General features: G+C 38.3%; 1 protein-coding gene across 2 annotated transcripts; it reads right to left on the bottom strand.

The window, feature by feature from the left end:
• Positions 1-120,773: 120,773 nt before the first annotated feature.
• Positions 120,774-282,052, bottom strand: ADGRD1 (adhesion G protein-coupled receptor D1). 2 transcript variants are annotated; one of them, XM_030026639.2, is made up of 27 exons: positions 282,037-282,052; positions 279,506-279,876; positions 279,373-279,409; positions 276,063-276,146; positions 272,684-272,779; positions 269,652-269,774; positions 264,802-264,981; positions 263,334-263,588; positions 259,674-259,738; positions 258,757-258,912; positions 255,930-255,989; positions 254,521-254,638; positions 253,483-253,593; positions 251,676-251,751; positions 248,087-248,228; positions 195,086-195,159; positions 193,069-193,192; positions 177,449-177,552; positions 174,547-174,658; positions 168,097-168,250; positions 160,412-160,478; positions 159,337-159,403; positions 151,447-151,538; positions 129,215-129,341; positions 127,943-127,984; positions 125,062-125,154; positions 120,774-124,369 (listed from the first exon to the last, which is right to left on the bottom strand). In XM_030026639.2, exons 2-27 carry the CDS (start codon positions 279,572-279,574, stop codon positions 124,274-124,276), a joined length of 2,724 nt encoding a protein of 907 aa, XP_029882499.1. In that variant the 5' UTR covers positions 279,575-279,876; positions 282,037-282,052; the 3' UTR covers positions 120,774-124,273. The 2 variants fall into 2 exon arrangements, with proteins under 2 accessions (XP_029882499.1, XP_029882500.1); XM_030026640.2 differs by lacking the exons at positions 272,684-272,779; positions 282,037-282,052 and having other exon boundaries at positions 279,506-280,132.
• Between the last annotated feature and the right edge of the window lie 6,306 nt (positions 282,053-288,358).

The following is a 288,358-nucleotide window of genomic DNA, read 5'->3' as shown; positions in this document are numbered from 1 at the left end:
CCTTGGACCCCATGCATGATCGTTGCTCTGGACTGCTTGGCTGACAAGCATCACTGCTAGCCCCCTCAGGTTGACTGCAGACTCTCCTTGCAATGCCAGAAATACTGACAAATCTCTGTTTACATTCTTCCAACTTTTTTTTTTTTTTTTAATTCCCATCTCTGGAAAATTTCTTACTGCTGAAATTTGGTTCTGATACTGAATAAAAAGCAGCTTCACCCCTTCCCCCTCCTCTTTTCACTACAGCTCTGAAAATGAGACATTTCTGCAGGATGGAAATTTTGGCTTAGTGTCTGTCCTTTCACAAAATTACCATGAATTTTGACAGAGCAGAGTAATCAGCAGGCTACCTCTGGAGCTGTAGATTGAATGTTAGATTGGCAGAGTAATTCTGAGGGGGAGAAGTGCATTGAGGTCTAGCTTAAACTGGGAATTGGCATTACAAATCAGAATGACGGTGCATTGGCAGAGCGGTGTACTGGGAGCATGATCAGGCTGCTTATCCTTCTAAACAAGTAAAACCTCAGTAAGCTTTCCCTGAGTGATTCAATCTAGTAGATATACTGTGCTCAGAGCCTAAGATAGAAATTATTGACTGTATTTTCTGTCTAATTTGTGAAACTTGATAGTGATTTGTATCTTACATTGGAATCCTTATGGATTGCAATAGGAAACAGAGACCACAATATGGAGTTATACAGAATGCATTAGTTTTTAATCAGATGATTTAAGCTATTGGCAGTTTGCTTTAAATCACCAGCACTGGCCTATTTATTCTTTTTGTGTTTTTAGAAGTAATGCAATATTTGGACTTCAAACTTGTTGGTAGTCTCTAAGCATTATTATAATAGGCTGTTCCCTGACTGAGCTAGTACAGAACTTGCTAAAACTATTTACTCAGATAAACACAGTCTTTCTTTGTGTCATTCGCTTATTGGTATAATTTCTTATCTTTAGCCTTTTTCTGCTACATTTGCAACAGGCTGGGAATCAATTAAGCCTTGAATTGCTTGGATGTTTATTTGGAGGAAAGAAACACTTGCACTTATGTAAATCAAACTATAAAAAGATCAAGAAGCTTGACAACTGTGACGTGTTGAGATGATCTCTAAAAATATCAAATAAGCAGCGTGTTAGAATGTAGCTTTGCAGACACTCAACCTTTTCTTTTCAGGCTATCAAACAAGTCAACTCAGCATCCAGGGAGTTAATCACAAATGAAACTGGCTCTCTGGAGAAGTAGAATAAATGCTAACAAAGCTTGTGCTTTAGTTCAGATTCTGGTTGTCTGCCTGCCTGACTTTCCGTGTGGAAGGGGGATTGTACTTTCCAATTATATCTTTTTTCTTTTTCAATATTTTATCTGCATAAAAAGCAAAAGAATTTGTCAGAGATTTCTGGAGTTCTCAAGGCTCAATGAATTGTGGGCTGTGGGCACCTGGGCTGCATCGGACTACAATAATCTCAACACATTCAGAATACTTTTAGCTTAAACACACGTGCTCTGGCATGTTTGCCATTACCACATGAAAAATTTCCTCCATTAAAAATTCTATGTGCTAGGTTGAATAAAATCATTTTAGGGAGACTTCTAGGATCCAGGATTGGATTTCTGGTCAAAATTGAAGCATTTATCTTAATTACATGCCAGAATGGTAAAAGCATGAGGGATGAGATACCTCAAATCCCAATGCTGACAGATTCGGACAGTCAGTCTCTTTTCATTTGCTCCTTTTGAGGCTAATGTATTCTGTATAAATACATTACTCTTGACCTGATTTTCCCTTGACCTGAAGAAATACATTAGCCAAATCGGAGTATGGACTTTCAGTGAAAACCTTCCAAAGACAGGTTAAAAGAATTGTCCAGAATTGGAATAATTTTTTAAAAATAAAAAGGAAGGAAGGAAGGAAGGAAGGAAAAAAAAAGGAAACACCTTACAAACACTTGGAGTTTGTTGAGCTTGTATTATCAAATATGGACATGTTGTTGCAATGTTAAAAGCTCAGTTGAAAGCTGGATTTCCACATATGAAACCTGAAGTATATAAAACTATATATTTATATAGGTTTGGAAAATGAAGTCAAACAGTTTCTAGAAGTTTTGGGTTTAGTGAAGGTTCAAAACCTGATGATAACAATGCATAAATGTATGCTTAAACTAGATAATAGGCACTGACAATTCAGAGGATCTAAGTAGTGATCAACACGATTAATCATGCAAGTATTCACTTGTAATTCTGCAGCTGATTTAGTATATGGTGACTCTTTTTACAGTCCCATGATTTCAGAAGCGGACTCTTTTGTTTAATTGTATGGAGTCCTGAGTTGACTGTTCCTCATTAATGAATGTTTTTATTGATCTTCTGGGCTGATGATCTGCTTAACTTCATGGACTATAGTGGAAAGGGAGAGGGATGTTAAAGGTTGTTAAAAGATATTTTTGCTATAGCTGTTGGGGACAGAATGTTCTTGCAGTATATCCAGAAATCCAGAGGACCAGACAACACCGTATTAAAGAACACCCTGCAGTGGTTTGTTCAAAAAGAATTTGTTAACTTCTAAAGTGCAAGAAGGAGAAACATGGTCCACTGGTATGAATATGGGAGTTGGAAAGTCTGGATTCACCTTTCTGCTCTGCCATTCTCTTCTTCCTTGACTTTCCATATGGCAAAGGATTCTGCTGAACCCTTGCTTCCCCTCCGCAAAACAGGGGCAGCAGTATCACCATATTTCAAACTGTTGTGCTAAAGAGCTGGAGTGCTCATTGTAATAGGATAAAAGTTAATAAACAAATAGATACAGGTTTTGCTGAAAGTTTAAATGGTATCAACACCTGCATATTTACAAATGTTACTATTGTCATTACTCTGCTATATTGGCATTCAAGAGGCAAATGCCCAAGTTGACAGACCATAAAATTTTATTTCCCTCCATACAACACTTTCTGATTTGAAATACCTGCTGTTAATATGTGCACATCTGTATGCATGTATGTATGTATCTATGTATGTGGATATTCATACATTACTATTAGCCTCCAGACACATTGTTAAACTCTGATACTGCTGTGAAGTCTGAAACAGTTTGCGTTGCAGAGGTCTTGCATTCTTTGCCTACTGTATTACTTACACAGCGAGGGACTGAAATAGGCATGCCTGCTGTTCTCCAAGATAAAAAAGAGGAGCTATTCCCTTGCTTATTGAAAACAAATCATCTAGCATGGATAGCAGGGAGGGACTAACCTTGTATGTGCTTTTGCTTCCCAGCATTCACACTTCTACAATTACTTGTGCATGAGCTGTCTTGGGTAGGAGCTACGCGTAGCTTCAGTTCACGGTGGTATTTATGTATTTTTCTGTAAAAGATCATAGTACCAGTGCAAATATTGAGAGAAAGTTGAAATTTTGAGCAAATCAGTCTTGGAATTTTTTTTAAAATTAATGTTAGATTTAATTTGTTATTAATTTTATAAACTATAACCACAAGATAAAAATTCTGAAGTATTTCAGATTTCCTTAGGTGGTGGTGTATATTCATATGAACACAGGAGGTCAGATTTTACATTTGTGTCATAGCCTCACTGGCATTTCTGGAGCTATACTTATTTAGCCCAGCTGAAGGCTTGGGACTGATCTAATAGATTTCAGGTAACGTAACAGAGGTTTATTTAATTATGTCCTTTAATTACTGACTTAATCAATGTTTAATGAAGGTTGCATTTACTTTAAAAATACTGTGCTTCACCTCTTTTTAGCAGAAGCTATGGATAATTTTATCTAAAAGTAAAATGTGGAGAAGATGTCTTTGAAGAGTTGTCAGAGTAGTTTGACCCCAAATAGAAATCTTTTAAATGGTTTCCACTTTTCTATTTCATAAGATCAGAATTTTTAAAATTCCACTCATTCCCTAGTCTCTGAAAATAGCCATAAAGTCTTAGACCTGAAATCACTGATGGAAAAAAATTCTGATTAATCACTACAAAAATGTTGTCCTTGAGAGTCTGATGCTGCTAGTAATTTCTGCCATTTTCTCACCATCCACCATGTACTCATTTGTGCTAGCTGTGCCAGCTCTGCCTTTAAAAAAAAAATCCACACAGAAGGCACTCAGGATTAGTGAGGATTTTACCGCGTAACGGGCTAGTGGGCATTTTGACATACTTCCGTTGTTATCTGATTGCTGCATGGATAACTTGGGGAAAAAAATCGCCACTGCCCAGAGAGGAAAGAGGCAGAAAGACATTGCATATTAGGGCAGTGCCTCCATGTCTCAGCAGCTCCCACGCTGGCTCCCAGGCACGCACACCTCCTTCACTGTGCTGGGGGGTTCACTCTTCCTCTAAACATTAACTGATGTCTCTGTACTGAAACTGGGGTTCAGTATGGGGAGAAGAAAGACCCCCGCAATGCTGACAATCACTTTAAAACTTAAGGGAATGAACTTTAACAGAAAATATTTTATCTTCTTGACAAGTAAACACTTTAGAGTTCCTTTCAAAGGGTAATAAAAATGGAGTGGCTTAAAGAAAAAAGGAAAAGATAAAGGACATATTTTGTATTTCAGATGTTTGCTGACAGGTCCTGAGCTGGTGTAAATCAACTGCTCCGTTCAAGTCAGCAGCCTTCTGGTGATTTATACCAGAAAGGATCTTTACCTTTTAACTTTAGTCCACCCATGGAAGGAATGCTTGATATGGAAGTATTCCATTTATAAAAAGGTATAGATATTTTTAACAAAAATGTGTCTTATTGGAACAAAAGCAGAAATAAAAAAAGGATGAAAATGCATGTGTACATGTGTACCCATTAAGGGGAGGAAGATAATACTGTGCACATAGGCTCTGCTGGTTAGGGTGTACTTACAATGCTTTGTATTTTGCTGTTGCAGAGGGAACCCAGGTTAATTAAAAAATTTTTTTCCTTTGTTGAAGAAAAAACATGTTAATTTCAAGTTTCATTAGAAATCTGATGACAAAAATCAGTGGCTATCTAATGGAAAAAAGACAGTCCAGTGGAAGGTTACTTTTCTAACACAGCTCTACCAGAGGCTAAAAACTCTTTCAATGGAGGGAGTGAATTTACGTGCTTGAAAGTGTGCTCTCATTGAATTTGTCGGCAGATTTAAGTGATGCGATCAAAGGTAATCTCTGGAAATGATGGTTACTGCACGGACTGACCTGATGTAAGACACAGTTCTAGTGGAATGTACAAACCTTGAAGCACTCTACATAGGGAATTGAATTTTCCTTGATAATTCAAGTTTGCGTATCAGATTTGGAGTAGGGTGGCAGATCGTATCTAGGAAGATAGAGGCAATGATCTATCCTAAGGCAAGTGTCTTCCTAAGGCTTAAAGCTAACATTATATTCTGCTTTGCATTTAAGTGCAAAGGTGGACAAGGTCAATCTCTTTATTTCTTTTGAGGAATTATAAATTGTCTGTAATCTGTCATTTGACCCTCTAGGACTAGAACATTTAACATGATTTTTAAGAGTAAATCATTAGCAGAAAAGACATAATTATTAAACCAAGGATGTAGATATCAGGTTTGAAAGATCTGGACATGCAAGACTGCTGTGCTCTCAGTGTAGTTTTGAACATCTGTATGTCTGATAGATACCTGGGTCCTCAAACATCCTTAATAGATCCCAGAAATCATTAGGCTTTGATGTTTCATTTATTGTCACTGCTGAGCAAAAAATACAATAGAAAAAAAATCAAATTATTATTTCTCATGAATTATTAGGAGGAATTAACTATAACTGTAACAGTGGCTTTTTCATAGTGAAACAATATGAAATCTTGAATGACAGTGGGAGAGATGACAATTTCTATCACATCAAATGGCCAAAATAATGAATTAATTTTAACTCCAAACTACTTGAAGACTATAATGAAGGGGGAAGGAAGCCAAAGTATTCAGGATTTACAAATGCGCATAGACTTGCCCAAGGTCTGTCTTGGCATATGTGCCAGTGTCCTCTTTTCATTCCAGGTTTCCTCTGTTGTAGTTCATTGCTTGTCTACAAGACCAGACTTCCTTCTTGTAGACCAGTCTTTCTCATTTTATTCTCTCACGATGCAGTTTCCCAAGGTAATTGGGAAGTATCCTAATTAAGTGTTGTTAATTTGAAGAGAAAGGGCCATTATATACCTTGGATGGGAAATGCTATACAAGGGTCGGTTATTATAATGATGATGATTATTAAGCATTTCAGACTGTCTATCTGCTCTATTGACAACCTATTTGCAATCATTATTTTTATATGAATATTCATAAGGACTGTAGAGATATAAAGCACGATACTTGGCAACATTTATGCAATTAAATACACATTTAAATTCTGCTGGTAGTAGTGGAAATTAAAATCTTCAGACTGATTAGAAGAAGGTTAGGCTCTATTAATCTCCACCATCTATACATCTATCCCTGTAGCTATCTGTCCTCTTTAGATGTTTCAAAGGTGTTCATCTGTGCCCTTGAATTACAGAATAATTTAAACTCTTTTATCATAGTGTAAACTGGCACAACTTTAAAAAAAATGAATATGTATTAATAAATACAATTTACATAAATATCCACATTGATGCCTTAATCTCTCAAATGTAGAAGTGCCATTTTTTGTGCAATCACAAAATTTAATAGCTTTTCAGTGTGAAGAAAAGTATCCCATTTGAAAAAACTAAAAACAGTAAGGAGAGATTAGGCCCATGCTTGTTTGATGGATAGAAATTTGATTTGAATAAGATCAATAATTATTCCTCAGTTTCTGAAAGTGCCAAAAGTTAGGATCCTCTAGAGTTATGTTCTAGCTAATTGGAGCACTCCTCCTTTTCAACCTTTGCTGAGGGCTTCAGTGAGTGGTGGTTATTCCTGGTCTATTACTACACCATGAAAATAGTAATCAGAAACTAACTTCAGTTTCATGATTGTCTGCTGTTATCCTGAAAAATAAAATCAGGCTGCTTGCTCTGCTTCTCAATCTTTCTCACTTTGCATCTATTTCAGAGAAATGGGAGATTTGCAGTAGAATTTTTGTCCAAATGAAATACTGCATTTGTTGAATTTTTGTTTGCGTTTTACAGCCATTGTCAGGAAAGAGAAAAGAAGGGCAGTGGTAAAAGCTGGTTTTAAATGTTCCTGTCTATTGTATTTGAACAGACAATACTACTGCGTTCATTTGAAGTATCCTTCAGAGTGCCTGTTCACCCTTCGCATAGCCCTGAGAGTCCATTTATTTCACGCATCAATTACACACTTGACATTTTAACACTGTGTCTCTGATTTTAATGGGTTTTAGGAACTGCATTATGATTAGAGAGAAATGCTTCCTTCAGGAAAGGAGACACCAATCACTTACATTAAGAACAGAAACATAAATTGCAAAATGTTAAAATTAATGTAACTGGAACTCAAGAAAAGATAGAATACCTGTAGAATTTCCATCTCTTAAGCTGTTTCTACTGTGTAAGTCCAGAAAGTACATTGTTGCTGTGATACTTAAATCTTTTTCTGGATGGGCACCATTAAGAATAGGATTTCCCTCATGGTTATTACATGCCACAGCCTTTAGCATTGTTTCAAGGACAATTCAATGGAATTAGAAGGGGTCTGAAATCACTACAAATGCTGTACTGAGTTAAAGAAATTCCCAAGTGGTAATTTGAAGTTTTCAGCTTTCCTCTTTGTCAGATCCATCATTTAGTTTGAATGTCAACTACATGTGGCTAATGTTTGAAATCATCCTTTTAAGTCTTGCCTCTAAGAGAGCTGTGCTGTTTGTTTATTTCTTTTAATAAAATATTTCCCACTAACAGCAATTAGTCCAAATGAAACATACTTTTTTTGTATAACAAGAAATTTTTGAGTGCTATTTAAATTGCTTCAGTCACAGATGACCTACAAGTCATTTTACAACAAATTTGCTGGTATTTTATTAGCAGATGCATTCCAAAAACTTTTGTATTAATGGAACTTGATAACTGGACTTTCACCCTCTGCTGAGTTTATTGATTTAGTGTTTAAACTTCACATAGGGTCCCTAAGTTTGCAGAAACTGGAGAAGAGAATGCTTGACAAAAGTAAACTATTTTAGTTGGTTGCTATCTGAGAATAAGCAAGACAAATGTATGCAAAAAAAGCTTCAGAGAAATAGAGGTCAGATTTTGTCCTACTTATTCTTACTTCTTCGGATGGTGCTTTAGCTGCTTTAGGAACCTCTTGACTGAGAGATTTTTCAAGCTGTATGAGCATCAGCATCAGGAATACTTAACTGTTGTTAAACAAGATAGAGTTTTCCCAGAAAAATGAGAGATGAAAAGCAATCTATCCAGTTTGCAGTCCAAGTCTAGCCAAGGGTGTTCTCTTTGTCATTAATAATAAAACCAGACTGTATGCATATTTAATTTTAAGTGAACCAAATTTACACATGCAAGTGAGCAAAAACTTATCCCTTTGGGAAGTCTATCTCTAAACTCTGTGGCATGAGCCTGTAAATCTGATATATATGTATCAGTCTCAGTTACTGTGGACAGAAGCGAATGAGTTTACATAGAATAATTCCATTTAACCTATGTGCATGTGTCATCCCTCATTTAAGATATTTTGCATATTCCTCTTGAAGTGTCCATAGAAAATGAGAACCCATTACCATTTCAATCCAGGGAAATTATGACTAGATTTTTAAAAGTGTCTTATGCCAGACTGGAATTCATAATGTTGTATTTGATTGAGTCTACATAATAATAGCAGTGTGGCACTTGGCCTGCATTAGGGCTTTATACCTTGACCAGGTAGTCTACCGACAGATACCTGAGAACCTTGCTGCAAATAAAATCATTTGGCAGAAGGACACCAGGTCTCAGATCTGAGAGTCTAATTCTTACCTCCCCATATGGATGGGAAGATGGTAGAGCAAAGCTCTGAAACATTATCATTAGGAAGCTGCTTAGAAAGCAGCTCCCCGTCACTCACAATCAGTTAGTCAGCTCCAACTAGGAGCTGCTTGGGTGAGTGATCCCAGCGCTTTTGAAGGCAAAGTGTGTAGGGCTTGTTTTCTGATAATTTAAATTAATCTGCTTGGCTGAGAGCTAATAGGGACTAGGAGTGCCCAGACAGTCAATTACCAGATCTCAGATGAAAACAAGTTTGATGATTGTTTCAGTTGTGTTGGCATCTCAATGCACATTGTGTTAATTTATTGTACTACCCAGGGAGTTAGGACAGGAGACCCACATATAATGTCCATATATTGCTGCCTTTCTGCCTATCAGTATCTCTAAAGCAAAGGATCAGAAGGGTGTATGGGCTGTCACTGTTACAGCTTCCAACCAAAAGAGAATTGTCTCAGAAGATGAGAACCTGTTTCTGATGTGAAATATCTTTTTTTTCCCTGCTGGAATTACTTCTGACTTATAAATGAAAATGAGAATTTTTATGGTGTTGCTGTTTAAGGTACTTAAATTCTGATATGACAGACTATACTATCACTATAGGAGGTAAATTAAATCTTCATCAAAGTGTTATGCAGAGCCTCTGGGCTAGGCTATGTAGGACATAGTGCATAAATTGTACCACTTGGCCCAGGGCACTATAAATCATATACACTTCTAGGTACAATTTCCTCTGTATTTTCCCTAGCTCCAGTGTGCAAATATGGAAGATGAGCAGAACGTTACTGGTTTATGCAGTGTTGGCCTCAGAACTCAAACTAGTATGTGATTCACTTAGAAGTCACAAGGAGTTTTACAAATAAATTTTGAGTTCATTCTGATGGCTATTTAATTTCTGAGTGCTTAAGGTATATTCAAATCAGATTTTCAATACTTAGAAATGTATTGAAAATGGCAGTTGCAGTTCTCTAAAATTCATTTGCAGGAATGGGAATATCAAGGAAAATAGTATACCAGATCTCATAGTCTAAGAGAAACTGTTGGCTACAGGTGCCATATGAGAGGTAAGACAGGTCACATCTACTCATCTCCTCCCATATCCCACCCATGTGGCTCAAAAACAATGGATGGTGATAAGTGCACAGCAATTGCTGTTTGTTGTATATCTGCAATGTGGTATTTGCATAGACTTCTAAACAATGTTTATATTCTCTTCCAAGTTGCAGTGTAAGCATATAGATTAAGCTATATCTAGGACCATATATACAAATATTGGGAAAGTCTTGGTGGCTATAAATTCATAGGGTCACATATTGATCTTTTGACTTAGTTATATACTGTCTTATTGAGTAAATGCTGCAGTGGGAAGTTAAAGAAGTAAACTACTATCTTTATTAGTAAGGGTATCTGGATGTCAACTGGCAATTGGAACTGTCTTGTTAAATCTTTTTTTTTTTTCTCCAGATAAAGAGTGCTGAGTTGTGACAAAATACTAAGTTTCCTTAAAAAAAAAAAAAAAAAAAAAAGAAAAGAAAAGGGCAAACCCCTGTCTTTTCTTGCAAAATGAACACTAATTATAAAAAAGGAACACCTTTTAATGGACAACTTATTTCTTTAATAAAAAATAAAATTTGTTCTAACTGTTTGGAGGAAAACCATGGGGCCACTAATATGTGCAAAAATTCAGACAGAGCAGATTTTTTCTGCTAAATCTAGATAATTATTCTCCCTTATGATACATCTAATTGATATTACATTTACAATAATAAACACCAAGTATACATTTGACTTATATTGCACTGATATTTAGAAACTGTACCAAGGTGCTGTGCTTGGAGGTTTACAGACAGAAATAAAGATACATCACACAAGCAGGGGAAATAAAAGAATAAAATATTCTTGGTGAAATTTACTTTCTTACAGTTTTCAGCTCCAAAGACCTGTTCAGTACTCACTGTGCTGCTTCATCTGTGATGACTTAAGCTGTTGTGTCCATGGCTGAGGAGTTAAGGCACAGACATTGTCCAGACTACTATTATTTCTGTAACTGGTAAATCATAATGATCTAGAGGGTCAGTTCTTTCAGGGACCATAGGTTATGCCCTCAGAGATGTCCGTACAGTCTAAATTAGAATTAAGAGAAAGACTTTGATAACAGGTGCACAAGTCCACATGCATTTAAAATGCAAGACGTGATGCTACCTTTCTGTACTGATAGGGTTTTTTTAAATTGTTTATAAAGTGCTTGTGGGTCTGTTTCAGTAGACTGCAGCATTGCAGGATTCTATCTGCAGTTATGAGTGCAAACATCTTATTGATTACGATGACAGTTTTCTGGGAAAGGTGTGTTTTGAAGGCAGAAATTGGTCTATAGTTTATTAACTGATGACTGTCCAATTATTAGAATATAGATCATGAAGGAGAGAAATAGCTCTATGTTTTTATCACTTCATGTAATTACACTCTTTCCTGGTGTATGTTTCTTTCCCTAAATGGCTGTAAAGCTGACAAAGACATGCTTTGTTACTGTCTTGTAGCAGGAATTATTCCCCTGAACAATATTTTGAAGGAACAAATATACCACAGAATTACTGAATTTTGAGCGTATTCAGATTGCACAGTGGCCGTTACCAAGCACTCTCCTGGGTGGTTCCATAGGATAAACTAAGAAGAGAACAACCTAATTGTATTAAATATGAACAGTTTAATTTAGCGAGCATGTAGCACTTCTAAGCACGTATGTAGTCCTACTGTCTTGAGAGGGATACTCTGACGTTAAAGTTGTATACATCTTCTCTCTTGTTTCATTATAGCTTTAAGGAAAAACGGATAAAAGCTCTTATCCCTTTATGCTACAGCTAACTAAAAAAAAAACCCCAACATCTCTGGCTCTGGTCAAAACCAACTCACCGAGATTCCAAGATTAAAACTTAGTAAAGCAATTAATATAAAAAGAAGCAATAAATAGCCCTAACATAAGACTGTTCTTAATTGTCTCTTTCAGTTATGACTTCCTGTGTACCTGCTCTGATGGTCAGTTATTTCTGCTGCTTGATAAAAAATCAGGACATTTTGAAAAGCATCTTTCATTTGTCAGGGTGGATTTAAAGCGACTCAGCCACATCAGAATGATCAGAGAGTATCTGATATTCAGGGCTGTTCCAAGAGAGGTTGTGGTTTCCATCTGTAAGCAGTTGCACGCAATCAAGGTTGTGTGAGGTATTGAAAAAAATCTAATTTTAGGCAGTCAGACTTCAAAGACTAGTTTACATATATTCCTTACACAGAGGCAGGCTCCTGCTGAGTTAAGCTCCTGCTCTGACTCATTGTCTACAGACAAAATCAGGAGTCCAGGGAGTTCAGCTTTCTAAAATTCAATTTGTGCTTAAAAATAGAAGGTAGAAACATTTCTGTATTTTAGATAACAACAAGCAGGCCAGGCTTGCTAAATAATAATTCACCTAAACACTAAAGTGACTCAAAACTTAACTTATTTTTCAAAGCTTGGTTCTTCAATGAACTGTACATATTACAGGATCATAATAGGGAGAAGAAATGTGTCTTATGTTCCAATACACTAACTTTATGCTTGGATCCATGCAAAAGGCTTCGTGTCAACTTCTTTTAGGTAGAAGACCAGATGTGGTTGGTCCTCTGAAGGCAATTTTTAATCTAGATATAAAATACTGATTGCTTTGGTTAACTTCATATTTGTGACTACATGTTAGGTTGCTGTGTTAGCCCCCAAATGGTATGAATTGATATTGAAGGCCTTTTTCTTATATGAAAATTTGAAGACATATATTGCCTAACTGCTTTGCTATTGATACCCCCCTGTCTTCTCACATAAGTATTATCAAATGGGATGGTTTTTTGGATGTGTAGAGAAAGCTGAGCTTTTTTGTCTCCTGGTGTTATGTTTTTTTGAGTCAGGGTTTGACGCTCTTAATTAGACACTTCGTATCACAGATAGTCACACTTGTCAGTTTCATACATGATGAAATGAGTAATATCTAACTGGACTTTCATATGTCAGCAAATAGAGTCTGTATTTATGTTTCATCAGTTTGTTATGATCTTATTTGCCCTTCACAAGTCCTTACACATAGTTACTACTGATCCTAATATTGCTTTGTCTAGTTCCTTACCTACTCTAGAATTAATTTCTTCAGGTTCTCAGTGTATCTGAATATGCATAGTGTTCCTTGTTCTGATCTGCTGAAATCAGCACATAAAATACCTGGGTCTTTGGGGAAGGCTGAGATAGTAAATACCTTGGATCCTTCAGCCTTCTCTGTCGTCTCCTATTTGCTCTCTTTTCCTATTAAATGATCTCTACCTTTGCCACCTTCTCATGGTACTGAAAGAAACTTTTTCTTGTTATCTCTGATATTCCTTGCTAGTAATAACTCGCTTTTAACCTTCGTTTTTCTGCTTGTATACCTGTCTAGTTGTATAATACCTTTCCATTCCTCCTTTATGATGTGTTCTTGTTAGATTTTTAAGTTCTTTAAAGAGTCATGCCGAATCTTTTTCCTCTATGGTAGACTCTTTTGCCTTTGTGTTTTTTAATATAGTCTGTTTTAATAGCTGCCAATTCTCCTGAACTTCTCTTTCCCTTAGAATTTCTTGCCAAAAGATCCAACCTACCAATTCCCTGAATCTGTTGAGTTTCACTGTTCTTATTGCACTGCTCTTTGCAATAGAAAACTCAGACAATTTCTTGCTTTTTCCCCCAAAATTTCCTTCTACTTTCAAATTTTTACTTAGCTTCTCCTTATGAGTTAGAATCAAATTCATGGCACTAGTTCCCTGAGTAACTTCCTCTGCCATCTGGACAAATAAAACCATCCCTGAAACATAGCAAATGCCTTTTGGGCAGCCTGCATTTTCTAGATTTTTTTCAAGATACAGTTTGGTAATAAAATCTGGCTTTACAATTTTGTCCTTTGGATTTGTTTATTAACTATAATTGAGCTTGAATTTCCTCTTTCTCTACATACTGGTAACTTGCTCTGTACAAAACCCTTTCAATGGTATTGTTCTTTAACTTTTTTGAGAAAGACGAAAATGCTTAGGGCTAGATTTAAAAAGAGTGAGTCATCCCTCACTCAGTGTTCTTACAATTAAGCAGACAAGACAGCCTCGAAGGAAAAGAGTCAATATTATTGCCATCCTTATTTCATAAAGGGGAACTGAAACACAGTGAGTGTCCAAAGGTCATTCTTGATGTCTGTGGAGAATTTGACAATTGCTTTAAACTTCCTTAATTCCAATCCAATATCTAAGTGACAGGTAGTTTTTTCTCGTATTCATCTAGCTCTAGTTCACTTTTTAATAGCTACTCAGGTTCTTTGTCATCCGATTTTGATATGATTTAATTAATTGCTTCACATTTAGGGTTTTTTAATCCTTGCTGAAGAATAAATTGACTTCTTTACGGTTTCTTTGAAAAGACAGATTATGGATAGAAAGGTAAAAAAGTGGGGGTGAGGTTTAAGTGAATCAGAAATTATATTTCTGCTTCAAATGTTTATATAGCTGATTTTCCTGTCCACAAATATTTTATATATATATGTGTATGCATGTATGTATGAATGTATGTATTTAATTTTATGTAATTGAGTATTGGTTTTCTATCCATCAGTTTAGATAATAGTGATATATGTTGTTTATCCAGTTACTGAGTAGTCTTAGATGTGAATAATGTATTCTAAGCCTTGCTTCTCACAGTTCCCAAGTGGAAAGAGAGAGAACAGACTGCAGGGCCACAGCTCTCAGGGTCAGGGTTTCATCCCTGTGGGAAGGATGGAAGGAGAGAAATATTCACAGATCTCTGCTACTCGCACTGTTAAATGCTACAGAGCCCTCGGTCGGCTGCATCCTTTGCTCCTACACTTATCCCTAGAAGGAGCTCCCTTGCATTCGTACACAATCACCTTGGGCTTCTTTTCTTTTCTTGATAGTTTTTTTTCTTTTAAAGATTTTACACATAATCCTACCCTGCCTCTTTCAAATGCAGAGCTTCTAGTTCCCCTCCCAATCTTCCTAAACTCAGAGACACCACACAGCAAAAGCAGCCCTGCTGACTCCCATGCTCTGAGTATCTTGTGTAGAGGGGAGCCTGACTGATTTACTTTTGAATGTTGGTGGATGTGATAAAACACCTGTTTTCTAAACCCCATGAAATTGGTCCCTGTAGTGATTCAGCTGGTCTTTCCATTCATAAGTAATAATATCTATAATAAACTCATGAAGAACTGCCCAGAAGATCAAACCCAACATTTTATTCCCAAGCAACACTGGATTTTGCTCATCCAACTGCCAAAACATAAATAATTTTAAAAGTCATTTCCTTTACCATTATTCAGAATTAAACATCAGGAGAGGTGGGAAAGAAGGCCAGAAAAGAAAGGAGAAAGAGGTGTTCATAAAAGCTGGAGACTGATAGCAGTGGCCAAAGCAAACCAGTCAGAGAGATCTGTCAGTGTTCCTGGTGCTTAAAATGCACTGGTTTTGTTTTTTCATGGTAGAATTTCTGCTGAATATTGGCTGACAAATGTGCTATTGGCTTGTGTAACTACTATTTATTATTTGTCATGCAGCTTGGGAATTGAAGCTATAGGCCAAGACCTTTTTTGCCTGGCAACATACCAACTCAAAGCAGAAGGATATTTGCTTCCAGAAAGAGGTTAAAACAGCACAAGGATAAAATGAATGACACATAGATGCAGACAGACATGCATCTGTAAACTGTTACCTAATTCTGGATAGCGAGGTGTCTACCGTTTAGCTGAAGCCAGCTGTATAGAACAGCACACTGTATTTAACAAGTTAAACATCCTAAATTTGGAATCATTCATAGCTGTGTTGGAGCAGATCAGGGACCAGGTAACGAAAGTAAGAAACCCTTTTCTCCCTTTCTTTTTTTGCAGGAATAATCATTTGCCTACCCAGAGCAAGATTTCCTCTGCATTGTTTCAGCTGTACCTGGTGAGTATGAGAATCCTTACCCATGTCTTTTTTATCACTCTTTTTCCCTATAGGTATATGAAGTTCAGCTGAAGTCTAGAAGGAGAAAAAGATCTGTGGTTTTTTGTCAGTTTCATGCTGTGGTAGTTTATATCAAGAAAACTAAAACTTTGCAGGCATGGTATTTATTTAGTTCTTCTACATAATTCCCAGGGTTGAATACAGTAAAACATGTAAGTTGAGCAATTAAATTAATGAATAGTGTCACAGTTGTTTTAGTAATTTAATATAAGATGAAGAAGGGGCAATGACTGTGGAATGATTCATTTCTGATGCACACCCACAAATTAGCATTCCTTCTGCTTGCTTTTGTGTGTATAATTTTGCATTTCAACAGAGAATTATAAACTGTAATTGGTTCACAACTGAAAATACAAAGGTTCAATGGCTTCCTCACTGCATGGAAAAACTGTGCTAAGAAATTTGCTTCCGCTTCTTTATGTCCTTTAAAAGATAGATGAGCAAGGGCTCAGAGTTCTCAATGACATTTAAATGATGGATATAGCAAGAGTGCAGTAAAGTCCAGAAAGCCTGCTTAGGCTTCTGCAATTTGGGAGTTGCAACAGTTAAAAGAAATGAGGCTTTGACTGAAACAGGGTCGTTGAAGGTCAGGAAATTTTCCAATATGGTAGAATATGATATTTGAATCCTGCACATGATGTGGGCTCTGACTAGAGCTTTCTAAATAGTGGGAACCACCAGCTATGGGGTTTGTCTCAATCCCAGCTCCACAGGGCTGCATGCTGAGTGCTTCTCTATTCTACAGATTCACAGTCTGGACTCCTTTTCTGCAAATAACAGACCACCTTTTGTGAAATACTTAGAGTTAAAACCCTCACTCAGTATGTGGAAGGGCAGGATGTCAACTTCTGCTCCTTTGACTGTTCACTATACAGAAGTGGACCAAAAGCCAGCACTAGTCATACAAGACAGTCTTCCTAGTCTCCCTTTGTGTCTCAGCTGTAGGACAACATTCTTGTTGGCTTGCTTGCTCTCCCCTGTCCTCCTAATCCTTGCGCCCTTGGCTGCAGAGTGAGGTAGCCATGGTCTGGAGGGCATCCTGGGGCTTTTGTAGCCCAGTGGCTGAATGAGTCCAGTGAAGCTGGATGGATCCTCTTCTACTGATGTGGGCAATGAATCTCCAACCTTGCTCTTGTGGAGGAAGTGCATTTCCTGCTAAGTTACTATGCAATCTGGGCACCAGCATCAACCTCAGCTGTCACATGTGAATAGTGTTGCAGTGGTCATATTTGTTTTGAAATGTGAAATGCTGGCAGTGTATCTTGGTTCTTGTTTGAGCACTCCCATGCAATTTTTTTAGATATTTCCTACTTTGTCCCTGGATCCCAGGTCTGGGACAGGGCTAGGAACCATCTCCCTAACCTTTGGTGCTTCTGTGCAAGCATTAGTTTAATGTTTACAGAACTTTTCAGTGCAACATATTAGAATTGAATTAGTTTGGAGGGACCAGATTTATCTGGTAAATACTTGGACATTTAATGTGTGCAATTCACATCCTACTGCAGATTAACTGCCACCAGTTCCCAGATCAGCTCAGATGTATGCTCAACAGTTTTTGCTGTGACTGCGGCAGATATACTGCTTTTCCAACAGGAAAAAATAGTGCTTCCCTCCTAAGCAGGGTTGCAGTGAGGTAAGAAACATTGTAAGGTGTGTTGGTATACTAACAAAGAGTAGTTGGACAGATGCTAGCATAAAATTGTGTAATATCTAGGAACGTCAATTCCTAGTAATTTTACCTTGCTTCAAACTCTGACACCAAGGTCTATCTCAAGGTCAGGTCATATGTGGGTAAGTGGGAGGCAGTGGAACAAATGGTCTCTACAGCTGCACTCCACACCTGTTGGCTATAGGACATAAAACTTGGACCCATTTTGCCACAGACTGTATGTCTATTTTCAGATGAGAAATAAAAAATATTAGAATGGCATGCAGCAATATATATATATTTAAAAATGTATAAAGATGTTCTGAACACATGATGTTCTCTTGTCTTTGGCTTTTTTAATTTTGATTTTGTTCTCTGATTGCCTTTGGAATATCTGCAGGGTTTTCTTGCATTTGCAGTGAATTTACATTTTAAATTGCATGTGATGTGCTCTCTTTCCACTACTGAAATTTCTAAATGTCATTTTGATTATTAGCATTTTTTTGACACAAGTCAAGGTACTTTGCTCCTTTCTAGCCACACAGCTTCCATTTCCCCCCAAATCTACATACTTTCCAATATGCTTTACTATCCCTCTCTATAGGCAGATATTTAATTTTCAGTTGTTCCCTTCACTTGCAGCTTAGCTCATTTTGTCTGATTATTTCTCCTTTTTAATATTTATACTTCAAGGGAAATGAGAAGACACATGCTATCTGAATTTTTCACATTCTGAAGTTTATTTTAATTGACACAGCTCTTCACTGAAAAACAGCCGATACTTTTCCAGCTCTTGCTCTTCTCCAAGGTGAGCTGGAGGGGATGGAGACCATCCCCTGTCACCAATGGAAGCTAGGGGATGTTGCAGGCTGGCCCTCCTACAGGGACCCCTACACAGCACCAGCCTTCAGCCCAACTCTTTCATCTTCTTTGGCTTCTCTAATTCGAGTGTCTATGTAATGTTTATTCCTGGCCACCATTGTTCACAGGCACTTTGATCCTTGCAAAGCCTCTCGAGAAAGAACAATACATAGAACACCATCACAATCACTTTCTCTGTTTCTTAATGACGTTGAACAGCTTTTCTAAAATTAAACAAGTGTCTTGCACAATTTAATTAGTTCTAGGCAAGGCTTCAAAAGATACAGTTCATGTCAGATACTGTTGGCTTGTAGCTGCCTACCTTGTTGATATTGCCTTCTTGCCATTCTTTGTCTACCTGCTTAGAATTTCATTTACATGAAACATACATCATGACACAGAATTTTATGACAAATAGTTCTTGGAGGAATTTGAGTGTTTTCTCCCTTTACCCAAGTAAGAACTAATACAAATTCACAGGTGTAGGCATTATCGAGGTTGGTATCTACTCTGTTGGGTGTGAGTCTTTGTGACTGCTAATTGTGTCCTGATGAAATACTTGTGATTGCACCTTTGGGAATAATTCCTATTTTGGGAACTTTAAAGCATAGATTGAATGAAGTGGGATTTTTGTTTAGTGTTTCTAAATGGTACTGTTAATGATGGTATGGAGACATTCTTTTTTATGCACAGTGGATTACAGACATTTACAGAAGAAAATGCTCTTTCTGTTGGAAAAAGAGAGACAAGGAAGACATAAAGACATATCAAGCCTTTATCCTGAAAACTTCAGATTTATGCCATTTATGAACATAGCTGTTACAGTAACTATTTCTCTTCTACTGGATGTAATTATTCTCTCCAGTGCAGTTAAAAAAGCCCCCAATAGTTTATAGCTGTGAACAAGCAGCTCATTCTATGCACAGGCTTGCATTTGTGGTTGGACTGCCTTTAATATTTATTTGCTATTTCTTTGTTGGATTTCAGCAAAAATCAGTTTGTAGGAATTACTTTTATTATTCTTATCAGTTTACAGCTCCATAATGTTTGCTTATATGCGCATTCAATTGAAGACAATACCTGTTTCCATTACAAATAAGGGAGAGAGATATAACTTATATAAGGGTTCTTTTGTCCTAGATTTCATTTTAAGTGAGTCCTAGAGCTGTAAAGATATTTAAACAATTTAGATTTATGTCTGTATATTTAGCTTTTGACCCTGGTACACAGCTATTGAATTTCTTCATGTCTTCTCAAGTAAGGCAGTGTTCAGTGGGAGAGTGAGTTTCAGAGTCTGGTATTGAAGTCAAACGAAATTCACTTTAATTACATGGATAAGGAAAAAGAAAGTTGTGAACTCTTGCTAAAAAAATGAGGTTAAGGAGTACTGGTTGTTTACACAATGTACAATTGTACGATGTATTAGTAGACATTGCAATTGTGTTTGATTAACAGTTCCTACTTGATTTTCCACTACCTTTGGGGATACCTGTGTTACATCTATCACTACTTACTACCAAATGAGAAAAGCAAAGCATGCACAATGGGACCCAGGTCCATTCAGCGGAGCTGAATTGGCAGCACTGCAAGCTAACTTCAGGCTGCCTGCCAGGACAGAGAGCAGGGACAGACATACAGCTCAGCTGAGCTGGCAAATAGATTGCAGTGCAGCAGCATGCTGGTAACAAAGCACCTGATATTTCTTTCCCAGGAACAATGACTTCATGCATTTTCAGTCATTTGAGAGAGAGGGAGAGAGACCATTTCATGCTTCCCATGACCATCAAGTATCTGATACAGCTAATATCTTATATCTCATATACATATGTGTGTATATATGCCTATAACTGTCTAGGACACTCAGGTATTCTAAAGTTTGGTTTTGTTTCATTTATGAGGTTGCTGCCTTCCTAATTCATGCTTCTAACTAGCATCCCAGATGACATTGAAGAATTATCTCCTCTATTAAAACCCTACAACCTGCTAATATTATTAATACTGCTGATGTTATCCTTCCTTGGAGTGACTGCTCGACAGTGCTGGTGGTGCTGTCCCAGATGCAGCTGCCTAGCAACCTCTCTTGTAAAGTTTTAGACTGGAGCTCTTGGCTAGCACCTCTTCCCATCTATGTTTTCTTTATTCTATCACCAGACCATGCATTAAAATCTGTCTCATCCCTTTTGCCTTCAGGAATGCTGGCAAGGGTGGGTGTCACCTGTCAGGTCTGACTTTTGTTATTAGTTCATCTTAATGTGTATTTTTGCCCTCTTCTTTTTTATTTTTCTTTCTCTTTTTTTTTTTTTGGTTGTACAGGGGACAGTAGGGGCTATAGTGATTGTGATTAAGTTACTGCAGTAGTGCCAGTTACACGGTCTCTCTGGACCATGGAGAGGGACAAGTGTATATGGTCAACTTGTACAAACAGCCATCACAGAGATTTTGATAGGAAACACACAGAGAAAAAAGAGTTAATAAACACAAAGGAGTCCTCTATTAATATGCATAACAGGAGTTATTTCCTGAGGCATGTCTTTATTTTAAGAGAGTAATTTGGAGTATTTTTGAAAACATATGCAATTAACATTGATTTTTTTTTCACCATGACACTACTTAAGGTACCTAAATGAGAGCCCGAGATGTACTTTTCTTGTATTCTCTGAGAGAGTGCTCCAACATGTGCACTTCACTTTCTCTCAGGTGGAAAATGCTTTGTCTGACATCTCTTTGCAAGCTCACATGAATGTCATCTTTCTCTCAGTTTACCACAGTGGTGATTAATGTACTTTCTGAACCAGTGAGATACTCACATTCCTACAAATCCTTTTTATTACTGCTACTTTTATTAGGTAACCATGCCCCATTGTGCTATGCATTACACAGATGCAAATTTTCAAATCGCTCAGGATTGCCTTTCATATGTACAATTAGATTGGAGTGTCCCCAGATTCTCAGAGGTTAGCAGTCAATCGTGCCTGGAGTTTGGGTCTCAGAAAGTTGTTTTTCTCTGGCTACTTTCCAAAACACAATAGCAGATCACCACAGCACATAGCCTGGTTACTGGTCCTGTGCCTATCTAATTTGTCTCTCTGTGTTCAAGGCACCGATATTCCCTCCCGGAGCCGCTCTCTGGGGTTTCTCCCCAGCAAAGAATGCTGGGTCATGCCTCCTCCCTGCTGTAAGACTGGAAAGCAGTAGGGACACGCACCTACACCAAGGAGCTGGAAAGACCTACAAGCCCTATTTCAGATGTAATGCAAGCATCTCTGCTTGCCAAATAGTTCTCCAGAGACAACCCCAAATAAGATATAGCTCACAGTCTGAAAAGTTTAGGTCCCACACTGGCCAGATGTGATAAGAACATGCATACTGGTGTGCCATTTCTATTTACCAGATGGGAAACTGAGGCACAGAGAGCTTATATGCTTTGTTCAAGGCCAAAATAAGTGCATTGCAAAACTAGCAGCACTAGGAGTTTTGGCCAAATTTCCTCAGTTTCTATGATTAATTTAATTCCTAATAATTTTCTTATTTTTCATTCATAACATGTTATGAATAAATCAGACGCTGAATTTATCTTTCATGTATTTATTTACTTTTGGGCACATGTTATGGCATTAAACAGTAGACAGCACTGCAGACTGTTAATTGCCCTAGCAGGTGAGCTGACAGTAACTGCTGGAGTTTCCAGAACTGACTTTTGGTTTAAAACCTCCTTCCTTACGCTTCCTTCTGCTGTTGCAGCATACTGTTTTTTCCATTTTTTCATTACTGTGACATCTCACTGAAGGGAGAGAGGTGACGTTGCAACTAATGCTGCTGTGATTAACTGGCAGCCGAGAGACTGATGTCCCCATCACTCTCTTCCTAGGTGGAACAAGCTTCCAGCACTGCAGGAGAAAAAGTCTCTGAGAGGAGATAGGAGGTCTGCTCTCCTGTTTGTACCCAGAAATGGGTACTCCAGCTCCTGGGGGGAGGGACGAGAGAGAAGAGAATATATCTTGGAAATTTACTGCCCAGTTGCAAAATGAATGGAAGAAGCTTGGAATGCAAAATGAATTTTCTCATAACAGCTATAGAAAAAGAATACAGCTGCTGATAAATGCTCTTGTTTTGTAAGTGCAACATTCTTTGTCAGCTCCATGTTTTCAGCTCTCAAAGGCTCAGGAGAATTGCTGTGAATGATGTGCTTAGGATTTTTAGGAGCTATGCTCTTCCTTACACTTGCTTCTCTCTCTTATCTTATTTATGGGAGGTTAGACACACACATTATTTCAACCCCAAGAGAAATAGGCCAGCTCATTTCAGCATTTCAAAACTAGATGAAAAGGAGACTAGATAGTTTAGATACTATTTAAAGGCTCACACATTAAAGATTCTCCTGAGATAATGAATCTGTCATTGTTTTCAGAGGGGGATACAGAACATTATTTTTGTACCAGAAACTTTCAAAAGAAAACCAGAATTGTCTTCTCAAAATTAAAACAAAGTTGTTGTCTGCTAGAATCTATACAGTAGAGACCAGCGCATTTGCTCCAAATGCAGTACAGGCTCATCCTAACCACTGCCTTTCCCAGGGTCCTGGCATACAGCCTTTGAGACCCTCATCTGAGGCAACGCAGTCAACTGCAGGGGGATCACCGGTCACCCCTGTCTTGGGTGCGGTGAAGCCTGGAAAGTGTGGGGAGCTCCTCAGTCCCAGCACTTGGTGAATAAGGAAAAGAAAAGCCCAGACATGCCCAAAGACTCCAGGTGGAGGATGAAAAGTGCTGCCTCAACTAAGCTGAATTTATGTGTGTTTTTCCTGTTCTCTGAAGATATTTCAGTTTAAAAAAGCAGATCAAAATGGATGAAACGAAGTTCAGTTTTTTAGTTGGGATCATTCTATCAAAACGTGAACAAAATGCTCATGTTGTCTTAAACACAGACATCCAAATTCTGCCTCTGGTGAGGAGTCACTCTGACCTCACTCTGCAGCCTGCACTGGTGAGATAAAGAAGCTTGCAACAAAGAGTTTGCATTTTATTTCTTTTTGAAATGAAGCAGAAACTCTCCCTTTTGTGGACATGAGTTCTTAAGACACCTGGGCTCCTGAGCCCTTTCTCAAGCACTTGAGCTCTCTACTGTCGAAGTAGGCCTGAAGATTTGGCAGTGCACCGTAGCACAGAAAGTATGGTTAGTGAGATAAATTGTTTAAAAATATTGAAATCAGTATTTTTTTTATTTTTCAGGATATTAGAACTTATTCCATTTAGAAAATCTCTGGAAAATGGAAGGGTGAATTTGCAGTAAATGTAGGAAAGTTTGGCCATGATGTTAGCAAGGAAAACATCAAGTTCATATTTTCCAACCACAGTTAAGAAATCCTGATGCTTGTGTAATTTTGGGCATTGGAGAATAAGGTATAATCTTTCCCTGGAAAATTTGTGGGCTTGTTAACTAAGTCATCTGTGTTTTACTAAATTTGCAAAACTAAGAAATCGTGAAGTACAAGCTTGCCTTACTCAGTAACTTAAAGTATATAAAAACACTCCTGATTAAACTCAGTGGATAGCCAGCATGCATTGTTTTGTTTCATTTATTAAAGTTATTAATGACCAATATGCAGGCATACTAGATTGCCTGCTTTTTCTGCACTTCAGCCTACATCAGACACATTTTCCATGTGCCAGGATGCTGTGGCTGTGAGAGTGGGACCTGTGTGCTGCTGCCATTTCATTTATTCCCTGAATTGGAATGAGTCACCTAGCAAAGCAATGGGAAAATTTTCAGGGACATATCCGTGTGTTTTTAGAAGATAACAGTATACCAAGGGCAGCTAAAGAGATGTGCTTCTATTTAATCAATAAACAGATAACATGGAAAGTTTTACCCAGTTGACTATATATGAAGAATCCAGAGAATACGTATCACAGCTCTGTGTGCAGTGCTGCACAGGTAGAGAATTGTAAGCATCACAACACTGAAATCAGGATCCTTTCTTAATTAAACATTATGCTTTCTTCTACTGATGTTGATTTTTACAGTATTTTGTGGCACATGAAAATCATGAAATTCAGGCTCAAGTGGGCATTTCATTGAGAGTTTAAATCCATGATGTTCAGTCTCATGGGAGCTGCCTATCGTAACACACTGTTCGTGCTGCACTGTTTTGCTAACGGACAAGCATGAGAACTGCTGGGAACAGTCATGACTGCAAAGCAAGAAACACATCTAAAGATACAATTTTAGAAAGGAATTTGGACACCCAATGCCCATTTATTTTTAATGGGGTGTAAATCCGTGAATTTGTAGATGTCTCTCATAACGTCATCCTTGTTCACTTGGGAAATCTGCCAAAAAGTATGGCCAATAGCTTGTGCTGGAATTACTGTCATTGGTTTTGTTTGAAGGGAGAAGGAAGGGGATGGCTTTTTCAAAACACCTGCCAAATGGGACTGACCTGGAGCAGACACCCCCTGAAAAGTTACATTTGCAGGAGTTTATTTTGAAAGAATTAGTCTGTAGAACACGGAGTTCTTCTGAACACTGAACTTGTAAATCATGTAGTGTCACCTTGGAGTGATATTTTATACTGTGACATTCATTGCTACTCTAGCTTTCCCAGTGACTGTATAAATTGCTTTTGCAAGCAGAAATTTATTGCATATATGCGATGTAGCTCTCTTGATTTTGCCCCTCCATCACTCCCCCAACTCCTCCCCAAAACAGATGTTGCTATAAAGTGATATGTCATTTGTTCCTGAACTTTTCTTAATGATTGTGGTGGCATTTCTAATATTTCTTAGAGGCAAGAGCAGCAGCTGCTACCGTAATTGTTTCACTAAGTCAATTAAATACATTTTACCACCAAAAAAATCCAGCTATGATTTTATAATTATTGCTTCCCTTGTTCAGCTCCAGAGCTGGACGGTCATTCTGGTCAGCCTGGATATTCTCCATTCTGAAATCCCAGGATGCCACAAAACCCAGAGCTATATGCTTTTTGTTATGCATGTTGAACAAATATCTCACAGACTTGAACGATTTTGCTAGACCAACTTGTCAGGAGACATTTTGACTTTATTTCTTTGTCCTGTTTTAAATTCTCCTCCTTGACTAGCTCTTATGGAGACCCATCATACCTAACCCAGATGGATTTTCTATGAGGCATATTTGGGCTTCCTTTCTGGTATAGCTTACTTAAGTTGAGATCTGTCATTCTGTTGGGGTTTGGTTTGTTTGGTGTTTTTTGTTTTTGTTTTTTTTTTCTTTTTTCTGATTATTCTTGAACAGATTCATAGAAAAGGATTCAGGTAAATTTCCCAGCTACTCTGTAGTGTCTTTGGGCATTATTTTCTTTTGTTTTCTACTGAAGTCGTGAAAGAAAATTAAAGAGTCTTATACATGCTTTCTACTATAGACAAAGATCAAGTAAGATGTAAGACAGACCAGACTTTCTTTAACCTTGCTCCCACCCTACCTTCACCCTTCACATCTTATGCAAATGCTATACTCTCAAGCCAATACTGAATTTCATTAATCACAACACCAATTTATATAAAGTTTATTTTTAATATCACAGCATAGCTTCTCAGTAATTTTCTTTATGCTTTTGAAAAATTGAAGTTGTTCATATCAATCACTCTGTACTTTTACGCAATTAGCTGCTGTGAAAATATTTTTAGTCATCTATTTTAAAGAATGAAATAACAACCCTGTCTCTGCAGAGCACTCATAGATACTTAGAACTTATGATTCTGCTATGACCTGCTGAATTGGTCGTGGTTCATTAGGTCATGGTTTGAGGAGCTGCAGATGTTTGGACATGGAGTTTTAATTTGATCCATTATAGTAATTTAGCCCAGCTATGAAACTATGGTCTGTCTCCATATCTAAATTCTGAAAATGTTACAGTCCCATCAGTGCTAAAATTATTAAATGGTACATATTTTGGATATTTGGGATTGCTGTCTTCTACACTACCAATTGCAACTGCTACTACAAAGCATTAATGTCATGATATCTTTTCTGTTAGCCATTTATAAAATGCCCATACCCATAAGCATCATTCTCAGGGACAACAAAAAAAACATAGTGCAGTATTTAATAGCAATGTGGTTAATTCTAAATACTAATTAACACAAAAGGGTTGCTGAGATTTGTGTCCTGCTAAGTCAGACCCCAGAAGTTGTGCAGTTTCAACTCTGATTCCAGTAAGCTTAGAAGTAGCCTGTGGGAAATGCAGAAGCTGTAACTAAGATTGTTTCAATTTTTAGAAGGGGCCTTTGAAGACTTAGAGTTATGACGTTGATATATTTGAGAAAAAATAATTACAATGAGCAATGATTTCCAGTTTTGTTTTAGCATACTTGTGAAACATTCAGTCTGTACAATCACCTATATATTTCCAAATTCAGTTAGATAATAAAATGTCTGGAGTCAGAAAAGACCATTGCTTATTACATTGTCTCTGGGGAAAGGACTGTCTGGTAGAAGATTCTTACTTCATTTGGCTGCTGTTGACTCATCCAGCTGATGTTATTTGAATTTACACAAGAATTTAATTTGGTAGTGAAATAATAAAATGTTTGTTCTAAAAAAAAAAAAAAAGGAGAAAGAATATGTAGAAAATTTTATTTTATGACAATGAGACTAATACCTGTAAACTAAAATTGTTGCAGGAAATGTAGGCTTTTTAGAAAAGAAAAAAAAGAGAAAAGATACTGAATTGGATCTTGAATCTTCTAGGCTTGAAATTCTAAACAATAATGCTGAGAATTTATGACTGCATCATTTTGCATATCTCAAACCAGCATTTCCTTGTCCCATAAATAGAGATTTTTTTCTGCTATTGATTAGTCTTTTCTACTTCTCAGTGACTCAGACTCCTTGTTTATATCTATATCTATCTAATAGCTGTCTCAGGATATGAGGTTTCATTCTTGAAAGTGCAGATATGTTCTCTTGCAAATATCACAGTGGAATTTAGAAAGTGATGTTTACCCATGTCAGCTAAGCAAAAGCACTCAGAACTGGCTATCTCTATGTTCAATGAAGTCAGTGGTAAAAAAACACCACAAAATACATTCTATAAGATCTTGATGTGCTTGTAATATTTGTCCATATATAATTTGTTTTAGTGATGAATTTATGGATGTCAGAAAATTTGGATAAACTCAGACATATAATTTATCCAATGGGCAGCTAATCCATGATAAGTGCAGCAGGCCCCAGGAAAGGAAACTGCAAAGTGTTGCCCATGTTAACAAATTAATGATGTTATCTTGCCTTTTCAATTTCTTCAGTTATCCTGATTTAGTTTTGACAATTCAATTAATCAAAGAAAATTTTCCCTTTTAAAATTTTCTGTTTAGCCTACTATTCACTAATGATATAAAAAAGAAGCTAGGTATTTTAACTGCAGCATTCAATTTTCAGCACTGAGAGTATTCATTTGTTTCTTTGTTTTTGATCAAAGTTGTGGCGTAATGAATGCCGGGCTACTATTTCCTATGTATACCTTGCACTCTGGTGAATGAAAGTACTATGGCAATTTTATATCAAAAAAGACTTTAGAGTTGTTGCCTATATCTAGACATAGTAAAATGCATAAAGGTGTTCTTTTATGCCACCTTTCCCATGTTGAGCCTGGACAGAACTGTAGAAAGCTGACTATCCCTATCCCAGCTACTGAAAGCCAAGCTTTGCCTATCTTTTTCTGTGGGCTTTCATACTGTGAGACTTGATTCAAATGTTCCTGATTGATTATTCAGATAACTGTTCAGATAATTGTTCAGATTATTCAGGTAACCTAAAAAAAGAAAAAAAAAGAAAAGAAAAAAAAAAGCAATTTGGACTGCTTTCATCCCTTTTTTTGAGAGGTCTTAGAGGAGTACTCAAAGAAAAATGGGTCAAATCTCAGAAGACACTTAATGAGGCAGATATTGACCCAGTTCAGTAGGAAAGGGAAAAAAAAAAAAAAAAAGGGGACACAAACAAGCCATCCAAAAGAGAACATTCTCCAATATATCATTCAAGTCAGTATTAGAAGAAAAAATTTCTTATCCTTACACCAACTATTAAATAACCATTCACCCAGGTTAAATATTAAATTAGCTTCTAGCAATACCATCAGTATGTACAGCAGTATCTCTATTTTAGAGATACAAACAAGTCCATACATCCGAAGTATTTTGGTAGATTGGAGGTTTAAAAAATTTTATACAAACCCAAATTATTACCCCCAAATTAATTTCTACATTATATTAAAGAAAAACTTCATTGGCATTGTATGTCTCAGATCTTTAATTAGTCAAAAAGCAATATTGATTAATTGGGAGGTGTGGGGTCTGTGTGTGGGGTGATGTAGTACGTAGGCATGCAGCAGAGAGACGTTTCTGCAGTAATGGCTGGCAGAAATGAAAAATAAACCTTGTAAAAGCCACACAGTGCATAATTTTACATTTAAATAATTAGTTCTCAGACTGGCACTCTGGAGAAGCAACTGTTTCATCCAGCTCTCCATGATCTGATTGTGTGTGATCATGAATCAGCCTTCCCGTCACCACCTTTTTCCCAGATAACAACTGGTTACAAAAAGATCAATCTTTTGCTGGAAATACTTTCATTTAAATGATTCATAGGATCATGTTTGTTATGAGGAAAAGTTTACATGAATTTGTACAATTCATTTGGATTCATTGACTTTCATTCGGATTCAGAATGAAAATAAATGTTGGAATGAGTTGTGGACGAGATGTTCCATTTTCTGGCCAGCCCTAGTGTTGCCATCAATTTTTCACAATAACACTTTGTAACTTCTGGTAAATTTTTCGTACAACAACACTGCAAATTTGATGGCGATATCTGCAGTAAGTAGAAGGGGAAAGTGGGCATGTTATGTGATTTGCTCAGGAATGACACAAGAATGAGCTGCAAACAGAGCAGCCATGGAGTCAGTTGACACATGACATGACCTCAGCTGAGAGATGACAGTTAACAAGAGATTTGTTATTCAAAGAGTAAGTCTTGATCACTCCAAGTGGGTAGCTGGGTTGTTCTGTTAAAAATTATAATGGATTTACAGTCATCAGTGGGCTGGGAGGGGAGGGATGCAACACGTGCTGGCATATACATAACACATAGATTAGAACCAAGTGCCTATAGGTCAGGACAGTCAGGAATGGTTTCCCAGAGCATATAACACTGGATCAGCATAAAATTGTAGTCTAAGGCCTTTAACTGGTCTGTTGCTAAGTATTCATGGAGCAGGCAGGCTCATCAGGTCAGTATCATGGACTTTTTAGGGAAGATGTGGGTTTCCTTATGCAAAATTGTGTGTTAGTGATGGCATTTGTAAGGGATGAGCATTTTCTTAGCTTAGACACTGCTGTAGTACTTTAAGGTATGAAAGATGCTTCAAGCAGCTCTTATGCATGATGTGGTTGCAGCCCCCAACTGAATTTCTGAAAGATTTTGTTCAGCAGAGTTTCCTGTGCTTATACAGCAAACTCTCTTCTCGCTTATTTACACAGATCCTTGGACTGTGCCTTTTCAAAATGGGGTCAAATAGACAGAAAGACACATAGCAGTTAGAGAAAAATAAACATTAAAGTTTTCTCATAGTCTAAATATGACTTGTTTCATTGTTCTGATAACATCACAGTTCTTGAAATGAAATTGTCAAAATGAGGACCATAAGGGAGCTTTAAAGGCATTTAGGCACTTTACTCCTATTGGGTTAGCAACCTGAATATCCTAAAAAAGCTGACCTTCTCTTCAAAAAAGAGCTTCATTAAGCTCTAAATGCTATATGCAAATTGCCTCTATAACCTCTTCCTTTTTACTGTCTGCTTTTGCATAACGTAACAACAGGGCTTTGAGATTCACGCTGTGCTCTGTTTCTGCTGGGCAATCCATATATGTACTCACATTGCAGAACAGTGATAAAGCTTTTTCTTTCCTCGTGTAAGACCAGATCATTTAAACAGCAGCTGTCTTTCTTTTGAGGGGAAAAGGCAGAGTAGTTACAATTTTGAATAAAAACCTACTCTGATTTTTTCCTTCCATCCACTATATGCAACCAGAATGTCTCAAGTAAAAGATGCTCTTGGGAGAAAGAGTTGATAGCCATTTTGTCACAAACTCAAGTTTAAAATTTAATGATATTTACAGAAAAAGTTTATTTTAACATAAACATTTTGAAATAAACTCTATGCAAATAGAAGATCCTTTGGTTGAGATGCATTTTAAGGAGACTTTCTAGTCTTTCAAAACTAATGAATTGCTGCCAATAAAGGCTAACATGCAGAAATAAAAAGGCATTATATATTCCATATCAGGCTTTCCAAAGTCCACTGAAGACAGTGGGGAGCTGCTACCCTACCTCAGTGAGCACTATTGCAGATCTGAAGGGAGAGCAGATTTGAGAAAAAGGGTTACCTGCTTCTTTAAATGGGACCAATTTAAACCCTTCCCTGCTCCTCCCTTCTTGCTTTATAGAGGCCATTTGAGCTAAACCTCGAGCAGTTTTGTCTTCACTGAAGCAGGCTGTAGAGTGATGCATGAATTACTCCTGAGAGGTAATCAGTCTGTTTTTAAGATATGTTCACTACCCATTTGCAAGTATCCTTTTGGTGTATTCTGTGCCCCTGTTCTTGCACCTAGCTCATGCTCAGCTGACAGCTGTTATCTCCAGCACTGTTCTGAAACATGGTTGTGCTAGGGTGAATTAAATCAGTATATTTTCTAACAATGGTGATTTCAGCTCAACTGACTGTATAGGCTGGTACAAAAAGGTCATTACTTGCTTGGGTGTTATTTACATCAGCTATCCCATATTTTAGAGAAATGGGATGTAAATGTTCAAGGTTAGTGTCATGTGGTTCCCACTGTATATTCTATAATACAACCAGGCAAACAGCAGGTGTATTATGCAGAACAGCCTCTACCAGAATAAAGCCATAATTGAAATGGACATTGATGTCACTGAACAATTTATCTTCCTTAAAAGGGTTTAGCTTTACAAAAGAAGCTAATTTAGCCTGGGAAATTAAATTGATAGCCATGTGGGAACATTTGTCTAATTCACTTACAGAGTTGTATCATTAACCATGATTGTTTGATCAATATTTACAAAACAGTAGAATTTACTCAGTTGACAGATGTCAGAGTTCCTCTCCTCATTACTGAAGGTAGATTCTTTGTGGGTAACCTGCAACATCTGCCTCCTTAGAGACTCAAAATGTTAATATGGTATTAATAATGGATTTTTAAATACATGATACAGTCTTCTACAATCTTTCAGTAGGCAGCTAAAACCAGGAAAAACTCTTCCTAAATCCACAATATTAATATGTACCAGATACAGAAGTTTTGTAGTGACCTTACAGCATTGAATAAAACTTGGAGGATGCCAAACCTTCTACATCTAACACCTAAAAAAATAATTACTTCTATTCTCGGGTTATATGTAGATACTAGCAAAGACAGTGCTTCAGAGAAGGACATACTTCTGCAATTACATGCGTACTGCTAGGATTGCCTGTTCTCCCTCTTTAATTGTGCCATATTACTAGTCTTGTATCAGTTTTACTCTACTTCCATCATGTCCGTTTTGCTTCTTATATCTGTAGAAACTGATGTGAAAGACCTATGGAAGATGAACCCATGACAAATGTATTTTAGGCCAGTATGAGAAATTATTCGGGTCAAAAAATTTCCTACATGTTCATACTTAAATAATAAAGAAAATATTTTTCTCTGCATCTTCAGAACTTTCATTCATTTCATTAAAGCTTTCCTTCATTCCTACAATTTATGTCATCATGTATTCAGCTGTACATTCTATGAATTCTGACTATAAATCACTTCAAATAGCTTATCTGATCTCAGTTCAGCGTTGTCCTATTTTGGGGAGAATCTTTTTTATCAAGTGGCTAAAATATAGAGAAATTTTATCTCTTCCTGCCTTCCCAGACAAAATTCACTTAATAAGAACCTTTCTTTCTACCACAGCTTTAGAAAATTCTTTATAAGATTTGTCACTATCAACACTTTGGAGTCTGGGTGCTGCTATGAGGTGTGGTATACTGTACAGTCACAGTAAATCATAATCTCATATTCTGTCAAATAACTTTACGTAAAGGAATTTGGAATACTCGCTACTAAAAATGTCTGTACACTTGGTGGAATCTGAGCTGCAAAAATTGGTACCTATATTTGGATGTGGGAATTCACAGGAAGGAGCTTTGTTCACTGCTGCTACAGACGGGAAGGCTGTCTTTGTCTCACTTGGTAAAAATCAGTGTTGTTCCACCGAAGCCATTAGAACAATGGTAACTTTTGGGCAGTATACCTCTGTTTATCAAACAGTCTAATAGAAGAGAGCGCCCTGGTTAAACTACATGGGTTTTTTTCTGTGAATCCCAACTCTTTTCATTACTTTCATATTTTTTAACTTTCATGTCTGTGCCTCAGACTTTCACTGACTTAGCATGGGTGTAGAACTGGAGAAGTTTCTTTTGACATAAATGGAAATTATTCCTGATTTTCCCTGGCTACACTGACATCAGATTTTTATTCTTTATCAATTCTTATAAATTTTGGTGCCTCCTCTTTCTCTGCCTCCCGCCCCTCAATCTCCCCTTCTCTTTAAATAATGAATTTTCTTCTTGTAAGCTTTTCTGCATCTTGGCCTGGCTTAAAAAAAGGTGCAGTTACTTCTGAATGACAAGCAACACAGGAGTACTTTCCTCCATTCTCTTTTTTTCCTCACTTGACTTGCCTTCTGCAGTTAAAATAATATATTTTCCACTTACATAATTTTATGTTGTTCTTAAACCAACATGCACAAATACATAAACCACAAATAACTTGGCTAGCTCTCCTTGACATTTAAAACCAGACGCGTGACTGCGTTAGGTAAAATATGTCTTTCTTTTTACTGCATTTTTCATTTTACTTCTTTTCTTATATTGTAAATACTTTTTTAAAAAGTATATACTAATCTATTAACCAAATATTATGATGCTTTGAGATGTCCAACCATCATAGTAAGTATAGTACATCCATGTCCTATAAGCAGCTATACCAATTTGTGAGCTACAGGTCTGTTTTGGGGGGGGATAGATTGTGCCTTTGAATGGTATACAGTGATTTTACTGACACCTGATCCTTGCCTCAGCATTTACTGAGTATTTATCATGCAAATAGTAAAAGTCAGGTCTATAGAAGTATTCCACTGTGCGCAGGGTATGGGGGCAAGGTACTCGGCCTCTTATCCAACTCCCTCTCTCTAATTAGTAAATGTGAAATGGAGCCAGGTTTCTGCCTATTACTCATACTTTCATGCTCAGCTGTTTCAGACCAGGAGTTGAAAGCGTAACTCCTCTCTGTAGCCTGTTTGAATCTAAGGCCAGGATATCATGCCTGGCATGAAGGGGGTTCTTTAATTCTCTTGAGTAAGAAGTCAGCCCCAGCTGAAATCTAGTCTTTCATATCTTTTGGGTTAAGTCATTCAGATTTCTTGAGTTGGTAGTTACGTAAGAATACAAACACTTTGTGCAGTCCTATACTCAATTTCTTTAGGTCAGTGTACCATGAAGAATCAACTCTAAGATTTCCAGGTAATGGATTGCCATATGCTTGAACTTGTGACTTTAATTAAAGTTGTCAAATCAGTGCTTTTGAAAAGTGTATTTCTTTGATTTCTTCCTATTCTCTTCAGTCCTGGCTTGAAAGTAGGAAAATAGAGACAGACATGGTGATAGATTTGACAGCTGACCTATTACTCTCCAAGAAAATGATACCATGATGGACCTTCTCTAATAAGAATTCAGAAGGTATTAATGTCACTTTCAATCTAACAAATGTTTGACCTTTATTATGGTCTTACAGAAATGATAGCTGCTCATACTCACTCTTCAATTTTAAATGCATGCTGAAAAATGTTTAAATGTGGAAAGCCCACAGATTCAAGGCAAGTTCAAGAAATTGCTTCTGACTTCAGGCATTTTAACTAATTTATGAATGACAGAATAAGCTGGCTCATGTTGAAGGTGGCAATCTAAGGAACTAGAAAATCCATTTCATAAAGCTACATAGAAGGCTTTCTCTTCTTTGGGAAGCTATGTTACATGATGCTGCCGATTTTCATAGGTGTACTTTCATTCCAGGTTCTGGGAACAAAGCCAGAAGTTTAATCCCATTTTCTAAGTGACTGGGGCCAAATTCTATTCCCAGAAAATTAAATGAGAGTTTTGTGATGGAGTTCAAAAGAATTGGGAATTGACCTCTATCTAATATCTTTCAGAATAATTTATTAAAACTATTTCACTTTTTCCGGTATTGCATTGCCAACGCAAATTTGTGTATTGGGTTTCAGACTCTGGGGCAGAGGGAAAAAGCAGCTGAATAATGATTGAAATTCCAATTATGTTAGCTTTATATTTAATTCATATTGCTCCTAAAAACAATTCAATGCACAAGTTCATGACATTATAGAAAGATGTTGCAGAAAGGACCATATCTGCAAAGATATGCTGAATAAAAGAAAGACCTTGAAAAGCATAATGCCCTGATTTCAGTAGAGTCAACATATAAGACTTGATCCAAACAAACCCTGCAGGACCAGGGCTACAGAGAGAGTTTAAACTCATCTGTGTATTAGAACATGTTGTACAAGAAATGCTTAAAAGATGGAGGGAGTTTAATATTAAATAGCAATTTTTATAATATATTGCATAAGTGATTAATCCTCAGCTGTGCAATTCCACCTTCCTTTCCTGTTTAAATTCTCCTTGAGAAACTTCTTAAGCTTATTAGAACTCATTGCTTTATTGAACTTCTGTGATAAAGTATTTCATGTGATTAGCTTTTTGTCTGGAATGCTCTCCATGGCAAAGTATAGTTGTTCTACCCAAGCAGCTTTGCCTGTGACACTTGCTTGAAAATCTCATTGATACTTATGGAGTCATTCATACTTAGCAGGTAGCTAGGTATTTAACACATTCCAGTTGAATGTAAGTGTATGGATTAATTTAATACACAGTCAATATTGTTATAATGAATGGTTCCTTTAATGAACAGGCAACTCTCATTCTTTTAGATTAGGATTTTCAAAGTAGTTTTGAGGGATTAACATACTAAATTTCAACAGTGCTTTTAAGATAGTGGGGCACCTAACTTCCTTGTGTACATATAACAAATCCTCACCAAGTTTTGTCTCAGATTTGTATGCAAAGAAGAGAGTAAGAGAGTTGGGTTTTTACAAGCTTTTTAAATTGTTTTGCAGAATTGCCAACCCTAAGTCAATTAAATGGTATTAGCTGCTTTAGCTGCCTCTCTAGGCCTGTCAGAGAGAAGTATGAGACCACATGGTTTAGAAAGAAAGTAGAATTTCAATCATAGCATCTTCCAAAACAATTCTTTGGAAAACCTGTGTCAGGGAATAGTTCAAGCTTCTTTAGGAAAAGGGATAGAGTGTGTGACTTGATGGCATTTGCAGACTTATTTTCTAACATATTTAGTTGTTATATTTTACAATATTCTATTATATTTCAATTTCTAAATATAATGCATGAATGTAAATGCATTAATTTCTGCAGTCAAAATCTGGGGATAAAGCCGACAGCAGAGTGAACTGATTTCTGTGGTAGCTCTCTAATGTTGTGGGATGGTAGTTTCTATCTCTGTTCTTTGACTACAGAGGGGGATTAGTTAGATGAGAAAAATGCACTCTTAATGGCCGTGCATCCTTCAAGTACACCAATAACCTTCCTCATTTTGACAGTAATACTTATGATGGAAATGTGCCCAATTGTGGGGCTTATGGAAGAAATTCTGGTATCTAATTCAATTATTCAAGTTTTTGTAGTTATGATTTGTCTTAACATCCACAGAGAAACTAAACAATATATATTAGCAGGGTTTTTTTAATTACAATTGACAGGAAAGCCAAGGAGAAAAATTTTCATTTTTGAAAACTGACGCTTTTCTTCACAAGTTTTTTCCCTGGGCTTGCCAATATTAGTGTACTAATACTGGGATTTGATATTTTTTCTTTTTTTGTTTTTGTTTTTTTTTTTGTTTTGTTTTGTTTTGTTTTGTTTTTTTTAACACAAGCAAGTGCCTTTTCATGGCTATATTTAATTAAACACCCTCAATGGTCTTTGGACAGAGTCTGAGTTTACGAAACTTGTGTTATTCAGTCACACAACAAAAGATCCCCACTGAAGATAGTGATGTTATTGTTTGTTCTTCTGTCATTTGGTGCACCAGCTGTCACCAGCTGTGTAAAAAACAGAGATGCCCTACTTCAGAATTATTCCAGAATTCATCCTAATGATTAGGTTCCTTAAATTAGCATGTGCTGATTTATGACAGTGCCACATATCATTTAAGTGAGTTCATATCATCCTTATTTACCATTCTGTATTAACTTACAGCTTAGCTGTCCACTTCTCCAGTGTTTGTTGCAGCCTTCCCTCTGAAAGGTTGGTTTGGGAGGTTTTGAGTTTCTCAGCTGTGGGAACATACATATATTCTTCAAGTTTACATTCAAAGAGGCATCTCTGTTCAAGGATGGGATTTCTGGTGAAAACCAGAGATCTCTCTACCAAATTGATAGAAAATTGGAGGCTGATGTGGAGGGCCTCTATTTGAGGCAACCAGTCTGAATCAGAGACAGCATAACCTTACATCTTGAACACTCATTTCTCAGATTGGCTTTTCCTTCTGTCTATCCATCTCCCCATCCACAAAAACCTTTGAAAGACCTTGGCTTTGGTGTAATGTCCAAAAGAAAGCTTTTTAAAAACTTCATTTTGTGAGAATGGAACCACTTGCCAATTAACTTTGCTCATGCTAAATAAGGAGGATCTTACTAAAGGCTGAGGTAAAGTCCTGCTCTGTGACGAGAAGGCATTATAATTGGGCCCATGGTAAGAAATGGAGCACGTGTGTGGTGCTCAACAAGCATTTGCTTACGTCCTCACCCAAGTTAGTAGTACTACCAATATGACTCTCTTTAATCACACTTAATTGCTTTGCTGAATCACGTTTTTCAGGCACACAGAATAATTGAAGATAATCACTTTGACCTATTCCAACCTTGGGAAAAGATTTGTGGAACTCAACAGGAAAATACATTGAAAAATAAAGGGGGGGAATGAATTTTGAGCAATATTTTTGTCTATTTTGACTCATCTGCCTGTAACCATGAAAAACATCTATTTACTCTCTCAAGTAGTTTGTGTGAGTTATAACTGCCACAAAGTGGGATATGTTTCATTTTTGTCACCATTCTGCGTGAGTTTATTAAAGCTAGACTAAACAACTAAATCCCGATAGAGCTGGTTTTTGTGAGGAAAACTTGTCTATCAAGTTGAAATAAGTAGTAAAATAGCAGAGACATATTTTTTTCAAAGTTTCAACAATATTTTATTTTCTTAGTTCAGAATGAAATATTTAGATTGTTGCAAAATAAAGTGTATTTCAAATTGAACATACATTTGAATTTCTCAAAAGAAAATCCCAGTAACCCGATAACAAGTATTGAGAGGAATTTTATTGGGTTTGAGTTAAACATATTTGTAATCTCCCTGCTCTCCACAAAAAGAACTTTATCATAACTCTCCCCCTTTTTTTGGAGGGGAGGGCAGTTTCTGATCTCAGTATGAATAATCAATCTTTAATAACTTTTTTTCAGTCAGGTTTCTGTACAATTAAAAAAAGGTCAGCATAACACGTATGATTTAGTGGTGTGACTGAACACAGTAGCGGCAACTATAGCATAGCTCTTCAAGTTGATGTTATTTTCAGAAAAAAGTGGAGTGACCACATCTTTTAGGAATATTGCTTACAATAGTAAAGTTGTTCCAGGACTCTGTCATTGCATTAGGTGAAATCAAAACCAATTCTGAACAAAATTTCATGTATACAAAGTTCTGTTTCATTTTCATCTGTTTGGTGGAGGCTGTATTTGGACTGCCAGCAGATCTAAATAAATCTAAGTGACTCATAATTATATTTTGGGCTCAGGCAATATGTACATACAAATCCTGACAGGGTGCTACTCCAATCCTTAGTGTATTGCTGTCTCTATGTGACTGTTGGTGACCATGTATGCATTGATTCTTAATAAATTCTGTTTATAAGTTCCAGTTCCTAGATATCCTGTGCTGTATCAAAAAGCTCAAACAAAGCTTCTCCTTACAGCTCAATATATATTAGGTCAGCATATACAGTCTTCAAAATTATACTAGCAATGAGAAATGGTTTGTCCTTCATTCTTTAAATTAGCCTACTTAGACTACTGAATGTCCTCTGCCTTGATAAAGTTTTCTTAGATGAAAAATCCTTGTATTCCTTAGGGACATTTGGAATGAAGCAGTTAATGCTGTCCACTTAGTGACATACAGTGTCATTGATTATAAACTGTCGGTGACACTTTACAAAGGAATTGCTTTGTGCTTCCATTTTCAAGAGCATGTCAGTAGGAGTGTGTGTGTTCATCTATTTGTCTATATATTGATATATATAGACACACCTTTTTTAAAAGGTACTTAATTTAACAACAGTAAAAAGCAAATCACTTAGAACTGAATTTTGATGTGCTATCAAGCATAATGTGTGAAACCCAGATTGTGTAAAGTCTTTGGAGAAAAGCATGAATATATGCAAAGATTTTCTGGCTTCTGATATTTCGTCAAGTTTGCATGGTTGTTCTGAGTAAAGCAGAACCTGAGCTTAACTGTGGTTGATTATTTTACTGTTAAAAATCATGTGCCCAGCATGTTGCACCAAATTTAAAACTACTCGATAAAGAAGAAACCTTTATGTACTATCAATTCTGCATAAAGATTTGGATGAAATAGGACCTGAAAACAGGAACTGAAAAAGAGCTGCTACTTCTAAATCAATAAGGACTTTAAAGATTATGATTATCTTGCATATTAAAAGTCCATAATTTATTGAAACTTCTGTCTTTGTTGAAACTAGGGGAGGAGAGTTTGAACAAGGAGATATTTCTTCAGTTAGCTATAAGGAAACTCCATTTTAATTGAAAGTCAAATGACTTTGACTAATTTAAATATCAAAGGGGGAGGATTGTAAGAGGGGGGACAAAAAATTGCCATCTCTGTTTTCTTCAGAGTGTACAAATAATCTTGATTCGGACATCTTTTATCTTGCCCAAAACCAAGTATTCGGTAAAAGATCAAAGAAATAGGAGCAATTGTGGACTTCTTATTTTTCTTGCTCAGAGTAAATTCTTGATCTTCAATGTCTACTTCAGTTAAAGCTGGAAGAGCTAAAAGAGAATAATGGAAGTGTAAGTGAATGGCTTGCATGTTAAGGCAGTTCCAAAGCAGCCAAATTTAACCTAAAATGTCCTAAGAAGTCATGCTTTCCTTTGAGTTTCAGCACTGAAATAATTATTCAATGGGACAGAAGCTGTCTACAGTTAACATCTCTCAGGAGCAAGTGAGCTATTTGCCAAGCACTCTGCCTCTACCTTTGAGGCACTGAGCTCTCTGACTCCCACTGCCTCGCAAGTGAGTTGAGTTCTCTCAGCATTGCTTGGGAAAAAAAAAAAAAAGCTACAGCAAGGGTACATCTAGCTCTCTATTTCAGGTTTCTTAGAAAGAAACAGCAATAAGACTAATAGAAATATCTGTAGTTTCTTAAGAAGAAGAAAAAGAAACAGGGCTACCCTTAGGATTAAGCTCAGGACTGAGGAGGAAACAATCCCGCGATTCCTGCGAGTACCTGCTTGAGAGCTACGCTCCGTTGGAGCCTGAACTCTTAGTCCGCTAACTTGCTGCGAGGCCTTGGGCAAACAACTGTACCTCCTTGTTCCGCTTTTCTGTAAAATGGAGGTGGCTTTTCATAGTGCTTGATCTGTTAGGCATAGCCAAAATGATTTAATGCTTATCTTCCTATCTGAATGAAATTGGGGTACAAATAATTCTTTTCCTTCCTTACTCTAGGAATAAAAGGTTCTGAATAAATGCTATGTACCCCAACCTACAGTTGTTACCTTGGTTTACAGCAATGTGAAACTGATTTGTGGGGTTTTGTTGATGTGGGGTTTTTGAGGTGTTGTTTTTTGGGGTGGTTTTTTTACACTTTCTGCTCTCAGCTCTGCTGTCATCAGCTAAACTATTACTTTTCTTTGGCTTTTAAAATATTAACTCTTCCATTTGTTACACCCTATGCTCACCAGAATGCAGGTAACTCTTACAAATAGAGAGGTATAAACTCTCTCGATCTTGTCTTCTCTAAATGGTTTGCCATTTCTTGACATTTCTCAAGAGTAGCTCTACCTGTTGCTTTAGAGCCTTACTGGAGTGCCATACCCAGTCCAAGCAGTAGGACACATGCCTTGTTTGTTTTGCCAGTTTTCTTTTACTTAGTTTTTCAGCATCCAAGAATGGGCATGGGTTCCTGGAGCCTAAAGACCCACATGTGGTTTCCTAGTAAGAGAGTTTCCTGTTATACTCATTCCTAATAGGATAAATGGATGCCTCTTCTCTGGAACACCACTGTATCTGTCAGGTGGGAAGTTATGAAGGTACAGAGTGATTACAGCCTTCTAATGAAGGATCCAGAGATGATTTGGGTCTTGAAAGCAGGGTGAGGAAGACCTAGACTGACTCATTTCCTTCCTGAGTCAGTTTTCATGAGAATTTGAGTACTGCCTTCTCACCCAGCTAAGGGGGGATGATGGTAGAATTAACATTTGGTGCTGCAGATTACTTTCTCCAAAGTACTGGCAACTTTCATCTTCCTGTGTGAACATGAATGTAATAGTATCATTATACTTAGCCATGTTGCCATCTTGTGGGAACTGATTGACATCCCTCAATATTGCTTGCTACCTGAATAGCAAGGAGACTGCTTTTCTTCCAGCAGAATATGACAGCTGAGTGTTTAGATCTAATAGAGCCCCATATGCCACAGGGTCTCAGGAGGGGAGAGATACCAAATGCTCTAGCTGCTTATGTATTCAGTTCTAAAAGAGGGAAGGTCACCTAGCCCTAACTCATAGATAGAAAACTCAGTTTGTCTGTTACTTGACAATTTCTTCCCATAAACCATAAGTCTGCAAAATCAGACTGGTGTAACAGGTGCATTCTACCAGCTAAGTCATAATGCACCGATACTGAAAGTGCAAACTACTATCCAGTCATTGAGCACATGCATAAGGAACATCCTATTCCATATCCTGAATGTCAGCTGGGAATCCTGATTGATGCTATTTCATTGAAACTCTCTTGAGGGTTTTCACTTGGGGAAGATGTTATGCAAACATCAAGTAAAAGTAGTTACAGCCATAGTCAGCTCAATGCCCAAGAGTCCTTTCGGAAAATCTGGGTTTCCAAATCCTGGAGGCATTCAGATCCTGCAGGTGTTGATATAGCGATCCCAACTAAAACATAAATGGATGATGACAAGGAGAGAAAAGGCAGGGATAATGGTATATTTGTTGTGGATGGAGAGGAAGATCAACTTATTATTTGAAATAGATCAGTTAGAAAGTGAATGCGTAGCAACAGAAAGAATCTCCGCTAAAGTTAGCAGCAACATAAAATGCTCTGTGACTTTTGTGTGTATGCCAGTCATCTTTTTAGTCTCAAAATTACATTCACTGGTTTGCTTAGTACCTCAGGTCTTAGCAGGAAAAAAATAAAAGAATGTTTATATGTTGAGTGAGAGGAAATGACCCTTAAAAGTTACTATAACCATAACTTCAGCACAACTGCAAAGATTATAAATAATAATGTGAAGTGTTTTCCCTCTTGATCATCTAAAGGACTAGTATGATTTCAGCACTATTCTGCATTTCCTTTCATCTTGGACTTCTCAGTTTTTGAGTAGTCTCGATTCCTAGAGTGGATTAAAATGTACAGTGAGAGATGCCACTTTCATACTTGTATCATAGCAAGCCGCAGTGGCCACTTCTTGGTAAATCTTGCATTGGTTTCAGAGTGTACAATGTATGGTGATTAATACAGTAATTTTCAAGCAATTAATTATTTATTGGTAAATTGTTCTTAATCTGTAGGTAGAAAAAATGCCAAGTGGTGTAGCCTCACTTCCTATGTCCAATTTCTCCTGTGCTCTCAGCAGAATGTTGATGGAATGGTTAGGAAAAGAGATGAACAAACTGTGATTGCAATATAAGCAAGAATTACATTTTGGTAACAACTAGTTTGAGTCCTTGAGCACAGAGAGGGTGAGAGTAGCCCTGACATTAAACTTTATTATCTATAGAGATAAAAACTAGGAGAAAGACAATGGCAGGCAAAAAAACCGTGAAGCACCTTGGTGTCCTGATGCCCAGGGCCCACAAAAAAGATCCAAGCTTTGCAGTCACAATAGTTTTTCTGTCTGCAGACAGAGCTGTCAAATTATGTGAAAGGTTGTTCATGAGAAAATGAGAGCATAATGACATGAAGGTAAAAACCATTTTCCATTAAAAAATGACTAGCAGCATAGAATTGGAATCATATATATTTTCATTTTGACTTGTGCATTCTCTTTTGGCACAGTCTAAATAAAATTTACTAGAAAAGTAATTTAATTTAATTCATTCAAGTCTTATTGCTTCAAAACTTACTTTCAAAGGTTTTGTAGCAATAACATGACTACTTTTTGTATAGTCCATGTGAGAGTTATCTGTGCATTAGATAATAATTCTAAACATGTCCAACATTTTAACCTTTCCCTTTTTATATACAAACTGGAGAGAGAGAAATTTCTGTGCTGTAGAAAAAGATGATACATACATCAAAGAAGCATGCTTAAGTGAAGAATTTTTCAGTGTCTTTATTGTCTGAGATGATACCTGATATGCAAGCTTGAGCTGTGTATTATACATTAGGGAATGACAACTTTTGAAAATATGCCATGAAAACAATTTCTGAAAAATATTCTGGGTACTTCCACTTAAAATTCTTAACCTGTTTAACATAAGATGTTCCTCCAGTTCTACTAGAAAACAATATTTCACATTGAATCTGAAGTGTACGGTTGTTGCTGTGTTTCTTATATTCTGTGATTTTATTTTTATTGGTCATTTTGTTATTACATATTGCAGTAAAATTTAAGCTATATTTGCTAATATTGTTGCTTTTGTCAGGGTTGTGAAGATATGAGATCCCTAACGTCAGAACAACACACTGGGCTAGTTGTTTAGGTAAACCAACAAACATGCAATCAGAATAATTGAATATATACTGTGTCATAAAAAGCACATACCATATGGAAATTTAAGCCCAGTATGTTTGTTTATGACTTGTTCATCTTCTCTCTTGCAATAGAGAAACTATTAGTAACCCTTTGAGTGAGGGACAATCCCAGTTCGCAATCTAAGAGAAGAAAGAATTTTTTTCCTCCTTATAGACAGAGAACCAATAGTATAGATTGGTGTTCTTGTTCTCCCAAGAAGCCTGTAGTAGAACTAGAGAAAGCATTGAACTACAATTTAATGCTTGAACCATAGCACAACCACTTAAAGAGTAGGAGTACACAGTACATGTCGCTAGTGGACCAGTCTGATCTAATCTAGCCATCTCCAGAACACCTCCTTGATCTAGTCCTGCCTCCATGGGGGTCTAGAAGATAAATACTTCTATATGAAGTTTAGACTGGTAGCCAGAAGCATCTGTGGAAGAAAACTGGGTATATTAAAATATGCCAGAGTACAGTACAGTCAGATGGGTAAATGATATATCTGAAAAATAGTAAGATCCAAGTGCTTGTTCACTTAACCAGTAAAATTGCATCCACACTAGAAAGATTTCACAGCTTTAATTATGGTTTTGGATTAATTAAAGCAGTAAAATTTTCTAATGTAGATGAGCCCTTGTTCATCTCATTTCTTTGCTTGCAGCATGCAGCCTATCGGGTTTGCAGTGGAATCTAGACACCCTTATTTTGTCATTTTGCGTATAGCTTAGTAGGGCTCCTAACAACTTCACCCAGTCTTGTGTTAACTTTTGCTTTGCCATCAGCTCACACTACAGCTCTTCTTAGAAGCACATTTCCTTAGGCTCTGTGGCTTTCAGGCATGGAGGGGTTTTATTAGCAAATTTGGTACAATACAATCAACATTACACTTGAAATGGTCTTATTTATCCTCTGATTATGACCCCTAGATGTCTGGTATGCAAACAGGTGCTCAGATACCTCTTCTGCTGTAACAGAATTTGCATTCTGTCCACACCAGCAATTTTACTGAGGCAATGAATATGATAGATGGTCCTGACATGTAGGGCCAGTGGTGTCAGCATATTTATAATGGCTTCTTTTTCTCAGTCTTTTTTTTTTTTTTTTTCCCCCTCTTTTGGCCCAAATACAGAGGTTTTGAAAAAGATAACAAGGATCAGATGGGTAGATACAAGCTGAGAGTGCAAGATAGAAAAGGACAGTAATGCATACTATACATATGAGGAGGTACTAGAAGAGCTATATGAAGTGGTAATGTATCATGTATTTGCTCATCTTCAGTGGGCTGCTCTTTTCCACACTTGCCATCATACTTAAAGGCTGTGTCCAGTTAGGAGCACGTAAAATAACATTTTCACTGCACCCTGTTTTATCAGTTGAGTAGCATAAAATCATTTTTCAGGTCATGGCTTGGTACTGAAGCAGTCTCTGTGCCTCTCTGGAAGGGCTTCCAATTTCCATAAAAGATAGACATTTGAGTAGGAATGGCAACCCCAAGAGTTCTAAATTTATGATTAAGGTCTATAAATCATAAAACTGGATTAAAATCAGAAAATTTTAAAATTAATAATTCTCTTTTACTTGGACCTTTGAGACACATATTTTGATAATTTTAAATATTTTCTCTACCATCATGAAAACTTTCATCTTTCCTTTCACTTCTTAAAAAAGTCAAGTTAATATTTTAACAAAATACTCTGTTTGGAGACTTAAATTATGATGGGCTTCCTCTTAAGTCACAAAACTGTGCAAAAATATGGAAGCATTAAAACCATCTTAAAAATTTTTAACTGTAGAACTTGTACTATAAAGTTATACCAGTCAAAATAAGTATTTCTACAATTTAATGGTACAAAATGAGCTATTTTGAAACCTGAAATTATTGGCCTAACTATACTCTTGCTTTTGTGCTGTGTGGCAATGGAAGAGGCAAACAGACCTCTGCCCTGTGGTACTGTGCTGACGATGAAAACCTGTGGACTCCTTTGTAATGAGTTATAAAGCTTATGCATGTGCCGGTTTATGGTTTAGTTCCTAAGGCTATAGTGGGTCATTGAAGTGTTTAATGTATGCATATGTTTGTTTGCCTGATTTAATAACAATCTGCTCAGAAATAAATAAGGTGAGACCCTGGATGGTTATAGACCTTCACAGGGAAGTACTGTTGGATTAACGATATACTGTTCTTAGTTTAGTCACAGTTGCTGATTGTGTGATTGTCACTCAGTGAAAATGCAAGGGGAAAATATCATTTAAATCACGTATTGATTATTAAAAAAAAAAAAACCAAAACCAAAACCCACTACCAACAACAAAATATCCCACTCCCTGGTAAATATATTTGGATTTAAAAGGCAGTGCATTAATTATTCATCTGTCTATGCCTCACCAGACCCAGGAGAATCATAACTGATTTGCAGGATACAGCAACTCAGGCCTTTTGCCTCCTTGGAGAGCGCCTTAGATTTCTCCCTGGGAAAGATGCAATCACAGAAAGCACTCGGAGGCAAAGTGAAGCCTGTGAGCAGGCGAATGAACCCCTACCATATTCAGGTTTTTGTTACAAATGGTTTCTCTCAGTTAGAAACACATGTGGCTGGTGTTGCTGGCAGGAGTTAAAGGTACTACAATGTTGCAATTTCAGCCATCAAAAATGAAGAGTGGCTCCAGCCAAGTCACTTCCACAGGATCTGAAAAAATGTGCGCTAGCTAGTTTTTATTTTTTTAATAGCAAAGTCCCCAATATTGATGTTACACAGGATTAAAATATGGGAAATCTTTCTGATTACAAGAAGGTGGACAGTTTTGTATCAGCATTAAATTGATTTTAGAGGCAATGAGTACTATTTTTAGGCTTGAGTTCATAAACAGAATGGGACAAAAGGTCACTGGCACATGTGGCTCATTTACTGTAAAGCTGTACAAAGAACCTTGTAATAGCTGGGTTTTGTAACTGAAAAACCAATGGATGAGTGGGTACAGAGAATTAACTTCATAATCTGAATGTTGCATTTGAATGTTATTGAAAACAATTATAATTATTTGAATCGCTAAACGATATTTACATGTTTGGGGTTTTCTTTTTGGGCTAGTTCCCTGGTTTTCTATCACACATCACTGGCTGGTAGATATTAGGCTGCAGTTACTAGCTTTGCATTACATGGCAATATTATTTCGAGTACCTGAATGTAGCAGCAGCAAAACACATCATGGGTTGTAGCTGTGGTCAAATCAATACATTCATACAAAATGAGGGGAAAATTAATGTTGTGCTGTGAATAGCTGTAGTTAGAAAAATGTCTCTTGTAAGAAGGAGCAGACTTAATAGTCTGCAGCAAAAACACAGAAGTATAGAGCATCATGACACAGTAAGGAACATAAGGGAGCTTTGGTATGCTGTCAAAACCCCCTGTATCCCTCTAAGGAGAATCAGGATTTACTCCATGATATGCTCTCCTTAAGGAAATAGAATAGCACCTAAAAATAGATAAACATCTAGGGGAGAACCAGCCAAGAAATAAAATCTGGGTTGGAGTCAGCCTTTTCGAAATCCTTTCTCTGCCTCCTGGATGGGAACTAAGCCTGACAGGGAAAAGCAAAAAGGAAGGCAAGCTGTCTGCTGTCGAAGGCACTGACGTCTGACTGCAGGGAGCTTGCCAAAGGCTGGCAAAGCTCTGAGTCTCTGTGGAAAGGACTACTCATGGCCAATTCCTTTAAGCACAAGTGATATTTGTAATTTATGGGCTCGTTTCTGCAGATGGAGGGGAAGTAGCAAGCTACAAGACAGACAGAGGGACCAACAAGGACAGGAGAGGCTATTTGTGCAGCAGACTGAGGGGTGACCTGGGTGAAAAGCCTGGGAAGTAGGTGCTGATAGAGGGGAGACCCTTCAGCTCTCATGCGAAGTGAACTCTTCACTTGCGGGTGGAGGCTCTGGGAATGTGAAACTGCAAAACGAAAAGCCATATTGCAAGACTAACTGGGTAACACTGCTTCCCTTAACAGATTCAATCCAACAAATAGAAACACTACCTGAAATACTTGGGCCTGACAGTAACACTTAAATATCAAAACCAGCATGAACTGGAAGATGAAATGCTGTGCAGCTGTGCTTGCTGTGAGGGGACAAACCGCTACAAGTATCTTCATTTGTGCCTAGCCTTTCTTTTGCTGACATGCATGACCACATGTCTTTTGACGTATTCTTTTTTGTTTGATATCTTTATTTTAAGTTTCATGCAGTTTTTTTATCACTGGGAACAGAATCTTTCTCACTGAAAACAGAAAGAAGGCTGTGTTGAGCTCAGGTGTGATAACAGGCTGCTGTTTCTGACAGGGCAAAATACTGAGCATCCTTTTGTAACTGCTTTAGCAAGGACTTAGCAGGTCAGACCTTGCAGCTGTAGTAGGAAACATCATTTGTTTCCTCAATACTGTGATGGATGGCTATCAACAGTGGACCCCTGTAAACTAAGAAAACAGTTCTTCCTCATACCGCAATCATCAGAGGACTCCAAGGTAGAGGACTCTGCCGCCTTAATTTAGACATCCACAGTACAGACGTCTCTAGCTGAGCTGGGCATACAGAGTACTTTTATAGTCCATGGAGAGAAATAGGGAATGATTTGTCTTATTCTACAGTAAATGTCTAAAGTACCATATAAGTCATACGTTAGAAATGCCTATGTCTCTCCAAGGACTATTAAGATGTTGTAGATAACTAGTTGAAGACTTCTGAATTTACCCATCTATAGGCAGGTGAGACGAGACCCTCTCCCTGGCCCTCAAGCAAAACAGTGGGGCAATTGCTGACAGGCATTGGTGCTGCCGACAGCATCTAAGCCACGTGTGCCCAGCTGCTGCCATGTCAACACTGCCCCTTCCCACGAGGTCCATTCCTGCATTTTCTGTTTCAGCTTCCCTGCAGGTCACTACCTCTGGGCCTGCTGCCCCTCACATAGCTTGTGGCACAGCTTTCGGTCTCCCTGAGAGAGCCTGGATGTAGGGAAATCGCTTGCTATCCCTTCAGGGTCCCTGTTTACCTGCTTTAACCCAATGATCTGTACCCCATATCCACAGACCATCCATAAGGGAGCATCCATTGGATGTGATCCGATTTTCAGGATTTGGTTGTGCTCAGTATACTTTTATCTACCAGGTTTTTAATAAATTCAGATGACTGCACAATATTTAGCTCATATCCAAACCTAGCAGAAAAGGACATCTTCCTTCCCATGGCCTAGCCTTAGGCTACTCTGTTTCCCAAGGTGTTTCTCTTGGGTTTATTTATAGAGGAGACAAGTGCTGAGCTTGGTTTTCTCTTTCCTTGCACCACACAGTCATTTACACTAATGAGAACAGGATTCCAACTGCTCCACAGTCAAAATGAGGACTCAAGACAGAAATTATCGGCCAGATTAAGTTCTAATTTGCATTTAATTCTGGATGAAGTGCCCCTCCTTCTCTTTTCACTCATACTAGCTCTGTTTCAGTGTTGCTTTAGGGTTTCCTCTGTCCTGCTTTTGTGTTTTGGATTTGTTCCTTGATTGCAATGTGATTTCAATAATATCCGTAATTGCTCAAGTTTCAGTAGCTAACTATGTTAATTGAGGAGCTGGACAGATGGCTCAAGCATCTGATATTAAGCTTACTGTGCTGAAATGATGTAGCCATCAGGGTTTGAAGTGTTACCATGGGAATGCACTTCCAAAGGCTACTGAGTGATAAGAGAATTACACAGTGACACTCCTGCCAGGGTTGTAGTGACACTAGCTTTTAAGAGACCAAAAGAGGCAAGAAAGGGTCAGCTTAAACAGTCCCTGGAGAAATACTGTGATATGTTGGTATCCTCCAATTAGCTGCTCTATAGTCAACCAAAGGTTCTTTACACGTGCACTCCACTACGAGCATCAAAGCTATGATCAGCCTTTGTTTCTGGTATAAAGTAGAACTATCCTTTTGTAACTTTCATTGTAGACTTCAAATTGAAATAAAATCTTTCTGGTCTTCTGAATCCTCTGTTCATCTCTCTAGAAAGACTTTTCAGTGGCCTTCAGGAAAGGAGGATGGTTTGGTAGCTAAGAATTGAGATGTCATTTTGGTAAGATCCAGAGTTGTTCAGGTTTCTGCAGGTAACTGTGAACTGAGAAGTTGGACAGATGGCTCAAGCATCTTGCATGAAGCTTACAGTGTTAAAATGATGTAGGCATTGGCCTCAGAGCAGCAAATAGCTCCTCCTACTTCATATGATTTTGGGCAAGTCCTTTTATTTCTTTATAGCAGAATAATTGAAATTTAAGCCAATATATTTTACCTTACAGTTTGAGTAGGCTGAGGACATGCTAGCTACCATGCTGACAGAAGGAATTCCTTACATGATTGCATCCAACAGCATATCCAGACAAGGGAGCAGAGAGTAAATGTGGGCCCCAAGCTCTTTCTACCCCTCTAACTCACGTAGCCCTGCCATGTTATGCTGCACTGCCATAGCATCTTTCACAGAGAAAACAAAGAATTTATGCATATTGTTGAGTGGCATGTTTCAGAAGAGGAGATCACTGAAGTTTGCTCCCTGCACGCTCTGCCAGCCTTTTCCTTATGCTTCTCATTAGAAGGACAGCTTCTGGTCAGGATACACTAAGCTGGGTCCCTCTTAAACCCATGCTGTATAGGCATAGTGAAGGTGGCAGCTGTTACTTTAGGAAAGGCACTGCAAGGCACTGAGGATGTCCATTGTCAAGATTTGCAATTATCTAGTCATACTGATATATCAAAGGAATTTTACCCACTCTCTTAATTCTCTGCCTTTGTTGGTTTTTTTTCCCTGTGTAGGTTTTCTGTGTTTTCATGGGGCTCTGTTGAAAGTTATCCAAGATTAATAGGAGTTTTTCTTTTGGTTACAGTGAGCTTTTGAACCAGTCTGTAACTAATGTCTAAACTGCCTCTTTGTCTTTCCCTTAGATAATATTATCATATGCACACATTGCCATTTAATCTTTCATACGATCTGTTCTGCAGAGGAAAAAATAATAAACATGGACCTAACACTGCAGATCTACTGGAAAACCTGCCAATGGCTTCATTAGAAGGTTTTCTTGAGTAGAGAAATTATCTAATCTGATTCATGCCCATCACCATGGTAACTGAGCACTGTGTAGAAAATTACCTATATCTGTAAAAGTGTTTGCACATACACTGGATTCTTTCCTCTTTTTTTTTTTTTTTTCTTTTTTTATATGGTCTAAGAAATTCACTGGGTTTTTTCTCTATCTTTGTGAGAGTTACATGAAATGGAGACTAGGGCCTCTGTTTGCTTTGTTATGTAGAGTAATTCCCTAAGGTAAATATATTTACCATTCATCATCTGTTCATATGCATAATGCATATGTGTAGCTGAGCTGGCTACCAGATAAAAAATTTCTTCTTTTTTTTCTTTTTAACCTTTCAGATGAAAAGATGCATAAATATAAATCCCATCTGCAGATACAACATCCTGAGTGCTGTGTATCTCCAAACCCCTCCAGCAGCCGGGTTTATATTCCAGGGCACATGAAATTATTTTCTTTTATTGAATTACTGTGAGGCATCACAAGAGTTCCTGGGTGTAATGCCCCATGTGAAATAGGCATGGCTGGAAACTCCAGCCAGCTCATGAGAAGTAGATATGACACAACATAATTTCCAAGTATCAGTGGGGTTTTTTTACCAGAAACTTTGAAGTTGCTATTTTTCTGAAACCAAATACACTCTGTTGAAAGGCTAGATTGTATGGTATAAGGTGTACTCTTGATCCCTCCATTTCCGTCAGTGTTTTTCAACAACAAAAGAAGGGCTGTCCATGAAGGTCGCTCACAAATAGACCTGTGTCTATTTGACTGCCACACTTTGTCAATGAAAACACAAGTAACAGGAAGGGAAAAAGAGAAAAAGAAGAATAGTTTGACTATTCCATTTTCTCCTAAAATGTGTTTTTATTGTAGCGCTTTATCTTGTACTTGGTGTTTTTCCATCACTGGGCACTTTTTTAAAATCTGTACATTTGCTTTGAAATTTAGAGGGGAGCTGAGATCTCTAGAAAATCTCTCTCTAGAGTATAATCTTCATAGTAATTTTCTGGTCATAGAAAAAGCCATGGAGAGGAAATGGTCTGTCTGTCTGCCTGGGGCCTGGCCACATCTCTCACTTAGCCAATGCAATTCGTGTTCCTGTGATTTCAGAGAAATGTTGTGACTGAGTGGCTTTAGGCAAGATGGCCAGCTGTGCTTGCCATTTTTTATTCTTTCTAAGTAGCAGGACTTGTAGCTGGAAGGAAATTTTAAAATTGTAAAATGAATCATACTTGAGTAAAAAGGGAATATATACCAGCACTGCTCGATACAGGGGCTGGAACGTATGAGCTTCATTTTCACAGTGAAAAAAGTCCTTTGGTGGCGAAATGCATTCGTGAATCAGGGTTGTAGACAAATCCTAGCCCTGTTTAAGGGAGATGGTAGTGATTTCTGACTTGTGAAATATGAACCAACGGCATGATGTTGTTTTCATTGCAGTTTGTACCACTTACAAAGTACTGGCCCTCATTCTGAACCATGAAAATTAGTGACAAAAATACTCCTGCTGAAATGAACAAAAAGCTCATCACTGGCTGTTGTCTTCTTTAGGCCATTTAGAGCACCATATTCTTTTATTGTTTTCTTTGAGAGCATTGTGTGTTGCTGATGCAAATTTTTGATTTTTCAGAAGCCTCCTTCATTGCCACACACAAAAGGTCTAGAAGTATCCATGCTTCAGATCTTATGCCTTGTCTGAAGAGCAGTTTCAGTCAAAAAGTAATTGTACGTAAATAACAAGCATTTATTCAACAGAACAGCTCCCTGGTAAACTTTTAAGTGCATCTGCTTATTTTGCCTAACAGGCAAAATGTGTGCTTTTTTTCCTCTGCTGTTATCAAAAAAGAACCAATATAGGGCATGTTCATTCCCCTCTATCCTGTCCATCATAATCAGAACTATCAGTAATGTTTTGACTATAGAATATTCTTAGGCAAAAAGTAGATAGCTTGTTTTTGCATGGTCCAGGTCACTTTTGTGAAAGGGCTCTCTTTCTTCATACTGTGCATTAAATACTTGTTTCACTCAGTATTTCTTCCAAACTCCAAAATGTACTAGGTTTTATGCTTGATTTGTCCGCATTTCTAGGACTGCTAATCTTTTTTTCAGTTTTCTTTATCTTAAAGCATAATTATAAAAAAAGGCTACACATGCTAATGTTAAAGTAGCAACATTTATTTTTCTCATAAGAAGTATTTTGGTAAAGATTTTTGCTTTACTATCCACAGATCAAGTGGGAATTGGTGAGGAAATTGTGGCATAACCAAAAGAGAACGAGGACAAACTTTTCAAAAGGATCTATGGGCAGTTCATGTTGTGCAGTAGCAGAAAAGAGGGCAGAGATGCTAAAGGTAGCACCATCTCAGGCCTCGTGGCATGTACACTGCCTATTTGAGATACCGGCTGTCCCAAATTATTACTGTAAGTCAGCGTGGTGCTGTGCCTAAACTAATAATTGTTTCTTCTCAGTTTATCAGCTTAGGCACAGTGCTGAGCAAAGGCAGCTAATCTGCTGCGTCACTACCAGAGCTGGCAGCTTGTCTAGTGACTTGGTGTCTCTTCGCTGCACTTCATTGCTCCAAAGGCTTTTTGAGTGTCAGGGTCCTTTTTTGAAAGGAAAGTTTTGGACTTCTGACCCGAATTTAATTGAGAGTCAAAGGGACATGTGTTGTTATAGGATAGTTATCAAAGATCTTCAGGAATTTAGACTCCAAATGTCAAGTTTCTGTTAGGTTTTAAAAATCTTTGTGTTGACTTCCTATTGATTTCAATGCCTACGTTTGAAAGTCCCATCAGATGCCATCAGCACCTCTTAGTTGCAAGTGAAGATGCCTAGATGCTTTTAAAAGTCAGATGTTTATATCAAGAAACATCTGCCACACACTGCCATCTTCACCCCTGTAGAATGACAATACTTCATTGAAATTCCCAGGTTTGTACATAGTTAAAATGCAGTCTGAATTCAGCTCCTTGATAAAGTAGGCCATTTTTGTCATATACTTGTATTTAAAACATTTGAGCAGCCACACTGGGATTATTTGCTGCAGTAGAATGAAATAATAAGAGGTGGTAGTTTGGTATTGTATGACAGCATAAATTCCATCTAGACCCCACTGACCTTTGGTCAAAGCTCTGCATTTCTTAAAATCTCTTTCCTAGCAAATAGATATTGCATACAAGAAAGGGGATGAGGCATGGAAATTGGTCAGGTGCTGGCTTCACCATCTTAATGAGGTAGCTACTACCCCTGACTCATCAGATAGGATGTTAAAATTTACTAGAACCAGCAGTGCAGGTCAACCATGCCAACAGAGAAAGAAGTGAGCAATAGGAAAACTGGGACTGACAACTGGGACTCTGGGAGCTGTGTCATTGAATCGCAGGGCTTTGGAAACTATTTCTGGCATAACACAACCTTTGTGTCACATTTTGCTCAAGGCTGTAGGTAAAGTTAAACTGTTGTCCCAAATTCCATGATAAAATCACACAGTGGTCTTTACTAAAGTATAGAAAGACTGTTTAACTGTCTCTGCAAGATGCCTAGTGAAAATGCTGTTCCAAGATGCAGAACGCCAAGTTCTTTGTTTTTCTAAATATTACAGTGATGGAAATGATAATGCAGCTGGATCATTAACTTCAACAATGTCAGCATGTTCTCACCATTGCATTTACATTAATTAGTCTACATATTATTATTTAACAGCACACTTCTCTTAGATGAATTCACTAATGTACTTTTTGGCTTCCACTATGTAGAGTACCTCTGCTTCAAGAGTAAGCTGTTAAATGCTAGAAAAGGTAGAAAGATTTGTGGAAAGACACACCAATGTGTTCACATTTGAATAGGAGCACATAAAGATGTTGAATGATAACTTTCCTGCAGAAATCTCTTGCTGCTTACTATGCAAAAGTCTTTGTTTCTACCTCATGTGCAAGCAGGAAAGAAAACAAAAAGCAGAATATCAAATCCAGAGGAGGAGTGGATGTTTATGGGCCTGGGAAGTAAGATGAATGAATGGTTCCAGCCAAATTGTTTTAGCATAAATTAAGACACTGTTCACTGTCAAGAAAAGGAACAGGAAAATATGCTGAGTACAGATCCTTACAGCTGCTCCCTATGTACTAAGCACTCAGGTTATGAACAACAATTAGTCTTCATTGCTTTCTTCTACTGCATCTCTTCACAGCCAAACTTAGTCATTGAACTTTAACTACATCATATTTGGATGAAAATGCACTATCTGTGGGGTTTTTATTTTAAATCTGTGTTCATAACCATCAGAGTTGAGAAAAGCCTCTTGGTCAGGAGTTCAAATGGGGAGTATGATACTTTAGTTTTTGCCTTATCTCTGTGCTGTCTTTAGCTGCAGAACTCAGCCTGGTCCTGTGGGCTGGAATAGTGACATCTGAGCTCCATCTTGCTCTCAGTGGTTATGAACGTGGTGTTGTAAATAACTTATAATGGAACTGGAATGGAAAAACTGAAATGTGTAATCAATTAGATAACTGAAGAATTTGGGGGCTTTCGAAGAAGTATATTGGCTTTGAGTTGTGGGGTTCCCTTTTCTTCCCCCCCCCCCCCCCCTTTCTTTTGAAAAGGAACAAAGAACTCCTATATTGTACATTGTGTGATGTAAATCTAACTGTGAAAAGGGGGTGATGCACTATAAATGTAGAAGGAGAGTCGAAGGCAAAGAAATCAGAGAGCCTCCACATCAGACTTACGGGGTAAGAAAAAGACAAACTTCTTAAGGAAGTAATTGTTTGTTGATTGGCGAATATTTCTGGTTGTCAGATCTCTTGGTAGGTAAGCGGCAATCATGGGGAGAACTAGCCTGTTCTGAAGGCTGATGTACAGTTTGACCAAACAGGATAAAGATTACATCTTTACAACAGCGAGGTCATCTTTTAAATAGGAATCTAAAGCCTTACTGTTTTAATACCCTTTTAAAAGAACTTGCAAACAAGAGACAACTGCCTATAATGGATGACATAGTGAAAGCCAAGCTTAAATATGAAAGCCCAGATTTAATGTATGTTACTGGCAATGAGATTAGGCAAATTTGACTAGAGTTCCATTTAGGGCTGAACACGAAACCTCCTGATGTCATTTGCATGATGTCATTCAACAGGTTGGAATCATGCTTTAGATAAAAGACCTGCTAAGACCTCTTTTTTGGGTGTGTGTCGAAATCAGAGTTGCAAATAAATGATGAATTTGAATACGAGAGGCATGTACAAATTAATCTTATTCTTTGCCAAAGGCCCATAAGTTCATTCATGAATATCCATCAAATATGGCGACTTTAGGCAATAAGAGAGTGAATGAAGCAAGAACTTAAGGCTTCTCTTACCCATGAAATTGAATGTTTATTCAACAAGAATCAAATTAAAACTGCTGTATTGATTCAGTTAGCCGTGTAGAATGTAATGTTTTGATATTTTTAAACTGTAGTTATATTAGCAAATGCAGGCTGAGGACTGGGTGAATTGCATGGGTACTAATACAATGAAAATGCTCATTGCACACCTGCGGTGCCAACCACGAGCAATTCATGAATACGACTTTATCAATTCAAGAAGTACTTTAGATATTACACACATGCCCTAAGTCTCTATGATACTTTGGGGAAAAAAAATTTCTGTGTTGTAACACTGGTGAGAAAACAACTGTCTAAATATTTCATTGTCTTTGATTTCATTCAAGGCTTGAGAGATGCAGGGATGATGGTATCTTTTTCTAACCCAAATAACTCTATTCTTGGTCTTGGGTTGTTATATACTTCCCTAGGACAAAAAGTGCAGAATGTTACCCACTAGTCATGATACCAGGTGCAAAATTAATTGACTCATTAACCTTAATCAGCTTCTTTTAACTGTGAAGGTCTCATGCTCTGAAGATGATAGTACCTTTAGCTTACAGTCATAAATAAGCATTTATGACCCACTGCTGCAGGGCAAACTTTCCTTTAGTAACACTGAAAATCTATTTAGAGGAAGCTTTTGTGGTTTATTTGAAGAACAGAATACATGCAACCTTCTAGACACACAGGTGGTGTTAAAGAGGTAACTCCTCTGCTCCCCAATATTTCTATACTGTAAATTGGAATTTGCTTTAGTTAACCCAGAGAATATTTGTTTGCCATTATTGCCCAAGTGTGACACTACTTATTAGTATTATCTCACTAGAGTATGTATAGGAAACTGTTTTTTCTAATTATTATTGTTATGTTATCAACAAATTTGAGAAATATTCTGGATCAGTCATGCCAATCTTAGTACTGCAATATTGAGTATTCTGACATTATAAGTATTCTTTGAGAGTTCACCTTTCAGCTTCCATTAAAACTAAAGTTGCCAGAGGAGGGGAACCTCAATCCATCCTACTCCTACCAGTTTGATGCCAGTGCCAGCAACAGAAGCCCAGAGCCTGGAGAGCAATAACAGGTCAGCAGGAGAGCACCTGAAGAGCAGCACAAAGGAATTCCAGCCACTCCAGCCAGTAAGTCAGGATGAGGCCCTCTATGGACAGATAGGAGCACCCTTTTGTTCACAGGCCCTGGTCCTCATGGGGGACTTCAACCACCCTGGTATCTGTTGGAGGGACAACAAATCAGGGCATAAGCAATCCAGGAGGTTCCCGGAATGTGTTGATGATAGCTTCCTTCTCCAAATGATAGAAGAGCCAACGAAGAGAGGTGCTATGATGGACCTTGTTCTCACCGACAAGGAGGGGCTGGTGGGGAGTGTGAACCTCAAGGGCAGCCTTGGCTTCAGTGACCCTGAAATGGTGGAGTTCAAGATCCTTAGGGCACCAAGGAGGGTGCACAGCAAACTCACTACCTTGGCCTTCAGGAGAGCAGACTTTGGCCACTTCGGGGATCTACTTGGTAAAGTACCATGGGATAAAGCCCTGGAGGGAAGAGGGGCCCAAAAAGCTGGTTAATATTCAAGGGTCACTTCCTCCAACCTCAGGAGTGATGCTTCCCAACAAAGAGGAAGTCAGGCAAAAAACACCAGGAGGCCTGCATGGATGAACAAGTAGTTCCTGGACAAAATCAAACACAAAAAGGAAGCCTATAGAGGGTGGAAGCAAGGACAGGTAGCCTGGGAGGAATACAGAGAAATTGTCCGAGCAGCCAGATATCAGGTTAGGAAAGCTAAAGCCTTGATAGAATTAAAACTGACCAGGGACATCAAGGGCAACAAGAAAAGCATCTATAGGTACATTGGCGATAAAAGGAAGACTAGGGAAAATGTGGACCCTCTCTGGAAGGACACAGGAGGCCTGGTTACCTGGAATATGGAGAAGGCTAAGGTATTCAACAACATTTTTGCCTCAGACTTCACTGGCAAGTGCTCCAGTCTCGCCACCCAAGTCACAGAAGGCAAAGGCAGGGACTGGGAGAATGAAGAACTGCCCACTGTAGAAGATCAGGTTCGAGACCATCTAAGGAACCTGAAGGTGCACAAGTCCATATGACCTGATGAGATACATCTGTGGGTCCTGAGGGAACTGGTGGATGAAGTGGCTAAGCCACTATCCATCATATTTGAGAAGTCGTGGCAGTCCAGGGAAGTTCCCACTGACTGGAAAAGGGGAAACACAACCCCCATTTTTAAAAAAGGAAAAAAGGAAGACCTGGGGAACTACAGGCTAGTCAGTCTCACCTCTGTGCCCAGCAAGATCATGGAGCACATCCTCCTGGAAACTGCTAGGGCACATGGAAAATAAGGAGGTGACTGGTGACAGCCAACATGGCTTCACTAAGGGCAAATTGTGCCTGACAAATTTGGTGGCCTTCTAAGATGGAGCTACAGCTTTGGTGAATAAGGGATGAACAACTGATGTCATTTGCCTGGATATGTGCAAAGCGTTTGACACCGTCCCACATGACACCCTTGTCTCTAAATTGGAGAGAGATGGACTCAACAGATGGACCACTTGGTGGATAAGGAATGGGCTGGATGGTCACACTCAAAGTGTTGTGGCCAATGGCTCAATGTCCAAGTGGACAGCAGTGACAAGTGGTGTTCCTCAGGGGTCAGTATTGGGACCGGCGCTGTTTAACATCTTTGTCGGCACCATGGGCAGTGGGATGGAGTGCACCCTCAGCAAGTTTGCTGATGACGCCAAGCTGTGTGGTGCAGTCAACATGCTGGAGGGAAGGGATGCCATCCAGAGGGACCTTGACAGGCTTGAGAGGTGGGTCTGTTCAAATCTCATGAAGTTCAACAAGGCCAAGTGCAAGGTCCTGCACATGAGTTGGGGCAATCCCAAGCACAAATACAAAGGTTGGGCGGAGAATGGATTGAACGCATCCTGGCTTTAAACTGAAAGAGGGTAGATTTATACTAGATGTAAGGAAGAAGTTCTTCACTGTGAGGGTGGTGAGGCACGGGAACAGGTTGCCCAGAGACGTTGTGGATGCCCCATCCCTGGAAATGTTCAAGGCCAGGTTGGATGGCACTTTGAGCAACCTAGAGTCTAGTGGCAGGTGCCCTGCCTATGGAACTAGATGATCTATCTTTAAGGTCCCTTCCAACCCAAACCATTCTATGGTTAGTAACGTGTTCTGTAATGTATACTTTTTTTTTGGTTGGCATGTCTTTAATTTTGTTCTCCTTGACAAGGAAAAACCAAACACTGACATCAGAATATTCTGTAGTATATGAAATGAGAATAGATGAGATTTTCACGCAGCCTTAGCTTATGTGGTTTTGGTAAGTGACAGTGAAAGAGATGATCCAAAAATACATTTGCTCATCAGTTAAAGGTCTGACTTAAGCTTATGTAGACATATCTTAGCCAGCTTTACCCCATCTAGGCTGGGGACTGATAAAAACTGTGCAAGCTAACCCCTCCAAAACTTACCCACTTTCTCAGACTTGTAGCCTGCAATGAGATCTTGTGCTTGGTGTTGTGTGTGCTTACAATAGTTTGTTTTGTTAGCTCTAATTCATTTACACAAGCCACAATTGCAGACTGATTGCTGTATAACATGGGGATATTTATGCAACTGTGATTGTATGGGGTTGTCGTGGCTTAACCCCAGCCAGCAACTAAGCACCACGCAGCTGCTTGCTCACTCCCCTCCTATCCAGTGGGATGGCGGAGAGAATTGAAAAAAAGTAAACCTCATGGGTTGAGATAAAGACTGTTTAATAGGACAGAAAGGAAGAAAATAATAATAATAATACTGATTTGACAATTAAAAAAGAAGAATTGGAATATACAAAACAAGTGATGCACAATGCAATTGCTAAGCACTAGCTGACCCATGCCCAGTTAGTTCATGAGCAGTGATCTGCCCTCCCCAGCCAACTCTCCCCAGTTTATATACTGGGCATGACATCACATGGTATGGAGTACCCCTTCGGCCAGTTTGGGCCAGCTGTCCTGGCTGTGTCCCCTCCCAGCTTCTTGTGCCCCTCCAGCCTTCTTGCTGGCTGGGCATGAGAAGGTGAAGAATCCTTGACTTGGTGTAAACACTACTTGGCAAAAACTGAAAACATCAGTGTGTTATCAACAATCTTCTCATACTAAATCCAAAACATAACAGTATACCAGCTACTAGAAAGAAAATTAACTCTATCCCAGCCAAAACCAGGACAGGGGTCTAATAAGAATTGGCAGTTGTTGGTTTTGGTTTTTTTTTTTTTCTGTTGTGATGCCCAGAAATGCTGTTGTAAGAATTTATGTGCATTGCTTGGTTGCTACCATTCCTCTCAGAGCTCTTTATAATATTCTTAAGCAACACAGACCTAAAACTTCAGGGCTTAACAAGTCCCCTAGCAACTCCCACAAAGTAGGAATGAGGCAGACCTGGCATATGCTGTCCAGTGTTCCATCACCTTCACAGTGCTTGGTGGGAGTAGCACAGGGACAGGAGGAAACTAGGAGAAGGAAAGCCTCTGAGTTGCAGAGCATCTCCTAGGTAGCTGGAAGAGGCAACTGTAGGACAGAAAGCCTCTCAAGCTGAACCAGTATTTGAGAGGCACAATAAACACACAATTTTTTTTTTTTTTTCCCCTTCTCTTCCTTAGGCTGTGTCTTTTATGCTTCAGATCTTGAGCTGCACAGCACGTAATCTGGTGTGTGGGAGGCAGAGACTCCATGATTGAGCTGCCGATTTAAGTTAAGTTATATATTGCCCATAAATTGTTATTTTCTGGGGCTTGTCGTCTTCATTAAAAATCACTTTGAGCTGAACATTTCTATTATTTTATCAGCTTAAAGCTGGCTGTTTATGCCTCTAAAAAAAAAAATCCACTTTACACTTTCCGATTTTTTTTAAGCTTTTATCGAACCCTTTCAAAAGGAACCCCCTTTCAAATCTTTTAAAAGAAGAAACCACAAACAACATTTTTAAGAGTTCCTCTTTTTTGAAGTATTCTGGATCAAATAATGAGTAGTACTGTGGAAATCAACAACTTTTTAAAATTACCCAAATCCAGAGTTAGCTAAGATTGCCATAAAACCACTCATTATGTAATGATGGCCATAAAACAGCAATTATACTATTTTGTTCTGAGTTTTAATTATGTAATTACAATGACTATGTTGATTGAATTCTTAGAATGTTTAATGGTGTTAAAGAAAATATTATGACATTTTAGCCCATGTTCTTCAGAAGTACTTTAAATTACACCAGAATTCACATGCTTTCCTTCCCCTTCCTTGCATGTTTTATTTTTCATTAATGGGGGAGTTTCTTTTGAGAGGAGCAGAGTTAAAGTGAAAACATAATGCAAATTGGATCCAATTTCCACATCTGGATCCTCCTGCAAGTACTAATTTCCACCTTCCTGCTTTAAAAGGAGCTTGGTACTTTACAGCATCATGCAGATCATGCAGAATAAGTACATTAAAACTTAATATGTAACAGAGACAAATTCCTGATAAAGAGAGGAAGTTTTAAGGCACTGAACAAAGTGTTGATATGGTCTCCTGTGGCTTATATTTGCAATTCTTTTCATTTATGTTCAAGAAAGATTGCGCTAAAATCAGAAAAGGAGAAAAAGATTACTAATATAATCAGGAGAATGGAAAGTAGATCCTACAGGAGGAAACTAGGGGCTGTCTCATTCATTCTCATAGAATGAAGTCTGAATAGGGACATCATTGCTATACATCAATAAAAATGGAGGGAGGGAGAAGGATAATCGTGATAGAAGAATAAATAGATATAGACAAGACATTCATCCTTTCAGACTGGCAGTTTAGAACCAGTTTCCCATCCACCAGAGCACTGAGGTGCAGCAGCAGCCATTTCATTAGAATAAGGGAAAAGAACCCAACTTTTCTTAAGATCACCCTCTGTACCCCAATGGAGAGGGCTCATGGCCATGGTGCCTGTGACAGAAGAGAATCTGACCTTTTGATGCAAAATTACCCCTTCTGCCTTGTGTTTTACTTTTCCCCCAGGATAGCAAAGCATTTAAGCAAGTTCTAAAGTCCTGCTGAAGTGAGGACTATCCTGTGCTGAACTGAGGTTGCTGCTGTGATCTGCTGTCTACTCCAAGCCATTTAATCCCCATGCTCTCATAAGCAACTTTATGACCCACTGGTTCCCTGAATTTTCAAAGAGGGTAGCAGATGCTGAGGCTGAAGAGTCTTCATGTAGGTCCCTGAAAACCTGAGACCTGAGGCTGGCATCACTGCTCATTCCACAAAGGGACAAAGTACTTTTTTTTTTTTTTTTTTTTTTTTGGGGGGGGGGGGGGGGCAGGAACAGATGGACAGACATGACACATCTGTCCCCATTACCCCCCCAGTGGGGACACATCTATCTGCACTGACAGGGGTGAGACTTTTGTTGGCCCCAGTGGAAGAGGAGACAAACACTAAGCCCTTTTAAACCCCCACTGATAAGATTCAACATCGTCGAAAGCATTGCCACTTAGATTTTTTATTGTTCTCTATGTGACTCCAAGTGACAGGGTAATGGGGCATTTCTATCACACACTCGTTGCTTAGCTACTCCTTTTTTTAGCCATTTAATTAATTAGTTAAGATTCTATGTCATCTAATTCAGTCCAGTTACTTTCAATTAGATTTCAATGAAGCTTGCACTGGACTATGCAAGACCACTTTTAGGACCCCAGGGATACTGTATTTTTCTGAGTGGTCCTACTAGGAAATACGGTTTTCAGCCGCAATGAGTTTGTTTAAATAAACTTTACTCCATCTGCTTTTTGTCTGAAAATAAGATAGGTCATCTGAAATTACTTTTAGTGTACACCATGAATATCCATAGTTCACAAATGCATTCAATAGAGAATGTGTGACTAAATACTAGCTCAGAATTTCATTCCTTGGAGATCAATGCATAGGTCTTGGCTGCATTAAGGGCAAATTTAATGCTTAATGTAATTACTGCATCTACTAAATTGGGTGATATTAATATACTGATCTCTTTGGGACAGGAACTGTCACTTACTATATTATTGGACAAAGCCTATCATGCTGGGATTGTAACTTGGTTGAAATTTCTAGGTGTTACTATGAGATCTGAATGTAAAATTATAATCAGAAAAGCTTGGTGGCTTTTCTCCCCTCATAGTTTATCAAATTGCTCAATACATTTTTCTCTAGCATTTCAGCCTTTTTCCATTTGGCAAATATTAATGGTTTTTCCAGAGCTTTAATGGAGGTAAAACTGTCACCAAAAAAAAAAAAAAAAAATAATTGCATGCATTTCTGTAACAGTTACAAGCCAGAAAGCTTTTACTTTGTTGCAGAATAAGAACTCAAATTAATATACAGTCTCAGCTCCTTCTCAGCTTTTTAAAGTCTTCCACTCTGAGTCAGTCATAGCTTCTCTGAATTGTAGTAACATGCAGTACCTTTATAAAAGTACTTGACTATTGCCTGTCCTAAGCAAGAAGACTTAAATTGCAACTGTTTATTAATGTCAGCAAACATTTCACAAAGGTATCACTAAGAAAACTTACAGGACCAATGTTAACAGTCTTCAGGTATGCTAAAAATTATAATACTTAACTCCAAAGTAGCCTTGAAGCTGTAATTGTTACTCAGGCAAAACTTTAAATAATAAGCAGAAGATTTTTTTCTTTTTTTTGTCCTAATAATCTATGATCAAGTCCAAAATTTGTAATGGTAACATTATACAAATCCAGTATAAGCAATATCATCACTATATAAAAATGTATGAAATTCATTTTGATACAGCACCAATTTTTTCTTTGGAATAAGGAGGCGTAGAGTAAACTGGAAGGAGGGGAAGAAAAAAAAAAGCAAGCCCAAGGTAGACACGCTGATGCTGAGTGGCTAAGCAATATCCCCATCTACCTGCCTCTGAATTAATTATATATGTATACAGGTATCTGTCAACTGAAGAGTCAACTAAAGCATTTTTTAAAGCAGCAGCTGAAAATGGATAAAGGCAGTATAGTACATCTGGCAGCTTTAAGAGCACTTGACCTTATGTCAAGCCAAGCTTGGGAGTTCCCAAGCACAAACTATCAAGTCTTTTTGGTTCACTTCAGGTGTTTCCCTTAGAGCAACAACTTCTCTAAAGCAAAGCAAGGAATGAGAAAAGCTTGTTCATAGAGATTGAATGATAATGCTGTCACACGCCTTGTAACACTGGGGAAAATGCACATGACTTAGTTCATTTAGAGGCGTGCTGTTTCTCTCATTGTGCTGGTTATGCTGTTGTGCATCATGATGAATTTTGGAGGCTTTTGTTTTGCCTTTTTGACAGCACATATGCAGAGACATTGCACTATTCATTCTCCGTGTATGATACCTCTTGCAGTTTTAGGTGTAAAAAATATTTGTAATTAGATAAATTACAGGCATCCTAAGCTGTAAGATGCAGTGTTTACATGGAAATTTTCAGCAGTTTATTATATTGTAACCATGTGCCATCTTTATGGAAAAATAGAGTACTGGTATGCATGAGAATATTCCAAGTCCATAAAATTTCAACCTTATTCAGGAAGATAATGCTATTATTAGTCAGTAAGGCTGGCCTGAGCAGAACACTAGACAGGGAGTCATGAAAACTAGATTCAATCCCCAGCCCTGCCCTTGGTCTTCTAGGTCATGGTAGGCAAATCAGTCAGAAGTCTCAATCCCCATTTTTAAATGGACATTAAATCTTTGACTTTGCTTTAAGTCATTCTGAGATTTGCAAACGTAAAGGACTCTATTAAAAGTAGATAGCGTATTATTGGACTCAGAATTCCCATTAAAACTAGCCAGTTTTAACAAGGAGTTGGAATATGATCTTAGTGAAATTGCTAGAGGACAGGTGCTTTAAAATAATTGGAAACAGGAAAGAATTTTTAATTGATGACCCCTTTTGGAAACATGATCACTAGTCTTTCTATGTTGTATTTTTTCATTATTTCAAAAAGATTAAATCTCCTTTCCATCTGCCTTTTGTGTTCAGATTCCAAGGTATTCATCAGAGTGACTGTCTTTACCCTGTGTTGCTAAAGCACTTCGCATAAAGAGACCCCCTACCTAGAAAAACAGTTTTGCAGAAGTCATATTCTTAGCTCAAATAAAATGAATCATTTAATTTGTGGGGCAGGTGGGAAAGGGTTGAGGTGTGTGCTGCTCTTAAATAATGCAAAGGACCATTTCCTTTCCCCAAAGAACCTGCTGCCCAAGTAGATATTCTAAAAATCTGCAGTGTGAATTTGACCATGTTATCTAATATAAGAGTAACTACAGATAGATACCCACTCACCACTTCAGTCTAATAGTCCCACTTACACTATGCCCTGTGCCTTTGAAAACTTTATGTAACACTTTACAAAATGGTGCAAAGAATACGTAAGAGCTCAAAGACACAATCCTGGGGATTTGATTCTACCAGTGAAACATTCCTCTCATGGAGAGCAGTAGTGTTTAAAACCCCAGAAAGCTCTTCGCTTGCCCAAAACAACCTATGAAGTGAACCACAGCTTCCCCCAGGACAAGGTGATAGTATAGCTATGCCTCCCTACAGCAACTGGGAGTAAAGCAATGTGCAAGTTGTAAAGTACTTTTAATGATGATGTGGTATTTGACAAGGAGCTACTGAAATTCCTTCAACTTTAGCCACTTAGGGAGACCTCTAACCCCAGATATACATATTCACCAAATTGGGATTTTCCTAAAAGATGTGCAGTGGAAGAAGCTACTCAGAAAGCCAGTTGAACTGCTTACTGTAATCTTGACAGTAAAGACCTGTCTAGTTTCATTAGAAGCATGCTCACACCAGAGTCACGGATCATTCTCATTTTCTACAACTGTAAGGTAATCAGTGACATCTACCAAGGGCGGGGAGGGGGGGAGATGGACCCCAGGAAATTAATGTAATAAATCAGTGATTATAACAGAGTTGACAAAGCTGTTATAAAGTAAACCACGTCATCTTGTTCTTTCAGTTCTGCTGACTAACAAGGAGTCTGTCTCTTCATAGTCCAGATTTTCTCTTACCTCTTGTTTGTATGTCTGTTTTTGTTTTCTGATGATGGATTTATATTTTTTTCGCCATGTTGGAATGACGAGACAGTGACATCTGGTGACCAGTTATGTGTATTCATTTTACTTTTTGATACTTTGCCATAAAGCAGTTACCCCAAATTCTGGTAGTTACTGTGGAAAAATTAATGAACAGATCAATTATTTTTAAAAAGAAAGACCTCAGCAGGTCTCATAAAGTGTATCTGAATGTCACAATTTTAGTCTAGTCTGCTAGAGAACTAAATATTAAGTGATTGCATATCCATGTAGCCATCTGTCTGCCCATTGCCACCAAGCTGTTTACAGTCAGGTCCTGCATTGTCCCCATGGGTAGGGAGCTGTGTCATTTACATCCACTGGGTGTTTGGCCTGAGCTGTTGACTGACCACAGATGTATAGGGTTGTGTGTTATTTTTAGACTTGAGGAAGCAATCGTTGAAATTGGTTGCTGATTTCTCTATATACTACAAAAAAAAACCAACCCCAACTCCTCAACCTAATCTGCTGTCACAGCTTTGTTTTTGTTTGGTTTTTTTTTTTCCTAAGTGGGCTGCCAGCAGGGCTCCTGCTAATAGCCTGATGTCTCAGCATGCTATGCTTTTTGGACCTATTAATTTCATAAACAGAAACATCAGTGCTTCTCCTCCCTTCAGGCTTTAAAGGGCATGTCTATACTCAGTCTCTATCAGCACAATACTATGGCTGCTAAAGGTATATCTCTCCTACATCACGCTATAGCTTTAGCTCTCAAATGTTCCTGAGGTTGTTCTGATGATGTTGGAAAGTAGGTTGAATTTATCCACAGCTTCATGAATAAGAAAGAAATCAAGAGCCATAAAGTACAGAGCTGCCTCTTTAATCAAATGAGTCTCCTGCATTGTCCTGTAAGGAGCTGAGGATAAATGACACTGCGTTATGCCATCATCCTCCTTGGCACTGCCATGGGTGCTCTCCGTTAGGATAGACAAGGCTGTTGTTCTGGGAAGCGATATGACCCGATGTTTTATTACCTTCCTCCCCCCACATTTCCTTGGCTCCTCTGCCTGGATGTAGCCTGCCTGGGGAGGGAGAGGGGAGGCACCGAGCGCATCCCCTCTGCCTGTCCCAGGGCAAGGGGAGCGCAGGAGGCCCATGGCCTCCTCTTCGTCAGAGAAAGGAACCAGATACCTTGTGGTTTTCCCTCAGATCATCACCAGAGCTGCCCTGGGGCAGGGCTGCTTCTCAGAGCAAACTTGTGTTTTGCTGCAGCGTCCCTCCTGATGAAGTGAGAATTTGCTTCCACAGAAAAATGTTTAAAATCTTACTTGTAAATGGTCTTTTATACTTCAGTAAAGCTTTCAAAATTGAGATTTTTCTTTTGAGATCCAGTGCTTTTCTAATTTTGAGTAGAGGGGAAATACTGCCTTTAGAGAGATTTTTCAGTCAGATGACAATTTAGGAATACAAGTACAAGAAAAGGGAAATTAATTTTATAATTGGGTTATAAAGAAAGACTACATGATTGTTCTGGACTATTAGAGTTTGCAGAAAGAAGCAGACTACCTGGGTTTGCTCTGGGGAACAGAAAAAGGAGTTATCTTTCCCTGTGTTTTAAAAAAAAGCAACCAACCAAACAAAACAAACGAAAAACCAGCATTATCATTTGGGTGTGTACACTAACGAAATCAAGTTAAAACAAACTTTGTGCCCCAATGAACTGCTCAATACCAGAATCCAGGGATGCCAAAGCACCACTGTACGAAGTAGGTAACGCAGATATTTAAGGCAATGGATTTTGCATCATTCTCCCTTAGCTCACTCAATAATAGAGCCATTTTCTTTACTTCTTTCATAAAAATAGTTCTTAGAAAAAGCTGTTTAAGCAGGGAGGAAAGGGTGGCTAGATCTGTCAAGGAGACCTGTGGTATCACAGTGCATGGAGAAGCTGTGATGCTCCATCCCCTTCCATTCCTGTTTCAGGCCTTTTCTCTCAGGTGATGGATGTGGTTCCGCAGCCACAGTCGCCCTGATCTGGGGTCAATGTGTGCACGTCTGGGGTTAAACCATACGAGTCCTGCCCTGAAGAGGAGCTCAGGCAGAGTCCTCACACATCCGCAGCCCTCCGACTCCTGCTTGAGCCTCCAGAGGTTTCTGCCCCCGGCAGCATGGTGGCCCTGGGGACCCACCGGGACATTGGCAGGATGGAACCCGGACTCCTGTAGTCCAGGGCCACCTGTTTAGCACACACACAAATAAATCACCTTCTTCTTTGTCTGCTCTCAGAGCCCAGTCAGGCTAGTCGCACAGGTGACAAACCTTTCCTTCATGCTATGCCTGTCCTCCTCTGCCATTTCATCATATTGTCCAGAAATAAATGTAAATAATCATAAATTACTAATCTGTGCTATTAGTATCTCCACTGAGGTGAATAAAGTGCTACAAAATTTATTAAGTCTAATTTCTTTGCATATTGGTTCTTTCTATATTCCCAGATCCTGCAGAGTTTAGTAGATATGCAAATTACATTTGATCCATTTTTGGAAGTAAGTTTTAATTATTAATATTGTAATAAAACAATTAGAATAATTTTTGCAGTTATTAAAGACATTTTAAGTTGATGTCATTTTCCTAACTGTACTTCTGGGTATAAATAAAAACAGTTATTGCAGTCTCCTGACCTAATCGGAGTAACCTGGCAAGTATTATCATTCCAAAGACTTTCTTCAGTCTTTCTTTTTTCACCATCATCTGAGCAAAGATGGATTTTTCCATAATATCATTATAAAACATTCATAAACAATAATGTTTTCCTTATTGCAAGTGCTATGTTTTAAATTACGTTTAAAGCATCTGAAAGTAATTTATCCCACAGCTACATGGTGTGACTTGAGAAACGAAAATCAAAATTGCTTTTGAATTTGCTATGACTTCAGTACTACTTGTAATGGCAGCTGAAGTTGCTGTTTAGAAAAATTGAGTCCCTAAGCATCTTGAGGTACAATACCTCTGTGTGTGTGTGGATATGTGTATGTAATTTCCTCAACCTCCTGAGTATGGTAAAGCTTCACTTTCTCATTCAGGTGTCTCTGATTCCCTTGACCTCGTGAGCATTTTAATGATGTACTTTCCAAAAATGCCTATTGCAGCTTCAATTGAACATTTTAATTTGTTTTGAGTGCTATTTTGTAGTGGCTAATGCTACAAAGCCAAATCAGACAAATTACAATGCATGTTCATAGTTATTAATTATTCCTAATGATTTCCTGCCCTAATATATATTCCTTTCTATGAATGAAATAGAAAGCTGGTTCTTTACTTTGGGAAAATGTCCATATGTTTACGCAGATCTTAACTTATGATCTCATTATAGTTTTGAATTATACAAAAATGTATTTCTATTACAACTTTGTGGGTTATGCTTTTTTTTCCTTCTTCTTGATCCCTGTCCTCTCCCCACAGCCTGTGGGTATGGAAGAACTTCCTGACCACCTACCCAACAGATCTGAAATAAGCTGTTTGAAATTTCAGCTGTTTTACTGTTCTGATTGAGGTTGATTTGATACTGTAGGAAATAATCTGTTTTTCCTTGTGGCCAGAAGGAATCTGTTGGCTGTCTTCAATAGAATAAATAGTTTCTATCCTTAAATCTCCACTGTGCATAATATTTGTATCTGCAACTCCAGGTAGATATTACATTTCAGCTCATGAAATGCTGCAAATGCTGGGCAGCCAGGGATCACAAGTACAAAAGATTTCTTCTACATCAGGATACTATAAAATGAGTATGGATCTGTTAAAATAAAGATCCTATCATTTATATAATGATGATATTTTTCTGACAATATAAGGCATTCACTCCACATTCTGATAATCACTGAAATCACCATCCAAGCCCGCACCACTTCTTCAGCATTCATTTGTTTAAAGAAATGTTTTTTTGTGTTTTGTTTTGGGGGGTTTTGGTTTTGGTTTGGTTTGGTTTGGTTTTTTTAATCTAGTGAATAGTCTTTGTATTGTATTCGCTCTAGCTTTATTTACTTAAGAGTACAGTTCAGTAACTAATGGGCTATTGAGCCAACCTTATCCAAACATCTCTAATGTCATCTCACATCCAAGGGATGAGAAACAGCACACCTTAGATCTATGAGGTGCCACACTAGCAAAGTCACTGGTTCTTCCTAGACAAGGTTAGCATTTTAGGTAACATCAGTAGAGAAGCAGACACTTCCAGCTTTGAACTGTCTTTGCCAGTCAGAACCACCCATTCTCTCATTTCAGCTCTTCTCAAAGTGTCAGAAGGCACAATGGGATGGATACATAGCTGAACACGCTTTAGAGAAAAGCTGAAGGATGGCTCAGGGTCTTTTCAGTATTTTTACACTGTATCTGTTTCTTTGCATTTTGTACATACAGGAGAAGGACTGTTTTTATTAGACTACTAGTCATTTATTTGTCCAGGTCAGGTTTAAGTGAATTAATATTGTTTCTGTGTCTTATAGAAGATAATGTTGTTAAAAATAAAATGGGGCATTTATCCATGGGTCATGGCCTCCTTAAGTAGGCTTGAACAAGCTCAGGTTTCACTTAATGTCTTATTTTATTATTAAAATATGTATATTTTGGTATATTAAGATGAGAAGCCAATCTGGCCTTTATCTTATGGCAAGTCACTTTGCTCCTCTGCACTGTAGGTGCTCCTTTATGAGGAGAAACTATTAACATCCTTTCTTAAGTGCTTTGAGGTCCCTGGTTGAAAAACATTATACAACAGCTTGGAGTCCTGATTTCTTCCAGTAAGAGGACTTGATTTTAGGAAATTGTTTCTAATGTACCACTTCAATTTTTTTCTGCTGATTTTCCTCTCCATTATAAACAGTTCTATAAACTCCACAGATAAATATTTCACATGTTGCACATATTTATTAATCACTGGTTGTTGGTTTTATATTATTTGCTGTTATGTTATATTGTCAGATATAAAGAACTTGATCAAGTTTAATCACATATTCTTTCTCAATAAGGCAGTATAAGAGATATGGATAGAAATTGCAGGTCATTTTTACAGCTGTTAAGGAGACATAAACTGTTTTACTGCATGGTTTGGGGGCTACAAAGAATTTTGAATCTCATAAAATAATTAGGCTTTTTTTGTGAATGAAGATATTCAAATAAACAGGAACTAAAATCTCTCATAGTGTACTTTCATTTAAAAGAACAACAACTTTTATATATTGGTGGCTTTGCTGTCAAACAAGTGACAAAAGATCTCAAATGCAGAATAACGAGGGACAGAAGGGATCATCTAGAGAAAGGTACCTGAGAATAGTGAAGATGAAAAACACGACTGTACAAAGATGAAAGATGTTAAAAAAAGCTGTCCAGCATTCAATAACTAAAGGTGTCAGTAAGTCAGGAAGTTTAGTATCTGAGACATTATTTAATACCAGTTTGATGAAGTAGGGTTACATAGTGAGAGCACTGCTACCTCCTCTGCAGAGTGCTTTTCTACAAAACAGTAGTTAAAAAGCTCTATCTTCTTGGTTGGATAGTCTTTTATTAGATCTTGTGTTATATAAATGTGAGAGCAAATCACTAAGTATGGAATACCTTAGAAAATAAAGGCTTAAAAGGCAGAGGAGTAATAGCAATAAACATTGTGTCTTTCTCTCAGTAGTATAGAGACCTTGACAGCAGAGCGTGTGCTTCCCCATAAAGAGGGAACACAACTCACTTGGATGGCCTTTCCTTGCGGTGCTCAACCTTACGTGTAACCCTGGGGAAATGTAAAGGGAGAGACTCAGCACAAGCAAAGGGTTCATTAATGTGAATTCCCAGCAAGAGGAAATACATGTCCTTGAAAAAAATGAAGCAGAGGATGTGCTGCAGTGGTAACTGATGCAGAGAAACAACAGGATCAGCTCTGATTTCATGCTGGGAAAGATGATGTTCTCATGCACTTTGAGGAGGGCTGGCAAGTTCTGAAAAATTTGCTGTGATCGCAGATTGAAGCCTCTGCAAAGTCTTTGATTGTCACAGATCACATCATCCCTAATGACAGAGCAATCTTGTTTAACCTAGTTTAACCCTTCCATCATCTAACAACCTCCTTCCATTGTTGTTAGCTAACACTGAGAGTTGGTGATGTATTACCAAGGGGTATGATTTGTTTTTCAGAAGTTAGCAGAAATCTGATGGCAAAAAAAGTTAAGCCTGTTTAAGTGTTTCCCAGTCTACTGTATTTTTATTTCTCTCAGTTCTCACCTGTAGCAGGGGATATGGTAAGTACTGAAATCAGTAGGCACTGTGAAAAAGAAAATGTCCAAGCGAAGATGACAATGAATATTTAGAATAATTATGAATGGACAGATGGTGAAACCCAGCAGAAACATCTACATATTTGTAAACAAAGGCAGTACATTTTAAATGATGCTATGGGAATGATCACCAATCCTTTTGAGAAGGTATAAGTATGATTAGCAAAGAAAAGGCCTTTTGTTGAGGCCTCAGTTCAGCAAAACAGTACAGGATATTTTGACTGCAGTGTTAGTATAGGTTTGTATTTAAATCTTAATGCCCAAATCTTTTCCATTTATAAACAAATTCTCACGTCTGCCTTGAATGGTACTTTTTAAACCTGGACTAATGGGGGTAGAGGCTACCACAGGTCTTAATTCCACTGGGAATAGCAGCCTGCCCAGTCTCTCATGAGGAGGCAAAAATAATCATTCAGGTCCAGATAGTGAACTGTGTCTTCCCCTGTATGAGGAGAGAACTACTTTTCCTACAGCAGACTGGGAAACAAATATTGCCTGAGGCACATTGCTCTTCTCCATGAAGCATAGCAATATCTACAAAAATGAATGAAGCAAGCAGAGAGGAAACGTTGACTTGTGTGTCATTGCAATGTAGCTGCTTACCAACACATGCTGACCATGTTAACAGTTCAGTGAACATAAACTTGTGTTTGCATAAGGACTGTGCTGAAAATGAGGCTCCCAAATCCAAACCAGAACTCAGGCTGACTCAGGATGGGTTATCTCCATTAGTCCCAGTTCCAAACTGTGCAGAAGTATCACTGATGTATACCTCTGTCCCTCAAACTCAGTGTATTATGAGACTTTGCACTATGAAGATATGAAAACATTCAAAGACTTCACCTCTTTTCTTCTCATTCTTGTGATAGGGAAAAAAGTTATTCGGGTTACTCCCACAGTTAGAGGATTTGTCATAAGGTCATTTATCTGTTAGTAGTACACTCTCAAACTCCTGTGCAAAGGTAGACACAAAATATTTTATGTTCTTTGAAGTCATCCATCTAACCTCCTGCCTCACAGAAACGGGATGGGTATTTGAGAAAGAACATGTTGACAGTGTCAGACCAAGGCATAAATTTTCTAAGAGATTTCTTGGGACCCCTGACTTCTGGCAGAAGCAGTCCTATCCTGAACCACAAGCTACATCTTTTTTCTGAGCTTATATAATTTCAGAGTGAAGTTTTCCATTTTTTGAATTACAAAAGCCAAAATGAACTCTAAACATTTATAGGCGTATCGGTGACTTTTTCCTTCCTCCTCAGCTGTGTCCACTCAGACTTATTGTTAATTAATGTCTTTTTTTGTAGAGCATTTGATGTTCACCCCAAAGGGCTGAAAACAAGTATTGCAATTGGAAAGAGCTGGTAATATTGTGTGACTGGTGCTGACTCAAAAGGATCTCTGAGGAGACAGAGCCTGACTGCAGTCGCATAGAACCTGCTGCTTGGGCATTGCAAATGCTGCAGCATTTCCTTCTCTGTCCCTCAGTGTTCCCTGGGGAGAGGCTATTTTCCTTGCAGTTGTTTAAAAATGTGTATTATTGCTAGCCAAATGGATGATCTGGAAATGTCAAATAGGAACTAATTTAAAAACAGAAAAGCAGCAGACTGCAAAAAGTTTTGGGCTAAAAAAAAAAAAAGAAAAAAAAGTGGCATCAGCTAAATTTGGAAGGCAGAGGGAAACTAATTGATAGAAGTGTATTTGAAGGAACATACAAAACGAGGCATAAAAACTTATGTAACAGGTTTTGTTTTGGCAAGAAAAATAGAACAGAATATGGAAAGAATGATGGAAGTGGATAATAATGGTTTGAATGTTTTAAACAGGTTAGGGTTTGTAATGTTTTCCACTGGAAGTGAATGCAGACTTCATGTGTTGTTATTCAAAGGCTTGGAAGTCTTTTTTCTTTAACCAGGAAAGACAGTAATAGATGTAGGTCAACCTGCTGGATAGTTGGTTGAATGACAGAAATGAATCCAGCGGGACAGTAAAATATCTTCCCCCCCCCCCCCCCCGCAGTGCTACATTGCTGTTTGGAGATGTTGATGGTTAGGGTATTTCCCTCCCAATTTTACTTCCACCAGGAAAGCGCTGTTCCTCTAGTTCCATTAATAGTGATTGCAACCCTGTTCTAGTACAATAAGATATACTGATTTATGGAATTATAACAGAGAGAATTTTTCATGCTCAAACTAGCATTTATCAGCAATTTTGATGATGTGTTAGAATCTACCTAGCTGTAAAAGGCTCTTTCCAGTTAAATAAGTATTGAAGCTAAGTTGAGGCATTTGCTACTGCAAAAATCACTTTATGAGACTGTTTCATAGCTATTTTATTCCAGTATAAATCCATTTGACTTTACTAGAGAAAACTGTCGTCCTCAACAATTTTAAGTTATTGATGGCATATGTGGCCATAACTTGCCCCCTAATGTCAATCCAGTAAGATAATACTTAGTCATCACATTTCTTTTTTTCTAGAGGGATGCTTCTGAGCATGGGTGTACAATGCGACCTGCTAATGTGGATTGCATGTCTCCATGTCCTCATTCTGTTAAAGCTATCATAATGATGTAAAATGTTGGCCAAGAGAACTATAATGAGTGATTATATTCTGGCATCCAGGTGCTCTATCCAACTATCTGTGTGATTCAGTACAGTGCATTGTTTTTACCACTATTCAGCATAGTTTTAACCTGACTTGCTCTTGGGGAAAGGCCAGATCCAGTGCAATCAATCTGGCAATGCTGGGAAAAATTAAAAGCTAATAAAAAGCCTAAAATAAGTAAAGAATCCATCTAGAATGAAAAAAGCTCAACCCCTTATGTTTTCTACATTACATGGAATTAATTCATATTGTCAAAATTAAATGCCCTTCTCCTCAGTTTGGCATGGGTCAAAGCATGTACCGTACAGAGTATGAAACATCTCTGCATATATTGCAGTGAGCAGGTCAGCCCACGGAGGTAGCACGATGAAAGGGCTCTCCATGGGACAAGTAATATATTGTTTTTCTGGTGATTCTAGGAATCTCTTGCTGACAATCTCCAGCTCTGTACCACTGCACATATTCACAAATGGGCTCTGAAAAGCCATGCAATAGCACATTAGTTTTTCGTCTGTACATGAACCCCAAATAAATTTCTTGATTGATAATCAATAATATATGGCCTGCCTCCAAGAATATGTTAATACTAATGTCAACATGAGAAAAAGCACCCAATAAAACAGAATATATGTTTGTGCCATTCTTGTCCTTGGATTTTGGGGCATTGCACTGTAAAGTTTATGAGCATAACCTCTGTTCTATATCCTTACAGCAACATGTGCCACCACAATTCATCATTTACTACCCACACAAATACTCTTTGCTAGAAATTAATCTTTTTTCATACATAGAGATACAAAGCAAGGAAGAGATGGAGTAGTCGTCAAGCAAACTAGTCAAGCAAAGTAGAGGTTTTTGACTCCTACTTGAAGCTTTTTTGACAACTATCTTCTTTCTTTCTTTCTTTCTTTCTTTCTTTCTTTCTTTCTTTCCTTTTCTTCTTTGTTTTCTTTTTTTTCTTTTTTGTTTGGGTTTTTTTTGCCTTCGTTTTTTTTTGACAGCAGGTCTTGCTGCATAGGTACAATACCCTTCACTGTATTATTATTTATTTAAGAGAACTTTCTAGATACCCTCTAGAATCCCTGCAGAAGACAATGCAATCCTGACACTGGTTCATGATAACCAGTGATTACTCTTAATTTCAGGATATTTTCCAAGATACTGTCATTGTGTTGTGAAAAGATGCTCAGGCCCAGGATCTCCTCCTTGTTCTTCTACCTCATTTCTTGCTATCCCTTTCATTCTTATTCTAATGTTTGAACGGTCCTGCTGAACTGGGACTACCCGCAGCAACCAGCATCGTTATACGGTCATCCTTCTGATCCTGCTGGATGTGCTATTATCTGTCTTGCAGGCTGTCCTCAGAATTTGTTTTCTGCATGCACTGAAATCCTGTCTTATCTAATTGGCTTTGCTGCCTGTTTCTCTATCTAAGAGATTGTCACAAGTCTGATTTTTATAGATGGCTGTCCTCACACTCAGTGTCCCCAACACCACTTAGCTTGAGGCCATCTGGCAGTATGAAGAGAGATTTTTGAGGCTCCTTCCTCATCCCAGAGCTGTGAAAAAGCAACAGAAAAGGAGCAGGTAAAGATGCTTCAGGAGGCTGAAGCAGATAATGTCCAGTGACGAGTTAGACAATTAGTCAGGTTAGAAAATACCACATAGGTATGATCATGTGGTTTGGACTGGATAAGTGCATATTGGTCTGGATTAGCCCATTCTGCGTGGACTGCCAGCAGAACACAGCCTGGGCATATAGTGTCCTCCAACTGAACTGCACAGAGAATTCCCTTGGTGGACAAAAATAGATTTTGAAACCCCTCAGACTAGACCAGGGGAAAGGGAAAGGTTCAGATGCTATGTGTAATATCTAGAGTTAAAGAAAATATGCCATACGTTATGAGAATCTGGAAGAAAATAAGTAATTTTTTTTTTTCCTAACTGTCTATGGTATTTCACATAATTGCTATTCTGCTGTTGCTATGGTAATGACAGCATTTCTCTGTCTCTATATTGTCCTCTTTCCTGTCACTTAGATCTACTTACTACATGGGCCCACTTCTACTTAACAGATTAATTGCCCATCTAGAGGAGTGGGTCTCTTTTTTTTTTATCCTTTTTTTTTTTTTTTTTTTTTTCCCCAGCCTGCTTTCCAGCCTCTTGCAAGAGACTTACATTAAATCTACACAGAACTTAAAAATAGATATATGCTTAAAGGCATTTTTCTTAGTTTGGAAGGTTGTTTCTAGAGTTTCACAATCCAAATGAAAGCATTTGCTAATAGTGAGCAGACAATTATAATAACAACATAACATCACATAGTAGAAGCATCATCATTTCTCAGGCATAAAACAGACACTTCGGTTTCATCTTTTAGAAAATCAGAGCTATTGACTTTGCTGGAGAAAAAAGAGGTAATGAAGGGAAAATTTTTAAGATAAGAAAGTTTTATGACTAAAATGGTTTGTTACTGATTATCCAGATTAAGCCTATTCTGAATGGGTATGTCCATAGTAGCGCCATGGAGTAGCATAAGATTAATCTGGGGGTGTAATTTATAGCCAGAAAAATGGTGCATATCCTAAATGAGGGAGAAAATGAATCCAATATTTCCTGGACAACAGAACCCATATTTGAGTTTGTCTCCATTTGAATTGTGGTATTTGAAACTAGGTTTTTTTGGCTGCCATCTCAGTACAGGGTGTATGACATCCTAGTTAAACTATCTTTGTGGCTCCTGCTCTGAATATGTTCTCCAGGATCCTTCTATCACTTAGCTGAGCATCTGCTTTTTTTTCCATAGGCAAAGATAACTTTGAATTAGAATTCTGACCTTTCAGGATCAAAGTATCCATGCTCCAAAATGGGCATCTGTTTCTGCAGCATGTATAGGAAAAAGCCCACAATAAAGAAATGGTAAGATACTCTTCTTTCCAATATTATCTTGTCTCACCTTCTCATTGCCTTAACATCCGCAGCAGACTTTATATTTTCTTGGAGAAAACCAAGTGCATGAAAACATGAGAAAATGCAAATATTATAATAGGATAGGCTGAGCTAACAAAACAAATGCTATTTTCTTCCCAATTTTCAGATAAACATTAATCTTGTCTTATCTCATTCATCTGAAAAATACAGCTATTGTTATTGCCAGTTGTTCAGTGACAAGCTCCAACTTGTCTAAAGTCCAGCTTGTATCAGACTGCCAACTGTAGATAGTAACTGTAATTTCTCTCCTGCCAGTTTTGGTGTCTTTTTTTTCAACTGCTTTCCCATGAGACTCACTCATTTTTTTCAGCTTGAGCTACATACAGCACCATACCCCTCCAGAAGTCACTGGCCATGGCAATTGCACCTGGGGCCTCAACATTTAAAGGCCTGTGCTGGCAAAGTTGATACTGATCAGAGTATCTTGTCTCTGGTGTGTGGCCTAGTCTTCCCAAGGAGAGGAAAACTTTGTATGGTTTGAGTTTACAATACAGAAAAAATGTCTTTTAAAGGTAGCAATTTTAACCCATCCCAAATTCATGTAGAGGTAGAAACAAGGCACACCACACGCTTTATAGTTTTATAAATGTAAAAAGAATCACAGTAGGCTCAGTTAGCTGCTAAAACTGTATATAAAGCTACAGAGAAATGCTAATGCAATTTTGGCTCTTTTCTACTTTTATATTATACATTGTAAAGGTGTTTATGTACACACTACCATTTGGTTTCATTCAGTGTGTGAAGGATTGGACCTCAAATCAAAGCAGATTCAAATTTTACACTGGCAAAGACCAGAAACTGTTGAAGAATCAAGTTTTTAAGAAAGTCATTGAGGGGATTCAGGAATCGAGAAGGTGATCTTTGGGAGGATGAAAAGATGAAAGTTTTTAATGGTTTAACTGGGATGTCACTCTCTGAACTGACTGTATTTTTATTGCTGATTTTTTATTCATATTACAAGGAAGATTATCAAGTCATATAGTTCTTTTAAGCTGTGATTCAAAGTCCACAATGTAAATCTGGCTATTCTTACATTTACCTTTGTGTCAAAATCATAATGATATTTTAAACATAGATCTCAAACTATATTTCAAAGGAAGATAGACTTTTATCCACATTTATAGACCAAAAATCAGCAGTGAAAACTGACATGAACAAATTCATGTGGTTCATCCACACACTTGTATAAAAATCCAGCTCTGCAGATCATAGCAGAATTATTTAATTCAGCCTGCTGTTGTCCATGCTACAGCAGCAACAGGAAAACATTAGTTACGCTAAATAAGTAACAGACTGTCTTAAGATCCTCCCAAGGCCCTCTTTCTCTGCAAAGTCAGAGATCACTGTCATACGAGCTGATAATGTTTTATTTTGCTTCAGATCTTTCACATAGTAAAGGTGTGAATAGATTATAATTTGTATTTTTCATTGTAATGAAAAGTAATTAACAGTACTCAACAACCAGTTGAATGGAAAAAGATATGAATTTCAATAAGTATCATGTATTAGGGATATAAAGTGGTTTGGTTTTTTTTAAAAATATGCCATATTTTGAGACATTTGTAAGTTCTGCTCAAGTATCCTTATTTTCCCGGAACATTAGTGTCCGATTCAGCTGTTCCGTACTCAAGTGTTGTTAGTATATTTATTTTTACAGCAAAAGATGGGCTAACACTGAGTAATCTATTTTCATATCCCAGATATGAAGCTCACTTATAAAGAACTTTATGCTTAAGAACTCATAAAGTCAATGTCAAAGTTTGAGCTAGAGCCACAGGCTTTTGTGATGTGTAAGAATTAAATACAATGATTTGGTAAATTGAGAAAGGGCAAGAAATAGAAGTGTCATTTAAAACAAGAACAACACTAAAAAGCTCTCTTTACCTGAAGAGGTATGTTTTTGTCACATTCCATTTTTGTTTTGAGATTATATGATTAACTACGGTAAAATGTAGATCCCAACTCAACAGAGACTTCTGCAGATGCTGAATCGTATGGGATTACTAATGTGATTAAATACCAGCCTGTCTGCATGCTTGAAGGGATCAGGGACATTGTGTGACTGCACTGAAGCCTGATTCATTGGGAGATCAACAGAACTATTAGTCTTCCGATGAAAGGAAATGGCAAATTTGCAAAGAAATTAATTTGGAGATTTCACTTGAGACCATGAGTTACCTATTGGGAAGAGACCCTAACTCACTTTACACTAGATGATATTTTCAATAATATGATTTTTATGAACAGGAGGAGATGGATTCTGACTCATAATTATATTAAGCAATGTGCCCAGCTGATCAAAATTCCACTTTTCCCCTGGATTTCAAGTAATGGGCATTCATTAAATACTGACTCCAGAAGCTACATACTCCAAAATTACCGATATTTTTTTCCTTCAACTCTCATCTCATTCCTTCAGCCTTCACTTTTGAGAGATATTTTCTTTGCTATGTTTTCAGAGGAAGCTATTACTGATTTTTTTTTTTTAAATGAAACTTTATACAGTGTTAATAATACTTTATTTTAATGCAAATAAAACTTGAGTTTGTGGTGTTTCTAGTAAAATATTAACAAGCATCCATGTAAGTCAGTATTACCACAACTGCCTATTCCCATCTTCTGATGGCAGAGGAAAGCATTTTGTCTGTGGAAGAATCTCCCATTAGTGATCTTCAGGCTTTCAGCTGATCCAAATAAAGCGATGCAAACCAGATACTTTACTGGAATTCAGCTGTATTGCAAACTGGTTAAAATATCAATTTGTAACAACCACCGTTAATACAGGCATAGTGTTTCCATATTCTGGTGATCAGCTTTTAATGTTTAGACTTAATGGCTCAGTGAATGTAATAGAGATTTGTAGGGACTAAACTCATACATGTTTTCATTTGTCTTATGGCAAAAAGGCTGATCAGCTACAACAGCTATAATACTATTTTCTCCTCATTGTTTCCGAAGGGAATATTAGTGTTGCAGATCTGGTATCTAAACTTATTTCTGAAAAGGTATTCTTGGTCTCTCCAAGTGTGTACAGGTTTGTTGCATGATGTTATTACTTACTATATTGTGGTGGCAAAGATTTTTTCAAAGACTGGGGCCAGCTCTGCTAGGAACCGTATATGCGTATCACCACCCCAAAGCATTTACAGTTCTTATGTAAGAAGCAAAAAATAGCTGGGAAAAAGGCTTGTTACCATTCCCATACCACAGCGAAGTGAGATATGGAACAGTATAATTCCTTGCACAGATCAGTATGTGGGAGAGTGGGGAAGTGATCTCAGATCCCCTGTAGTGCTAAGATGTAGGCCTATCCTTCTTGTTCAATTTAATTTAGAGTAAGTATTCATTTTTAACTGTGATTCTGCATAAATCATTTAGTAATAATCCATCCTCTTGAAACCAAAGCTATAACAATCAGCTGGATGTGAATAATTGGTACTAGAAGATAGGTAAAAGTGTCTCTTTGCCTATAAAAATGTCTTCCTTTCTGAATCAATTCAGCATTTTCTCTCGCCTAGAGAGGAAAGGATATTCAGGTCACGAAAGGATAGAAGAAGAGTTTTGTTTTCATTAAAAATTCTTTTTCCAAAGATCAATAAAAAAAGCCCCATCTCTTCATTACATTGAGCATACGAAGAAATGGGTTCCTCTAGCAACTCACAAAACATCTGTAACGTTGTCAAATAGCCTGGGGCAATTACAGTGCCAGGCAGATTTAGATTCATTAGTATTACTAGCTTGAATACGCCTAATAATTAGCCAAGTCCCTCTGGTGAAGAGTAGATAGTCTTTATAACTCTAAAGCCATTTCTCAATTACCTAAATGAAAGCGAGTTGCTATTCACATAAGGTACAATAGGTGGTTTGGAAATCTGTTTTCTCTAGATGATTAACAAACCTGATGTATCAGAGAGCTTTGTACTTTCTTTTATCTCATCTTTTTGCAAACAGTTGATTTTAGTTATCCTTGCTTTAATTTAGTGACCCGTTGAATCAAATTTGTAACTGGAAAACACAGAAACATTTACCGATTACTTTTTTTAATGGAAGGGGGGGGGGGGGTGCTGGTTTGGAGGGTTTTTTCCCTTTTTTCCTTTTTTTTGTTTAAATTTTTTTCTTTTTTAAAATTTTTTTCTTTTTTCCTTCCCCTCCTCCCTTGCTGTCCAGGAAGCAATGCATTTATTTCCTCTCCTGTGTCATTTGAGGGAGGAACAATTTTGTAAACTATTAAGAACACTTTGTGGAGAAATTAAATTCAATGAGGAGGCCTATTTTCAAGTTCTGTAAGCACATTTTAAAACTAATCACCAATAAAGCCAAGGATCCTTAGAGGAATGGTCATAATACTGTATGCTGGAAAAACAGGTCTCTGTAGGTGTCTGCTGGAGCTTTCTCTTTTCATGCAGCTTCAAGTCTCATTCCATATGGCAAAAAAAGTGATAGGCCACGAAGGATTTATCTTCATGATGAGTTTAATCCTGTTGAAATCAAGGAGAGTTTTGCTAGGAACTTCAGTGGGGCTGAGGTTTCACCTTTGGTTTTTGGAAGAGAAGTTGGCTGCTTCCCCGTTTAATGTGATTTATTCTTCGTTTCCTTTTAAGGTCATCTTCTGATTAGCTTTAAATTCAGGTTAGAGCTTCTCTCCGTCGTACAGAGAGCAGCAGTGATAGCTGTGGGCTATGGCAGGGAGAGTGGAAAAGAGCTGCTTTCAAAGAGGGACAAGACTAAACACTGCTTTTGAGACTAAACACCCCCACCAGCACCCAGGACAACCAACAACATGCAACCATGGCATTTCATTTAAAGTCAGCCAAATCAAAGTGCCATTAGGAGGGTGCAGAAACCTTTGAAAACTTTCGCCATCTAAAGACGGTTTCTAAGATTTTTCTTTCAATTCTAAATGCCGGTGAAGCATTTAAGATGTGAGCCTTTCATTGCTTACTGTGTGGACTAGTGTGTGATTAAAGCCATGTGTGTGCTCCAGGCACCTCACTGAAATGGGGTCTGGGGTGGCAGAGGGTCAGGGGGTGTCACAGAGGCCCTTTTCTTTAATTAAGCTCTTGATTAAGAGAATTACTGCTAAGAGAAAAAAAATAACTTCCACCAAGTTAAGGGAGGCAGGGGCTGAGGAAAGCTTTGACTCCAAAGTCAGCCTATATGATATTACATTGAATGGTTTCTGGTGAGTGAGTCTTGTGTGGTGTCTTGCTTAAAAGAGGGGACAAAGTGCAGATTAGAGAAGCTGAAAAAGCCAGGCACGCAAGGGTGTTTATTAATGTTCTCTATTATTAAGTGTATTCTTTCATGTGGTACTCCTACAAAAGGTAAAGATGTACAAATACCTGACAAGGAGAATAATCAGAAGGATGAATAGGTCTGAGATGGATTATTTTGCTGTTAAAAAAAGGTATAAGAGGCATTTAGTACTTCAAAGAAATATTAAAATTGTGTGTCATGGAAGTGGAGCTGAAAAGCTTAGATACATTAACAGTATCTGTGCTGTTCATTACTCCAGCCCTGCAAGCTGATACAGAGCTTGGCAACTAAAGAGCAGAATATTTTTGCTGGAACTGAGTAGCTAGTATAAAATGCAGATCCAAAGCCCATACATTCATTTTAAAGCAGATATGTAAGGCCATTGACTTCACATATCTCGCCCAATTTCCTCTATTAATGCACCGTGCTCTAAGATACAGGCTCATTATTTGCATCCTGTCATTGGCTCTTTGCCCTTGTGTACATGTTCAGAATCAAAACTTGAAATAAAGAAATGCTCTACTTAAATGAATTTCTACAAGAAAATCATCCATGCGTGTAATAGCATCGCTAATTGTCTGTCATCGTGACAGATATAATAATTTACTGTTGATACATTTGATAGTGAGGGGCCTGAATCCTGACTTCTCCTTATTAGTTACTGACAGCTAGTCACACAAGCCTTCACTGTTGTCATTTTTACCTATATTTATACAATATAAGCAGGAAAAAAGCAGTGGAATTGGTAGCAATTTGTATGTTTTGTTTCGAATTTGTATTTAAATGTGTGATTAACACCTGGATACATTGTAAATCGCAGCACTGACTAACTGCTTACATAATCTATGTATCTACATTTGTCTACTGCACTAAAAATAACAAAGGAGCAATCAGTCTTTGGTATCACAGATGCTTCAGGCCTAAAACAAAATCAGAAGGACTTGTTTCTTTTCTCTCTCCAGGAACTACTGGCACTGCCACATCCAACCACCCCCCAGTGAGTTCTCTTGACATTTACTTCTGGCTGCAGAAAAATCATATGACAGTTTTTTTCTCTAAATATGGTAGCTGAGAAAAACGCCTATTAGGTGTTGCTGTAGGCATCATTGTTTTTTACAAGTACACCATAAAGTCTTTTGAAAAAAGTTTCAACCTGTTCTTTTCTCAGATGTGCATGAGTTAGCTATAAATATCTCTTTTTCCTTCTCCCTATTGCTTAGCAGGCTTTAGGAGTTGGTTGATACACCAGTTGATACATCTACATAGACCATGCTGCAATCACAAGAGCTGGAAGTTCAAATTTCCATCACATAATTTTTACGTATATTTTATACAAACATCTAAAGATCTTCAAATGCAATTTGACACATTTCTTCTCATGGAATTTCTTGTCCCACTGTCAACAAGCTGTGTACTGTTATTTGGAAACCCACTTCAGATGGCCATTAATTATGCCTAGTTAGTGTCAAAATAGTTAATTCCTTTTCTTCATTTTTTTTGGACTTAATAGCATGCTATCATCTGGCAGCTTAATCTTTGCTTTAATGAACAGTACCAACACATTAAAATGATGTGAAAATTACTACATTAACTTTACAGAAAAAATATCATTAGTACAAGAAGCACATTAAATTCCTCAAGGATATATCAAGTGCATGGATTTTGAAGTTGATTAGAAGTACTTCTGCAGAAATTGTTATTTTAGGATGTTTGCTACCCTTTTTTTTCCTATTTGCTATAAATTACCACTGTATGTCATAGATAGATTTATATATTCTGTACAGATATAAATCTTAATGCATATATCTCTGAGGTTATAGTTTATTAGTTAAAATACAAATAATCACAGGTTTTAATGATTTTGGCTGGAGGTCTAGCTGGGAACTATCACAACATACCTGTATTTAAACAGATTTATGTGGAATATTAACAGTATATGTGTATGTTTAAATGGACAGATGCTTTTTTTTGTTGCACTGATGTCGCTATTACCTGTTTTTCCACCAGGGCTTGTCTGTTGCAAAAGCATATGTGCTGTTCTAGATGTTGAATTGCTTTGGTCTATATTACTGAAACCTTTCAGGGGCATCATACTACTCGCTTTACCACTGTGAGTTTTAGAAAATGAACCAGATTTAGCTGCATTGCTGGACTATATCAGGCTACTACTGCTACACAGAGCAGTTGTACATCTGGTGTAGCTCAAAATAACGTAAAGCATCCAGACCTGTGGGTGAAATTCAAACAGCGTAATATAAGGTTGTAGGACATAGTATTTTTGGCTTTCCTCTCCCGCTGGCTCATCACTGGCTTTAGTAGCCAGTAGTTGTCAGGGGTCAGATTTGCAGAGTATTAAGCACCTGAAGGCTCAGATAGGCACTTGCTGACATTTGCCAAGTGCCAAAGTGTGTTAGCAGATGCCTAACTCCTCATTGACATTCTGTCTACCTGACTTGCTTAGGAGCTTCTGCAAACCCAACTAGACATGTATGGTCATCTTTAGGTACCCAGAGGTTTGCAAGCTTGGCCCTAATCCCATAAAGTGATCTACCTGATTACAGCAAAAAAAGTTTATTCAAAAATTGCCTTGCAAAAATTGGAAACTGATAAAAATACAATCAGAAATCTTTCTGTCCCACTTTCTCATTTGTAAATCAGCCATTCTTGATTCTGTCTGAGACAAATGAACTGTCTTTTAGAGACCTTCCTGACCCATCTAATATAATTACATAAAAAGCCCATGGTAGGTTGATCTTTCTCTGTTGTCTCTTCTTATGACTTCCAACCTCTCTTCCCATTTTACTTCTTTCCTGCATAAGATCATTAGGTAATATGTTCCCAGCTTCAGTTCTTATGGCTAAAACCGCTTCATATGAGTCTTTCTCTGCCATTACCACATTTGTGCTGAATTTATTATTCCCTCATAGATTTTTAGGGAGGGAGTTACTGAAGGGAGTCTGACATCATGTGGCCTGAGCCACTGTTAATTCAGGGTATAGGATTTCACTCTATTACTCTTTCATTGAGCCCAGTATCTTGAGTTAGATTAAGTCAGATCTTTGCCCAAGTTATCACTCTGAACCAGAAGGCTTCAAGACATGGAGGCCCACTACCTTTCTTGGTCACTCTGGACGAAGCCACCATTTCTTCTTGTGGCATTCTGCAAAGACTTCTTGCAGTGTCCCATAGTTGTCTACACCGCAGCACCTTGGCTTGTGGCAAAAAGGACTTTGCCCACACTGAACAAATGCTTCAGTCATCCCACTTCCCACCAGAGAGGACCACTCATCACACAAGTCTGCACTGGGTGGGTGCTGTCATGTTGCGGCATCACATCAACTAGCATATTTAAATGGATCTGTCGTAGATAAATGTTAGCAAATCTGTCATATCATGTACCATACTGCTTTCTGATCTAATTATAATCATACCTTTAGAAAAGCCATTGTCTGACACATTGTTCATCCTCTTTTTTCTACAGACAGAGCAATTTCCCTTGATATTTCACCATCTGGGAATCCTTCTCTTCTCTGAATTTAAATGTTCTGCAGTCTCAGAAGGACAGCCCTGTTGTCTTAGTTACTGGTTATTCTCAATATCTTGATTCATTTTCTTATGATCGGGTATCTTTTCTTACTTACTTCAACATAAGAAGTGTCCTGGACCCAGAGCCATGAGATGGAAGCCAATGTATTGGAGGTCTAGACCTAGATTTGGTTTTGGAATTTTCTGACAAACCCTAACTCCGTGGTGGGATAAGTCAGGATCTTCTGGCTACACCTCCTGCAATTTGCAGAACATATATGTCACACTTGTATCTACATCTAGTTTCAATTAACTAGCCATTAGCATTGCTTTCCCTCCCCTGGCACTGTCGTGTAGGCTATAGCATGTAAGCATTAATATTCTCCAATAGTCTCTTCTTTTTTACCTATACATTTTTTTGCCTAGTTAATGTGATTTCTTTAGCCTGTCTTTCTCAAATGTCCTTTCTAGTTTTTGATGATGACTTTATCTCTTGTCTCTGGAGGAATCTGACTTACAATGTAAATCAGTTTATTGCTTCAAAGCACCCAGAATGCTATGACCCTGCATCCCACACCTTAATCTTAATTTCTAAAACTATGTGAAATGAAGCTTGCATATAGATATATTTTTCATGGAGACCTAAATTCCTTTTTTTGTATTTTCACCTTTCTGCCAGTCCATGTTTTCACACAGTGTGTTATTATTGTTTATTTTCAGACCCTCTTTATCTGGGGAGGTCTGTTTCAAATCCCCTGTCTGTCATTTAGCATGAATTTTTATACTGATAACACCAGCAGATTGCCAGATGTACTTTTAACTTCTCTGCTTTGGAGATAAAATTGATATTAATCCCATCTTTTTCAGTAATCTACTGAAGTATTTACCTGCTGAAATCATCTTCTTTATTTATTTTTGGATTCTAAATTCTGCCTTTTTTTTTTTTTTTTTTTTTTAATATCCCTTCTATATGCTTTTCATTTCAAGTTGCTTAGATGACTCATTACTAGTGTCAGGTAGGGAATGCATTTTCTGTGCCAGCCACTGAATATCAACTTTAGATGGTTTCTTTTCCACAGATGATTTTTATGATTATTATTTTTAATCTTAGCTATGTCTTCTTTCATGATGTGCTGCTGGGTACTAGCAATAGATCTGACTGTAGTTTGTACTGAAACTCTTTTCTGGCCATTTAAAGGAGCATTAAACTGGGAGTAAATTATTTGTTGCTTTTTTCTGATCCTCTTAAACTGCCAACATAGTGAGAAAGAGATTTTGTGTAAAAGACAGCTATATTCTAAATGTCTCTAAAGAAGTAATAAAGAGTTTAGTCCCGAGTGGATAAAGGTGAGAAAAATGCCTGTATTTTTTTAAATAAAGTATTATATGCTGGAAGACTTTATTTAGAAAGGAATTATTTGAGTAATTCTCCCATTCTCCCCAAGATTAACGTAGAAGAGGCCAGTTCCAACCCATTACAGAAAGATGATCCTTGTCCCGGGCATTTTTCTCTCTTTTGCAATCATGTAAATCATAATAGCCAGTAACATTTTCTGTATTTTCATCAGAGGGTGGTTTTATGGTACTGCAGGTGCAAGGATGTACCTTAAAACTCCCAGAGTGTCATGGGTGTATAAATATAAATAATACAAAACTTGGAGCAGATTTTGCATGAGGGCAATCCCTTCTCTAATTATTCCCAGATCTCAGGGCTTGTCTGCCTTTAGGATTTTTCATCAAGAGACAACTGCTCCTGAATAATTTTGTCTACAGGCTCCCTGGTAGGCTTCATGCCACCTAATTATAAATGTGTGACATTGTAGGTGTTTGCATCTGAACTAGTCATCTGAGTAATCAGTGGCAAGAGAGAGGCATTCCTAGTGTGTGATTCCCCTCGCCCACCTCAGAGGTCCTTGTGAGGCTGAGATAACAAATGCCGGTTACTTTCCCTTGACTATAAGGGGTATCTCAGCCACAAATTCAGATTCTGATTTCTGCATGGCAGATATTTAAATTCAGGTACGTTCTTCCAGGCCCTGTTTCAGAAGTGGACTCAGCGCAAGCAAGAGTATTGTCATAAATTGTTCAGGGATCCCTTTTGCAGTTTAAATTCCTACTCCATCATAATTCAAATATATTATTAGAGAAATTCTTGAAAAAGAAAAGGTGAAAATGCAATACTCTGCATATTGCTAAACACTATGTTTTCTCAGCTAAATATACACTCTGCTTCCCAAAGACTGAGCTATATTAAGAAAGGTGTCGTGAATGTGCAAGGACATAATTCATTTATCAATTTATCTTACTTGCGTTTGCAATTACCTAGGCTTTCCCCCTCCTTTTTCCTATGCTGAAGATGTTGCATTTGATGGCATTGTGCCAGTCATACACCAGTAACTGTAACAACAAAATTTCAACTGTCTTCCCTGTAGAAAATTTTTATGATAATGTAGCAAGATGTGTCCACAAGAGATTAAAGCTTCAAAGTAGCCAGGCTCATAATGGATAAAACCGGACTTTGGCACTTAAAAGTTTAAGGTATGTTCAAAAGGCTGGAAAGAGTGGAAAGTACTAATTAAACTGATTAAACAACAGTCAAAATTAAATGCCTATAAAGCTGACTCAAAACCTGAAAATATGACAAATGAAACTTAAGGAAACTTCCTATCCATTTCTTTCTACTGGAACATACAAAATGCAGTTTCCTGGCTATTTCTAGTACAACTACATTTTAGCAATAAAACTGAGAGCGCACCAGATTAATGTGGGCTGCAAATAATTTTGAAACCAAAAGGAAGCATTCCTTAAAGTAAGGGAAAATTTCATGTAAGTCTTAGAATTTTCTTCCCCCAAGGCATGAGCTAGAGGGTAGCTGAAATTATATTTTAAATAGGCTTTTTTTTTCTTTATAATGCATACCAATTACTCCTACAGTAAGTAGATCTGGTTTCCTCTGCCTGTTTTGAGAAGACATTACTTACATTATAGATAAGGGCACAATTCTGTGTCCAGCAGTGCGTTAGCAAAGAAACAATTCCTTGCACCTGAGGGCTCTGCCTGCCATCTGTATAGTTCAGTGTGCCAAATTTGGACATCTGTCTTGGAGACGTCCATCAGCAAAAACTCCTATTCGAAAACATCTTCAGGTTTCCTCAGGGTTTCCTCCTTAGTTTTCATGAGCAATACTTCTCACCCACGCACTCAAAAATTATTTACCACCTGCTATGTTCAGAGACTGGAACTCCCCAGATTACCATCCTATAGCTTAAAAGCCCAGGTTTCTTCTGCTAGTGAAGTCAGGAGAATTGCAATAGATCCGAACGGAAACAACTGGGGAAAAGAAAAGGAAGACCAGTTACAGAGGTGGTTCAGAGAATGAATCTCCACAACATACATTAAAAATCAGTACACAAAGCTGCTGTTAAAATGCAAATGACACACAGCCTTTATCACTCATTCTGGATCTACTCTCAAATCAGCTGCTAGACTTTGAACCACTTGTTGATGAAGTGAGTTAGGATTTATGATTGCTAAAGCATCAACTTCCTTTTGTCTTCAGGTTAGCACATGACAAGAACAAAAACCAGTATGGAAATAAGTAATAGTTTGCTTTCTGTTTGTAATTAAGTTTGGCAAAATAAGGTCAGAAGAGGAATATTTGAAGCTGCCTTGGGGATTTTTCAGACTTTTCCAGTCAAACTGCTGCTAAAAATATAACGAAAAATATGAGATACAGTTGGAGCATCATTGTCATGACTATAATTGCTTTAGAATCAGCCTGGTACTCTTTAAAAGAAATGTGAGAGATTTCTGTTGACATGTTTGGAAAATGGATTGACCCAGTGTTTACTTAGTAAAATAATTTGATGTAATTGTGATCTGCAGCTGGTTTCTAGCATTTTGCTGAAGCCAAGACTTGAAGAGGAAAAAAACAAACAAGTAGATGTTGAATGCTGGTACTGATGTGTTAAGGACATTAAATAATTATGTCAAATAATAGGTTTTGCATTTTTCTCTCCAAATTAGCTTAGACATTGTGTATTGGTTACGTGTTTTATTTGTTCTTCTAAACTGTACAAGTCTAGAGGCTTTCTAAACTGTTTGACACGGACATGTTAGAGGCCATGCATTAAGCTATTAGTCTTGCCAGCTTCCTGCAAGGAATAGGCTCAGAGAAGTGGGAAAATTAATAAGGAAAAAGTCCAGTGAAACCTCAGCTGAGAAATACTTGCAGAGCATTAGCCAGTTCTGTGTATCACCCAGTCTCCATTCTTTTCCCACAGCCTCTTTATTATGTTCAGCATCTCAGCAGCAGTCAAATGATCTCAAGCACTGAAGGTTTTCAGTCTAATCCAGCAAGGTATCAGCCTCAGTGAAAATCAACCATGTCCTAAATGGCTGTACTGATTTCAGGTGAGCTGAAATGTGCTAAAAGCTAAGCATTAGTTTAAATGCTTCATAAAATCAGAATCACAGTCAGTGGTCATAAAACAGTTTGGAGGCCAAGAAGATGAAACGCACTTTTGAAAGATAAATGAAAATAATTTATGATCATTTTATTTGTATTAAAGCAATGACATATGCAACTCTTTAGTTTTCAGTCCTTGTATAGTTCACTAAGATTAGTGTTGCCAAGTTTATTTCCAGCAAGACATGACTTTTCCACCCTTAGAAACTTAGTACACATAAGAGGGCTAACAGCTGCATCTTATCTATACCAGGCAGTGAAGCTGCAACACTGAAAGTGTTGCACAGAGAATTTAGTCCACTAAGCTCAAGTGCTCCCACACAGAGCAAGTAGAGGTGGATACACAGAGAGCAAAGGCTCTCTTCCCCATCTACCTCCTTACACTTTGGGGATGGAAAACGGCTCAAGCAAAGAGTTTGCTTTGAAGTTCACTAAGTTTCATAACACAGGGTTGCATGACACCATGCCATTTGCATACCATTTACGCTTCCAAAGAGCTGTGTTACAGGCATACAGTCCTAATCACTTTGTGCGTAATGGGTTATAATATTTTGCCATTTTTTAATTACATTGATTTGATGTACTACATTTTGATGTCATTCTCTGTTTTAAAGAAATGCCATTGATACAGGCTGGCATTACATATCAATTAGGTACCACTTCTGGTTAGTCTGGCTTATTGCCAAGCATCACGATGGGAAAGAGTTTAAAACCTCTGGTTTTAGGCCTCAGCAAAGAACAATTTTTTTTTTTCCTCTCTTTTAAATCTGCACCACTATAATTATGAAAAGCAACTCATTTTTACCATCACCTACGGGCAGAAGCTATAAGCTACCATTTCTTTCCTGTACAGCTGTCTGGTTCAGTAAATACATCTTTGGGGACTCATTTGCATTAGTTACCAAGAGATGATGTGCAGCAGTGAATGGTGGTTTGTGCTTTATAATGGGCTTTCTCAGCCCTCACTTTCTAACATGATTATGAGCTCCTCTGTCGTTCAGGGAGGAGCACAGATTCAACACTGTGTGGGAAACCTGAAGGTTAAGACTGAGTAGACAGGAGGGACATCATCTGGCATTCCTCATAGTATCTTGTAGCAGCCTGATGCCAGACTTTCAGCCAAGGTCCAGCAAGGTTTCCTTTTTTGAGGCCTGACAAGTGTTTTTCGGAGTTTCATTAGAGTTTGGTATTATACTCTAGGAGCGTATGAGAGAGAGTAAAGTGCACCGTATTAATATTTGTAGTTATCGAAGAAGTAGAACAGGAAAGTCAAAGGGGTCTGCCTTTAGATTATTTCAAAATATTTAATGTGTGGCTGCATTATTTGAAAAATAAGATCAATAAAAACCCAGGAGATAAGGCATTTTAATTTTAGTGCAAAAAGAAAGAAGAGATGCTAACCCCTGCATTGAGCAGAGGAGCTTTGTCCCTGAGACGAATGTGCTGGCAGACACATCCCTGCGTGTAGGTGAAGGTGGGGAAGGGGGAGGAGAGAAAGGCACGTTGTTTCTCAGCCAGTCTAACTACTTGTCTCAAAATTAGAGAGTTCAGAGGAACATTTTGGAATATACTAGAAGATCTGGAGAGAACACATCCCACTGCTTTTCAAAACCACATTGTGCTCATTTCTTTAGATAATCTGCACAGTTGTGATTTCAGTTTTCTTAGGTTTTCGGTAATACGCACTGGGGCATTTTATTATAAGGCCGTACCATGAAGTGTTTCTCCTGGCTGGTCTGCAAAAAAACGTGACAGCATGAATTTACAGTAACAAGTAAACTCATTAGCTTCCAGCAGGGGCTCTCTTACTGTGCACTTTGCATATTTTTGCGTTCAGACAGGACGGACTGTGGAGTAACTGCTTTGCTTATTGTGTACTGATTTCCCAAGTAAAAAAAAAATTACATTTTCACTGAATAACGTATTTTTCAGATTGATGTACATTTTGTTGTGATGTAAGTTATTCAGGGTTTCCTCTGGTACAAATCAGATGATTGAGTGTGAACTAAGGGCTCTGTCTTGCAAATTTTTAACTTAATGGAAATAATATTAGAGTGTGATAAAATTATATAGAATTTATCAGTGAATATAAATGATGTATCTCATCGGATAACACATGTTCCAGATATCTTTTATTGTATTTTGGAGTGAAGGAAAGGGAAGAAAAGGGAAAAGATACTGAATTGTAAATATCATTTAAAAATACGATTTGAAGTGGCCTTAGTAAACACAAATGCCTGTGGTCCAAGTTAAGGGACAGGTTTTAAAAAAACAGATGAGGAATATGCATGATTTTTGTTTTTAATCTTCAGTGCTGTTCTCTCCAAAATTGTCCTTTGGGATCAGCTATCTATAGTTGGTTTAGCCCATAATTACAGCAGTCTTTCAGCTTTATCAGTTAGTATTCGCTTTATTCTTATCATTTCTCGTTATGCACCTTTGTTTCATACATAATGATTATATCCATCAGAGTCCATTTGAATTAATAGGTTCAGCACTTTAGTCTCAACAGTTAAACCTTTTTTTCCCCCCAGATAATTTCTCAGATATATCTGTCAAAAATATTTCTCACCTACAACAAATATTATTTTGAAGTCATACTCCAAATGTGAAAAGGACAATCTATTTGCTACCACCTAGGACTGTTCTGTGGTTTATCAAAAATGAGGGCGTTGTTTTGAAATAATAGTAGTGGGATGGATGATGGATGTCACTAATTGGAACCTGTGCTTTTAGGCTAGGTAGACATACCAAAGACTAAATGGACATGAAAGCTGAATTCACCTCTCACCCTTACAAATGAGCTATCTCAGCAGGGCTTAGAGCATGTTGTTTAATCAGTGAGGAGCAGCTGCTGCTGATACTCCTGATGTTGTTCCTATTTGTCATTAAACGGGGGTCATCAGTCTCCATGACTCTCCCGTCGACCTTAGTATTAAATTTGCTGTAAAGAAAACAAAAGCACTGATTAGTGAGGCCTGGAGACATTTGTCAGGGCTACAGGTGCCTTTCTCAACTGGAGAACAAGTATAAAAATAAATCTTTGTAAAATCAAAAGCTTCCATTTATCTTGAAGGGTGGGGAGAGGATTACAGATAATTGAAGGTGGGAGAACAAAATTGACAGATCTGAAGCATAAACACATTGTCTTTTTGTCCATCGGAAAATTGGTTTGGGTTGCTTTTTTTCCCCAGCTGATTTGTCTTGAACAAAGCTCATATCTTGGAGATAACAAACTTCTTTTTTCCTTGTCAGACAACTTGTAGAAATAAGATTTTCATTCTTAAATTATAATGCAATGCTGAGTGTTTAGCATCATCCTTTTCATCACTGTATTAACTTGCAGAGAACCGGGTTTGCTGCCAAATATATGTCCAAAGTTCTCGTAAGCCCCTTCCTTCCTTTGTGCAACATCCAGCTATGCATCTTCTCTGTCCTGTGCATATCTCTACATCTTTTGCCTCTCCTCCATCAAAATGCAATTGCTAACGTCTGATCAGAAAATGTCATTTAGATGAACCTTTTATCAGTTCTTCATGGGGAAGCCAAGTATGAATGAAATGACGGTGTCCTGTGAGGTATCATGAGGTTTGGGTTTTGTTTTTTTTTTTTTTCTTTTTTCTTATTTCTTTTTGTTGTTGTTGTTGTTTGAGAATCTGTAAGGAAGAAATGCTGTTGATTGCATCAAGTGCCTGAAATGTGATCAGAAACAATTCTGCTCTTTAGATTTACATATGAAAGTTATAAGCCAAGGTTAAACAGCTTATTTGTACGTGTCAATATGATACCTTATGCAGAGTGTTCTCCTTGAACAGGTATAGCCAACTACCTCCATCAGGAATGCAGGCTGGGGCTCAAATCGGTTTAATTCTCTATACTGTGACAGTGTTATGCACTAGACTTTCAGACAATTTAGAGATAACCTGCAGTGATGGTTACATATTGTGCGAGGTTTTTATCCTACTGACTTTTTCAGGGCTCTTGTGGGTAAGTCCTGCTCTTCTCTGTTCACAAACTCTTCCCTGACATGCCTGGAAATGTGATGATTTCCTGATTATTTAGGCTAAAATGTGCATTTGGTTCCATAGGTACCTACACATGCGAACAGGTTAGTTATGTTTTTAAACTAAGAAATACATAGATTTAGCTTATCATAAAATCAGAGACACAAAATGAATGGGTTCGATGCTTTGCATTTGGGAATAATTCAGCTGGGAATATCATTCTTTCCTGTTTTGCAGTACATAGAAAAGTGTGTTTCTTGATATTGATCAAATAAAATGCATTTTATTACACTATAATTGCAGATGGAGAGACAGAGGGGAACCCTTATAACTGTGAGAATTAGATTTGAAAGAAAAAGAGCTTCAGGACTGATAACTAAAAGAATATGGCTTAGATAACACGATAATGTCCTTTGTAGAAAGCTCTGAACAGATCAGATTGGAACTTACTGAATAACTCAGTGTGATTATAGCCCTTGGCGAATTGTCTGAAAGTATACTTTGAATTGTGTATAGATTTATTTGCTAATCATAGTAGTTTAAGCAATTTACGTGATCTAGCACATTGCAAGCCTTCATCTACCATCAGATTTTATTTCTTGCTCAGATCGTCCTGCCTTACATGACTTGAATAAAAATTTTCATAAAACCTCTAGATTTCTATCAGAGAATGCGTGTTCTCCTGTGGGTAAGTCCACAAGCAGGAGAGACTAGTTTGCTGAAGAATTAGCATGGCTATAACTTCTGCATATGTTCACAACTGTTATATAAAAGCTGGTGAGAAAGCTGCACTGGAGCAGCTTTGGTGTGCCTTCAGATGGGCAGACTTCAGACAGCTCAAGAGGCAATCTCTGGGTTTGCTTAGACTGAATAGGAACAGGTTTAATATTCAAAATAATCCAGCTAGTTACACCAATAGTAGCCTGTCCATACGGCTTTTGGCACCACTTTAGATACGGCTTTTGGCACCACTTTAGATACATCGGTTTAAACTTTACAGATAATGCACAAAACACTGCTTGCTTTGTGAACAAATTCAGTTTGCTAGCTCACTGGGGTCGGAAGAAGCAAAAACAAAAAAAAAAAAAAAAAAGAAAGTAACTAAATAAATTACGTTGTAATAAAGATACTGGTTTGCAAGGACAGCTGTGGGAACAGTCATGGCACCAGGACCATCTCTTCTAGGTGCATACGGTATAATTCAAGCTGAGGAGTACCAATGCTACATGAGGAACATGGGGCTTGACAGGTCATGCTGAGCTGCTCCAACCTTCAAGGATCACAACAGTCAACAAATCAGACCCTCACCTTGAATGACTAAAAATTCCCATTAGAAAATTTATACAAAAACACAACAGGAGCCCACCAACACCATTCACTAAAATGGATGCCTTAGCAGCTGATCTGCAGCAGTTCTCACTTTTGATTACATTGCAAGGATTACCAGCAGCCAGCTAATAATCAGATCAGTGCACCGCCAGTTTTCCCATATCTGCATATCCTCATTATGTACTTATCCTGTGTTGTGTGTGATTACAGAGTAACTGAGCAGCCAGAATTGTTATGTTTTTTCCAGAATTGACTTTTTTAATGTTTATGATGTGAGACCATATACCCTAGATATGAAAATTGATCCGTTCTATAAGATAGGAAATATTTGGGCAGCAGCGTAGAATCCCATGCAATGTATATCTATCTACTCTGAACAGAGGGTGTAACAGACTGTCTGTGCCACAGTTAAATCCAATTCAAAACTTCACCAAGTTTAAGTGGGATTTAACTTGGCCATAAGTGGTGTTCTGGCCTTCTGCAAAGATCTGAAATTTTGCCAGAACTTATACCAAGAATGGGCTTGTTATAATAATTAAAATTAAGACAAGATAACATTTTGTACTTGCAGATGGCACAGAGGAACAATAGGGGCTGATCTTGTAGCAAAGAAATTAAAATAAAATGTCAGTTAAATTAGTTAACTACATAGCCTGAGCCAATGTGAGATACTTCAGTGCAGCTTAAGACCTTGAGTTATAAGGTAAAAGCACACTCAGTGATCACAGCAGGCAGTCTGTCTGCAGCTCTTCGCTCTCAGCAGCAGGTAGGATATGGCATCACTCTTTGCATTTGATATGCATGCTATGCGTATTCACCAGTATTTACAATTATTTTGATTAGATTTACAGCCAGAGATGCTCATTAAAATAACACGTAATTGTATACATTTTCCTGTTCCCTCTTGCTCTGCTTCCTGAATTTAACTATGACTCTGAATTTAGCTACAGTCCTGAAGGTATGTGTGAAATATGGACTGGGTGCTATACATGTCCACAGAGTAATTTCTCTTGCTTGCTGGTAGCTGAAAGGCAAGAGGTTTGTTGAGGGCCACCTAATGACAGAGAAGCAACATGTCCCTCCTGGCCACACAGCCCTCGGATTATAGCTCCTACTCAGAATAGCAGATAGACATTCATGTTATATAATTACTTTGAAAGAATCCTTGTTTCTTTGAGCTAATGAAACCATGAAGTGAATGCACATGTAAACATTGAAATAAAAATTGAAGTAGGAAATTTCCAGAAGTCCGTGGCATTTGTTGGTGACCTCGTAAGAGTCTGGGAACCACGCTAGCAGTTAACTGAGGTAACCTATCTTGGAAGCGTGGACATGTTGCTTTTCGTAGCAGGATACAGACAATAATAGATCCAGGGGTTCAATTCCTGCTTTACTCCCAGTTAGTACCAAATGTATTTCTGTGAGTAGGCTCAATCTTCAGTTGTGTTTGCGAACCGTTCTGTGTGACACCACACTGTTTTTCACATTATTCTCAATATGTAGCCATTCAGGAGCTTTATTTTTTGTGAAAATGGACCTTGTTGCCTTAACATAACCAAGATTGTTTTTTTTTTTTCCCCCATTTTTAACCTCTTTTGAGTTTCCAGTTTGCAATGTATCTTAAATTCAAGCCAGTTTTGACTGGGCTGTAGTCTGGTTCCCAAGGCTTGTACACTATCTCAAGGACAACAGTTTTACATGTATCATTTAACTTTTCTTTAATTTCTCTGGTCTGAGCTCTCACCAGTTCCTGGGGTAACTGGTTTTATCATGTTTCCAACCCTTCAAAACCCAGCATCTGGTTATGCTCACACTAAGCAAAATGAAATAATAGAGGCAATGGCATACCAATTAGATCACTAAAGAAATCACAGTCGGTTACCATTTCCAGGAACATGTAGTACTTCTGCAAGACAATTCTATTATTACCTTGCATTTGGAAGTACTGCAAACTCTCAACAACTTTCATGGATGTTTGCCTCAGAACTGAATGACTCCAGTTTAATTTAAATGTAAATGAAAAGTACATAGTGTTTAAATGTTTAACAGACACACAGAGGATTTTGTGCAGAGCAGAATTATTCACTTACTATGTTCTGTAGTGGTTATTATTCATTTATTGCCACATCTAAATTCCTTAATCAGATCCAGATGATATTCTGCAGATTCCCTCCCTCCCCCCTCCATGTAGATGGCCTTCAGGAAGACTTCCCAAGAGCTATGCCAGCTTGGCTTCTGCAAGATGCTGCTGGTTTCCTAAATCTTGGCTGGAAAATAGCTTCCATGATTGCAGAGCGTAACTAATGCCTTCTAATAGTTTCTTCGCAATGAGTAGCAAAATCGAGGCAAATGGCAGGCCTTAGTTCCTGCAGCAATTCTGGATTCTGGCAGACTCTCCTCAGGAGTTCCTGGCCTCTTTTTACTGGAATAAACTGCATGTTTGAAAAGAAGGACAACAGGGAGTCTCTTTAACTTAAAGCTTGTACAGGTTTTAGAGGGACTGTTCTCAGCTCTTGAAAATTACTGCTACAGTCTTAGAGCTAAGAATAAGAAGGCTTGTCCATATCTTCAAAGCCTCTAGTATGTTACACTTTCTACAGCCATTTATTCATAGGTGTTCACTATACTTGTAAAGTCTTTATTACTGGTAATTTGCATATTATTTGGGACATTCAGTTTAGTGTCATTATGGGTTTTGATGCACTTCATGTCTATATAGTCTCCAGGCCGTTCTTTTGTGATTAGAAAATGTTATTTTTTTTAACAAAAGAGCAAGATAGGATCAGGTCAGTATTTCTGTTACACATAGCTGTGCTGCAGCCATGCCCTCCTCCATGAGATATCTCCTAGGCCTGTGGACATCCAGGTGGGTAAGCAATAACAGTACAGCTGGTTTGACCTCCTTCAGCAATGACAGTGATTTCAACACATTCAAGTTTCTGATATGATTTTCTTTTCTATGAAATAGCTACAAAATTGGGATTGCAAAAAAAAATGGTCATCTTGGCTGTCTGAATTGTTGCATTCTTGTTACAGGTTTTTGTTACAGTTTCTATATTTAATTCATCTGCCCCCAAAAAAACATTCCATTTTTCATCATCTTCAGCCTTTGCCAATCTGGAGTTTTCCTTATTTCTTATATCTGCTCAAATTAATAAGTGTAGAAATTGGTTTTAGTGCTGTAACATTAAATATATATATATTGAATCCTCCTGAACTTCCTACTATTTTTGATCGTCTGACTTGCACAGAGATCCCTAGCCTGAGAATCTGTGAATAGTACACACAATTCATTCTTCATACTGTTCAAGAGCTAAGAATTTAATCCTGTGTATGGCATGTTTGTCAGATTAACAGATTCTTCAATTTTGTTCTGGCTGCTGTGGGTGGCAAGTAAATAGAGATAGAAAATCCACGCATCTCAGTAGGAACTGGCCCTCACCTCGGACAAGATGTTGCAACCACAAAAGTGGGTGATGGTGACCGCTACAGTGAAAGCTGTAAACCAGTTTTTGTTGTATACAAAATTCCTCAGGGGGACACTGCATGATGCTGGGCCTCAGCTCTCCCACGAATGCAAAGTGAACGGGAGCGCTTGGGCTGGCTGCAACAGCCAAGTGATGCTGGAGCCAGCATGGTAGTAGTAATTCAGAAAGTTTGCCAAGATTTTCTGACTGGCAGATTAATCCAAGTCACTTTCTGACCTCTCAAATTAAAGCTTAATTTTCTTTCTAATTTAAAGTGAAACCTATCCCTACTGGTTTGCAATGTACTAAATACCAACGGCTTTATATATGTATCTGTTCTGCCTGGTTCATGCAAAGAGGAGAAGAATTCATGTTACCAGGGGCTGGTTGGTAATTAACATTTTCACTCAAAATAGAACATAGAGTACAATATACCACAGTGCACTATATGACAACAGAAGCTCCCAAAGTAAAGGTACCCTCATACACTGTATTTTAGCAAAAAATAATTATTGAATTTACTCTGCAGAGCAACTGTGTGATAAATCATTTCAATCCTTTAGTTACTCACTGTAAAGAAGCTACATAAATAATTACTGATTTACTGACAGCAATTAAGTTGGCCTAAGAACCCAGGATTAATAACACACTTTGCTCGTTCTCTGGAATAATAACTTAGATGCTATTTCTAAACATCATATATCTTTATCTTGGATTCTGATAACTGTCAGCTCATCCCGACCAAAGGAGCTATGAAAATGTAGCTAAAATGGAGATTTCTTTCATCTCAGTAAATCTCTTTCCCTTAGTGCCTGTTTTTTGCAACAGTCAGGATTCTAGTGATGCAATCTTAATTTATTAGTTTAATCTGGGAAATTAGTTGCTGTAGGTTTGGTTATACAGATCAATGGACAATAAAAACCATTTTGACTTGAATGAGATTTCTTTTCCTTTTGCAAGGATGCAAAGAGAATACTGAAAACAATTTGACTAGTACTGGTTTAGAGACAAAAATTCAAATACAAGAACACACAAAATAAATATTGCACCAAAATCTCTGATAGAGGGGAGTTTGTTGCTACCTAGCTGTAACTGTATGCAACCATGTAAAGACATAATACATTAAAAGTTTAAATAACACCTGTTATGTTAGAAACACCTCATCCTCCTGCCCCCCCCCCCCAATATTATTATAAATTTCATTTTACAGAAAGGAAAAAGGAAACATTTTTGAAAGCTTCTAGCTGATTTAGGAATCTAAGTCCATTAAGTGACATGGGGCCAAAACCACATAGCTGTATCTTCAAAAACATCTTTTGAAAGTAGAAGTTGGACTATAGTTGCTTTTTTGAACATTTTGCTAGGTACCCATTTGGATTTGAGGAGTTAAATATGTTTTAATGTCTGTGCCTATGTGATTTAGGCTTTAAGGCCTGTTCTATGCCTTTTACTACTTGGGCTTCCAGCTGCCTAGTCACTTATGAAAGCAGGATTTAGCTGTTCAAGTTCTTTAGACCTTGTGATGCTTAGTACAATGGCATGAAAAAATTGAACCTGGCTGCCTGAAGATACAGCTAAGTAGTCAGCAGCATATTATAAAATGCCTACACAGGCTAGGCTTGAATTCAGTTTAAGCAAAAATCACAAATGTGCCCATACTGTTCATTGAATAGGGTCTAATTAGTATACGGAGATAGCGATCAAATGCCTTTTATCATTCTGCAAATGAGGAATGATTCTCTGCTTGTGCATTGTGCTGAAATGTGTATATAATCGCAGGAAAATATCTGCATCCTGTGCTCCTGAGACTGTCCAGTGCCACCACCTGATAATGCCACCCATTCATGTCCCATATAAAAGGCACGAAGAGACTAGCTCTTAATGCTCTTTTCAAGTACAACATGGAGCAGCTTGCAGTGCTTAAGAGCAGATCACATTGTATCCTACACATTGGGCTCCAACCCTAACCGCCCTGCTTTTAGCAGTTAGAACAGTCAAAGCCAGCAAGTACTCCAACTCTTCTTGTTGATAACAGTCTTGATTGCTCATGCCTGCCTGGGAGAAGGGTCTCAAGCCAAAATGTCAGGAAATGTGGGAGCTGCTTGCTCTTTGCCCCAGTAATAAGTAGGTTTTAGATTGTTCTGTTAACATTTAGCTGTTTGCAGAGTTCTGCTTTTATTCTAAAGGTTTTTGTAGGACTGAGAGGGACTGTCACTTGACTAAAAAAACTCTAGGTTGCATCTCAGTATACTTGTGTTTTGGAATATAATATACAGTCTTTAGTGCTTTCCCCCCTTCTTTTGTTTAGAATAGAAATGAAAAGCAGGGACCTGTTGAATGAGTTGGAGAAACTTCATTGCTACTCTGATAGTCTGCTTCCCATGGACTGCTCAGGCCTTTTGTGGGGACTTGGAAGAAAGAGAATAACCATGATGTATTCCATTTGTGACTTTGAGCCACCTGGCTAGTTGGAGATGTAGGTCATAGTCACCTATTAAGATTTGAGAATCACACTCTTAATTTGAAGCTGAAGAGGGTTTGATCAGTTTTTAATGCTAGAGGAGTGATCAGTGTTCAATGATTGCATTAAGTTTATTCTCATCTTTCTCCAAGTTTGACACTATTTGGGTAAGGGTTATGTCTCTCTCTCTCTCTGGTTGAATCAGATATTTAAATGTTGACAAAAATCCTGAAGTTTTATGTAAATTGGAATCTAGCCTGAGTGGGTAAATAGATGCCTTCCTTTACAGTGTCTGTCAACTAATGTGAGCTGTCAACAATTTCGTTTCCTTTTAATAAAACATCTGAAATTTAGCTTCTCTGGCACTATCAAAAATTTAACTGAAACCCATCCATTGCTTGAAGCCTATTAGCAGATTAAGGAACTGAATCAATCTAAACGCATTAACACAGCTACTATATCCTTTCTAGATCTTTTGATAATGTCAGACATGGGTGCCATAACCTTCAGAAATGCCAGTGTTGTCAGAGGGAAGATCATTAAGAGTGGTCAGGAAGGGAAAGGCAAACCATTAGCTGTCATTTGTCACCATAGAGGAATCTTTTGCAAGTACTTATTACCTTTGTTTTTTCCTAAAAAAAAAAACCCACTATCTGCTGCTTTCAAGGTTCTTCCACACCTAAATTCCCTGTGTTTGGAAATGTTCACATCCACTTCAATGGCCAAAGCCTGCGTGCATGCCTTGGCAGCACGTTCCAGGCTGTGGCGAGGTTGGCCATGCAGATGAGCAGGCACCCAGTACTTGCTTAGCTGGACTTGTCACACAGAACAAGGGTAGTGGGGAGCGAAGGGCTTCTTCGTGGAAAGCAAAAGACCTGCCTTTCTTGAGATCTGGGCTCAAATCTCAGCTCTACTGGTTTAAGTGTGACCCTGAGTAAGGTGGATTTTCCAAGTTCCTCAGCTCTTAGACAAGACTGCATTTTACAAGACTGTTACGAGGATGAAACTCATAAATTTGAGTCAAATATGTAAGCTAGTATAAAGTTTTTGTTCTTTCTTCTGTTTCCTACCTGACCCACAGTGGTGATTTTAGGGGAAACTAAGGGATCTATTAAACTGTGGATGAACTACCAATAACAATATTATTTCTAGAGATACATTCTTAATGTCCTTTTGTAATTATTCTGATATTATTATTACAGTTGTTTTTACTATTGTATTACAATAGAACCACAAGGCACTAAGCAGAAATCAGGATTTGGAGTACTGAGTGCACATAGGACATATACAGAGTAAACATTTGATGCTCTAGCAAAAAATGTACACTTGCATTTTGAAACTAGGTGCTAGAGAGGGGTAAAATGAATAAATGTAAGAGAAGGAGACCACTGGTAATGGAAGAATAGTAAGTAACAGACACCATTAAAGGTGGCAGTTTGGTTCAATTCTTACTTTTTTTTTTTTAATTATTTTTGCATGCTTGTATTTTGTGAGAAATGAAATGTGATCTGTGGATGAATCACCCTCACTGGGGTCACAAGACTTGCAGTTGTGAGAGGGCAGAAGGGAAATTATTTTCCATGAGACATTTCCATTTAGATTTTGTAACAACATTAGGTACCCACTTTTCCAAAGTTTTTACAGCTCTTGGCTGTAAGGTCTTCACTTTTTGCTTCAAAATGTCCTGGGCTGGGCAAGTCTCCAGTGTATTTGTTTTGTAATATCTTGCTTGGATAATGTGACCGAGGTGGTTTTTTTTTTTTTTCCAGTTTGCCCTGGGAATAAAAAAGACTTACACTGTTTGACAAGTTCTGATTACAGAAACACCGATATATGAAGGAAGTTCTTGTACTATGGCAGCATGAAGTAGGGAGGCCTATATTCCTGTGTTATTAGCAAAAGACACTGAGGCATGAACTCACACTTCACTACCCTGTTTTGCAAGACAGAGAAAAGAATCTCATGAGAATGATCTTGTGGAGATATAATCCAGGGTCAATGATGTTCCTAGTGCAGTGAATGATAAAGTCATTGTTTTATCTGCTTTGAAATTATCTTGTGAGAGACAGAAAAACATTATTGTTCTTGTTCTGGAAGTTTCCTTTATTCATAATCCAGGACAGCTCAGAGGTAGAGAAAAATTAAATGGTTGTGCTTTAAAAAATCATAAGGGTAGACAAGTCCTGCCACAAAACTTTTTTTGGATAAATAATTGTGGCAGAAGATGCTACCAGTAGCATCATCTTCAATAGCCTTTTAACTGTTTTCATCCATTCAGGATGAAACCAGCCCAAATTCCCCTCCTGCTCTCTGAGGGTAACTACCACCGAGCATTTGGTCACTGTGACGTCTTTGTGTACTTTCTTGGACCATGCACGTCTGAAATAAGTCAAGGCACTGTAACTTTGATAGAAAACATCTTTTGAATTTGAAATAAATAGACAAAATGAGGGTTTTTACATCTGAATTTAAGGAAATATGGAATGGTACAGTTCACTGACAGAAAATCATCTTTATGCCAGACTGATGCTACTTGTTCAGTTCACTTCATCCCACTTCGAGTCTAGCGAGAGCAGAGGGGCAGGAGTGACCGTCTTATTACTACTTTGAGTCCTGCCTTTAAGCCATACCCTTCATATTTCTATTGGAAGCATTTCATTTAAATAGTTCTCAGGACAGATTCATTAGAGTAGGGTAGATGTTTTAAGTTGATGGACTGCTGTATAACTCGTGGGGTTTTTTTAAAAAGTTAAGGCCTTGTTCCTAAAGCATAATTTTCTTCATGATAAAATGCAGTATAGGAGGAGGTTGCACTTCAGAGAATATATACCTTGCAGCAAAACATTAGTTTTTTCCCCTCAATATTTCCAGATTGCCTTGTAATGTCCCTAATGTATTCATTAGAGAGTGGATGGATCAGCGTGGCACAGAACCAGAATAAGATTCACACCAGGAGATGTGAAAACACAATATTGAGATAGAGAAAGGAATTCTTTTCAGGTATGGAATAGAAACACTCTGAAGATACAGTATCTGTGCTTGCTTTCCACAAATATTTTTCTTCCTGTTCTTACATTTCCATTTGGAAATTGCATTTCTCTATAAAGGCTTCATATTTTTTCTTTTTGAAGTGAAATGGCACGTACTGTAAACTGATGTCTGTCTTTTAAACAATCATGACTTGCTCAGGAGTCCTTACTGGTGACTAGCGAACCACAAATATATACTGAGCTGAACAACGGGAACAAAAGATTATCACATTATTTACTTGAATTCAGCAGCAAACTTTGATTGAGGGGGGTTTGTATGTTTGCTTCCCAAGAACATTTGAGTGTTTGACCTAAACACAAAAAGTAGTCATGGAAGTGTTGGGGTGGTTTACTCCAATGTTGGAATTTTTACAGAAGCAAAATTTGATACACGTCTTTATAGTTCATTGCATGTTTTATCAAATGAGGAAACAGACCCAGTAAGTGACTAAATGTTTTCTAGCTGGCACAACGTGTATTCTATTGTAATATTCCATTTTTGTAAGTATACAATATTTTTACAATTAGTCACTTTCACCTGACTCATACAACTAAAAATGACCTGCGAATGACAAACTGTGAACATTTGTGACAACATTTTAGCAAACAGTCTGAAGAATGGTAGTTACTGTGAAGTAGTTAATAAACGTCAATGTCTCATCCAGTTCCAGAATAAGACATGACATAAATCCTACTGAAGTAGTTGGAAGACTTTCAAACAATTTACTACATCAGGCTTCCAACTGGAGGACTCATCAACTAAAATGGGATGGTATTCAGTTATTTGTATCACTTGTAGCATATTATTAATAATTTTTGTAATTTTTGAGTAATGCCACAGATTATATTTATTCAAAATATCTGTAGCTTTTCTATGAGCAAAATCCTTCAATCCCAAAATTTCTCATCCTGTAAACTGCCAGTCAAATTATGACAGTCTTATGGCAACCTGTTTTTTTCTGCTTCACTTTCCTCTGTTTAACTGGAAGATAAGAGATACAAGGAAATTAAAAATAATGCAAATGCAAGATAAGAATTCTAGTCAAGTTTTAGGAGGTTTTTTTGTTTGTTTGTTTGGTTGTTTTTTTTGAGAATTGGGGCATTTCTCAAATAAGATACAATAACCTCAGCATGCTCGTGAGAATATTATCATCAGAATTTCCATGCTATAGACCATCCAGAAAGACATGTACTTGAGAAGAAGAAACACAGTAGATTTCAGGTAGCCTAGATGTAACCATTATTTATCACTCTCATGCATCTGATTTCAATTTTGTATAAATGCTCATATAAAAATAATAATTTTTGAATCTGTGCTGTTATACAAGAGTAGCATTTGACCCTTCTTGAATTTCTCTGACTATTAAAACTGACTTATGATGGAAGAGCTTCTGCCATTCCACTGTAGCTTTCTGACTGACTCCATAATTTTTGGTATTAGCCCTAAAAAGACTGTCTTGGTTTTTCTTTCTTTTTTTTCCCCCACAAAAAATTCTGTTCACTTTCTGTGATGATCTTAAATGATTACACCAGGCATATGCTGCTAATGCAGAAATGAGGTGAAAGCAAACGAGGCCTACAACTCTGTACATTCCAAGCAGATGTTATATGGGCAGCGTCCATGTCCTCAATGCACCAGGACAGCCCCTGCACCTCCAGAGGCAAAAAAGCAGCACTGCTGGTATCATGCAAGGATATAATCAGGTCTAGCAACCTGAATTATCTTCTTGAAACAGGTATTCCCTCTCAGGTGCTGGGTTCATTCATAAAAAAGTGTAGTTCTCGTATCGCCTGAATCAGTGCTTATTATAGTACAAATACTGCCCAGGCTGCCCTGCTGTATTGTGCTGGTTAATGTTGTTTCTCTATGGTTGTTGATCCTCCTAAGACTCATTTCTTTGAAAAAGTCACAAATGTCTAAGTACTGCCAGCTTTTGTAAGCATCCTGACATTTCAAAGACAGGACTGATCTACTGGATTTGCAGTTTGCAGCAAGGTTGCAGATAAAAAAAAGTCTGATATTAAGGCCAAAATAGCTCAGATTTTCAAATCTACAAGTTTAAAGGTATGTATAAATATTGATATATACCAGTGTGCTTACAGAGATCTCTCAAGAATAGCAGACTTGCATCTGACTTACAATTTGACTTATAGTTGGGAAACAGGAGTTCAGCTGAAATAGACAACTGAGGTTATATTAACTCAATAAAAAATGTAGGGTCTAACTCAAAAAATCCAGCATCTTTTCACAGAAGTCAAGTGATTTTCTCATTTGTCTGGCCAGCTTCTATCAAGTTCATTACTCTTTCTTGATTAAATCTTTTCTAATGATTTCTGCCTGAATGTGAAGTGGAGAAAGGGTAGTCACAAATCACTCCTTAGACAGACTCTGACAGCAATGTATATGACTCATTTATGTTCAGCTGGATGTAAGTCTTTAATTCTTCTTCTTAACTGTAAGGGAAAGGGTATCATCAGCAACAAATATCCTAAGGGTGTAAATTCTAAGAAAGGAAATTTCTACTATGTTATAGCTGGCAGTAATTAGAAAATTGGAAAAATGTTGCGAGTTTATCAGGAATAAATATAATAGTGAAAAAAGGGAACCAGTGTAATAATACTAAACATTTAAGTTATTACAGTCCATTTATCTCATCGAATTTATTTATCTGAAGGAGAACAAAAAGGCAACTTTTGCCTCTTTGGTGTATTTCTATAACTGGAGTCTATAAACAGTTTGGTCTGTGAGTTGCAACACTTGAAAATTGTCGTGGTTTAACCCCAGCCAGCAACTAAGCACCACGCAGCCACTCGCTCACTTCCCCCCCACCCAGTGGGATGGGGGAGAGAATTGGGGGAAAAAAAGGTAAAACTTGTGGGTTGAGATAAGAACAGTTTAATAAAACAGGAAGGAAGAAAATAATAATTATAATAATAACAATAATAAAATGACAACAGTAATAATAAAAGAATTGGAATATACAAAACAAGTGATGCACAATGCAATTGCTAAGCACTAGCCGACCCATGCCCAGTTATTTCCTGAGCAGTGATCCACCCTCCCCAGCCAACTCTACCCAGTTTATATACTGGGCATAATGTCACATGGTATGGAATACCCCTTTGGCCAGTTGGGGTCAGGTGCCCTGGCTGTGTCCCCTCCCAGCTTCTTGTGCCCCTCCAGCCTTCTTGCTGGCTGGGCATGAGAAGCTAAAAAATGCTTGACTTTTAGTCTAAACGTTACTTGGCAACAACTGAAAACATCAGTGTGTTATCAACATTCTTCTCATACTGAACCCAAAACATAGCACTATACCAGCTACTAGAAAGAAAATTAACTCTATCCCAGCCGAAACCAGGACAATGAGTAATAGGCACCTTCTGGCCTGAGTAGAGTGACTTACATAGAAAGAGTATCCTATTCAAGACCAATAGCTACACAAGGTTTTTGGTGCAATCAGATCTGTCAGTGAAAGATATAGGTAAATTTTCCTTTTATCCAAAGGATACTATTCTTATGTTCTAGCCTCAATACTGGCATAGCGTTCATGCAGATACCTAACACTATGCACTTTGCTTAGCTTTACATGTTCAGGTGCTACCAGATAGGGGTGTGAGAAACTTGTTGCAGTGGGAACCAGAACTGTTTCTTATTCTGGAATAGGCAGGTCTTAATTTGCATTGCATTAGCATCTTAACTTTATTTAGATTTAAACGTGTTAGAAAATAGAGGTGGATGCTACCCTAGTCTGGACAGTGGAGTTGGGTTGCACGTATCCATTTCAGGATCACAGTGTTCGAAGGATGCATGCTTCGCCAGGCAGCAATAGCTGAGAGAGAGAGAAGGGTTACAGCCTCCTTAGCTCCTCTAGTAAACCTGTGCTTACATAAAATTAAATGTGTGCTAGGTGCAGAATAGCAACTTCCCTCAGTTTGGCCTTCCAGATAGAAGGGAGTGAAAAATATTCTTTTTCCCCTCAACCACCTTTTGTCTGTTTCATCTGTTATTTTTCTTTTGTCTACTTTTCCTCATAAGGCTGATTGATTGATTGTTTTTGAGAAAGAACTGGGCTGCTCTAAGCAAGGTAAAAAACATGAGCTTTTTCTCCCACTTTCCTTATATAAATGAACATTTCTTATTCTATTATTTGCTTTGTTGCCAGCTTTTATCTGTAATTTGGATCATAAACCAGGACTGCCTTTTTTTCAGGTAGACTGAATAATATAATGGCTGGTAAATTGTGATGATATTTTTCTTTTTTTTTTTTCTTTTGTTCTGAATTTTTTGGTGTTTCAAAATAGATTTGGGAACTATTCATACTCTGTAGAAAAAGCAGAAACAAAAGCATTTTATCCTCTTCATTTCTGACTGCAGTGTCTGGTTGTCTTAACATGTTGTCTTTCCCTTTTTTACTGAAAATCAGAGAGGGCTTTTTTCAGTGATACTAGTGTGAGTCAAGGCCTGATACAAAGCTTACGGCTGTTAGTACGAAAAATTTCTGTCACCTTCCACTGGTGCCGAATAAGGCTGGGAATCTTCCCGTACAGTGAGGGATTTGGGTGCTTGCATAGGAACCCTGGCTTAAGGCTCTGCTTAAGAACAGCCTCCAAAAGAAGATGGTCAAATGTTCCTTCAAGATTGATATTAGCAGGTTCTGAAGTGGATGACACAGTGCAAGGGGTGCTGAGAAAAGGGGCAGAAAAAGGAAAGCCCAAATATTAAGCAGGAAAACCAGATTTTAAGATGGGTGTCTATATATTAAATATCTGTCCTCTACTTTTTGGAGAACTGAACCTCCGCTCTGCTCTCCAGAGCAACAGTTTCTTCTTTGCTTTCCACTTTCCCTGGTTTCCCTTCCACAACTGTCTACAGGAATATCTGTTAAGGAGCCAGACTCGGGGATAGAACTAAATCCAGGGCCAGGTGATTTAACTTCAGTCATGGACATTCACAGGTTATCAGTTCCCTGGTAATTCCTGAATTAAAACTTTAATAGCAAATTTTCAGTCCCGTTAGGAGAGAAAAAAGACTAGGATATTTTAATTGTTTTCATAGTTGCCTTATAATGACACAAACTGAAGCATTACATGGAGTCAGTCTTCTTGGTCATGTTTTGAAAAAGGGTTACTAGGTAGTAAGTTTATTTCATTCCTTTACTATGTTTTAGTAAATGATTATTTCTTCCTCCCTCCCCTTAAAAATTTCTTTCAAGCAATACCATTAACATATGGTATGAAGAAAAGTCTTTCTGCTGTTGGTCTGGATTCCTGTCACCTTTTCCTTATCTTGTGGCAGTGTGAATGTCCCTTTAGACTATATTCCCTTTTGGAAAATGACCCCCAAAGTTTAAGGGTACATACAACTACCAATACCACAGGTTTCTGGTTTTGATTCTGGCCTTTAGACACTTCCATTGTATAAATACTTGTGATTAATAAAAATAGGTTATAGAGCCACTTCCAGAAACTCCTCTTACTAGTTAGTCATAGTGCCAGCACAAGGACCAGCAAGTAAACTCAGGGGGAGCTGTATCACAAAAGAAAGCTTTTACTGTTTATTGTTCACTGAGTTTGTGTGCTGCCTTTCCACACCCACCCTACTTACCAGCAAGGAGACTGGCTATTACTTTGTGTTTATGCAGCCTTGTTTCTTGCTAGCCCCTAAACACTGCTGTCATCAACAGTATTATTTGCATTTACAATAATAATAATAATGAATAGCAAGTAAGCACTGTAAATACTGCACACAAAACTGCTCAAGAAAATACTTTTCACAGATCAGGGCACAGTTTACTGCTCTGTCATTAAATCTCCTGATATCTCCTCAACTGCTAAAGAGAAGTGAATGAATTTTTGACTGAGTTGCAATGGGTTTTACTGCATTCATCATCCTGTAGAGCCATCAAGGCATTTCTGTCATGCCTATTATTATGGTACCTTGGCTCCTAGAACAGTGAAACTTAATTCCTTATTGACTGAGGCCCACGGAGGACTAATGTGAGAGCAGGAAAGTTGGGGTCTCTGCCAGCAGTTGGAGGTAATTGAGTCCAACCAGTGGTAGGAGGTGGAGTATTGCTGGCCTGGGGCAAGCTGCTAATTAAAAGATGCTTTTCTGGTAGCTTATGTCAGAGGAGCCCTGACATAACCTTCAGTAAGGGGCCTCTTTATTTCTCTTGAATGCCAATGAAATTATTAATAAGAAGATCAATTTTAAGTGCTGCTCCCAGTTTGGGTTGCCATGGAGATGGCTGACCTGCCATTAGAACAAGGCAGACTTGGGGAGCAGCCCCTGTGTGCTCACTGGTGGCTGAGCGTGTTCTGTGACTTGGATGAAAATGCAGCAGATTACAACTGTGCATATCTGATGCACTGGTTCTCTTGTTAGAGAACCAGTTTTGATAAATTCAAACCAGCTACTTATCAGTTTGTACCCTTGATCTAGCTGTATGGGAAAAATACCTTCCATAGAAACTGGTATGTTAAGAGCCCCAACATCAACCACATGCCAAGTTCAAACCATAAAAGCAAGTAAGGCAGCAAGAGGGTCTGTTCAGCCAGCAGCCGTCTACCAAAACACCAGGCCAGCCCAGAAAGAAGCAGGGGGGCAGAACCATGCTGAGCCAAAAAGTAGAGAGGGGAGGTAAGGACTGAATCAAAGCTCTCAGCAGGGCTGCAGAGTGGGTTATTAGCTGCTAGAGAAGTCAGCCAGAGACAGACCCTCAGGTGGCACGAGTTGCCATAACTTAATTGGTGCCAATTCACAGCACTTCAGGATCTACTTTGCGGAGCCATCTGGGCTCATGGAGAGGATGTTTTCAGAAAGCTCTCGGCCAAGTATGGGTTTCTGTAAGTGAGTGTTTACAAATAAGCCACTTACCACCTGGGCTTTGTAGATAGCCACAAATTTCTCTTTATCACATAACCTCAGTCTCCCTAGCCAGGCAGAGCAATGTCAGATGCTAAAGGGAAAAAGTAAAATGTAGGCATTGCAGAAATGGACATCTACAGTACCTGATGCAAGTGCTGGCAAGACCAAGTAAGAAATGCCCAAGGAGTTAAATAAACTGAAGAGGTATTTATGGACAGGGAAGTAACCAGCTTGAAAGAATGAAGAAGGGAACAAGAACTGTGAACGTATTTGATTACCATGAGCAGACACCAGCTGCCTCACACACCCTAGACAAATACAGTTTGACTTGTAATTAATTTCATTGTGTAAAACCCACCATCTGTAGGAAGAAAAAGCAGAAGGTAGAAGTGGAGGTAGTACAAGCTCTTCCCTATGCCAGTCCCAAAATTAATACTGCAAAAGCAGCAGTACCTGTAGACCATGTAGGAGATAAATGCTTATAGTTTATGACATCTGCTCTGGCTTCACTTGAATAGATAACGCCAGGTAAGTAAATGAAACAGAAGAGTTTGGGGAGTGACAACACAAGTAACTAAAAAGATAAATTGTTCTTAAAGCAGTCTGGGAGGTGCCTAGTGGTAGTGATGCACTTTAAAAAGAATGTTAATTGCCAAATAGATGAGATAACTGGAATTTGGGAGTTTAAAATGTGTTTATTTTAAAATGTCATGAACTAAACATACACTTTAAACTGAAAATGCAATAAGGATTAAAAAAATGTTTGCAACTAATTGTCAGATCATAAATTTAGGTTTCAAATTGCTCAAAACCAGGATTCTGTCCATTTGTGCAGTTAAAAAAGTGGGCCATAGTTCTAGTCCAGCCCTTGTGCTCTGCAGAGAAATCATACAGACCTAAGCACAGTAATTAATGTAGCTATGAGGAACATTGAAGTAACATGAAACACACCAAATCTTTCAGCCTTTCTTTCTACAAAGTTTTCTAGTTCTCAAACAATTATCAAGCTACTAGGGCTTTAACAGCACTCACTCTTGAAGGCTGCTTGAACAAGGGTGGTTTAACATGGATTGCAACTTTATTGGTGTAAAGAGACACACTTTACAAATTTTTTATACTTTTCAACTCAAAGTCAGAAGTGGGCAGAAGCTCTCTACTTGACTGGAACTGTATCAATGGTAGAAACAAAATAGCTTTAGAAACAGTTATAGTAGGGATGATGGGGTGCTTATGTCCTAGACAGAAGCAGAGAGGTCCTGGTTATACAGATGATGTGTTATTATGCTTTAGTATCACTGTTATCATGTATGAGAATTTTATTGTTTTCTGGCAGGAATAACTTGAAGGAGTAACAGTGGTTTTGGCCATGACAGCAGGTGACCAACACTACTGTGGTTTATGGGAATTTCTTATTTAGCAGAAGAGTAAATATTGCTCCTTTTGGTGCTTCCCATCACCCCTGCCCCTCTGAGGCAGGTAGCTCCATTCCTCTGAAAAGGGGGGTTAATGCGCACTCTGACCCATCAGCAGATCCTGTGCGTCTCACTGTTTCTGCAGGGATGTTTCTTGACTGAAATCAGATATTTTTGGCCAGGCTCCTACCATGCTGGCAACCAGGGAGAGTTTGAAGATGTGTATATGCAGGGTGTACTTTGTACATCACTTCCATATTACAAAGTGAGTTGCTGTCCACGGCCCTTGGCCCAAACGAAGAATAAGGCTGCAGCCTGCTTTTGTATTACTCATTTTGCATGGCAGTTTTCTGGGTTTTTCTTTGGGGCTTTTTTCCCTTAAACTGCATCTCAAAGTTCTTACTTTCTCATCTTGGAAAGTACAATGTTTCAGGAATTATAGTACACAGACGGAAACTGGAGTTTAGCTGTTTTGAGCTTCCCAATGAGCATTTCTTGTAGTGCCATTACTGAGGCTGTTATCTGAAAAATAGCTCTATTAAATGAAGAGCTTTGATATGTAGGAAGAAAATTATCTGATATTTCTTTCCATGTTAAATTATTGTACTGATGCACATCCAGGAGGGACTGCATTTTTCTTGTAGAAAGAACAGTTAGGTGTTAGATGTTCATTGGACCAAACATTTTCTTAATGGGAAGATGTTATTAAAAGTTGCTCTACAAAATGTTTTGTTGTTTGTCATCGCGAGTTATGGCTAATGTAACAGTTACAGCGGAAAGAGAGACTGTTATTTCACAAAGTTTGCTCTGCACACACGCGTGAGCTCTGCAGAAGGATGTGGGTGGCTGAAGGAAGAGGACAGCAGAGCGGGACGCAGGGTGTGGGGGAGCGAGCGATGTGCCACCATTTGCACCGCTGCAGGAGAGCAGGTACCTGGTGCTGTGTCAGACTGGGGAGCCCGCTCGAGGTGGGGAGCCTTGCTTCAGCCTCAATGCAAGACTGCTGTGCTTGCGGGAAACAGGACTAAAGATGTTTTCCTTGCCTCGTGCTTTCTTCCAGTTGCCTAAGGCAAGTCCCTCTCCTTGCGCAAGCTTTAGTGAGGACTTTTGTTAGACACCTGTGCATTGCTCTCATCCAAGGCTGAGCCCCAGAGCAGAGCTGTAATTGCACAAGGCAGCGAGTGCTGGACTACAGGCTCTTCAGTGCCTGGGCTTGTAGTGCCTGCTCCTTTCACGGGTCTAGTCGGTTGATAGACTAGAAAATAAGTTATTTTGGAAGGTCCGTTGATTTCAACTGCCATGGATTCAAAGAGAAATTACTCATAGAAGTGACTTTCTTGAAGTCATGGTGCAACTATTACCCTTTACTGTCCACTGAAATCCTCCTAAGTGGCTACTGTGATCCAAATAAGCTCTGCTCTTAAGATGGCAGAGCACAGCATGAGTTATTTTATTTTGCAGCACAAACGTATCCTGTATTGAGTGTCTGAGGCAGGCAATTCAGTAAGTGTAAATAATAACTGATTTTGACAGAAATGCCTTGTACACTAGAGACCCTTCAGACAAGCAGAGAGTGGCTTTCACACATTTTTTTCCAGCTACATTGTAGAACAGAATGCAGAAATCCAGATTTGTGACACTCTGGGTGATTCCTGCTCCTCTACTGGAAAAAACAGAAAAGACCGCACTGTTTCACTGGTGTGGCTTTTGCTTGTGACAAATGCATTGACGTGACTTTTTCTGTGACTATTCATTTTCCTTAATGGGTTTGAGAGAGAGGAAGTTCCTTGACAGTATTATGGAAAGAAGCAGCAACCACACTATGGCAGAAAGGAGGTATAAGGCATGTGAAATATCCTGGCCCTGCAGCTGTTCTGTAGAATGAAATGCTGTACTCTCCCCTGCAAAATGTAAATGATGCAAATTCCATCTACTGTGGGGCAATCTTTGATTTTAACCGGGGGAGGGTCTCTCCTCAAGATGATATAAGCAGTGAAAGAAAACAGGACAATACAGGAAATAAATATAATACATACCATGCACATACCGTGAACAAAAACACAGCTCTGCACATGAGATGTGCTTGTTCAGTGAGGTAATGATGAAGCATTTACTGATACAAATGGGGGGGGGCTCACCATCTGACCTCCCCTGTCTTGCCCGGTGTCTCTGTGTGTGCACAGCTGACAACGCAGCGTGCTGCAGAAACCCCTGCAGAAATCCAGGATTGGCAGCAGGAAAGTCTCATGGGGTTTTGTGCTGACCATATAGCAGCTGTAACGCTCAGGGGCTCTCGGTGAGAACCACTGTGTGGTACTGTGCTCTGCCACACGCTTGCTGGCTGAAGGCACGTGGGAGGTTGGTGAGAAAGTCTGCGCTCATACGGGATCTGGTGCCGATACGTGGACAGTCGGTGCGTAGAGGGGAGGTCGATGAAAGTGGATGTGGGAAAGTGTTGCTGGGAGCTGCATCCGATATTAGAGCCTCCCCAGCTGGCTGGGGCAAGTTAAAGCAGAAAAATGTTTTCTACAGCAGACTTTGCTGCAAAGACTCACTGAAGCTAATGGGTGTATCTATGAAAAATTTATTCTGTTCAGTAGAGGTTCGTGTGTGTGTATAACCACCATATTCAAAAGACGAATATTGCAAGGAGATTTGGCTGTCAGTATTTCCAGAGCACTGAACAACTCATTCTGGATATGGGATCTTCAGATATGGCTCCTTAACACTATCACAATTTAGGCAATTATTAGTTGCTGGTATTATCAACATTTTACTCAAACTATTTTCTTCTCCACACAAAGCACATCTTCTGCATGGTGATACTCCTCTGTGTACCATTAGCCCTACACAGGACTTTTGACATCTTTAACTTTTCTTTTTCAGGCTGTGATTGAACACTGTTCCTAACAACTGATGAGCAGTGAAGGCTTTGGCAAGCTGCTTAGAGAGTTCCCAACATTAAACTAATTTTTTGCCAGGTGATAAGCAGCCACTAGTTTTGATATCCCCTTAGTTTGAAGGTATAAGAAATTATTTATAACATCACCAAATAATGGATAGTCTGGCTTTTAAGAACTAATTCTGAGAGACTTTTTGCATGCTGTATGTTGATTTGCTGTTATTAGCAGGCAATATTGAGCAGCCTTTTAGGCATATAAAAACATAAGACTGAAAAATATCCCTACATCTTTGGGTTGATATGTAAACATGCAGTGTATTCTATTAACTACACATCTGAGATTTTAATGCATAATAAACAATCCAGATGCACAATATTCAGCTCACCAATTGTGAAACTTAGCCCACAGACACTTTTTTCTTTATATTTATGACCTTTGCTGCTGCAGAAATCTGTCTGCACAAATATTCACAGATGCTAAGCCTCAGACCCTAAAGCCTCCCACGCAGTCATCAGCAGAAAGTATGAAAGACCCATGGGTCAGTATGAGGATTGAGCTTTGCCCTTTTTCCTCTATGAGCACGTGCTCATATTCCCCCTTCCTTTTTTTTTTTTTTCTTTTGGAGATGGCAAAATATGACAAATTAGTGAATACATGACTGGCTAAGTGAGAAGACGTGTTCACATTTAGTTGACCTGTGCAGAATCTGAAAGAAAAATGCCAGAAGGAAACATGCTATAGTCAACATAATATGAATTTTAAGTTATCAAAATCTCAGATTTTCCAAGGAGCATTCCATCTTTGCTGCTTAACTTGAGACACTTTGGGAGGGTAAAAATTTTGTTTTGTTTTGTTGTGCTTTTTCCTCCAGAATATTATGAGCACAAACTAAAACTTAAAGTTTTTGCAGTGACAGAGTTGCTTATTGTGCTTCAATTTTTTTTTTTTTTTTTTTTTTTTTTTTTTTTTTTTTTTTTTTTTTGGCTTGAACTGTTTTATGCATTATTCCATGTTTGTAAGTAGAGATAAACAAATTCTTAGCTTGGAGCATGCTTAAAGAAACACATGCAATGCCCAGTGAAGCCTGCTTTTGTACAGTAACCACAGAAAATACTATGGGGAGAGAAAATTTCAGTTGCCTTTGGTACAGGTAAATTAGACAGCCTGAAACTACTATATTGGGAATTACCCTTAGTAAATTAGCAACTGGTCAAGGAAGCTGTTTGGTAAAGATACACTGAACAATGCCTCAAAGCCACCCTTATGACTCAATATTTCTGTCATGTGTCATCACCTGGTGAATATGCTGATGTCAGTGGTGCATTCAGTATTGTAATCACCCTTGACAAGATGAAATATGGCCTCTGAATTCCAAGAACATATGGGATTATTGAGAAAGAAAATTGTGTGAACAAGGGCAATTATAGCAATAACTATCCATGACATACTACACTGAGTCATCCAAGCATAACATAGATATAATGAAAATATTTTAAAGGCAAACATGATGTAAACCAGTGCCAAAATTATCTAATTTATTATTCTGTCATGAATGATAAATGTTAAAAATACCCTTTACATTTCACAGAATAGCATGAAAACATTCTTTTAGGTATGGCTTGCTACATGATTTAGAGGGATACAAAGGGAGGAAGGTTTCTTTGTAATAGGTATTGAAAGATGATGAAACACCTTTCTCATCTAAATTCCAATCTTTAATTTTTCAGGATATAATTGCTTTAGTTATTCTTCATCACATAATTCCCTTCCTATTTAACTTCCCATCATCACCCCACCACATCTACACAGCTATGGAACATAGAGGAGGCAGCTGGCAGCCTATTAATCATAATAGAACTAGCTTTAACCTTGAAAATACGTCATCTACTGAATTGCACCTCTATGATGATAAGCTTTTGGAGCTGTTTGTTCTTTGAGATGTAACATTTCTGGATTTACATTATCATTTTCAGATAAAAGTGTAGTAGTAATAAAGTTTTAATGCAATATGCATTAGTCAAAAAAAAAATCACAATTTTTGTAATGTACTTCATTATGACCCATTGCCCTGCTATAGCATGAAACTAGTCCTAGAGCCAAAGCTTCAGTCTCTGAGCCACTCAAGTGAGGCCTGAACCTTGGGCTGGTTTTCTGCACTGACTGTACTAAATCCTAGATGATCTCTTTCTGCTGGTAAGGCTACAAGTTGGCTGTCCGGAAGGTAAAGAGGAATCCCACCTACCTGATGCAGCTCTGAGGCATCATCAAAGTCATTCCCTGCTTTTGCCCTGATGCAGCATATGTGGCAGGTGGACCTGCTAGCCCTACTTACTCCACACGCCAGGATGCTCCCATGTGTACATTAGACTCTGCAGGCACAATAAGAAGGACATCTCTGCAGCTGTTAGAAAAAAGTCCAGTGGAGAAATCTCGGTCCTAATGCTGTAGCAATTAACAGATGCTTTCCATTGTAACAGGACACAGCGGAGCGTTAATATGTAACGCAGTGGTTGGGGGGACAGGGCGAAGGTTAGGGGCCACACTGGACAATGCTTTTGTCTTCAGCACTGGAGCCAGCAACAGGTGAAAGAACAAAACTTACTGTGTAGCATTAGTATTTAATAATAAATGCTCTGTTTGTCACTGTGAGTTTCAAAGCACTTAAAAAAGAGGGCAGTATCATTATCTTCATTTCACTGATGGGATAAACACATAGTCAGGAAAAGTTACTTGCTGAAGGTCACACAGCAGGGTAACAGCAGAGCAATGACAAAACCCCTGGCATTTCTGAAACACCATCCTTTCTGACCATGCCTGCGTTCCCAGGCATCCAAAACATGGATAGTTGGTGGCGGTGGATGGTTGCTACAGTTACTTGGCTGCAGGAGAGTGCAAACTGCCATGGAAAGTTAACTGTTGTGTGTGCAGCCCTTTTCGATCCAGCAAATTGTCTGTCCCCCACCACAGAAAACAGAGGACAAGAAGATGCTGGTGTGGTAAATATATATATGGTATATATATGAGGTATATATACATCTTCTGAAAGATGTATATATATATTTTAAATACAGTGTTATTTATATATGTAAAATGTGTGTGTCCACGTATATATCTAACTATAAGTGTGTGTGTGTGTGTGTATAAATATACACACACATATATATAAACATAGAATCATTTAGATTGGAAAAGACCTTTAAGATCATCGACTCCAACCATTAACCTAGCACTGCCAAGTCCACCACTAAACCATGTCCCCAAGCACCACATCTACACGTCTTTTAAATACCTCCAGGGATGGTGACTCAACCACTTCCCTGGTCAGCCTGTTCCAATGCTTGACAACCATTTTGGTGAAGAAATTTTTCCTAATATCCAATCTAAACCTCCCCTGGGGCAACTTGAGGCCATTTTCTCTTGTCCTATCGCTTGTTACTTGGGAGAAGAGACCAACACCCACCTCGCTACAACCTCCTTTCAGGTAGTTGTAGAGAGCTGCTATATTCAGAGATTTGGTAGAATGACAAGTTTCCCCTTTAAGTCTGAGACAGAATCCGTCCCATCTATAAATGTCATTTTTTCACCTTAGGAACTGACCTTGACCATGTTGCTGGAATAGTTGTGTTGGAAGAAATAATCTGCAGCAGCTGCTTCGTAAGATAGGCTCCTTTCTTAAAGGGGAGGGAATGACTTTCCTCGGTATATTCTGTGGGTATAAACTTTAATACAAAAATATTGTCTGCACATTACCTAGGCACACCTGACGCATATAGTAGGACTTCTCATATGAGTAAACCTCTGCTTGTTTAATCACAACAATAGTACTCATAGGGAGCCATAATTGTTATGCTGTTGTTTATAACTCATGTCAAAAGAATAATTTGCACAAATACAAAGTTCTTTTAGGAAATTAAGATTTCTTATTTATTTGGGGGAAAAAAAACAACAAACCTAAATTATTTTAATACTTACTGGCAAAGTCATTCTTGCTACATTACCTATTTTAAAACTCACATCTCATTCAATTAAGATTTCATACCATTGACAAAATGATGCTGTCCTGAAAAAAATATTGCAATAGCTGCTATATACAAGCCCATAAATAAACTGCAAGATTTTCAGGCTTCAAAAGACTGAGGACAGGAAGAGATTGTTTAAAGATTCATTTGAACATTTCTTATTCAGTACATTTGCTGCACTCAGTAACAACAAAAATACATTGAATCAAACAAAAAGAATGGACTTAGATGGCAATGGAACACATTTGTACTTCATGGGTTTTTTACTAGTTTATCAAAAAGAGAAGAAACCCCAGCCCCAACCTAGTATTATAAATACAGTGTTCTAGCTCTTAACCTCATGTGACATAAACAACAAGATAAACTGCTTCATCACAAGTAACGTTCAAAAGTTAAAGCATGGGATGCAGGTTATCCACAGTGGATCTCAGTAGATGCAAGATAATAAATGCTCCCTCAATATATAATACATCTATGTCACATTCTAAAGTATAAAACCAAAAACATTTTCATGCTTTTCTTATTTTTGTTGAACAATTTTAAAATATTTTATACCTGGATGAAAAGCAGATTTAGCCCTTTATACTACTGTCATTTGGCACTGTCATTTGTATGTCGCATATTTTTTTCAAATGGACCTTGGTAAGTGACACAGGTGACCAATATACATCAGGACAGGAGGAAATGAAGGCAATGAAAATTGTGTAGAGAGGAATGTTCTTAAAAATTAAGATTTTCTTTTTTTAAAAAATGCTTTTATATGTCCTCTGGTTCATTCACAGCACTGTTTGTGCTATAATACAATGATTATAAGAGAAATTATCAAGGAGGGTCACAGTGTAAAAAAAAACCAACCAAAAAAAACCCAAACAAAAAAAAGCACAACAAAAAACCGCATGCTCCAGTATAAAAAAAATACACTTAAATATGTTGTCTGCACACAATACAAACACTGAAGTCTGTTATTACAGTACTGTTCTGTTACAATCTCCTCCATACATTCCGAGGGCTCCTTCTACTGTGTCTTTTGGGGGAAAAAAATAATCTTTCTCAGGCCATGAAAAGCCCATATATTTGCACAGCTGTAAGACAGTCCCATGTAGAAAAGGCTAGGAAAAAGCCATACGTGAAAGCCAAAATAAAGACATAGCCATTAAGATATTTAGCTTTTACTGACCCACCTTTTAGAGTTAGCTGTCAACAATTTGAGTTATTTAGCAATAGGAAACACAAGATTTGAAGCCTATATATTTCATGCATGTATATGTGTGATATGCAGTATGTCACATTCTGCTCTGTTCCAGCTGCATATATCCAGCATATATCTGGTGAAACTAAGATAATCTCTGTAGAATATTTTCATTTGTAGCCACGGACAAACTTGGGTGGACTGTGGGGTTTCAGTTTGGTGACTATACCAACAAGTCTTGGCCAGGAAGGGGAGAAGGCAGAAAAGATTGGTCCGAACTGAAACAGATCATTTTTTGTTAGTGCAGGAAGGAAACATGGAGAAAGCTTGTTTTGGATCAATCAAAAGTGAAATGCATTGATGTTTTCTAAACTTTCAACTCCATGTCTTTTGGATGAAACACTTCACTAAATTCAGTCCCAATTGATGAATGTTTCCTGTTCCCTAAAGATCAATTTACTTTTATTTTCTTTTTTACAAATCTACTATACGATAAACAATTTCCATCCTGCACACTAGGGTGCAAATACCTTTTCTCTTGGAAATCAATAGCAGATAGCTTGCCAGATTCACTGGGACCAGAAATGGTCTGAGCTGCTGAAGATACAAACTTTTAATTAAGAAAAGAAAAAAACAATGCAAAACCTCTTAGCAAAAAATGAGGTTGAAGATTTGCATATTTCCCTCCTTTTGTAGTATTTTGATAGCCCAGTGTATTAGGAAAGCTAATTACCTTGGTGATTCCTGAAAACCAGTATACGCAGTCCATTAGGGAGACAGCTACTGCAAACAAGGAAGAGCTGGGTGGGGATAAGGAGTCATGGTTGCAAAGCCACTCTGCAAAGGGGGGCTCATCTTTGGAAATTGCTCTGGAGACCCTGGCTGCTGAGTAAATCCTAGAGCAAGACACATACTTAGGGGCTCTGACCACCTCCGGGGCTTATGGTTTGCGCTACCCCCAGCTGGAAAGGTGCAGTGTTGGCACAGCCGAGATTGCATCCCCTTGTGCTCCAAACATCACTTCTGAGAACCTACAAAACACTGGTCAAAAGAAAAATTACAGTGTTTTTTTCTCCTTAAAGATACTTCATAGCAGTACTAAAGCAGAAGCTATTAAGTGCTGAGCAGAATTTAAAACCACAAAAGACTCTGCAGAGACCTATTTAAAAGATGTCTGTAGGTAACAATACATAGGCTTATTTGTAGTCTGGCTGTCTTCACAGTATATCATTGTGTTACATTTTTGTGGTTGGAATTCAGTGTCTCAATTTGACCAGTAAAAGGAGAAAGATAAGTCACAGTGCCAGGTTTTGATTTCCAAAAGCTACAGTGCATTTGTCAAATGCATTTGATGGACAGTTGTTGATTGCATCCAAATGCTTCAGGCAAAGCAATACAAATACATTGTATTACGATATGTCAGCAGACACGAATCAGCGATAGAAATGCTGTGGACTGCTATAGGACAACCTTAGCCTTTTCTGCCTTTTATAGATATGATGTAAACAGGAATATCTAAAATACTGATAGGCCATGTATAGAAGTATTACGTTACATATGCTGTTTATAAGCATAGAGACGTACGTATATATTAGCTTTGCTAATTCCACGCCCATGCTGGGAGCTGAGTAGCTGGAACCTGCTTCTCCCTCAAGTCCTGGCTTCCTTGTAGCATTTAAATTAATCATCACACTATGTATTTTGAATAAGCTTCACTTCGATAATTGGATTCTGTAAGGTAATAAATGTAAACTGAAAGTGCACAGCAAGACCAGAATAGCCCCATTACAACATCACAATGGGAAGCATTTCATTTTAGAGCATAAAAATCCATCTTTCCAGAGGTATGTTGCCTTTCCTCAGTTCTGGGAGCTGGAATGATTCAGATAGCAATAAGCCCTTTTTGCGTACCTAGTGTTTTCATCATTGCTGACAAAACCATCCAGTGTATATTTGTGCTAGTTATTTTTACAGATATTGCTAATAGCCAGGTGGTAGAATGTGTTACAGTTTTGAAGGCAAGCAGATGAGGGCTATTTACTCAACAAAACAATATGGCAACTTCCAATTTATTAGGCAGTGATTAAAAAAGCAGTTTTCTACTGGTATTAACAGTGAGAAAAAACTGGTGTACACTGTGTCAGAGCTCCTGAATGTATGGCTTGATTTGCACCGAGAAGCTGGTATTACTGTCAGACTGCTGATAAATCAATGCGGTTGGCTGAATTGGTGCTTTTATCCCAGGTGTTCAGCTTTGTGGGGGTTGTGCCTGGCCTGTTCCCAGTCATCTGGAAAACAAAATAATATTGAAAATAGATTTATTTCTTTTGCTAAACCACTCTTGTCTGGATGAAATAAAAGCTTGAAAACATCTATTCACATTACAGCTTTGTCAGAGTCTTCAGAGCATATGCCATAAAGGATTTTTAAACAGTTATTGCCAGGATCTAATGTGATTGGCAGCGATCACTTAATAACACCTATCACTTCAGAAGTCTGGTTCTTTATAAAAAACAAATGTCTTTTGCCTCAAGACAATTTAAGGAGAGCTAGAAAAGCATATTCACGTGTTGACTTATTTAAGAGTTTATTCCTCTGGCTTAAATGTAAAAGTGCCCTATCAAAAAGCCATCATCATCAGACAAATACATTGCCAAAATGCTGCTTGAATGCATAATATGAAGTCCATTATAATTGGTAAGAATAGTCTCATTGAACCATCCTCCAGAGTTCATAAACCTTTGTTTACCTTTATTTGATAATTTACCAGAAGGCAGAATTTTGTCCTTTGCTTTCAAAACAGATATTGTAGCTCCAACTTAATACTTGCTGATTCCACCTGTCTATACCATACGTTAGGTTAGGTACTAAAAATACTTAGGTGCCTTCTTGTGTCCTGTTCTTTCTAACAGAATTTAATGTGGAACACTATCCAGTACAATAGGGGGGAAAAAAAAAAAAAAAAAGGAGGAATACTTACAATGTCTGAATTGAAAGGTTTCACATTGATGTTGCGAGTCGAACTACTGGTAAGGGACCAGACCTTGGTTTTGTGCTTAAAGGCAGCCCTAACCTTTGGGGGAAAAAAATGAAACCAGATAGAAGATTTCTTTTGAAAAAGTTGTGTTTATTTTCACACATGTAGCTTACAATCATTTCCCCATTATCCTTCCTCCACATTAACGTCACTGTATTAAAAAACAGCAAATAATCCACTCCCACATTTTTCTTTATATTTATGGTTTTATTTTAAATTTTAACTTTACTTTTCAAGTACCCATACTTTAAATAGGAAGCATTGTATAACCTCACTTGTTTCTCATTTCATTTTCATGTTATTTGGGTTATCCCATCCTCCTAGATGTCCAAGGTATGACTGTACTAGCATTCATCATGTTAAAGACAAAAAATAATAAAAGCAGAAAAACCCAAATTGCAGGGCATATAAGCATACATCCCCAGTATTTGCAGTTCTGGTTTGAACGATTTCATAAAGTGCCATTATATTGATTTTCAGCAGCTCACTAGGACACTTTCACATTTTCTAACTAAATATGTAGCCCCAGTGTCGTGGTTTAAGCCCAGCACACCAGCCAAAACCAGCACACCCAGGCTGGACCACAAGCTCCCCGATTTGGGCAGGCTCGCCCTGGAGCTGATGCAGCCCTGATGGTGTCCAGATGCCACGAGGACTTAAGCCAGCTGCCAGCCTTTTGAAAACTGAAATTATTTCAAGATGCTGGATGAACTTCCCTATAGATGTAGGAAGATTCTGCACCAAGGTGAAAATAATCAGCTGCATAAAGAAAAGATGGTGAGACAATCATTCTTTAGGCAAGTAGGGGAGATTTATCAAGGACTACTGGCTGGAAGTGATTGACCAGCGTTACGATGTTGTGATAAAGAACGTCTTGTCAGGAGGAGCATAGTCTGAAAAATCTTTTTGAAAGTAATCTTTCCTCCCTGTTCTACACTGGCATGGCATCAGCAACAGTACTGAGTCCAGCATCCCAGGAAAAACAGGGACCAGCTGGAGACATCCCTGAAGAGAGCAGTGAGGGTGATCACAGGTCAAGCAAACACGTTACAAGAAGCTCAGGTTGTTTAATCAAAAGAGGAGACTGTGGGAAGAGAGGGTATGTCTTAAGTCTTCCCTTTCCTTTGGAGAGGAAGGGAATTATCTACTCTTTATACATAGAGTAGCTAAAACAGGAAACAAGAAGATCAGACTGCAGTAAGAAAGATGAAAACTACAATTTAGGAGTGGCAGTAGTGAGGCTAGTGAGGCACAGAGCCAAATTGTTGAAAGAAGTCAAGGGGCTTTGATGACCGAGCTGTCAGGGGTGACACTGGTGCATTGGACGTGTGCCGAGGGAGAGGCTGCTCACGTCCCCATCAGACCCATTCTCCTGTGCTTCTTTATAACGTGTGTGCGTTTCTTGTCCAGCCGCACTGGGAATAAAGATCTCTTTTTTTACCCAATCACTTGGAAATATCTGCAGGTTTCTCTTTACAGTATCTGAGTTTTACTTCTATGGTAAGAACAAAATTCTCAAGAAGAATTCTCGCAGTTTAGCTGAAGAAGTATTTTAGATATGCATAGCATACGATGGAGCCAATAAGACCTGCTCTTAAAAAATGACAGTTCATATTAGCTATATATGAACTGGGTTTTGGCAATACAAATTCAGAAAAGTTTCTGAATTTAATTTCTCGTGAGGTTCCTGGAAAAATGGCAGCAATTCAAATATCTGTATTTGATGTAAGACATTTGAAGTCTGACAGCAGGAAGAAAGCTTTCTAAGCCTGGGGGAGAATAGAATAAAGAAATACCTTTCCTCCTTACCTTTAACCTGCCTGCTTAACATTAGTTGATTTCAATAAAGATCAAGAATTTCATAGTCAGTCCTGACTCTCCAAACTGATTGTAGCAAAGTTCATATCAATGCTTTGCGACTGAATAGGTTGGCAAATATCAATAAATAATAACATCTCCACAGAAGAGCTGGAGTGCTATTGTTGCATAGGAAGAAGCAGCAGGCTATAGAGCAGAGCTACTTAATAGCATCCAGAAGAAAGAGCTGCAGAAGAATCAAAGCTATGTGGGTATTCACTGAGCAGTACCCTCCGCCAGCACGCTGGAAATGGTTTTCATAAGAAACTTTTGTTATCAGTAATACATGTTGCTAAGCATTTTCTGCTGTCTGCCATGGGAGGAGAGGGTGCTGCAAGATCCAGGCCCAGCAGAGATGGTCTCCACAAGCCCCATTTACATCAGCCTTGCCTTGGTTTTACCCCAGTTGCTCTGAGACAGCCTTAATGCAAAAAGATGTCTCTTGGTCTGCTACGAAAACCTGAACTTCCTGCCAAGAAAAATACCTGGAATAGGTTCTACTCTGTTTGGTTTCCCATTAAGGACTGCATGAGCGACATCCAAAAGTATGTTTTGTTGAAAATAATATTTATTTTCCTCTCTGGAACTGCAGATGTAACAAAGCCAGAGGCCCCCCCAGTGGGGACTGCCAGAGTAAGTCCTGCTCCCAACATTTAAGCAACCTCCTTTAGCAGCACAGCCCATGCCCTGCCCAGCCTCTCCAGCCCTCAGGAGGGGCTTAGTCTTGAGCTGCCTTCTCTTATCTCTTTCTTGTTTTTAAACCTTGTTTATGTTAAATAAAATAAATGTCAAGCATGGGTCAAAATGCCACAAGTCACAAAGCCACTAACAGTCATGTATTAATTGAAAGAAAAAAGAAATCAGTAGCATAGCAGGCAACAATAATGGGGAAAGCCTTTTCTTGTTTTACACTCGCATGACTTGAATTTGGCAACACCAAATTTATTAACACCATTTGGTCACATACCTCTGAATTCAGAAGACAGTGAAACAGGAACATGAAAAATCCCTGAAAACAGATAAAAGGGAGAAGGGTGAAAACTGACTGTGAAGAATGAAATACAATAATGTATTTCTTGCAGTATTGTATAAAGCAGATATCGAGTAGCTGGAGATCTATAAATATTGAAGACTAGGCCAAACTGTGCCCCATGTTAAACTGCAGAAACTTGCAGCATTAGGTTGCTATGAGGCTTGTCTGGACCTTTTCTTGTAAAACAGCACCTCCTAAACTTTGGGGTGCTAAAGGAGAAATCTGACTGAAAAGAAGCAGGAATTCTGTTTTCATGACAACAAGAGAACTTTTTGTCTGTGCTTGCAAAGACAAAGGCAGAGGGAGATGCTCTTTGGGAAACACCAGATCAATATTTTTCACAGTAGAAAAGCAAGGTATTAGCACAACAGAATTTTGCTATCTTTGGGGTTTTTGTCCAATGGAAAATGAAAAGGTCCCATCCCCTTTCCCTCCCAAAATAATTTTATTTTCTTCTGGGGAGTATTCAGCCAAACATGTTTTTATTTTGGATGAAAATTGGAACTTTTCTTATCAGCTTATGGGGAGAACTCTGTTGCATTCTTTTTGAGACCATAGTGCTATTTGTTCCTGAGACAAAAAAGGATTTACAGGAGCTCATTTTTTCTTCCCCTTTGTAACCATTATTCAGGAAAGAATAATAACACACCTATAGATTTATGCCTCTACTGAAATGTCTGCTTAAGGCTAAGCAGATGCTTACATTCCTTCTTGGACAGAGCTATTTTTCTGGATTGGTGTATTAAGAAGATGAGGGTCTAGTTGCCTGCATGCAAGAGTCATGTGCAGCATGCAGAATAGCTCCACTTTTCTCCTTATGATGCACCTTTCCCACAGACTTCTCTTTGCTTTCATTTAGTCTCAGTAATGAAGCCTCAAACTGACACTGAAAAACTGTTCTGGTATCTCTGCTGAAGAATCCTGGCTGTAGTACATGATGCTGGAAGAATGAATTTCATTTCTCAAGCTTACTGTCTCATTTATTTAGTTATTGCTACTGGAAACACTAAGGAGTGGGATAAAAGTTCTGTTCATACAGAGACTAAACAATTGCCAGCACTGTATGGTCAGCACAGACTTAAAAGATAGAGGAAGGAACATAGAAAAAATCCAATAAATACAAGCATGTGAAAACATTACTTACGATCCATTTATTGGATCTCAGCAGCAATTCAGTAGCCATAAACTTTCCCACCAGGTACTTACTTGTAGTGAATTGAAAACAGCAAATATATACTGAAATACTAATGCGTGGGCATTGACAGACAAAATCCCAAAGATCCATGAGCTTCCCAAGATTGGTAAGAGAACAGCAACGGCTTTAGCTGTTAGTCTGAAAGAGAAAATGAAAATAGGAAATGTGATGAGACAGTTAAACAAATTTCATCCCCCACACCAGGGAGTTTATCAATTATGTCCTGGCAGCAAGGCAGTGTGTGTATGACTCTCTTCACCATAAAATTCTTTTAATGGGCAAGTCTCTTAATTACTCATTCCTTATCTATAAAAATGGGGATAACAGAACTTCGGTATCATGTGGGATAAATATAGATTGAGAGTCAGTAAGTGAGGGTGCAGGGGAAGAGATGGAGAGATGGTCATATAACTACTGCAGTCATATCTTCAGCTTACAGCGAAGTATCGTTTTGTCAGTGAGGAGTCAAATGTGAGAGTCAAAAACAGAGGGCAGAAACTGAGAACAAATGCAGCATCACATGGAAAAACTAAACCCACTATATCATACATCCAAAATACATTTGCTCAGCACCACAGTTGAGTCAAGACAACACAGTATTTCTCTTATAGAAAGTGGCTTGGGATTTTTAATCACCACAAATGGGAAGAAACGTGATGTACCTCTGCCAAATGCAAATCCTCTAACACGCTGGTATTATTCTGCTTTGTTCAGAGTTGATTTAGAGAAACGTATGTCAAATATTGAAATAGCATGTGTTTCTTGGAGGTCCCTACTGATATACATTCACTCTGCTTAGCTTGGAGGACTTGGCAGAATTTCAATAAAAGGTGGTATGACAGCTGAAAAGCTAATAGCACTGAGAAAATACGAGGGATTTTTTGTTTTGCCTTAATGAGTTATGTACAGGATGTTTGTTATAGCAGAAGACGGAAGGAAATTGTAGTATACCAGAGAATTAAATGATCATGGAAAGCTTTCTGCAGCAGCTGAATTCCAGATTTTATATAAAGAGTAAACAAAGGGAACCACAGAGAAAACAAAGGCATTGCGTTTAGAATTGTAAGATCGCAGTTAGGTCTCCTCAGTGTATTCATAGTCTTCTACATTAAGCACCAAAGAACTTTCTACAAGGAGCTTATTTCCTTCATCTGCAACAGGAATTATGGGCAGACAAACCTCACAGAGCACTCAGGACCCCATAGAAGAGGTATGGGCAGTACTTACATCTGTTTTCTGCTTTGATGTAAACATTGCTAATATCTCTCTCTGCAACTGAATACCACTCAGCCACTTCCAAGAAAGACAGGCACAACTGACGAAATTTAACTCACAAAGATTATTGTTCATTCCACACAATCGTCTTCTCCTTATGAAGCCCTCAGAACATCATCTCTGATTCATGCTAATGAATTGCTCTAAAGAGTTGTACTTTTGTGTCTGCATATAGCCTCTAATATTGACTTCAAGAGTATCGTAGTAAGAACCCTACAGAGTGTTTCTAGTGTAATCACAGAAAAAATAGGAAGACAACCAGATGACTCTATGGAAGCCCTTGCCACAGGATGCTATGGACATCTAAAAAGGATCCTATAAATTCACGGAAGATAGTTCTGTTGTGGATTGTTGAATGCGACAATTCAGATGCAGCCACTTGTGCAGGAAGTCCCTAGTCTTTTGTGTGCTGAAAGGTAGGAGTATGCATTCAGAGAAGAATCACTCTGTTTGACCTTTATAGTGGGGCTACAGGGTCGGATGGATCCCCAGCCCATCTGGTTTAATCCGAGATGGCAGTCCTTCTGTTCTTAGCCTAATCCATCTGGCTTTTTGATTAAAACAATAAACACCTCTACAGCTCATTTTCACATCAATTTGACTAGGTAGAGGCAGGTGTAAAATAGAGCGGGGCCAGGTGACCAATAATGGAGTTAATAAGTCAGCACTCACTTTTTCCCAGTAAGTGCTATACATCTAGTTCACAGCACCGGGCAACCCAAAAGCATTCATGATGTCTGTCCACTCTGTAATCACTCAAAAACCCCCTTGAATCCCACAGGACAAAACATTCTTGCTGTCAAAGCACTACTAACTCGACAGCCCGGTACAATTTTGCCTGTCAAAGATGAATAGATATCAAACCCTTGCACACCCAGGCACCACATTTTCAGTGACAGCTATCAGAGGACAAACTCTTCCTCCTGGGCAGCTGAGTACAATTTTGGTGGTACAAGACAGAAAGCACATAGAAGGGACCTGTCCACGTTTGAAACATCCTGAACCAACAAGGCAGATCTAATCCCCACTTACCACAGCACTTATAAACACTTACTTAACTCCTGTTGCAGCCCACGGGATTTAAGCACATGCTTACAATTAAATATGTGTTTAAAATATTTCAGTGAATTTAGTCTATGGTACAATTATAGATAAAGAAGCCAAGAGGGCAGTAAAGGGAACAGGGGTAGTGAGAAACTAAAGGTCAGTCCATGCTCACTAGAGCTACATTTTTTCAGAAATTAGCGGATTTCTACTTAGCTGGAAACCTATGCAATAGAGAAAGTTGTTTTAGGGAGATTAATGTTCTACCTATGCCTTTTACCCCCTTGTACAGATTAAAGTATAGGTTCAGGAGAGAAGTGCGTAGAGCTGCATGACAAGAGACCACTTGTAATTACAACAAACATAAAATAAATGAGAATTTTGTACAACACAATTCAATGAAGAAATCTTTTAATTAAACTTAGAGACAATACATCTTGTTCATTTCAGTGACCTGAGCACACACTTCGTTATATCCTTGATTAAAAGTGTATGTTGAAGAACTGCATAGGCTTCAGGTTTATAGGGAAATCTGGGGTGGGGAAGAATCTGGAATCTTTTTTTTTTTTTTCTTTTTTCTGTTTTGATTCATATCTTTATGTCCTTGGCCATGAATATTTCTGCACAATTGAATTTAATTCTGCAAAGAGTTTGTTCAGCCAGAAAATGAAGGAATACCTTAAAGCTTGAGCTCTCCTATTTAATTAAAAAAATGCATTGTAAAAGATACAATTTTAAAACAACAGACACAAGTTTATTTTCAGGAATCAAGGATGCTTTGGGGTTTTTTCTCTGTTAAGATTAAAGTTCATCACCTTAACTCTAACATAAGACGTGCTCCACTGGGGAGTAGCCAGCAGACCACCTCTAGCAATCGACTTTTGCAGAAAGACCTGTATAATCCTACAGAGCCCTTGTGCCTTCAGGAAAATGCATCTGTGCAAGGCTCGGGGCAGACTGGGGGGCAGGATACACGAACACCTGGAAGATGGATTAGGCACATTCAGATTCCATGATGGTTTAGATGTCCTCTCTAACCTGATACAGGAGGTCATTAGTATGCCCAACACAGCTACACTTGTAAAACTGTCCTCATTACAAACAACCCTTTTTTCTTTTTCTCTTTTGTTCTCACACTCTCAATTTTTATAAAATTTGCAGTTTGGAATATAATTTTCCCCAGTTGGTTTGTTGCCAAAAAATAAGTTTTTGTTATTTCTTTTTGAGGCAGAGAATAAAAAGCTTCATCTGTAATTTGTAGTTGGGGGCAGAATAGAGTTAGGTACTCAATTTCAATGTTTTCAAAATCATTCTTACAGTTTGGATTTTCAGGAGCCTTTAACATCACAAATGCCTGATATATTTTTAAAAATCATGTATTAATAAAGACTGCTCATTATTAAGCACAGGCTTCAGCACATGTGCAGCAGAAATACATAGCTAAAAATGAAAACAAAATACAGACGTGGGATTTTTCATGCAAATGTATTAATGATTCATGCACATCCATTTAGAAGAGCAGCCATGTGAGGGTGAAATTCATTTAAGACTATCTAAGGGTCAGCTCTGCATATGTATCACTTAAATCCCATTAAGTCTTTTTTTTTTTTGCCTAATTATTGCATAGCTTTCTATGCTTGTATGCTCTGAATTTCATCCTATGAAATTATTAGTTCAAGGTGTTTATAAGCTTTACTCACTGAGCAGAGGACTCAGCTCTATTATTCCTGGTCCTCTTTTATTTTATTCCACTTACCCCTCGCCTTCCCATCCTTATTTTATTTTGTCTTTGAAATTTAAAAAAGAAAAATACTAAATGTAAAATGCTGCGTCAGAACACCATTAAGGTGGTAAGGTTAAAAAATCTTAGAAATACAAAAGTTAATGTTCCACTAGGCACATTAATTCCGACACACTACACATTACTTTTTTTTATTCCCATTTTTCTTTGCTACGTGAATATTTTAGTAGATTAGTTCTAGTACACTAAGATATAAAGCATAATCAAATACATGTTGTTTTTGGAGAAGGAATACTTCATGACTTAAAAAAAAGTCACTACTGTTGCTTGAACTTTATATTGTCTATGAAATTGGTAACATGAAGAAGCAATACTTTGGGGCAGGAGCAAGTCTTTGCAGATATTAAGGTCCAGCCCCACCAGGACTTCATAAACCTTGCTAAGATCTTTCCTTGTCCTTGCATCCTAATGTGCCAGAAAATAGAATGGCTACTGCCTTATGAAGGACCCTCTAAATTTCTCCTGCATGCCTCTTCTTATCCTCTGGCCTTTGAAATTAAAGCAACCCAACAGCCTGTTTATCACATACACTTTTAAAAGCTCAGATATTGTTACTCTTCTGCAGTCTAATAGCATTAATTTTGGTGAGCTCTTTGTCTCTCTGCATCTATACACACTGAATAATCAGTCCTGGAATTAATTAATTAGGAACAAAGCAAAACCAGCACAAAAGTTTTCTTTTCTCCTTTCTATTGTTTCCTTTTGCCAATATATTTTTTTTTTAAAGTATGTACCTGTTATTACTTAGACAACTTCTGGAAAATACAAAAATATCTCAAGTCTGATTAAATTGGAATAGCCTTTGGGATATTACTAGCTGTACATAGCCTATCTATCAATTCAGTCTACTGTTAGGGTTGTTTCTCACACTGCCCCAACACTAGCAATCTCTTCAGCTGGGCTGCAGAGACATCTGAAGCACCACTTACCAAGAACCACTTTGGCATGACTTGATTTCATTCAGATTTGCATGGTTGTTCATTGCAAAAAGCAAGCAGCGATGAATTAGTACCGCACAGTGCCACATCCTCTGCCATCAGATCTGCAGAGGCTGCTCTGCAGACATTGCTGGTCCTTATAAATTCATATATCGTCCCACTCACCTGAGCACTTGTGTATGAATCCCATTGTCAGGGGGGCAGAGTGGAGTCCTTTGAAAATCCTTAGGAAATTTTTCTTCTTGCAAGAACAGCGTTAACTTTTTTCATTGTTAATCAAGCTGTCCACTTAACATGTACTCACCCTTTAAATCTCCTGTTGAAAAAAGTATTTTTCTTCCCTTTTCCTGTTCTTACAGTTTCATTCTAATTCCTGAGAAGTAAACCTTGCTCACCAGAAATCTTCCACTCCAAATTTCTTCAACTGGCTTTGTTTGGTTGCTTTTGTTTTAGCATTCACTTCAGTGCAGGATTTTGATATTTTCTGTGTATCTTGCTCAGTCAGAGACAGACTGTTAGTGTTTTACACCAGCTGAGATCCTGAAGTGTGCACTAATCAATCAGCAGAGGAAGGGAAGTTTTCTGAGTTGGATAATTATCATAGCTGTATTGAAGTCCCGGTGTGCAAGAAGTACAGGTTTTGGCACCTCTGAGATGTATTTTCATTATCAACACCATATAAAATCATTGCACTGTTACTGAAGTTACTAGGAACATTTTTCCAAGAGCAGGGTTGGGCCTTATAGTTTTATTATATTTGCAATTGGTTTCGAATGGCTCTACTCAACTGAGATTACTCCCTTCCCCTTATTTAATCTCTGCCCTTTTCTGCTATTGCCCTGAGCACACTGTCGATACCTTACACTGATGCAGAACGACTACACTGACAGCTACAAGAAAGAAATTTCACTGCTTGCAGAAAGAAAACTTTATTACTTCTGTGAAGGGGACCCCTAATTCACACATCAATTTTATTGGTTATATATGGAGCACTAACCCTTTTGAGGCTTCTGACATCCACTTTTCTGTCATGATGCCTGCTGAAGTAAGAACTAAATTCAGACCCATAAGCCAATATCATGTAATAATTGGAGGAAACACTGTCTAAAAAAGCAAAAATCCTTCACAACAATTCAGCAAAATTGTCACCTTGACAAATAGGCCTTTTAACTGAAATTTCTCTCTTGTTTCTTAAATTCTTCACTAGCCACTGTCAGCAATATCCTTTCTACTTTATACAAAAAATAAACACACCCCAAAAGCAATAACTAACATTTCAGACTAATGCTGGGACAAGTTGAATTTAGCTTCAGTTTCCCATTTGTTACAAGTAGTGTTCACTAACCTCGAAGCTGGAGAGCTGCTGGAAACCACAAGCAGCAATTCCGACTACAAATGAAAATGTTTTTCATTCAAGTTCAGCAGTGCTTCCAACAAACACCTTGTCTACGCCTTCTGACCAGCACTCAGGCTTTCATTCCTGCTGGTGTCTGAGGACTGGCAGTTCTTCTGACCATGGCATTCAGGAGTGCTGTGGGCTGCTGCTCACTTTGTTACCTGATTCTCCAAGGAGCAAAACCAATACTAAGCTATTTAGGTGCTGAGTTGCCACTGACATCAAATAGACAAGTGGAAGAATACTAATAACGACTCATCTTTTTTAGTGAACTAGGCAGTGAACAGCAATGAAAACATACACAGCAGTCTTCAGGGCTAGTCCAAAGCCACTGATTTCATTTGGAGCCTACAGGATCAAGCTCCCTTCCACTCCTCAATAAAAACCAACCAAGTCGCAGTAGAGTAATGCACTGTGGGTGGTAGAAGTAGCTCAGCAGAGTAGCCGAAGCACAGGCTTGAAAGTCAAATCCCTCAGGACCCCTTCTAACTTAGCAACCAATTTACTCCGTACATTGCATGTAAGTGACGTTGAGAGTAGGTGTTTGGGGGTTTTTTCAAAATGAAATTACTCTGATCTCTGCTAGACATCTTGATCTAAGGAGTGGAGCTCTTGTCTCAGAAAGGACAGACATGGATTTTAATTTCACTCCTGCCACTGAGCAGTAGCTCATGAACTCCTGCAAATATACATGCACCTTTTTCTCCTCCTACACTTTGTCTTGGCTATATAGACAATAAGGCTGATGGCACAAGGAATGTCTTTTAATTAGCATGTACACCATTCCTAGCCTAATCTTGGGTGATTTCTAGGCACAACTATAATAAATTACAAAAAAAAAACAACAAAAAAAAACCAAAAAAAAACCACAAACCCACTGGTAACTGCAGATGCCATTTCCCATTTTCCCAAATGTTATTTGCCCCTTCAAAGTGACATTGTGAAACTGAATAAGAAATACTTGCAGACATTTCAGATCATTGCTTTCCAGTGGGTGCCATTTATAATCCAGGGAAGGTGCTGCTAGTCAAAAGTATTGTAGTTATGAAAAAAAAAAAAAAAATCTATGCTGCAACAGCAACTAAATTCAGATTGATTTTTATCATGTGAGTGGGAAGGAGAGTGGCATTACTCCTTTTCTGTTATGCTCAGTGTACAATACCCAGCTCTCTCACCACAGACCCTCACAAGAAGTCAGATGCTGCCAAAGCAGTGCCACTTCTCATAAGTCTTCCCAAAAAGCTACAGCTGCCTTTAGTAGATACAACATTTGCCCAGAATATAGGAGGTCTGGGCTCAAATCACTCTTCTGCCTAAGGGATTGCAGTTCCCTTTTTTCCAGAAGAGCATTTTGACTCCCTGCTTGATGTTCATTCTTGCTTATTGAACCTGTTCAACAGACATTAAATAATTAAATATTCAGTGGGTCAGAGAGAGAAGATGTACTCCACAGATTAGTCGTAAGGCACTCTCCTGAGAGAGAAAAGTCCTACCTAAGCCTTGCTTTATTAACATTTCTTATTTTATATTAAATATTCAGTGGAGCAGGGACTGAAATCCAAGTCTCCCTTCAAACCCCCATCAAGCCTGACAAAGTAATGGCCATGACCAGAAATGGGGGTACCTTAAGAATTTTAATGTTGAGAAGGCAATTCCAGGGGCTAGCAGCATTAACTTTTGACTTCAGCACCTAACCAGGGATTTAGGAATCCATGCCTTGCTAAGGCATCCCACAGATCAAGTCCCATGTCACCTCCATCACTTCTTGATCCTAAAACTACAAAAGGAAAAAAACCTACTTCCTAAAGAAAGTAGTGAGTACTTAACTAAAACTTGTCCGTAATGCAAGCTATTAAAAGAATATAAAGAATTAAAACGTAATTTCCTTGAAAGCTGAATTTTCTGTGGTTACAGTTTTCCCAGGGGAACTGAATTTTCAGTGGGATTTTTCCATTCTCTTTCTAAAATTCCTTTCTCCAACATTTTTTGACACTAATTCTCTCATTGCACTGCTGCTGAGACAGCATTCTCTGCTTCTCAATCCCCAAGCCCAAGGTTAGAGCTAATTTTCCACTGAACTTTGCCATTGAGTCATCAAAGAAAATAACAACAGCTTATTCTCACAGTAGAAGAATGTCCCACATCTAACCAAGGACTATTAATAATTGGGTTTGGAAGAGGAGGTATAGTACCTGCACTGAAAGGCTTTTTACCACAGGATACCCAGTTGTATGTGAATTCATTCCCAAAAGACACCCAAAAGCTTCTCTGCTGTTAGTGAAGTTGTTGTTTTTAAAAGGTGATTGGGAGCTTTTGCTAGTGAATAGTCTTGTGTATTTGTGCTTTCATCATCAAAACACTGTGTCTCTCTGTTTCTTTTCATGCTCTGCTTCTATTGAAGCATCACTTGAACCTCAGGAACAGCCCCAGTGTAACAGAATATGTTTTCTCTTTTCCCATAGCAACCTCTAAAAGAACATGCAGTATAAATATTTCCAGATACACAATCAGTTAAGATCTGCTGAGTACCATCATAGGTGAACAATGATACAATCCTTTTGTGTACAATCCTTTATAATAAATTCACAATCAATGGTGCATTTCATTAAGATGCAGGTAGACTAAAGGGTTGACTGTTTGTTGCAGTCACATGTTAAATTTTTTGGAAGTCCAAAAAATGTGGCTGCTGAAAAAGTTTTTTGGGAGACTCCAGTAGTGGGTGACAGAACAAATTTCCCGGCAGTTGCTATTGACGACCACAGCTAGAAGCCAACATAATCACATTCTCAGAAAACCATGCGGAAAATGAAAGCAACGTAAAAGAAAAAGGAAAAGAACAAGCCCTGATCCTTACAATAGTGGAGATTTATGGATTTCTTGAACACAAACTGTTCACTTCCCTATTTCTCACAGTGTTTGGTTCTCCCTTAAAAGCTGATTCTGGAATTACTTTAAAGGACGTAAGAAGGGGGAAAAAAGACAAGAAAATATTACCCACTTCCACTTCAGGGGTTCTTTAATAGTCTCACAAAAGCAGATTGACTGGGAAGTCTGGAGGGATTAATTTGTTGTTTTAAAAAGAAAATAAATTACAATGTTCTAAAGGGTCAGGTCTTTTTATATAGCATGCTATTATTAAGCGTTGGTTTGTTTCCAAAGGTGGAACAGTCCTCTTGTTTTTTCAGTTTACACCTTACAGAGCAAGCACCAAAGAAAAGAGCAGCATTTTTTTCTCACAACCAGACAACAAAAACTATGGAGGAGGATTTGGTTTTATCCATATACAGTTAGCCATGAGCTAGTCCTGGGTTCAAAATGGTTATGGTATTATTTCTGTTCCTAGACCAGACAAAGGTACTAAATAATTAGTTGCCAAATATGACCATAAAGTTAGTTATAGGAGCAACATATTAATAGGACAATCTAACCTTGGCTGCTCTGGATGCACTGCATGTGTGAAAACAGATGTTCCTTCAGACTCCCCCCTTCTTCTAACGGGGACCTAGTGCCTAGCTCTGCTTTGGAGTCAGCCCAGGAGAAGGAATCTGTTACAACAGCTTATTCCCAGAAAACTCATTACCTGTCTCTTCCAAGGACAAGGCAATGAAAATGTCCCGAAGGGCTAGATCCTGCCTGTGGGTGCCAGATGGACCAGGCTAGATGTCATCTACTTCTTTTCTCCAACATTTGCACCTAATTATTTCTTCCACTACAGTCTCCATTGTTTTATCCATTTTCAAAGCTCCCAGTGCAGGACTTCTTCCAGCTCATGACAGCTTTCTGTATAGACTATCCCTAGGTATATCGTCTGTCTGAGGCATGAATCTACATTAGCCCAACACTTACTATTTTTAATTGGCTAAATCTCTGCAAGTCATCTTGAAACAATATACTGAAAATTAGTCTTATTGCGCTATTTACAGCCATCTGAATCCTTTTTATAGTTATTATATCATGCGGTGAAAATCTTTGCTTTCCCGGCAGTAAACCAAGATGACAGACCCAGTGCTAATAAAGAGGGATTGTCAAATTATGGAAGTTATGAAAAGGACCTCATATTGTTCGCTTTTCCTTACATAACAGGAGATTTGAGGGAAGAATTCACATGACTGGAATACTGATATGAAAGGGCACGGCTCGTTCAGAAAGGACACGCAGGGAAAAAGGAAGGGTATATCAAAAATGTAGACCTGCTCAGAGAGCCAGAAACTATAGGCAGGCAGACATTTCAAAAATCTCTGTGTAAAAATAAAGGCAAAGGAAGCAGGAACAGTATGGCAGTGTACATCTATTTTGGCTTGCCAGACCAGGAGGCTAATGTGATGGGGCCTTTTTTTTCCCTAAACATCTCAAGAGTTGTCCAAAGCGCAGGATTAGGTGTTAACATGGAGCTCGGTTCATTTAATTAATGATAATAATAATGAAATACTGTTTATGAAACTGTTTTTTTAAGACATAAACATGCAGCCAGTGATGCAACCCCACTACAATTTTTTTCCTTACTCTGGGATGTCAAACCAGGAATATCATATGTTAAAAATACGAAGTAGCCCATACTTTGTGTGCCATGCTGGTGATGTCTGAGCTGGAGCATCATTTGGGGGGTTGGGTATCAGATTTCAAGAAAAGTGTGGTTCTCTAGAAAGACTCTGGAGGCAAGCAACAAAAATGATTGCTAATCTAGAAAATGTGGCCTTTCAAAAACGGTACAGGTTTTCAGTATAAAGTTTGCAGGGGAAGAAAGAAACTGTTGTCTATGTGCACTGGAGAAGGACAGGCTGCTATTTGTCCTTTCTTAAACTGCCCTTGTAGAAATGTCAAGCTTTTTAAGAGAAGCCATTAGGAAAAAAAATTCTGAACTAGCTACACCCTGGAGAGACTCAAATTTCCATCCCCAGAGGCTTTTACCAGTATAAGTGATTGTGTTTTACACACAATTCAAGATGGTCAAGAGCAATTACACAGCCAGTTTCCACTGTTCAGCTGACAAGTGGCAATGAACTTCATAGCTTGGTAGTTCTGTATGCCTGGGAACACCCAGAAAAAGCAGCCTCACAGAGACAGGGTTTATTGGAAATCTGTAGTTTTGGCAAATATTTCTGGCTCTTAGCTTAAAGTCAGTGGGGCTCCTGGTTTAATTTAAGATGACAAAGTAACAATCACATAAACCCATGCACAAAATTTCTGTGGAATAACATTCATCCCCTGAGGAGCTGAACTCTGAAAATGATCTCTTGACCTAACCAGTCTCAGTGACCCTTAATTATGCAATGATATCAACAGAAAGATCATTCTCCCATTTCCATGGCAACGGTACCACTGAATAGCAAAGCTATCAAGGTCAGGCATATAAACTGAGAAAGAAAAGTAATTTTCTGTGTAATGGTTCATACGAGCTTTAACTGCAGTAGTGGCAAATAAATAGCCGTATACTTGCTTGATCGCCTGTCTCAAATGTACATAAGGGAAAAAAAAGAATTGCTGAAGTACAACTACAATCACGCTGCCTTGCTGTCTGGTTTCTAAAAACTGCTAGTGACTGCTGCTTTGGAGGATAACACAAACTGCAGAAAAGCATTCAGCTATGCAATGCTGTAATGTGAGGAACCTGATTTCTTATTAAGCTGGCATTAAAGAAGCCAGGCAACATACGTTTTTTATTGTGTTTATCAAAGTTAATGTCATAGCTGATGCTGTATTACTTGCAGAAAAGCCCAGTCAGAAAAGTTAAAAAAAACCCGTTTTCTAATTTGTCAAAATCAAAATGTTTTGCTAACTGGTTTGATTCCTGCCTTCTCCCAAGGACCTGCTTGCAATGGAAAATATGGAAAAATCTGCGTACTTCCCTGCTAACCTCCTTACAGCATCCAGGCTCTGTCGTGCCAGGCTCCGGTCCCCTCCTCTTTTCCCCCCTCACTCCTTTGCAATATTTGAGAGGTCTCCAGGAGCAGGAGGTTTGCAGGCTGCCAGCCAGCTGTCTCGTGGGGTGCGGGCTGGCCTTGGAGGGAGATGGCTGCTGGGGAGCTGCCCCAACACCAGCACTCATATCTGAGGCTCTTTTGGCTTTTTGGAACCATCTCAAGCCCTTTGCTTTAGTAAGATGCGGCAGTATTGGGTACGGTTGTGGTTCCATGTACATTATGAAAATGAAAAATAGACTCTGTGGTCAATTATTTTTTTAATTTCTGAGCTGAGGATTTGCTGATTCTCTTGTTCTGTACAGCGGGCTCAGACAATAGCTCACGACAAGCTCCTTTATGCGGCTCCATACATATTTATCCCTGTCTTATTGCCACTTACTTTTTTGAACAAGTCATCTGAATCGTTACCATCTCTACTCACATGAGAACACCCAAGGCTTCTCTGTTCTGTTACTGTATTTGGATATTCCCTAGTTTTTTAATATCTTTATTAAAATAAGGCAAGTAACTTGGAAGGGTGGCTGGACAGGCTACGTGAGACTCACTGGGGATAATACACACAGTAGAGTTAAAGAACATGGCTCTTCATGGGTGATGACAGCATCTCACTTCGAAAATCTCACTATCCCTGACATCCTCATGCTTTCAATTATCATCTGACTTAACTGCCTTTTTGATTATTTCTAATATTGTTCCAAAAGAAAAGTGCTTTTTATTCAGTTTCTTTCACTAAAATATATGTTTCTGCCTCACATCTTTTTCAAATGAAAAGAATTGGGAATAATTTCCAATTTCTATTTCCAAAACACATGTAACATATCTATAGGTAATGACATTTTATTACTTACCTGAAGATAGTATCTAAAAGTTTAAAACGACTTTTGATTCTAAAATAGGACCTTTTCTTTATTGCAATTACCCATATTTTTCATTTATTTAATTTTATTTTGAGAGAGCGTTGTCGGGAAAATATGTAAATCACACTTAGCTAAGAGCTGTGTCAGACTGGGTAGTGATTTACAAGGTTGCCTAGAGCTCTGCACAAGGTGCATGTTTAAATAAGCATTTACTTTATGTGCTGGCATAACTATAATATTTGTCTTATTATTCTGCATAAAGCTGACATAGAGTTCTAGGATTATAAATTGGACCGAGGATGTAAATGCAGCAGTTCAAGCAAACTCTTGAAGTTATTGCTGTTCCCAGTGAATTGTACCATTTCATGATGAACGACCAGCATTTAATTGTTACTCTGGTACCAGGCATAAAGCTATGACTCACAACATTGTCTTCTTCCTACCAGTATTTTCATGGCTTAAAATCAGATATTAAAAGATTGAAGCCTAGAAACAACTAGGACATTTTTAAAACAAAAGAATGCGAACTCCAAAGCTGGTTTTCACTGTAGATTTTCAAAAGCTGAAACTATCTGTTGTTATAATTCTAAAGTAAAGAAGACATGCTTTAGTTAGACAGCTTTGGCGGGGGCAGAGAGGGAGGCGAGACCACACCTGCATTGTTCCCATATGTCACCATATCATATCACTAACAGCATCTTTGACCCGACTCCTGTGTATGCTGGCACCTTGTATACCACAGAAGACTCATCTGGAATGATCCAACTTTAGGCATGGGGCCAGTAGAGAGTTTTGTTCTCATTAAATGCTGTATAAATCCTGATGTGACTTAAGGAGGCCCCGTGTCAATGTATTGCACCCTCAAGCTCCTGCAGAGAACAGCTTTCACCTGCGGCGACCGCTCTTAGTGTCTATCAGGGACTGATAAGGTGGAATCAAGAAATTGATTCAACCATAGATCAATAAGCACAACATAGGTTTCTAGCCATTGAAGATGAGAAATAGCTGAAGGGTGGCTTGGTATGGCCCCTTCTCTCATAACCTTCCCTTCCATTGCAGACTGTGTTGTGCTCACAGCAAGGTTTCATCATAGGGATTTAATAACCAAGTTTTAATAAACCTCATTCTATCCTGATATTCAGATACAAAACCAAACATGCTTAAGCACCTCTAATGAAAAGTATTATGTCTTTATACTCAGAAAATCCAGCACCTCTTACATATCAAGTTTTCCTGGTATATTTTGTACCTGTATGTTGTGTCTTACTGCTCTTCCTAACACAAGAAATAGGCACATGAGTATCAGAGCTGCTTGTTCCTTTGGAGCCCACAATCAAAAAGCTCTGATCACCCTTGAGCAGTACATCCTGTTTAAGGAGAAATGACAGATGGAAAATAATTCCCACAAAGGACAATTTTGGCTTAGAAGGAGAAAACCAAGAAAAAAATAAGCCGTGGAAAGGCTCACAATGTCATCTTGTCCAGCTTAGCCATGAGACAGGATCAGTTGTGGCTCCTGACACCAGAATTAGCCATGACAGACATTGGTGCAACCACTTCTGAAAACAGCTCAAAACCAAAAGCTCAGCAGCTCTCCAGGTGATCAAGTCCGTTGCTTTGCAACTCCCCTCCCACTATTGGAAGCTTAAAGATATTTGATTTTTTCATCAGCTTAACCCTATTATTATTTGTCCCTTTTTCTGTGGTTTTGCAGAGTAGCTTCCTCTCTGCAGCTATGTTTTACATACTTTTAAGCTTTTATTACTCCTCCCAAAATGTGCCTGAAATGCGCCTGAAAAATCACAGCGTGGCCTGGAACCTTTCTCCAGTGCTATGACTCTTACCATCTGTAGTAAAGAAAGCACTGCCATTACTGTCATTATGGTTCCTAAAAGATTAGCACTTCCTCATTAATACTCTCTTTGGCAACATTCAAACCCATGTATTTTTAGTCTAAAACTCTGAGTCTATAGAGATACCCAATAACGAGATACCCAAACTGCATTTGTATTTGTCATATTCAATGAGCCAAAAATTTAATTAGGTTGAAGACATTATCATTGGCAGTAGCACTTCAGCTCACTAATTGCCATTGCTTAATACTTTCATTTTAATTATTTCCTTTATTGCCAGTCAACTCTCCTCCTTCCAAGAGTTTCCATGAGGTACATCACTCATGCTGTTTGAAGCCATGTTCAATGAACATGATTCCTTACACACAATTAGAAATTGTCAAGAAAAGGAATTGCTGAAAGCAGATTTGGCCTGCCACGCTGCTCTAACTGATGGCTCTCCTTCAGCAAATAGGAGAAGATCTTTTCTTTTCCAACAGAGCACACAAAAGCAGGGGCTCCATTTCTCAGAGTGTTGCACTGCAGCATCTGCCACCAAGAAAGGCCCAGAAAGGATTTTCTAGTGCTATGGATTTTGAATCCCCGTAGACGTTCAGAAGAGTTTGCAGACTGTAACTTGCTCCTCACACCTCTTGGAAGGGGAATTAAAAAAAAAAAGAAATTCTCTAATGGTATCACAAAGGGGTGGAAGTTAGTTATGGAGGAAGATTATGGTATCTCATTTGGCAGGAGATCTCTCACAGGAGCTTCAAGTGCCACGATTGACAAGTATGCTTTGTGAAAATGAACAGCCGCAAATAATCCTTAGAAAGAGAAGGTTTTGGACACCAAATGACATCAAACAGGAATGGAATCACAAGAACAGAATGCAACAAATACACAGTATCTTGCAGAACAATGCTTGACGTTAAAATCACCAAAGCTATCAGCACTAAGTCGGAGGATTGATATCCGAGACAAAAGGTGACTGGGCTGAAAGGCAGGCGGTATGTTTATAAACAAAGTAAAATACTGATGCAGAGTCATGGCATGGAACAGATCATTGATTAAACGGATGAGCAATTTGCCACAGTACATTCGATGTGCTGCAGGAATATAATGGATGGCTTTGCAAAGTGCTTTGGAATGGTCAATTATACGGTTAAACCATACAGATGTCTGCAGCATCATGACCTGTTGGAGAACAACCCTCTTGTATTCCTATCTGTCAAAGGGAATATCTTTCTGTACAGCTTTTTTTTTTTTTTCAAATAACCAAAGTAAGGAATGGGTTTGCATTAAACCTACATACTGTTTTCAGTTTTATGCAAAGTGCTTTATGCTATATTAAAAAATGCGGAATGAACTAACACAAAAGCTTACATGACTTGCTTGCCCTGCTGAGCTTCCCTTGAAGCCCTGTTTTGCTCCCATGCACTGCAGCTACTGCCATTTTTTCCAATTTTCAGTCATTAATTTAACTAAACAGAAAAAATGTTTTTCCTACACTCAATAGAGAACTAAGAGGCTGTTTTATTATTTTACTGAGTGAACACTGAGCTTTGAGGGATGAAGGAAATGAGTAAAATGAAAGAAAGAATGGGGTAAAAAGCTAAGAAATATTTCTAATTTTGTCGTAATTGCTTTCTCCGTGGACGATTATGATAGCTATCACTTCTGGTTCACCAGCTTCTGAAGTGTACACTTTATCAAAAAGATAGAGATTTTTTCCAACTCATTGGACCACTTCAGAACAAGCGTGAGAAAGTATTCAATAAGAGTTGGACTTGGCAATTTATTCAAGAAAAGTTAATGAAACTGTCTCTTCTGGACAATACAATGCAAAAGTGAACTAGATGGGAAAGCGCAGTGGTATGGCTAAGTATGGTACCTTTGTTTCTAGACTAAAACTACTACTCCTGCAACAGAGACATGCTTTGCATTTCTTCCTCTACTACGATTATTAGTGTTAGTGCAAAACTAAGTTCTTTGAAAATTGTAGTAAACTTTAACCCTTGTAATCCAGGAGCCAGGTAACTCATGTAATCAAAGGACTACCTGTGACAGACTTAATCAGGGAAGAGTTCTCCCCATGGGTAATGAAATGTGCTCATTTCTAAAACACTCACGTTAGATATCTTTTCTCACTGTAACAGAGAAGTAACTTCCCAAGTAAACACAGCAGTCAGACTTTGAAGGGGTAGAGTAGCAAGAAAAAAGCTATTTAGGTCCTAATAAGAGTTAATGAATGCACTGAGTGGAATTAAGACTTTACATGCAGCAGAAATAAGTAAGAAAAAGAGTTCAAATTGTCCATAACTCAGAAATGTAATCATGTGCTTTTTCAAGCACATGAGCAATTCCATTAAACTAATCTGCTTTAATTGCATTAAGCTTAGAGAGACTACTCATATGCTTAAACTCAAACATATGATTAATTATTTGCCTAAAAGAGGGCCCAGTCAAGAATGGATAATGCAAACAAATGTTGTATGTATGCATTTAAATGTTTCAAGGTATTTGATTCAGCATTCGATAAACTAAAACATTCAAATTAGCTTTTTGGTGGAAAATCTGTTCCCTGGATGCAAAACATTCTCAGAAAGCACCATGTGAATTATTACACAAAATTATTATTTTGATAGTCAATAGCTAATCGCCTAATAAAAGATTCAAATATAATCAATCACAACTAAGTGAAACAGCTCATATTCTATGCATGTGTTCAATATGTTTCAGAAAACAATACAAAAAGCATGTTCTTAAGTAAATTCAAGTAGTAAATAGGGGCTGATAATAATTCTTTGCTCAGCTCTTACCAGTAAACTGCTCTCGCAGAATTAAAGTTCCAGACGCTAAAAAAGTGACCATTTTCACACACACACAAAAATTCCTACAATGACCAAATACTTACTGTTCAGACTGTCACAGGAATCTATTATGCATTAATTAGCATCTCTGATCATATACTGATTAATTAATTATAGTCATCTTGCCTTAAATTATTGGGTATTTTGCAGTTTATGTATCATATAAACATACCCTTTTATGCTGCTGCTTCAGTTTATCCTATCTCTTATTTTAGGGATGCTATTATTATTTGCTTTAAACAAACTAACAGACAGACACGTCCACACCAGTATGTCTGAAACTAGAATAAAATGTTCAGCAAGATGCTGTCTGATATCTCTATTGTGACAAGCAACATCTGAACCTGAAGAAGTCAATCAGCCCATAATGTACTGCACTTTATACTGAGCGAAATGTGGATGGGGAAGATGAATAGTTAATTACTTTTATGATAAAAAAGGAATTTTGTTCACAACTTTCTGTTCTATTTTGCCCTTTAAACATGAAGTTCAATGGATGCTGCCTTCAGAGCACTGGCTCACCCTGATACATACTCTGTACTCACATTTGAGTCAGCATTTGAGAGGACCTGTTGCATATGGAAAATCAGGAACAATTCTAAATAATTACATCAGTTTATTGCTGTCTGTTGCCAAGGGAAACAAGCCTTGTTGGTAATACCCACTTGCATTGCCAAGTAACTTAATCTTTAGGGAAACTAAATACGCTCCAGTACTAGCACTTCTTTAACAATAAATATCCTTTCAAACTGATATCATCATGGCTCATAACTGCAACTTTGTTCTGACAATTTCCTAAGGTAATCTCTGCTCAGTTATGTGTTGATGCCTAGGAGGTGTGAGTTATCACACCTGGATTGAGACATGCACAGAGATGGTATCTGAGTACCAGCTGGGCAGTCGAGGCTACCCTCACGGTTACTGAGGAGAAATCAGAACTTTTAAGGCAAGTGAGATGAACACTTAACAGACAAGATCAACTGCATGGTCGAAGCACCCATTTCTCCATGGATCAGGAGTCCAGGTGGAGGTGGTGTCAGCTTTTCTGAGCTCTAAAGTTAGGGGAGATGAACCCAGGTCAGGTGGCGTCCCATCCAGGCTGCCAGCAGAAATGGAAGTAAGTCCTTGTCAGCGTGATTAAACTTTTCCTTTGGCAGCAAAGCCTGGCAAGAGGCAAGCCTGATGACAAGCCTGTTTTGTAAAACCTGTAGGCTGGGATGTTCAGACTACAATGGCTGTTCGTATTTGAACTCATCAACAGCTGCAAGTGTGAGGCCTCTCAGTCAGGTGCTTAAAGGCAGATATAAATATTGGCCTGAGTTACCAAGGAAAGGCAAGCTGGCGCTGCAACCTCCCTCACGCTTCTGCCACAGGCACTTTTGTCTTTCTCCAGCCACTTTTCCTATGCCTTTCAGTTCATTATCACTTGCAAACTTCGAAACCCTGCTCTTTAAGTGCTATCATCCAAATTGTTGCAGACAGCAACTTACTGTTTCTCATTGCGCTTTCCACTTAAATTTCATTCCAGCTTGAAAAGACAGCACTGAAATCCCTCTTTTTTTCCCCTCTCAAGTTTATTGGATTGAGCAGGCTTGCCCTCCATGGCTCCTTGCACTGCAGTTCTCATTTTCTGTCTTTGGCTTTCTGAAACCATGAATGCAGCCCTAAAAAACCCACTTCTGCCTTATGTACCACTTCACTGCAGCAAACAACTGCAACATGGTGACCAAGTGCTTTCTTGTCTCACCAAAATCAAGTTGTGCCATTTTAATTCAGCTGTGTTTCTAAGCAGCGCTTGACAAATTCTTTCTAACAGATTGCAGTTTCCACCATAGCTAATATCAAACGAACTGCACTATTCAGACGGATGCCTGACAGGCCCTCCATTTAAGGCTCATATTACGCAAAGCATTTTGCAGTCATCAGTGATTCCTTCTTAAGCCAACTGAACTTGTTGATTCAAAACCTACCTTGTGGTACTTGCTGACAGTGACTTGACAGAAACTACAGAGCTTATTGCATTTTTCTGATTTCTCTGGGCTCTCTGTTACTGATTTGTTTTGCTGTGCTTATCCACTCTCACATGTTAACAACCTCTAATCAACACCTAGGATCCTTTAGTGGTTGGAGGCATGTTTTTTTCACTGTGATAACCACTTCCCGTGCAGCTGTCAGAACAGAACTCTCTTTTACTTGTTCTCTTCTTTTTTTTGGAAAACAGTAACATGGACAGAATGATTTCACAGTAGACATATAAATTTCTTACCTGTATAAGGAATACTGATGGCAAGAAAATGAAATCCAGTGTTATAAAGGCCTTATATTTCTCTTTTTTCCAACAGACCAGCTGCTTTCTCCATGACATCCTCCGTACATGAAACTCTATTGCATCATGCCTCACTGCTATGTTGAATCAGGGTATAAATACTCTCTAAGATCTGACTTGGACAGCTATTTATGCCCTTCTCATTTCAAATTTCTTCTGAGGACCCATTTCTGCAATGATATCTACAGAAAAGGATCTATTCTGTATGTTCTATTTACCTTCAATTATATTTTATTGAATTAATTTCATTCTATGAGGAAAGCTGTTCTATCAGAGCATATTTCTGCTTAACCAATAATTTAACAATTGAATGCTTCCAGATATATCTTCCATTGATTATCATTTTTTTCCACTACCATCACTTTTGTTAGGTCAAATCCTAAAATTGTGTTGTAAAAATTACTTGGCACATGGAGCATCTCTTAGCCAGGGTGTCTGGAGAAGTCACATTTTCAGTACAGAGCTCCACCATTCCAAATCTACAGCTGATAATATTTGAACTAAGAACATATAATCCTGATTAAATGGATTTCACCTTATTCCTAGACCAATGATTCATAAATTGTTTTACTTATGTACACACACATAGTTTTCTTTTAAAAAATTAATTTATATTAGTGTGCAGGGTACAGTGTGTATTGAATCAATTTTTTGTAATAGAAGTAAGGAAATATCTAAGTACATAGAGCAATCTGTGTAGCTCCTCTTCTACTTATGGAGGTTGTTCCTTTGCCTTCATAATTCTAATAGTGTATACAAATTGGCATTGACAATATACAGTTATTTGCTTCCTAATGTTCTGTATTTCCTTTGTATTTCTGACGGTCACAGGGACACAGCCAAACCTGAAACAGTTATTTTAAATTCCCAGTCTTTTCATTTCACTACAATGTAATTGTCTTATAGATTTTTGTGTAGACTTATTTACTGGTTTTTCTTTTCCTGTTGGATAAGTATACGATAACTAAACTAACTTCAATTAGGTGACTGTCACCAATATTTAAAACTTAATGGCATTTTAAAAATTACATAAGTAATCCAAGCATAAAAATTACTCTTTATAGTACCATTTCAGAGCAGTGACACCAAATCCTTATCATACAATAGGCTGTGACTCAGAAACATTAAACACAAACCATCATCACGTTTTTCTTCTACCTAAGTTTCATATTCCTTGAGTTGTACAACAGTGTCCTTTTTACATTTGGACTAAAGCATCTTTAGGAAATACAAAATGGAATATTCAGCATCTTATTTTAAACTCAGTATATTAAATTATCTTCTTAGCTACCCATATGTATTCCTATAGATTTTAGAAATCAGAATTTGTCCTTGTGTATTCAGATGTAGTGATGTGTCTACCTTACATTTCCCCTCCAGCCTTGCTGGCACAGCATTTTAAAGACGATACACTCTTAGAGAGGCCACCATCCCAAGAGTCTCAAGGCTCCTTCATATAAAGACCCGCTTGAATTTAAGCACACATTTAAATCCGACATAAGTCTCTGTGCTTTGCGGTATCAAGAGAGTCTTAAAGATAAGCATATGCCTAAATATTATGCTGAACTGGGGCTAGAAACAAGGTTTATCCTCTGAAGGAGCAGAATAGTTGCAATACCCCAGTACAGATTAATGATGCTCTGTGAGGTGTATCTTTGAATATAGCAGGAAGAGGAAAGTCTCCATTAATAGAAGGGAAAATCATGAATCAGCAAATGCTGGAGACTGTAATAAGTAGGAAAACACTTTAGTTCATGCTGAGCCGCAGGTTTCATCCTGTGCAGCATTTGGCTTTCATAAAATATAGGTTAACTGGCTGCATTCAAGAGAATGGTATGCTACCTTTACCATTATTTGCTTTTTATTAAAGAGGAATGAGATCGGTGTTCTGGGAGAAGTCCATGATACATATCTCTATGATACAATGTTGCTAGTGTGATATTATTAACTTGTTATAATATAATTTGGATGAGAAAAACTTACTTGAAGGCATTGGCATCTCCGTGGACCTTATAGTTGTCTGCACTGATTCTTGAGATAACTCTTGTGACAGCAATGAGAATACCAATATTGACCTGAAAGAGAAGGAACAAGACTTGGTCAGAAAAGTAAGTACTGACCGCGTCAGAGGTGCAAACTGCCCTAGGAGTTTATTGTACAAGTACAACAGAAAATAGGAACTTTGTGTGTTGTATGTATTCAGCAACAGAGGTTTCCAATTTTGTACTGGTATAGTTTGACCCTTGTCAATGGATTTCCCTCTTTGCACAGTGGGTAGTTCTTGCTCGTGCTTTCTTTCCTTCAGGAACAATCCTTGCCTGTTTCAGATAAGGCTCGATTGATACATTGCTTCAAAGCTAAAGAAGTGCTCAGGATCCCTACTGTACAAATAAATACCCTAATAATCTACTACCAGCTGACAAATTAGGCAAGAACTTCAGTGAACAGGGACATGTGTCTGCGTGCTCTTTGTTTTTGTGATTGCATGTTGCGCGGACTTCAGAAAGCACCTTTCCTGCCAGACTTCACAGTGTACAATTCCTGTTTCTCACCAAAGTCTGCTTGCAATTTAAGCACAAGATTATTCTAAAACAGCAATGAGGAAAATATGTTAAGCCTGAACTCTGCTTTTCAAAAGCCCTGCTCTTTTTGATGTCAGGCCCAGCAGAAACATCAATGAAATGAAAAGAACTCCCACCAGAAAAGTAGGAAATCTTGAAAAGACTAACATTGAAAATGTCCTAACAAAAGAGAGTTTGCTCTCGAGTCACAGGTGAAGAAAGAAGGAAATCTTTATCACTTAAAGGATATGTGGCAAAGATTGTCTTGCTGTGCAAAGACGTTGGGTTTAAAGGAAAAAAAAAAAAAAAAGAGAAAGAGGAAAAAAAAAAGAAAGAGAAAGAGGAAGAGGAGAGAATGTGAAGGTGAAACCCTCATTTCCCCCTTCCTGTCCAAAGTTACACATCAGCTACAAAGCTGATATTTAGCATCAAGTTAAGAACAAGGGCAGAACAAAACTATCCTGAACTACAGAACAAGAACAAAGAGAAGACTTCAAATTAGTGCTGTTGCTCAGTTAAAATTCAATAATCATACTCTATTTTGACATCAATATTCTAATTCTGAGGATGAGAGAGTGAATTAAAGAATGTTTTACTTTGATGATAATTATTTCCTTGGTATTTTTCAAACCTTCTGACCACTCTTTTAATTTTAGATTTCCAAGGGCAGACCATCACCCAGTGTAAAGTAGGAGTATGGCTGTTATAGTTCATTTCTGCCACGGCTTTTTAGCCCGTCCAAAGAATACCCTGTGGAATCTGACAGCTTTTCAATTACAAGTGTACTCGTTGTTCAATCAGCTTTACAGAGACGAATAACAGGTGAAATTCAATGGTCTTGGGACCATTTTTCCTGTTCCCACCAAATCATATTTTGTAAATAACTTTTACAAATTCTTAGAGGTGGTAACGAGCATTTTTGAGAAACCCATTTATATGCTAAATATACATATTGACTGAAGCAGCAAACAATGAACATCAACAAATTACACTTTCTCCTCTCTTTCTCTCTTCTCCTCCAAACTCTCCAATTTTCTGCTGCATGTCCACCAAATGATCATCATCATTACTCCAGTTTTTCATGGGAATTACACAGAAAATGCCTCTCTGTACCCTTAACTTCTTTCCTGACACATTATCTTTCAGCAGCCTTTTTTAGTCTTTTATCCAAAATACCAGTCTCCCCTTTTGACACTTCCTCGTGGATGTCTCACTGACAGTTCACGTTCATCCTGGCACAGTTGCTCCATGATCCCTTTTTCTGATGACTGCAGACAACAGCACACTCCTGCCAGCCTCACAAACGCTTAACCCTAAAGCTTTCTTCCATTCCTAATTCTTTTTAGACACACCTAGATTTTGCTTTCTGCACAGCATTTTTAAAAATATGCAGATTATGCCTAAATAACGTGTATTAAAATACTCCCCCCAAAAATCCAATGACGTAAAAAAAAAAAAAAAAAGATGAAACGTCATTCTTCAAATTCTGAATTTCCTACATATTACAACAGGCAATGGAAGTTATGAACAATAAGCACCAACCAATGAATACTGAGAATCTTGCAAGCTCTCACTCAAACTGGACATGAACACTAAGATGTGGTCACGAAAACAGCACAAGCAAGATAGTCTCAAAGGAGACAAATTAGATGGTTTTCTAAAGCACAAACTATCCAGCATTTCTAGCTGAATTTTAAATTCTTTATATAAAAGAAATAAAATTGGAAATTAATTTCCTAGGTATGTTGGATGGTCTAAAGTGGAAATTTAAAAAGGCCTTGAGCTTCTCCTCGCGTGCAGACAGTGTGCATTTCCAGAGTGCATTAGTAATACGTCTAAAAGATGAGACGGAAACACTGTGATCTCACTGCTGATAAAAACCAAGGTACTTGTAAAATTAGCAACGAACCATTACACTCAAGTCCCAAAGTTCTATATTTAAATTTCCTGAACCACTTTAAAATTTCTGCTTAGGTATTTTGAGAAATTAGAGTAATCTCATCCAGCCTAAATAAACAGATTAGCTACAAATGTCTTCCTTTGTTAATGTTTCAGTAATTAAAGCATGGAGGTATTTCCACTGCCCTTATAATGGGAAACAAAAATACAGCCACTGAATTGTTCCTCCAGTGATTTTTTTGGCATCTGACATAAATACTTTGCCAATGAGCTGAATAGGAGAATGCTTAGTTGATGAAACACTCATCATGCTTTAACCTGTATCAGAATGTTCAAACTACGAGAATAAACATTTAGATAAGGGAACTGTATATAGGTCCTATTTTATACTTTTCTGAAAGGCCAGATTACCTGACCGTTGCAGTTATTTTGCCTTAAAATTACACAGGAACTTAGAGTATTTTTGCTTGCAGGTACTGGCCACACTCTACTTCTAAAAAAACCATAGCTAATAACATTAGCACTTGTTTCCTAACTCACAGGACTCCTTTCAAGGCAGCTTGTCCAACCTCAAGCACTCGCAAGTCTCTGCGAAATCAGCAGGAGCTGCCAGTTCCCATTATTGTAGGCTTGATCCAAAGCCCACCAGAGCCCATGGAAAGATCCCAATGACATCAGGGAGCTCTGGCTCGCTCTAGCGACAACTTCATCTCACTAAAGATTGTCAGATCAGGAAGAGAGTTAAATGACTAAAAAGGACCTCTTTCAAAATCTTTTCCCATAAAAATTTCCTCAGACCAGATACAGTGAGACAAATTCTTTCCCTCATTTAGTTTTTTTTGCAGGGGTGTCACCTAGATTTCCTCCAGGTCTCATGAGATTTTTGTTTCTTCTTTAGTACAGTGCAGAAATCCCATGTGTAAAACCCTCTGATGTGGTTTGCTGCATCCTAGCCAAGAAAAGGCTTGGCAGCACAGAGGAACTAAAAAAAAAAAATGGATAAAACATATTGCCTTAATTAAATCCATTGACCAGTTTTCCTCTAAAACCACAAACTATTTTAGGCTCCGCTTCAGTTTCGGGCAATGGTACAGGGATTTATAACCGACTCTTCCAATCCGAGGTTTAACATACTCTCTCATGGTGTGAGTTAATTTGATCCTTATCATGACATCAGTGGTAGCACACCAACACTGCAAGTTGTTGCAATTGAATCCCATTGCTAGGGCACATCGGAAATCACTACTGGGTATTATGCATTTCCAAACACAGCTAGTCGATTAAAGTAGATTGATGTTAAAATTTGGGAGAATGATTTTGGACAGCCTGATTCCACTTTTAGCTGTCCCAGAGCAACTACAGATGGAATAGACTAAATTGAGTTATTTTAGACTTCTTTGTACATGACTTCATATTAATGCATGTAGTATCACACCAGTCAGAGCTGAATATCAGAGCAAAACTTCAAGGTTGGAAAGGAAATACACAAGAAAATAAATAATAAATATAAAGTGTAACAGATCCCTGACTTCTACTCTTTCCTAATATCAATCCTTAATTTTTAATTTCTTACAATCTGTCCCCTTGTTCAAAAAAATGTTGCATGCTTTCCTGTTGGTTAAGTAAGAAGAAATTTAATTTTAAAATAATGAAGGATTTAATTTTGAAATAGTAATAGTGTTCATAACTGAGTGCTAATAAGAAAAAATGAGAAGCTTAGCAGCTGTGGTCTGTTCATTTGTGCCCTAATCCACCACAGCGCTTAAGTATGTACTTGATTTCAATGACTCTGAGGAATCCTGTTGTCTCAGGGCCTTTAAACACTATGGGTCCAATTCTGTCACCTTTTCCCATGATGAATGATGTCTAAGAAGGGACATAAATTGTCACTTTTCAATCAGTGGGCCTACCTGCAGAGTAAGATACTGTTCAACGTATGGAAAATATCCTAATTCTGCACTGGTACATAAAGGTATGAATAAATACCATGAGGCAACAGAACTTACTAAATCATGTATGATCAGCAGGTATAAGGGAGAGGATTTTTTTAGTATTGAATATTCATAAGCAAGTACCAACTGAAGACAGTGATGGCAATCTCAGCCTGGGACCCAAGTTCCATGGAGTCCCATCTGAAGACACTGGTTACAAAGCTGACATCCCCACAGCACAGAACTGTTAGCAATATGCTAATGAAAATCATTTAGCTCCATAAAAATGCTGTTTATCCATAAGACTTGTAAAAAAACACCAGGAAAATAACTACTTACAGGGAAAACAATGGAAAGGACTTGCCACTGCAGCCCAATATCTCCCCCCCTGCAATGGATTATCTGCAGCACACCCACTGCTCCATGTACATAGATGCTTTCCGCAGAATTTCCTTAATTCTGCCATATCTATGGAAACACACCAAGGCAGCAGATGGTTGATAACAAACAAAACCTTCTGCCAGAAGTTTTAATGTCTTGTTCCAAGAATTCAGGTGCTTTGTCAAGTTGTTTTTTTCCATTGAAGACATGTCCTAGGCCAACTTTGGTTGAGATTAGTTTGGTTTTCAAATTAATTGCAACAATGTTTTTTGCAAAGCTGCCTTAAGAGGATGCTACAGAGGCTTGGGCGAGGTGGTTTGGGGGACGGAGGAGAGTGATCTTTAAACCTTAAGATGCAGGTAGAAGCCAAAAGACCTACACGTAGAAGGAACTATTTCCTTCATCACATCCCTTGACTCAAACTCCAAGGAAAGAGCACTTTGGTTATGGGAATCCGTACAGGGCTGGGAGGTTCTGTGAATTACTCCCGAGAAAAGTATGTGTGAGTACTTTTTCCCAGTCACACTCCCACCACATCATTCTGTTTTAAGGCTCCGTGATGTCTATATTGCCTGTGAGGCTGTGACAGGACAAAAGTAGACTGTGTTTGCCTAGTCTCTAGGGAGTAGGAGTTGAAAAGAGCAGTCTCCCTGTTTTCTTTACAGCATAATCCTTTTTCTTGGCAGAGAGGAACTGTAGATGGAAGTAGTCAAAAACTGCTTTTTGAGAAGTATTTTCAGAGCTAAACACTAGTTCCTGCAACTAGTGGCTAATTCGTTATTTAGAGAGCACAGGCACACATGTACACACAAAATAGTGTTTAGCCTTGTTATTTCCCTATAGGCACTAACACATTTTTCAGCTAGCATACTCAATGCCCAGAGAGAATAATTTGTCAGCTAGCTTGCTGCTGTTTTGGGCAGGGCTGGGTTTAGACTATTTAACAAATTGCTCTACATGGATCAACCTTGTGAGCTCACTCTTTCTCTTTCTCAAAATATTTGTATCCCTGCAAGAATATAACTTGAGCTACACAAATATTATATATCATAAGTGAGAGCCAGGCAGTTAAACCCTTACTTTCAGTGGCAAGCAGCTACGCATGCAAATTGTTGAAAGCTATGCTCACTCAGGTGAGTAAGCATTTAACTCTCTGGCATGTTTTGATTAATACCATCTTTGGACAGCAGCTAGGAAAGATTTGATTTTACTGGTTGCATCTCATTTCCTCCTTTGCTGCTGAACACTGGCCAGAAAGCAAATGCTAATGTGAGAAGGAGACATTTGAATATTAGATTATTTTAACTGCTCTTCAATCATCGATATCTACATATCTTTGAATATAAACTCACATACAGAAGGTCCAAGGTACAGGCTAAGAAGGAATTAAGGTTGTTGGAACAAAGGCCAGAGCTGTTTAGCCAGCTGTAATCCAGCGATCAACATTTCTTATTTACAGGTACATGCTTTCACTTAGGTAAAAGAAATTCTGCCCTTACTGCACAGGGACTTTTCAGTCTTGCCATTAATAATTTGATTAAAATGCTAACATGAGACAATTTCTGTCACATCAATATAGCAACTATTTTCATTGGGGTTTAAATATATGTTTATATAGCCTAGTTTTTCAGAGGCTGTATCTTGGGTGGAAGATGCTGGGCTGACTCTAAGAGGTGCTGATTTCTCTGTCTCCCAGGCAAATGTTAAGATGTCCACTCAGCTGCAGGGTAAAATTGTCTGTGATAGAAAAGGTCAGCCAAGGAGCCACCTTCTGCTTGCCAAATAGTTACAGAGATATGCAATGGTAAACACTAGTTCTATATGTATAGATCTCCTTCCTCCCTTCCTTTGGCTTCTGAGCAGGATTTGTGGGGGTCTTCTGTGTGATGAAATTTGGGGGAGTTTCTCTGTGCTTTGCATGGAAATCCTAGCTTTCTTAGGGAATTACAAGGTACAGTCAGTGGCTCCTTTTGATGTTCCTCCATGCAAGTAGTCAGGATCTTATTTTACCTCACCCTCCTTAAACACCACAGCAGACAGACTCTGGTCTAGATTTGGGCTCGTGTCTTTACAGTCTAAGTAAAGCTTTAAAGACAACCTGATTTCACTAACCAGTGAGTCTATTCCATGTTCATACAGTCACTCTGACATTATAACCCACAGAAAAAATCGTAGATAACCTGATCGATTAAAGTATTGGAAACAGTGCTGAAGAGGAATAATCTCCCACTTAATCCCTGCAAACACCCCTGACTCCTTAAGTAATCATAGTGATTATGCTACAACTCACTGTAATTTAACGTGTGGGCATAATTAAACTGCTGTAGAGCATTTGTGTATCAGCATCAGAGCCATGAACCTGCACCCTCCCCTGGAAAGACGATGTTCATTATAGCTGGCAGAGGTCTTTGCAGCAGCCAGCCGAACCCCGGCAAGCTCATCCTAACGGCCCTGCCTTGATCAGCCACACAAACTGCTGTACCTGACATCGAATGCGATATCAGAGGACTAGCACAAATTCCTTATCACTGTAAGAAGACAGCTGTGGAGGCAGCTTGTTACCTTCCCCAGAGTTCACCCAAAGTGTGGCAGCTCATGTCGTTGTTTTAACCCATTCCTGCTAGCTGCTGACTGCTTGCAAACTCTGCTCATGATCAGCTTCGCTGAGGGCACTTGCAAAAGCAAACGTTTGAAATACCAGCGGGGTGGAATCAGCCTCTCAACTTTTACTGGTGTATATGAAACACAAACCACAGAGTTTGTTCTTTTGGGGGATCTGAGAATTACTAAAACTCCGAAGATTACTTGGTTCCACTCAGTTATTAATGGCCCCAACAGGGCTGTTTCAGAAGAGGGCCGTCCCAGTATTTTAGGTTGTATTTTTTTCTTGGAATAGTGAAATGAATAGTGTGAGAATTAATATGCATAAACTAAAACACAACAACACAAAAATCAGAGGAGGAGCAAAGTGATTCTGGACCGTTCATCTCTGGTGTTTCGCTGGCCTGGCACAAGGACTGACATCAGACCTTCAACGAGTCCTGCTGTGTGGCTGACACAGACGTGCAACAAGAAACAGCAGCAGCCGTGGTTTTACCTACCAGAATTACAAACAGCGCCGGTGCCACAAAAGCCCAGATTGCTCCATTCTCTAGCGAAAGCCAGCAGCTGCAGAGAAAAATCAGAATGATTTTAGATGAAACACACGGTCATTTAATTAGTAATGTTCTTAATTAAAAGAGACTAAAAGAGGGTGCAAAAAGACGGATAAATTTTAAAAGCAAGAGACAGGATAGAGCATCAATAAGAAACTCCTTTCCCCGTCACACTCGGGGAATCTGAGGCAGGATCTCATTTTGATTTGTATCTTGCAGAGTGTTGGTGACAGCTATCTGCCCCAGCACGTCTTCAAATAGCAATAGGGGCAGAAAGACGGGAAGAAAGGAAATGTTTTATTTGCCTTTTCTTGTTCTTGTACCCTGTATCACAGGCAGTCATTTCAGTGCTGTGAGCACTGTCATTGTAGCAAGAGACAAATTGAAGCCCTTCCTGCCTTGCCTGGCTGGTGGTGAGGAAGAAGCTGGGAAACATGCTGTCAGCTTCACGCGTCTTTCCTACAGCAGTGACGATATAAACCAGTTTACCACACACAGAGAAATAGCCCTTGCTCCAAATCCCTTGCTTACATTATGGTAGAACTGAATCCTATGGTGTTTTTTCAGATAAATTTGCTTTTCTTTTTCCAAATTAGAAAGGAACTTAATTTTCAAAAATTGTAACAATATCGATTCTAACGGCAGTTTTCTTCAAAAGATTAAATATCTTTAATCAAAGATTATTGTCATCTTGTTAGGAATGTTTCAGCCTGTGCTTTACTCTGTGCATGAGGTAAGCAGGGAGCTCACTGTATGAGGCCTTATGCCTCTGCAGCAAAAGGGAAAAATAAGCAAAACATCTCTGGAGCTTTTTGTGCATCATCTCAGCAGTGAAAAGCAAACCTGAGGCTTCTAGGTCTAAGAATATGCCTATGCAACAGTCGTGCTTTTGCAGGCTATCTCCCCTACTCCTCAGCAGGATCTTGCAGAACTATGGCCCTGGTAACAGATCTATGCATTTTTCTCCCCATCAGATTTTTCATCCTTATTGTGCCTGGAGTGAAGACATCTTCATACTCACTTGCCACTTTCTCCATAGCTGTCTAGGGATGATGTTGTAGAAATTATACAAATCACCAGTGGGCAGCCTGCAAAAAGGCAAAGTCAGTGGCAATATTAGTAACAAAAGTATGTCTTCAAGTAAAGCCTGCAAGTTCAGCTAAATTTCATGTGGACAACGGAACAGCTGTGTCCTGGTTTTGGCTGGGATAGAGTTACTTTTCTTTCTAGTAGCTGGTATAGTGCTATGTTTTGGGTTCAGTATGAGAAGAATGTTGATAACACACTGACGTTTTCAGTTGTTGCCAAGTAGTGTTTATACTAAGTCAAGGACTTTTCAGCTTCTCATGCCCAGCCAGCAAGAAGGCTGGAGGGGCACAAGAAGTTGGGAGGGGACACAGCCAGGACAGCTGGCCCAAACTGGCCAAAGGGGTATTCCATACCATGGGATGTCACACCCAGTATATAAACTGGGGGGAGTTGGCCGGGGGGGGATCGCTGCTCGGGAATTAATTGGGCATCAGTCAGTGCAATTGCATTGTGCATCACTTGTTTTGTACATTCCAATCCTTTTATTGGTATTGTCATTTTATTATTGTTATCATTATTAGTTTCTTCCTTTCTGTTCCATTAACTGTTTTTATCTCAACCCACGAGTTTTACTTTTTTTCTTCCAATTCTCTCCCCCATCCCACTGGGTGGGGGGAAAGTGAGCGAGCCGCTGCGTGGTGCTTAGTTGCTGGCTGGGGTTAAACCACGACAAGCTCAGAGTAATTTTAGAATTAAGTCTAACTTGACATCCTCCTGCAGCTGTGTAATACAACATGTTTGAATCAATTAATGTCAGACAAACAAAATGACTTCTCAATAAAGCACTAGTTTAACAGTCATACTGAATTAGTGCTAATTTCATTGAGAATCCTAGTCCTTTTTCAGCCTGTTTTTTGTTTATGTCGTTTCTGTCTCTTGCTATTCAAGCAGTGATATCCTGTGGAGCAGTATCAGGCTTATTTTAACCACCTTCCCCCCAAGTAGGTGCACCTTGTTCAAGAATTCAAAACAATCTAGAAAACAAAAGTCGAGTTTCTCAGAGGGGTGCGTGGCTAGCAGGTGAGAGGACAGAAATGGCAACATTGACTTCTCTAGAGCATCACATACAGCAGCAAGAGACAGTTCTGAAGAGACAGAAGCAAATTCAGATCCCACTCAGATGCCCAACCAAGACTTATTTTAACATAAATATGTAATAGCTCTACAAGATTTCTGTGTTTAAAATAAGACTATGTTTCCAGATGGGTTTTGACAGTTCCAGTGTGCTGCATCCTGGGAGGTGGAGGAGTGCTTTACAGGATTACACAGGAATTATACAAAGGCAGACAATTATGTCCTTCTGTCAGGGCGAGCTGCGTGTCTCTGGCCCTCAGCACTGCGATACGCTGTGGTGCCACTTTCACGCTGCTTTCCAGGCCAGGAGCTGGAGAGGAAGCGAGGTTTTTCTTGCCAACAGTTCTGAATATAGTAAAACCTCATCCCTTTAAATATTAAATTATTGTCTGTTAATTCTCATATGATTTAATAAAATGTGAAGGTTTGGGGTTTATCATCTTAAGGAATTTAATAACCAGGTCCCAGACAGAGTATTAGACATGATAGCTTAAAGTTTCAATTTTCTTTTAAATTCTTCAGGTTTTCTGCATGAGGCTTTGCAAAATTCTCTGACAAGCAATTTCTGCTTAATCTTACCAATATCATCCCCATAAAATTCTGTAAAATTTTCCTGTAATGACAGAACTATAATTTTTGGAAGAAGTATTTTCATTCTGTAATGATTGTGGTTAGAAGCACCTTGTATTTATAAACAAGAAAGATACTCGGTAGTTCAGGAGCAGCATCTACAGGCATTGTTTAGGTCTTAGACTTTGAAATACAATCTGCAGGACAGAGTTTTATGTCCCATAAACTTGATTCTGCTCTCCCATGCTTGTCCAAATCAGGAATAACTCCTTGTAAGTAATATTTGTGCAAGACCTAAGCAAAGGCAAGATTTGAGTTTACTGTCACATTTGTCTATTTAAGAAAGGCAATTCCTACACACATTTGAACAAAATAAAAAATAATTATATTCAACAGAGCAATTAAGCACAGACGTAAGCCTATCTGCTAAAACTCGGTCTGCCATGGGTATGTGAGCTACCTGGACTAAAGGTCCCACAGGTATGTCTACACATTCCCAATCACATCTTCGGTTGCTGAGTAGACATTGTTGATTGCCACTGTTTGTCTTCGGGTGCAAGTTGTCTTCCCACGGCAGGGACTTTGTCACAGAAGCAAAAATACCTGTGCCCAACTAACTCTCCTTTATACTTTTAGTCTGCCTTTTTTTTCCAAGTCAAATGTTGGATATTCAAAGGATTTAGCATGACTCTTTATCCATTTTAAATGGCAGTGAAGAAGAAAATTAAATACAGACTTCCTTTGGAAGATAATAAAACTTATGCAGATGAAGCATAGAGCAGTCATCTGCATAAAAAGAGCTGTTAAGTCAGTGAGAATAAAATGGTCTGCAGCCTACAGTGCAGTGTTTGCCTTTTCTTTGCATTAACAAGATATTAAATGGATAAGCGCAATGGAGGCAGAATCAAGGTTTTGTTACAGTAAAATTGGAGTATTTTTTCTTTAAGAAACAACCATGCAATAAATTCCATAAAGGTTGAAAAAAAATACATGTAGCCTATGGGGATCATAAGATTTGATCTGGACTGAAGAATTCATATGCGTTACATATTATACACAAGAGTAAGTGTGTTTGCTTAATCTTCTGTCAGTAATAATCACATAAGAGCTGTGAAGTTTAGTCTACACCCATAACAGGTAATGTTAATGTTGTGATGGCACTGGTTATCATCCATGAAAGAAATATGGTTATGGGTTTTTACTGTATCTGAATGTTTTCTCAGGTAGTAGATGCTACAAATATGCTCACCAACCCTACTCCAAATAGCCAAATTTATGATGCAACAGACTGTGCCTTCCAGAGCACAATATCAGATGAAAACATTCTAGCACACTTTTCTGGCAGCTGATCTATGGCACTGGTGTCATCCATGTCTCTGTAGTCCTAGAGCAATACAGCATCACATTCAAACGGGGTAAATCAACCCACATGGAGCCCTGTGCTGCTGCAGCTCGAGTTCTCTGGGTCCTCAAGCCAGCTAATTTAAAGCTACCTCCCAAACTCGGCATCAAAATACAGCCTGCATAGCAGGTATAAACTCTTAATACCTGGCACAGGAAGCCCAATAACACAGTCCTTGCTCAGACAGAATTCTCCCTCAGTACAACCCAAATACAGTCACTAGGGTAAAGCCTACAAAGAATGTCAGCTACGTCCTCTTATTCAGCATTAAACTTCACATCTAATCCACTTGCTTTATGTTTCTGAGGCACTAATGATAAATAAAATGGAAAATGCTTGTAAATCTGTATGCTGTATTTTGAAAGCTTCTGTGTCTTCTATACATAGCAAAAAAACAGACGGACTATAGAAACTCTGTGGCAGACAATTCAAAGCAATTTTAGGACATTAATTCTAAAATGCTAAATATGTCATTTATTGAGAAAGATGAAGCATTAGACACAAATGAAAGTAAATTTCCTTCCAATACTGAAAAGATGTACTTTACTTGAGGGGGGGAAGTATATTTCCTATTTGTTTTGTAGAAGTTAATTTTCTATTATTTACTTTTTCTTCTGCTGCGTTACACTGTATCTATGCAGAAGTCTGGGACTACATCAAGAAACAGCAAATAAGGAAATGTAGGTCTTTTGACAGCTCAGAACAAAATCTTCATTCTAAGGCAGTCTCTAAAGGAAAGGAGATTGTCTGAAAGAGCAAACCATGTTAAGGCCAAAGTGCCACAGCAAAATCTTCAGTATCACAGACTGTATCATCAGTTTCCTAAAAATGGGTAGGTGGGAAAAGTTTTGCTACAATAATCTGTGTGTGTTATGCTGAATCACCAAGGCAACAAAGTATTTTTTGTCCCCCAATCAGTCTCAAGGTAGTTTTAAAGGTAGGATATCATCACCTTCTTCAGATTGCTCTTCTTTTGAATTTCTGACAACTGCAGTCTTGGAGGTAATTTTAGCACCCTTGGGACTAAAGATAATCCACAGGATCTTCAATCAACTCTGCACATTTGGTATCCTGTCTCTCTGATTACTGTTGAATTCATTTTACAGGAGTACTATCTCTCAGAAATCTCAATAGATGTTAGGAGACCAGTGATCCTTGGCATAGAGCTCTTTGTCCCTATCTCCTCTCATTGCCTCAAGTTTCGATTTGTCATTAATACAGACTTTGCAAACTTTTACACATGTACCTAGCCCAGTGTTTCTGCTTAAATAAGAATAGTGGGTCTGGTTTTTAAATTCAGGAATGGGGTTTGTCATTATTCCAGGAACTATGAGTTTGCAAAAGTCAAATGCATTCACACTTCAATTAAAAGCAAAGAACGAAGAAATGAACTATCTGTTCTGACTAACATGAGATAAGACTTTGTCTTCAAATTCTTTCAACCATCGTTGGTCAGTATAATAATTAGCTAGGCCAAAGTGTAAAAAAATGGCCATTTTTATTAGATACTGAAAAATTAATATCTATTATGGTCTCTGGATGGCACAAGAATGCTTGGCTTCCTTTTGACAGTTGCATTCAAAGCAAACTTACCCTCATTTTAAGAGCCAAACAGAATAATTTTAGGACAAAACCCTTTTAGCCTCTTTCCCCAGCCTTGCAAGACTTCTATTTAGATGTGGGAATTTTATGGAATGTATATAACTTCTCTCTATTGTACTTTCATCAAGTTCATGAAGAACAACCCAAACTGTACCCCATAGAACATGAGCACACATTGCTGCTGGAGGCAGTACTGATGCTTGATCTCTACTTAAACATTTCTATTCATATTCAGTGCCAATATGGTAACAAAAGAGAAAATTGGGAACTGACAAACCTTTAAAGCATTGAAGCAGTGAACACTACAATGTGGATTTTATCTCTAAAAACATCATTATTCAGCAACACCATTACCAACTGAATGAGCATTAGAGTTACATACCAGACAATGAGTTACAATGCTGTTGACTGAATGATGGTTGCCCTGATACTTATCAAGAGATAAACAATTTGGAATACAGTTGCCTAGTTAAATTATTTCAGCAATGTTTAGACACACTTGCAGCAATGACGTGATGTCAGATATGATTAAGGAAATTCAAGATTTAATTCAAATGTAAATACTTTGAGCTATATGGAGAAAATAAAGCAATACATGCTACTTTCCCAGCAACATGGTAGATTTACTGGATTTCAGAAAACATATTTTCTTCCAAGACATTGTAGGAATAATAATTGGAACATGCTTTCCAAAATTAAAATATTTGTCGAAAAAGGGCTTTTGAAAGGTTTACACAGAGAAATGTATTACTGTTATATGGATGATGTCTTCCACTATCTGCCTCCAACAGTACCTTTGCTACATTTAAGAAACAGAGCATGCCACCAGATTTCTTACACAATCTTTGCCAAGAAAACTGATATAGAAACTTCTACTGCTGGTGCCTCCTGTATTTTGCCACATACATCTATTTTGATGACAAATACCTACTGTTGGGCCTGAGGGATTATCCTCCAAAGCATTACTCAAAATACCACTGAAGAGACTTTTTAGTAACCACATTTAACATTCCATTGGGTTACGTACCAACAGGCTATGTACTCATTGTGCTAATTACTACTAATTGAGTGGTAGCAATCATATTGCAATAAAATGTGGCAAAATGCAACATTTAGTACTAGTCTATCACAATCAGATGCCGTGTTTATCCTTGTGTCTTCTAAATCACTTTGTAGATCACTGCTATTTTACAATAAACAAACCTTACACAAAATGCCAGAAAAAAAGGGTAAAGGTGCATTGCGGAACATATAAATCATTAATTTATTTTCATAAGGTAATTAATGACTGATTGTAAATTGAGTTAATCAAAGCATCTGCTATAAGCAAATACCCCAGTGAATTAAAATCCAGTTCTTAATTGTTATATTAACAGTTGTGGCTTTTTACATATTATTTCTGAAGGAGAAAGAGTTCTCAGGGGTTTATGAGAACATTTTCTTTGGTTTGATCTGCTTGGATTTGTATTCCATGAGCTCTGGATTAAATAAATCCACAAGAAACCTCTCTAACATCAGCAGATTTCTCTACGTTTAGTACTGAAGCTAGAAGAATCTACAAATCTCCAATGCCTTCAACGCTCAGCCTGTCTAGGTTCTCTTACTTTTGGGTCTATGTGCATGAAAAAGATCAATTACTCCACTTAGCCTGTTTTGAGTAGTGGTTCGGGGCGGGGAGGAACTATTTTACACAGCTCTACTAAAAACTCAGCAAAACAGCTTTCAAATGTTTTCAGCAACCAAATCTTTAAGGTGTGTATTCTTGGCATGCAATCCGGCCATTCCTTAAGAGAAAGAAAACTATCTTAAAGCAACCAGGATAAGGACACATGTAGGTGATACTCCTGAACCTGTCACAGAGAAACAATGAGGCCAAAGAAAAAGACTTCTAACCAAATTGCAGTTTGTCCCCTCAATTTAGCAGATATTGTGTTCACCAGAGGACTGTATCAAATGGCCCTTAGACAGAACTGCTAAGCAGGAGATTTTAAAACAAAGAGGAATGATGTACAGAATTAAAAGGCCATGTTAAAAAAAGGACAAGTAGGCAGCTGTTGAAATATATAAGTGAACAGCATTACTATCACCCAGATCTGCATGGTGCCAATAGGTATTAAACATTCCAATTACGACTGGAGTAGGTCTGTATTATTGGTATAACTGGTTTTCATTCAGCTTCCAAATGAATTTTTTGGGGGAAAGCTAATGCATGTTTTAACTTTTTTTGAAATTATCTGTAATTACATATATATTCCTTTGCTATCTTTTTACATCTCTCCTTTTGACTCAGCATATGAGATTTTCTTCTTCTAAATGTTTGTCAAGCATCATTGCTGTACTTCCAGGACAGTGAAAGCAAGCTAGCTTTCATCTGCTGTGAAGGGTCTGGAACAAAATACTCAGTTTCGACTCCTCAATATGCACACAGATTATGCTTTCGTTACTGCATTTAAAAAGCTGTGAATTGTTATCTGTGAGATTCCTGTGTCATAGGACTACATTTTTATTCTTAATAATAATATTGAGGTTCCATGCAGCCTTTTTCGTCTAAGGATTTCGAGGCACAAAACATCAACTGATGAAGTCTTGTGATACTCCTGTGCTACTGCTCCAATTTTTATGTATGGATTGCAGAATACAGATAGAATAAGCCAGTGTTGTGAGTTAGAGCCAAAAAAGACCATACCAGTGCAGTGAGACCTCCCTCCCACACTCTTGCTATTGATTCGTTAATTAAGGATGTGATCTGGCCTAGTGAGGTGATGCAATTCACTGCAGTGGAATTAGGTTTAGAGACTCTACATTTTAAAGTCTGATTACAGTCAGAAAAATGATACATTTTCTTATCCAACAGACCTACTCTCAGTAAGGCAAACTATGATCATAAGACGACCATTTTACATGTGCTTCTGAATATAATCTTATCCTACAGTGAGGAGACTTAAAACAAGCAGCTACTAAGTGCTTACCCCATCCAATTCCATAATAATATAAGTGCTTGCTCTCTTCTGACCCAAATACCTTGATCACCATACTGTAAAGATGAAATCCTTCTACCAGCATCCATGCAAAAGCACTCAGGAAGAAAAAATGAAGGAGAATGGCCAAGATCTTGCAAGGCACCTAAATTGAGAAAAAAAATTAATACATTAATTCTTTGTGATGCAGTCACATTGCTTTTCCAATTTATTTTTTTTATTTCTGTATACATTTACACTGTAAATGCTAAATCACTGGAGCAAAACAGTCTTAAAAACAAAGCACTAGAGAATTTCATTTTTCTACAGCATTTTCAGATAGCTTCAGAGTAACAAATCCACTTACCTTCTAACAAAAAACCAAAAAACATTGCCAAATGTGATGTGGAAATCCCAACTGATTATTTGTTTATAAAACAAGGAGTAATACTCCTCCTAAAGTCTACAAAGTATTTAAGAATTCAAAACTGAAGGCTTGACATCCTGTTGCTGAGCCTGTAGTAAATATAAGGGAGTCAAAGAAGTGGGGGTGCAGGCATTGTCCTGTACCCTGCTCCCTGTTGTGTGATGGTAGAAAAACCAGCATAGTTCAATCCTCATTTTCTATGAAGAACTGGTAGGAAGTCAGTGGATCAATTAAGCTTGAGCGAAACATGGAAATTTTAAAATAAGGTGCCATGTTGAACCTGTTCTTTAGTTACACTTTGCCATATGGCTTTCCTACTTGGCTGTTCTTCATATCAAAAATAGGACAACACAGAAATTAAATCACATTGTATTCCCGTGTCTGTCTGTCTGGGTTAGGAATTCTGTAAAAGTCTCCTATGCTCCTCCATCAGCAATACTAATATAGACATTTCAAAAAATTATAGCAAGCTATCATTGGCTCTTGACTCCTAATTGCTCTATGGTGGGCATCTAGTTTGCCTGCCTGTTTGAATTCTCAATTTCCCATAGACTGAAATATGTACCAGCTGTATATGAAGTCATATTTGACAACAACACATCTAGTGAATAAGGCGAAGAACTGAAAGTCTTCTCTGTAGGGTGTTTACAGACAATTTGAATACTCCTTGATAGCCCTTTATTCACTATGTGCTACCAAGACTATGGAAATAGGAGCTAATACAATACATACATACTCCGTTGTTGAAGAAGAATACCATCTAGAAAGTGAGCCCACCTGGTGTAAACGGGACTATCTGTTTCAATTTAAACTATAACATGTTTTGAGGTGAAACAAATGCTGCCCCAAAAGAGAGGAATGCCATGACTAAGGCCATGCAGCAAGAAGTAAAAACATCCTCTTGAGTCCTGTTTACACCCGCCTCAGTGCTTATGGCCCACTGGGCGCTGCAGGAAATGCAGTCTGGACTTCAGACCTGGCTTTTCCTTAAGGAGTTCCTCAAAGAGATCTTTACATTTTTCTTTAAGTCTCCTATCGGCCTACCTTACGAAAACAGGAAAACCTAATCCTTTCTTCTTCCCCACTCCTCACGTATTTGCACAGCACATTCTCCTTTCCCCACTAATTGCTTTTCGAGGATGTCTCACCACAAGTGGTTTCACTCATCATACAGTAATTGAACAGATGTGACTGCCAGCGATCTTACCACAAGATAACCTTGGTTGGTTTGCTTTCAGTTAAGGCACATTTTAAACATGCTCTTGGAACGAGGCCCAGCTATATCTCAGTTTTGCATCCTGTAGCATACTGATGATGGTCATTCTGCTCTGTAGTTGTAACATCCCTTCTGTGACACCTACAGAATTTCAGAGGGGTTGCTTGCATGCAGTCCATGTAAATGGGAAGACTTTTTTTTTTTTTTCTTCAAGGTTTCCCTTCCTTACCTGGACAAGTCACAGTAAGGTATCCAGGCAGGTGGAGTCTGTGTGCTGAGGAAACATTACCAGTAAGAACCAGTTTGCTGCCACAGTGGTCTTCAGATGTTAATCATTAGTTCCCTTTGTTGCATTAGCTTAGCTGCCCTGTGCTGGCATTTTATTCTTTTTGTTGATGGTTCGGGATTTTGTACACTAATGAAAATTAAAACGTTGGGACTTGACAGTATAATGCGAACTGAAGCTTTCCCGTACCTTCTCACTTGTACTCAGCTGGTTCTGTTCTAGTGCAAGGACATTCTAATGCAAACCCACTGTGACTACACGTATTAAAAAGCAACAGCTTTGGGTTTAATTCATCTAAGTGCAATCTGTAAGTGTTTTAGTATGTCGTGATGTTCGGTGACATACAACTAAATCAGATTTGCTTATTGACAAAAACTGTAAAAACCTTTCCAGTTAATTTTATCATAAGGCTAAATCCATTTCAATGCCTTTTGATTTCTACAAGAAGATTAGTCCATGGAAATAAAAATGCAACATAAAGCTGACTTACAAGCTAGTTCTGTCAAATGGATACTTTCCAATTTTTGAGTAGAGAAATAATATGAATCACAAACCAGCAGAAAAATAAAACATAGTGAAGTAGCAGGAGGCTGGTCTGTATATAATTTTGTATAATACCGAGTTGCAGATTTTTACATAAAATCCATAGCAAAGTTGTTACTCATTCTGTATTTGTGCCTTAATTATTACTTTGAAGATACTCTAAAATGATACTCTAAAATGACAGAATTGCCTTCTTGAAAAAGGCACTGAAAAGCTGAGGCTTTTCATATTAAAAACAAGCCGGTGTCCCTTGCTGTATCACACAATGCACACTACTTTTGGTAGAATACCTGTAAAAAGACAGATCTCATTACTGTTACTCTTACAGTTGACTACTTGTGAGTCTGTGGAAATAGAAAAATCAGTCCAGCCAGTAGCAAGGCCTATCATGTCATAGTTGTTGAGAAAATAAAGCAGACTCTCAGAAAATAATTGTCATTTGTTTACTGAGGACAGTCTAAAACAGATAGGTAAATTTTCTAAATTCAACTTATAATAGTGTTTTCAATTTAAGTGGCAATCTTACTGCATTATACAGAACCCTCCGAAAATGCCCTGCCTTGCAATCTGTGTGCTGCTTTGATACACAGTCTTGAATTTCTGCAGATACATATATCATAAACAAAAGTAGCTCATTTCATCTCTCTGTTTGGAAGTGTTTTAAGCAATGCCATGCAGGAGTACTGAGTGAGAAACAGCTCAATACACTGATGCAGAACTGCAAATAGTAGACACATTAAAATTTCCAGTTGTGCTGGAAAAACACAGTACTGCCTAACACACTATACTTCAATTTTAATTTTCCTATGTCTAAATAATACTTCACTTTCTCCCACAAACATGCTCGGGTCTTTGGAAGGCTTCAGTAGCCTAAAGATGGTTAATTATTTTTGAATGGACACTGCTGTTTGGGATTCTGTTAAAAAAAAAATTGTGCGCTCTATTCTATAGCAGAGAGCAAATAACTAAGACAGCAAACCTCTCTGAAGAAACAAATCCACCTATTGCTGAAAGTCTAAGTCATTAGACTGGCACGTGGATAGCAAAGATATCTTAGGGACGTGGCAGTAGAGGAAGAAAATGCTGTGTGGAAAGATATTTGCTTTCTCTAGAAGAAATATATCCTGGTTTCAGGAATAATAGAGTTTTGTGGTTAAAAATTACTCCTACTCTACAAAAGGAAAATTGCTGTAGTATAAAGTGTAAATGATTAAATAACACACCTGAAATTACCAGGGGAATACTATATGCCATATCCAGAATCAAAAACTAAACAACCCTAGAGACGGAGATGGGAAAAGGATGGAGAGTCCAAAGGCAGTCACGCAAGAAAGCGATGCCAGCTCAGGGCCTGTTTCTACGATGCCATTCCCTATTGCACTGTATTTCCTCAAGCAAACTGGTACCACTTGCCCTCTCAAGCAAGGGCTCTTGTAAACTGTTTAGCACTAGATACACCCACCTTTGGCAGAGGCACAAGATTAACAAATTCATACCTTCTAGTGTAAATACTGCCTCCCTCTTTTAGTAAACTACCATTTAGCAGTCCAATTAAAGAAGCAATTAAAGGTATTAAAACTGATGTCAAAGCTAGGGAGAACAGAGCATGCAGAAGATAAGGACATGAGACTAATAAAAGGATGAATCACAACACCCCTGATCCCAAGAGGTTAAAACAATAAAAATAAAATTGTAGCAGAGAGTATGTATATCATGCTTTTCAACTTTAAGATCTTTACAGTATTGTGCCCTACAATTACTGCTGTTACAGAGGAGATAGGGCTGAGATATCCATGGATTCTGTGAAGTGTTTCACTTCGGAAAGCCTGTGGTATAAAACAAGTCTTGCTTTCTGTGTGCTACTGTTTCAATTTAACTAAAGTAAGTTTTGAGTAGGTTTAAGAGAAATGAAAATATGCACCTATTAAGCTGCAATTTAAGTCTATGTGAGCATTTCACAAGCTTAGCTAAACAAGCAAGACATCTGTGTGTGGACAAGGCACATTATAAATGTAGGTGGACACTGGGACAGGTCTCTGGAGAACGCAGGATCTACCTACATCCAGCTAAAAACAGGAAACGCAATTAGTATTTCATAGTATTTTAAAAGACTGGAGGTGACGCTGGCCTTGATAAGGTGTAAAGAGGCTTTTACACGTTATCTGAAGTGACTCAGTTGGATTGTCTGAAAATCTGGAATGGGTGAAAAAGGAAAAACTGTGAGAATAAGACACCCTGTTATCCTAAGTGAACGTTTTATTGCCCTCAAGCCTATGTCCTTCCAGCAGTTAATGCCAGGTTTCCATTGTCTTCAGTTGTAAGTTGTATCTTTTGCTGCTCTCCACTCTCTCATTTTCCTTCTAAACCATTCCCTACCATTTTCTCCCTTGCACATTATCTTACTCATTCAGAGCCTACCTGAATGTTAAACAGCAAAAGAGTATGAACTTAGTTTTACAAAGTGCTTTTAGATCCTCAGGCAATAATAGCCTATGTAAAACCAGACATTATTGTTATTTATAAACTGGACAGATGTTCAAGAGATCCCCTTTGAGTGGAATAAAAATGAAAGTGGCTGTTGCAAAATGAAGAGTGTGCAAACCTCATATTTACTTGTAATGAGAAAAAAAAGAATAAAAGATTAATAGAAACTGCTCGTTGCTTGTCAAAAGTAATATGGAGCAACAGCTGGTCACTAAAGTAGCCAAGTTTTGACCATTACAAAAACAGAGCACACTGGAAGATTATTTTAAAATCAGTTTTTGTTTCTGCTTTTTGCAGGTGGGACTTTCCATCAACAGACCTTATGTTACTTTAAATAACATTTTTTAAACACAACAGTGGAAATAAATTGGATTTACCAGTATGTAATACTGTTAACTTGGCATATTCGTCTTCATCTAACCCAGCTGTTTTAGACGCCAGTTTTAATGGTTTGGATCCCAGTACTCTGTATAAGGAATTCCCACCTGTAGTAGCAGATCCATAAAATCAATCTGTAATTTCAAGTTCCGATCTATGTGATCAGACAGAAAAAGCCTATACATGCATAGAGCTTAAGTACCACATAAGCAATATGAAGGTGTTTGTCATTTGCTTAAGTGGTTGCCTTAGATGCCCAGAGAAGTATATACATGTTTTACGACACTGAGGATCTCGGATTAGACTCTTACACAGCGATACTTAGAGGTAGTGCTTTCTGCCACCTCTGGCTGATTAAGCAATAGTTGCTGTACCTTTCTCACTGATTATTACTCAGGTCAAATAAACATGGATGATACTTAAAAATCATCCAAATTTCCAGAGTAGAGATCATGATCAATAAATCTGCTGTTCAGAAAAACAGCATATTCTACCGCACAAATAAAACTTTATGAGCAAAAAACAAAGACCTCCTGTCTTGCTCTACAAGAAAGAAGAAGAAATTGCCACAGCTCCATCAGGAAGCTCATTACCTTCCAAAAGGAATAAGATGACTTTTTAATGAGGGAAAAAAAGGCAAACTGTACCACAGCAGAGAATAAACAATTAAAAAGAACCATCCCCACCCACCCCCCCAAAAATGCCACAACCCAAAACCCTAACAGAAATACAAGTACCTTACCTAAATACAAAATTCATACCATTTTCTCCAATACAGAATTCCTACAGTTTTCGATACAGAGAATTAATGAGAGAAAGCATAAACCATGTCATGCAGAAGTCAGCCATGCTATTTGAACACACAAGTGAAATGTACTCCATTACTATGGTGATTTTTCCATTTGATGGGTGCATATCTCTTTCAGTTTTGCAAACATCCAGACATGGCCAGCTACTATGATAACACTATTTGGATGCACAGAAGGCTTTATCCAGTGTTTTAGGATGTCATTGTTGGCTAAGGCACGTTAAAAATAGGAGATCTCACATGCAAGACACTTTCTTGCACGTGGCATTCATTCTGTGGAGGTGCCTCACAAAAAAACAGTCACTCTTTTTAGCACTTACTGTTCCAGGGCTGAACTGAAAGCTGGTGAGGAGCAGGATCTGAGCCACCAAGACAGCAAAGGACAGGTTGGCATGGATATGATAGCGCTGGTTGCGGATGGTGCTGACAGACCTGGCAGAAGACAGAAAGGCACATAAATAAAACGGTATTCCAAGAAGCACAAACGTATTTATGAAATATCAGCAAGCATTTTGGTTGGCTTTTGGTCATTCATTTGGCGGGGGGTTATCAGGGTGTCATTTGAGCACTCCTTCCACCAGGATGGAGTGGTACCTAACTGGTTTCCTTGATATTCTGCCGCCATCCTGAAGGCAGCAGAAAGACTGATTTGCACATTAACTAGCTCTGCTAATGACTTGTGACAGAATATTAGCAAAGGGCTTGATCCTGAATGGTGCTGCACTGTCAAGGAAGTCAGATCTGCACCTCGCAGAAAGTCTACTGCACCTTGCACCATCTAGCCCACCCTGTGCCACAGAGTTTCCGGTTTGATTTTGTTGGTATTTGCCTGTATTAGAAATAAGGGAACGTGAAAAGACATTGGTTACAATATTGAATTTACTATTATCAGTTTTTGAGCACAGGAACTAGAGCTACTTATACGGATGGGCAGTGCCTATCTTGACAGAGACCTGACCTTGATTACAGCATCATTTGAACATCTCTCTCTTGGGTTTGCAAAAACCAGCTGGAAATCTGACAACAACATGCTTTCCTGGGAGTCTTCTGTTCTCATCCAGAAATAGGAAGGAGAAAACAAACAAAAACATTTATCTGAACATTTCAGGCCTTTTGCATAATTTTATTCTTCCCTCTAAAAAAAGAACAGTACTAGTGATAACAGGTTTTCTGTTTCAATCCCTACTGCCTGCCAGCCCCTCCCATCAGCTTGAATCATTCCAGGAGACCTGGACCATTTGGCTGTGTGAATGGCAGTGCTTCCTCCACACAACGGTAGGCACTCCCATCTTTTTGTCCTGTCACACTGGATGGTGATGACTTTTGCAACTGCTGGTGACACATGGTGCGTGCCCCCTGCAGCAGGGTGACAGAGACGACAGTGCAGACGATGGCTTGCTGTCAGCCCTGCTCTTCCAGCACTGTTGTAGCCAGTGCTTCATTAGAAGGGAGTGAAGAGGGAGACAACAAGAAGTATCAATGTCCTAAAAGTAATTCAAAGAGACAGGTTGTGCTGCCTGGTGCCAATGGCTTTCTAATAAGGAACTTCATGTAGTCGCAGACTGGAACATCGTTACCCAGAAGGCAATCAGAACTGCCGTCCTGGGAAGCAGCCGTCATTGCCAGTACGCGAAGTAGCAAAGAACTTGCCAGATTCCTCTCCGCTTACCTCATGGTCATCTAGCACTACATTGCAAAATTTCATTTCAGCTGTTTAATGAGGCCTTGCTCTCCAGTGAAAACCTAATCAAATTATTTTTAATTGGCAGTTTGAATGGTTGTGTATGTAGGTGGGGTGCTTAACCCTGTGACAGTCAGCTGGGTACAAGCTCTCTTTCCAAGTCTCCTGTTTGCCTCCAGTTTCTTGAGTTTTCAGCCCCGCTGCAGCAATACCACCTCCTTTTGCTCCTTTTTCCTTTCTAAAGACTGTAACATCCAGGTTTGCACTTTGACAAAAATGGAGCAGATCATTCCTTTTAGCCTAAACACGCCAACAGCACAATGCCAGATAGGCAGATGTTGGACTTATTTAGAGTGGATTTTGCCATGCGTTAGCACTTAATCCAAGTATGACCAACACAGATCTTGAGACTTGGAAATAATACGGGGTTTGGAACAAACAAACATTGCAACTGGGTTTCAGCAAGCCCTTTTTCCTAGAAACTGGCCTCTTAACAGGATGTCCAAAAGACATGCTTAGACACAGAAATCAAAAATTGAACTTCTGCGTAGGAAGAATATGGTTTAGTGTGTGAAAGGAGACAAGAATCCCATTCCTCACTGTGCTCCCAATCTGCTTTGCAACCTCAGACAAGTTACTTCACCCATTGTCAGGTTTTCTGGTTTTTATTTAGACAGAAACCTCTACGAAAGCTTTTTCAGAAGTGTTTGTATCAAGCCTAGCTGGGCCTCAAACTCAGTTGTCACTGCTGGAATATAAACAGGCATAAAGACCCTAACCGCCCCGTGGCAGAAACCTTCCCAGCGCAGAGATCCCTCGAAGGGGCTGCCGTGTTACAGGCAGGAGGCTACAGAGATCCAGAGGATTTAAACATAAGCCATGGAGTGAATTTCACACTGCCTGTAGTGTCCTTCATCCTATTAAAGCAACACATTAGAAAACTAGCCTAACAGAGAACGGCAAGATATTTGAAAATAAATGTGGGTTATATGATGTAATTGCGTACAAGCTGTATGAAACAGAAGTGAGGCAGCTAACGTTGACCGAGCCTTCCTTTCTGGGCATACCTTTATAAACACACTGCCTTACAGACAAGACAGTTGAAAAGCAGAAAGAAGTACTGATTGTACACTCCAAGCAATCCAAAGGTGTATGTAGGGGGGGAAGAGGGGGTGATCCTGCAGTCCTTGTTCATACTGTACTTGCTCTGATCTCCAGACCAAGCCTTCCTACAGTCTCCTTGCAAGATTCCTGAACTATAGCAAAACATGGAGAGTTTAAAAAAAAGTCCCAAAATCCCTCACAGGATGGAAATGGCTTGCTATATAAATACCACCCCATTTCAGGAAATGGAAGTAATTTAGAAATAACCAACCAACTGTTACAAATACATGTGCAGAATCTAATTAAGGAATGTTGTAGAATTAATAGCCTTTGTTTTATCCTGAGCACCTGAAGGGATCCTAACCAGTGGCCTGAAATGCGCTGCTTGGCTTTCTGCACGATACTTGCTCAGCAGGTATTAAGTTAAAATTACTCACGACAATATAGCAAATGTGACCAGCGTGATCGTCAAGCAGAAGATGGACAGAGCACAGCCAATGTAAGTGATGGAGGAGAGGGCCACCTGGTGTTCTCTTGTTAGCTGTACACAAAGAAAAAAAAGAAATAAAAACTATTAATTGATTTATTACTCTACAGAACCTCAGGTCAGCCCCCCTGCACATCGCGTTTCCTCCTCCATCCGCCCATATATAAGCTGATGTTCACAATCATTCGCTGCTGGTTCTAACACAGGAACTGAAGAGCCAACTCCAAACTCAGTCGCACAGCCAGGGCATCCACCTGCCCATGGCATTTTGGTTGTCTCTTTTATTTCATAAATCAGTATTTCCTCAGAATGTTAGTACCTCTGCTGCTGCAATATCGTCAAGCCTGAGATTAGAGCGTCTTATTGGGCTGCACAAACAATGTCAGCAATGGGATCTTTCACAGCTCACAGGGCACTTTGCTAATGCTCTCACGCTGCAATAATTTACATCATTGTGCAAATACCAGAAGTGCTTCACAGCAGTGAGAACTGACACACCAAGGTAACCCATAAATCACAGGCCATTTATAGCCCACTTGTTTTGTTTAATGCATCATGTTTTCAGTGCCTGTTGAAGGAGCTGGACTGACATCTACAGAATGGAAAACCACAGAAAAGACCCAGCATGAGCAGTCAGGTTGTAAGCCTCCCGTCTCAGCCTCTGTTTTTATCTACAGGCACCTTTTGTAAAGTAATTCAATTTTCATGAACATTTGATGCGTAACTCCATAGTGTCCACCACCAGGACCTATGTTAAAACCTGGGTAGATTCAATGGGTGAGGGACAGTGTGTTTTGATCATTCATCCTAAATTAATCAGAAAGTGTGCTTTAATTTTCCATGCAAGTTCTCATAAAAGAATGACAAAAAAGCCACACCCAACAAAGGGAGCCAGGCAGTATTAATATATAATAAGTAGAACAGAGCTAGGCAGGAAAAAGTTTTCTCATCTCAGAAGAATTTTCAAACATTTTTCCTGACTTGAATTTGGATAGAGCTGACATTTTCATAAACTGAACATTTGGGGAAAAAAAAAAATGTAGTCAATCAAAAAGTTTTAATTTTGATGCTTGAAATACTGTGTTTTTATTTCAATGTCTATTCGCTATAAATTAAATTCCTAGCTGAAAACTCGTTCTAAATATTTATTTATTCTGAAAAATACTGAAAGGAATAATATATTTTCCAATTTTTTTACAGTAACTCTATCTAATAAAAAATAATCCTTTCTCACAGTTTGGGATTTTCTATTATTTTCCGCACACACAGTAAAAATTCCCCCCCAAACAAAGTATTACATTAGAGATTATCAAACCCAACAGGTCTACCAATAAACTTCCCATTAAAATTTCTTTTAAAGGAGAGAAATAACATGCCATGTGGTTATGAGAAAAAAAAAATTTTAAATATAGACAAAAATGATGTGGTTTATATGTACATTTTTCTTGTAATTATCTGCCAAGAGTATCGGCTCACGTGCAGTAAGTTTTACAGCAGAATAGATTGTGGCTCGCTTAGCAATCTGAGAACTATTAAGCGATGCAGCAGCAGCATTGAAAGACAACTGTTGCTATGGTGTTACAGTTCCTAGGAAATATGATGCAGCTCTTTAGTATTTTTTCTCTTTCAGCCAAAGACACATTTCTTTTCCCTGACTTGGATAGCATCAATTACAGAAACAAAAGGGTTCTGTGTGCTGGACCAGCTTAAAAGGTCCATATAATTTCTACAAAAGAGCTCCTATCGTCCCTCATGCCCCAGAGAAGCCATGTATAGCCATTCTTCACAGATTATTCCTGTAATAGGAATAACTTGTGTGGTAAATTGGACAGTTTAGAAGTGATTTCCTCATCAGGGATATTCATGTCCAAAATGCATGGACCTTATTTCCTGATTGCTCCAATACACATCCCTTTCTCTTGCTACAGGTGGCTTGCAGTTCTACGGAGGGAGGAGGGGAGCAGAGGAAGCTTTTCCAGCTTCAAGTCACTCAAATAAGTATTTCTCAGCAGTTCAAGGCTTTCTTTCACTCCCAACACCTGCAGCCAGAAAATGTTCCCTACAGAGGTCAAAGCTGCTCAGTGCTCATTTAGATTTACAGTGGTCTATCACACTGTTTGCACTGGCAAAGGCGGATAAGATCTGCAAAAGAAAGGTAATGTCTTTCTATCACATACAAGTACAGAAGATACAGGGGATCCATCTAGTGGAAATGGGCAAAAATCAAAGCCTTTGTTTTTTCTGTAATAATCCAAGAGAAGATAATGATCACACAAACATCTTTTTCTAACTAATTTCTATCATAACTAACATGCCTCTAAGAAAGTCTTTCGCTGGGTTTTAGCTCAGTCTTCCTCCAGAAACCTCTGCAGGGCAAGACAAGACATGAATCAAGGTCTCCCAAGTGGAGCCTGTATTACTTAGAAACGAAAAAGGAAAAAAAAATCCCTTATCAACAAAATACAGAAGATTAATTCAAACGTAAAATAACCTACCGAGGTCCCTGCATCTATGAACTGGAAATTGTTCTTGCTCTGGTAAATGCAACCAAAATCTGATGATGCTTTAAGAATGACGCTGATAAATCAACACCCACATCAGTCTGGTAATGATGATTTCAAAAGCAACGTCACTGTAGTTCACATTCTCATCTTGCCTACTGTGAGGGACAGAAAGCCTGTAGGTAGTTTTGAACCATTTTTTGTTTATTAAGAAGAAGGTGGAGCCTGCGATAGCTGTTCTCAAACTGAACTGTCAAGTTGGAGGGGTACAAGAGAGCAGTCCCTGTCTACAGCAGCTCCAGATGGTGAAACCAGCTCCTTTCTGTGGGTGATATGAATTGCAGGGGGAAGGATACAGCATGAAAAGGCGGCCAGGAATGATTTCCAGGGTGTGGGGCCTCATTTCTAAATACAGGTATATGGTGCGGGAGTGAAGAGAACCTGTATTTAAAATATCAGGTCTCTACTAACTTCTCACAACCCAGCTGTTACAACACAGCTGGATGTTGTGTGTCTGTGTTCACATTGTAAAGGATAACAAGCATGCAATTTTTTAGAACTACCTGGATTGTCAAAGCATTGTGCATCAACAATTAAGAAACAGTTTCCTATAAATTCCAATGCTCTGATATGAGCTGATTTCATCTTACTTCAGCTTGTCTTTTTGAAAATTTTCAGACTTCGTGCATGACATGGAATATAAGACAGTAATTTGGGATGATCTTGTAGTCAGCACAAAAATGCTAATCAAGCTGTAATGCTATTACTAAAGAAAATCGCATTAAAATGTACCAAATAAAACATTGAGCAATCTGTGAAGTAGTCCCAGGAGCCTGATTCTCACGCTTGTCCCAATCTACATTAAATTATTCTTTTCTTCTAAAAGGTTTTGCTTCTTTGAGTTTATACAGTCGTTCTCTTACTCTGCAGCAAGCTGAAAAGCTAGGAAACAAGCTCATGCAGTCTTGAGTGTTAGTAATAAGGAACACTGAAAGGCAGATGTTTCTCAGTTTCACCTTTGACAAACAGTCAAATCAAAAATTCATATTCCATATAAAGCTCCCATCCTTTTAGTCTAGGCTGTAACACCGTTTACCTTGCAAGTGTCGCTAATAGCATGGACCAAGATCTGATGGTTTCAGTAGTTACGTCCATCTGCAATATTATAGTCTATTGTCTTACCCTCGTTCTCCCTCATAAAAGTAGTACATTGCTCAACATTTTTATTTTGGAAACTCGCAGGCAACCGGATGGCCTGAGAAATGATCCTGGAAAGATACCAGTTCAGACTCCAAATATATATTTTTCCTTTATGATGTTGTTAATAACAAAAAAATGAGTGACATCTAACTCCTCTGTTTAAAAATAACTGCACAGGAAGATGAAAATATAGTATTATAATGGGATGGTACTTTTCATCTCTGGAGTATCTGGAAAAGGTCAGCTGAGGCTGAAAGACTTGTTCAGTACATTCAGTAAAATTGTTTGATCTGTATCTAGAACAGAAAACCTACTTATTTACGTAACATTAATGAGCAACTGTATATACAACACAGCACAACAACCCATCAGAAAGCTAGATGGCCTACAGGAACACAAAATAGCAATGGGTCAAATCAGAGCATCTGATTTGATTTGGGAAATACAGGGCGGTCTCTGCTCAGAGTCCCCTTCCAGGTGTCCCCTTCTTTTGTGTGAAATTTGCACTCCTGTCCCTTTTTCTCATTATCCATCTCTCAGGCAGTTGACTGCATGTTTTCTGCTTTGCAAAGGGGCTACTTTTGGCTTTCTCCAGAGAAAGGGGCATTTTGGGGAAGTACTAGTCTAAAATTTTCTTCTTTACATATTGCAAAATATCCCTCTATGTCTGTCTTTAGAGGCAACACATCAGACAAAGGGCTGAGTTCAAATACTTAAGGTTTGTCATAGCTGATCCTGAAAGGGTTTGTCCGTATACCAAATTACAACTTCACAATTTAGCCATCAAAAGCAGTAATTTCATTGTCTAAACTACTTTTGAAATCTCTTTTCTGAAAAGCAGTTCATCTTCTTCCCAAAAAAGACAAGTTCTTGAACCAAAAATTGTTTCACAGCCTTAAAAAGAGAGGCCTGCAATCTAAGGACTATATCATACCTATCATTTGTATTTTACTGTTACTTACTGGTAGAACACAGAATGTGGTATTTTTGCATGTGCTTATATAGTGTATACATTTTATGAAACCAAAGTTATTTGTTTACTGGTGGAAATGTAAAACATGGCAATTGTATTTTGCCCTAAGTCCAAACATAAGAGCAAGTTATATTTTACTGTCCCTCTTGGTCAGCTTTCCATCTCAAAGAAGCATTCCTACCATGAAGTTCCTTACAATGATGTATGTTTTTTACCCTGTTTATTGAACCAACTGAGATCTGCCACGAGATGATCAGCCGCTGGCCTGGGCTGAAATCTTCTCTCAAACCCTTCTGCAAAGGCTTGAAACAATATCTTATGAGACATTTCTTGGGGGAAGGGAAGGGAGGAGATGTAGGAGTGAAAAATTAAGGCTCAGCCAACCCTATTGAAGCTGCACCTTTAAAATGCAATCTGAATCCAATTAAGAAAAGGATGAATAATTAACTTTGGCAGCCTGAGTGTTTCAGAGACATTAAAACGCTGGCCTTGGCTGATGAAGCTAATGGTTTTAATTGCCTCCAGAAAGGCTGCTGAAATTCAATTTCAGTCCAGTGAGGCCTTTATTTATATATTAAACAATAATAACAATACAAATCTCTGTTTTCCTTCAGCTTGCCAAGCACTTTGTTAGGTACATAACATTATGGTTTTTTCAAATTAACATCTGTGTTTAGTTCAGGAGGCTCAGTCTACTCACCGAGACCACAGGAACAATTTTGGTGGGGCCATACTTAATGGCACTGCACAATCCCTTCTCACAGAAAAAAAAAATTCTAACTTAATTCAGAGACTTCTTTTCTCAAGCCACAATGTATCAGATACCGCAAGTTTAGAGAAAAAAGGCCTCCGAGAGTCAACGCTTTGCAGCGCAATCATCTTTATCAGCCATTTCCAGCAGAACTGCTTTTGAATTCCCATTCTCTGTTAACTCCACAAGTCCTAGTGATCAGCAATAAAGTGCTACAAAAGGGGCTTTTCAGGATTAAAGGTACATTTTCGTACAGCCAGCCCAGCCTGGTGGCCGCCTATTTAAAACTTTTCACTGTGATATGAAAAATTTAGAATTTTCCAAAGATCTCTGCCAAGGTATTAATTAGTACTTTTAAAAGCCCACATCGTCTTTTAAAGTAGTTCTGGGCAAGATGTCATCAAACAGTGGGTAATCTGCTCATTATAAATCGCATGCAGCAAGTTTTTAGTTCAAATGAAGCCTGAAGGAAGCATGGCAGGGAGGAAGGACTCAAGTTGTGAAGTGGTACTATAATAAAGTTTGGGGATCAGAAAAGCAGTTATTTGCAAGTTCTTCCTCATATCTCTGTTTGTGTAGCACTAAGCAGTGTGGTTTTTCTGCCTTCATTTCAGGCCTAAGACTTGCAGTGTTTCTCAAGAAATGGCAAATGTGATATTTACAGCAGACTATCCTCTGTGAAACTGAAAACTGAAGGAGCTACTTTTGCCCGTACACCTAAGACTTGTACATCTGTTTTCTACTTTCTGTTCCAGCAAGAGCAGACTCATCCTATTCTCCAATTAACAACCAAACCAAAGTCCATCGGACAGGGCTACGAGGAGAATAAAACCCAGCGTGGGTCCAGCAGGCTCTTGCAGGCAGAGAAATGATGGTCTCTTGCCAGGCTCTGAGGCTGAGATTTTTCAGAGCAGTTGAGGATAATTAAATACCCAGCTCCCAGTAAAATTCAATGACAATTAGTATGTCTACCTCCCTCATCCCAGGCTTGGGCTTTGATTCAGAAATGTCCATTTCTATTCAGGACTGCATTTAGCTGTGGCTTGCACCGCAGCCAAGAGTCTCCAGGTATCCAGCCCTGAATTTCCCCTACAGCGCGCTTTGGGGAGAAAGCGCATAAAAAGGCCAATACTGGAGACAGACTGAACTCAAGAGTACAGAGTGACTCCGTTTAAAGATATTCAGCAGAGAACAGTGATGGATAAAGGTGCAGTATCATAACATTTTTATACTGCATGGGGAAATCCTTTAGTCAGGAAGAAGACCTAGCTGCCAACTGGCTCAGTGCTTTCATTTTCACCATAGAAAGGAAGCCTATTTTATTTTGTTAAGTATTCTGATTAAAATAGAGTCCTGTTTCATGCTCCTCAAACAAAAGAGTTCTTTTGACCATTATAGCACTCTTAAATATTTGTCCTTTTCCAAAATAAAAAGTCATTTTTTATTCTCCTCTGCTGAGTGAAATTCAGTAACTGCCAAACAATTCTCTAAGGAATTTGAGGGGTTTAGTCTCCTGCAGCATTAGTCCAACTTTTCCCATGTAATTCTATGGGATTAAGGACAGAACCAGAAAGTCTCCTATTTCCTCCCATTAAAATTGACAGAGCTGTACTGGCATAGGAATGGAATAGCAAAAGTATGAACAACGGCTCTGAGTTAAAAATCAAGATGAGTGCTCAATTTTCAGGAAAGATGAGCATAAGCATAGGAAGGACAAAAGAAATATGATGCACAATCATACTGTGAACACATCAGTGAGATGTGTTCCTCCATGGGGACAACATTCACTGCAATAAAATGGAGGGGGAAGTGGAGAGAGTGAGAAAGAGCAAAGAAAGTTTACAAAGCAATTCTAGAATAAACACATAGGCTGATTTGTCTTTGTTCATCTGATGGGTAAAGGCTGTCTAAACTGTCTGTAGAGATCTCTTCAGTTAAATAAACTGTCGATGGTAAAAAACAAGGACCAAAAAAATTGCAATGCCTATCCAATTTTTAAATATGCAACACAAAAGAAAAATTACTGGACTAAGGCATTATTCTTTTTATGTTCCCAGCAATGAAAAGCATGCTGAGAAAAGTAATTATATTAAAATTACAAAACAGCAGAAATCGGAGAATGCCACATTATTTCCATTTCATTGTCCTATTAGAGTGTATAATCTGAACCTCAGCTGGCTGAAAAATTTAAGACAAAAGGTTATCATTTCAGATTGCTATTTTAATGCCCCCTGAGTGCAATGTTTGATTAATAACTGCAATATTGGATTTAGGAAAAGAATGCTCCAAACTTACAAATTACACACCTATCCTCCATATTTTTAAAACATTTCACAATATTAGGACATTTTCAAAACGGCCTTTATAAACATGGATAGATGCATTTCGTTCTGTCAGCCATACATTGTCAAAACTTGCTGTCAAACTCGGCTCTAACAGTGAAAAATAAAATAAATACAGACATATTGCTCCAAAGAAGAAATTTGGGATGTCTTTCCTTTTGTAAATAGAACCTTACAGCCAAATCCGCAAGCCTTTTCAAAATCCTGGGCTCCCTAAAGATGCTATGGATTGTCTCTATAGCTCCAGCAGCAAGATCAGACATTCTTAAATATTTTTCCCTTTATAAACGCTTCTCTGCTTTCAAGGCCATTGGTAGGCAGCTTGAACTATATTGATTGATCCTCCCTTCTGAATTATGGAACAAGAGCTACAAACAGGATGAAAAACAAAGTCATTTCTAGCTTTAGAAGTGCAGAAAATATGTTTAAAAACCTGAACAATTTCTACCACAGATTGTACGACAGTATTACTTTGCTGGAAATGTCCATCCACATGTGAACTTTATACTAGTCATTTTTATATCCACACAGTTGGAAAAGACAGAAAGAGGAAAAAACAGGAGAAAAAAAACCCAAAACAATTTAAGAGAATGGTCTAAGAGCCATAAATATTACAGTTGTGTCCCGCATTGGTCACCTGGGGGAGGGGGACCCGAACCTCAAACTCTATTTTGCTGTGGAAGACAATGATTTCCCCTTTAAAATGATTTTTGAACTCTGGGTCCCCAGGTGTCCACCATCCTTTTGTTGAAATGACATTTATGTGGCAGATGGTACAAATAGCCTGGCATGCTTTGTGGTTGTTGGATCACTATAAAAATAAAAACTGCCAGATGGCTGGCATGTTTCCTGGCAGGAGCATAGGGCCCCACTGACTGATGAGAGGAAGTAAAGCTGCCCAAAATAAAATAATAGCGTCTGAATTTTCTTTGGAGTTGAAATGCTTTTGAAATGCGGCTTACTCCACGTTAGGTTTGATTCCTGCTGTCTAGGAAGCACCTTGTGACATCCCTCTGTCTGCGCTCACGTCTCTCCTTTGGATTTCATCCTTGCCCCCCGCCGCGGGAACGGGACCTCTCCCTCCCCCAGCGATTTCCCCTCCAGCGGGAGGTACCGCTGGGTGCTGGGTGCAGGAGATGGCTTTGCAGGTTGAGATCTCCCCAGGCTTTGCGCCAGCAGAAGATGCCTGCTTGAGGGAACATCTCATCTCCCATCCGCTGCTGTTCCTGTCCAGCTTCAAGCCTGCAGCACAGCGGAGGACTGTTGTACTACAGTACTACAAGAAAAGCACCGCAGGGAGCATATCACCCTGGGTGCCCTCTGCTTGGACTTTCTCCAGAAGCAGCAAACAAAAACCAGTGTAAACACATCAGACTAAATGGATTATTTATTTTTCCTACCGCAGTGATATTAAGGCACCATTGTCTCCCTAACTATAACATTGCAGGGCAGCTGGCAGTACAGGTTTGTTCTGGCTGCACCGGATGAAGCAAAAGCTGGAACGTTGTTCTCTGGATCAAGGAAGGAGAAGGACAGACACGAACCCCCAAGAGTGCAGCTTTAGCAATGATTTTCTATAAGAACTTTTTTTACTCTACCTCAGTTTCCCCCATCAGAAAGAGAAGCTTGGTCAGCGCAATGAGTTTCCCAGAGGAGGGGTACACGAATTAGTTAATAGCTGCACAACTACTCTGAATGTCCCACTGACACGTTTTATTGGGGAGATGCAACTGTAAAATTCTAAATCTTACTAACTTGATCAGAGATCTGAAAAGACTTCTCAACAGAGTTTCCAAATTCTGACCGTGTGCTGACCTTAATTACATCCATGCAACTTCACGAAGGTAATCAAGGGCTGGCTTGGTAATCAAGGAACATTCTGCTCATCTTCAGTCATATTTTACCTTCAATTAACTTTTTTATTCATTTAAACCAGATGATGATCACTAATCTCCAAAACTCCAAATAAATGCTACCATTTCTCAAGTTAAAACCGACATGATAAATGAATCTCAGCAAGCAAGCATGAATTTGGGCCAGCCGTGATACAGACATAACAGCAGAGTGATAAAGACACAAATAATTTCGGCATTCCACATGGGCCAATTCATCAGCAGGCTAACAGGTCAGTGCCAGGCTGACATCTGAGCACCACATGGTTGTAAGTTTTTCCAAGATGGTTATTTCATTCCTGAAATAAACTTGTTACAACTGTAAATGCCCTGCATCACTGAAAGCAGCTAAACTGCATACATGGCTCTCAAGCTAATCAGCAGTATTGTTCGTACCGTTCTTTCACAATCACTGTGACTTTAGTGCGTTCAAGCTCTTGCTGAAACTAATATAAAATCTGGATTAGCGTTCAACTACACTTGTAATCTGAGCTCGGATTTAGCCAATTCACAGCATTCAAAGTTCTTTTTTTTCCACACACTGCTGTATAGCACACAGATATGAGTGGAGGTTCATTTTTCACATTTAAGTTAAAATTCCAGAATTTAAAATTTTTCTTTGTGACCTCTCTCTTTCAATTTCTTTCTCTGAAATATTGGAATAAAGATGCTTTTTCATCTCAGCTGATTTCAGTCTCTGGAGATTACTTCCAGCTGGCATACAGTAGAATAGTGAATGAATTAATCTAACCTGTTTTGAGTAAAGATCAAGAAGAAAAATCAAGAACTCGCAGCTTGTTCTTAAGAACTTTCTTGCATTCCTATGCTCCCTGGAAATTAGACCCACCTGACAGTTTGCTCCATAAACGTCTAACAATTTGTCAGCATTCCTCATCTCGCAATACTTCAAGTATTCAAGAGAAAGCACCGTTAGATGCAAGATATCCTACAATTTTGTTCCTATGAATGTCTCACTGAAACAAAATGAAATCTATGTGAGACATTGTAATTCCTCCCCAAGCCAGGTGCATAAATTATTAACATAGTCCTGTACCTTATAATAAAATTGCAATAATAAAGAATCTTGAGAATACATAAAGGCCTTTATGCCCATAAGAAATGCACAAACTGTGTAAATATACTTAGAGATCTGTTGGATATTGGTGAAAGCGTGAAAATGAACTGGACCAGTACTAGCAGGAAGGGAGGCACTGGGGCAGGTCCACAGTGCATCAAAGTTGACAAGGTCCAGATCATGCTATTGTTCTGTAAGTGGATAAAGCTAGACTTAACCATGTGAAGAAACAAAGAGAGGGAGTTAAGCAAGGAGATTCTTGCTCAAATTTAGCATAACTCAGAAGAAAATGTCACCGCCCTTGACAAATAGTTATCACACAAGCTCTGCTCTCTGGTCAGTAGAAATGCTCACCAACAAGTATTTAATGTGGCAAGTTACTTCTGAGGAAGGTCACTTATTTTCAGTATTTGCTGCTTAGAGACACCTTGGCTTCTTCTGAACTCAGAGAGTATGCTGTATTCTCTGGTTGTGAACAGCAAACTTTAAAAACCTGCAATGTCTCATTAATGGAAAGCTTATGTTTGGGGAAGGGGGGGAGCTTAAGCAAAAAAGAAACTCAGTCTCGTGAAGGGGAGCTGAGAGAGTCAGAACACTAATCTCACTGAACTGGTCTCAAAAGTTCATGGATTTCCACATCAACAGTGTTCTCCCTAGGGATGTTCTCCCAGGTCTGAAGCTGCTGCATATATACTAGTCTGCATTATATCCCTTTAGAATTGTCAATAACCACCTCTTTTTCTTTATTGTTTTCTGTGCATCTGCCTGCCTTTCTGCAAGGGGTGGTAGAACTATTCATACCTGGTTTTCCTGTTCTGCTGACCGGTGCATTCGGTTAAAGGCTGTTATGGTGCCCTTGGAGGGGGTGTCTGCCTGTTTGTGCTACCCTGAGAGCTGCACTTATCTGTACAATGGAGAGAAAGGGAAATGATACTTTCCATAGGAGAATGGAAGTACAAAGCACCCAAAGTAGAATTCCCATGAAGAATGAAGTCACTTTTTTTGTACCAAAATACAGCTTTTGATGAAAACCTCTCCAGTTTTCAGGCAATCCATTTCCAATAATTTATCTATATTTTTCATGAAAAGCAGACCCCTTTTTGTAAGAAACAGAATCTAGACAAAAAAGAAACGTTCTGTCAAAAATTGTGTTCACATGGAAAAAATTCATCCACTTCTATTTATATGGCCACAGATATATAATAGCTATATAAATAGAACTGTTCATATGTAGGCAATTGCATACTCCCACCCTCTCCTTTTCTTTTCTCTTGCCATTTATGAAAAAAAAAAAAAAAGTTCAAGATCAAATATAACATCATTGTAACAATTTCTTAGAGCACTGACAATCTAGTATTCCAATGGTGATTTATATGGGCCCTTTGAACCTTGGCTCATGAATTTCAGAACATGGTGAATAAACATATATATGTGTTTAAAATCCACAGCATTTTAACATTTACTTAACAGGGTTCCAAGGACGCCTGGGAGAAGTTTCCAGTTGTCTAGTTGATTCAGTAGGCTCTATTGCTTAGACATGTGAAGCAAATACTTAGCAAATGTTTTAGGAATTTGTAATGGAGCATAGTCTGCTTGTATAGCTTAAAAGCCGGGCGGCTTGTCTTTGCTCAAATCTTAACTTCATGCCAATTACACAATGAGGATAACGATTTTTTTCAGTGGTTAAAAAAATTAGTACCACAAGATAATCCTAAAGAGTCAATTTAAAGGGTATGTCTTGATCAAAAATTTGGATGAGATTTTCTGATAAACTCTGAGAGAGGGACTACACAATCGCCAGACCAGAGGAACTGGAATTAAAGCACATTGACGGGATGACATCCTCATTGGCTTGTTAGCGGCAACATTACCTGAGACTCCACATGGGCCCACTCTCATTGCCACCTCGCTGTAACATCAAGCTTGTGCAGGTGATGGGAGGGCAGGGCAAAGCAGTCGTGTTGAGGCATGGTTCAGGTTCAGTGCTCCTCAGACCAGTGAACCCAAATTTCTCCATACTACAATGCATTTACAACTTCTGCCTATTGAGGTGCATGCAAAAATTGGTTTTAGGTGAACTTTAAGAGGTTAGAAATGAAGGCATATTTTCTCCCTAGCCTGCACAATCTTCCACTGAAATCTGCAGCAAGCGTTTTGAATTCTCATGGATTTGCACTAGGAACATATGGACTCTATACTGGAAATACTCCTCTCACCTTTCAGCATTTCACTTTTCCTGCCAAAAATTTATGAATTCCCTCCTTTTGCTGTTCAGAAGTGGGATGTTAGGTGGAAGGGGCCAAAATACAACAGAAAATGATGGGAATTAAGCTTCCTTTCAAAAATACCGAACTATTTTATACAGACTTTTACAGTACTATGTCACATATGGAAGATTTTTATGCATCAAAGTGACTATCTGTGTGTCTCACACATCCACATAACATCTCAGCAGCACCTGCATTTTGTTTTCTAAATTATCATGAAGGGGAAAAAAAGCAATGCAAAAACATTCTGCACAAACTTTGGCAGATGCAAATGCATTAGACCAAAAAGTTAAGAAGGTAGAAATTATTGATATAGAACCATTAAATGACTGTGAGGAACTGGACAGTCCATTCCTGTCCAGCCTTTCCTAGTTATGCGTTTCAGATCTCTTTAGGAAAGCTTGATTCCTAAGACTTTGATATGAAATATATTTGATGTCCAATTACTAATATTGCATAATATTAAAACTTATTGCAGCATCCCATTAATCATGACAATCTCAAATCTGTTTATTTGGAAGTTAGACCTTTCAGAACTATTCCTCAGTGGAGAACTGACTAATCTTTACATGGCATTTAATTGGTGGACGCCCTGTTTAATCCTGACTAAATCCCCATATACTGCTCTTTAAAACAGGGTTAATAATAGCACATTTCTCCCATGCTACTTTTGTCTCACAAGATGGGAAGCTCTTCAGGCAAAGCTGCATTTTATTATCAGTAGGAAGAGTTCCTAGAAAAATGATACTTGGAAACCAGCTGGGTCATTAGGTGCTTTACAAGTAATAAAGATAATAGTGGTTAGATAAAAACTGGGTGACCTGAACAAGCTACCCCCCATCTTCAAGTGGTTAGACTAATACAAAGGGCTGCGGGTGTTAATTAAGCTCTTTGGATAGCAGACCATCTTGTTCTAAACTGTGACCCTGACTTTGATGGCATTACACCATCTAACCAGGATTACCAGGTGAGTAGTTGTGCTAACAGTATTACTGAATCGGTAACTACTAAGAGCAGTCTGGGATGATTCATTCCTTGAAAAGACTTTGGTGCTGCTCAGTGGTATAACCCTGATTAGAGTTCCCTTACACTATAAGCTGACTTTTGTAGCTAGCTGCAGGAACCTCTCTGCCGCCTTCACGAGCACACGCAGCCCATCCTGCAGCAGTAGCTGCTCTGCAAAGCTACTGCCTAAAAGAAGAGCAAACCCATCATTCAAACCAATTAACAGGATGCTGAGACATGGCCATACAGTCAATGCATCCATGTCAACAGAGCTGACAAAACCCCTCTAGCTGTACCACAGAGGACACAACGCTTGTTAGCAGCACACAGTGATAAATGTGACAGTAGGACTCCTACTGAAGGTCTTCTTCAGTCTGACAATTTATATTATTAGGATTATGTCTGTAGAAAGCTGAGAATGTGCCAGAGAGTATAAATTTGACAGACAATTAGTCAACGTTTCTTTAAATGTATGGTTTGTAAATTATTTCTATTATACATTCATTATTTATTAACCAAGGGTTGTCTGAGCAGGGTTTCATCACTACCTCCATTGGATCCTCCCCGATGGTAGCACACCCAACTAAAGCGGTAAAGACGTATTTCTTACGCTCATGGCATTGCTGTCTGTTTGTCCGCTAAGATCCAGGATGGGGTTGACCTTGCCTGGTGCTGAGTTTTGGAGAGGGATTCCTTCAACAGGACAAACCAGCACTTCACCTGCAAGGAGCAGACACTCTGCTCCACCTCTGAGGAAATCTCAAGGCATCGTAAGGTATCATGAAGAGAAGAAAACGTCTAGTGAGGAGAGCAATGTGTTTGCTATCAAAGCTTCATCTGAAACCAGGGACGAGTACGCATAAGAAGCATAAGGTCCTGGATAAACACGGAAAGTGTCGTATTCCAGCTGAAAAGAGGCTTGCTCGATAACTCTTTGGTCAAAGGAGCTGAGCATAGAGAAAACTGTACATAAGGGGTTCACTCTCACTCAACACTAAAGCATCATTTTGTTTCTCATGCTCTTTCCACACAAGCCCCTGCTTGGCAACAAGGTGAAGAAACAGCAGTGAGGAGGTACTTGGAAAGCTGGCAGAGACAATGGTAGGGGCCAGCTGGCAGCAGAGCTTGCTTCACATGGGCTTCAAGCTCAGCTGTCCATATTTCACAAGTCTAGTTACCAAAGCCCTTAAACAGCCACATCTCAGCTGTCTCTGTCTTGAAAACGAATCATAAAAGCCAGGGTCAGCTGTACAATGTCCTCTACTGCTTTTCCTGCCTAGTACTTTAAGAAATCATGCCAAAAGGGTGAGAATAAAGTAAAGAGAATTCCCACCTACCATAGATGTGTTTCATTTCATGCTCCATTTTGGTTCCCAGAAGTTTTAAAACATAAATACAGTCAAGAAGTATTAAAACATCATCCCAGAAAGCAAGATGTGGAATAAATCTGAGTTGGGCAAAAATGAGCCCGCTTTCAATCACTTGCTGATGTGATGTGAGGATGCAACTGATGTATTTATGCTTCATTTTTAACAGACAGATTTACCCCTTTGCTTAATCTTACCTTCAGAGGCACCACTTGCATCAGAATGGCGAAGTTAGTGAGGTGGTTACAAAGACACACTGAGTAGTTGAGGTCCCCACTCTCACGCACACAACCTTCATTAGACCAAACACCAGTTCCATTGCTGCAAAGCACACAAAAATGGAACATAATCTCTGTCAAAATGCATCTTCCCAGGTTAATTTGACATGCATTGTACTATACAGGTGATAAAAAGGCCTGAAAGCCATCTCAGGCTGGAGCATCCACAAACACTGCTAGTGTCTTCTCAATTCCATCGTGAAAACAGTAAAGGAAAATATTGACCGGAACAGAGCCCAGATCATACCCCTACATGAATGTCTCCTGAGATTTCTTCCCAGTTTTATAACCAACGAACGATAACTCCATTTTTTCTTTATATTGTGCAACCCGTTTATGGCATTTCACCTAGACCCAAATTTCTGTATTCTGAGAACGATAATATCAGACAAGTCAATAATCTCGCAAAAGTCAAAAAAGTCTGTGTATCATATCTGCTGCCTCTCCCTTACCCACTGTCCCACTCATCCTGTCAAAGTGATTTCTAGTGACCCATCCACGTCAATTGGTTTTTGTCACTTCATCCTCAGGGGTAGCCAGAGCAGCTCCTGCTCCATTGAGGATACGGTGTGTCCTGGTCCCAGGGCTGCGCAGGAAAGTGATCCGCATGAGTTTGCTTCTTCGTGGAGCCAGGGAAACCCAGAAACCCCTGTGCTCTCACAGCCCTGCAGCGGAGTGGGGACACAGAAGCCACGGCCACACATCTGGGGGGGCTCGGGCACCGTAGGACGCCCACCCAAACTACCTGCTTCTTAACCACTTATTACTTTTGATATTATTCTGGGTCCTGAAGCTACACTGAATGATCTGTATTTTTCTTGGTGCTTATTTTAAAGATAGGTATTACCTCACCATTCCGCTGTCCTTTGAGACCTCTTTGAGTTCTCAGAGAGAGTCTGTTGTAGGTCAGAAACCAACTGCTTATTCTTTAACTACCATGCACTAGGGAATAAGACCATCTTGACACAAATAAAATTCATTTGGAAGGACAGATTTCATATTTCAGTTTCTATCCCGAGGCAAAGCCTCGAGGGCCCAAGCCCCAGTGGAAAACAGTATAGCAACGATGCCCCAACCATATTAATTCGCTTCAGTAAAACCTGTTTCTAATTTATCGTAATTTGTGAGTAACCATAACAACGAGTAACTGCCAACAGCTGGGACAGTTCAACATACTTGAAACAAAACTTCAATAAAACAATTACAGTGACCTTCCCATGTGCATGCCGGTTAGGAGGGATCACAACATAGCGGGCCACTGCTACATCAATTAAGCTTATACCATTATGGCTCAAAAACTGTTAAACCCCATGAAATTCAAAATTCACTATCTGTATTCTTTCTGAATTGATTCAGTAAGAGCAGCATGTTTGGAAATCAAAACCAGAGTAAATATATTCAGAGCTAAAAAAAAAAAAAAAAGCTACTGCTTTTCCATAGTTCCTATTTTCTGAGTGAAATTTAAGGTGATATTTATGCCCCTTTTATTCTAATTTTCATTCAGGGGCATAATATTTCCCTGTTGCATGCATTGGCCAAAATTCACAGCTCTGAAATACTGATCACACATGGTGTTGTGACATAGGGACAGATCCAGTGAAAACAATGGCTCTGCTGGAGGTTTGCCATCTTAAAACATCCAAGCATCTGCCCAAGTGGACATACTCATGAACCAAGATAAGCCCGATTTTTATCAGTCTGCTGTTTTGATTCCAAAATTTTTCAGTCTCTCAATTACCTACCTAACACAGGGTCTGTGAATAACAAGTCTCCTATTTATGGTAAGGCGGCACCATGAGACTGTGTTTTTTGTAAACCAGTGGCTCCATTTCTTTAACTATTTCCATGAATGGAAGAGAAAGAAGAATATACAGCATCGCAAACTATATGTAATTTAATTAAATCATGTTAAAGAATTTGAAATTATGTAACATACCTATAGTCCAGAAATGCACAGTAAAGATGAACTCTGTTACTCTTATTTAGTGCTTGGCTGTATTGTCTGGGAGTCTGCAAGAAAGAAAATATAAACCCTGAAGGAATGTTTAAAAGGGACTAAATTCCACTATTCAACCACTTTAAATTTTCATTGTTATAATAACTTCACTAGACTTATTCTAGATTAACACACCATAACTGAAAGCAAATTTTGTCAGTCTTCATGGCTTTAACAAAACCTCCAAACATGCAAAGGCTGGTATTCAGTCTTAATTTTAAACACTGGGATTAAACTCATGTCACTGAGTAAGAAATCTGTATCCCATTTAAGTAAATAGCAAACCAGGATTATTTATTGTATATAAGAAAACATATACGTGTTCATTTTTGCAGGATCGGGACATTATTCTTCAGCATATATTTGGTTTCATTGGCTTTTGTTCTCATTGGGTAATAAGAATCTCACATTTTTAGGATTAATAACACTGAAATATGTGCATTACAATGACCAACTCACAGACATTTTCTTTCCACAATAGTGATTATTTTAAAACATATAATCAAACTGAAAGAGCAGTGCCGTAATTCAAGATTTTATTTTAACATACCTTAGCATTATAATGACATAATTTCTACCTTCCATAAACAGATGTAGCCACTAACTCAATCTCCTCCATTCAGGAAGCTTGGAGACCCCATTCTCTACTCTGTTACACCAGGTTCATGACAAAATAATTAAAATTATATTGAAGTAATAGTTTGTTGTAGAAAAAATATGCAAACTAGAGGATTTCCAGGATCTGTTCAAACCTAATACGTAAATCCCCAAAGTCCAAATCGTGTTAGACCCCACCTAAAGGCAATTTTTTAATTACAGGAATCTTGAACATAAACAAATCACTGGTGAATTAACAGCCCTAGGATTATTGCAACACAATTCTGCTGTCAAGCTGAAACATAAGCAAGTATTCCTTTCCTTGTTTTAGAGAAAGAAGAAAAAAAAACCCAACCACCTCATCATGCTGAAACTCAACCAAGTACAAGAAGTCCCTGATGCAATTTTCCTTCTCCTCTCCCACAAGCCCAACAAGTGTCAAGCACAAGGTAGCACAGATCCCTCCTTACTAGCGATAACAAAGCATTTCTGCCTAACCCAGGACATTCACACATTCATACTGGATTTCCAAATGCTTCAAGTAGCTGTGCTGTAGATAAGGCCATTTACTACTTCTAAACTCACATCTCTGGATAACATAAATGGAATTTTCTTATCTGCTTGAGCAACATCCCCAGACAAAATTTCTAGTTCCTTGGCTCACCCTGTTTTCTCTAAGCCTTCACCATAGAAACAGCTGAGATTGCAAGTTAGGTATTCAGAGAAGCAGAGCTTTGTGAAGAGGAAAGACTGCCACTTATCTGCCGAGGGTCTCTATTTTTCCCTTTGACTCTGGTGACATCTTGTAGGCTTTTTCCACGAGGGGAGCAAAGCAAACAGTAAAACCTCACACTCTTACAAGGGTGCCACACTGGGAAGCCATAATGGGACAAGATTCACATCCCTTATCACCAGGAAATATCTCACTGATATAACCCCCAATCTGCTCATGCCACTTTCTTTCCAGCTGTGGTGAGAGAGATGTAGTAAACCCAAGAATATGACATTAATTAATACAGAGGAGTCCTTCCTCACCTGTGAAAGCCCTTCCCCATTGCTGGCTGCCCTGTGAAGGCCCCGTGCAAGGCTTCGGGATCAAACTGGTATGTTCCCTGCTAGATCCACCAATTCCAAACTTCCCGTTCCTTTCAGAAAGTGCCCCACCACGAGCCTCACCTTTAACAACGGCAGGGGTCCTGCACGCCTTCCAAATCACAAACCACCTGTGAAATACAGCGTGTCTTTCTGAAACTGATTCCTTCCCTTAATGCCATCTCTTGCTGCTCAGAGTATTCTTGAAGAGCACTAGCTCAGAAACTGCCGAAGACTAATGATCCATAACCCATGGCTGGAAAACTGCCTTCCACAACTTCAGTCAATTTAGAGTTTTGTTGGCGGAGTTCATTCTGTTTTACCAGCAGCAAGGGCATGTAGCATAATGTTTGCCCATTACACTGTATGATGTTATGTCCATCACATCTATAGCTTTCCTGAAGTAAGCAATTGAAAGAATCTATAGTCAGTTTGTATTACAAATTACTTCACTTCTATGACAGACAAACTGTGGCTTAGAAAAAAGAGAGAGAGAGAGAGAGAAAGATCTGCTGTAATAACAGATAAGATTGTACAATAACTGTCATTTCTGATTTGTAAGGTATCTCTAGATAAACCTTGATTCTTAATACACTAAATGGAAAGGACACTGCATGGTCAGGTTGGAAGAAGACATAGTACTTCAAAATGTATGTTTTACCCTCAATTAAGTATCTATGGCAAGGGACAAATTATTGGTTTTCTGCACCTTTAACTCTAAACACAGATGTCACTCATTAGACAAAACACCACACCAAGTGAGGCTATAGTCTGTGAGCTGTTCAGAATTGTGTGCGTACCCACATGGAAAAAGAATAGATAAATAATGCATATACAAGAAGGGTCCATGCCAATTTACCTATTTACTTCTCTTAAAGAATATGTCCCATGTTTTAACAGACACGACATAGACCTCACAAGGCTTTTTAGTGCCATCTATAACTGCATAAAATACTCATCCTCTCAGACCTCATTGAAGTTCTGCAACAAAACCGTCATTAGAATAGAAAGCCCCCCAACATGTAAGAAACTGGCTACAACAAGGAATAAACCCTCTGTGATCTTCAACAGCTCTACTTCAAAGCACTGTCTATGAAAAACGAACTGACTGTACCTCAGTACTGCACTTCTTAAGTTAAACTGTGTGTGACAGCTTAGATGTGACTTGGATCCCATAGCACTGAGGATATTGATTTAATGACATTGATAACAGAAAGCTTAATATACAAGTAGGCTTTTATACTAAAAGATTAAGTCACTTGAGTGTTTATAAAAGCCTGTGAAAGGGCAGTTTATGCAGCTTTCAGTAGTGTGTAGAAGGAAAGTACCAGCACACTAAGTAATCCAGGATGTGTGCTTCAGTTCTCCCTAGTCTAGGTTCTTTATATCAGTCCTTCTGCGTGGAGAGGAGTACATGCAGCTTCTTCCAAACAGAATTCCCTTAAAAGAGGAAAGCAACCTCTTGTCACTGAGGAACAGTGCAAACTCTATGTCAATCTGATGGAGCAGGGATCTCGAGGAAGGACTGTCTCTGTTTATACCATGGCTGTTCAGCACCCCTTACACTAACCACCGACTCTCGGTAAATTAGTCAGACTTACAAGCAAACCACAGAAACTCATTGTATGTGTTGAGAGCACACAGAGGATGTGCACGGATGTGTGATGGGGATACGGTACTTACACTGCTGGGAACTAGGGACAAGGCCAAGGTTAGTGGGTGAAGAGGCCAAAAAAGGGGGGTGGGGGGCTGAAAGGACTGCTGGAAACCTTCAGGAAAACCTAGTTGCAGGAAATGTCGTGAACAAAATTGCAGAAGGAAAACAGTCAGCCAGCTGCTGCTGGGAAGGCTTGCCAAGGAAGAGAAGCCAAGCAGAGGGTGGGGTGAACCTTTGTGAGATTAGCTTGTTTCTCCTCTCCTCCCCCGAATTTAAAAAGCAAGTATTTAGCTACATAATGGTGGCCACCAAGGGAGGAGGGTGCGCACCTTCTAATTCAAAATGTATTTTTCTCCAATGTGAAGAAGGACAAATCTGTGGGTCAGCTGTGCCATTGATCTCAACTCAGTAGCTCCAAGCCCAATGTGTTGGGTGTTGGACTTCCTCTCGTCCAAAGTAGTTGACAATTTACCTTATTGAGTTAAATTTGGAGTTCACTTGTCTCTGTTTACAAAATACAGCATTTTGTCTAATTCAGAGGTTTTGAAGCCTTGCCTTCTTAACCTTCAAGAATAACATGGATTATTTCAAAGGTGGTGAGAAAAGGCACTAAGACAAACAAGCCTCTTGTCAGTATGCTTGTGTCTTTTGTGCAGTTCACAGCCCCACTGAAATATTCTTACAGGTGTATGAATCAAAAGCACCTTTGATTCTGGTTTATGGATTGAATTAGAGACTAAAATGATGCTTCTAATTTAAGGATTTCCTGTCTTCACATTGACATCCTGACTGTTAGTGTGACTTATCCAGGGCCACATGGTTCATTGACTTTCCACCTTATATGATCTACTTCTCCTAATTACCTAGAAAATTAAAACTTTAAGGTTACATTCACCTACTCAGTTCCCTGGAAAAAGGCAGACAGAAAGAAAGAGAAAGAAAGAATAAACATGCATTTCTATAGTGGCTATATTGGCTGTTTTCTTCCAAGCTGTGAGAAAACTGCATTGCAACAGACCTTGGGCTTAGATCACCAAAGTATTTTAATTTAGAGTCTGTTTGACTGATTCACCCTAAAATGGAACTAGCATATGTAATGAAAAAATGTTACAAATTGTACAAAAATTAATTTAGCCTATGAATAGGGAATTATAGTGTGTTATGCATAAAAGCCAGACCGTTAGTTGTTTCATTGTTGTCAACAGAGCTATGCCAACACACACTTATTGAAGCATCAAGCAAAACACGTTAGGCTCCCAGGGTCAACATGAAAGCTCACTGAATGTATTTCTTAATGGCACAATCATACAGTTAAAAAAAAAAAAAATCCCATGATATCACAAAGGGTGGAAGACTCTGACAGACAACAATATAAAGGAAAAAAACAGTGAAATATCAGAGGCTATAAAGGCATCTGAAATTAGAAAAGGTTGCCATATGTAATTGAATATGGATTGGATTTGATCCTTCCTTTGCCCAAGGTTAAAAATAGTTGACATACAAATTTCCTGCAAAAATATTGTTAATCAAATGCTACACCAATAACCTTCCCCAGTTCTCAGAGTTCTCCATTTAACAGCTGCTGTATTGGGCAAGCAGTGTGAGAACAAAAAAAGTAATGAAAAAAACTGTGAGCAACAGACTGAAAAATATCTTGGCTGCTCTACTACATAGCATTTTTATAAAGAGAGAAAGAAAAGGAGGAGGGAATGGATGAGGAAATTGTCCTGGTACTTTTTTTTTTTTTAATTATTGTGCATAGCAAAAAAATTTGATTACTTCTGAATATGTACAGCATCAGAAGATCTTGCTATTTTTCTTAGACTAGCAAGTCTGCAGCCCTTTAAATAAAAATGCCATCCTCTTAACAGGATCCCATCTTTCTTATGGCACTGAACAAGAGGCTTCATCCAACAGCTGCCAAGACAGCATCTGACCACTTGCAGATCTCAGTGTGGGCTGTTAGGCACTATGCAGCTGTAAAACAGTTGCTTATGATCTACAGAAACTGAAACTATTACTTGGTGCTCATCTTTCTTCAGCTTGTCTCTTTGATCCACTTCAAGTTACCTGCTTATAGCATAAGTAGGCTTCATGGCACCTAGAAAAGCTGGGGCAGTGATTGTTAAATGTACTCTAAGTGCAATGTCATGATAGTGTTAAAACAGTAATAGCTCTTCTTTCTGGCTTTGGGTTCTAAATAGCATAAAAGTCAGGGGTTTACGAAACTGCTGGAGGAAAGCTGCAATTTTGGCGATGGAAACTGACTGCAACCTTTGAGTTAAATTTATAATCTCCCTTAACACACATGCACAGCTCCCAAGTGACTTTTCTTTAGTTTTACAGCAAAAAATTCCCACCCTAACATAGAAGTTGCATTCACGTAGTTCCCTCAGGCAGTTAACACAGCACAGCATCAGTGGGTCAGCACTGAGGCCTGGACTCAGGAATTTCTGAATACAAAGTACCTTGCTCAGCCAGTACTAAGCCACGTATCCTCTATGGACTTTGCTTTCATACATTCCTCAATTTCAAAGATCTCAAATATGTAACAATATATTTATTCCATTTTTCTTTCTCTTTGGCCTGGGTATATATGGGCATGATGAGTGTTTTGTATGTATTTGTAAACACTGGGCGGTGACAAGTAGTTGCATGCCAAATTCTTTCAGCTTGGAAGCCAAAACTATTTAAGATGCAGTACTGCAGTGTAAAACCATGCCAAACTCCCATTGACTGTAATCTAGATTAATAATACTCACAAAATTGTTGTAAATCATGGTAATAAATGGAAAGCACAGAAAGGTTGAAAAATAGCCACAGAAAGAAGGTTCATTTTCATTAGACATGCATGGAGCTGACTTCAGTGTAAGGCGTGCACGAATAGAAACTGCAGGATAAGGACCTTTGAAATTCAATTTGGGCAGCAACCAAGTTACATCAGTAAATATTTGATGTTTAAAAATTTTAAATGCCAGTCAGTGAGAAACGGGGCTCAGCATGGCAGCCTTTCCTCATGTGAGCACCAATAAACACAAGATTGAACTGATGATCTGTATGAAAAGCTGCCTTAATGCTTAAGTGAGAAAATGATTTCTCATGTCCCTTAAAGCACAGTTTCATTCCAAAGAATGACAAAGTGAAAATATTAATACTCTCTTTCTAGAAATAGTCTCAAGTAAATAGCAATATAGCAGTCAGATGGTTTTAATATGTCCTTACAGTTAAACAGTTATATCCATATGTAAGAAAAAAAAATTATACATACACAGCCCTCTAAACCTGCACGTGATTTAGACATCTAAGGATGGGCTAAGGAGTGCAAAGTTAAGTCACTGATACTGAAACACCTGGGACGTGTTTTCCCATTTGAGTTTTAGCAAGTCAACTCAAATGAGACCGCAAGCGAGAGCTAGTTTCTTTCCTGCGTGTTATTGATAGAATTCTTCACGCGGAGCTAGGGTCATCAAACTTGTTGGGACGGTCCACATTGCCTCCAATTGACTCAGGGCATAACCTCCAACTAGATACTACCTCTCCAAAAATAAGGAATGCAGTCTGGCTCCAAAGAGATCTAATTTAAATCAGGTAATTTAAAATGCAAGTTATTTCACTCAAGGTGCCTGTGTTGAAGCAGTTATTCATTGCTCATTGCTTAAAAGACCTTATTTTATTTTCATGTAATGCAAAGCCCTGCAGAGCAGCTTTTCTACTTTTGCCATCTCTCCTCGCAGCCGGTACACACTCAGAGCTACCAGAACTTCACAATGGACAGAAGAAACGCAGCTTGATTTCCAGGGCTCAAGAAGAGTTTGTCAGATTGACAAATAAAAAAATAAAAGGAAATCTACCATTGTTTTCATTGGTAGACCTGCCTGAAGTGGAGATTCCTGAGAGGCCATAAACACCAAATCCCATGGGGCCATTCTCCCCTAACCAAGACCTTGTTTATGCCTTTTATGCTCTGATCTGTTTCAACACATCTGAGCTAGATGGGCCAGGTTGAAGGGAATCTTTGAGCATGGATGAAGCAAACATAAAAATACAAAACTACCCCAAACCTGGGCATTTGGCCTGGTTCTTCCAGGAAGTAATTTTGTGAGCTACTACTTGCTAAGGCTGGCTATTAATGCAACTGGTTGTGATGTTCATTCCTCTGGTCCAAGACTGTGTTGCTTTATGCTGCCTCTGCACTCCTAGGCTCCTTGAAAACACTATTTTTAATGCAAATAAAGTCAAATACTTATAAAGGTGCATGTGCAAACCATCCACCAGCCTTGCAAAATTCCAGTTACATACGCTGCTAGAAGCTTACAGGCCTTTCAAGATAGATGAATGAAATATCATTTCAGCTTTTCCCCACCCTCCTTACAATCAGCATAATAAAGTAGTGTTTGTGGTCATGCTGATACAAGTTCACAGTAACTTTCCAAAACCGCGTCATGAAATAGATGACAGTGTCTTTTTTTAAGGTTTTTTGTTTCCTTTTGCTGTGCCTTTTTCTGCTACTCTGCATTATTATATTAAAAATGTTTTGCTTTTCTAAAACGAGAAGCAGATGTTCCTTCTAAACACCCTTTCTTAATCTCCTCCATTTTTCTTAACTCATGTGAAAGTACTACTAAAGGAAAACAACTGGTCTGACTGATATTGAAAAGGCTATTTAAAAATGGACACGTTTTCTAATCCAACAGAACCATAATGAAAGAGGTAAACAAATCTTTTTTTTCCCAGCATTCACCTGTAGTATTTTGACATAGGCAGAAATATATTCCTTTGCCATACAACTATCCAGGCCCAACGCAGTGCTCTGTAACAGGAAACAATGTCTAGGTAATGACAAGAGCTGTGACAGGGACCAGAAGGCAGGCATAAAGCATAATCCCTTAAAGGGATGCACAGAGTAGAATCAGCTTTAAGAATACTTTTCCTATTAGGTAATATTTCCACAATTCTTAGTTTCCAAAACAGTGCTTGGACTTTTCCTCCTGATGGCTTTTTTTTTTTTTTTTTTTTTTTTAAGAAGAGAAACATTTGCATCAGATGAGAACCATTCAAGACATTCAGATTTAGCATTTAAACTGCAGTTGTGATTCACAGTCCCCATGCTATTGGGGCACAGAGAATTTAAATCAGAAACAAGAAATTGGGACAACTTAGCACTAGCTGGATAGGAGTTGGGCACTTTGCCCGTTGTGCCGCACAGCTCATGGAGGGCAGCAGGACAGAAAGGCTGTCAGCGTTTGACAGTGTTTGCTCCAATTTCCACAGTACAGTCACCCATATCCCAAACAAGACATGCCTGGCTTTTTGATAACTAGATTTCACAAAGCTCAGCTGAAACTGAAGCCCCGCAAAACAGAGGTTCAGTACCTACAAATAACAAGCAACAGCAACAGCAAGAAGTTGCACTGAATTAAAAAACAACACAAAGCTACAAAACCCAACAGCAATGGCAAGCTTCACTGACACTTTTTGGTTTCAGTTTTACATACTTCTTTACCAAAACACAAATGAAGTCTGAATTAGCAAACATCTCTGTTTCCTACAAGACTGAAAGTCATAATTATAAGAAGGATCGGTCAATATTCACTTGTATTTATTATGAAAGAGGTTTTAGAGACTATTTAGGCAATTTTTCACACAAGGAGCATATAGTAGTTAGCCCAAGATAGATTTCCAAGTGAAGAATCAATATGTATTACCTTTTCTAAGTAGACAAAAAGAAAAAGCACAAAGATGTCCTAATTTTCCTGCACAAAGACCAAACAAAGTCTGTGTCCTTATTTTTGAAGAGCACAAGGACTTTGACAGCCTGGAGCAGTGAAACATTAAGATTTCATGTACTCTGCGTGATAATAACAGGAATAATGGACTGTCTATGGAATAACTGGGAATAATGCATTTATCTTCTTTATAAAGACTTCAGTGCCCTGCACTTCACCTCCAGGGGCAAAATTAGCATCTGGGAATAGGTAACTTTGGGAGTCTGGGAATGCAAGAGGTCTGATATGGCCAAAACCGGCCCATGAAGCAGGATAAAGACAGAAGGCACCCTGGGAATAGGAATATGGCAAGGGGCCAGGGCTGCTAGTTATGGGGAAGATTCCCTGAGCCTCCTTTGGGAGCCCAGTTAAGCCGGTGAGGCTTTACCCAGGGCTCCAGCTGAAGCACAGTGCTGTCTCCCATGTACAAACCTGCATAAGCAAGGGCTTTAGCAAGTCTTGGTGAGGGGGAATAGAGGTGACAGCGAAGCAGCAAGAGCTAAGTGAGCACCCAAGGAGCAAGGTCTTCAAGGGACAGGCACAAAAATCCTTTTGTTTTGTGTGTGCACAGCAGGTAACTTAACGGGACTCTGGTTTATGACATAGATATGCTAATATGAATAAAATTGTACTCCTGAAGAAAAATACCAGCTTCTTCAGATGTCAGAAGCCCCTTCGTCAGATTCAGTGAGAGTTTGATCAGGTCTGCATTGCATGCTTTGAAAAAAAACAAGATTTTGTAAGATATTCAGTTGGTTTATCATCATACTTTTGTAGACTCACCTTTGCTAACATTTCTTCCCAAACAAAGGACCATGTTTTAAAGGGTGTTTTGAAGACATGATTTAATGAAAGCTTTAGGAGGAGTTTTAATAGTTCACGTCAGAAACAGAGTACCAGGCTTAATGGTAAAAATATTTACCACTCAGTATGTTTGTTGCTAATATTTTTTTCTCGGACTGGATTTATATGTTAGCATTTTCCATTCTCATTAAAATCCTGGCTATTCGAAAGTTGCCTCTCAAAAGCAATGCCTCACATTCTTTGTGAATTATATGTGGCAGCGTTTGTTTTATATTGACCCTTTCAGCTCTTACATCCCTTGACTAGCTGCTAATCATCATTTATCCTTTCTCTGACTCTGCTAATCTCTGGGGAGCGGGTGGGACAGGCAGTCAATGGAAGCGATGGAGTATAAATAATGACAGAGTATAATAAACATTCCAGTTGCAATGCCACATGTAATGACAAAGACTTTTAGAAAGATACAGCGCACAGTCCTTCTACGATAAGACTGTCGTAACCAGATTGGAAAATATTATGAAAAACTTATGCTTGCTTAAGGCCAAGATATTGAGGCCCACTAGGTGAGATAAGGGAATGTTTATTCTGTGTAATCAAAAAATCACTTGGATGCAGAACACTTGGTTTTATTCCCAAACTCACTTTCCCCATGTGACTTTTCACAGGTTCTTTCCTGTCTCTGTGTTTCATTTCACATTCATTATCCTACCTATTTAGTCTGTAACGTCTCAGACTAAAATATGACTCCTGTATTTTGTTATGCTTTGCACAGTGGGAATCCAGCTAAAGTCTGCAAAGACCAGTTTAGAAAGCCTGTGTTCACACACAGCCTAATACTGTGGCATTTTCTGATAACAGCTGTGGATCATCTGAATACCTCCTTAAGAACCTGGGGAACCCGAGGGCTTTCTTCCCCTAACTTCTCTCTTCCCAAACTCCAGGTGGGGAGATACATGCCCACTGCTTCACTTGTTCCAGTTCTAGCAAACATATAGCTACAGAGTGAAAATGACCTGAAAAAAAGAAAATTAACCCCAACAAAAAATGCAAGTTTTCTGTCACACTAATAAGCTACAGCTGCTGTCTTAAGAACTACAGTCAATAAATGAGACAAGGAATCCATGGCAAAGGAGACAAGGACAGGAGCAGGACTGCTCTGTTCAGATACAACCCAGATCTGCACCCAGTTGGGTCTAAAGTTAATCCTCATCTTGAGACAAAAATACTCTTCTGTAATGCTTCTTGAGCAGCAGAGAGATGTAACACCGCCTCTTACAAGACTCTCTATTTCTTCGACCTTAACATCCCATTAAGATATTATACTCTCCTGACTAGATCTTTCAAGGATTAAGCTCATGGGTTTGAATTGCTTTTTTTTTTTTTCCCCTCTCCTTTTCATTGTGGAAAAAAAACCAAACCTCTCTCAAGAACATTTACATTTTTTTTCTGCTGATTTGAATCTTTTCTCCCATTCCTGTACACGTGCCAAATGTGAGTTGTCTTTCAGTCTGTTACATGAATGGGGATGAAATTCACACAACTATTTCGTTTAGTGTCATTTTTCATTCACAAGAAGTGTCAGGGTGCCAGAACGATTTGATTTGTGCATCAGCCACATCCAACGAATTGAGAACCAGTCTGGAATTAGGCCTGGTCCATTAACTCCAGCTACAAAGTTGAGTAATATGAGACTAAGCCACCGAGTTCATTTTTCAGAGGAGAAAATGGAAGTTAGTGGTGCTTTGTGCTTGTCTCCAGACATATCGCAGATAGAGATATTGTCGCTGATACAGCAGCGACAGAAAAATAACCAACTGTAACTTAAGCCAGGGCCCCTGGCCCTGCCAGGACTATGGGCTGCACAAGGCCAGCGCGAAGAGACTGCGGCGTTGGCACAGCCAGCCGCTCTCCGCCGGCGCTTCGGGGAGCACCGGGCAGCCTGGGCTGGCAAAGGGGCTGGAGAGCCCCGGGCACACCGCTCCGCCTGCCAGCCGGGGAGCCCTTGGGACCGCAGAAACAATAGAAAGGCAACTTCAAGGCTGTGTTTTCAGAAGCACGATAAATGCAGCACTCCTGAGAAGCTGGAGCTCTGAATTTTCAGTGTATGGGGTGTTTCCAGGATAACCAGGATGAAAGTTTTAAAGTAGGGGTACATTCAACCTTGCAGTCTGTTGCTACTTCGCAGAAAGCACCAGCTTTTCCTCTTTTTCCTCGGCTAAAAGTTTATACGAACATTCAGCCAAAGGAGGTGTGTGTGGCTGTACGAGAAAGAGGGCAAAGCAAACCCAAAGCACACTGCAGCAAGCTCAGGAGGAGGAACAAGCAGCCCGATAAAGTATTACTGCCTGCCAGATGATTCATCAGGGCATATCAAAGTGCCACATAAAGGCGTCTTCTGCCATAAATTTGAATACCTCCATAATTACTCAGCTTCCAGTTTGTGCTGTTTGTCTGGAGCTCAGTTTTTCCACGTGATTCCTGAAATCAGCAATAGGTCCCTCTGGAAACTGATCTAATGGGTTGAGGAATGCAGCTATGGTCATTAGAGCTTTGCAAAATCTCCAATCTCGCTTGTCAATTACTTAGTACAACAATTTAAAATGGGCAAAGAATGAGAAATTTTATCTTCTCCCTTCAATGGAAGTGCTGCCACATCCCTTTCCTTTCTCCTTCTTGCACTTGAGTGAAATGTCACTGTGTGGTAACCTGGATTTTTAAGCATCTTGACAAGATGCAGTGGCCAATAGTTAAGCAACATACCAGAGTCCCATATTCCAGTAAGCTCCTGTGACACAGGCACCCTGTAAATCAATTGGCATCTTTTCTTTTCTTGTTTTTTTCTTTAAGTAAAATATATTACCTAAATAGGGGAACTGCTTGTAGATCTAATAAAACTATAATCATACACAAACAGAAACAGCTGACTGCAAAATTTAATTTACTAAGATAATTCTATAGAACTTCAGAAAAATTACAAACCAAAAACCAAAAGCCTTCAGCAAACTGCTGCATGACAGTAGTTTTATAGGGCTCAGAGGCACCCATTCTGTTCCCACTTAAACTAGTAGGGAAACTCCCAGTGACTTCAGTAGGTACAAGGCACAATATTCCTGTTCTGCTGTGATTAAGAGTTATCAAAAAGAAAGACAGTCCAGTTCTAGAACACAGTGTCTCAGAACATCACAGCAACTATTTCAGTGTCATCTGAGTGACAGTTTGGGATGCTTCATGCCATGGAGCATGGAGATTTCTTTCTTTTGCTAAACATGTTATTTTAGGAAACATTCTTGCTAGTGTTCATGGGAATATTTCCAATGGGGCAACACTTCCAATTAAGACTTCCTTTTTATAGTTTATGAATACTTTAATAAATGGCTGGCAGACTTAAAAATAAATGTATTTTTTAATAAACAGATGATGGTTAACCTGTCACAGAGTGATACACGGTCCAAATAAGTCAAGAGATTCCTTCCAGCCATTACTTATAAGTTAAGAACTTTTAGTATCCTCATAACCCAAAATGGCACATGCTATGCACATCTATCCCATGTCCATATCATCTACTGCTTATTTAGGAATACTTAAAAAGTGGTTCATTAAAAAAATGCAAAGCAATTTCTTATGTAGGTGAGAGGCTCTTTCACAAACTCTTGTGGTAAGTAATTAAAAATCGAGGATTTCTAAAAATGAAGAATAGGAGAAAGAGGAAAAACAACCTTCCCTGGAGATGTGTTTAGATTCTCTTCAGCACAGCAAGTTATCAGGGGCATCAATGCTATCACTGGAATTCTTGGACTCCCCTGCACACACAAAAGGCTTTGCTGCAGTTAATGGGAACATCACACAAGCAGTCTCATAAAACTGTACCATAAGGCTGCAATTTACCTAGTGGGGACCACGATCACTGGAGGGGATAGCCCAGGCTGTGCCCGCTAATAAATCAGAAGTTTAAAGCACCAGAGTGAAACAGCCTTGAGCCTCCATACAAAGAAAAGGAATAGAATTTAAACACAACCTTCTAGTTTATGGCCAGCCTGTCGTTATGGCCTCCTCGTGCTACACAGAAGCAGAAAGCAGAAGAGCCTGGGGAAGGGGACAGAAAGATGGGAAAAGGGAAGGGAAAACACACCCCTTTCTTCCTATTGGACTCAGCCATGTGTACGACGAGCTTGTAATTCATCTAAGAGTATTTCACATTAAAGGAATGAAAGAAAATACAACTTTCAAAAGTAGCAAAACCCCATATGAAACATTATTTACCAACAGAATTATCACTGATGCCTCTTCAAACTGCATTGCCCAACAGTCAGCTACCTCTGGTGCTACCCAGTACGTTAGGTACATTTTAAGTAAGATGCACACAGTGGAAGGCAAAGAGTAGCTCAGGGAATCTTCTAAGCACTTGCAGCAGGACTTCACTAACACAGCCAGGCCTCTTATTTCTTTTTTACACAGCAGTGATTCATTTCTGCTTATTTCCCACCAGCAAAGTATCGATCCAACCAGACTTTTCGGGGAGTTTTGTTCCTACTTCTCTTCTCATTGTTTGCCTTGGCAAACTCTCCTAGCTCTCTCCACATCCAACCTCAGCAGAGCAGGAAGAGCAACAAAATCAAAAAGCCACATCCAATGTCTCAGATGAGTCAATATGTTTCAGGAATATATAAGCTTTAATGTCTGCTACCTGTAAAAGCAGCTTTTAACAATCTGGTCATTAAGGGTGTTCAGTATGACTTTTTAATGCAAGGAGTTTTAATGCAATTTTATAAACAGACGTGTCATCATCATGCTTAGTCTCTTTATGTTGCACTGGACCTATAAGGAGCTTCAGGGTAAGCGCAGCTGTAACTGAGACTGAACTGTAACATAAATCAAAAAGTGTCTGTATGTCCAACCCAACCTGCCTACAAAGTGAGCATCACTACGGAATTCATGGCTTAATCCCAAACCCATTTAAGCCAGTTACAGTCTTTCTTTGGATTTAAGGGAGTTTTGGATCATTGTTTCCATTACAGGACTAGCAAAATTCCTCATTAACACCCTCAGAGACTTTAGATTCCATCAGACTTCATTACTGGAAAGTGCTGCCAGCCTAACAAGAGCTTTCCAGCACCAGAGCCCTTTACAGCACAAAGGCGGGGCCTGCTTTGAAGGTACATTTTGCTTTTTTTGTTGTTGTTGGTTTTCCAGGTTGCACTATTTTCTAGTATTTTGGGTTTGACTGACTCAGATACTGGTTGCCCTAATGCTTACGAATGTGAGCTGCTGTATTCAAAGGAGCAACTTGTGTAAGGGAATGTTCAAGACAGAAAAGCGATTGCTGTATGCAATGGCCCTTCCCACTCCCTAATCTCTTCCGTGGGTTCCAGCTGTATCCTCTTCCCAAAAGTACAATCTACTTTTCTATGAAAAGGAATTTGCAGTGTTGCTGGAGAACATTTCAACCATCTGCCCTGAGCTTAGGCATTGCACTTCACAGAGGAGAAACCTAGGGACTGATTCTGCATCACATAAAGACATGAGCATCATTCCCACTTGAGTCTCCCAAAGAAAGGAAGGGGCTGCCTAGGCATCAAAATTACATATGTCCTTTAGCCTGCACCATTGTAAGGATCTTCTTGTTCGCTGTTAGCAGAGATATTTAGGGGTTGCAACATAACTATCACAAGAACTTGCATGAGAAGACAAAAAGATAAAATACCTGTGAAGACATCTGAAGGCAAAATGTAAACATTCAGACGTACTGAGTAGCTATTTGATGCACTATCGAGGGCTATTAGATGTAATCTGTATTGCGGATGCATGTCTTACGCTTGAAGAATCAAGGCTATTAAAATACTGTTTCTCCCTAAATCCTCATGCCACTTGCACTGCTTTTAGCTCCTCTGTTTTCCCTGCCCTCAAGGACTGAAATCATAACAACAATCACATTATTTTTTAATTTAATAGAAGGAACAGTGAAACTAATTCCAGCCTTGGGCAGTCCAGACAGCAGTAATCTACTCTCATCCTTGATGTATTGTATATAAATGAGATTGCGGCTAGATTGCATCTTTTTATCAACCACATGCTGAAGAATTGGAACGCGGGGCTCCTCTCTGTTCTTTTCACTGGGTGCCTAACAATCCCTCTGCCTCTGTGGCAAGATGGTAAAATACTGAAAAATCTAAAGAAAAATTAAAGCATACATAGCAACATAGCCCATGTAATAGAATTACTGTAGGTGGCTATAGATATTGTGCAAATTGCAGCATACAACTATGTGGTATATGGATATTATAGGTTGCAGCACTCGCTAGACTTGGATTCGTCGACTTCAGCTGACAAAAAATGACATCCCAAATACCTACTTTCGCTGACTTCTTCCTAGTAATTAACACAAGCAGCCTTTAATGTATGTTACACCAGGGGACTGCCATCCAACCATTAATAATGCACACAGGCCAACAAACGTAGTAATCATGAGACACTGACATGGCAGTCTCCAGTTCCCCAGCATCAATTACTAACACAGCTCCTCTGACACAAGCTATATAAAGCAGTTTGCTGGCATGCTGAGGACTGAGGCAAGGTTTAAAATATCCTCAGAAAACTAACGTGTGCAGATTTCCCGCAATTAAAAGCAATGTTTTTTTCTATTCATTTTGATTGTAACATTTACAGTTTTCTTTCCTTTAAAAAAAAGCTTATTTTATCTTGGTTGTTTGTGGCTTTTAAACATACTTTTCTTAGAGGGCCATTTGATGGAAACAAAAGAAAATGTTTCCCCACACTCCTCAAGGTCACAAAAATTTCTTTGAGAGAATACTTCCATGTTAGGCTGAAAGAGGGTGGAAATTATTCAAACAGAACTATTGGCATCTAATTCTACCTTCATATATCTATAGTGTTGCTTTTTACTCTGCTCTCAAGCTGAAACACATAATGTGTTTGGGCGCAGCACACAACTGCAAACTAAAATACATTCTCTGACAATGCCAGCAGTATTTTGACTGTGGTTGGAAATTGCGCAAACACGTGGATGAACACAGGAAAGAGAGAGAGTCTCAAAAGATACATTCTGTTCACAGAATAAACTCTCTCCAATTAGATTAAATTAGACTCCAGTTTATCTGATAGTAAAAAGGATCACATCCAAAAAAGAGCCACAGCTACGAATGTTGAGTGCACAAACAGGCTGCGCTCAGCCTAGTCAGAAGCCTGATGAAATATAATATTACCTACCGGGGAGATTTGGATAGCTTTCTCATAGACATACAGCAAAGAAGAAGAAAATCACATGTATGCCTGTCCATGAAATTGTTTTGTGGTGTGAAATTACCCATTCCTGAGTTCATTCATCGGACACAAAACTCATCAGAGATTCATGAAGAATTGTTTCTTATTTTTCTTGAAATTTTACATGAAACAAATATTACTCTATACCTTTTCTTTGGATGTAGGAGGAGTTGTTTTAACTTTGTTCAGCTTTTCCATTTTCGGTGTAATGTGGGACTGGAAAGATAAAAGTGTCATGAAATTCTAAAAATTAAAATATTGAAACGTCCTAATTTTCCATACCATTTCCTCCAAGAAATCACTGAGTGATAAACAATTGTCCCTAATTTTGAACAAAAATACTATGACATTTTCAAAACATTTTGATATCTTTCTTCTGGGTCACATACTCTTGTTTTTCAGCCTACATGTAATACAGCAAATTATTAAATTCAATCATACTAAATCTTTGTCCAGAACACATATCTTGGTATCTCACAGGTATACATTATCACAGTCCAAAGTTTGACAACATAACTGCTCAACATGTTTCCCCATAGCATATAAGCTAAAAAGCCTGCAGGCATTTTCATCACCTACATTTCTAAGGTCATACATGTCGCTTTTCTTTTTGCACATTTCCCCTGTTACCCTACTGCTTTACCCAAGGTTGTTTTTTTTTCCAATACAGGGAGTTCATTCACTGATTTTGGTGGCAAGAGGGCCAGACCCACCAAATTCATGTAAACTACAAGATCAGTCCCACTGGGGTGATGACTTCCAGAGATTTTCATTAAAATAAAAGAGAAACAATGCTTTTGGGGTTTGTTGGTTGGTTGGTTGTGGGAGGGGAGTTTTGTTGTCAGGGGTTTTTTTAGTTTTAGAGCGTGTCAAAGACTGAAGCCAACAGGGTCATTTATTTAGCTGAGTCTTTGTGATGTAAAGGTTTCTAAAATGCTTGTTTTCATTTTATGAGAAAAGGAGAGAGGGGAACAACTTTGCTTTGAGCTTATTTCTAGTATTTCAACTTCTGACTCTGAGGACAACTTCAAGGCCAAACTGTAGACACCTAAAATACAGGGTTTCTAAAGAAAATGCTGACAGCCTATGAACTATAAAAGTTATGGAGAACCCTGTAATAGTAATAATAATATCTTTCATTTATATATAGTGCTTTTTCTCCCAAAACTTCTTTTAAGATGTAAGTTAAACAATCTCATCTGTGGCAGTAAAAAGGACTAAAATAACAGGTATTATAAACTTCTGGATTGGAGAAAGGTTCCACCCCTGGTTCAGTTGCTGGCCAGGACTTTATTTCCAGTAAAATTGAGTTAAACTAAACAAATTAATTTGGGCAGCTCACCTGGTCACTAATGCCTTCCCTGTGAACTGTTCTGAGTGTGAAGAATGAGAGCAGGCACACAGTAAGATCAGATGGCCAGAGATTCACGTGGTGAAGAAAAAAGATTTCCTGTAGGGCTTCGAGATCCGAGCAGCCCAAGAGTCACAGACCAGAGCGCATGGCTGACAACTCTGAAACACCAGCACTTGAGATTTCCCTACAGAGAGCTCAGGCAGGAACAAGTCACCACTATAAAAATATACAGGTTCTTTATCTGGGTAAATAATAGTTGGGAAAGAGAAAAAGATGATAAATTTTTCCAGCAGAAACTAGTAGGAGTGCAATGGATTTTCCAGTTTAAGTTAAATCTTTCTGTTGAGATGGTGACTTCAACAGAAGAATAAATTTTCTCCTGAAGTTTCTCCAAGAGACCAAAGTTACAATAAATAATAATAATAAAGTAAAACATATGTGAATCCTATATGAATCACAGAAACTAAGCACATAGCCACTTGAGGAAAATTGAGGCTGCTGCTTTGTTGTATGCTATTTCCTATCACATGACATGGTATACAAGAGGTCTAGATAAAAACATGAAATTATTAAGAAAATTATTTTAGGCAGAACTTAGTGATTTACTTTGCATAACAGTTTCTTCTCCAAAGATCCTACTAGCAAGCTGAATAATAAATGTCTGATTCAAATTTATGATGAGAAATGGATACAAACCAAATAGTAAAATATTTGTGGCATATGGGAACCAGCAACTATGTGGGCTGCCCAAGTTGTTTTCAGTTAGCTTCGCTTGCTTTTATTGGAAAAATAATATCTATACATAAACAGCCAACTCCTGGTCTCTTTGAAGTCAGTGGGAACTTCGCCATTGACTTTAGCGGGACCAGAATGCGGCTTCCTCGGATCTTATTTGGAAGGTGGGGGTGGGAAGTTGCTTGGGTTTTGTTAAATATGTGTATTGGAACAGGAAGAATTCTCAAAAACAATATTATAAATTATCTGCCAATTAATTTCAACCAGTGATGCAGCAGCAATATATCCTAAAATCTCTGTTCCAAGTCTTTATTTGTGCTAAGTGCCAATATGCCAAGCACTGAGTGCACAGTTTCAGCTTTGAAGAGTCAAATATCTAAATAGAAAAGAATGGTTAAGAACAAAAAAAATTTACAGATCGTTGTGTCCATTTCACAGAAGGGAAAACTGAGCCACTGAATTATAATGGAGCATTTTCCTTCTTTAGGTAATCCATCATACTTCCTCTTATTTCGTCTAAGTGAACCAACTACATTTAAATAGTTTGCTTAAAGTTACAGAAGCAGATTATGCCAGATCCAGAAATTGATCTTAGATATCAAATGGTTCGTCAGTGTCAATCTATCTTTTCACTCTCCTTTTGTAATTACAATCATTCACTTTACACAGCTGCCGTTCTCTAGCATAACGATCAAAGGTATCACAGCAGCCCTAATTGAGGGACCATACATAAGGATTTTCAAGGCAGTAAAAGGATGGAGTAAATATATGAAGATAAGCTTCTTATGCAAATAGATTCATCTTAGTATTTATCCTTACAGAAAGCAGATTACATATTCAGGAGTTCAATTAAAAAGAAAAGCAATTTATACATTAATTCCACAACACTCTAGAAAACTGCAGGTAAAATGAATAAAAACAAGTGAATACTGAATAAGCTTGACAGAAGATCATCTGTGCTTTTGTTTCTAAGAGTTAGAACAAAACAGAGACTATAAGAAGTTATATGCTTAGTTGGAAAGATACAAAGCATCTGAATTCTCCCCACAGAACCAGAACTTCCAGGTGTTTGGTTTTGTATCACAGGCAGATGCCAAACGCCTGCTTAGGGTGAAGACAGATTTTCTGATGGCTCAGCTGGATCCAACTATATCACAAGGCCAATTTAAAATTGGAGTGGGCATATCATAGGAAAGAGAAAATAATGAACAGCGGTTCATTGGCAGAAAGATGAACTCTACCAAAAGCAGATAATTTCCAATTTTTTTTTCTTATTTTAACTTTAGAAAGCTCAGAAATCTGGGACACTGCTCCAAAACTGCATGGTTTACTTATAGCATATCTGAAACTTGGCCCACAAACTGCATCTTTTTCAGTTTCATGGGAATGGCAGTTGCATTAGATTCGCTGTACTGCCTGGTTAGCCACGAACCAGAAATGCCACATGAAAAGCTATTTTCATAGCATTTACATCCAGTTCAAACACAAATCAAGAAGTGCATAGTCTTACACTGTATTTTTAAGTTAACAATATCTTTTTGAACCTCACTAAAACTTAGGTACTGTTTGGTTCAGAGTTTGAGCAAAGGTTTACATAGTTTTCATTTTTATTAATTTTATTCAAATTTTGTAAGTTCTTATAGTCAGTCCTTCAGGACTGAAGAAGTTGCCTTATTCCACAAAACCTTCAAGGTTTTCTGGAACAGCTGTGTTTAAACTTCACCCTTATAATTTAACTTGCTGGCCAAATCTTTTGTTTGGTTTAGGTTTTTCTCTACATATTTTTTTTGTACATTTCCTAGCTTTTTATAAGACAGCCATTTGTATGTCAGCTTTTTTCCTGCTCTCATTGCTCTGGGTCACTACAATATGATGATTTTCTCAAATTAAATACTTCAATTTAAACAGATTTCTATTGAAGAGAGGTCTTGTATAGCACTGAGATTCAATGTAAGTCAGGATTATACAGAAATTTAAAGGGCAGATTAAAAAAAAAAAAATTAGGATATTTACAGGACTAAAAATGAGCCAAATCTTGCAAAGGCACAAACACCCAGAGCCTTGTCTAGTCATTTTCACATCTGCAAGGCCAGCCTCAAACGCTACCAAACAGGAACAGAATTGCACCAGTACTCAATGTACATAGCTACACAAAATGCAAGGCAATGGAAAGTAAGGTCCTTGTTCTCAACTGAGTGTAAGAAAGCCAATTTCTTCTAAATTCAGCATATGTTATAGCAGTTTACTCTTACCGAGAACCTTGACCCCAGGGCAATCCATCTTGTAAAATACTGCAGACCCTTCTTGCATGGGAATTTTCCCCAGATATTTCTATCAATTACCAGTCATCAGAGTAGGAATAAGGCAATTTGGATAAGGGAATTTATCGCTACCAGTAATTGAAGAAGGCAGCCTGATGTGGACACTTTGAGCAATTTACCTTGTGGCTAGGTTTCTGGATACAATAACTCAATATAGTTTGAAATAGTCAAAGACAAGACAAATCTCATTGTAAATAAGGCCACAGAGACTATAATTAACTTACACATATGCACTTCTCACACCCACTACTATAAGCTTAAAGCTATGTGCCGAATCCTTTTATTTTTGTAGGAAACTATTTCAGATTAGCCAAATGACATTTCATGATTAATTATTTTTAAAAATGTGGAATGTGAAATGAACATCTATTTTCTCAAATAAAAGGAGCTCCATTTTTTAAATCAATCTACATCATTCAGTCTGCTCGAAAGGGCAAATTACAGCTTGATTGTAGGCCAATTATTCTGGTGGAGATCACTTGATTGACTATAAATGTATTCTTTCACAGGCAGCATTTGTTATTTGAACACCGATGTTATTTAATTAAAGGATGAAAAATATCTCAAGTACTTCAGGTCAAAAACTTGTTGAAATGAATGTTGTTCTACATATATGCTGTTGTACTTTTCTGGAATGGGTCTTTCAGCCTCTGAGGTCTGAGTCTCACACCTCCAAAATAGTTTTGCTGATGTTCATGGAGCTACACACAGGGGAAAGCACAGAGCCAAACCCACAGCTGATTTTCTTTCACTGGTGTCAGGAAGCCAGTGCAGCAGCTTGTAACAGCAAACCCACAGCCACCCAGAAAGGTGATATCCTTTGGAAAGAGCAACCATCAGGTCTGCAGGTTGAAGCAATTCAGTAAAGCACAAATAATTCCTTGATGCACTCATCTGCATGGGTTGTATTTCACTCATAATAAATGGCTCTCAGAAAAGACAGTCACAAACTTTCTGACTTGGCCCCCACTGCTTGGTGCATCAATCACTTTGCTATTATAGCCTAGATTGAAGGAAAAAAAAAAAAAAAAAGTGTAGAGTTTATATTCTGAACAATAAATTATCTCTGTCCAGAAATGTTATATCTAAGAAACAGCAATGCAGAACTCATTACCAAGAGCTGATTATGAAGACTGTGAACCATGCTCTGGGTTATTATAATCTGATTAGTATAATAATCTATTTTATGCAGCTCCATGACAGTTCAGTACAGATTATCTTGAATACGTCAGCTGGTTGTCCTAACCTACTGAGAAGTTCTTCTAAATGCACTGGCTAGCATTAACTTAAAATGAAAATGTTTACTGTGTTAAAAATAACCCTTTCAGCATTTAGGGTAAAAAAAATCCCTTTATTTGTATTTATCTTCTCATTCTTCACATTTTGAGTCATGTCTCAAGATCAACTAAAGAAGGCCTTATTGTGGTTCCAATTATATAAATCCTTGGAGCTTATGCCAATACTTTTATTTGTCATATTTATTGAAACTGACATTTTTCTGGACTCTGTTCACACTATGACTTATGAGCCTAATTGGGTTTCATTTGTTTTGCTGTTTAAAATAAATTAAGACCAGGGTGTGGGGGTTTTATTCTCCCTCACGGTCTTTATTTTCTAATATACTGCAATGTGAATTCAACATACTGGTTGCTATCGAATTATGCCATCTTATTAGAAAAGACCTTACCTAGCTATTTAAAAGATCCTCTTCATTTCAAAACTACTATTTCATTTAGTCCCTATAACACAAGCCAGGGATCTCATCTAGTTATACTCATGCTAGAGATGAGGAGCTGAAGCAGGAAGACTAAAACTAAGTTAGCAGCTGTGCCTGAGATGGATGGCTGTGCAAGGGACTGAAGTTCAGTCTCCCAAACACAGCCTCAGGTTGGGTCATACGTGTTCTTAAAATAAGCAGCAACAGGGGAACAACTGGGCAAGCTAAGGCTTAGAGGATCTTGGAAGGTCTTAAAGAAAAGAAAAAACACAGTAACAATATATGACAAATTACGCACTCAAATAGACTTAAGTCACAAAATATCATAATTTAGGAAAAAAGTTATTTTCCTCTGATACCACTGGTGCTGGAAATAGCTGTCACATGTCTAGAGAGCAGAATTCCCACCCCTTCCTGATGGTCCTCTGCAGGCGTCAGCTGCCCAACACGGGCCAAGGAAGGCAGGCAGCTATGGAGATGGATAGGCGCATCTGCCTTCCAAAGAGGAGGTACTGAGAAGCTGTACACTAATCAGGACCCTCCTACTTGAGTATAATCCTCTCCATTTCTTTTTTGGAATCAAGATTCATCCATCTCTGTTCCACTCCAAACACCTCTGAAGACAAATCCAGTCTACATCATAAGGTATTATATTAAATATATATATTAAATAACAAGAGAATAAGGTGATACAAAATCTTTACACTGTTATAGTTAATTCCTGCACTACTTCATCATATTAATAAACTGCATAGTTTTGACTGACTGAAGCCCAGAAGACTTGTCCTACATAAGATTTCATGCAAAACTCACTGATGTCCAATTGAGTTCTTGCATCAGGGAGAATACTGTCTCCAGGGAGTAAACCACTGCACCAGAAATGAAGGCACAGTTAGAGCATGTGTATTTGAGATAGAGAGAAAAGACAGACTTGCCTAATCTGAAATGCTGAGAGCAGAAAAGCCTTTAATCCTTGACTCCCAAGGCTCTTCACTGATTCTTGGAGCACTGTTTGGGTTCTTCTTTGAGGTCAGAACATTTCAGAATTACATTGTGTACGGTTTTCAAAACACCCTAATAAGGACCACTGCCTAGTTATCATCGAATTTGCCCCGTGGAGTCACGAGTCAGCAAAACAGCAAAGCACAACACTCAATTCTCTTGCAGTAAAGTACAGATCCAAGAATCTCTTGCAGGGTATGCAACACTTTCCCCCAAGGAAACCCCAGCCTAACAACAAAAAACTGCAAAAGGCCCTCAAAACCTGAATATTGTAAGCATAGCTTAAATGCTTTTGTTGTGTTTAGGTCTGAAAATTGTTCACTGGTAAACCAGATGTTTGGGATTTTAGGAGAAGGGGCTCACTGAAAGATCTCTGATGACCCTTGGGGAACTCAGGGATTATAGAGCAGAAAGGCAGAAAACCTGCCTGATAACCACAGGTATGTTATAATTATACAACCGCCCATGCACAAACTTGTGCTAAAGTCTTGGACAAAGTAGAAAGGAGGGAAAGAGAATGATAATTATAAAGGTTAGTTTGGTTATCTCCTTTACGTGGATAAATAAGGCTGATGATTATCCAGACAGAGAGAACACCACCTCAATTAAATGAACGACTATTAACAATAAAAGTTGTTAGGGGATAGTAGTGATGGCTAGTGCTCTGTTAACAATCCCCAGGTCAGACGCTTACTCCTCCTAGATACGAACTGAAGTCTCAAAGAGGGGACTGGATCAAAGTTAAATGCTCTTGATGATTCCCTGTAAAATAACAGTTCACATGACTGACGTCTGACGAAACAAGCATTGATGACAATATGGAAATGCTGTTTAAAAATACTACTCTGCTATGCCATTGAAGCAAAGCTGGCTATTAATTGAAGTATTCATAAGAGGAGATGCAAAGCAATTCTGCTGGAGGAGTAGCAGGGCGCCTCAGGGATAGGTGATGTAGACAGAAAAGGAAAAGGTTGACAGGCCCTACAATATTCTCAGTAACTATTCTTTGCTCTTCTTTTAAATCATGTTTCAAAGCAGTTTATGAATTCATCTCCAATAAGCTACAGAGGGTCAGACAAAACCAACCTCAGGATAATACTTTAAAAGAAACTGGATTTACCGCTAGGAAGAGACAGGCCCACTATATCTTTTACACAAGATTTCCCACCAGCTCTTCATTTCTAAAATAGCCTTCTATGGTGTTCTAGTTTCAGCTGGGATAGAGGTAACTGTCTTCCTAGTAGCTGGTACGGTGCTATGTTTTGAGTTCAGTATGTGAAGAATGTTGATAACACACTGATGTTTTCAGTTGCTGCTAGTAGTGTTTAGACTAATGTCAAGGATTTTTCAGCTTCTCATGCCCAGCCAGCGAGAAAGCTGGAGGGGCACAAGAAGTTGGCACAGGACACAGCCAGGGCACCTGACCCAAACTGGCCAACAGGGTATTCCATACCATGGGACGTCCCATCTAGTATAGGAACTGGGAAGTGGGGACGGGGAATCGCCGCTTGGGGGGACTAGCTGCGTGCCGGTCGGTGGGTGGTGAGCAATTGCACTGCGCATCATTTGTACATTCCAATCCTTTCATTATTGCTCTTGTCATTTTATTAGTGTTATCATTGTCATTATTCATTTCTTCTTTTCTGTTCTATTAAACTGTTCTTATCTCAACCCGTGGGTTTTGCTTCTTTTTCCCGATTTTCTCCCCCATCCCACTGGGTGGGGGGGGAGTGAGTGAGTGGCTGCGTGGTGCTTAGTTGCTGGCTGGGGTTAAACCACGACATACGGATACGCTCCACACACCTTTACCTGATCTAGTAGGTCACCTTCTACAATAGCCTGCTGTTCTGTACACCTTATATAGTGACTAGTTTCTTCCCAGCTTTTAGCCTGCCTGGTTTATCCCACCCGTCAGCTCTGACAGCCAGTTCTTTTCATAAAGTCCTGAACTATTTTACTCCTCAGATAACCACTTAATCTTCACTATTTTCTTTATGCATTTGGTAAACAGCAAATTTTTAAGCTTCATTTTGGTGCCTTAAAACGCCTTAGACCTGGTTGTCAGCTCTGGGATGACATATTAAATAACCTATTTGACTCTTAAAGGCAGGCATACATATAGGTTTCAGCCTGTTTTAGAAGGTACAGAAAGGTGAACACATTTGAAGATGCTGACACCTGCAAACTCCAGACAGAAATATGAGCACTGATCAGTGGAAATATATTCAACACCACATACATTTCTCTTTATTATGTATCTTTTCACAAAGTTTTGGCCTTGTAGTGTTGCTGCACCTTACTGGGTTTTATTTTCCATTCTATTATTCCTTCAGTCCTACCCATCTTGTAATTTTATACAGATGGCACTGAATAGGTTGATCCATCTCAGTTAATCAATCTAGTCCTTTCCTGACAGCAGGGATTGGTTACAATACTCCCCGTTTCTCCTGAATTATCTTGCTTACTTAAAAGTTCCCGAAGAATTCTCCCACAACAGAATTGCTCCTTTATCCCTGTGACTATGTAACAGTCTGCTATGTCCAATGAGGACTGTAAGACAACTGCTCAGTTCATTTAGTTTGCATTCCAAGTGTGGAAACTCTTCTTAGTATGAAATCAGATGTCAAATGTACATGTCAGACAAAAGAGGGTTAGTATTGTTCTGAGCAAATATTCAAGATAAACAAGTCAAACTAGATTTAGTGTATATCCTCCACAGAGTTGTGAACAGACTTTCAGTAATCTTCATGCTATTTACCTCTAAAAAGACTGTTTCTATGTTGTACCTTCTAATTCAAGAATCAAGTTATCTTATACACTTGTTATTGTTGATACAGACTAGATCCTTGTATGCAGTACAGGAAATGAAGTTTGATTTTAAAAGTCCTGCTAAGAAAATCAGAAGTCATTTATTTTATATGTGGAGCAGCAAGAAAGACAATACAAATAGACTAATTTTGTCTTTTCAAACATATATACCAAACTTAATGAACATGCTGTCTCAAAGTTGACAAGAAGGACTGGAGGTAAACAAAAAATACTATGGAAACACCTTACTAAACTGTTTGTTTCAGTATAGCTTTCAGTTAAATCCATCATAATTCCCAGAAAATGGCAGAAAAAACAGATCCAAAGTGTCAGGGACCCACAAAGAATACTCAAAAGTAATCTGAAAAGATGCCTACTAAATTTCATCTTTATAAATCTGGATATCACAATAAAAACACACCCTGAAAACTTTGCCCTTTGGGGAGTTTTGTCTGCATTTGGTTTCTAAAGGCAGCAAGCATTTTCTGGTTGCTGCTCATGGAACATGAAACAGAAAAGTAGCAGAAACTCCTGAAGACCAGTAGAAGGTAGCTCAGAGAATGAGCAAAGTGTAGCAAAGAGCTGAGGAGTCTGGTTATAACGAATAAAGTAGCAAACAGGGCAGGGTGTTGTAGTGAGAGATTCTATATTGTCCAAAAAAAAAAAAAAAAAAAAATCTATTTTCTTCTTTGATACAATGACCCCCTACATGCATGTAACAGAACATTCAATCTCGTTTCATTTTTGAGGCAGAAAACACTCTGAAAACATTCAGGTTCAATATGTCGTATTAAAACAAAAATATATATTCCATCTTTAAATACTGAAATAAAATGTTTCAATTTTAAAAATACTACACAGGTTTATAAATACTTAGCCAGAGCCATTCAATACTTTCAGCGCAAATGACACCTAATTCAGCCCATCCAAACTTAGGAGTTTCAGTGAACAAAAGAGTAGTTAAGGAAAACATTTCCTCAGCATATAGCACGGTTAATTCTGCATCACCCTCTGGCCCTCCGCTGCTTTGCCATCCCTGGTCCTGCCGCTCTGACCCAGGCAGAACCTGCTCCCCTCCCGCACAAGGTAGCGCCACCCAGCTCCAAAACTCACCCTCTTGGCTCATCAAAAGCATTACTGTTATTCAAGAGAGGGTGCGGTAACAAAGATCTCTGGAGGCTATTAAAATAGGGCAGCTACAAGTCCCCTACTCCTTTTCTCCAAAGTAGAAAAAAAAGAAAAAAAGAAAAAAAAAATAAGGCAGCTCCTTTCAGTATAATCTTTCTTTTAACCTGAGCAACGTTAAGTAAGGGATCTTAGTTGAGCTTCGACACAGAGAAACATAATTCTGGGAGATTTCTTAAATTGTTTTGTGAAGTACTTCAGCCCCTGGGCTTCAGGGCATGGAGAGCAGAGCAGTAAACATGAATTTTGGGATGACAACTTCATTCACGCTGAAAAGGTTTTCCCAAGACACTGACACCAGAACTTCCTAGTAGATAGGGGTGTCATTTATACCAGCAAAAAGAGTTAGTCAGTCAAGCAAACCCAGGTCCCTGAATGACATAGACTGTTTTTGCATTGACACAGGCAGGCTTGCCTGCACAACAGTTATTATTTGGGGTAAAGAGCAAATGACGGTAGTGTGGTGCTGGCCCAAACATTTCTGAGAACCAAGTACATCTTTTCCTGTGCTCTAGAAATTATTGGAAATGGTCTGTGATTCAGCTAATTTCACACTTTAGTCAGAGCTGGACTTTGACCAGGATCACTAACATTTTTGGATAATCGTTAAGGAAGCATTAAAGCACAACCCAGTTTCTTAGAAAAGAATTAGTCCATGTGAGTTAATGCCACACATTCATTTTGCTGACTTGCTGTACAGTTTGTATTATAAATTGTGGACTCAGAGGCAAGCAAGTATAAAGAGAATGTACCTCCCTCCCCATAATAATCCTGCACACTAACTCTACTTTAAATTTCCCGAGGTTAAGGTGGCGTAGAGACAGAAGAACTGGTTACCTGGACCATATCATTCCCCAGTGACCACTCTCAGATATTTCTCCAGCTTACTTTTTCCAAAGGGAGGAATGGAAGACAACATTATCTGTGGCAGAGACATGTTCTGAATTCTCTACCTTGCACCAAAAAGAGAGGTTTTCTGTATTTGTCAGCACAGGCAAATACTGAGAAGAGTCAGACCAATAGAGAACATTTCCGAAAGTCTTACTCTACGTGCCATTGTTTACACCTGTGAAAAACAGATGGAGCATTTGCTCAAATCAGGGTACTATGTCTTACATCCCCTCTTCACAAAGGTACGTGACTCCTGCAGGCAGTAGTGATTTCGGTACTGTGGATTTTTTTGTCCTGTTTATCACTATTTCCATGTTGTCATATGCGGACAATAGAAGTAACAAATAGCTAAGTTGTTAGTACACTGAGGTAAAACTCATGAAAGACAAAATATATCATCAATCTCCTTCAAAATTGTGATGCAAAGGTTTTTATGGAAACACATTACTCCCAGTAGCATATATGTATTCTGGACATAGCAAATTACTTTAGCATGAGCAAACAACTCATTTGTCTAAGGAAGTGTTCCTAAGAAATACCCTGAAATTATTTCTAATTTGTAATGACAGAAACCATCCCCCCCAACTGTTTTAGTGCATGGAGAGATGTAAAGAAGCAAACATACTTTGCACATGGCAGGCTATTACTTTTCTGAGAAACTTCTTGTCTTTTTGTTTGACGTGTATTTGCTGCTGTACTCTCAACAGCAGGTGCAGATGTAATTGAAAGTGGCTGGTTGTGTCAAATGAGAAAGATTTCATGAAAAACCTTAAAAAGCTAACCTATACCCTACTAGGGAGAGCTGAATTCACTGATCTGCAAGAGGAAAGTCGCAGGCTGACTGCAAAACACGAGCGCCCATTTGGCCTTCCTCCACCACTCCTGATGAAATCACGCTATCCGGGGGCCAGTATAGCTCCACAGATGTGCTCTGCCTTATAAACAAATGAGTGAGGTGCCTTGGGAACAGGCACTTTAATGTACGAAACAGATTGCATCCTGTTCTGTCACAAGCAAATAGATGACTGAATGAACAACTGACATCTTTATTTGCAAATATTTCCCATTCTTTCCTTGCACTGGGCCCCTAACACCTTTATCATGATAACTGGTTTCTCCAGTTCCTGGAGTTTGGTCCCACGGCCTCCATGACAGCACAGTTCAGGAGATGCGGACAGGCCCTCCTTGCCTAAATACCTCTTCTTACCTAAGTGGAAACAGGGACTGGTATTTTGTGATTTTCTGCCACAGCTACTTAGATTTAAGGGGTTTGGCCTGAAATAAGAGGAAAGATGATGGATGTCCTCCCATCTGCAGATGAACCAGAGTGGCGTGGGTACATCCGTATATTACACAAAACTACCAGTTCTTTCGCACCTGGATTAAAAAAAACCCAAGCAATAAAAAAAGAACTTGGAGCAGGGCCAGTGACAATTTTACAAAAAGGTGAAGTGCATGCCCAAGTGTTAGACGTTGAAGTTAGTGCCAATCAGGGTGCCTTTTTGTGACATCCCGGAGTCATACTTCTTAGGGCTTCCTTCTCAAGGAAAGTTAAGAAGTCTTTCTCACCGCAAGGGCTGGAAAAGGCAGAACTTGGCCAGACTGAGAAAAGTTGCCCTCATTGTTTTTCTTTCCGACCTGAAGGATGAACAATACAGATGACAAACAAAGAAGCAACAGATGGTTTAGTGCCCGTTTGGAAAGTCAAGAGATTCATATACCCTAAGAGACTAAAAAGAACTGCAGTACTTATGACTAATGCTTCCACACCATAGTGCAGGCTGCATGCTTGCTCTTAATTTCCCAGCTTTGTATTTAAGTACTCACCTCCCCTGTCCTTCTTAAACCAATAAAAAAAAAAACCTTACAATTTTTGTTGCCATCCCACATTCAACCAAGAGCCTCCCGAGACTAAGCATCCTGGAAACATCCTGCAATGTCTGAACCACTGGAAATCTTAAAATCCTTTGTACCTTTGAGATGATCTCTCATTACAGTTCAAACGGGTGGAAATACAAAGAACAATATGGAGTGGGTTACTATTCAAAATTCAGTAATTATCCAGGGACCTTTTTTTTCCAGATGTTTTAGCCCAATCTGACTGCAGTTCCAATACACCATCTAAGAATCTAACTCTCTAGCCACAGTGGGTGGTCCAAGAAACCTACAAAAAAGGCAGGATAATACAGTGAAAAGTGCTTTGTTTTACAGATTCATCCCGAGCAACCTAGGTCTCTTTGCAGAACTAATTGGAAAGACCTAATTCTCATGCAACCCCTCCACTGCCAAAGTCCCTAAAAGGTCATGCCAACATGAGACAAAAAAAGAAAAGCTTTCACCAACATGCCTTAGGTCACAATAAATTTGGCGAAATACATGTTCATGTTAGAACTGTACTATGTCCATGTAAGGTGAGACACAACCATTAATGGGTATCCCTTCAGAAAACAATGTCTGAACTGATCTTTTCTCTAAACTAGGTAAATACTCCCATTTTTAGGGCAGCTAAAAGAAGAAAAGAGTTGGAGCTGACCTTGGTCTCCTACTATAGCAAAAGTGGCAAATGTCAAACAATAGCTGAGGTATTTCGTAAGTGGCACCAGAGCATGGCTGCCTGCCTCCACCTCTAGCTGGAGGAAGCACAGATTCAGACCATCAGATTCAGGGCTGACTCACCAGTCCGTGTTTACACCTCCTGCTCCAAGAACGTATTTTGACAGCATGCAGCGTATGCTACCACCCGCCACAAAGACAGAACATTCCTGGAAGGGAGTTTCTCTCTCTCTTTTGCAACTGATATAACTTTAAAGGTATTTTTCTGTTTTAGGAAGAAAAAAAAAAAATGAAATGCAGATGCTAAGACAGACTTTACAAGGCCCTTGTTTGTTCACAAACAACAGCTGTCAGATTTGATGAGAAGAGGCTCTGCATTTTACAGAACACAGCTACAGAACAAAGACCTTCGGCCAACATTTTGACCACACACAACCAGAGAACATCTTCCTCTACCTTACACAAGAATGTATAGGATTAAGAGGCATTGGGTCTCTTATGCGGTTCCACTGTTAACACGGAACGTGGTTCACAGTGAAATGGTCTTCTTACATGGTTGTTCTAAAGTTGGGCTGAAAATACCCCCCATCCAAATTTTCAGCCCGATTTCCACCTCTGCTGTATTTTCCATCCACAAATGCTAAATATAGTACTCCCAACTTCAGGAAATTTTTGACGTGTTTAAGTATATTCCTATGTTACTCCTTTTGGGATATTCATTGCTTTTAAAAAAAGCATCTTGTTTCTGTTCATGCTGTATTTTAGGCAAGGCACTTCTTTCAGAAGATCTGGTTTTAATTTACATTTGAGTGACTGCCACTGCACAACGGCCATTCATGATGAGCATGTTCAGTAAACTTAACAGCCTTATGATGTGCTGTTTCCTGAGATTAGTTTCATTCTATAGCATCTGTAGAAAAATACATTCTTTTTTTTTTTAATTTGCTTTTGTTGTCTAAAAGAAATTTCATGCCAGTAGTACTGGAATATGAAGACTTATTAATAAATTAAGTTTTTGTCTACTTTGCCAAGTTTTTCATTGCTTAGAGATTCCAGCATAATGGCTTGCTAGGAATATTATATCTATGAATGAAAATAAAGCCAGTCCAGAGCTGTACTCCTCAATCTATTTCTGTCCTTAACTTGAATTAAGTAAGCATGCTAACTGCTATCTGATAGTATTTATATTATGTAGATATTTGGTCTGAAAAAAAAAAAATCCAACGAAATACCATCTTAGATCTTGTCCCCATAAAGAATTATGTACATGTATCTTTCAACAGATGATGCTAAAATGATGCTATTTCTATTTCAAATCAAACATCATGTATATCTTTCTTATTCATGATTTTTAGGAGATAAAGGTTACTCAAAGTTTAATTAAAACCAAAGCACAGTATATTACAACATTTTTCACAAGGACGCTCTGCTGTTTCAAATGCCATTAACAGAGAGGAGCCATTATACTACTAAGGAGATCTGTGTAATCTGTAATTACATTAACTGTGAGGAATTGATACATATAGTAACAAAACAGGAACACTAGCTGCATTATTTCAGTATTGGTCTACTCAAATGACACTGCAAAAGCCCTTAATTCCACAATCTTTAATATATTTTATATATAGATGGCAATTCTCTTTCATGGATCTTATTTCCATTAGTTTCAAAAACTGTGTATTGATAACAGCTTAAATCAAATCCTCTGAAGTCAATCACAGCCCACCCACCATCTTTGATCAAACCCAGTAGAAGGAATTAAGTTATAGTTTGGATCCAAGAATCAAGACCATAACTCTTCAAGGTGCTAGTTATATGAGAAATTAAATATAGGTAGTTATAGGCTTTCAGTCCAAAATAGCTTCTAATTTTTCAATTTTTAATTGTAGGAATAAGCACATCTGTTATTGCAATAATATTGTAATTGTTTATTTTTCAGGTGGAAAAGACAGGAAATCACTTAGCAGAGTGTCAGAAAAAAGCTTACAAACACCTTAGAAATATCAGAAAAATGAGAGCATAAGAGCAAATTTCAAAGGAGTGACTGACCATGGAATCTTAAGAGCGGGCAGACTCCTGTGCCTCTATAACCTCCCAGCAACAAACCTAAAGTTTTCACAAACAGCTTTTACTCTGTTACACTAGGAAACAAAAAGGATTTCAAAAGAGGCTTTCTGTTCATAATGAAAACTGAAAAACAACAGGGTACTAAAGAGTTAGCTGTGCCAGTATCTTTTCCTGAAGGCCATTATTACTAGCTGACCCACCCAGAATTGAAACGGTTAAGCAGATGTGATATTTGAGCTGTGTTTGGTTTATTCGACACACATGTCCAGTGATAACATTTTCAGGAGGAAAAAAAAAATCATCTCCATTGCCCGGTGCTCTCCATCAAGTGCATTCCTTCCCTGGCCTGGCCTGGCACCACCAGGCACAACCGTATTGGAAGGCACTGACTCATTGCTAACATTTTCTTAAAGTCTGGAGTTTTTGTAGCTGGCATGAGCAGGACAGAATGAACCCTGGAAAATACTTACACAGATTATACCAAAGGAATGTAGGGCAAAGATTAAATTATAAACCAGAGTGACTTTAAAAGAAATAACACAGCAGGTTGTGACGGCTGTTGGATATGGTCATTTAGCATCTGACTTTCAAGATAAGATGGAGGAGTAGGTGGTAGACGTGAGAAAGAGGAGGGGACTCCTGGCTTGCCTGAAGGCTTGTATGATATTCCAGGTGGGGTCTACATTCCTCCTCCTTCTATCTCTCCAAACTACTTCTCCTTGACTTGGTGCCTAGAAAACCTGGTCACCTTAATATATAGTTGGCAACATATCAATGTAAAAGTCCACACTGACATGTGAAAGTGATCATTTTACTGCCCACGCTGGAGGAATGTTTCCCCACAGGAATAAGGAATTTTATGAGTGTTATAAAAAGTTACTGGCACTACAACGTATTATCACTGTGGTATAAATTACTGATCTGCATGTCAGCTATGGGCCAGCTAGGATGGCAGCCAGAACCATCTCTCTGCTCTGAAAGAGCTGCTGTTACGTCCCAGCAGTAGCCGTGTGAGGAGGGGGCACCTCGCATGGGGCAGTTTCTTCCCCCTTTGCAGGGAGCCGAGCGGTGCGGGCAGGCTCACACCATGCACGGTTAAGCTAACGCAAATGCAATCCGGCCAGCCCAGGCTCGCCCAGTGCAAAAGGGGAATCCAGCTGAGAGTGTAGGCTCAGCCTGGTTCCTACCTGGTCCTTCACTTTGGGGAAAAAACAGCATCCAAGCCCTGATCCATTCATCGGGAGTTATGTAACTGAATTTTGGATCCTGCAACTTAGCAGAAACTACAGCAAGATGATACATCTTTATCCCCTGTTCAGAAACCCAGTGCTATGAGGCGATGTCGTATAAAGAATACTATCAGACAAATGAGAGAGACTGCAGCTCAGACTGAAACAATTAATCTGTATGCAGGGGTTGTCATCATTTCCCATTAGTTTGGAAGCTCCAGCCTTGTCAGTGATCCATCAGTGGTTCCAAGGCACGTTTTTATTTTCAGGACTCTATAGCTCTGGGCTGAAATGTCACATTTGTAGTATCATCAAAACATATAAAATCTGGTTCAGTCATGCAAGAAAGAATATGAGGAAAAATAAAGGACTTTCATAGTCTCAGTACCTTTCCCTTTTAAATTTTTTTTTCTCTATCTTTCCAAATGCATTCATTAGGCTTAAATATTGCACACTACAGAAAATCCAAAATGGGGCAAGCTTTTCTCAGCAAGTAATCCAAACTTCAATCATTACAAATATAAATCTCCCTATCTCATCTGTACAGTCTTTACACTAAGCACAAATAGTACCTGTAATTCCTTAATGTATCTTTATTGCTCCCCTCACCATATTGCCCACCGCAGAGAACTTCCCGGAGTGCTGATCTGCATAACTTTGCATTGAAGTAAGACACATAGGGTGGGTTTTACCTGAGCAAACCTAGGCATTTATCACTCCAGGTTCCCTTCATATCAGTGGAGACAAATAGGATTAATTCAGCCAATACATTTTAAACAAATACTTTGGCATGAGATGCATCGTATCCTAGAAGAACTAACATCTCTTCTTGACTGCACAGATAGTCTGGGCTGTTGAGCAAACATGGAGATGTCAGTTGTATAGGATGTTAAAATACAAAAGTGTTACTCAAACACACCCTGACCCAGGTCTTCAAATGCAAACAGGGTGCAAGCTTCATCCAAATAGAGGGCAACTGGATATCCAAATACTTTTACGGATCTAGCCTTACTCCTTTTCTGAATTGCTATAGGGACCCACTGGAAAAGCAGTCAGTGAAACTCCATGTCCCAGTCACTGGAATGCTTTTGCCATCTCTTGACCCTTGGAAGGTCCAGTAAGAGTTTTGTCTTGCTCCTCATCTAGTGTGAAGGGCAGCAAATACACCTCTAACATTTTGGCTTAATATTCTACAATTCAGAAGCTAACTAACTCTTTGCTAGCATTAAGATGCACGCTGCAAAAGTCAACACAAAAAGCTGTGGCATGAAAGTGAAATTCTCTGATGATCTGAAAGAAAATACAATGATAAAGTCATAGAAGCTTAGATATCAAGTAATAAAATTATGTTCTGCAAGACTTGCACACCAGCAAAGATAGGGATGAAATGCGTGCAGCAAGAAAGCGTAAGCGAAAAGCGCTCTTTTAGAAGTAGCACTGGTACAGAGTCATTGTATTGATTGTCTCTATACAACCGATCACTATATTCAATCCAGTAAATCTCTGGGGTTTTGACATGTCATTAGTGAAGACAGAGTCAGGCAAATACGTATAAAACATAAAGAAATAGTAGATACCCAAGAAAAAATGTCACAGCTTGCAAGAAATGCAAAATTCAGCATTTCTCCTTACTCTGTAACTTGAAGATGTTACATCTAGTTTAGACAAATGTGGCTCCAGAAAAGTTGCCTTTCTGTAATACATCGTACCTCTGCTTTAAAAAATACTTATGCATTGGTTAAGATCGTTACTATATAAATAATATCTTTCTAACACCAAAGGAGAAAGTCTTGTTAGGTCTTCTCAGACAGGATAAGGAGTCTCCATGGACTCTGTTCCCACCAAGACAGGAGGTTGCAGGCTGGCAGTGTAAGGTCCAAACAGCATGAGAATCGTGGCTTGGTCAGCCACCACCTTTGATCTTAAGGCATAATAAAAGAACCAATTTGGGATGTTTCATAGACTTTCAAAGAAGCAATGAGCAAGTTACCCAGTAACTCTTTCTTTTTATATTCAGGATTTGGCAGAGTTTTCTGGGTTTTTTTACTGTATGGGTTTTTCAGAATATACATCTGTTCTGAGCATTTCAACAACATGTAAAATTCAAGATACCAATCCCTTTGATGGTCCCCAAAGTCATGAATTATTCTTTCTTTCTTCACTGAAGCAGCACAATTTTAAGTCAAGAGCCACAGTTAAAAATCTGGCTTATTGGAGTCTGCCTTCCAGGAACAGTCTTCAGTAACCACGTAAAATTTGCTGCTCTGCTAAATATTCTTGCCAGTACATTTATTTTCTGCTGGCTAGCTGATAGCTGCAGGAAGCAAACTTTAATTTTTTTTTCTTAAGTGGAATAATATTTACAGCTTACTTTTTTTTTTCTTAATAATATTTACTGAGCTCTAACTTTCCTCAAGAGAAAGCCAAAGAATGAGTTAAAATATGCAAATCTAGTTCTGGGACATACAAAATATTCAGGCTGAGGGAAGTAAAAAGCTAATCAACAGTCTGCAGACTATGCCAAAAGAACGGAAATATACAATAAATAAATATACTATGGACTGAAGTTGTGCTTTTGTTCCCTTGGGTACAGACTTTACCACAATAAAGTGCTAAGTCTCTGCAATTCTTTTTATACATTTTACTGGAAATATTTCTATCATTCCATCAGGCTTGATGTTCACAGGGTATACTGGGGTTTGATGTTTGTGTGGTTAGCTGAGAAATACATGATTTAAAGTGACATCCCATACTCCAAGGTGATTAGATAAGTGTGAGGTTACACACTTCTTAAAATAAATAATCAGGCTTAATAACACATTTATAAGGAGCTTGTTCCCTCCGTGCTGCCTTCAGAGGGTTGTGGGGGACTTTTATACTAAATGATTTGCACACAGCATCCCATTTCACCTCCCCCAACTGGTCATTCCCACGCTGCTTTTTCATTCCTGTATATTTTAACGCTAAAGAGAAATCTACAAAGGAAAATAAGGCAGAAAAGTGCCTGCTAGACAAATTACGTACCTCTAGTTAGGATTTAAGAGTGGGAATTTCATTGTCAGGCACAGACCTGTGCTTGGTGCAGCAGCTGTGCACTCTTGCTCCGATGACTCCAAGCAGAAACATGCACATGCCAAGGGGATGACTGCATTGAGAAGCATCCTCTCACTGCTGCGTATGAATGCAGCCTGTACGGGTACGCACCTTCATTGCTCCTGCCAGTTTGGCTACGAATGCAGTAATAAATGGGCCTTGAGCATCTAACTGAACCTGACTTAGTAAAAGCTTTGACCCGAAAGATTAAAACTTAACCTAACTTTATCACTTGCCAAGCTCTGAAGTGAATGAGTTGACAGCACTTGGCCATTTTGCAAGAGAACTCAGTCCCGCAGAGGATGCTGAATTTATGCCTATTTGTCTCACACTAGCAACTGTTCCCAAGAGCAAAGTAATGCTTGTCTGAAACAGAACTGGTGTTTGTGCTATATTTTCTTCTGCTATATTCAATTATTCCCCGGATGGTTTTCTTCCTTTACCCACCCCTCTTTTACCCCCACTACCACTTTGTCTAACTCTTGGCAGATTTTCAATGTAAATATTTCTGCTCCTTGAAGGAATTTGCATAAAGCCCAACTGCTTGCAAAGGAGAAGTGTGTGAAGCTGTCACAGCTCCTTGGTGACAGTTTAGGAGGACTCAACACTGCATTCACAGGACCAAGAAAGGGAGCGTTTTGACCTCCTCTCTCTGTGTGCTCTGCCATCCATCAAACAACTTCAGTTTAAGAGTTAGTTTTAAGTTTCAAAGCTCTTACATGCCAGTCTGAAAGAATGGTGTGAAACACATTTTTAGTGGTAGTGTTCAACAGGTTTGCAGTAGTCACATTTTTGCAAATTTTAGCAGTTTTTTGGAAGTACAATGGCTGTACAATAACATTCGGGGGGCCACTGTGGCTGAGTCTGAGAATGTCTTTCCTGGAGGAGATGCCCTCAGTTAGTACAAACTGACATTTTATTAACTTCTGTGAACTCCTGCTGACTGACTCCGTATGAGAACCTGATCCCACTGAACGTTTAGCCAGTTTCTATAACCATGATTTCTCCCCAGTTTGAGCAAGAAGAAACAAAACCATTGAAGTAGAAAACAGATCATAACATCATAACAGTTTCATGTATTGAAATCAATGGAAATCAGGACTTTAACACTGACATAAATCTACGGGGAAAGTTTTGTACGAACCACAACACAACTACTAAATAGAAAGTGAAACTGAAAAATCAGAGATCAGAATAAAAATTCAATACTGTTCTAGCTTTTTAATTAGTTGGAGTGCATAATTAATGGCATTACATTGCAAGGCTGACTTCCCTGACAAAGAAAAATCAATGCAGCTCTGAGGCTCTTTAAGGAATACTCCTAAACTAAGAATTATCATTTGTCTGCCATATGCAAAAAAATCAAGACAATTTATTTTTATGTTGGGGGGGGCGGGGGGGGGGGACGACCACAAAAAAACCCTCACCAAAACTTTCTCTGAAATCTGAAATTCCACAGCTTGAGGGTAGAACTGTCATCCCTAATAACAAGTGGGAACCAGTAAGATCTCATCAGTGTAGCTGAATAATTACAAACATTGCTCAGGAAAACCAAATTCCCTGGTGTGTCTGGTGCTTTCTCCAAATTTATTCTTTTGCTGGCTATTCAAGCTGTATTTGATATCAATTATTACAGCAGACAGAAACAAGGAATGAAAAATACAGACAGCAGCGCTCCTGAAATTATCGCTATTGAAATTATTTAAAACACCTTTAGGCTAATAAAAAGTCTATTGTAAAAATCGTTGTCAAAGAGCAGCATAATTCACATGCAGTCTAACATGGACCAATCCATTTCTTAAGTGCCACAGGATATTTTTCCCCTTGTAACTTTATTAATTAGATATCTTCTCAAGCATTCAGTTCATACATCCTCTACCTTATAGCCACAGAGAGACTATGAAAGGAAAGTGTCCACTGTTCATGGGCACATTGCAAAACCTTAGATCTTATGGAGGCTTTTCGTACCAACCTGTAACGCATGTCATAACAATCTCTCCAATGCATGGAGAAAAGGCGCTCTGATACTTTACACAAGCTCTCCTTTTCCTCCTATTTATACAGGGTGGGAGTCCTGAGGTAGCTCACAGCAGAATCTCCAAACTTTTGGTAATATCACCAGTTATTACATCATTACACTGAACAAAGAGATTTAGTCATAATATACAGGATTAATTTATTTCATAGCTCTTTGGTTAGCATGAATACAAAATAATCAAGATAATAATTTAATGTTGGAATAAAAGCTAGTGACTAGACATTTTTCACTAGCTGATAAACTGCGCATCTAGGGATTAATTCCATCCTAAATCCTTACATGATCTGTCAAAGTACATTTCATGAGCCTAATCCCGTAAGATCTTCCTACAGTGCAACATATATAATATAAATACAAGGAGTGGTTTAATTCTAGGACAGAAGCATTATATCTTCCTTCTATGGAAGTACTCAGGCTTAGTTAAAGCCCCACATTACCTGGCACAGCACTCCAGGTCTTGCCTATTTTTCAGCAATATGGAGTTTAATATTAACATTAAGCATCCATATAAATATATAAACAGCAGGCTATAAGCTGACTAAATTAGGGTAGATATATAGATACACAGATATGGCAAGCAAAAAAAAAAAAAAAAAAAAAAAAAATTACCAGTTGACCAGATTAGATTTGCTCTAACTAAAACTGAGAATTTATCTTAACCAATATTGGAAATACTTATCTATTTCCTTCTCTGAAGTCAACCAATAATTTTTTTACTAAAAATATCTCTGCCTCTGAGACATTACTTTCTACATTTATCTTCATAAGGATTTCCAAACTGATCTTTTATATAAAGCATATTCTATAGCCCTCTGCATTAGTTATATGCATGAAACATCTCCAGGCTCAACCCTAGAAGAACAAATAAAAGCAAAACATCAAAATCCAATAATCTGAGGAAAATAATTCTCAAAGAAAAAAGTGCTTAGAAAATGAAAAACCTGGGAAAAAGAAATAAATTAAAAAGCAGAATGTGAGGAATTATTTGTTTTAGAAGAACAGGTTAATATTCGGAATTAGAACTTTAAACTTAGCCAAATTTCGTTTACGGCAAATTAATTAAATTTCTTTCTATTTCATTTTATTTGTTCATGGGATTTGTCTATTTACGACTTTCACATCTTCTCTCTCTCCTTGTTTAGCACTTTCTAATATCCAACTTCAGCAAAGCACTTAGCAATGTGCTTGATTCAAATCACGCGAGTAAACCCTGTAAAACATGTTGCTACATTCTTCGCTCTCCCTCCTAAACTGTGATGCTCTGGTTGTCATACTGAAAGTGTTATCATATAAACCCTGCCTTCATCTAGAATGCACTTTCCCCTTCAAAGCATATGTTAGTCATTAAATGATAGCTTGAACAGATCAAGATTATTGAAATTTATTGCGAGTCACTGCAGAGGAGGAAGGTATGCAGAGCTAGCTTCAGGGTGAGTCACTGAAATGCAGTTCCTCTTGGCTGGCCCTGTCCCAATAGGAATCTTGTTGCTGACCCAGCTTGTGTTAGCCTCTTATATTGGGAAGGACTCTAGCCAGTTTTTTTAACAGAAAAAAAAAAAAAAAAAAAAAAAAAAAAAGGAAAATCCCTCTTTAGCAGCTGCACATTTTCTGCTAGAAAAACAACTCCAAGCTTCTATTACTAGCTGTTAATATCATTACTTACCAGCTCTGTTGCAAAGCAGGGGGAGTTGAGTTAAAATGCCCAGTGCAACAATCAGTGGGAAGGGAAGCAAGCAAAACCAGAAATTTACCATCCACAAATTTCTCTAAAGTATGACTCCTCTGCCATTTCTGAGCTAAAATTAACACTATTTTCTAAGCCAAAGTTTTCATTTCTGTTGTGTGAACTAAATACAAGCATTGTTTTAGACTGGTGATGTTACTGTAACACAGCCTATACTTAGCCATATTGCTGCCTTGTAATAAGTACGGTCACAGCCACAAGGCAGGATCAGGTGACTTTGGTTTTGCTTTAGAAGAAATGCCACTGTGGAAAGGCAAAGGCAGATCACACCACTGCTGAGCAGGTGCCTTGCTTTTCCATTGCTGGTTAAATGCGACAGCTCAGGAGCCTAATAAAAAGGGTAGAATTCATTCCAAAATCGGTGCAATTATTTCTGGACTAATGCTGCTCATCACCTGCAGCAGAGCAATAATCTTTGTCTCTACTAGACTGTATAACGGGTATCTCCCCCTCAACCTTCCCCGCTTTTCTATTTTGGCTGTGAGGACTCCACTCTGATTGTGGATCATATTCTAGTTTTCCCATTCAGTGGTCCAAGGCAATATTTGCAGCATTTTTCTCCAGAAATTGTGATCATTTAAAGGGGGGTGGGGGGTGTGTCAATTTGCATTAAGTCGACTTGTAGAGTTTTCAAATCCTCTTCTTCCTAACTATACATTCATTCCATTTGGAAACTGCCCACTACTTCTTTATCAACAGAACAGCAAAATTGAAGACAACTTTTCAACCCTCATTATAACAAACTAAGCTATTTCAGTTCCACGAAATCATACTGGACTCCCTTGCATTCATCGTTAATTTCTAATGTGTGTAACGTGCCAATATGTGACTTTCAAAAATTCCTAGTCACACCCCTCTTAACTGTAGGCCAACATAGAGGAGCTTCATGTTCAAAAACTTTAAATACTCTATGATTTAGAAGTACATCCAAATGAATAAATTTCCTGTTACCATCCATATCCTTCTAGATCTTGCATTCTTTTAGACACACACAGACACACACACAAAAAAAAAAAAAGAAAAAAGTGATTCAAGGGATTAAAAAAAAATAACCTATGGCCTCTCTATAACAATGTTCGAAACCAGAGTAAGCGCAGAAGACCTTATCTTTTCAAAACATGTTCCATCTTCACAACAGTTAGCCTTTCATTACCTTATCATTTTCAGTACATTTTTGCATATGTTTCCAAGGCAGCAAAACATAAATCAGGAAGACAAAAATAGATGTAGTATATTTACCATTTTCTGAGTGAAGCATCATTTGTTTATATGCATTTAAATATCGGTCATTCATGCCATATAAATCATTCCTGTAAGCTTAAGAGGTTTCACAGAGACATGGGCAGACACGCCAGAAGTCTAGGAACTTGAATACAAGCATGTGATAATGTCTTGGATTGGCAAGTGAGAAACGTAAACCCACAATCTAAAAGGCAAAAGAGCATAAGCAGAGTTCAAACTACACACAATTAATAAAAGCAGCCTAGCTCCCTCAATACTTAGTGCTAACATTTTGGAGTCAGCCCTGGTGCAAAAAACCTGGCAACAGTTACACCAAAGTATCTCAAGGAGAATGTACAACAGGTTATTCAGATCCCATGCTACTGAAAGCAATAAAAAATAGATTAAATAAATATAGAGTTGCAGATGACACCTCAGCTGAAATAACTAGTGAGAAATTTTGTAGCGAACTTTCTACTTGTTATTTACTTAATATACGTGCTGACAGAACTTTGCATTTTCAGAAATCATTTATACAGAGGACCTTTGCTGTATTCCTCAAATATAGGCCCATTTAAGTGCTAGGATTCGTCCTGTGCACCAAGTGGTATCATGGCAATTCTGCCTCTCAGAGATACACCTAAGATGTTAGAGACAGAAAACTGCCTTAAGAGCATTTCTCAGCACTTAGGTACATGGTCTACTCTGATTTACTTCTTGCCATATGTGAGAACACAGTAAAAAATAATAAGATAAGTAGCTTAGGAAAATCTAGGTCTTAAAAGTTTGCCAGCATGTGTAAGACTTCCCAGACAATGTACAATGTGACATGGCTGAAATGTGAAGGATCAAACTAACAAATCAAGGAAAACAGACAAGAACATCTTAAACTTCCCTCCACCACAGTAACTTATCTGGAACCTAATCACATTGATCTGGAAGACAAACTGAGTTGAACCTGCCTAGAGATAAGTCAATGGGTCCAGAGGATCCAGAAAGCCCTTGCTCTTTTTACTTCTACATAGATTATTCAAGATGTAGCTAATGGAGAGATAGCAATGCATTAGCATCAGATTTCTACTCACTAAAAAAACACTGGCTGCCAGTACAATCAACAGACAAACTATCTGAAACAAATCTTTATTTTTAGTCTTTGGACTTGATTCTGTTTCTCTTCAAATGGTTATGAATAATGAAGAACGGAGTTGTACCAGTCTGAAAGCAACATTAGAACACCATTAGAGTGAGGACTGAAAGCTTGGCCCCCTGGAAGTCTGCAGTTCTACCACAGATTGTAATTAAATCAGAATTTTACCCTTTATATTTAATATATCTCTTTACAAAACAGTTTTGAAAACATACTCTCTCCAAGTGTGACACTAGTGAATTTGAAATTCTCAATCAGCAAAACTATTTCTAACCTTTTTAAAAAAAAAAAAAAAAAAAAAAAGATAGTTTGGGCATTCTGAATGTAAATCCAGCTTTTTGCTATTTTAAATGCTACAGTTTACTTCTGCCACTTCAAAACAGTTTGACCTCATTGAGAGAGATTTTACAGGATCCATGCTCACAGTGGGGATTAGGGACTGGTGGTATGTTACTGTTACTTTTCTGTTTATAATTTTAAACATCAAAGTTATTAACATCTGAATGTTGGCTACTTCACCTCTGCAGTAACTTTTTTTTTCTAACATTTAAATATGTATATATCCTATTAACATTGTGCAAAGAAATACAATGTTTTAGAGCAGAAACCCTGACAGTTCATTAAATGTAGCACAACTAGCTGGAACTCCTGCAATAAGCTATCACCACATGCAGGGATGCTTTGAGGATGTAGTCACTGATGAGGAACTTAAACAAGAGGAACTAAATTGAATTTAAAAATTGTGTTTGCAGCTGGGACAGAACTCTACATCACTGGACTAGATTTGATCATGTCAAATATAAACCGCACAATTTTCTCTTCTCCTCCTGTGACAAATGTTCAATCAAAGGCAGAGAGTGATGTACCACAAGACACCACCATTCTGTAAAATAAGATAACTGTGGAATTCAGTTCTGGGTTTATAAGTCAGCAAGAATTTTCAAAGGTTATTGCTTGGTATTGACTGACCTCCAACTGCTGATGCACTGTCAGTTGCAAGCAGAAATTTGAAAGAGAAAAAGCAGATGCTTTTTGCTATAGATTGATAACACTTGGTTCCAGTCACCAGTAGTTCTTTTCTTTAGGCAAGAGGTAATTTTATAGATACTAAGCAGAAGCTGGCATATAAAATTACCCACATACCCAAAGAATAAAAGTCAGCAACTAAACTTAAAATTGAAAGCAAACTTTACTTGCACACTTCCAAAAACGTTCAATCACTTCATGATGCCCTTGCTCCTGTTGCAATATCCACCTCAAAGGCAAAGGACTCATTTACAAAGAAATATCGAGGACTTGTTTCATGACAAATGAGCGATAACAGGGGAAGTATTGTGCCTCTAAAGGCTTAAGTCTGTTCTGACATGAAAATGAAACCTTCTATGAATTACAGCTTATTACAATGCAATCCTGATTCTTACAACAGGCAATCTTCAATGTGCTTAATGAAAATCTATATTTTTTGTTACTGCGCCTTTCTAGGCTTTTAGAATGGATTCCTGGGAGAAAATAAGTCCTGGGATGTTTCTGTTAATAACATTAACAATACAGAACTATTGCTGTATTGTTAAGAGATGCTGTATATCATCATAATGACTACTGGTATTTTAAGGTTGCCCAGGAGCAAGAAAATTAGCTGCAACTATGTTCATTTCTCATTTGAACTCAATGGATTTTCTGTATTCTTTATAGCAAGGATTTAACTTGCATAACAAAGTGCCGAACTTTGCATTGATTTTTAAATTACAAGCTTATTATTATTTTTTCTTTTTGCTTAATTGTGGTACACTCTGTGAGAGTCACAGTTTAAACTGTATTTTTTTCAAGTTTTTCTGGCAAAGTCCATCCAGTGAAAAATTATACCTTTGTTCTGCAGATGTGGGCAAAAGTCATTGTTTTTCCTCAATCAATATATAAATTAGTCAACACTTAACTTGCCATAAAAATAAATTGGCTTCACATTGATTTGTCTCTCTCATGGTAGCACTAATATTTGTGTACAAACGGGAACTGGTTCTTCTCTCATTTTATTTTCCTATCAGTAACGATGTTAAACAAACCTTTGGATATGGCACATTGCTGGCCAGGCAAAAGACAACAGAGGATGATGTCCAGGTATCCTTTAGAGGCAAAAGTCCCATTGCCTCATTAAAGGTTGATGAAAGTGTTCCTTAACCTTGCCTCTATGGCCCTGAACTGCAAGAGGACTACCGGCACTTTTTTATAATGGGAGCACAGTTAAGAGAGCAGGAGGTCTATCTTTTCCCTGCACTTTACCATCTCCGAAGGAGTACCCCAAGAGAGTACTTCCCAGCCACGCAGGCTGCACTTACAATAACGAATGCTGGTGCTCTCATATGACTCCTGGTTCTGGAGATTTAAGAAGGCAATGTAACAGAATATGAGATGGGATTAACAGCAAAAGCTGATAAAGGTTCATTGACGAAGCGCTCTAGCGAGGAGCATAGAGGAAGCAGGTTACTGTGGGGTTCTGATGGGAAGCATTCATTGCAGAAAGTAAAAGAGCAGAAGCAGAGAAATGATCGAGAGAGGAGTTGGTCAAAAAATGAGGAGAGAAGCAGCTGTTTGAATGATTCAGTGCAATACTATGGTAGGAAAGATTAACACTTCATGGTCAGGCAGACAACTCCCTAAGCACTACGTTTCTTAAAATGAACCACATGGAGCAAAGGAATGAGATGGAACAATGCTAAATTAGTCCTAACTTGGTACTATCCTAGTAAAGCACTTTTTTTTCCCCCAGAATCAAACAAATCTTTAAAATGGCATTTGCATTAAACGTATTTGGGGGAAAAAACAGCTACATTAAGAATTTCCAATTTGCATGTAATCTTCATGTAAGGGCCTCACACAGACGGTGTAACAGTCAGGAGTTTATTATTCTCCAAAACTGCAGCTGCACGTGTTCCCCTTCTGCAAAAAGGAAAGGGAGAATAAAGCCCTGGAGAAAACTACAGAAGCCTCAAAGAAGTTGAAACTAGCATACAAAAAGTTTTCTTCTAGCCATAAGGCAATTTTCTCAATGGTGCCAGTCAACAGTAGGGGGTAGGGGAAGATCAGTGAGCACAGCATGCCTCATCCAGGGTATGAATGCTCCCTTTTTGTCTCATCACCTTAGTCAGTCCTTTACCCTCTCTGCACCAAATATGCCTGGATTTACACCACGCTGGTATTTCTACGTGCTGAAAGATGGCCAGCTGCCTTCTATAGCTACTTTGTCCCCAAGAGAGTGTCAAAAAGTGACTTCAGTGTGGTCAAAGATCAAGGTCTGTGCTACATAGCCATATGGATTTTACAAAATATTGGTGCAATTTTACACCATTTCTCCCTCTGTTGCCTCTTCTGACACTTGCCAGAGCATATTGTGTATGCATTTCAGCCTTGATATTCATCTTTTCTAAATTTCTACCCTGTGCTGTAATTTCTTGGATCATAAAAGTGAAATGTTAGTTCTTCTCTCGTTGCTCCTGCTATGAAAAACATCTTGCTAGAAACAGAAATTTTGGGAGGATAATCATTTTACAAAATGTACTGTTGCTTCATTACAAAACATCTGGACAGGTCGAGATTAGGCCTTTTTCAGCTGCAAATTACCATCAGTCTTCACATCAACGCCCCCACACTGAAGGTGGTAGCTGATTTCTGTTATCTTGTTTGCTGGAGACGGTAGTTTTAAAGAGGACGGTCATTAAAGAGATCCATGAATGTAATTCTTCAATATGTAAAAAGTCTCAAGCAAAAAAGCCCTCAATTATCTCCAAATATCACAGGAAAAGCTCTTATATCTACAGAGAAGGAAAATGAGAATTGCTTTCCGCCCTTAGCTATGTCATTGTGTTATAAAAGTGGACACTGTGGATAGAAAGAGCGGATAAACATTCCTCAGAATGGCAGAAATAAAACACTTCATCACTGTATGTTCTTATGCAAAGAAGTAATTTTAAATCCTTCACGAAGTCTTCTTGCAAAACAATCTTTTTAAAACTGTTAATATTTTCATCAGATAGAAGAAAAAGAAAGAGTAACAGAAAAAACAGTTTCAGGGATTGTGCAACAAAATAAACTGTGGTTAGAATAATGACAATTAAAACAAAAATAATACTATAAGAAGTAAAACATACATGTCTATCCTATGCACAGGGAGTCTTTACTTTGTAAGAAGAATTGAACAAGTAATATTTTTATCCTGTGAAAAAATTGGGATGACTTACTCATCCTGATTCATGAGAATTTCTATTTTAAGTCAGAAAACCATTTTCCACTAATGGAAGCTTGACCAGAAAATTTTCTGCCTGCTCTGCTGGTAGAAAGAATGTCAGCTAGCAATATTGCTCCCATGAGAATCCAGCTGCGAGCCTGAGCATCAAGGCCTAAAGGCTGTCATTACTGATGTCCTCTTCTTAGTCCCACTGCCCCACACTGCTCTCTAGAAAAGGACGCATTAACGTGTCATTTATAAATATTCCCTGCATTCTTACCTAATTGATTAGATATTAGCATCAGTTTGTACTGCCTCATGTTTCAAAAAGAAAGAGAAATTTTATCATCTCAAAAGCTCCTAAAAGCTTACGTAAAAAGAGCAGACAATTTCAGAGAAACCCAGAGAATCCTTGCCTAAGAGAAGATTTAACCAACAGTGAGTTCGGCTGTGGAATGATAAATGCTCTGTGAAGTTTTGATTCGAGAAGTGATATTCAGTTCACAGACCTTCACTTTGTAACTTTATCCTGAAATAGACATGTTTTATTTTACTCCCTTTTGTTTTCTGTTGCTCAATGATTGCCATTTTTCCTATACACACTAGAAAAAAAAGAATTAAAATTTTATTAAGCTGGGCCAAGCATCATTACAATCAGTACAGGAAACTGTATTCTCTTTTCACTCCTTGTATTTTTATACTTGTGAAATCCATCCAGTAGACTCTGCTGGAGTAGCTATAACTAAATCTGATCAACTGAAAAAAAGTCAGACTCAAATTTTAATAGAGAAAAACTATTTGTTTGGACTTATTTTTTACTTTTTCTTATTACACTTTCCTCTGTTAAACTAAGAACATTATGTGGAACAAACAGGCAACTATAAGAATGAGATTGGTATCCACTTCAAATGTTTCTCCCATTATTACAAGCAAGCAAGCAGTATTTTAATGGATGAAACAGGTTTCTAAGGCAGATTTTATGCTCTTGGTTTAATCATTATATTCAATCATAAACTTACATAAATAGCTTGACTGTTACTCTTTATTTTAAAGTACATATTTTAACACAGTGATCTTGCAGCCAGAATTTCTTTTACATTTTAAATTCTACTTCTATTTCATGAGCGATTATACTCAAATGAAACCACTTCAGAGAGTGAAAGAATATGTAGTATGATAGAAAGGACCTGTACTGCTACCATATGAAAGCTTTCAGAGACATGCAGTCATTTCCCAATCTGCTCAAGTAAATTCGCTTGAATTTACTTCTGTAAATTTACTTAAGTAATTTACTTAAGTATATTCACAAGTAAGTTGTCTAAATTTATATTGTTTAAAATTATTCCATGGAATTCACTGGAGAGACAGCAGTGTAAAAGAGAACAGATTTGGCCCACTGTTGCCATACTTATGCACAACTGGAAGGTATACTCCTTTCATCCATTCCTTAATATTAAACATACCCGCTAATTAAAAGCCAGGAGAGAAATTATATTCCCAAACCCATAGGTGTCAGAGGCAAGCAGTCTTCCCATCAAATTCAATATATATACCACTTCAGCAGAGCTGCACACATTCTACTTAACTCCTTACTATGCATCTTCCCCACAGACAAATATTCACTGTATTTCTATCTAAGCTATATCTTTGTTTCTAAAGATTACTCACAGAATTTGGAATCCATATGCAAGATACCCAGAGGCATTTGGGTTGGTTCTGTTGCTCCCTGATTAATAGCTTTTTTTAGCAAATTGACACCAGCAGCAAAAAAAATACAGGAAAAGCAGAACAGAAAACTAGATGTATTTCCATTGCCCAGATCTCATACTATAGCTTTCTTAATTCTCTTTACAAACTTTTGTGCATAGTTCTCCTTTTAAACACGTATTCTGATGTTAGATTACACTCTTCCACTGGGAAAACAATATAAATGAAATATGGCAAAGAACAAATTAAATATTTTATGATGTCAAAACAGATTTTCTGTTTCAACACATTTGATGATTTCAGAATGTTTCAGTGTTTGAAAGTTTTTAGCATTTGGATTTTTTACATCTGATTTGGAATTTTAAAAGGAATTTTAGAAACCAAGCTAGGAGATACACAAAGTGCTTCACCATCAGATAACACTGAAATTAGGTTCTGGAAAAAGCATTGAAAACATCTCATGCAGTTGCATTTAGTTTTGATTTGAAAAACACTGGAAAAATGGATATTTAGTCCAGCATTGGACAAGTTTCTAATTCAAGTCCACAGATTGTTGTGAATTTTCTAACTGTACTTGTAGAGCAAAACTTCACTGCACCTCTTAAACTTCCCATCAAAGTAACAGGGTGGTACCAGTTAATAAGATGTAAAAGCCAGCAGCAGATTATTACTGGAGGGAGTAAATAAGCAGATGAAGGGCTTCCTGTCTTTCAGGGGAGTGCACCTGCTGTGCTTTATCCATCTCCTTTCAGGGTCGTATGCCCAAGAGCAAAATCTAGCACAGTTATTAACCCAGTACAGTTTATTGAACAGAGCTTAAGCTCATGCTCGCTACACATTTAGAAATACTTCCCCCCTTATAATTAAAATTCTCAGAACTTTAAATGCAAATGTATTGACATGTATTTAGGGACTGATTTCAGACTGCACTGAGCTTCTTTTTCTATGCTGTTAACACAATGGGATAAGTTTCCCCATTTCCTGTGAGGATTTTAAAAAATAAAATTAAATTAAATTAAAAAAAAACAAAAAACCAAACCAGCCAAAAAAAACACAAACACAGACATGCAAAAAAACCCCACCACAAACCAAAACCAAGTCACACCTGAACAGGTGTTAGCATCATTAGTAAGACCTGAACATTCCCCAAAATGGAAGTAGCTGTAGAAATATTATAGTGGATGATAGATGGCTGCCTGTGAATGCATTGCCAATTAGCAGTAAGAGCTTTGTGAGAGAAACCAGCCACTCCCCTAATGCACAATATAAAGCACACACTGCTCTAGGTAGAGCCTGAAACTCCCAATCAACCTGTATCTGTTATACACAGGATACTTTAGACAGAGATGTTCATACCACATTCTCATGGATTCTGCTGACTAAAACAGAGAAAGAGACAGATGATAAATGTAAAATTTCTATCTGTACACCAAGATCCCAGTGATCTTCGCAGTGAAAGTCAACAGGCATAAAAAAAAAAAAAAGAAAAAAGCACAGTTTGTTTAAGAACCTGCTAGTAAATCATCATACTAAAGCATGAGGAGGTACCTGAATGAAAAAAAGCCAAGTACCTTTTATAAATGATCTACACAAAACACAGTCTTCACTTCGCAAGTGAAGGGGCACACTTCGCCCGCCTCTAAGAGGCCAATGGGGACATTCAGGAAAGTCCTTAGTTTGAAAAACTGTCAGCGAAACAACACTTTTCATTTCTATGCCTTAGGGTTTTTTCATATATTTGTTTTCTGTAGCCTACTCCATCTTTATCAGAATCCCAACAGGAAGAAGATAAACTGGCTTGAAAACAGCCGTTGAGAGAAAAATATGATAACATATTCAGAAGAACATCTAAGAGATGTTTTCTAGGAAACATTTAAGAATTGAAATCTTTCTTTTCCATTTCCATTCAATGCTGTAAAGTAGGTCATAGATGCTGCATGCCTCATGCCAGCACCTCAGAGTTTGAACTCAACTATTCTCCATTCCACTGACAAGGCAAAGAGATGTCTGTTTCTCCGAGAGCAAACAGGCCCAGCTATTTTTCCAGTTTCTTGCTGGAATATGCTAATTTGGTGAAATTGAAATTTCTTTGATCAGTTGGAGACAAGTTTTATTCAAAGTTTTCTCAGATTCTCATATTTCTTGTCTCTTGTTTCTCAGATTCAGAATGCTCTGCTCTCTAGAAAGGGCGGTTCACATTAGAACAGGGATTCGAACCTGCTCCACTCCTATCCCAGGAGATGCTCTGTGCATCATACTTGTATCTGCCCTTGAAGGAGTTCCTTCTCTGGGTTTATTCATGAGAACATTCAAAACACCTCAGTTATCTCAGTGTGGATTAAGTCCAAAAGCAAAAACCAAAAGTGAATTCCTGGTTTTGACAGCTCTAATGAGAAAGCGGTAATTCATACCAACCTATTGTAGATTGCACAAACACATCCATAGAACAATATGTATAGAAACGCCTAAAGCTATACTTGTCACTTCACCTTCTTTTTCAACATGAACACTAATCAGCCTTCTGCAGTGATGGAAGCAGAAGTCACAGAAGTGTAATGGTTGGAAAAAAATATAATATTGTTGTCATAAATGCCATCTGAATTGCTACTAAAAATGCCCACAAAAATTACAAGAGAAATACAAAGAAGTCACCACAGACACCAAAGTTTTGAACAACCCTAACAATAGCTTAAACTGGTAGTTTCCATATCACTTACCAATTTGTGGGTGAGCTGGATGGTAATAAGAGGAGATCCTGACAGATTGTGGGACAACTTGGGTAGAGGTTCCACTTTGATAGAGATAAGATAACTGGTTGCTGAGATCATATAACCTTTGTAGGCAGCAGCTTCAGCAATCCTGGGAAAGAAATAAACATATTAAAGAAGTAGAACAACAAAATTTTTTTAGTTCATCCACAATACCCACAACAACAGGAACACAGGACCTCCTTTTTCCATATGAGTCAATGAATTTCTATAGGGGAGCAAGATCTGGCTCCAAAAGATCCTACAGGACTAGAAGCAACAGCTACAAAGTATGGAGAACATTTTTAGACATTAGAAGAACTGATACCATAAGCATTCCTCATTCTGCTCCTCTTTTGCAAAGGTTTACAAGCCTTGCTGAAAATGCTTTAGATAATTAGAGAGAATCCTGCGAAGTAAGGGACCTAAAAATAACCTAACTAAGCAAAGCAACCTAAGTGAGGAGAAAACTTGCAGGGTGTCCAGGCTGTCTAATTAAACATACATATTAGTGTGTAAGACACATACATTATATATAATGCATATAAACATACACATAGGAATATATTTAGAAGTAATTTATTGCTTTACTTTGGAAAATTGATTATGTCCTATTAGGTTTGCTAGAGAGTAAGGCAGGTCACAATACAAACAGCTGAACTTGACTAAACATCTGATTAGTCCAGGTAACTTTTTTTTCTAGGCTGAAGTAATTTTGCAGTACATACGAACTCTTATTTCTGCTTTCAGCTAAAACTTATGACTTTGGCATTTTCGCACATTTAGGAGTAACTAAGATCCATTTGGCTGTACGGTAAAATTTTTTACACTATCAGTAAGAAACTGTGGAGGAGTAAGATGGTGTCTCTCATCCACCTCTTCAGTATGTGAATGAATGGTATTTACTATGAGAAATATGAGCCATGGCAAATTAACCATCAGCGTGGGTTTCCAAACATAGCACACCACTGGAAAGAGCCAGTTTGCAAAGCACATTAAAAAACACCTTATTTACATCTGCCACCTGTTTGCAATGGTTTCTTTTTCTTTTTTTTCAGAAAAAAAAAAGAAAAAAAAAAAAGAAAATTCATGCCAGACATAACAATAACTTCATTCAGTTCCCCAGCAAGGTCAAATAAAAAAGAACTCATTTAGCACAACCCCGAGCACCAGTCCCCAGGTTCTGAATACAAAAAAAACCATCAGTATCAGAGATTACTTCTGCTCCCAGTAACCAGCATGTGAATTGAATTTATTCATCTGAGGGCAGAATTTGCTACTCTGATACAAAAGTTTAAGTTTAGAGAAGGACTCATAATGTTAAGACCACTATCCAACATTTTGAGATTTCTCCTAAACAGAGTAACAGGATGGACATTTTCTTCCACACCCATTATCTGCCATTTTAACTTTAGAGAGCTAGATGAATTTTGAAGCATGAAAAAACTTCAGCACAAGCAAGAAACAGTGTTTCTGTGTTTCATGCTTGCATATGCAAGCCGTTCTTCACTGTGGACCTGCATGTTAGATGGCAGTGAGTCTGTCATCCAATTACCTTCAGTGGGATTAACTACAGATTTACACAAACTCTATATGAGCAGGAGCAGAACTGGGCTCAAAACCTTTTTTAGTTTTGATTTTTTTTTTCTTTTGGTAAAGAATTAAAACCGACTCCCCTTAGAAACTGCTATTTACGTAGTCTGAAAATAGAAGTCATCTGCCTGTACAGCACAAAAGCTCCAAGAGTTTTGGTTTTAGATTTCTACCACAATAGAAAAAAAAAAATGCACTTAAGAAGAAAATGGACAGGCCTCAAATTACAGGTGTTCAAGTAGCCCAGTGCTAGAAGGAACATAAAAGAAAGTCTTTGAAACAAACTACTCTGGGAAAACATCGTTATTCTACTGAAATGTAAGCAAAAAAGTTATAATAGTACAGCACAAAAAAAGAAAAACAAGCAGAAGAGAAGTGCATACTTATTTTTAAAACATTTTTTGAATACCTGGGGTTTGATACCACAGGGGAAAATCACCAAGCTAGCATTCCCTGTATTACCAGGTTTTTACGTGCTGTTTTGGACAGATCTGCATCTAGAATTTATAGACATGATTCTGTAGTGCATTACATACTGCAAACTGTTCAGGTAGCTTAGATTAATTATAGAAATATAGGAGATGTTTCTTCTCCAGTGTCTTTGTGTTTCTCTAACACTGCAGCTGGGCCAGATCCTTCCTTCTCAAAAATGAGTGCTAAAAAGCACATACAACTCAGTGGAACAGGAATGGGTCTCCAGGTTGTCCTACTCCACAAAATTCAGAGAAGGTACACAAAGATGACATAACTGTTTTATTTTGCTACATCAGAGCCCCAGGAGCTGTAGACTCTACGACAATGCATTAGAATACATTTGACATGGTGTTTGCTAAACTGACTTAAGTCGAGACCACATTAATTCTCTTTCTCTCTTTGAGGAGTTGAGTTTTTAGTTTATTATTTTAATAAATTGCACTGATCCTCCTATTTGAAAAAAATATGCTGTCATAAATTATTGCTTCTATTTCTTCATGTCAGTAAGAAATATTGCACACTAATGACACGGTTCCTTTACAGCCACCTACTAAGTGCACTTTTTTCGAGAGAGCAGGGTAAACAACAGTACAGCTTGCTACTCGATTTAAAAATGCTATTTAGTAATAGCTGTGTGATTATCTCAGAGTGATCAATCTGGTCATAAGCCAGGATTCTTTACCCTGAAGTTCAAAAATGAGTTCCCATGATCATGACCTTCCGTGTAACTGTATGTACAGAAAGGAAGGCAATCCTTGATATTCATGACAGCTGAGATGCTGCATCTTTCCTTCTGCTGTCACAAACACCACAGCAAAAAGTCACAGATTGGAAAAGACTGAGAGAAAATGTAAACTAATCTACATACCCCAGTGAAGAGCAAATAAAAACCTAAAGTCATACTAGCTTAAAAGGAAAGTGTAATGATTTACATGAATGGCCTTGCAAAATTCCATGGGGAACTGTATTGCTGAGAGGTATACAGCTCTGCATTTACTTTATCTTATCTGCTAATGATTTCATTGATGCAGCATATAAAATAAAAGGTCTTTAATGCATTGCCTGGTCTCTTGTTACAAAATCACCTTACAGGTTTCTAGGATTAGGATTCACATTTTATGTAAAGAGGGATATTACGTTTTCTTACTTAAGTGCAAGGTTTATCTTTATATCTGTCAGGAGAAAAGATGTAATTTCCTTTCATGAGACAGATTAAAATTATGAAATTCTAGTACCAGATCTGATGAACAGAAGGAGAAGACAAAGAAAGACAAACATGTTGCTATGGGAATCTATTTTACTACAACATTAAATAAAACATCTAATGGAAGCTTTAATCTCTCTCCAGTTAATGACTACATGTCCTCAATATTGCAGAATCAGGATTATGGCTTGTAATTTATTTACAGTTGATAATGACTTGACTGTTATAAAGGTATATCACAAAGGTACTAAATAAGCTGTTACACCATGAGACGTCCAAGATACTTACTTGGTATCCATAGGGTTGATATTATGAAAGAAATAATGCATGTTATGGTAAAGCAGGCCAACAATGGTAATCCAAGCTGTAAAAAGGGAACAGGGGTTAGTCCTCAGAGCGACAGTTGTAAGCAAGAGACACTTCTCTCCTAGACCTGAAACTCCATGTTAATTAAGAGCCTTGACTTCCGTACACTTTTATATCTTTGCTTTAGCAGATTTCTGATTATTCTTTTAAGTGGAAAAGTATGAACATCCTGCAGTACGGCACAGGCAACAGATATCAAAAGTAAAAGAGAAGGATGCCTCCCCTGTGCAACTGTACTTCCAAAATAAGTTGTTAAAGCAATCGGTTGTCAATTCTAAATCCCTCCCACATAGCACTACAAAGGGTCACATGACATACCAGAGTCAGTGTCTCAATGGCAGCTACAGTAATCTCAAGGCTACTTGACCACCACCTACATTAACTGGCAGTTTATGAAACTCAAACACAGGCAACCGGTTTCCACTTTGGTTGTCTGTTTGCTGCCTGCATTCCAAGTATTTATGGGTTCTCCAGCATCTGAGTGAAGAGACAGATGCATATTTTCTAAGTGTCAGCCACACAGATGTCTTTTACAATCCCTTTTGTTGGGTTCCAAGTATTCATAGTGTCAATTGTTTAAGGTGGAATACGAAATTCTTAGGTTAGCTCATTTGGACAGTGTAGAAGTGTGGCCTGAAGGCTGAAATTACTCAGAAGTGAGCTTTAGCTGGAAAAAGAGCTAAACATTTAATGGGGTGGATCATTTCAGGATACCAAGCATGATAATATTCTGAAGAAAAAAAAAAAAAAATCTGCATGGTGAGAGACTTTATAAGTAGGATAGGAAGAAAAGTCCTCTCGCATGCTATTTTTGGCATTACAAGTTGGTTTGCAATTATAGTTATTCAAGCCTCAGAATACCTGCAGTGAAGTCTCCAGCCAGAGCCCCCTGCCAGTGCAAAGAAACAAAGCTGTCATCACAAATCAGGTAGACAGTTCAGTAATTATTAGAGTATTTCTCACTGCAGGTTATCTGCAGCTAACTTTGCACTTTATGAATAGGGACCAACCTTCCTTCAACAGAGGTGACTGCAGAAAGGTCTCTGAGTGTATAAATTCTGTGGGTTGGAATTTAGGGCACAGAGGTAGATTTTCAAAGATTTGAGGACACAGGTAGATGTTTTTGTAAATAGGTTCCTTCAAACCCTGATTAAAACATAGATAATTGACTTCAAACATTGTTATTTTAGAGTCTTAACTAAAGCTTTGGATTCTTGCCATACCTTGCTTTTGAGATTATTAAAATTTTAGCCTAGGAATGCATTTCTGAGTTGTGCCTTTTTGCCTTGACTCTAGTTTACATCTTCATTCTGTTTCTGTAGCTGCTGTTGCTTAAACCTGTCATTTTTTAGTTTTTCATACAATATTTTAAGAGCGGCTTTGCATGAAGGGTTAAGTAATACCTGATCTGACATCCTGGAATTTCTTAAAAATAACCAGTTCATATGATTAAAAATAATTTATGAAATTATGGCTTCCCTTACATAAAGAGATGCAAAAATTAAATGGCTTCAGTCTCTGTGGCCCAGCTGTGTTATTCAAGATTAATACAAAACTTCTACCACATTAATCATTCGTTAGTATGACAGGGCAACTGCTGCTTCTTTAGAGCCAGTGACGAAATTGGTTACTTGGAAAAACAAAACAAACCAAAACCTGTTTTCAAGCAAAATAATTTTTGGATACCCTGTTCACATGAGTCTGCTCCTCCCTTTAAATTTTTCCTTACCTTTTTCATGAAAAGCTTCACTGGGAATGGAAATAAAACTCTGTCCTTGAGATGGAAATCGATAGTGGGACAAATTCAGAGTCTGAGGATGCATTTTGACCAAGGTGTAATCTGTGTGATAACCGAAACAAAAATATGATAAAATCAATAGCCTCTACAACCTACTTGACTATTTAACTAGACTTCCCTAATAGCTATTGCAAGTATTGAACTTAAAACCCCATATGTTTGCAGAAAATATAGTAAATTCCTGAGTATAAAATTGCCTTTTATATCTGTCTCCTTTATGACAGAGAAGGTGGTACGCGTGCTGTTAATATACCATGGATCACTTCACCCATGCTCAAACACTGAGCTTACCAGGGCAAGAAAAACAGATTGATAACACACTCTTCCACTGACATTTGAAGACATTATTTCAGACCTCCACTGCTTCATTTGAGAATGCCAGTGTCCAAGAGTACCTGCGGTGATTAATGGTACTGGTGACTGCTGGGGTTATTTGCCCTCTCACACAGGTCTCAGCACGGCAGAGCAGAATGCCAGAACAGATAAATTACCTTTGCTACCTGCAGCATCCAAAGACATGGATGAAATTAGGGTGCTAGGATGCTAAACAGCAGTAAAATAAAATTCTCCTAAAAGGTCAAAACTATTCCTACTATTGGCAATCTCTTGCAAAAACCTTGCAAAATTACATTTTTGTAGCATACAGGCATCTGCAACTTCGAAGTGCTGCATAAGAGCTCTAGGCCCTTTAACTGCTTATTAGTATAGTACAGTATTACTAGACAAATTTCATAGAATTCATATTCTAAACCCTTCCCCAAATAACCTTAAGGAAGTTCAAGTAGTCAGAGCTGATTACCTCAACTAACTGTACAGTCATCTTTCTACAACTGAAACACTGTTTTGTATTCAAAAGAGAAAATTATCTGGTTTGATTTCCTCCTTCATGTTGGCAAAGGAGGAGTTGCAAGCACAGAAGAGTTTAGGACATCCAGACAGTCCAGAGAGAATATTTCTGCTAAATCCTACCTGCCACAGATGATGTGCCCTCAACAGTTAAAGGTAACAAGTTTTCGTCCAGATTGCGCGCCATGTGAGCCATCACGCTGTCAATAGTTTGAATTAAGCTTCCAAATATGTGAGCAGTCTGGGGGAAGAAGAAAGAGAAGCCTCTACAACAAAAGAAACTGCAGTTCATAGCACAAAATGCCAAGGCGCCATGTCAAATTCCTGTGTGACTCATCATTCAACCATCCAAAGTCAAATGCGACTTCCTCCACAACCTTTTCCACATATAGTGGATAAAATGTTACACAAATTGGTGCCAGCCAGAGCCTGACCTTATAAAATACTATGTTTTACAGAACGTCTGCAAATGACTCTCCGCTCCCACCAGCATTTGACAGTCAATTATACTCAGGATTCAGTAGAATGAGGCCAAGAACTGAGCAGGTAATTTTGACATTAGATAAAGACTGGTATCAGGTCTCTTAATCAGGTATCTTTATTGGAACATAAGATGAGACACTACAGTTTGGCCTTTCTTTCATTTTTATTAAAATGGTTGCCAGTATAAAGCTACTTTCAAAGTGTTTACATGTCCCCTGGAAAACAACCCTCCAGGTTGAAACTTGATCCATAAAATCTCAGAGTGAATGCATGTTTCAATGAAAAAGAAGTCTATTTTATCTGAAATCTATTTACATCAGAGATGATCAAGGATTTTAAGCTAAGAACTTAAAACAGTTAGACTTTTTTTTTTTTTTTTTTTTTTCTTAAAAACATTTTAGGCTTCAGTGAGACCTTAATTTACTTTAACCTCGCCTTCTCTCAGTTTAAAGTCTCTCTGTTATGAAATCTGTGCTCCCTTAAGATTCAAACTAAAATCTCAGGAAATTCCTGTGTTCCTCCTGCAAGTATTTCTCTGCACTCTAAAAGGTAGACTAGAAGAAAAGGAACACTGATACAAGTTACTTTTCCCTCTAATAGGTTTAATCTCTCTCAAAGCTTCAGTTCACCAAACAGGTAAGCACTACTGCCTGTTTCACATCCATTGAAAAACATCAGTCTACAAAACAAATATAAACTTTTAAATATCAAAGTTCAGTGCTAAAAATGAGTGATTAAACACTTATTTAGTGACAATATCTGTTATTTTATAAATACAATTTTGTTTCATTCATCCTGAAATATGTGGAAACAGCAGCAGATAAAGTTCACTTATTTTAACCCTCAAAAACACATTATAAAAGAAAATGACATAATTTTTTTGTCTGTGGATCTTTACTGCAAATATGAAAGTGACATATGAGAAAATAAGGAATTCATACTGCCAAAAAGTCCTAACAAGATGAATAATAGAGGCAACCAGTTTCATTACTATCCATGTGAAATTATGCAACCAAAGTAACCTACAAATCTAAGCCCATTTCTCTTACCTCTGGTACATCAACCCAGTTGGGCAATAAAAGAAAGTCTTCAATAGCTTTTAAAAATGCCTAAAAGATAAATAAAAATATATTATTTGATTCTTTATTAATCAGCTACATGTCCTGGTAAGGATCCAAGGCAGATCTCTGCTAGGATTTTCTTAGGTTTATTTTAAGATGACAAGCCCATTTTCATTCAAGTCACAGATTCATCTCTACCTGCCAGCACTCTGATATTATCACGTTCTGTATGGTGACGTTTTAAAGTAATAGTTTATTTATTAAAAGTGACACCACTGTGAAACTCCCAAACTGCAATCATTATACTACAGCTGAGATGTCAACACTGGAATTAAGACAAAAGTGAACTTATTCTCCCATTTTATCTGAACTCATATGACATTAATACCTCTTTTATTCTTAGATGACTAGATATTTCAACAGCACTAGATAAATATCTGGGTCCCATTGCCTGTACAATTCATTATCTGCTTAACTTTTGCACTTAAAGGTTGTTTTTGAGGTCAAGATCTATCATAGTGGGCACTGTTCACGTGCTTAGCACGATACAGCCCCTGTCCTAAGGAGTCTTGCTGAAGATGACAAATAGATGATATCTCCTGCTTAAAACTTCTCTGTTAAAACGTCTTTAAGGCATCAACTGAATATAGGAAAGTTCCACCAAGAAATGTGGAAGAAAGCTGCAAGGAGTTTTCTGAGCATAATTTTACATGCCATAATACATAGAGCAGTACCAGAGCTTTGCTATATGAGCTTGCTTTTGGGCAGCATAAATCTTGCAGCCCCTCTCAAACATTCAGTGTGGAATTCTACCTGACCTGCAGAGAAGCTACCCTAAACCCAGGACCCAGCCCAAATTGCCCAGACCATTCAGTGAGCATCTCTTTTCAGGTCACACCATCACTCCAGATTTACTCGAAAAAGGATGTGTTAGACCACTGGAAAGGTAGGGAAAGCAGGAGTGCTGGAGCTACTGAGCAGAGCAGCATTATAACAGAAAACACAAGTCAGATTTGTCAGAAGCAATGCATTATAAATGAGTGTCAGTAATCAGAAAGTTTATTGCATATCACTTAAATCAAATTTTCTTGTGCTGTGAGGTATATGACAAACAGGACAGAGATAACTTCACAGTAAATAGCATGCATGCTCAGTGCCCTCTTTCAGGGAATTAGCTGCAGACAATACAAAGCCTAACCATCAATCAGACAAATGACAGAGTCTGTATGTATGATCAGGACTCTCTTGTGTTTACTTCCCAAAATAGCTTTGCTAAAGATAATCATGTCCTACATTTCTGCCTGCACATCACTTTCATGGCACACAAAGCAGCATCAGATAGCATGAATGAGCAACCAAATGGCAACCGAAATGATGTGGGAAACAGGTACGATATCTGACAGGATGATGCTCCGTTTTCAATTTAGACCCCCCACAAAATTTTGAGCAAAACAAAAGAAACAATGTATTAGAGCTTTTTAGAAGGGTTTTTGCTACATATTAAACTGTGATCCATGAAATCCAAGCTTTACAGTTTGCAGATGCCAGGCTTCTAACACAAACTATCAATTGCTGTCCATGTAGTTTTCAGTAGCATTTATTTATATTGTTTGTCTGCGTAAATAATCCTTGCCACCCTGGTATTACCCGCAGGCTTAAAGGAACAATCACTGGTGAGGCCAGAGCTGATTACTGTAATAATAGCTTTCTACCCCGCTGAAATCAGGGAATTAGATGCCCACTATTTTACAGAAGGCTATGTTAGCAGAACATGACCTCTTGTCCTCAGCTCAGACTGCAGAAAACACCCTCTTTTTTTTTTTTTCCCCCTTTGTGAATTAGCTTAAACAAAAATAAATTACTCAGTTAAGCTTTGGACCCGATCTTTCCATGAACCAGTTTCAGTGGAGATTTGTGATATGTCTGCACAGGAGTCCTGGCTGTGACTGGAACCCGGTGCAAGATAAAGCTATTAACTCACAAAAGCTAAGGACATCACCATCACAAACAGGTCCTCTCCCACAGCTTTCCACCTCCAAAGCAGAGCTGGCAGAGCAGGCTGTGTGCCTCTGCCATTGCAGAGTCCGACAAGAATAATGCACGACTTTGCAAAAGAGAAGCGGAGGAAAGGCACAACTTGCCCTCTGCTTACTACAGGAGCAATAAATGCTAACAAAAGGTTGGGCAGACAGCAGTTAACTGATAACTTTTTAACTCTCTAGTGCAGGTGTGAATCTCAAAGATAAGAAGTTACAAGTTTATACTTGGGCAGTTACCCAGGCCCAGACTGGTACAGCCACAACTGGAGTGCTCCCTGCATCCAAGTTAGTTAGTTTGCTATTAGCTCGTGTGTGCCTCCCTTTTGCCACCCTAACGACCCTGACTACAGTGTCTTTGTGTCCTGCACCTGACAGACCACTGTCAAACTCTCCTGCATTTTCGATCAGCTGGGCCATACAGAGAAATGCTGAATTTTTTTCCAGAATTATATATTCTTCATTGGATACACTTGAATTAACAAATTATTTTCTCCTCCTCTGTTTCCTGCTCAACTAAATCATCATTTTTGACATGTGGCCATGGTTCCAGGTATTTATAATTTATGCATTAAGCAATATCCCCAAGAACTAATGAGCTGTTTAAAGTATTTTCTCTGGCTGAAGCTCACCTTCTGCTACTCCCTAAAATAGTTACTGCTTTTTTCTTGTGTATTTTCTGCAATCAGCAAAAACTTTCAAAGCTGCATTTGATATTCCAGCTTCTGGAGGAATATCAGGGTCATCTGGCTCCACACGCAGTTGTGAAAGACACTTACCTCTGCGAGGCTGAGAGCAACGTTTTCTGACAAGGATTTGTTGGGCAAGCTGAAGGACACGTTCTCCAGGTAGTCCAGCATGGTGTCGGGGGAGCGGAATTTCCCTCTCTCCTCGGTCAGATTAGTTATGATGGGACGATAGGCGTTTGTAGAGAGCTACAGGAGAGAGATACGCCTCATCAGATATTATTCCATAGGGCAGTCATTATTTATTGGTTTAGCCCAAAAGGGAGTTTGAGGCATAGCAGAGTGCTGTGGTTACACACAGGAGACTACATAAGCTAAGGGAAAAGGAAAGCACACAGATAGATGATAGGATAAACCGAATATAGAGGCACAGCTTCATTTTTTTCATTAGCAATTCAGGTCCTACCTGTCATGGTTTCCTGAAAGCCTCTGTGAACAAGAAGAAAACTAATAGAACTCTGACACTGCAGATCGCAAGAAAGTGAAAATACACTGCAGCAGGCTGATTACAGCTAATTGTATGTATTCTGCATATGAAAAATTAAATTTTCATCATTGCTAAACAGATGAAAACTAATTTTGTTATTGTGGTGGGAATTTTTTTCCAATTTTAAAGGAAACAAGGAAAAATTAGCAAAATGGTTTTTAGTGCCCTATATCTTCAAAGTTCATTGAAATACTTCAGAAGTTTCTACATTTTTTCCCGTTTTTTTAATCTAGAAAATATTTTTATTTAACAATTAATTCCCTTTATCTGTCCTACATTAAGAGTTCTGTGGTACTCCTATCTTCCCACAGCAGCTAAAAATTCTCCCTATGCATATCTGAAACTGTTTATAATTGGGGTACTAAAATAAGTGCCATTAATGAAAAATGTAAAGTGAGGAGGGTCTGTGACTAATATATACACATTCTGACATTATAGAAAAGACTTATGAGGACTGTCCTACCACAGGTTTTGTAGTGGTTGTCATCACAGACCATGGAAGTGTTGAAGAAAGCCAAACTTGCACACCTGGGGAAAATACATACACAAATGAGAGCGTTAACAAATCTGATATTCCCACTGCATGTTGAATCAGTTCTAATTGAAAGTAACATATGTGCTGTTCTGTGCATTTTACTTATTTGCAGTACTGTAGCTACACAGGCTTGTTTAAAGCGTTTTGTTTACTGATTCTCTCATCAATTTTTTTTGGTCATCTTTATATAGATGAGCCTTACAATTTAGTCTAAGTCTTAAAGACTTAAACCTTTGTTTGCAAACAGGAAACTTCAAGTGTTATATCTCAATAAAAAAAAGGACAACTATACAATTAAGACATTGGCATCCGTCTTCCTTCTCTAGCTCTTCCCCCAACATTTATGCAAAGTATTTAGGGAAAATTAAAAAAAAAAAAAAAATTCTATGTCTTATCAGAAATCTATAATAACCTGTAGGCACTTCTGACAATTTCATATATGACCTTGCTGTATTTCTATATATGTGATAAATTGAGACTGGGAATAAGCAGGCACTGGAAAAAATGATACTTAAGCCTCAGCTATGATCTCCAAATGCTAATGTTTACTTATATCTTGAGTCTAAACTGCTTGAGTGCTAAATAAAATCACACCCATGAAGGCAAGTTCAGAAAGACTTCTCCACATGAAAAAAATCTGTAAGAAACAAAGCCATTGGAAATGGTTTTGTTACTTGCAGCAAAACTAAGGCACCCTCAAATAAAAGAACATCGGTAGAAATGATAGTATACTAAAGCTTTTTGGGGCATGTCAGTTTTGCATAAAACAAATAACAGGGGTCAAGGAGTCAAAACACAACCTTCATTGGTAGTTTGAGCACTTTATAGATAATGTCTCTATTATGTGTTTGTAAGTTGATTTCAAGCAACAGTGAGGTCGCTATTAATCAGACAGGCTTTGCTAATAAATGTCACCCACTAGCACTATGTACATTGAAAATTACCGTATGAACATGCCATAAATGTTTTGTCAAGACAGAAAAAATAAACTCGATTTTGGATGGTTTCCAGTTGCTCCATTTAAAAAATATTGATTCCTTTCTGTGCAAAGAGATTTATTGGTCATTTGTGATAGAGAAATAAAGTTTTCTTCTAATCTATGTCTTACCAAGAATTTATATTTGCCAGGAGTGTGGTATTTCAGCACAATCAAACAGTAGTTGTATATATAGGACACATTTTTCTCATAGATCCAAAAGGAACATGATTATTCATTCTATTAAAAAACAAGCTGTCCTGTTAATTTTCTTATGTCAAACCACATCAGTCCAGCTTCAACCTTGCTTTAAGTCCTCCAAAGTCAATAAATAGATACCAAGAATAACTTTTGTTTACTATGTTGATTAGTATTGTAATATCCATTGCTTCTTGTGACAATGTTCTAACTTCATCCATCAAATTGGAAATTTTATAAAATCTGATAGGTCCACTACTTTGAAGGAAAAAGCAAAAAAATCAATACTCCACATTTCTCAAGTGCTCCAAATCACCTGAGCACTTTAAAATAACGTTGCCTTGAAATTCTTCACACTTACAAAAAAATATATATACCTGGCATCCCTTTACATTTTAATTCCTAAGCCCCTAGAAAACACACATCAAGCTTCACGTTTAATTAAGAGGCTAGAAATTTATTTTCCACAGAAAATTGATAGTTCCAGATGACCCTGAAAACCTGTTAACTAGGGATTTAAGAAAAAAACACACCTAGTGTCAATGCAAAATTGCAGTAAACTCATAAAAGCTCACAGTATGAACATCTCAACGTATAAATCAGGGAGTTTGCTATACAGCCTTCCAAAAATCAGCAGGGACTGAAAGGTAGGATACAGGCAAAATTCTGTACAACTCTTTAAAAATTTAGACTTTAGCAGAGTCTGAGAGCCCAACTGTTTCTGCAATGTTTGAAAAGCTAGCTACAAGCATTAATATCCTGAAACCAGGTATTTTGAGCCCCAGTAAGACTCTTTCCAAACCAACGTGTAGAGGAAAGAAGTAGAAACTTAAGTCCTGAACAGGATTTGCATTCATAGAAAGAGCTTTCCATGACGCCTTGATTATTTGTTAGAGTGAAGATGGGAGCGCAGAGGGCTTCAGAGAATGGTTGCTGTGAGTTCACAAGAATTCAAGGGGTATAAAAAAAAAAAAAAGTTCTCTTTGTATTTATATAAGTCATACTTCTCTGACAGTGAAACAGAGCACACATATAGATGGATCAGGTCAATTTGAAAATCTACTGCTCTTGAGTTTAGCAACATAACATTCTTCTTGAGTTACATTAAATCAAAGAATGTGATTTATGGTAGCTTTGAGTTGGATAGTGTTATAGTAACCCTAGATTGTTGTGAAAGATAACAACCAAATACAAAAGCATTTTTTCCAACATGACCAGAACATTATAAAGTTAATAAAACTTCTTTTTTTTTTCTTTTTTTTTTTTTTAAGATTTTAAAACTATTTCCTCTATCAAATGAATACTCTCCCAATCAGAATTTTTTAAGGCTTTCACTGGAATCACTTTTTAAAATAAAAAGCTTTTAAAATAAAAAGCTTGAGCACAGTTGTTATTATTTGTGTGGCAAAGCAAATAGATTGCTTCATTATATACTAGATGGAGGGTTTTCTTTTTCAGTGACTTCAATTCTACATAAGCTAGTTTTTATTTTCTTTTTGAAAAAATATATTTTGTATATATTTGACTGCTATAATCAGACCTAGAATTCAAACACATACATTCTCCTTTCCAGGCATGCATCAGAAGTTCTGTGTTATTCAAAGAGTTTACGTTGTGAAAATGGTTCCCATGGGTTTAAAAGCACAAGAGTTATGGGTGTAACTGCTTTAGCTCTCAGTAACCTAGTAAGAATAAATGAAAGCAGGGAAACGGCCAGTGAAGCCCAATGTTCCAGATGCCCCATAGCTTTATTCCCAAGATGGATGTTTTCTAACTGTTACTCACACACAAGCACTTAATAGCAACAGCCTTTCTTGTAGTGAAAAGTTTATAATAAAGATCCATAGAACATCTAACTGACAGGGTTTACTGGCCAGTCTTCTAAGTCTTTTTTCTAATCCCAGATTCTTTGCCTTTTAGATTACGTTTCAGCTGTTATCTTTCTTTTTAGTTCACAAGCATACATGAGTTAATAAGTGTTTATCGTTCCAGGAACTGGAGAGATAACTGCTGTTATCCACATCTGCTAGAATGCACTGTGTGACTTGGATCCAAGTTACACAACAACCAGAGTGCAGGTTAGAAATCCAGAGTCAGTCAGTCTTAATACTGTTCTGCCTCAAGTCTAATTATTGCTCCTCTCCTCTTGCTCCTACGGGATCTAACAATGGCGCAATACTTCTGGTCTTTGTAATTTTTGATGACATTTTGAAGGAGCTAGAACCCAGGATGAAAAGACTGCACATCTAAAAACAGCTGAGCGTTTCGGTGACATTCATACCTGACTTTTTCTGCCTCTAAAAATTACGTTCAGTAGCTGAAAGATGTAAAATGCACACAAATCTTACACACTAAACATTTTTAAGTCAGCATCTTTACAGAAGATGAATTATGACAACAGTGCATATACTCACCAATAGCAGCTGTAAAGTACTGCTCAATTTCATTGGGGGTGAGTGCCCTTTCCCATATAATGAATTCATCAAATGCCCCATTCACATAGCGCTTAGTTTGATCCCCCTGTGTCCCAGTCAGTAGATTTGCACTGGGGTCTCCATAATCATAGAAAACTTTCCCATCTGGATCAGTTGTGTTTAGAGTTCCATTGACATAGACTTTCAGTCCTTCTTTTGATTTCCAAGTAAAGAGAATATGAGTCCAATAAGGACCTGCAAAACATTAAAAGTCACAGCAAAATCCATGAATCAATTCCATTTAGAGCCTTCCCTCTTCAGGATGTTTTTGCTGACTTGTGCAATGCTATAGAGCTGTATAGGAAGTGCTAACAGTGAATTATGGAATGCTGATGTCATGTATATTAATCTTTATACCCGTGGGGAAGCCCATACTTTGGCAGAATGCCTGTTAGCTTTTGTTTGAACTCTCACTTGGGCTCACTGCAGTTTCATAAATTACACTTGCTAAGTATTATTGGCCAAGATTTGAAGTCTCTTCAATACTGTCTCAAAACTCAGTTCAGCAAGAACTGCATAAGGACTGCAAGAACTGGAGAACAAGCAAATAGACTAATTAAAAGTTGCCACAGCTTCTTTATTACACTTGAGAAGCTGAAAACATAATATTAATTTTCACTTGGATTGGATAATCCACAAATGTGTGGAATTATTCTTACCATTTAGCAACTTTTCTCTTAAAATAAGATTTCTAAACTGATTTATTAAGCTTTATAAAACTCTGCTACTACAAGGTGAGAAAGTCCTATTTTACCAATCTACAGGTAGTCAAATTAAGGCAAGAAAAGATTTAGTGATTGTCATTGGCATTACTAGAAGACCAGAATTTGTTCCAGTCACTAGGTAATACCACTTCCCAACGATACACAGTTTAGATAGAAGCAGTAAGATATGTGATATACCAAAATGTTTATTAATACTATGCCATAGCATACAAAACTTGACACTCAACAGATAACAAAACGACCAAAGCACTAAACACCCAGTTAGAAAGTTACTAAACAAAGTCTTAATTTAGGAGGCAGTAGAGGACAGCACACATATCCAGTTTTAGAATATACTGAGAACTGTCAGGGATTAACCTGCATTCTTCGCTTATGTTTCCATCTAAGCACTCATTAATCTATTGATGTCAATAAGAATTCCACTTCAGAAACAACTGGAAGTTGGGTCCAAGGACTGTTACTGAATGGCAACTGTTCTATGATACAATATCACTGGGTTTTCAGTTCATACTTTATCTCTCTCTCCCCACATCAAAAAAATTCTTAAGCACAGAGCTCTGTAGTAATTTTATATATATCCACTTCTTTCCTGAAGTTGTGCTGTTACCACTACACCTCTCTGCAAGAATAAAGTAAAACATAACAAAAAGAAATTAATAAAAACAAAATTTTATAAACTTTACCTGGCGGACTAAAGCTTGCTTTCCATTTCATCATTGCATTCCCACGGGTGTAAAATTCCACTGAGCCTTCACCTTCATTTGAACAGATTTTGAAACCACTGGAAATTACTTGTCCACCGGAGGCAGGGAGAAACTTAGCTTGCTGGTCTTGAGTCTTCCAGAAAAAGGAAAATGTTACTCCTGATGAAAGCAAGTGAGAGGAGATTTTAATGAAAACAAGTGCCATTAAAAATTTCCAAATCTGTAGAATACAGAGAGTGGGAATGCTTTTGAGGAGAGATCATCTGCTAGCATAAACAAGGACAGCATTTTTAAAATCAACAATGCTGTAACAGTTTAAACCAAACAAACATCTCTTCCTTGGTTTTGCATCGCATGCTCATACCCAGGACATAGTAGCAATCATTACTGCCTGAGTAGCTTCTATCAGTTAAAACTAAAGATGTTTGAGCACCAAAAGTAATGAAGTCTTTTTTTTTTTTTTTTTTTTTACAGATTTATTGCTTCTCTTCCCTTTGCCTTATGTCTCCAGTCTCCATACCCTTCTCATCCTCCTGTGATGATCCCCTTTTCCTCCTATGATCTTCACTTATTTCAAAACACAGGTTGCTCTCATATTTCCATATCCTCCACCAGCATCTACATATTTTTTTGATGTTCACCAAATGCCAGTGGAGCCAGAAATAGTACACTGACTGCTTCCAAGCTACTGATGTGCTAACTGGCTGCCAGCATGCCCATGCTTATTGAGTAGCATCCATTGCTAATTACACTTTAATTCTTCTAAGCATGTTATTACCTGTGCTTTCACACTTCAGTGCTCCAATAAGTACTGAAAGCAAAGAGCCAATGTAAAAGAAAGGGATAGCAACATATGCAGAGCCACAGTCAAAAATCTGAGGTCACCACCTACACAAAAATCAAAGAATTCTTCCCAAAATGCAAGGGTAATCCCGCAAGTGCACGTGATTAACTTTGTCCACAAACAATCCTGTTCAATTCACAGTAAATTTTACTATTATACTGTAAAATTGAAGGGCTCTTCAGATTGCACATTAGTGAAGAAATATGATTTCTCTAAGATGGTTTGTTTCTTTAATGAAGGTTACCTCAATAGGCATGACAAACACAAGTAGCAAATCAAACCTCCCTCACACTTCAAAAGTTCACAGCGACTCCGCTGTAGAGGTTCTGCAGTCAAACGCAATTACAAAGAAAATGGCTCGGCTAAACAGCTCCTAAAAATGTTCACCTCAGAATTTATAGTACAAAGTGCTAACAATAAAATCTGAGTTCAGAGCAGGTTGAGAAAAAGTTTATGAAGTACAGAAGTGGAAGAGGTTTTGCCACAAAGAATCATAATGAATTAAGTTGGCAATGATCCTGAAGATCACCTAGTCTAAACTGCCTGCTAGAAGCAGGGCCAATTTCAGAGACAGATCTGGTTGCCCAGAGCTCGGCTGGGATTTTAATGTCACCATGGATGCAATTGCACAGCCTCTCTGTGCAAACCATCCCGATGCTTGGCCACCCACATTGCAAAGAAACTTTTTTCCTTAGATCTAATCAGCATTTCCTGTGCTACAATGTGCCTGCATTGCCTGTCACGTTTTCATTGTGCATCTCCGAGACTGTTTAGCTCCATCTGCTTCTATCACCACTCATCAGGTGGTTGAAGACAGCCCTTAGCATTCTCTTTTCTTCATGGTGTAAGGAAAAGCCTCAGCCTCCCCTCCCATGTCATATTGACCAGCCCCCTAAGTCATCTGCCGGACTCACTTTGGCTTGTCAGCATCTTTTTTGTATCAGGGGACAAAAACGGGACGTCGTACTTCAGATATGCTCTCATGAGTGCTGAACGGAGGGGCATAATCACTTCCCTGAACCTGCTGACTATGCTCTTTTGACATGTAGTCAGAATATGTCTGGATGATTTTATAGTTAGCAGTTCTGCAGGCCCTCCAGGCAGTATGAACTTTGCCAAGTTACTACCAGATAGCCCAGCAAAAGTTAAGAAAGCCCTCAAACCATTATGCGCATTTCTTGTTAAAACCATAGATTTTTTTTTATGTGTTTCATAATTTTATGATTAAAGATGGAAAAGCCACAGACAGCTCACTACAGTCATCAGAAATATTCCCCCATGCACTACTCTCTGGAACATAATTTTTTATATTTCACATGTTCTTTTTGTCACATTAACTCAGCAGAAAAGTTAAAAATTATATTATTGCAGAATAAATAATTTAACTATGTAGTATCTTCCTAACTCATCTTTCTGTTTATCCTCATGATAGCACTCATCAATTTACATAATCTACATACCATTCCCTAAATGTTTTATACATGATAAAACAGCCACCATGGCAATGCTAATCAATTATCATTCATCTCCTAGAAATCAATCAGTATATGAACATCATCAATCTCAGTTTGCTAGATCTTGATGAATATGGGTTTAAAGCTATAAATGCTGTGAACTCCCAACTGAAGAATTTGAGGTCTGTTGTAAGCAAGTTGCAATACCTTCATCAACAGATAAGCCTGAGTTCATATTTCAGCTTCTTTACCACACCAGTAACAGGTTGAAACACTGATCCAACCCTCTTTCCAGAAAGCCATGCATTTCCCTCATATCTGCACACCATCCTTCACCACCCTAGTGAAAGGGCGACCAAGGCTGACCATGTTAATCTATTACTGCTATTAAATGCAATTCCTCTATCAAAGTGTCTCACAGTCTTTTTCCAGCACTTCACCACACTTCTGAAACGCATGGAATTGCTGTTATTTCTTTACAGGCTGAGACATGAAGTTTAAATGCTGCAGATAGAGACTAAGTTATACAGCATGTCTGCAGTGGAGCTGGGTTCCCCCTTTTTTGACTGTCTATCTTATTGGACTACCCTGTAGCTACTGATCATCCTGTAGCCACAAGAAAACTGTGGATCTAAATCCTCCTTATGTGCACTTGGGTTCATGAAATGCCAAAACTAAAAATAAAAATTTAAGTAAGGCACACAATAAACACACAGCTTTACGGAATGCTATGTTGTGCATAGGGCTGCTTTTTTAATTATTATTTTTTTATTTCAACTTCACATACGTTGACTAAATCCAACTTCTCCTAGTGTGTTCAATCTAATGATTAAGAGAACGTTCTCTTGCATCTTTCACAAATGTTTCTTTTCACTGAAAATGCCACTTTAATGAGCCCAAAACTGCTTACAGAAAACCAGTTTAAAAATTACGTGAGAAAGAAGGAAAGCAGAGAAAAAAAAAATGTTTCAGCGTGCAAAAAACAAGAAGAATTTGTTTTCTTAAGTCAAAATAACAGTTCTGAAATGTTATTAAATTTAGCCTAGAAAAAAATACTAGGATTTTTGTTTCATAGGTTGTAATATTTAATCTGAAAAGATTCCAAGATCATTTCAGAAAGCATTCCCTGCTCAAGTGTACTTAACACCAGTTTCACACAAATGCAACCAATAAACATCAAGGCATACTTAAGCAATAGGAGGCTTGAATAAAATTACATCTTACCATTGCCACAGGTTTTATTTGATTCGGAGGAAAACAAAGACACTGTCTTTATATAAAGGGGTGTTGGCGCTTTTTTTTTTAATACCTGCTACAGTGATTAAATATTTATTGTTTATATGATTGCTTCTCTTCACATTTTATCTGCTAAACATTTCAGTGGTTTATGTTTTTAATGTTCTGGTTTGTGAGATACTGGGAGTTCTCTGGTACTATAAAAATAACTTATTCTGATTATTATGTTATACTATAGATGTAGAAATAATATGACTTACTGATGATTTTTATTTTGCAGTTGTATAAAAAAAAAGCATGAAAAGATACAACATGTATCAGAAAATATACCTACAGTAGGATACTGAATTACTTCTTCTAATACTCTCAGGTAATAGCCATGTACCATCTGCTCTCTTGAGTTTCTCCTGCTTTCTTAAGAAGTTCATACACAGCTTTTGCTCTAGCAGCTCAAAAAAAAAAAAAAAACACCAACAAAAAACCTATTTTGAGTAATGTTACCCATTTGAAAAACGGCCAAAATCAATAAAAGCAAGAAATTTCAATGTTAACAATACTGCCTAAGCTTAGGGACTGCTGGAGTTTATGTATAGAAAGCCACCATTTTCAATTGATCCTTCCACTTCTACTGAATTTTAAAATTCTAGTGAATGTTTTATGCTAGTGACTAGTTGTATGTTTGGTTTGACAGTCATATACAGTTTTGACCATCTTCTATAATCGACACATCATCAAACCTGTGCCCCCCTATTCCACCTGTCATTTTGTGACCCTAGCCCAAGAAGAAGAAAGGGAGGAAAAATAGAGTGAAGAGATTTAAGCACCTACAAGGACAGATGGATTCCAAGACACCAGAGACTTAAAAATTTTGTTATCTCCAAAGATAAATCTAAAAAAAACCCCAAAACATTCCTGCCAAGAGGCCATACTGAAAAACTGTCTCCTAAATTTGAAACCTGGAGGACAACTTCTTTGTTAGTCAAACTGCAGTTCCTGTAGGAATTAATCTTGGTGCCACAGACAAGATTTTGGGCACTGTAAGCTTATTTCTGCTTTAGTTTGAATTAATTATACTGCAGATCATTGATCTGAGTAGTTGGTGATTAGTTCTAATTTAAAATGCAGTTAGAAAAGACTAAATTTTCAGCAATCAACACTCAATTGTTTTAAAAGTCAATAAAGTGTCAAGCTAGAATTTTAGAGAATTCATTCCAATGAAGAAAGAAACAATGACTATTGAATTACATAATTTGACAGCAAAAGAAAGGTAAATAGTAATTAATGAATTTACTAACCTTCAGGTCCACAGACTTCTGGATTACTAATGCATGAATTTTGATAGCTTCCAAAAAAGAGAAAGGTAACTCCTTTCTTTTCAGTGACGTAAATTCCTTTGTTCACCATTCCTTCTATAATATCTAAAGGAAAAACAAAACATAGTTTAACATTTATATAACTCAAAACTTCCTGGAAACATGATCTTAATAGACTCATACACCTCATATGTTTATTTTGTCACAACTATAGGTTTGCTTTTGTTTGGGTTTTTTTGTTGTTTTTCTTTTTGGTTTCTCTGAGTTTGGCAAGGATTTGTTGGTGGTTTGTTGTTTGTTTGTTTGTTTTTTAAAGAACCATACAGATAACTTGAAACTAAAGTTTGTAAAATTTATACTCATACCTGTCACTCAGATTCTTGATTAACTAAGACTGCTCAACAGAACCCATACACCCAAAAATTATTATTTCAAAGTAATCTGAATAAACCTTATGCTTTCCAGAGTTCTGAATACCAGACATATCACAGAGGTATATCTGTCTTACTGTTAGGCTGAGTTAGTGAAGAAATTTTTTAACCAATCAAAAATGTAACAGAATAGTGTTTTTTCCATTTTTAGAAAGGGAAATTTTGTCATCAGAAGCCACTTTTCATTAAAAAAAGAAAAAAAAAAAATCAGTGAAATATACTTGACAAGCTATATTCAAAAGGCAGAAATATGTATCCTTTTCAGACATCCTTTGGTATGGCATCATTGTCATTTGGAAAGGCTATTTCTTTGTCTAACATGGGTAATGACTAATTGTCTTGTGATTTGATTGTGAATTTCTTGTGTTCCCTCCTAATGAAAAGCACTGTTGATTCATGTCCTACTAGCTAAAGCAGCCGCCTTAATACTAAAAGAACATGACACTTGTTTACTACAGAAAACCTCACTAAGGTCTGAGAGTCCAGCTGATAGATGATGATGATGGGAAGTTCATCTCATTTGTCCCAAGGTAAAAAGAGGGACTAAATTTAACAATGAAGACAATAGGAAATCACAATCAAAAAATTCCACTGTGTTAAAAAGCCTGCATTCCACAGAATACAGAATATTCTATCATCTATTTCTGAGCAGAGAGAACGTAATTGTTCAGGCTGGAATTTCATGTTAATACCATTGCTTGTGATGGCAATTCTGCAAGGATTGTGAAGATTCAGGACCTTGGTTTTAAGACCCTTCTTTTTAAGACCAAAATTTCTTCTGAAAAAGTGTTAGGAGAAGAGTTGCTCCAAGGGGAACACCAGCAATGAGAATACAGTCTTTCCCTGCTCTGAGGTGCAGAAATTGCCGGCTAGGTGCTGCTTAATATTTGAAAATCTAACGATATCATAAGGGGAAATGAGAAAGGCACACAAATGGTCTAAAACACATGAAGGGTGGGACATAAGGGACTTCTCTCTGTATTTGTTATTGTATACCTACCTGACTTAACAGAAGCCTTTTGCACAGCAGGGCAGAGCGCAAGTCATGCCAAAGATGCGCAGTCAGTGCTAGGGACAGACCGTCTATCTAGAGTGATAATGACAAATACTGTTGTCACTGCTTCAGGATGGTGCATCCCTTTATGCAATGGGGACACAGGCAAAAAGGGCATCTCATTTTCAGAGTGTAGACAACCATCAGGCATGAGGACAGCAGTCACAGTGCTGGCCCATCTGTAGGATAATGCCACTCAAGGAAACGGCAACAGCGTGGCATAGCCTTCAGTGAATGTATGTCCAAATATTTTCTTAGTTCATTCCAAGTCTCAACACAAATATCACAGTTTTCAGGTATCTTCCCCTCCCTTTGAGGAAGAAGTCCTCAAGTTCTGTCTCTAATTGACAGATAAAATTTAGTTTCTTTTAAAAATTTGAGTGTGAATTATGGAGTGAAGCCAATGTTTCTAAGTTCTTCTTGAGTCACTTGACTTCTAAGTTAATCTAGCCAGAATAAATTCCATAAGGTAAGGCATTTCTGTTTCCATAGCATTTCCTTTGCCATTGATGTCATTCTTTTTAATGTTCATATTGAACATATCTTATTATGTGAGAACTATGCAAATGGTCTATAAAGCAGATAAGAAAGGACTGAAAGGAAGTAGGGTCATTTGAAGTTCATTATTAATAGAATTCACATTTGCCAGAATACTTTTACTGTTAAAGAGTAGAAAAATATTGGGTTTAGTATTCCAATATAAACCTCCTAGTAACTGGGCAGCCCAAATGACATTGGGCTACCATTTCTATCCTTCTCCTTAGGTCAGATTTTCCAGCAACTAGATGTCAGTTAATATCTAATTGTAAAGTGGACGAGAGGTCGTATTTCAATTGCACCTACACAAGTATCAATCCTAGTGACTTAAATTAAATGACTTTAAGCTTATAGTGGTGTAGATGTAGCTAGTTTCTAATCTGTCAGGTCTCTACCCAGAAAGTTGTCACTTTCTGTTCTCCCTTTTATCTCCTGGTGTGTTGATGTTTAAAAAAAAAAAAAAAAAAAAAAGACATATATATGCAGGTTTTTGCTTGCCTTTTTCTATAAAAAAGCCAAAAACCTGTTAATCAAAGATGTCATGATCTTACTTCCAGGCTTTGCAAATTTGCTTGCATTTGTCTTTCTTAATGTGTCCTTTTAAAATTACTATGAAATCGTGAAAAACAGATGGCTTCTTTTCCTTTTAACCTTGAAAGACAAGAAAAAAATCAACCTATTTGTTCTTATATGTTCCTCTGAAATATCATCTCTGTTTCTTTTAAGCTTAATACAAATACTTTAGGTTTCGGAGGACTACTGGGGCCCATCCTCCCTTGGGCTGCTTGGCATGGGGATGCCTCTCCCAGTAGTTGAGAGTAATTCAGGTAACACTGCAGGAGTGCTTTTTCAATAATGTATGCCGATGTAAGCATAAACAGACCATTACCACTTGACCACCTGAACCAAAACTCAGTGTTAACTTTGAATCCAATGTTACAAGAACTATCCAAGCTTGACAAATGCAGAACAAAAAATATGTAAATCCTCACCTACAGTTGCAGAGAAGTTAGAGTAGGCAGAGTCATTGGTATATACAAAGGTAGAGTTATGGGAAGGAAGCACAGTGAAGTTGTGGATTCTTAGAGCTGGGTGGAACAACAAAAGAAAATAAGCAAATAAGCAAAACAATGAATAAACACAATCAGTAATGAATTGACCAGTTCATATCTCTCAACATAGCACAAATCACAAGTGGCCTTTAAAATGATCATACAACCACTTCTCCCAAGAACTTGTATGCATGTGAATATTACACTCATTAACTATACAAGTTAAGTAAATACAGTATCACTAAAACATTTTTTTTTTCTTACAGTAACTTGGAAGAAAAAACCTATAAAAAAATACAACTGCAGATGAAGGGCTCTGAAATATAATCATGCTGGTAAGGAACTCTGCAATTAGAAAAAAAAAAATCATTATACTGGTGCAAAAGCTACGGGCAATTCAAGTCTCATGTCGAGTTCTGGGCTCCCCAGTACAAGGGAGACATGGACATACTGAAGCAAGTCCAGTGAAAGGCTGAGAATGCTGGGACTGCTCAGCCTGCAGAAGAGAGGGCTCAGGGATCTTATCAATGTGTATAAACACCCAATGGGAGGTGTAAACATAGTGCCACACTCCCCTCAGTTGTATCTAGTTAACAGATAAGAGGCCATGGGCACAAATTAAAATACAAGAAACTCCATATAAACATAAGAAAAAAACCCCCAACTTTTTAATATCTGACAATAAAACTTTATTCTCTTTTTTTTTTTTCTTATTTTGATAATGTAACAGTATCCTGCGCACTGTAATTTTTTACCCTGGACAGGCAACTAGAGCTTGATGGAAAGCCCATGAAAGTAGAGAGACAGTAATTTGGGATTTAGATCAACTGAGCTCCAGAAGGGAAAGGCAAATGCTCTTAAAAAACAGAATGCACACAAAAACCTCAAGAGAAAAATGCATGGAAGGGGGTCAGATGAAAAACCTGAAGACGGCCACATCTCTTTTTATTTGCTATATTTTAAGTTGATTGTTTCCCTTCAATTGCTTCTACTGCTGAGATAACCAAAAAATTAATTTGCTGACACTCTCACAACACAAACGCATTGAGAGATATAAATCTGGCTTCACACACAATGACTTCAACAAATAAAATGGATTAACATGACGGACAGATTATGATGCTTCAAGGATTTAAGAGGAGAACATGGAGTGAAAATAATTGCATGATATGATGAGTGGGAAAACAAGAAAGACTAGCAATAAACAGAAGAGTTGTGTAATCAGGATGGTATCAAAAACAAGCAAATTGTCACTTGCATTAGATTACAACAATAAAGAAAACTTTACTTGTATATCAAAATCAAATATCAGACAGATACATAAAACCTCTGTTGGAGGCAGTTGAAATAATATCTGTGTATTATAAGACACAACATAAGCAGCTGAGAAGAATTTGAACTATCCGCTACAACATTAAGGAAAGAATTCAATGTTGTCAGAATTGCACTGCAGAGAAAAAGACTTTTGGCTACTGGCATCCTCTGCAAATAATAGTGAGACAAAGTCCTCCAAACTTTTTTCAGCAAAGTCATGCAGCTGGCTCATTTATGAAGTTATTTAACACAATGTCATAATAGGAGTCAAAGGAGATTGCTCATGTAAGCCAGACCCATTCCTCTAAGTGAAGGTTTGTAGGATCAGGAACTTTATATGTTCTGCTTTATCTCTTCCAAGATACTACTGAAAAGATTTCTGAATTTTGCTGAAATAATGTAAAATTTAACATAATTTGAAAAACAATCTAACATCAATTGTCATTTTTCCAAGAGCTATATTTTATATATTGCTTTCAAGCACTTTCAAAACAACTTCATTGTAATGAGTGCCAAAACAGCGCTAGATATGGAGTGCTTTACTCTTCTTGAAAACATGTGAAGTCCAGTGTCGGAAAATTACTTCAACACACTGTTAGAGAACTCATATGGTAACTTTTTGTAAGCCAAATTATGATTGTATTGAAGTCAATAGGAATACTGCCATCAGCCTCTAATGGGAGCAGAATATTGCCCAGATTTATTTCTGGTCAGCCAATTTCATTCCTTTAAGAAACTTTGTGGAAAGATGTGTCAAAGTTTAAGCTTAAAATGCTTGAACACCTCTGGAATAAAAGGTTTTAGATATTTATGGATCTTTTTCCCACTTAGAACAGAGATTGATATTGCCATTTTTGTGCAATAAATAGCAATAACTTTGCACTTCTGTAACATTTTTCATATAAGGTTGTAAAGGTCTAAATCCTGATTTAATCTTCTGCAGTGATCTTTCTGGGTGAAGATATTACAGTCACCAGTAGTAACACAGCAGCTATTCCTTGCACTAGTACAAACCAGTTTAGCTCAACTGCCAAGGTGGTCAGCCATAGTGTGAGAAATACTGGGGAATATACATCAGCCTAACTTGGAATTGGCTAAAACGTCAGAAGAGAAAAAACAGTTCGTGTGAAAATTACTAAGGGACCTCTGGGCCTCAGAAGGAGGCAGAGCATAGCTGAAAATTTCATCTGAAAGGAATGGCCCTGCAAGCCCATAATGCTGCAATGGGATACAGGGGTTCGGCCGAAGCTCCATTAATTACATCACCTGCACATCCCCAAGAAGCCCCACCCCGCTTTTTGGTCCTACTGTGAAACACCAGAACCAGCAAACTGCTGAATCCAACCAGACTGCCTTTTAATATCATTCCCTCTGGGATCCTTCAGTCCTGACAACTGACTCTTTCAAACCAGTGGGAGTTTTGCCCTTACCAAAACTCTCTTGATTTTGCCCTATTGGAAAAAATTTGAACTAATGCTGCAATATTGCTTTTAAGGAAACACCCAAAAGCAGATAAAAATGAGTAAGAAGTATTCAGATAAGAGCTTACACTTCTTTTTCTATAGATACTACATGCAATTTTCAGAATTGCATGAAGAATTTGGGCATTTAACTCCTTCGTAAAAGCAAAAAGAAGCAGGCATCTTCACTGCTGGCATAGCCAAAGATGTCAGTCACTGAGTGTATTAGTGCATGTTATGCATGTACCAAACCAACTAATAACAATGTGATTTCAATGACTCTTTGGATCATAAACCTTTTCTCTTTATAACCTTAACAATGCATAGACAGCCCATAAAGTGTCTGAGAATACTCTATAAAAATCAGTTCACAAATACAATATCATTTGGAAATGGGAGCACTGCAAAAACATTAACTGAAAAAAAAGAAATCTCAACTGCTGTGGTAGAAAAGCTAACCCCTTTCATTTCTCCTGCTCCCTTTCTACTTACAGACTGCCACAAATACTTATGTTATTGCCATTGTCAACGAATCCTTTGTCTACCTCCATTCGTATCCCGAAACTCATGAATTCCATCCACATCTTCCAGTGGCCAGTAATGGGAAGCTGATGCGAGAACTTTGAACCCTTTCAAGAAACACAGATGAAAAGGTTATTAAAGTAAGGACCAACAAGGAGTGTAATAAGTCTCCACAAAAGAGAACAATAACGGAGGTCAATACGTTAAGTAAAACAAGGTATTTTATGTAAATCAAGTATGGCACATAAGCGAGATCATAAATCAAAATGGCAGAGTAGATTAAAGCCATATATCTGATTGACCACTGCCGAAAACTTGTTTTTTAAACTCAGCTGATTTTTATTTTAATTGCACTTAAAATGCGTAACAATCTCCGACTAAATCTCTGCTAGTGTATCAGGTGGCATTCGTTGAAGTAACAGTTGAGGAGTCATTCAAGAGTAATTTCAAGATTTTACCAGGATTTTAAACACACTGTGGATAGTACAAAGCACCGAGAAGGGAATGCACGGGGGAATGTTTAGCCTCTATAGCATACTACTTCTGCTCCTGCCTCCTCCATAGGTAACTCAACACTCTGTAGTTCAAGGGAATAGAAAATGCTAGAGAGCTCCCAGGAATCTTATCCTCTCTCCAAAACCCGGTGGAAAACCAGTGCATAACACATCGGACAACGGAGAGAGCAAGTATTTATATTACACCGTATCTGTAGTTCTTTGCCCTATAATCATTTTTCATTCCCAAGCAATCTTTCAAGAACCTGAGGTGCGAAGCTGATAGAGATAAGTTTGTTAAAAACCACTTCAGCTGTCATATAACATACAAAAGCTCCTCGCACCTAGTGTGCAAGCTAAAACAAATCACAAGCACTGTCCTTTGACATTTACAGCTTATCCCACGCCTTTCTTCACTCTTGAGATCAAAACAGCTTGCATATTTGATAATTATTCTATCGTTTTAACATCCTGGATACAAACAGGATTTCTTTATTATGGATATGAAGGTGCAAAAATTTTATTTCCATCCTTAAACTGCCTAGCCCCAACAGTGGAGATCAGTTTGATGTCCTCCATCCTCGTGGTATAGTTTCAGAGATGTGATGGAGAGGACCCTAAGGTTTTTTTTAAGAGTGCAGACCTGAGAAAATTGCTAAACATCACAACAAGCAATTGTAGACCTGAGAGCACGGAACTAAAAGAAGCTCTGCATCTTGCGAAGATACACGAACTACTCAGACTTGCTTCCAAGCTCAGCTATACCAAAGATAGCTAAGAAATGATACATAATTGACCAGGATCTGTTATTGGCCCACCTAACTAGAAATGTTTGTAGTTGTCATAGAGGTTTTCCCGCAGAGAGCTAGCATAAGCATAAATAGATAAGATGAGGATGTCTTTAGAGAAATGGATGAGATTCTATGGCTCTATGTTTCTTTTGAATATTTGGAAGATACAGAGAAAGGCACAACTGCTAACAAAAGCACAAAGCTACCGACAACACGAGAGAATAATGACACAGAATAAGCATGTACAAAACCCATCTGAAAACTCCAAGCAACCCAACTAAGCTGAGCATGGCAAGGCACACTGAGGAAATGGGATATAGGAACAAGGTGTTTTGCATTTACATAAACTAAATCTGGGTACGTGCTTAGTTCTATCTTCAAAGAACATATCCTGGCTGCTGCAAAAGAAATGAAAGTTATAAATTTCTATGGTATTAAAAGCATCCACATAGGCTACCTGTGCTAATATACCTCCATCCAACTTTCATCAAACTACCAGTTCCAGAGCACGGAACATGCCTGCTGTTTCACAGTGTACTTATACGCAAATATCCCTTGCTCCCATTAACATCTCCCTTTTGTATCAGGGGAAAGGTACAGATTAAAGTTAAGGGAGGTGATAGGAAAAAAAATTGAGAAAAATAGAAAAGAAAAATCCCAGGAGAAAATTATTTGATGCCAGAAAACTGCATCACAACATGACACAAATCTTTTAGTAGTAGTAGCAGCAGCATCATGACAAAGGCATTACCATGGTTGGCGTCAAACTCGTAAGGAGAAGCCATATTCTAAGGAGCTTACATTTAAAAGCTGGGAAAAAATGGGGGGAAAAAAAAAGAGAAGGGAAATAGAAATACAGCAAAGTGCCTTGCTGAAAGCCACGCTGCCTGTCAGTGGCTTTCCCAGCTCCCAGTTCTGAACTATATAAAGCCATGCTGTTACCCCACTTCCAGCCAATCAGCCCTGAGAAGACCTCTGAAAACAAATACCTGTTGCTTTGAATTCAACTTATACTTGCAATATCCTTTCAATAGGTAACCGCACTGTGTTTAGAACAAAATCACAGGACTTGTTTACAGCCTAGTTCAAATCCAGAAAGCATTGCTCGCAGTTATGCTTACACACACACACACACTGTACTACAAAATAAACGTTGGGTAACTTGCGCCCTTATAGCAGGAGGCTTTTTCCCCCGTTATTGTTCCATCAGCTAGAAGCTAACGATCTTCATCTATAGGAAATGAGGCTGTATTTCTTTGTTTTTGTGTGAAGGTAGAACAAAAGAAACTAATCGGGCTGAAGCTACTGCAATAGCAGACAATATGGCTTTTCCGCATTGTTCTGTATTTTATTTGAAAATAATTACATATGGTTAAAACTTAAAAGCACAAAGCAATACATGAATTGGTAAAGCAGTAAAATTGTACTTGTACACCACCATGAGGCTTGAGGTTAAACTATTTATATAAACACAAGAATTCTGCAGTTACACACAGAGACCCCAAATAAGCTTTGAGTAAGTTTTTTCTACATTGAAAACAGATGAGAGATCCTTAATATGCTCTATAACCGATTTAAACTTAAGCATGAAGGCTGGGAGGAGGGTAGATGCCTTGAAGCCATGCCAAAGTACTGCAAAGTATACAAGCTGGCATATCTAACTGTAAATCATTGAATTGAAAATGCTGAACAGCAAGACATTGAGGAAAAAGAAAGAAAATAGTCTGTGTAGAGGTCTGATTCAGAAACTCATGCTCAAAAAAAGTAATAATAAACAAACGGTGTATATAGGATTTTTCTACATATCAAATACAAGCCATTTTTCTCCAAATACATTTCTATGCAGATTATTTACCAGGTAGGTTACTGAATTTAAAATGACTGGGACAGTACGATACTTTACACTATTACATTTTTAATACAGAGCTGACATTCAAACGTAGAATCACAGTTTCTTTGGAGCTGCTAAGAAAATGAAAAATACAAACCAGAAAAGCAAATAAATATTTAAGCACATTGTCATAAAATGTAAATAGAACATTCCTTACCTGGGTGTTTGGGTAGCTGGGAATAGTTTCCATACACCTGCACATAAAACATTAAATAATGAGATATAGTGGGGCAAAACTTGTTAAAAGGAATCCAGATATATCTCAATAGTGACCATATTAAGAACGTTACCTGATATTTGTACTGAAATAAAATCAGCAAAGAATAATGACAACAGAGCAGAGATAATAAATTCTCCATGGTCTATTTAAGGTTAAAAGTACAACTGAAATCAAATTCCTGTAAGATTTCAATCATAAGTTTTCCTTTGCTACTTTTTGTATTAAAAGGGACATTTTCCATGCAGGTTCAAAAGTCTGTTCCTTCAGTGGTGGCAAAATATCCTTCCAGACCCTTTAAGTAGTATTTGCTTGCTTCACACTTTGATCTCTTCATTTAACTATAAATAAATTACCGTGATTGGAAGAAAATTAAAAGAAAAGTGCATCAGATCCGAAAGTTGTACTGTTCCATGGAAAGAAGTCAAGTATTTCTGTTACAATCTGTGCCAAAAAGAAAAGATCTTGTTTTCAACCTTCTTCCTATGGTTGTCTTTTCCTTTCAATTACTTTCACATTGTCAGAGATCTGAAGCCAGTTTTAGTTCTGCTAGCAAGAAAATGTACTTCCTTATAGCACATAGGGCATATAACTCTCACTATTTCCTCAGAAACTGAGCTGAAAAGAGTTGCTAACTCCTCGCTTGTCCAGCTCACGTTTGCACCTCCATCCCAGATCTTTTTGGGTGGAGAGCAAGCCTGAGTGATGTCATGCTTTCTTCTCAAACTTTGTCCCATTCTGGTACTCTATTTATATCACGTTGCTGCTGTCTCTTTTCTGGGTCCTAACACCAGCCAGCTAGGAACAAGTGGAAACAAGTCAATGTGCTTCAGCAAAAAGAAATCACTGCTCTTAGCAATCTGCATACTTAAAGAAGAATCAAAGCCAGAACAAGTGTTCATAAGTCAAATGCTTAAGAAAAATAAAACAGGTTTTGGACAGAAATTTGTGAAGGAAAACTAAGATCTATTTGTTAAAATAACTGACTGCATGTCTGTCTAAAGAAGTGTGACCTTTAAAAAATATTGCTTTAAATCACATGGCACTCTGAGGGATTAATTTTACTACAACTCTATCAAGAAGGGGAAACTGAGGCATTAGCCATTTCACTCATTTTCTCAAAGTTGCACAACAGAACAAGTAAAAGAACTAGGAAAATAGTTTTATAGTGGCCATTTTTTTAAAATAAAACATAATGACATGTAAGTATTTTTATAAGAGCCTCCTAATTACACTCTGAACTATGTCACATATATTAACCATCATTTTATATGTAAAAGAGAAATAGCAGCTAGGACTAGGTAATATTCTTCATTTAATCTTCTCCTCTATGGCAAAATTTTCTTTTCAGTTCCCTCCAAGTTCTTTTTTTATTTTTAGTGAAATAAACTGAAAGAGTAATATTTGAAACAAAATTTGATAAGCTTTCCATCCCTGTTCATCTCTCCCCTGCATTTCCATATCCACCCCTTCTTTATTCTCACACAAGCCATTTAAAGGTGATGCAGGCAAGATCAGGAACTAAAAATCAGAATCAGACCGTGCTCATCTCTCAGCAAAATTCAAATTCTTTTATTTACCTTTTCTTTTGCCAAAAGCTATGTCAATAGATTAGATCTTATTTTCAGCCCCAGATGCTTACTCGTGCAGCAGAACATTCTCTCCGTAAAATCAATGGACACACGAGATACTGATCTATAGAAAAGTGACCACGCGTTCCTGTTTCCATGCATGCCGCTGCCCCTCTATGACTTATCTTCCGACCTAGTTATCCTTCCCTCCCCTCCCATCCGCTTCATGACTCTTGGCCCCATCTCTTCGGGTCCTTATATCAGCCTATATTTGCCTGGTCCCTTTTCTTAGCTCTATTCCTTCCAGTATATTAGCCCTCTTACATGTCTACTTCTTAATCACAACTTCTGCACCAAACTCTTGGCTAGAGCTGATTGTAACTTCTAGGATGAAGCAGTTTTCTACTGACACTTTATATAGAGATTATATAGCTGGAAGCCCAGCAAGTCTGATAGTAGCTGTGGCCCTGATTTACCCAGCTGGCTCCCCAGATGTATACTGGACTTCTGAAGGTTCTGGAGGTAACTAGCTCCTTGCAGATGACTGGCAAGTAGATGGGACTCCAGGGTCGAAGGACTGAAGAGATCACAATTAATTTTGGAAACCTTAAGACATTCATGCTGCTTGAATGCTTCAACGTCACCAAAGTTTAACATTACAAAATTTCAGTATTGAAATAAAGTGCCTATTTTGTTTGTAACACTGATTTAGGACAACAAAATAATTTTGAAAATTTTTAATTTCAGTTCCTATAAAAATTCAGCTTCCCACTTCGTTATAACCAGTCTGACTTTTGCTTATTTCCCTGTAGGTTTTTTTATACTCCTTCCTCTTTACTGTTAGCCACAAACTCCTCTATATCCTGAAGGAAGAGGAGGAATTCTGCATCACATACTGACAAGTAGAGCCACCCTTAGAAATAATAGAGAGCTGCCACCAAAAATCCTGAGAAAAGCTAAAATGTGAAAAGAGAAAGACAGGAATTTGAAATATTTGCCAAGAGGGGCCTGTCAGGGGAAAGAATATGCTTACCAAAACAATTGTGAGAATCCAAGCAAACATGTTCACTGCCAAAAATTTCTGTGGAAACAGCAAATTGCAACCAGACATTGGAGATTATTTGCAGAAACAAATTCCGAATTTATTCCTGTGATCTTCTGGAAACCTGATCTGAAAAGTCACACTGCTCCCACCGCAGACCAGAGGCAGCACCGGGCATCTAGCGTGCAAACCAGAGTTAACTGATCCAACACATTGAAGACAAACAATCACAGTGGATTGCTCTTGAAGAACCTGCGGATTAAATAACGTTCATTTAAAGTACTCGCATGTCAATAAAAGCACAAAGGTCTGCATATGCTGGGTAACTGGGCAGCCTGCGCTGAGCCCGCTGGAGAGGTTTCTCCCCAGTTCAGCTCTCCCACCCTCTGCCCTGGGGCCCTACTAAGGGAGTAAGGAAGGAGAAAGCTGTGACCCCCCCGTTACAGTACTGGGGGGGTGCGTGAAAGGCCTCTAGCTTTTCTGTCCCACTTAAGCAGAGAGCAAGAAAAAGGCCAGAGAGCTTGGACATTTGCTGACAGGTAGAATGAGTTCCCTAAACAGAACAGAAAGCCTGAGGATCTGTAGCAGCAATCAGACGCTTGCAAACAGCACTGGGAAATTATATGCCCCAAGTTTCTCTCTCTCCCCCCCCCCTTTTTTTTTTGGGGGGGGGGGAAGCTTTCAAAGAAAAAGGTTTAACATAAAAGAAAGATCAGTCATTATATGTTGGTTGCAACACTTTCACAGCAATGTGAGTGTGACCTATCATGCAATAATTAAACTTAACTTTCAGTTTCAGCTTTCCCAGTTCACCTCGTGTTCAGCAGGATGATTATATTATTGAAACAGAAAATTAGCAAATGCTGTAGCCGACATTTACAAGGAAATGAAAAATAACCCTAAGTTAAAAATCTTTATTGCTAACTATGTAAATACAAGCAGAGAGAATAATCCTTTAAAGAATGTTTTACGCTGCAGAAGACAAACAATCTGTAATACAGTTTTCTTTCTTTGTTTTCATTGGAATCATTAACTTCCCACAAGAGAGCTGGGGCATAATTGGGATTGAAATGTTTTAACAAACATCTTAGAAAGGAGTATTTTAAGAATAACTCTGACATCTATATTTTGTAAAACTACTCTAACATCATAGTCTCTACTAATGCACCAATAAATATTCTGGATTAAAATGACTCCCTGGTCAAACTATTTCTCTGTCAGTAATAGAAATTATTAACAAGGTGGTTACAGCTGATATATCAACACCCATTCACTTAAATTTGAAATTTTAGTGCTAACTTTTCTGGCTTGTTACAGACATCCAAGGTAAGTAGTTGTAGAGCTGACTATTTAATTCACTTACACAAACCCCCCCACAGTTTTGTAAACTAATTCAGCTGTCCTTTGCTACAGGGAACATCCGGGGCAACTCTACCAGCTCTCTTAGAACTACTCAGATGTACATAGGTGCAATTTGATTAGATTTGCACACCTGCAAGGAACCAGAACAAGATCCTGTGCCAAACTTTCCACCTTCTCAATACACACCTTTATACCAGCACAGTTATTTTTGTAATGAGTATAAATTATTTACTCACAGAACTCTAAAGCAGAAGCAGTTTCACAGATAAAGGGGCCACCTCTAACACAGTGTATTACCTTTTCTTCATAGGATCTTATTCCAATGTAGAATTGTGAGCCCACACCAAAGAAGAGTTTTGGGTTGTTTTTTTTTTAATCATCACTTTGGTGATGAAAAAGTCATTCCTAAACCTATGAAGTTGGCCTTGGACAGGACTATAGCAATGGGAAGGTCTTGCACTAGCTCTCAGACCAAGTTTGAGATATTCACTACAAAAGCAGCACCTTGGCACCGTGTTTAGAAACTCTTGCAGAGCTCACACTCAACAGGAAGGTCAAGGGCTTGGTGAACAATGTCCTCTCCCTCCAGTTACTGTACAAGGACAAAATACAATACAGGATGAAGAACCTGTCCCTGCTGATAACTGCACTCCCAACATTCGATGGAGAAGCAATCAGTGTCATTCACCTGGTCCTTCTTTGACTTGCACGTCCCTGTCCCACAACCTCTGTCTGACACCTTCCTACGCCAGGGACTGCTCCCTCAGCTGCTCAGTAGCCTTTTTCCCCCCATTCTAAGGTTTAACTGGCTGCAACTGAAGCCACTTTACCACAGTTCAAACAAACATAAACACCCAGATCCAAGAGTTAAGTTGACAGTACAGCTTACAGGCAAGAAAGAGAGTTCAAAACTCATTTCTTTCTACTAGCTACATCTCCTGTATTCAAAGGCTGTGGGTATCAGTGTCTGCAATGCAGACTAAAAGCTGTCTCTTCCATTGTATGGCTCATTTCAGCCTTTCAAAGGAGCTATGGCTCAGTCTACACCAGCTCAACCCGTAGTCACTAAGACTACAACTCCTACTTTGATCTTTAAAAGAAGCTATCCCCATATCATGACAGACAGGTCCATCTTGCATTTGGCAGTACTTAAAAGCACCATAGTTTGAAGGGTTGGGTTTTTTCCTTTTCCAACCTCTCACTTCTTCTTTGAAGGGAACTAAAAACGACCAGTAGAGTGAATTGGCTGAAAATATTTCTCTCAAAGTATTTTGTATGTAGGTCATGCCTTTTATTGGGTATCTCAAAAGACTTAGCACTTAGTTTAGTAGCTCTCGTTTTTATAGTGTAGGTAATTTATATCATAAACAAAAATTTAAAATGGCGGCAATAATTATGTGATTTGAAGAGAACTGCTCATCCAGGTGAACTGGTTATCTAGAACAAAATACTGCACATTGGTTAATATTTTGATTAGCAGTTCCAGCACATTTGTCATATTGTCACAAGTTTTGCTTATTTAAAACAACTACTGCTATTGAAGCAGCTTCTTTCAATTTTAGCAAATAAGTCCTTTTCTTCCTCAAAAGGACAATTTTCTCCTTTTTTTTTAGAATTTAACACCATCTAAAGATGGCCATTGTTCCAGGCTGCCCAAAACAAATTCTTAATAACATCTTCATATAGGGAAAAAAAAAAAAAAAAAGAAGAAAAAATCATTTGCCAGCTGCACCACCCTTAAACAGATTGAAGAATATGTTTCCTTCCCTGTGTTCTTCCTTTGTGTATTACAATAAAATCATGATGATAAGCAATACTAATTGGCAAAATAACTATGGAAGATTCACTTTAAAAGACATAACACTAACTCCCTGGTTCTAGAGAGAAACAGGAAAATACAAATCTCACTCAAAGACAGAAGATTGTTGCTTAAATTGCCAGCTTGTTTAAAAAAGCAACAATTTATTATTTTAAATAGTATCATTGTTATATTAATCTGTATTGATGTATAGGATGAGGAAGAGGAAGAAAAGGCTGAGTCCTGCTTTCCTAAGGTTCCCAGCACACAAATCCTCTCTTTTCCTCATGGAACGTAGTGCACATACAGCTGTGGTAACATACTATAGCCCTTTTCTTGTGTGCTGGAAGAATTACATGGCGTCTGTTCTCGGGCATTTAACAACTACACGCCCCTTTTCATTGTTATCCCTTAGATAATGCACATCAGGGCTATACTTAACTACCAGTCAAAATCTAGTTTATGGTAAGTTTTGTTTAAACTGAAAAATTGCACAGCCTCCTGTGCTTGCATAACTCAAGACTCTGCAATTCTAAGCAAACCCAAAATATACAACTGAGGGGGTTTTTAGTTCTTATTTTGAAAACTGTTTATTCTTGAAGATGTGTCATCATCTCATGTTACCATACTAAGCTCTCCATAGACAGCATTTGCTACAATCTCTGTAACATTCTTTTAAATGTTAACCATGCAGTGAACTGTGGATGCCTACAAGTGAGCAGTAGGAAGCACCTTGTACCCATTTTCTTCGAACATTAAAAAAAAAAAAAAAGTAGTAAATATTTGGTCCCTTTTCTTTTAGCACTTTCCCAAACAAATAGCTAGCAAATTTAACAGAAGGGGTTTTTTTTTCGGTTTGTAAGTTTTCTCTAGGACTGCAAAAATTGGTCAGCAGCATTGGTTGCTTCTCTTTACATTGAAACTTCGAAAAGAATAAACCATGCATGAAGTGCATTTTTATTAGAAAAAGAAAAGAAAGTTGTATAGTTAAAATTAAGAATATGTTTTCTTAACAACAAAAGCGTGGCTGTAGCCCTTATAGTAGCAGAAACAAAAAAACCTGTGGGTGGCACAGGCTGGCAAGCATGATCTATTATAACCAAGGATCTAATCGGTTTTGGTTGCTACACTATGCCAAAGCTCACTCAGCTTCACTTCTATTATTCTTTATGCAATACTTAATATGTTATTGAGCTACAGAACTCAAATACTTATTTTTGCATTAAGAACTAATACAAAATTTAATTTTATTTCATATCTACCTTTTCAAGTCACCTGTTGGAAAGATGTTGGGTTTTTTTTTGGGTTTTTTTTTTTTGGGGGGGGGGGGGGATTCAATCAATCAGAAATAAACTCATCGGCTTTAAATTCCCTGGAAAGAGCCATCATTTCTAAGGTTCATACACTGCCTAGACTAACAACAGTCTCTTCTGGGTCTCAAACTTAGGTGCAACAACTGTCAAAATAATAAACATGAATGGATGCGTGTTCTGTATTTACACACAATATAACACACAAATAATTCACTACATAAATGCAGGTTAAGAAACAGATGGCTAAGCAGGCCCTTCTTGAGAAAAATAATTTGGTGTGCTTGGCGGGGGGGGGTGTCACCAGCAGAAGAGGGGTCAGGAGTGACAAGCCAGGAAGAACAGAGGGACATATGAAGAGAATCAAATCTGTTTTGCCACACTCATTGCAGAGGAATAAGATGTAGTAAGGCTTGGTATTAGTGTAGAACAATGGAGTGAAGGCTAGAAAGGGCTATGCAATCTCCATTATTGGATGTCTTGAAGGACAGGCTCGCCAAACACCGGTCAGGGATGCTATGAAAACAGTCAGTCTCACCTTGCAGCATGATGATGAGCTAAATTAGTTCTTTTGGTCCATTCCAACTGTATTTTGCCATGATTCTGTGACTTCTGAGATCACTGATGTGTTTGTATATTCTCCTTTTTCATTTTTTCCTCATAGTCAAAACAATATTAACTTTGGCTAGCATCAACACCAAGATTATCAGTGCAAATCCTGAAATACAGTAAATTTGAATTTCCAATACATAGCAAAAGAAATATCCACACAAAACCCCTTGAGGAATTATAAAGAACAATTTCAATTAAAAAAAAAAAAAAAACAACAAAATAAAAGCAAGACCTTCTAGACCTTATAGGAAAGGATTATGCATAAAGATTTTGTCCAGGCTATACAAGCTAGTATTGCCTTTGAAAGAATGCATGGTATGGGAGGGAAATAGAAGTTGTACTAGCATAAGTAACAGTTACAAATACATACAGATTTTATTAGCATCTGTATTACTGTGATTAACATGAGGATGATTCTTGATAAATTGCAGCTTCTCAGAGTTGTCACTTTCAATAGCACCAACATAATGCTGACTGAGCAGCTATCAAATGTGATGTAACAAGCTATTTCATGAGCTCTTAACTAGGCGCCTGACTCTGGTAGGAATCCACCTGCACAAAGATTGCTGCTGCTGAGCAACTCAGATGCTTCTCAGATGCATGAAGAGACACAAAAGCTATGAAAAAAGCTTCATAGGTAGAAGAATTTCAGGCATTACAGTTCTTATTTGCACAATGCCATCTAACTGTCCTGGTTTCAGCTGGGGTAGAGGTAGAATTTTCTTTCTAGTAGCTGGTGTAGTGCTATGTTTTGGATTCAGTATAACATTGATAGCAACAACTGAAAACATCAGTGTGTTAAGTAGTGTTCAGACTAAGTCAAGGATTTTTCAGCTTCTCATGCCCAGCCAGCAAGAAGGCTGGAGGGGCACAAGAAGTTGGGAGGGGACACAGCCAGGACAGCTGACCCCAACTGGCCAAAGGGATATTCCATACCATGTGACATTATGCCCAGTATATAAACTGGGGGGAGTTGGTGGGGGGGGGCAGGGGGGGGCAGGGCAGGCAGATCACTGCTGGGGAACTAACTGGTCAGCATCAGCGAGTGGTGAGCAATTGTATTGTACATCACTTGTTTTGTGTGTTCCAATTCTTTTATTATTATTCTTTTCTTCCTCTCTGTCTTATTAAACCATATTTACCTCAGCCCATGAGTTTTATCTTTTTCCTTCCTATTCTCTCCCCCATCCCACTGGGTGGGGGGGAAGCGAGCGAGCAGCTGCATGGTGCC

Source organism: Aquila chrysaetos, chromosome 9 (assembly GCF_900496995.4).
Source record: "Aquila chrysaetos chrysaetos chromosome 9, bAquChr1.4, whole genome shotgun sequence".
Lineage (NCBI taxonomy): Eukaryota > Metazoa > Chordata > Aves > Accipitriformes > Accipitridae > Aquila > Aquila chrysaetos.
The sequence above is the reverse complement of the archived record's forward strand: the minus strand, read 5'-3'. Positions and strand labels throughout refer to the sequence as shown.

Coding starts and splice junctions, on each gene's coding strand:
- ADGRD1 (XM_030026639.2), bottom strand. CDS start 279,574: ATGGAGAATTTATTATCTCTGCTCTGTTGTCATTATTCTTTGCTGATT. Junction 177,553..193,068: donor TGCAAGTGGTGCCTCTGAAG/GTAAGATTAAGC, acceptor CTTTGTGTACAG/CTAACAAGAGAACACCAGGT. Junction 174,659..177,448: donor GTCACATTTGCTATATTGTC/GTGAGTAATTTT, acceptor GTCTTCTGCCAG/GTCTGTCAGCACCATCCGCA.